This window comes from Callithrix jacchus, chromosome 6 (genome assembly GCF_049354715.1).
Source record: "Callithrix jacchus isolate 240 chromosome 6, calJac240_pri, whole genome shotgun sequence".
Lineage (NCBI taxonomy): Eukaryota > Metazoa > Chordata > Mammalia > Primates > Cebidae > Callithrix > Callithrix jacchus.
This window is the reverse complement of record NC_133507.1, coordinates 131,038,143-131,307,188: the sequence shown is the minus strand read 5'-3', so window position 1 is coordinate 131,307,188 and position 269,046 is coordinate 131,038,143. Positions and strand designations below refer to the sequence as shown.

At 35.7% G+C, this 269,046-nt stretch overlaps 1 protein-coding gene across 1 annotated transcript; it reads right to left on the bottom strand.

Annotated features, from left to right (window-relative positions):
- Window positions 1–49,057: 49,057 nt before the first annotated feature.
- LOC144582943 (uncharacterized) lies at window positions 49,058–198,133 on the bottom strand. The gene is made up of 6 exons (XM_078375638.1): window positions 198,025–198,133; window positions 159,529–159,548; window positions 154,648–155,292; window positions 151,710–151,805; window positions 70,740–70,789; window positions 49,058–49,213 (listed from the first exon to the last, which is right to left on the bottom strand). The coding sequence occupies exons 1-4, from the start codon at window positions 198,131–198,133 to the stop codon at window positions 151,782–151,784; spliced, it is 798 nt and encodes a 265-aa protein (XP_078231764.1). The 3' UTR covers window positions 49,058–49,213; window positions 70,740–70,789; window positions 151,710–151,781.
- Window positions 198,134–269,046: the final 70,913 nt, after the last annotated feature.

Here is a 269,046-nt window from a genome sequence, read left to right as displayed (position 1 = left end):
ACACACACACACACACACACACACACACACACACACACACACACACACACACAGAGCTTAAATAGAGAAACAGTTTTCAGCCATATAGGATTACAAACAAGTTAAGCTACACAAACTGGGTATAACTAAATGCTAGTTTATGGGAATTTTTATTATCTGCATTAAGGACATCAGAGATTTTTTTGATGCTTTGTCATTGGCAGATAATTACAATATTTTTAAACTATCGCATATTGCTTATTTATATTCCAAAATAACTATGCTCATTAAAGAAATGCAATATTTATGTATATTTTCCCACAGAAAATTCAATACCCTTTTAACAGTTATAATTATGCCCGTGGCCATGTTTTCCTTACAAGAGAAAAAGGAGAAAAAAGCCACAAGGAGAATTAGAAAACCAGAGCCAATATGTGATTTCTGGGGGCAATCTATTTCATTCTATTTACATACAAAAGCAAAAGGAGGTGGCAACCAGCTTGGTCCTGGGACTTCTCAGTCCCTGAGGGCCCAGGCAGAGAATTCAATCTTTGGCATAATCTATATACCCTCCATGTTAGCAACTGAAATTAGCAGTTGAACATCCCTGTTTTACAGTGCCCCTTATGTAGGGAGGTTAAGTGTGGAATAATTTCCTGCATTTATTTCCTGGAGAAAAGGGAAGGAGAAGAATGTCAATAAATAAATTAATTTTTACCCAGCATTGTTAGTAATCTGAACCAGTGAATGGAGCAGAATTCGATGAGAACCAAAAAGGCCAGCTGTGAAGAAGGTTGCTGGGAAGAAGCATCACCATGGTTACTGGAAACAGAAAGTCAAGAGAAAAAAATATGATGGCAGAGAGAAGAGAATGAGACTACAGGGAAGGAAATTGAGAGAAAGATGATATGCTTCTTTTATTTTCCTTCTTGAAAGGATCACCTCCATCAGTTTTATACTGTATTTTGAATTCATTAAGATAAATTTGCATTCTCCTTGAGCCACCTTTCTGCCCAGCTTTTTAATCACTAGCTAATTTTGCTTTCACAAATATTTAAATTACAGTTCTTTTGTATGAGATCAGTTCTGCTACCCCTTGCCTCTGTCCAAACACTGGCTTCATGGAAACCACTTGGCCTAGTCCACATCCTTTGTTTCATAGGTGAGAAAGCTGAGGCTCAAAGAATATGACCAAGCTCACAAAACAGGCACCCACAGTGTTTCCTGATTCAGTCCTCTGCTTTTCTTCTTTCACCAAGTGACTTTCTTTCCCTGCTCTCTTTTGTTCCATTTGCAAGCAACACAGATTTCAGAAACATCCTTTGTCTTTGATTTTGTAAACCTTCTTTTATTTGCTAAAGCAGTGATATCCTTCTTTAAAATGCATTGCAGTCATTCTGAAGAATTTTGCAAATATCTGTGCTGGATTTTATTTGAGGTCTGAGGAATCTGGGGTAATTATGTCACTGCTTTTCTTTCATTTCCAGTCTGGCAATCAGATAAATCAAGCATGATTGCCCTTTTGTGAACCTATCTTGTGAGCCTAAACTTCATCATCATATACTAGGCACTCTTAACATTACTGGCCTTATTCTTTCAGCAAGCATAAAACTGAGTAATCAAATTGAGTTGGTCTCCCAAAGCTCCTCCTAGGTATAGACAAGGTAAACTTTCCTGGGTTACCAAAAACAATGGAGCTGGAAAATGGAGAGCCCAGGTTAAAATTAAAAATTACAAAATAATGATAATAATTAATTCCAAAACAACCACTGGAGGGCGAAAATTTCTTAAAATCTTTCTCAACCACTCAGTAAATACTGTGGTTAGAATTTTGACCTTCATGTTTTACTGTTTTATTTTCTTTCCAAATTGTTCTTTCAATTCAGTTCATATGATTCAATGCTTTTGGATTAACTCATCTATAGATAGGGTCATATTGCTTTTTTTGATGTCTAAAACACAGTTGCTGCCACCATTACCATCCTCTTTCCCCAGTATGTAGCTATGAAATGAATAAATCACATTTTTAAAAATATGACTACCATAGGTAATAATCACAAGAGATTCAGGTTTTAGTGAATTCTACATACTGATTAGAATTCTTTCCCCCTCGCAAAAAAAAAAAAAAAATGCCCCTTTAAATATAATCTCTCTGTTAAACGTCTATTTTACTCCAATGATTTTGGACAATAAGGTGATTTTTCAAAGTGAATGTTTTATTTTAATGTATTGTCTTCTGTTCACTTCTGAACATAAAAAATGATGTCTAAGACTTACATCTTGAAATATGAATCATATTCTATCATGAAAGCATATATAATGGTCCTGGTCAGTCTAAAAATATAGCACAGCTTTCAAAAACATTTAATACTTTCTGGGAGTCATTTAATATTTAGGAACACCTAGTTCAGTACATAAGAATGAGTTGGTATACTCTTTTTCTTTTCTTTTTTTCCCATTTGTTTCCAACGTGGAATAAGTGCCATCTGTGAAACATAATTACTGCCCTTAGATACATCATTTTCTAAGAATACAAGACAATGGATAATTGAGATACTTTTCTGAATTCTTAGATTTTGGATGTCTTTTGTTTTTCATAGAAAACTATAAAAATTATTAACCATACACCATCAATGAAGCTGAGTTACTAGTTATAAAAACATCCACATGTTGAGAAACTCATGAAAATAATTCTGACAGCAAACAATGGACAAATTTATTACTTAGGGACAAAATTTCCCCTCAAACAATAGAATCCTTGAATCACTTGACTCCTGCCACAAGTTTTGTTATGATTAAAAAATGAACTACATTTGTTAGCTTATTGTCTATTTGATATTTTACTTAATTTTACTAGGTACTCTATGCCACTGAGTTCTGGACTATTAATTTACTTAAAATTTGAAAATAATATTGATATTATCCAAGCCCAAAGTCCTATAACTATCTGCCTTAGGACAGTTATATCCTGGTTTTATGGATAAAACCCAGTAGGAAGTATTTAAACGAAAATATTCAGTATCTTCACTGAACTTAGATAAAAAACAAATTACAAAATAAAGTATATTTATAAAAAGCAAAGAGCATATTGACATATGGGTTGCATGCGGCCATCTTTGACATCTTCACTGTGATTTTGATTAGAGTTGGACCGCAATGAGAAGGGTGAATTTATTCCAAACAAGTAGGGGAAAGAGTAAGACAAGATAACTGGAAATCACTTTCCAATTGCTCTTGAATCAGGCTTTAATACTTCTGAGTCATGATCATCAGAGTTTGACTTGACTATTTCATTTAGAATCTTAGTGTGGTGATTTTTTTTAATCACTTATATTCTTACCCAAATGTATGTACCTAATACATTTCAAATTATTTTTGGATTATGCACCATTTTGAACCTCAGCGATATCCATATTTCAGTGACAAATTCTGCACAATTCTAAAAGTAATAAATTCTCATTTATCTTTATTCCATCAATGCTTTTGTTTCACTTATCAAGGTAAAGCCAAAGGGATGGTATAAATGGGGAGAGAGAAAGAAAGAGAGGTTATTCTTATTGTCAGCTCTCAAAGTCTGACTGCAATTTAGTAAAATAGCTAGCTTAAAAGCCATATTTAGCTTTCATATGACATTACCACCTAAACTTATGAAATGACTATACCCAAACTTCTATTCTTCTCACATACTTTAACCAAAGTAAAGTTAACCAAACTTCTTTTTTAAAACAATGTCACATGAACTACAATTATGAAAAATAATTGCTACTTCAATTCATAAAGTCATAATCTCATTACACTTTAAGAGCTATGTTGGGAATTAAAAGCTCTCAAAAGGTTGAAAAGAAAACTATAATAGTTGAACAACTAAGACTCTCATACATTCCTGGTAAGAGTTTAAATTAATACAACCACTTTGGAAAACTGTCTGGCAATATGTAGTGAAACTAAATGCCAAACTAAATATATGGAATAATATATGAGGTTCCAGAGCAGATAAAACTAATATGCAGAGACAGAAATCAGAATAGTGTTTACCTCTATAGAAAGTAGTATGAGAGATTGTATTGACTAGGAAGATGTACAATGTCTTCTTGATCTGAGTGGCAGTGACATGGGGTAGACAGCACTCTATTAATGTAATATACCTTTATAATAATTACTGCAATAAATATTATGGTGCCATTGTTTTAGAAGCTCTTTATTCATAAGTTTTAGAATCTATAGTGAACACTATACAAAATGGTTCTTGTATAAGCATATATTTTGCAAACATACTGTGTAACCATGGCTGCATAAATAAAGGCTATATGATTACATGTATACTAAATAAACAATTTGTAAGAGCACATTTTCCTTAGTAGAGAGAGGACGTTTTACACATTGGCTTTTAGTAAATAAATGGCAACTGTAAAGTAAAAACACATGAAATGAAAAACGGAAGTAAAATGTGTATTTTAGGAACATAGCAACAAGTGAAATTATTTGTGCATAGCAACCCTTACAGAACTACGCTATTATGACAAAAGAATGAACAGCTAAGATGCTTCCCATATCGTTCTGTTCACAAAAATTTCTTACCCATTATGGCCTACCATAATCATTAGTTTATTTCAGGAATCATTGATTTCTTCTCTTCCAACCCAAATTTTACACTTCCTTTTTGGTTCAAAGTTCTGCCTTTTTCATAATGGCTTCCAAAATTCCCACAAGCACATAATGTCATAAGGCTCTTTCCTTTCTCAGAATCACCAACATACAAAACAAAAACAAAACCACCATGATACCATAATGCCTATTATTATATATGGGCTTGGTACATTTTTCAGGACCTTACATTCAGTTATTTATTCTAATATTTGCCAACTTGAAAAGCATATGACATGATTCTGATAAAATGATTAAGACCTATAAAGTGCCAATCTTTTTGAGTACATTATTTTATTCAACAATTCTGGGAGTCATGTGCCTCTATTTTACAGTTGAGGAAATAGGCCTAATTAGGTTTAGTAAAGTGCCCAGGGGAACATAGCTGGTAAGTGGTGGAGCAGAAATTCAATCCCTGGACTTCTCAGCTAATTAGTTTGTAATTCATCCTAACACTTAGAAGGTATCAGAATAGGAAGAGATAAACATAGAACTAAGAATTTTCCATTTACACTTACAAGATAGAAGAAAAGGAAGAGATAAATTAAACACAGAATTAAGAATTTTCTATTTTTCTAGGATCGGGAGTTTAGACAGACTACTTGTTATGTAAATAGGCTGTGCATAAAAGAGATAAGATAAAAACATAGATTTTTGCTTTCAGAATTATCTCAGATTCTATCAGTTCATATTTAAATAATGTATTGTGTAAACACAAGCATTCCTGGAGGTGAAAAAACATCATAATTTTAATTACTATCTATCTGGTCTAATCTTGGCAGAAGATATAAAGTCATATGAGTGTAATATATGTTCAGGTGTTTTTAAAGAACTTTGCTGTTTGACAATTTGGGCTTATTATGTTTGCTTTGAAACATCTTGTTGAAATTACCTCCTATCCTGGAAGTACAGATAATAGTAAAGTACATGTCTTTACACAATCACTATCCTTATTTTATTCTATAAAGTCAGAAATCATCAAACATCATGGTAAATCTTAAGTGTTACATGAGAAAACATCACATCATATTATGTAATCCATGTCTTGTATAAGTTAACACATTTTTAATAGTTAAATTTTGGTGTGTGGACACTTTTTTCATTGAGACAATTCTATTCTTTCTATGAAGTCTTCCCTCAGTTGTTGCCTTCTCAAGGAGGCTTCACCTGACCATCCAATTCAATACTGCAATCTGTAATTCCTACTCCCAATCCCCCTTACTCCATTTTGCATATCTATCGTCTTCTAACGTGCTATATAATTTATTTATTTGTTATGTTTACCCTTTACTGTCTTTCCTCATTTACTTGTAAGCTTCATGAAGGCAAGACTCTGCCTGTTTGTTCACGAATATATCCCAAGCACCTAGACCTAGGTCTGATATATAACTGGTGCACAATAAATGTTCAATAAATATTCATTCATGCACGCATGAATGACTAAAATTAAAACATTAAAGCTCATATAAAAAGCATAAATTACCTTCCCAAAAGTCTTAGAGCTCAAAGTTTCAGAAATCATGAGACAAAACATGTAGTGTAAGTATTTCACTTATTTTGGGTCTTGGTTAACTATTTAAAAATACAAATTCTAGACTTTTCATCTCTGGCACATTTATAGCAAGTTTGAGTAACCTCTCTCCCTTTACTTCAAGTTTTAAAAAGTATTTACTTATTTTTTTTTTTATTTCTACAAAAATTCTTCTAGCAGTTTTTCTTACCTACTTCTGAATCCTTAGTTAAAACTAGTAACTTTTTATCTTTCTCATAACCTAAATGTTAATATAAACTGTATTCACTGGAGATACAACCAGCCTATAGGCAAGCAATATTTGCAAGAGAAATGGGCAAATCATGAAGGAAAATTAAGAGAATTCGTGTGGAGGATTTTTTAATAAATAAAATTTTCATTCAGCAGCCAACAAGTCAAGCAGAACAATCTTACGGAGTCATACATTTTTTGGGTGATATTCCTGAAAGCAGGAAATGAACCTTCATTTAATCAAATTTTCCACAAATGGGGCCATTACAATTTCATGGAAGATTGGAATCAAATCAAATGCTACATCTCATGACAGTAGGTCTAAATTCCTGATTTGTTTTTGAAAACTACTAAAAAAATTTATTTTGTTTACTGCTTTCTAAGCATTGAAGATTGATATATCTCAACAATTTAAACCTGTGTTGCTGCTTCAGTCTTCAGCAACTTCACTGAATTGGAGAGCCAGCAGTACTTAAGAGGTCAGCTAGTTCCAGTCCATTTAAATTTGGTAATCTTTAACATTAACATTACCAGATTATTCTGAAAAAGCTTAAATTTTGCAAGATTCTACAGCATTTATTTTCATTGTCTAATATTTCCAATTCAAATAATAAAATGTAACTGTGATGGTTTAATAAATGCAATATCATAAGTGAAATGGTTTCTGAAAATACATATATTTATTTTGTGAATAACTCAAATCCACGTTTCAAAAATGTATAAAATCCAGACTTAATCTCTTGGCCGTTTAGGGGACAGTGTGTCCTAGGGTGATGGCCGCCAGGAATTACATATATAATTGCTTAGTCTGTCCTCTGACTCTAGTCCTCTGTACCAAGGTTACAATAGAGATGAGAAGGGATAACTAATTATCTATGTGGGTATTTATTTATAGATACTTTAATAAAACAGAACTACAATACACTTTGAATATTTAGAATGTATTCAATAATACAGCTACATGCGCATGAAAGTTCCAAATTCTCCTATTGATTGGAGCTAAAGAATAAAGATGATGAATATCAAATCCCTAGTGTGAAAAGAAACAGGAACTTAGAAGAAGAGTGGGTGTACTGTTTCTATTTCTACTAAAACTGCATGGCTCATTCTATCATCAGATTTCTTAGTTGCAAAGGATTTTAGGTAAAAGATACTGGCTTTCAAATCAAAGGGAAATATTATATATAAGCAATGCCTATATATGTATATTCCTTCTCAACAGTATCTTTCAGTTGGCAAGAAAGAGGTCATGTTATGTTATATTTTTACTAGTATCATTTTCCATAGTTTTGTGGCTTTTTTCCCTTTTGCTGCTAATAGCAAACATATAATTGAAGAAGTAAGTGTTTTATTTAATATCTGTAAAATGGAACTCAATTTTTTTTCTAGGCATGGTCTATCTACTTTTTTATTTTAAATGGAATGCAAAAATAGCTATTGTAAGAATCTGGGCCAGTGCATCTGTCAGGGAGAGAAATTTCCACACCCCCAGGACCACTAACTTTTTTCTTCAACTGCCACACTCCTGTGTTTTGCTTTTTGTTCACTTTCCCATTATCTTTGTTTTGCCTTCCCCTTTTCAACTCTTTCTCCTCCATTCTACCCCAAAGTAATGGGGAACATAGTCAAGGAAAATAGTTAAGGAATCATTTAAATAAAGATTCATCTATATATGTCCTTGGTTTTATGTTAGTTAGGGCCAAACTCTATGTGTTTTACACATCTTTCTCTAATATCTCCTTTTACATTGGTGTACAATAAATAATGTTAATTTGTGTTGTGGACATTGACCTAAAAAATGGAAGAAGTAGTCGCTGGTGAGGAGGAAAATATGTTGTCACTAAGTTCATTGTATGTAGTGCTGCAGCATGTTTTTTATTTATTTTTAATACAGCAAAGTTAAAAACAAATATAAGGGATTCAAATGTCCAGGTTATACATACTTTCTACTGTAATCCTTATAAGCATATAGATGACATATGAGAATAAAGCAGGCGATGCCTCAAAAACAGATTTTTCTAGTGGCAAAGGGATGCTTCCAATTTGCTTATGATTTCTTATTTTAATTTGGAGCTGTTTAAAATGTATGATTGAGTGACTGACGGATGAGAAAAGGGGATGTGAGGTCATTGCTAAGAAATGCACAAAAGGAAACCTTGAGAAACTGGCACTCATGAGTTAAAAGCCAAGTATGATAAAAAAGAAACTTATTTTGCAACAGAAAAAAAAAGCTGAAGAACACAAAAAAACGAAAAAACCAACGGGGGTTGTGAAGATGATAAACAGCACAGAAACTCCAAGACTGATTCAGTACTCTTTGTACATCACTTAAAAAAAGAATTAAATGAAAACTGATGATGTACGTTAGGAGAGTTAAGACACTCAAATAAGGAAAAGCAAGAATATGCGACATGGATAGAGAAGAGGTGGAGGATCGAGAGCGTTGGAAACAAATAGAGTTTCATTTATAAACTACTGAGCCAGTCTGACAGGTGAAGCAGGCTGAGGCACTTGAAAGATCTTATTCAATGGCTGGCATTGCTGAATGCCCAGCTGGGTCTCAATGAGAGTAGTTTTAAACAGGGACATTGTTCCAAAGAAGATTTTAGTTTCACATGCCTTCCAATACAGCCTTATAAATCCGGAATAGCGCCAATATTCACCAACCACCTGCAATCAGCATTATTCCAGAATTTGCTAGATACAGCAAGTTTGTGACACAGGATATAATAATTTGGATGGTTGGACCTCTACTCAGAACTTACGTGTATTGACAATATGCAAATCAGTTCAGTTCAGTTTCATCAACAGCATAAATTAAGTGCATCCTATCATGAGGATTATCTTGGAAGGAGTGAATATCACTCCCAATAGGCCTATGGCCCGGAGGTGCATAGTCAGCAGTTGCTGAGTGAGGGAGAATGAAAAACAGACAACAAAGTATTTCATCATTATTGACAAGCTGGCTGCATTCTTCTCTAGATTGAATGCTTGGCTACTTATATTTTTAAAATCTTTGCTTAGAAAAATGTTCTTAAACATCTGTGCAGTCAGGCAAGAGATTCAAAGGTAGCATTTTTGATTAAGAGACCCAATAAGCAAATAACAAGAGAAAACAATCTTACATTGTGATCTTTGTATTAAGAGCTCATATTTCATTGAGAAAGGATGCCCACACTGGACAGATGTTTTTGTACTAGTAAGGATGGATTTGTGACTTCTTGTTGTACTTTCTTAGGAACTTAGGTTAGTTAACAAAAACTATCCACCCCACCCCAGAGAGAAAGATCACAAAATTGTATGACAGATGTGAGCAAAAGAAAATAACTTTGGATAAGGATATACCTATGACTGACATTTTAAAGAAGCTATAAAGTGTGGCTGGAAATAGTTAAGGAAACACAGATGTAACTCAATCTGTAATGTAAAGACATTTTCTGGCAGGGCATGGTGGCTAAGGCCTATTGTCCTAGCACTTTGGAAGGATGAAGTGGGAGGATTGCTTGAGTCCAGGAGTTCAAGACCAGCCTGAACAACATAGAGAGATCCTGTTTTTCTACAAATATTTTAAAAAACAAATTAGCTGGGCATGGTAGTGTGTGCGTGTAGTCCCAGCTACTAGGGAGTCTGAGGTGAAAGGACTGCTTGAATCCAAAAGGCTGAGGCTACAGTAAGCCATAATCATGCTACTGCACTCCAGCCTGGGAGACAGAGCAAGTTCCTATCTATCTCAAAAAGATAAAAACAAAAAGGTATTTTCCATTGAGTTTGCAGTTCCTCTTAATACATGTTATTCAGGCAACTTAAAACACAATCAATGAAAAAGAGTTTTTAAACTCTACATTTAATAACAAATTAAATGGTAAAAGTAATCATGAAGCCTAATCAAAGTGAAGCAGTCAAGCGGTGAATCTGAGTGAAGTGCTTGGGCTCAGTGTTTATGATGGTGGGACTCAAGACAACTCAGGTGTTCACAGTAACGGGCGGAGACACATCACAGGTGGCAGAAGATGTCTTGCCGTGCTGTGCAGCTGTTAGAAACTCTAAACAGCGTTGAGTGAAAAAAGGCAGAAATAGAACAGCATGGGCATCTCTGCAACATATTGCAATGAGGGCATGTGGAGGCAGGAGAATGGAAGTGGAGCTCAGAAATAAACGGAAAAAAAAGTTAAAATAACATAAAGCATGAAGGAAGACTGGAGTGATCTGATGATTATGAGCCAAAGAGGTGAGGATTATGAGAAGGTCAATTCTTTGCTTCTGTGCTTCTAAACAACAATCACCATAACAGGTTATGAAGTAAGACCCTGCACTGCCCTCCAGCACCATCTATGGGGAAGGAGCTGTGAAAGTAGACATGAAGACTGTGACTCCCCTTTTGTTTTTGTTTAGTGTGTTGTTTTTTATTGTTTGTTTTTGTTTTTGTTTGCTCCACAGAGTTGTGCTAAAGCACAGATTCTGGGCCTTGCCTTTGTGCAATTCTACTGAGAAGTCTAGAGGTGAGCCATCAGTCCACTATGTATTCATTAGCATCCCAGGTGTTGCTGGTGCCACTGGTTCATCAAATCCAGTTTAAAAAAACACTAGCATAAAAGATTCAAAATAACTTGAGATAAATTATTTCCTCACCCGACGTAAAGGTATTTGCCTCTTGTGCACATGAAACCAACAGGGGGTCCCAAAAATGAGGTACAGGGTATCAAACTATGTGTGAATATGAATTTGCGCTGAGAACAAAGCATACTGAATTATATCAATGTCTTCTACACTTAGAGATACTACAAATTAAGATGTATTTTTAAAGCACTTGAATTTCCCTTCATTTTTCTATTCATTTTCCCTTTCCTATTATCCTTTTTTTATTAGCTGCAATCAGTAATAACAGGTAAAAATCCAGAAAATGCTCTAATCGAGGATATTTTAAGATTAGCTGACCTTCATTTCACACTGACTGTTAGACAAATGAAAACACAGAGGATTCCAAGATTGTATTGATAATGTACATTTTAAATAAAATCTACAAATATTGCTCATAAAGTTAGAAAGTTGCCTTCAGCATTCTTGCCATATTTTTATCACTTAGTGCATGCAAGTTTTGCACTTGATGCTTGTGAACTGGTAAGCATAGAAAAAAAAGCTTATTTTTTCAACTGCAAAGCAAACTATAAAGTGAATAAGACACCTGTCTGTTTCAGATGAAAGTACATTACTTCAGCTTCCACAGTGTTTAATCTTGGTTAAGACCAAAACTTCCACAAGGAATTTAGGGACAGCACAGCCAGTGCCCACAAGGGGATATGTTAATATCAACTCGGTCTTCAAAGCTTGGGACTGGATTCCACAGCTTGGAAATTCCAGGCACATTATTGTTTTAGTCTGAGAGAAGCCAAGGGATTTCACTAGGAGCTAGAGAATTATACCAGGTTGGGTAGGGGAGCTGGTAGCAATGCAGGTGTCCTTAATCTTGAACTAGATTCAGATGACCTCTGAAGGAGTATTGTTCCCATGGATCTCTATAGATAACAATGAAAATCTTTTATAGGGTGCTTACTAAGGACAGAGCATGTTTTGAGCATGTATACAACCTATACAATTTGTATAGTTTGGTGCAAAAGTAATTGCGGTTTTTGCCATTAAAAGTAAATTACTTTTGCACCAACCATTAACTTGTTTAATCCTCATAGCAACTCTGTGAGGTGATTACTTTCATTATCCCCATGTTATAAATGAGCAAACCAGAACACAGGAAGACTAAACCCCTGGATATGAATTCAGGTCATATGCTTTTATACTACAGGTATGCTTTTAAAACTCCATTCTACTACTCTGTTCTCTCCAATATTCTGTATGTAATCGAAACTGATTCTATAGCAGAGAGGAGGCTAATGATCTGGCAGAGTTAAGGTCTGGCGTTTCATTCCTCTAGCTGAAAATTTCAACAGCAGATTCACATAAATAAAATGCATAATGTGAATAATCAGGTACACAGGGAGCAATGGAATATCCAAAAACAGTTTGGATATTTCTTAGTCTTTCAATTTCCTGAGATGTGTAGATAACTAACATTAATGATCCAATTTAAAAAAAATAAAATATGACCCCCAATTTTTAAAAACTACCTTATATTTTAAGGCTAGTTGAAGAGTCAAAAAAGAGAAAACTTTATGTTTTGGTATTTGAGCTGGTGTGCAATCATCATTGGGCTTTTGAGGCATTGGTTTCAATTTTCCTGGTGCTTCATGGGATGCTGTTTGCATATGCTCCTTTTTTTTTTTTTTAATTTGAGACAGAGTCTCACTCTGTCACCCAGGCTAGAGTGTGGTGGTGCGATCTTGGCTCACTGCAACCTCCACCTCCAGTGTTCAAGTGACTCTCCTGCCTCAGCCTCCCAAGTAGCTGGGACTACTGGTGTGCACACCACACCTGCCTAATTTTTGTGTTTTTAATAGAGAGGGACTTTCACCATCTTGGACAGGCTGGTCTCGAACTCCTGATCTCAAGTGATCCATCCTTCTCAGCCTCCCAAAGTGATGGTATTACAGGCTTGAGCCACCGTGCCTGGCCTACATTAGCTCTTTTTCAAACTGGAGACATCCTCAGTGTGTAGCTACCTTTGTGACTCATATGCTCCAATGAAAGGGGAAAGTTATATCTTACTCTCTTAAATTACAAGATGCCTAGAGGAAATAAATAAATTAGTAATATTGTAGTACCTTGGGCATTATGATAAATCCCAAAATATAATATCCAGAATCACATATGTGTTCACATTGGCTTTAGAGTTAAAGCACACTTTCTTAAAAATATTCTAGTCATTGAGCAAAATTATTTTATATTTATTTTCATTTTGAAGAATGAGTTTCAGCATTGCTAATTTGGGGAATATGTATACATCTTCCATGACCTTGTATAAGGAATTCCTTAATTCTCCCAAGTTTATACCTTCACTATATCTTATAATAGTAATTAACAAACAAAATTACATTTATTTGTTTATATAATGATCTGTACCACCAGAGTTAGCTATTTGCGGACAACTATTGAATTATATTTTGGATCCTTTGCATCCAGAAGAGTCCCTGGCCACATTGAGTGCTTCATCAATGTGCCTTACCTTGGGTTGGTGGACGTGGGTAATACAGAGAGCCATTAAAAGCTTTAAACATATTGCACCTCAAAGGAAGAAAGTTAAAGAAACCAATAACAAAATAAAGTTAGACAATATAATTTGAAAACTGAATACTCCATTTGATGATTGGACTGTTTTAAAATTTTCAAACATTTATAAGAAGTAATCATATTTTCTTAACATGTCCATTTAGGTGTCTATAAGTAATAAAAATAAGAGCTAATATTTTACGTGTGCTTATAATCTGCCTTCACTATATTAAGCACTTTACACATATTAATCAGACCTTATGAGGAAAGTCCTCTTATTATCTCCATTCCATAGGTGAGCAGGTTGAGACCCAGAGTGATTAAATAACTCCTTCAAGGACAAACTGCTAGTAAACTGAAGAACCTTCATGAATCAGACAATCTGGCCCAAGCTTCTTCATGAGCCTATTATTTTCATACATATGCATTGGATTCTTTATCAGAATGACCTGTTCTGTTCAGTACTGAAAAGTGAGGAATTCTTGAAACAGCTAGAACAAAGCCCTATCAAGCCCAATCATCTTCTTTGCCAAGCTCAGATGCAAACACACACACACACACAGGCATTTGACATTCCTTCATCTGAATTTGACACAAAACCAAAAATATAAGAATAAAAGATATTCCAACATAGATCATACAATCACATCTTTGTTCTTCCCTATTTTTAGCCTAGCTTCTAATGAAAAGAGGACATGTAAAATCATTGAGTCTCAGTGTGTGTTCTCCTTCCTCCATCCTCATGCCTGATTTTGCCACCATGGTCAGAAGAAATAGTCCAAGTGTGGCTAAAAATAAAAGAATTACTGTGTTCTGGACATTTGGGCTATTTTGCTTTCCTTCCCTGCTATTAATGAGATGCTAAGCATCACCTATTTACTCATCTCTGTCCTCTGTCCAATTAATAATAACCTGTGGTCACATAGAGGTAAGTTATTTTTAAGAGTTTTAATTTGAGAGTATAAATTGATACAACACAAGCAGAAAAGCCTTGAAATTAAATCAAATCATATTTATAGTATGTGGTAAAAATAAAATTATAGTCAAATAGGTGTGTTTCTTACTTGTAATAGAGTCACAGAAAGCAAAACCACAGCAATCAATTTGCCCACAAGAAACCCAAGATAGCCCAAGCAACACAGCAAGACCCCATCTCTTCAAAAAATATAAAAATTGGCCAGGTGCAGTGGCTCTTGTTTGTAATCTCCGCACATTGGGAGCCTGACGGGTGGAGGATTGCTTGAGCTCAGGAGGCCGAGACTGCAAAGGGCCATGAGCACACCACTGCACTCCAACCTGGGCAACAAAGTGAGACCCTATCTCAAAAAAAAAAAAAAAAATCTCAAAATTGTTACCACACCAGTTCCTTAAATGTGACATAGGTACTGCATCCACTAGAAAAATAAAAGAAGTTATATGTTTGCAATTTAAGAAAACCTTATATTCTCTAAATTACACTATTCTTTTAGAACCTACTAAATAAATATAAGAAAAGTAAAAACAGAAGAAATCACAAATTTATGTTTTATCATTCTTCATATAAATGTTTCATTTTTTTGAAAAGATTTCAATGCATCACAAAATAAAATATGCTCTCATATCTGAAGTATTAAATAACAAAGCAGCATAGCAGCACAGGGAACAGGTGAGAATGAAATCCACAGCCTTTCATCTGTTCTATTTAGCCTCAGAGCCATAAGACAAAGACTCATGTTGTATCTAACCAAGCTAGCTTATTTATTTCTTTCACCCTCACATATATCCTACCTCCTACTTACTCCCTGCACACGGACTCATAGCGATGCTCCTATTTGGCATTGTTCCAAGTAAGCTGACTGCTTGTTTCATAGCACTAATCACAGTCATGATAATACAGTGTTTTATAATTCACCAAGTGCTCTCAAAGCAATTACTTCATTTTGTCCTAGAAGCAATGACATCCCAGTCTTGGTTTATAAATACCATTTATCACTAAAAGGAACAAGAAGTCCTTGAAAAATAATGTGCTGACTCCAGGACTGGGACAGGGAAAATAAAAAGATTCTCTGGACATCTTGTTGTGCCAGAAAGCAGAGAAGTGTTGAAGGACTGGCTAATGGGACTTGGTGAAAGGACACCACTACTGTCTTGGAGGGTCTCCCAATGACCAAATTTGGATTTTCTTTCTTTCTTTTTTTTTTTTTTTGAGACGGAGTCTCCCTCTGTTGCCAGGCTGGAGTGCAGTGGCATGATCTCAGCTCACTACAACTTCCACCTCCTGGGTTCAAGCGACTTTCCTGCCTCAGCCTCCTGAGTAGCTGGGATTACAGGTGTGTGTCACCACACCTGGCTAATTTTTTAAAAATATTTTTGGTAGAGATGGAGTTTTACCACATTAGCCAGGCTGGTCTTGAACTCCTGACCTAAAGTGATCCACCTGCCTCGGCCTCCCAAAGTGCTGGGATTACAGGTGTGAGCTATCACACCTAGTGGAGTGGCCAAATTTGAAATGATTTGGGCATCAAATATAATAATGATGGTATTAGATTATAAGACATTTACTAAAGGAAAATCCAGAGGCTATAGAGATACTCTAAGAAGGAGGAAGGTGGGAGGGAGGGAGGGAGGGAGGGAGGGAAGAAGGTTTCAGGGGAGGGAGAGAGAGAAGTTTTAGAAAAGGAGAGGAGTAGGGGCCGGGCACAGTGGCTCATGCCTGTAATTCCAGCACTTTGGGAGGACAAGGTAGGTGGATCACAAGGTCAGGAGATCAAGACCATCCTGGCCAACATGATGAAACCCTGTCTCTACTAAAATACAAAAAATTAGCCGGGTGTGGTGGCACGCGCCTGTAGTCCCAGCTACTCGGGAGGCTGAGACAGGGGAATTGCTTGAACACGGGAGGCAGAGGTTGCAGTAAGCCAAGATCACACCACTACACTCCTGCCTGGTGACAGAGCAAGACTCCATCTCAAAAAAAAAAAAAAAAAAAAAAAAAAGGAGAGGAGAGGAGTAGGGGGAAAAGCCTTCTTCTTCTTCATTTTTTTTTTTAAACTACCATTTCATCCTCCAATATAGTAACAGACTCAGGTAAGAATCACTGATGTATGCTGAAATTTCAGGGTGAAAGACTGTGGGGAAACAGGATATTCCCATGAAATATGCCCTACAGAATTTTTCTTCATTACAGAAGCAGAGAGGTACTTTTAACAAGTAAACTGATCTCTTTAAGAGTGTCTAATATCATCTATTTGGTTATTTCCCCAAAAATATATATATACACTGAACCTAATCATCAGTAAGCAAATAAGAACTTCCACGATGTGAGACAGTCTACCAGACAACTAGCCTGGAATTTCCAGAAACATTAATGTCATGAAAATTTTAAAAAGTAGGTGCTGTTTACTAGATTAAAGGAGACCAAAGAAACATGTTAACCTTGACTTATTCTTGGATTAATTTAAAAAAACCATTTTGGGGACAATTGAAGGAATTTTAATACAGGTAAGTTACTAGATAATATTATTGAATAAGTATTAAATTTCTCTGCTCTGATAACATTATTGTGGTAATGAGAATGTCTGGGTCTTTAAAGATACAAGATGAAGTGTTTAGAGGTGAAGTGTCTTGCAAACAGTTCAAAAGAAAAATGAATGTGTGGCTGGGCACGGTGGCTCATGCCTGTAATCCAAGCACTTTGGGAGGCCGAGGCGGGCAGATCACCCAAGGTTAGAAGTTCATGATCAGCCTGGCCAACATGGCGAAACCCTGTCTCTACTAAAAATACAAAAATTAGCTGGGTGTGATGGCATGCACCTGTAAGCCCAACTACGGGGAGGCTGAGGCAGGAGAATTGCTTGAACTCAGGAGGCGGAGGTTGCAGCTAGCACTGAGATCACACCACTGCACTCCAGCCTGGGTGACAGAGCAAAATTCCATCTCAAAAAAAAAATAAAGAAAGAAAAATGAATGTGGGTTTATACAGATATATGAGTGTGTGTCTATATCTTCCTGAAGAGATGAGAGCAATAACATTAACATGTCATCATATTACCAATTAGTGAATTTAGTGAAGTACACATAGATATCCATTGTACTATTCTTTCAACTGTTCTGTAGCTTAAAAATTATTCAAAATTAAAAGTTTGTAGAAGAAAAGATTGTGTATGTTCCAAATGGCTCACAATACAGTGGTGGAGAAAGGCACATAAAACTGTTTGGAGTTCAATGTGCTCAGCTCGGTGATGAGTTTTTTGTAAGGTGCTATGAGAGCTCAGAGGAGGATGAGCTGAATTCTAACTCCTCAGTGCACATCCTGTGCTTTTTCCACTCCCACACTGCTTGTGGACTGGAGCCATTAAAGACTGTCTCATTTTTCCTCTCTACATCATTTCAACCTGTTACCTTTAGCTGCCTAGTAAAAGAGGACCTAATCTAAGCTGAAGACAACCTGGCTCGTTCTTACTCTTCAGAGTCCCTGGGATCCAGGGCCATTTCAAGATGCCAGGGACTCATTTTACAAACGATTCTGGTTCTTGTAAACCCACTTGGAAGAAGGCCTTGATGAGTGTTCCAGTGATGCCTGATGCTGAAGGTGGATAGTGGCTGTACTAGACAAGAGCCGCCACACAATTCACTCTGGTGTAATGTGCATGCCGACACTCCATAACAAAGTTGGAATGCAGCAGCTTAAACAGAAAACAAAGCATTCTTTTCCTGCTATCTACCTCCATACCATCTATGAAGAACTGGATAACTGTCTTCTCTTCTTACCAGACAGGTATCAGAGACAACATTTTGTCATCAGACTCATATACTGGACTAAAGTTTAGTCTTCTGAATGCAGCCAAAATGCTCACATTATGTGAAAGAACAAGATGGTGCCACAAGTCTGTTGTCTGGTCTCAGAATTAGAAACCGTAAGTCAAAGATTCTGATGAACCTGTGTAGTATTTTATTCAATGTATTTAGAATTAACAGTGAATTGAGATCATAGATTTTCCAGAGCCTACTAAGTGTTATGTTAAATTATGTTTAATAGTTCAAAAGAAAGAACCGTATTTTCTGTTAACATAGAGATTCAAAATATATTTCCTTATCTGGTAGACTTCAACTTCATTGACTCAAATAATATATAATTATAATATATATATTCAATGTATAGCACCTAACTCTGTATTTCCATTAGAATGATAAGCATTAAACTTATATTCTTATTTTGTTTGGTTTTGCATTGCTTAATAATTAAAAAGGAATCTCAGCAGTAAAGATGTAATTTTATATATGTAGTTTAAAATGTTTCACAAAGTAGAACATTTTTGGGTTTAATATGCCATTGTCAGCTACAGTGGTTTTATACCAGATTATCTCCAGTTAAGATATTTCTTTCCATTTTGATTGTTTCTTTCACTGTGTAATCCTCTTTTGTTGTTTGTTTGTTTTTTAAATAGACCAGATTATGTAGCCAGTATGTGTGTGTCTGTGAAAGGGTGGAGGCGTTTCAGGTTGAAATCTGGCACCTATGTTTGGGCCTCACATTTCTCTCTAAGCAGTAGAGGGCAGAGTTGTAGCACTTACTATGTGCCAAACACTGCTAAGACCTTTACAAGGTTTGTGTAATACTTACAGATTTAGGATGTTGATCCTAATATTGTCTCCATTTCAGAGATAATGAAATTGAGGTACAGAAAATGAAAAACTTGTCTAAGGCAACAGACCTAATAAATGGTACAACCACAAATCTTCAAAAGAAAGAAGGCCTGGGGCCTGGTGCAGTGGCTCATACCTACAACCCCAGCACTTTGGGAGGTCAAGGCAGGAGGATTGCTTGAGCCCAGGAGTTCAATACCAGCTTGAACATGTGGCAAGACCCTGTCTCTACAAAAAATATTTCAAAAAATTCGCATGTGCCTATAGTCCCAGATACTTGGGAGGCTGAGGGAGGAGGATCACTTGAGCCCAGGAGTTGGAGGCTGCAGCAAACTATGATGGTGCACTGTATTCTAGCCTGGGCAACAGAGCAAGAGCCTGCAAAAAAAAAAAAAAAAAAAAAAAGGAAGGAAGGAAGGAAGGGAGGGAGGGAGAAGGCCTGAAAACAATTTTCTCTTTCCAATTTCTTTTTCAAGCAGAAAATCCAGCATTTCCAGAATGAATACCATTAATAGGATAATTAGAACACAACCACTAGGTTGTCTTTCTGGATGCCAAGCTAGTTACAAACTGCAGAGGCTGAGAATGTGAGTAGATTTTGTAATTCATCCTTGAAGGATAGGAGTAGAATATTGGCATTCTATAGTTTATAAAGACAAATATTAAATATTGCTTGGTTTTCCTAGCTAGACTTGTGATGTGTTTGAATGATAGTACAAATCTGAACTGAAAGTGCTTTTTGGTACCTCTATGCCTGGCACACTCTAACAATTTAACAAATGCTGAATGGATAAAAGAAAGAAACTTGAGTTGTGAAGTAAAGAAATAAAGCTGAATTTCTATTTTGACTCTTTCGTATTGAGAACATATAGATAAGCCCCTTTATTGCTAAAAAAACTAGAACTCTTCCTGCAGTTCTGTATGTTCTCCATGCTAATTTACCTTACCTTCAGCTCAGTCATAAGCCTCAATAAACAGTCCCATCCGGGTCTTTCCTTCTTCCCAGAATTTTCTCGACCTCCATTAAAGCAGCTTCCCCTACAGCAGATTCCACCCAGACTATGGAAAATTTTTTTTAAATAACTGAACTGAGCGAATATTTGCTGGTATTTTAGCTTTCTCAGAATATGTGCATTTCTTAAGTGTAATAAATCCTTATGTAGCAGATACATTCTACCAAATAAACCCCCATAGTTGAATTCTAGGAGGTATAAGCAGACATACAAAACTAACAAACAAATAAACCAAAAACAGAACTAAGATTATAAAATGAAGGATGGGACTATGATGGGCAGAGGGCACCCTTTTGCCATCTTCTGTATGAATCATCTTTTATTTTCTAGTCATGAAGTTAGTAAGAAGCCCTGAGAACCAGGATTCATGATTATACTTGTCCATTCAATGACTCCCCTAAAATTCTTTGTGATACTTTAAATTCTTTCTGAAACAAAACAGAAATTAAATTTTATATATATAAATAATCTATACGATATATAGATAAAATATGTATATTATACAATGTATATATAAATTATATATATAATATTTATCAAATAGTTATTATGTACTTAAATTCTGTTGCAACAGTTTACCTGCTACCAAAATGAATCTAAAATTTTAATCTCAAAGCAAGCTTTTTATTTTATTTTAATTTTTTTTGAGACAGAGTCTCTGTTGTCCAGGCTGAAGTGCAATGGAACAACCAAGGCACAGCTCACTGCAGCCTCAACATCCCAGGCTCAAACAATCCTCCCACCTCTGCCACCCGAGCAGCTTTGTATTTTGTGTAGAGACAACATTTCATCATGTTGCCCAGGCTGGTCTTAAACTTCTATGCTCAAGCAAGCCACCAGCCTCAGCCTCCCAAAGTACTAGGATTACAGGCATGAGCCACTGCACCTGGCCCCAAACCAAGCTATTAGATTTTCATTCTCCACTCTTCATTCTTCACAGCGGCCTATTGTGGCAGCATCTATCTTAACTCACATGGTACCATGGTTATATCTACCTGAATCCTGCACCCTCAGGTAGAAGTGAGTGGAGAAAAGAAGTTATACAAAACTAGAATATAGGACACTGTGGCCAGAGTGGTGGGCTAAGTTTGGAGCAGACAGAATAAACAGAGGATTTCTTCCAGAGACCACCTAGCTGCCAAGAGCTGAGCCAAGCCAGGATCTGGTGGGGAGAGTTTAGATTCGAATACCCAAAAGACTGAATTTCAATGCTTTATTAGAAAACAGAAACAGATATTAAGGTGAGAGTCGAAGAGCTAAAGGTCATCTCCTAAGATAGAACTGTATATTTCCATCATGTCTTCATTCTCAGTAGTTTACACTGTGAAACGGGTATCTTAAACACACCCATTGATCCCTGGTCCATGGTGTATTTGCTGGACCCGGCTCATACTCACTCTTGAGTCAGTTGTGAGTTTCTCTTCCCAACGCTGTGGTCAGTGACATCATGATAGCAGCTCTAAATTGGCCACAGGAGTAGCATTTACACGCAGATATCAGCTAACTCCACAAATTAGGGCTTTTTACATTTTTCTCCCACTCCCCTTGACAGCCACTTTACCAGCATACCACTAAAATTAGAGATGCCTCTTCTTTTCAATGTAATACAGTTATTTAGGCAATGAAAACATTATCAAATATGTCACTTAGGGATGAGGACAAATTAAATAAGTGCAGAAGCGATAGCCCAAAAATAAGATAAATAGAGGCATAAAAATAGAATAAATTACTTGAAATCACTTTTTGGACTTCAACTGAGAAGTTTTTGCAATAATGGCTATCATTTATTAAGTCTAGTACTACTATTAAGTGATGCTATTAATAACAGAACAATAATCAGAGCAGTCATTTACATCAGGAAATCAATGTATTGTTTATTAAGCACCCTCCTGTATGGCATCTCATATGTTATTGTAAAGGTGTTGAGCCCAGAAATTTGTAAATTTCCATGCATACATTCATAAATACAAGCATCTGGTTTATGAACCAGGCAACACCAGGATCTCTGTTTTAATGATGTATAGTACAGGGCTCTTCTCACTGTACCATATTGCCTCTTAAAAATATATTCTTTTTATTATTTTAACTCTGTTTTGTGACAGTGCAGCTCTCTCAAATAGTGTTTGTCTTAAAAATTTTCCCAGCTAAATTAATTTCAATTTTAAGTTATTTTCAAAATAAGTATTTTCCAAAATAAGTCTTAGGCACACCCATAACAGGACTTTTAAAAGAAGAGATTATATGGGAAATGATGGTAGTAACACACAAATGCAAAAACGGTGACAGATATTGAATTGCTTATTTCATTTACTCTAAGACCTGATGTTATTAAAAGCATAAATTCAATATTATTTAAATATATTATATTCCTGGCACTGTTCTAAATGTCTCTAAACCCCAATGTTTAAAAATAGAAGCAGATGGATGAATGCAGGAAGTTGTTAAATGCAAAAGTTCCAAATTCCAAAAGTGAGACATTTTTGTTCATAACAGGTTAGGAACTAGACTAACAACTTTGCAGAAAACAACAATAAAAATTTAAAGGATAAATCTTTTTATAATTAATTTTTACTTTATTATAGATGTTTTTGTTTATAGATGTTTCTATCCACATTTTACAGTAGAGAAAGAGAATATTTGCTTTCAATAAACACTTATGCAAATTTGCTTATACCTTTTCACTTTGGTAGAAACTTCATGCCCCATGATCCCATAACAGAAACAATTTACTACATCAAAAAGTATATTTATTCACTTTGAGCCATTTAATCTTACTATGGCTTTGGAATGAATCTTCAGTTTAAAATGGAGTTCTCTTATTTGCTAGCTGTAAAGCTGAAGGGAAGGTAAATGACCTAGACTTTAGTAAGTCCCTGCTTCATAAGATCATTACGTGGAATAAACAATTTGATGTGTACAAAGTAACAGCACAACACACGCACTCTCAATAGTCCCTTCTCTTTCTTAACTGCCCATACCATACTCTGGTTTCCCCAGAAAGGAAACCATTTATGACTTCCACGGAGAGAACATTTCAGTGCATGCAAATTTGCTCAAACCATAGAAACTTTTTCTACCAGATTGCTAATCTTTAAAATGAAAATTCTTACTTAAACTGAAAAACCAAATCCTGAAAATAAATAGCATTATGCAGCTTGCCTATATTAATTCTATATATAAAGAAAGTTATCAAAATGTCCTCTAAAACAGAACAGAGCTCTGGGCTCTATGCAAAGACAAGTACATTAAGAATAAAATCACTTTATAAAAATTATGAAATTTACCTATCAAGTGAATGCAATGAGTTTTCTGGGGTGAATAATGCAATATAAAATAATGTTTTATATATGCTACCTTTAAAAAGAATGAAATGGAAATTGATAGATGAAGGTAGTAAAAAGTAACCAATGAAAATAAAGTGAGGAAGAAGAGTGCCATCAAGACCACACTTCTTACTGGGATGATGCTTTCTAACAGATACCATATGCAATCTATTTCTGTCTAACAATAGCTAAATGCTTCAGTTTTGCAGGCTTAAATATATCATTAATAAAAAAGGATAAATTGTGTGTTTTCTACTGAGCCCTATAACTTTGTACCTGATCCAATATTTTCTTCCGATGCTAACACAGTTTCATTGCATGGTAACATGGAATCCTTTACAGGTGGTGTCTGAGATCTGACAGCACTGACATCATTTTCTTCCTCTTATTAGATTTTTCTTTGAACAAAAATAAAATTGGAATCATATGAGAAAGGGTCAGGGTAACCTCCTCAATGTGGATCAGGGTAACCTCCTCAATGTGACTAGGAGAACCTACCTACATTAAAATCCCTGATGCAAGCTATATACACAATTTAGTATAGCTATTTTGGAGAAATTGAGATCTGACCAAACTTTGAGAAGTTTTAATTACTTAATTACATTAAATCAAGTGAAAGTACATTATGAGAACTGTGACAAGAAGGAAGTGTTTCCAGAAATATTTAATCCATGAAAAAACCGTTCTATTATTGAGACTTCTGAATATTGCAACTGTTACAGCCTTTCGTTAACTACAAGAACTAATCTTGATTATTCATTAATCATCTAAAAGTGATCCCTTGCAACAGTTTCTAAATATTCAGCTATATCTGGATTACCCTGGCTTAGAAATTAAGAACTACAATCCAAGAGGTTGTTTCATATTCATTATTAATACTTCAGAAGAACTGTTTCAGTTTTAGAGTAAATATCAAGTGTAGGAATTAGAATTCAATTTTGTGAAAGAATATGCAATAAAGTCATATTTCTTTGAGTCTTTTAATTAGCTTTCAAACTAGACCTAATAGTATATTTTTAACACAGAACTCATGACTCTTTACTACTAACATTTAGAGTAAACCTTATACTACTTTATAAAGCTACATATACTTTATAATCATAAGATATAGATTCACTGTATATTCATTTTTCTGTAAGATATATATTGTGAACAGCTTCTATGTTTTGAGTATGGTTTGATGGTCTCAGAGGAGAGACCAGGATGTTGATTTTAAATATGGCATTTTATTAAATGTCTTATACCAAGAACAATCATACTATAAATGTTTCTAATGTAAAATGAAAGGTTGACCACTATAGCTTCCCCCAGGACTAAAAATGATAGAATTAACAACGTTTGCTTCCTTTCTCTCAACAATTAAAATAATGTCTTCAAAACTCTGAAGTATCCTACAAATTATACTGTCACTTTGCCTTAAAATAAATCAGTACCTTTTCCATCATTTGAAGCAGCAAAAAAATCAAAAAATGTTCATCACCAACTATCGAGATGTGTAAACCTATAGTTCCCAGAGGATCAGAAAGAGAAGTTAAGTAAACTAGTGCTGATTTTAAAGTGTTTAACAAGGCAGAAACCAGAACGGATGTGCCACAAACCAATATCCATTACTGCAAAGTGATTGCTAAATTTTCTTGTAAAATAGCTCTCAGCTGGCCTATTCAGTATCGTCCTGTTGTAGCTAAAAAGAGTGTCCAACTTGTATTGCTGCCAGGAAAATAGCAGGCAACAGACTATACAGTAGCTGCAGAGAAGAAAACAATACACTTCAAGAAGTTTTCTGACATTTAAATCTACATCCAGTTCTGTAAAGGCTGAAGGAATAAACAAGTATCTTTTACAAAGCATTTTTTTCCAGATATTTGGTGTGCTGATTTATTAATTAATATACTTTAGATTTCTAATTATTCCTTATGGGTAATTAAGATTGGCTTTTGGGAATAATAACACAGTTCTAGAGAGGATTTCAATAAATACTGAATTGATTAACGGAGGGAGTACAATTTGGTAGGGTGGGAGCCACCAGACACAGAAAGAATAATCTTTTTCTCTTCCATTTACTCCGAAGCCTTGCACAAGACTGTTCGGGTGAAAAGACCTTGGTTTGCTCATTTGTGAAAGAGAGGCATGGTGGACACCATCCACTGTCTACTTCACAGCCACTTCCCTTGCCCAGTGATAGGTTTAGGGGTAGGGAAATGACCCAGTTCTGGCTAATAAAATATTAGGGAAAATCTCCTGGAGAGAGCTTTTCTTCCTTCCTAAATCAAAACAAACATCCTCAGGAGGAGAAAGCTTTTACCAGTTTTTTTTGTCTTGCCTGGAATATAGATGTGATGACTGAAGGAATAGCAGCCATCTTGTGACTATAGGGCAAAGAGCGTTACAACTGAGAAAAAGTCAACGTTCTAGAAACACAGAAAGACATAAAAATATGTTAGGGCACTGTACTAGTTCATTCTTACATTGCTATAAAGAACTGCCCGAGACTAATTTAAAAAGGAAAGAGGTTTAATTGACTCACAGTTCTGCATGGCTGGGGAGACTTCACGAAATTTACAATCATGGTGGAAGGCAAAGGAAAAGCAAAACACCTCTTCAACAAGGCAGCAGGAGGGAGAATGAACACAGGAGGAACTACCAAATATTTATAAAACTATCAGATCTCATGAGAACTGATTCAGTATCACAAGAAGAGCATGGGAGAAACCACCCCAAGATTCAATTACCTTCACCCAGTCTTTCCCATAACACACAGGGATTATGGGGATTATGGCTATTACAGTTCAAGATGAGATTTTGGGTGGGGACACAGTCAAACCATATAAGGCACTTAGTCTCTTATGGTACCACTGAACAATTGATTGCATTTCTGGCTAATATTTTTCCTACATTCTACATTTGTGTCATTTCTACAACATCTGAAAATGATTCACAAAGTTATGTGTGGATTCAGCTAAGAGCATAAGCTCTGCTATTTGTTTAGCAAAGAAAATAGTATTTAGAAAGAAGATAGAATATCTGGTGGGTAGCAGGAACAGGACAAATAAACGAATGCAAAGCCCTTCTAGACAGGCTGTCATGTTAACTGTCCTTCTGAATGTTTGTGGAACTCCCATTTTCCTTACCAAAGCAAAGTGATTCGTTTCTTTGTAGGACTGCCTTAGAATTTCTTATTACAATCATGTACATTTGGTTAAGCTGCTCAGGAAATATCGTCCTACTGATGCTTGGATCCTGAAGTGCAATTTAGTGTGGAATGCTGAATAATTTACATGCCTAGATGAACTGAAGCAATCAGGACACTTTGTGTCCAGCGAATAAACAGCATTCAATTTATTTCTGGTGCTTTATGGAGAAAAGCACCATATAAAGCTTCACTGTTTGAGTTAAAAAATGGGAAAAGGAGATGCCTTGTGTTTTATTTATTTCCTTTCTTCCATTTAAAGACTGTTGCACAATCAATATCACTTTTGTAAAAAGACTGACTGTATTCTAGCATCAAAAATGTGAAACAATTCCAGCCTTCAAGCACATTCACAAGTTTGTTCTATGCAACGGAACCACATTTAATACACATCATAATAATAGTGGAATTAAGGCAAAAATTAACCCTTATTTTAACTTAGCTGTGCTGTGTTTTACATGGATTTCTCATTTAATCCTTACTACATTACAACCACTATGAGGTCAGTGGTTTTGTTTCCCCAGTTGAGACAGGGAACTGAGGCACAGAGAGGTTAAGTAACATGTTCAAAGATACACCACAAGTAAGTGGTAGAGCAGGAATCTGAATCTGTGATGTGATTCCAGAATCTTCAATATTAATGTTCATCAGTACAGAATTTTTATTAGCTATGACGCTTTTTTGTTAGACCTTTTAAGTTTTAAAGTCTACTGGTATTTTACATTTTGCTGTAATTTACATGTCTGATTATTTGGAGCTCACTTACCCTGAAGGTTACAATGACTACATAATTGCAACTTGTGAGGAACTTAAGAACTATGTGGCTGGAGATGGCCTGGGGACTTTTATTTGGCAAAGCAAACACATTTTTTTTTTTTAAAGAGGTGGGTAGTGGCTCTGTGTGAAGGTTGTGGGGGGTAGTGGCTCTGTGTGAAGGTTGCATGAGAAGTAGCATGTCAGAGCCTCTCAGGCTATAGCAACAGAGGCCAACCCACTCCTCAAGAGGCATGCTTCCAGGAGCATATCTCTTCACATGTCCCCTGCAAGAACCAACAAGAATATTTTGGGGGATGCATCAATACCAGTTTGTGGAATCTATAACAAAAATAAAATTTAGGATAAATATATATAATTGGAGCAATTTTTACCAATTGAACAGGTAAAAGTGAGAATTCTATTTTCTTTCCAAATATGTATCAAATTAATATTTTAAATTTTCTTCTATTTATTGGCTCATTGGAAAGTTTGATAAAGTGTGCTCCATGCTTAAAGCATTTTCCTAGCCACTGGCTATTAAAATCTGTATTTTCATATTTTTGTTGATCATCTTGTTTTACTCAAAGACAAGGTCAGTGAAAAATAAAAAAGAAATAGTTGTTATTCAGTTCTTCTAAAATCCGGATTATTTGGAAAGTAACCACATGGTTTTGAAAGCCATGCATGCGAGATTCTTTTCCTGATTTGTAACATAGTACGGCCTTTTGAGAATCAAACAAATTTTGTACTGCTTTACTCCCAAGGGAAAGTGACCAACTTTGAGCCTTTGTAAGTCCCAGGATATGTTCCTGAAACATCTTCTATTATCTCATCTACTGTCCACAGATATCCTTTTTGATATACATTCGCTAATAGGTGAGGCAACTGGGGCTCAAAGAGATGAAAAATCCTGTAAGCAGTAAAAGGCAGACCCAATTAAAATTTAGTTTAACTGACTCCACAGACACTGTCCAGACACTGACTTCACAGACATTGATTATATGCTACATATAATAATCTCTATGACAATACTGATAATACATAACTACATTATCATTACATAGTACATAACTACACAATCATTTGATTTGTTATATGTAGCATTAAGATACACAAACATATAATTTGTACCACTGCATATAAATATGTATATCTTTATATATGTCTGTACACAGTGTGGATCTACATGTATACAGAGCTATACATACCTATGTATGTGTATACATAAAAACATCCATACACACTTAAAATACATGTTACCACAAATTACAAAAAGTTGCATTTCTTAAATTTGTTAAATATCATCTGGTGTTGTATGTAAATTTAAGTTAGTACTATTAACTATCACACATTCAATTCCTAATTTATAAAGCATAACGGTGCAGTTTTGATGTCACAAAAAGATCCTGAACTTCACCTAATTCCTTTTTTAAAAATAAGAAGTTAAAACTGTTAACAAAAAAAATACTACAGCAATTTTGTGCTAAAAACAAATAATTAGGTAGGTTTCATTTTGATTTGTTAACATCTTTTATTCCTGTAAGAGAAAAGCCAAATTAATTTACGTAGCAATTAAACTTTCATGTTAATAAGACACTAGCCTTATGACTTGACTAATAATGTTACAACACGGTCAGCTGTGTTGTCACCACAATATTGTTGCCACCAGGTCAAAAAATTAATGCTCATTCAAAGCTTTACACTACGAAAATAAAACAAAACAAGGTAGCATTAAAAAATAAAAATTACTTGAATTTTACTAACACTTGTGTCTCTGGTTCAGAGATCCAATAGTGCAGGCTAGGTAGGTTTACAAAAATGGATGCTTTCCCACAGATGGATTTCATCTACAAGAGGATACTATAGGGCAAAATCTATTAAAATCTTAAGCATAGACAGATGGTAAAGTGTAAATTAAGATTTAGCACATTACAGAAAACTCACAACTACCTTCAGTAAGTGGTAGAACATAAATAACCTAATTTAAATGTGTAAAACAATCCGATCACTGCCAGATTTCCTCCCCCACCTACCAAAAAAAGAAAACTCTTACTATTATGCCATAGCTAAAATTCCCTAAAAAATTAACAGTAGTTTGTTTTTTAATTTTTTTTTTCCTAAAAGGCAAAAATAGTTTGGATTCCATTTTATCTGACTCCCTTCACACTGCTCATGTTCTGGTACATGTTTAATGAGCAGCGAAATGGCCAGAAGAACATTCAGGTTTTACAAAGGCTGATGCAATCTAGATACTGGCTATTCAAGCCCCGACTAATCAAGTACTTGCCGTAATTGTATTTCAATGTGCACATAATACCTATTCCAACCTCCATAAAAATACTGATGGTTTACAATGCTGACTAATTACAGAATTAAATCACATTATTGGGTTAGCATATTTTGCAGAAATAGAAGGGAAATCTAAGGTTAAGCAATCCATGATTATTATTTTGCTCTTCTACTTTTACTGAATAATTCAGTGGTTTCTAAGGAAATCATAGTGTTATTTAATATAATAGATGTTAGTGTTTACTGAGTGCCCTGTTTTACAGACCAGGAGCTGTAGCTTCATCGGTAAAATGACTTGCTCAAGGTTACATCCTTCTATGCTGGCCTAAGCAGCAATTTGGAAAGCTATGGGAAAGCTATTTGGAAAGCTCTTACAGAGCTATGATAAAATGAATCAGCTCCAAGAGATCATACATAAAATAATAATTATTTTAAAGCCCTTAAGCTCATGTAATAAAATTATACCCTAGATAGATAGACCTCCCTTTCCTTCCCCACTGCAATAAAGATTTCTCCCAATACCATTTTGTTATTTTTGTCATGTTTAAGATTCCCTCAATGTTGTTGAGATAGAGGCCAAAAAAAAAAAAAAAACCCAACATTTAAAATGAAAGCTCTTAGAAAGACAGACTTCAGGGATTTATGACATAATTATTATTGTTTAAACAAGTACAAAATAAACTTGATCTCACATTTTCATACAGTACTAAAGTATAATTTAAATGCTGTTTTTTTAACTGCCCTTCAATCTTTAAATACATGCATGATAACTATAGAAACCTGATGCAATCCTAAAATACAGAAACAGATACAAAATAGTTTTGAATGTTTTCCAAATGTTCTATTACCCAACATGTTGGTTTAAGACAGCAGTGATGAAGTACAAGGAAGCATTGTATTCTAAGCAGATTTATGTATACTATACAGCATTGCAAAATCAATATCTAACTATACTTCATTTTATTGTACTTTGCTTTATTGTACTTCATACATACTGTACTTTTCACAAATTGAAGATCTGTGTTAACTCACTGACCAAGTCCATCAGTGCCATTTTTCCAACAGCATGTGCTCACTTAATGTTTCTGTGTCACATATTGCCAATTCTCAAAGTATTTCAAACTTTTTCATTATTTTTATATATGTTATGGTCATTTATGATCAGTGATCTTTGATGTTTCTGTTGTAATTGTTTTGGGATGACATAAACTGCACCCACATAAGACAATGGACTTAATGGCTAGATATCATGTGTGTTCTGATTGCTCCAGCGACTGGCTGTTCCCCTATTTCTTTCTGTCTCTTCCTAGGTCTCTCTATTCTCTGAGACACACAATATTTTAATTAAGCCAATTTATATCTCTACCATGACTTTTAAATGTTCAAGTGAAATAAAGAGTTACAGCTCTCACTTTAAAGCAAAAGCTGGGAATGACTAAGCTTAGTGAGGTAGGCATGTTGAAAACTGAAATAGTCCAGCAGCTAGGCCTCTTTCACCAAACAGCCAAGGTGCAAAAGCAAATGAAAAGTTCTCAGAGCAGAGGAAATTAAAAGTACTACTCCAGATAACACACAAATAATAAGAAAGTTGAAAGTTGTTGATACGGAAAAAGTTTCAGTGGTCTGGATAGAAGACCAAACTATCTGCAACATTCTTTTAAGCTAAAGCCTAACCCAGAGAAGGGCCCTAAATCTTTTCAATTCTATGAAACCTGAGAAAGGTGAAGACGTTCCAGAAGAACAGCTAGCAGAGGTTGGTTCATGAGTTTTAAGGAAAGAAGCCATCTTCATAACAAAAGTGAAAGGTGAAGCAGTAGGTGCTAATGGAGAGGATGCCACAAGTTCACTGTAAGATCTAGCTTAAATCTTGATGAAAACAGCTACACTACAAAACAGATTGCTAATGTAGATAAAACAGCCTTTCTATTGGAAGAAGATACTATCTAGGACTTTCATAGCTAGAGAGGAAAGTCAATGCCTGGCTTCACAGCTTCAAAGGACAAGCTGACTCTCCTGTTAGAGGCTAATGCAGCAGTGACTTGATAATGAAATCAGTGCTCATTTACTATTCCAAAAATCCTAGGGCCCTTAAGAATGATGCTAAATCTACTCTGCCTTTGCTCTGTAAATGGAATAACAAAGCCTGGATGATAGCATATCAGTTTACAGTATGGTTTACTCAATACTTTAAGTCTACTGTTGAGACTCACTGCTCAGAAAAAAAGATATCTTTAAAAGATTACTACTGCTCATTGACAAAGCATCTGGTTACCCAAAAGCTCTGATGGAGATGTACAAGGAGACTGATGTTGTCTTTATGCCTGCTAATGCAATATGCATTCCGCAGCCCATGGATCAAGGAGTAATTTTGACTTTCCAGTCTTGTTATTTAAAAAATGCATAAGGCTGTAGCACCACAGACTGTGCATCCTCTTGGGCAAAGTAAGTTGAAAACTTTCTGGAAAAAATTCACTATCCTAGATGCCATTAAGAATATTTATGATTCATGGTAGGAGGTCAAAATATTAACATTAACAGGAGTTTAAAAGAAGTATTAACTTAATTCCAACCCTCATAAATGACTTTGAGGGGTTTAAGACTTCAGTGAAGAATTAATATTCTGCAGATGTGGTGGAAATAGAAAAAAGAACTAGCATTAAAAGTGAAGCCTGAAGATGTGACTGGATTGCTTTGAGCTTGAGAAAACCTTAGCAGAAGAGTTATGCCTATGAATAAGCAAGAGTGGTTTCTTGAGATAAAATCTACTCCTGGTAAAGATGCTATGAACATTGTTAAAATGACAAAAAAGGATTTAGAACGTTACATAAACTAAGTTGATGAGCCAGAGGCAAGGTTTGAGTGGATTGACTCCAAATTTGACATTCTGTGGTTAAAAAGTCTATCAAACAGCATTGCATGTTACAGAGATAACTTTCATGAAAAAAAGAGTCAACCAATGTGGTAAACCTCATCGTTATCTTATTTCAAGAAATTGCCACAGTCACCCCAACCTTCAGCAATCAACACCCTGAACAGTCAGCAGTCATCAACATCGAAGCAAGACCCTTCACCAGCAAGACTATGACTTGCAGGAAGCTTAAATGATCATTAGGGCTGGGCACAGTGGCTCATGCCTGTAATCCCAGCACTTTTGGAGGCCGAGGCAGGCAGATCACCTGAGGTCAGGAGCTCAAGACCAGCCTGGCCAACATGGTAAAACCCCATCTCTACGAAAATACAAAAATTAGCCAGGCATGATGGCAGGTGCCTGTAATCCCAGTTACTCGGGAGGCTGAGGCAGAAGAATCACTTGAACCTGGGAGGCGGAGGTTGCAGTGAGCAGAGATTGCATTATTTTAGCAATTAATTAAAAGTATTTTTTAATTAAGGTATGTATGTTTTAGACATAGTATTGCACACTTAATAGACCACAGCATAGTGTAAACATACCTATTGTATGAACCAGAAAATGCAAAATTCATGTGATTCTCTTTATTGTGGCAGCTAGCAGTAAACCCGCAGTATCTTCAAGGTCTGTCTGTATAGTGAATATAGTAAACTCATGATATGGAGAGCAAATATATTTTGAAAATCCTCAATGCATTTCTTAAGTGCATTAGATACTTTGGTGTATTTAGGACTATCACTTAACAACCCTCTATATATCACTTAACAACCCTCTATATATTTAATATATGACATGAACATCAAGATCAAGTGCTGTGATTTTCTTTTTCTTTTTCTTTTTTTTTTTGAGACAGAGTCTCGCTCTGTTGCCCAGGCTAGAGTGCAGTGGTGCGATCTCGTCTCCCTGCAACCTCTGACTCCCAGGTTCAAGCAATTCTCCTACATCAGCCTCCTGAGTAGCTGGGATTATAGGTGTGTGCCACCAAGCCCAGGTAACTTTTGTATTTTTAGTAGAGACGGGGTTTCACCATGTTGGTCAGGCTGGTCTCGAACTCCTGACTTCATGATCTACCCGTCTCGGCCTCCCAAAGCACTGGGATTATAGGTGTGAGCCACGGCGCCCGGCCAGTGCTATGATTTTCATTAATTTTTTAATGGAGACAATAGCCAGAAATGCATTGTACAAATGCTAAAACATTAAATTTACCTTTTTTACTTTCCTTAAAATGTCATCTAACTTTTCCTCAGACTTATAATTATGGAAAGAAAGTGGTCACTACATATTTCTATTTTACCTAAATTCAAGCTCACAGTAATAGGTTCTGGGCCAAATCCACTATTGTAAACTATGTGACTGCTTTGTTTTTTTTTTTTAATTTTTTGACAATGTCTCCCTCTGTCACCCAGGCTGGAGTGTAGTGGCATGATCACAGCTCACTGCAGCCTCAAGCTCCCAGGTTCAAGAAACCCTCCTGTCTTACCCTCTTGAGTAGCTGGGACTATAGGCAAGTGCCACCACGCCTGGCTAGTTTTCTTATTTTATTTTTTCTAGAGATTGGGTCTCACTATGTTACCCAGGCTGTTCTTGAGCTCCTGGGCTCAAGCAATCCTCCTGCCTTAGTCTCCTTAAGTGCTGGGAATATAGGTGTCAGCCAGCACTAATGTGACTTTTATGTGGTTTGCGCAAGAAAACAAGTGAGTCTTACATGAGTTTGTCAATAACAAATTTGCACTATTCCATTATACAGACATAAAAAGCAGATCACTAATTTTAAAAATTGATATTTACTATTAAGTATAAATATAATTAGATTACAACATTCATTCAAGTGACAAGTATAATAAAAGACAACCCATGAAGTCTTTATTCCTAAAAATTAAGCACTAGTTTTCAATTATTCTTTAGAAAAGAGTCCTTTAGGAAGTCTCTATTTAATACTCAAATGAGCATCTCAGCCAAATTAGCCAAATTGACTTTATTTTCCTAAGCTTCAGATAGATACTCATCATAGAGATTATTCATTGTTTTCTTCAGAAAATACTATTTGCGTTAAATGACTAATTTGGCTGTTCTGTGTCATGTTATAAATTACACCAAAAGAGTGGCCAAATTGTGAAGGGGTAGATGTAAATATATAATTAATTAGACTCAACAATTCACTACATTTAGGGTGCATTCACAACAATTACAGAAACACAATTCCATTAATATTTAATAAGTTATTTACTTTGGTCTTTACACTTGGCATTCTATAAAAACAGAACCAATCTGCATATTTTAAGGTAACCTTAAAATGAATCTCCAAAGTTATAATGATTCAGGACAATTTCAAGTTCAGCAGGTCAAATAAACCCACGGTTTAAAGAAAAAATTAAAATGTTAGCCCAGAATATCATAAATTATGGAAATAATACTGTGTTCTGCCTTAAATATCAAGATGACACAGAGAAGATGTGTATCATTCTAACATTTTTTGAAAAACCAGTTATTGTATAACGTCCTTCTCATTGAAGAAACTTTAGGGTATTTAATGACAGATTTGATTAAATCAATGTCATCAGTGTTAGAAAAGAAATACTTGTTTTTTTTAGCATCTTGATTTCACCATGTGCTTTTATTAATTGCAGAGGCAGAAGGGGATAATATGGAAGTTTGATACATATTTTAATCCAAAGTATACCAGGCACTAACCTTCACCTTTCCCAATGTGTACCACATTTCTCCAAAACCAATTTATTACTGTCCTATTTATACCCAGAGTCATAAACAGAGGGGAAAAAAAAGGTACTCTTCTGTCTGTTGCTCTGACCCACTGATTTCTTGAATTAAATTCTGTTTTATTTCAACTTTATGGAAAAAACAGCAGACATTAAGCTCACTTCATCATTATTATTTTGCTAAAAACATTTGAGGAACTTGAACCAGTGATATAAATATGGAATATGAGCCAATTATATAAAATAGCAAAAATTCACTAACTCTTTTAATCTTAATGTCAGTCACCATGAAGTTCATGAATCTAAAATATTAACCTACTCCCCCATTTCTCTCCCTCCTCTAAATATTATTTTCAAGTTCCAATTTATTTATTTCATTATATGATAAATTGTATTAACCATTTGTAAAGTATTTAACAGAAACAATATTCACAGACATGAATCCAAAAATTCAAAGTCTCCTCAGCAAAAAATTACCAACAGATTTCTGTATAAAGACACAGCCAGAGATGGTGTGCGTGTATGATCAAAATATTCTACAGTGACGCTCAAATGAGGTAGACTGGGTTCAATCTTCCCGACTGTGACTCTAGGTAAGGTACTTAATCTTGGTGAGCTGGATACTATCATCTATGTGAAGATCAGTGACAAAGTCATATGCACTGCATTTGGCACAAGTGCCAAACATCAAATATTGTTGATATTATTATTTCTGTGCTTATTAATGCTTCTATGAGCAACAGAATAAAAAGGAAATTAAGCTCATATTGGTCAGTAACAGCAATGCTACTTCTTGATAAAATGTATTAAAGGCTGAATACAAGGAGGATGAAGGAAATAATAAGTGACATATACAAGAATATCAGCGACAGAGTCTTTGCTCTAAGTCCAGGATTTATTAGAATCAACCCAAGACTATGTCAGACCTTGAAAATAACTTGACTTAATTACAAACCGAATATTAAAAGAATGGCTATTAGTTTCTCAATATTGTGCTAAATAATGATGGAGACTATGATAAGTCATATAAACAAAACTCATGTACATACAGAAAGAGTATACAATATACACATACAACTGTAATTAGTTTCTAATTAAGTGTATTATCCATAAAATCATATAATTTATCTTTTATTAGGATTGGATGAGAGTTTTTGGTACATTTAACCATTTTACCAATAGTCTTAGTACAGATACTCTGAATTTTTTAATTTTTTTCTTAATTATGCTAGTTGCCTTATTAATTTGCACATGAGCCTATCCAGGTGTAAATTAATTCAACTTATATGGAAAATTTATTGTATGTTTCTTTCAACGATTCTTGTAGCTTTTGGGGCCTCAAAATAATTACTACAGTAACATCAAATATCACTGATCACAGATCACTATAACAGATAAAAAAGATTTCTAGGTTTAAAATATTGTGAGAATTACCAAAATGTGACACAGAGACACAAACTGAGCTCATGCTGTTGGAAAAGTGGTGCTGACAGACTTGCTTAATGTAAGTGTGCCACAGACCTTCAATTTCTAAAACATGCATTAGCTGTGATGCACAATAAAGCAAAAACAATAAAGTGAAGCACAACAAAATTAGGTATGCCTGTAGAGTCTTGGGTCACTTATTAAAAAAATCCTAAAAAACACATGCCGCCACTGCTGTGAGCTATCCTTATAATATGTACACACCCTATAAACATATTCAGCAAGAAAATACTGGTTTGATGCAACCCAATAGGATGGAAATTGAAACAAAGGGTGAAGATGAAAACTTCTCTCCTGAACAAACCCAAATTTATGTCCTGGCTGCTCACTCAGTGCTTACACATTTCACAGGTTTATGAAAAAATACTATCATATTTTAAAATTTATTTAGATTAACAAGTAACTAAATTTAAGACATGAAATGAGGCTCTGAAATACCTTGATAGTCAAATAGTTAAAATTTTAGTTGGGGATCCACCATGTCTTGTTGCACCATTACCCAAGACACAGACATGGCTTCTGTTCAGCAGACTCTGGAACTATGTGAGAAGCTGCTGGATTCCACAGTGCCCAACAAACAGCTCTCACCTGACAGACAAAGAGTTGCTTGGTTTATGGAGGGCAGTTCCAAGGTCAATGAATAACATTCTGTTTGGAAGACTGCTCTGACTGAGGAAGAGTCAAGAAAACTTTTTTCTTTGAAGCTATTTATAGCATAAAGAAGTCGGATATAAGTATACAGTTGTGAGTAAAATTTACCTTTCTCACTACCTGGGCTCTCCAAAATTTGGAAACCATTCATTGGTATTCTTATTTTAAGGCAATACAGTTATTTGCATAAGTTCAGTAAGAATATGTTTTCTTTTGTAACAAGACACAATTGGAGACTCTGGTTATTTTACCAAAGCTTTGAATAGAAGGGGATACTTTCAGATATGACCAGACTGAGGAATTGAGGTTGACCTTATAAAGCCAATAAAAATCCTGGTGGAAAGACTGGCCAGTACCCTGTCTAAATGGTTCCCTTATGAAGTTCCTGGCCTATGTAAGTAAAAAATGTCTCATTCTAACAGGCCTAGGAACCTCGAGATATTTAAGGTCTGATATGGTTTGGCTCTGTGTTCCCACCTAAATCTCACCTGGAACTGTAATCATCCCCACATGTCAAGGGTGGGACCAGGTGGAGATAATTCAATGATGGGGGCAGTTTCCCCCTTTCTGTTCTCATGATAGCAAGTGAGTTAACACAAGATATGATGGTTTTATAAGGAGTTTCCCCCTCTCCCTCTTCATTTGGCCCTCATTCTCTCTCTTTTTTTCTTTTTTTTGTGTTTTGGAGGGGCCACTTGTGTGTATGTATCTAAACTTAATTTCTTGAATTTTTCCAGGATTATTCTATTTTAAAATATTATCTCCCTTTGTGCCCACAAGTTTGTTCTTACTTGTCAACCAATTTGTTTCAATCTTTGTTTAGAAAAATGGTCACCACAGGCATACAACCTCTTGGTAAAATTTGAGCCATCCTCTCTCCCTCATTCTCTTTCCGGACACCCTGTGAAGACGTACTTGCCGCCATGACTGTAAGTTTCCTGAGGCCTCCCTGGCCATGCAAAACTGTGAGTCCATTAAACCTATTTTCTTTATAAATTACCAGTTTCAGTTATTTCTTCACAGTAGCATAAGAATGGATAAATACAGAGTCCTTGAGAACAGAGAATTCATACAGTTATTACAAGTAACAGTCTAGTGGTGAATCCTTGGCTTGGCTTCTGGCCTTGAGGCTTTTAAAAAGTCAAATCCAAAATTTCTTATAAAAATTCCAGCAAAGCCAACTCAAAGGGAATCTATATAACTGATCCCTATTCTTACTACACTTCATGCAAATAACTGGCCAATTATAATGATATTACAATTGATTTTGCAAATAAATTGGTCCTATTATGATTTGTCCTTGGTAGAAATAGGGAGACTGAAGAGAAAAAAAATTATATTCTAGCCCTGACCATTGTTTTTGAGTTTGTATTATTTGCTTACAATTCGGGCTAAATCCTGAATTATTTCCTGGTTATAAGAAGTTTCTAAAAAAACAACTGGGTGTTAATTTTCTTCATGATGTTTTTAGTTGGCTCTTAATAGAATGGGTTCTTTTCTGTTATTATTGTTCTGACATACAAATTCTCTTTTGAGTGTAATCTACTATTCATATTGTTAATGTTATATATCTCTTGTTTTACATTTGAGAAAACCAAAGTCATATTATTCTGAAGTCCAGAGATGATTCAACAAATCTGTGAGTCTTCCTCATTTGGAATCCCATTGGGTCCAATGTTTTCCATTGCCAGCACATTGTTGCTAAAGCTATACCATATCAAGCATCCTCCCTAATGTCTCAGGGAGCCTACGATTATAAGAGCCAGATTATAAGGTTGGAGTGTAAAGGCTAAAGCAACTCCATCTTGGGAGCTAATCCACCATGATAGGTTTTGATTACCCCCATTTCCAAAAGGCCTCTAAGATTTCCCATTCATCTATTGTTTCTTCTGTAAGATCAGGTCCTTACAGTAAATCCTTCCCTTATGGAAAACACCCTTGATGTTATCTTACTAATTGTCCCACTCATCTCTTCTGAACTACCCCACCCCTGTGGTAAATAAACCCTGGCTCTGGGGAGTACTGACCAGGATTTATCATCATGTCTCACCACGGCCTGAGACACAGACATGGCTTCTGTTTGTGAGTTCCTAGTAAATGTTTCCAAGAAAAAAAGAAGTTTACTATGATTTGCCTGAGAAAAACAATTATTTTTTTAGTTAATATATCAATAATATTTACTGTCTTAGGATTGCTGCATGTTTTTGGCCAGATAGCAAAACACAATTCCAGAGCCATTCAATAAATTTAAATGAACTATGTTAAATAATCCCCAGAGTTATTTATGTGAACTCAAATATATTAGAATCAAAACCACCTTATGGCTCAGCTCAAGATTTCAATCATATGGTATCTATACTATAAGCCCTGAATCCATTCTGAATCACCTGTAAGAGATAATTATAGCTACAGCAGAAGCATTTAATGAGCTGATGTTGACTGACAGGTCTTATATCTTCTCTATATTAATTTCATCTGTATTTAATTTATTTTATATTTATAGGAACATAATTTGATTTGTGGTATATCTAAATAATAATCAGCTCTATATCTGCATATCAAACAATGAATTTGCCAGGAAGATCCATGTTTTCAACTGCCTTTTTTTCCTGATGTCACCGCAAGCCCAAAATGAAGCATAGAGATAAATCTGTACAGTCTTTGGCAGGGACTATACTGATAGCTGGAACAATAACAATGTGACGATGTTACATCATTTTGCTTATTTTATATTTGCTTATGTCATAAATGACTGAAATGTACTTGAAAACACATAGTCTAGTTTATGGTACAGATCAGGTTGTTAAATGTTTAGGAGAATAAACATTTAATAAACATTTAACAAAATGCTGTCTCACTCTGATATAGTGCTGAAATAAAAAATATAATAGTTAAAATGCCAATTTATTATATTTTATTTTTATCCATAATCTGTCTCATTCTAAGAAAGTTTTGAAGTAGCTAACTTTTTGTTTGTTAGTATAATATTCATTCTAGGTTTACAACTGTATTGCAAAATACTTGTATAATTATTCAGTAAGCTACAATGAATGGAGCAAAGTCCTATTTAATACCAGTTCAGTTACTACATTACATAAAAGGTCAGCTTATGGGAGAGGACAATGAGAAACAGAAAATGATAAATAAAATCTTATTATCATATTAGCTTTTATATTATTTTGATCAAATGATTATATTTAATTTGATGTAACTAAAAAATAAACATCAGAAAATACCTACAACATAGTATTATTTATTACCAGTTTAATTCTAACTTTGTAATTTATTAATGGAATCTAAAACTATAAACCTCCTCAAAATGTATTGACCCTACTGTTTTTTCATTGTTTGTTTCAAAGGTTTTTTTTTTTATTCCAAAGCCATTGATCAGCTTTCTTCTGCAGGAAAAAAAAAGAAGATATTTTGCAAGACTATAAGGAAAGACTTCATTGAACCAAGCATTCATGCTGAAAAATATATTTATGAGGGATGAAAAGATGTTAAGGAGGCCATGGGCATCTCTGAAGTAGTGAAAAATTGTTCTTAAAACTTTGCAGAGACCAAAGACCTGTCTACCACAATGTGCAAAATTTATCATTCCAAGTGATCGTTGGAAATGTTATGGTTATACAGTGAAGTTGTCCAGGATAAGTAGGGAAGCTACCAGCATCAAGGGTGTGAACCTGAGAAAAAGTAAAATACAAAGAACAAACTGTGCACATGCTGCTACTTGGATGAATCTTGAAAACATGTTAGCTGAAAGAAGCCAGTCACCAATGTCCACATATTATATGATTCCATTTATGTAAATATTCAGAATAGAAAAATCTAGAGAGACAGAAAGTAAATTATTAGTTACTTCAGACTGGGGTGGGAGAGAGGTAAAGGGAGTACCCGAAAGGCTAGGGGAGGTAGTAGCCAGAGGACACTATGGGATTTCTTTCTGAAGTCATGAAAATGTTCTAAAATTGACTGTGGCAATGGTTACACATATCTGTTAATATATTGAAAATGACTGAATTTTATAGTGTAAATGAGTGAATTATATGGTTTATGAATTATATCCCAATAAAGCTGCTAAAAATGAATGCATGTATTCCATTTTTGGGATGATGGCAGGCAGAGTACATGACCTTAAAATTTCATATTTCATGAACATTTCTTCATGTACTTGCAGACTAACTTTAAAACTCCTGCTATTTCAGAGCAGCAATTCAGTTAAATTCTGAATTGTAACTCTTGTAGAATTTGTTACTATTGAGATATTCTGATTACATAATTCCAAGTTCCATGTGAATAAAACTGAAGCCCAGCTTAATTAAAAGAGAAAAGGATGACAGAATTAAGAGCCCAGAATACTTCCAAGTCAGAAGTTAGTTTGAATATTTGACATATTTATAGACCAGGTTTACATAGAGCAATTTAGAGGGGCTAAGCAATGTTGGTACAATAATTTGAAGACCTCCAGAAAAATACCGCCTCCCACCCACCCCGACACACAATAGTTTCCTCCAGTAGGTTAGATTACTACCATAGCCCCTGACAAATGACTAAATCACAGACCATGACGCAGTGAAGAGTAAGAACTAGAATGAGACAGTCACTGAGCTGGAATTCCTATTTCTCTATTTACCCAAGCGGCCTTGGGCAAACCCATCAACTTCTCTTGAACTCTGACTCTTTATCTGTAAAATGGATATCCTAACAGAAACCGACTTGTTATAAGGGCTAAACAAGATAACACCAGGAGATAGATTAGCCACTGCTAGACACATCCTCAAGAAATGTTGGCTGTTATTAATGGCAAACTAACAAAAGGTCTCACATCCACCACTTGTAGGGCTCAGGAATAATCAAGTTGGTTTATAATTTGTGGAAAGACCTGTCGTTGGCTTTGTCAACTCTCTAACCTAGACCAGCTCCTCTTACTCCTGCCTCATCCTAGTTCTCCCAGGAAATTTTTTGATCTTCGAGCACCTCTCCTGTCTTCTTTGAGGGTGGCATCACATCAATTTCCCCAACACAAACAGATTTAGATCCCCACTGAACCCCAAGAATGATGAGACACTTTTGTATATCTGAACTGGAAGCGTAAGTATGCCCTGAGCATAAACATGGCTTTTGTTTCAAAGAGCTGTATTCTATTAAAAAATAATTCCTCATGTCTTAGAATTTTTTCATGCAACAAAAGGCTGAAGGAAGTTTGCCAAAATGCATACTGTAGCTGCATCCAGATGGCAGAATTACGGGTTCTGTGTTCTTTCTGCTTCTTTATACCATTCTGTACTTTCTAAAATGTTTGTACTGAAAACAGAACAATTAGGAAACCAGAAAAACAATATTTAAAAACATACCTTGCTTTGGTATGTGTCTCAGCACTTTGGGAGGCTGAGGCAGGCAAATCACCTGAGGTTAGGAGTTCGAGACCAGCCTGGCCAACATGGTGAAACCTCGTCTCTATTAAAAATACAAAAATTAGCTAGGCATGGTGGCGGGCGCCTGTAAACCCCAACTACTTGGAAGACTGAGACAGGAGGATTGCTTGAACTTAGGAGGTAGAGGGTGCAGTGAGCTGTGACCACGCCATTGCACTCCAGCCTGGGCAAAAAGAGTGGTTGAATCACGAGGTCAAGAGATCGAGACCATCCTGGTCAACATAGTGAAACACCTCCTCTACTAAAAATGCAAAAAATTAGCTGGGCATGGTGGCGCGTGCCTGTAGTCCCAGCTGCTGGGGAGGTTGAGGCAGGAGAATTGCCTGAACCCAGGAGGCGGAGGTTGCGGTGAGCCGAGATCGCGCCATTGCACTCCAGCCTGGGTAACAAGAGCGAAATTCTGTCTCAAAAAAAAAAAAAAAGAAAAAGAAAAAGAAAAAAGTAAAAACATAACTTGGCTTGGAAAATGGGGGCAGTAGAGAAGAATAATGAGAAAGTAAAATTGCACTTATTTTTCAAGGCTTGGTTTTAAAGTGATACAAAGGGGAATGCAGTGTGGACTACTTGAAGTAAAAAGAAAAGGTCTGAAAGGGAGAGTGCTTGTGTGGGAGAGTGGGGAAGAGTAGGCAAATCCCAGCTAGTTCATGAGTTCACCAGAGAGCAGGCTAAGCCTAGTTTTTAAGATACATTAAAATTGTCACTCAGTTCATTGGTGAGAAATTCATCAAATTTGTTGACTAATTAAAATAATCAACCAATTAAATCAAAATGGGAAATGCAAATGGCCTGTACAACTAGTCCACATTGATTTCTGCGTAGAGAAACAGGAAGTTATTTTGTGGTCTTGAATTCTAGGGGGCCAGCTAAAAAAACGGAGAGAAGAGACTTAGTGAGACAACACTAAAAGCCGGGTCATCAAAACATGGCCAGTTCCATGTTTGAGAATCTGTGAGATTAGGTACATGGGGATTATAGCATAGTTTAGAGGGCAGGCTCTGGGTTTCAGACTGTCTCAACTTGAATCCAGGCCCAGCCAGCTGTAAGCTGTGAGACCCTGGGGAAATTGTTTAACTGGACCCAATCTCAGTTGCATCATCCTTGAAATAGGTATAACAATATTACCTAGTTCTTGAAACTGTTAAATGATTCAATGAAATAACATATGGTAAGGGTTTAACACTTAGCATTAGGCAGGTGAAAAAGAAAATGAGAACAATGAAGAAGAGTTTATGTGAAATAAGTAGACATATAAGAGCTGAAGTCCTCTTTTCATTGTTATTTCTTCTTCTTCTTTGAAATAAATAGACGCTAGAATATGTAAGAGCTGAAGTCCTCCTTTCATTTTTATTTCTTCTCCTTCTCCTTCTTTCCCGAGATCATCTTTTTCTTCTTCCTCTTCCTCCTCCACTTCTTATCTTCTTTCCCCTGAGATAATCTTATTCTTCTTTCCTTTTCCTCTTAATTTCCCTCCCTGCCTTCCTTACTTCCTTTCCTTTTCTTTCTTTCCTTACTTCCTTTCTTCTTTCTTTCTTCCTTCTTTTCTTTCTTTCTTTCTTTTTTCTTTCTTCCTTTCTCTCTCTCTCACTCTCTCTTGCTCTCCCTCTTTCTTTCTTTCTTTCTTTCTCTTTCCCCGAGACAGGCTCTCCTTCTATCACGTATGCTAGTGTGTAGTGGCCCTATCACAACTCACTGCAGGCTCCACCTCCCAGAGTCAAGTGATCCTCCTGTTTCAGCCTCCTAAGTAATTGGGACTACAAACACAGCTACCATGCATGCTGGCTAATTTTTTATTTTTTGTAGACCAGGATCTCACTATATTGCCCAGGTCTCAAAATCTCAGACTCACGTAATCCTACCACCTCAGCCTCCCCAAGTGCTGGGATTTCAGGTGTCAGCCACCATGTCTGGCTGAAGTCCTATTTTCTAATTAGCCAAAGTGAGAAAATGAACAACATTTATATTATAATATTTTAGAAAACATTATTTAAAGACACCTTTTCTCAATAAGATCCTTCCCTTAGGAGTCTAAGATTGGTTACATAAAAGCACCCTAATTTGGTCAAAGCCCAATTGTATCTGAATAATTAAGCTCACTTAAATTTAATATTAAAAATGGAAAGAGTAATTGCCTATAAAAGTAGCTTATATCAGCAATCCATATATTGCAAACATCATTATTTGAATTTCAAAATTCAGTTAACCTAACAAATTTTTAAAGCAATGGTAAAGTACACTGACAAATAAGTTATATTAGCCAAAAATGAAATATCTCAAGGGTATTGAAGGTAAACTTTCCTCAACTTCTGACTCATTATTCTCAAGGTTGTCATGCATACATTTGGCAAACATGCATTTAATTATTTTATAACTTATTTTATGAAAGTCTGATTCAGGCTCATAAAAAAAAGTGTTTGTATTTACTCTAGTAATCTAATGTAATAACCATTAAATGGCATTAGACATGCTTTCCCAAATTAAATGGCTTTCAAAGGCTACGCTATTAAATAATGAGGAAAAGTTTCTGCAAGATAAAGAGTCGATGTTTGGGGACACAAAATATGGACAAAACAAGCCCACAACACGAGGACAGTCAGGCACAATAACTTAGAAATAAAGAGAAGCACATTATCTTTTCTTTCCTATTAGTCTATTTCTTTTTCTCTTTCACTTTTCTTATGAAGAAAAAATGCTATTTGGAATTTTTCATCTATCATATCACTGAATTTGCTCAATAAAATGTTGCCCATTAATCAGAAATTAAACATAGCAAAGGCATGAGATAGCTTTAAATAGACTACAAATGATAACACATTTCACACAGCATTGGCAAAAGTAGTGGACTTTGTATTTCATTCATTCAATCAGCAGCTAAATACACTGTTTGTAACATGGAGGATCTAAAGATGAATGAAACAAATTGAACACAGTGCCAATAAATACTGAGAAGCAACTAGGCAACAGAACAATATGTGGGGAAAGACATATTTTGCAACCCAAGAGCCATGGGCCAAAATCCACTTCGATTTGTTATTATCTATGTGACCTGGAGCAAGTTAATCAATTCTAATTCTCAGATTCTTCAACTATAAAAAAAGGTGAATACCTCTATTATTGGATGCTTATAAAGAAAAAATATATATATATCAGGAACCTTTCATGCTGCCTGGAACTTCATAAATATTTGTTGTCTTATAAATACAAATTACTAGAATTAATGATTTAATTCAAGCTGAGAAAAACACACAGTCTCATGAATAGCAGACAACTTTAAAATTCCAAATTAAATAATTCACAAGAGATAATTTCCTGTATATATTTGTCCTATAATCATGTAACTGAACAGTGAACATTCACTGTAACCCTAATAATCTGTACTTCCTCCTCCGATTAACAAAATAAATGGGCTAATTTTCATGTAGCAGAAGCTACAAATTGTCCTTCATTATCCATTCTCTCCTTCTTCTTAAGTAAAAGAATCCTCAAATGTTAGTTGGGTACATGTTTATTTTTTAATAAAAACTACATTTCATCTATATAGCAAAGTATGATGAAATAACTAAGGTCTGGTCAATGGGATGTGAGAACAAGAGATATGTGTGACTTGTCAGAAACATGTGTAAAAGGAGAGGTCATGCCCATCTCTGCATTTCTCCCTCCTGCTATCTGGGATGCATATGTGATAAGACAGTGGGGGTAGAAGCAGCCATCTTGGAAATAAAATAGAAGTTCCATGTTGAGGACAGCAGGGCAAAAACACAGAGAGCATCTGGGTCCTTGATGATGGAGCACTGTTAAACTTGAATTGGCTAAACTTACTGTTATTTTAAATTCTTTGTAATTCTTTCCCATGTGGACAAAATTAAAATATCTCAGGAAAACTCTGCTCTCAATACTCACAGAATTATTGAGTGTTTTTCTTCTCTACAATCATTAATGGGGGGGCGGGAAGAAGAAAGAAAAGAAAAAAGAAAATATTGGGCTATAACAAATGACTCCAGCAGTCCAGGCGTGAGTAATTGGTCTAGGACAGATGGAAGTACAATTAAAGGTTATGGCTAAAATGAGAAATAAATAGCTTATAGGTACTTAGTGACACATGTATTTGCTCAAAGTATTTACTGCTTCTCTCTGGACCATTTTTCATCTTGCTGATGCCCTTTAGTGAATGATGAATCTGCTTGCCTCCCACTTATTTTAGATGGAATTCTACTTTTAGAACAATTATAAAGGGATTTCAGGGGACCTGGTGTTACTATAAGACTGGGTATGTTAATAAGTAACATTTGTGATGATCAGACCCATATTTTTTTTCCTTGAAGAACTGCTCTAATGGACTTAACAGTAACATCGATGATTTCCATTGTAGACACATGCTTTTCTCACTCATACCCAGCAATGTTCCTCACCTGACAGGTTCAGTTATTATCTCTTTATCAAAGCACACATACAACTGTTTGTTAAGAAGTTTACTTACTCATGTTAGTTGACGTACAATGCATTAACTATAAGTTGATTTTGACTGAATGCTTTGCTAATTTATAAGCTTGACAACAATAGTTAGTCTTCCTAAACTTGCTTACTTCCTTTTGAAGTGGAATGCCCTTGTTTCTCTAACATTGCAAGCAAGGAAGCTTTAGTGTCCTCTCCACCACCTTGGATAACTGTTGTTGCTTCACCCATACTGCCACTTTTTTTTTCTAACTAAAATCCTTGTTAGTTCTAATCTGTACTACAGCAAACTCCATTTTAGAGACAAATGGCACCTCCTTCTTAGTTCAGACACAAAGATTCTTAAGGAACTATAATTAATTGGTCTTCCCCAGAGAAAAAGGCTAGATATGTGATTATGCTTTTTAAAATGTGAAAAAAAAATGATTGAGGATATATATACACATACACACAAACATATATATATATATATATATATACACACACACATACATACATGCATACATATTCCTAAGATGACATGGGCTCAGCTATCCTTCCAGGTCCTCTTTTGAGAAAGAACCCTAGTTCTGGTGCTTTTTCAGCTATACTTAAAGTTCTGGGGACCAGAAGCCAAGCATTCAAAGGCTGAAGTGTCAATATGTTAACCAAATTATAATAAAGTTAAGAATGAAATGTGGCACCTGAAACATTATCCCATAACTGACAGAAGTGGTTTTTAGAAAAAGCAAATATAACATCCTTTTGCTATTTTATAAATTAAAGCACATTTAGTACATACAAATTTTTAAGTGAACAACCATTCCTATCTTCCTCTAAACCAGAGTTACATAGAATTTTCAAGAAAGAAGACTATATAATACCTATGTAATATTTCCCATTCTAAAGCTGATTGTTTTTTAGCTTTACATACAATTAGTGATTTTGAGTATTTGTCCTGAAGAGTTGTGACTCACCTACAGTATGCTCTAGGGTTGAATTTATACATATACCATGCAGGAAGTTTGGGGGTTAAGGAGGTAGGTATACATTTAAAAATAAATGGGAATTGGCTGGGCGCAGTGGCTCATGCCTGTAATCCCAGCACTTTCAGAGGCTGAGGCAGGTGGATCACAACGTCAGGAGATGGAGACCATCCTGGCCAACATGGCGAAACCACGTCTCTACTAAAATACAAACACTATCCAGGCACCACCCACTGCACTCCAGCCTGGTGACAGAGCAAGACTTCTCAAAAAAAATAAAAATAAAAATAAATTAAATAAATTAATAAATGAGAGTTACAGCCCCATCTTCTAGAATCGTGAATGTGCATATTTTCTGAGGGGTGGGGGGGCAGTGGGGAGATGGTTTCTACCTTGCAAGATTCTACAAGGTCACATAATCTATACCTACCATGTCTACAATTTAATAAATAAATGTTAAGCCCCTGATTTAATTTAGAGAGAGAACTTTGTATAATATGAATCTTTTTGGATCTCCTGAAGATGTATACCCAGAGAAATTACAGGGATTTTGAAAAGTTAAAAACAAAGTCACGAGGCAATCTATGTCTTCTCACTTGTTCTCAAACTTCAGCATCAGAATTACTTGGAAGACTTGACAAAACACAGGTTGCCGAGCTGCACCCACACATTTCTGATTCACTAGGTCTGGGGTGGGGCCCAAAGACTTACATTTCTAACAAGTAGCCAGGTGATGCTGGTGGTGCTGGTTCAGGGGACACTCTGAGAACCATGTCCTTCATGAAGGAAGGGCATAAAGAAGCCAAACCAGGAGTTCAGCCTTCACCTCTAAGAGGGCACAGCCACACATGGTGTCACACTAAGCACCTGAGAAAGATCCAGAAGAGATGGTTCCTCAATCAAGTATGGTTCCTCAATCAAGCTATGAAGAAAGCTGCTAGTGGGATGGGAATTGTGGGAAGCGGTGAGAAAGAAGAGAGGCAGCGTGCATGGCTGTGAGGGAAGACCAGAGAACAGCAGCCATCAATGGATGCATGAAAATAGTGACTAGATTCATATTCATTGAACAGATATCACTGAGCACCTACGATGTGCCAAAAACTCAGCTAGATGTTAGGGACTCATTAGCGATCAAAACAGAAAATGTTCCTGCTCTATGAACATTCTAGTTAGACAAAACAATAATTAATTGTACAAAAAAATATAAAACATATCAGATATATCAGTAATATAAAAATGCTATGGAGAAAAATACAGGGTGGAGTAGGTGAGGATTAAGTGTTCTTTTTCACTTTTACATAGGGCGATACAGGAAGGATGTCCACCAGATATCACACTAAGAGCTGTCACAAGAAAATGAGACAATTCTAATATGTTTTAACTTTAGCAATCACTTTTCCCTAAGATGCCAGGATTAGTTTATACTAATCTTTATAGATTATCTCTTTATAGAGCTCCAGATAGTGAGGGTGCAGAATTCCTGAAAGTCCATCTACCTGGAGCTCTGTCCTATTCATATATTCACCTGTCTCCTGGTTTAATTAAGTCAAACTGGGAGAGAAGGAAAAGTATTTGTTGATTTCGTAGTCAGTCGGCTTTAGAGATTCCCTACAATATTCCATCATCCAAGATCTGCCATGGAGGATCAAGCTTAGGAAAGACATTTGCACATCTTACATCTCAGGTATGAAACGAAGCTTTTCTAACACATGATGACCATAATCAGAAAACAGGGATGCTGTTAGAATTAGTTACAGTTCTTGTTATAGCAGCACTTCCTTCTTTCACTTTCAGGGTGGCAGAAAATAGGACTTAGGTCAGCTAATACTTCTGCAAGGATCTAGTATGAAGATTATCTAGTTAGAAGATACTATTTGGTTAGTTTTCAAAGATGTAAGGAAAGATTTGCTCCCAGGGAAAATCCTTGCTCTTTTAAATTTATAAATGAATATTCTAAGCGAATGTTCACATATTTTAACCAAATAAAGCTAAAGCTCTCTTTAAAAAAAAAAAAAAGAAAATAAAAGGAAAGGAAACAGACCAAAACATAAAACCTGAGAAAGGTCTCAGCCTCCCACTCCTGTGCTTCTCTCTATGTATGCATATGTGACATTAATTTTATATTCTTTACATTGGATTTCCCTCCACTTTCAGAATCCTCAGGCACCCAGACATTTAGTGAAATACACTATTTACTTTTGTATATTATCACTATGTAACCTCTTAATTTTCTGCATTTTCATGAGATCACTTCCTAGACTCCAACTTTCCTCTTTTAAACCATAGCTGCATCAAGCTGACTATACTCAAAAGCATGGGACTTATGAAAAAAGTAGGCATTGCTAATCCACTGCTAGTTGAAAATACTTTCTGAATTATCAGATCTTTTTTAAAAAGCCCATTATATCCTTCATTATGTAAACAACCCTCCTCTGTATTGCTTTTTAAGCTTTGAAAATATCAAAATCATGACATGACATGAGAAGAATTCCATTTGGACAAAATGAAAAACAAAAAAATTTCTTCTACCAAGAAAAAAAAAGAAACAGAATGTAATGGGGAAAATAAATGCAAAAATAGAATTGGCTAGAAACCAGCAACCACAAGAAAAGAAATATAACAGGAAATGGAACAAATCAGTTACTATAGAGAAGATTTTTTTCCCCCAGACTTTCTTAGGAGGAAAAAAAGACATCGTAAAGAAATGTAAAAACTAAGAGTTTGGACAAAGTTATTTATATAATCCTGAGGTATACAAATTCCATGTGAATGTATATGTTTTTTGAAAGGACAATGGAGTTTTTATTTAGTGGAATTTTAAAAGTTTATCTTCTTTGGGATTCTTCTAGTAAAGCTTTAGTTAGAAGGGTTGGAGCTTTTGAGGGGTAAGGTCTATGTAATTATGCTACGATATCCTTTTCCAGAGACAAAATTACCTTCATATCTAATTCAAGGCCACTCCAAGGCTCAGTTCATATAGGAACCGCTTGCTGTGTCAGAACCCTCTTCAGCTCAGCAACAGACATTGCCAAAAGATTCGCTTTCCTTGAATAACAATTCTTCATACACTGGAAAATTTTTCACATGAAAATTGCTCCTTTGGGTTATTCTCCCATTATGACTTACTTTTATTACTGGGTTATTTTGGTATAGACTATACCAATTTTTTAATCTGTTTTATGCTTAGATAAAATTAGAAGATGTCATTTCTAAATATGGATATGAAAATTTAATCTCTATATAAAAAAACAAATTTAGAAATGTCATTTATTTGCTAGTTGTTTTATGATTCTATGTTTTAAAAAAATTAGTATCTAATTTGCTTAATGAACGTCATCTACAAAATGTTTGACAGCCTCTGAGCATGTCTGCAGAGATGGCAGAGTCAGGGCTGTAGAAGACAGAGAATAGTCTTTAATTTCTACTATCTTATTGGAAAATATTGATAAAAGCTAGAATATATATTAAAAACCATATGGCACATCTCCATTTACTTTATATACAAGAAAACTTAGGTCTCAAGATTTGAAATTCTTTATTCAAGGTAGCACAGCTATTTAGCAGAGGAGACAAAAATTGAACCTCAGTCTCTGGATCCCAAGGGACACTAATGGTCCCTAATTATCATGGGGTAAGAGCTCCACCAGCAACCAAATAACAAACACAACAGGCAGTGAATTGAAAAAAAAATTAATTTTTTCACACCCTGCTGTAATCCACAGAAGCTTACTCATAAATAAATTAGTGAATGTCATGAGTCTCAATAGAACCACCATTCTACCATGTTCAGGCAAAAGACAGAAAGGCTGAAAGAAGATGAATGATGAAGAGTTCCCTGAATAAAAATAATTTATTGGATTTTTCTTTTTCCTGCTCTATTATTTCACACATATAATAAAGTTGATGAATATATACTTTATGCAAGTGTATTACTAATATTACCTGCTAATACATTATATTTTATAGTATGCAGCATGTATTACCTTATTTATTTCCTTTTATTGCTATTAATCTTAATGTTTAACCTCATGTTTTGAGGCTATTAACATAGCAATAATCATAAGGCTAAGAACAAGCATTTGAACCCAAATCTAAATGATTCCAATGTATATCTCTGTCCAGTGAATTATATCGCTTAATTCTTGAAAATTCTTCCTGACTCTGCCTACTTCCTTAGGTTTATGTATTTTTTTTTTTAAAGACTAAAGAAGCTACGTCTGCCTGTGGAAAAAGTTTCCATATTCCTAAAATTAGATACAAATAACCATTAAAATTGATTCTAGGTTGGGATAAATAAGATAAACAAGATTTTCAAAATGAAAGCCTTTATGTATCACTAAGCATCTAAAATGCCTTCTCAAGGTTTCCATGCCAACCTTTCTAGAATACTAAAACAAGCTGTGAAACATTTACTCACACCACAATATGTAGTTTTTGATGCGCTACACTGTTTCACTGCATTTTTTAAAAATAACCTCAAATAAATTTTGAATATTTAGCAAATGGGAGAAGTAAAAATGGTACCAGTCCTCAGTGAGGAGGCAAACAATGTAGCTTTTGTTTGTCTAAATGAGATAAGCCTTACAGATTTAAACGGGACTTTTTATTTCTGCTAACATCCTTTTTATGGATATCCATAGTTAGTCATCGCTTTTCAAAATAGAGTTTTATAAAAGTTATGTTTAAATTATAAACAACACTAAGCACTTAACAATGAATATACAGAAGACAAATCTGGAAATCTAGGGCATTTCAATCTTTGATTCAGACCACCTGGAAAGAGAAAAATAAATGAATAAAAAGCCAAATGGAGCTGAACAGGTCTCATGCAGTTTAAGAGATTTCTTTTTATTTACCAAGCTCCTTAAAAGTAAATATTGCAGTTTGACTGCTGAGTATGACAGGCACCTCCTATGGAGAAGAAGCTCCTGCAGGTTGGAAGAGATAGGCAAGAGAAGGACCTAGCATTTGGGTCCAGCCTCCAGCATGCAGAAGACATTTGGTGGAGAAGCACACAGGATGGTTAGAAAGGGAATGCTCAGGACAGCAATAGAGAAGGGCACGCAGGGCACTGGAGTAGTAATAGCAACCAATAACAGCAGTCAGAGTAAGAGTGAATGTAGGCAACATAATAAACACCAAAATTATATCAGGCAATGCGCTGAGTTCCAGAAAGACAGTAATGACAAGGCGTTTGTGGTCTCTGACTTCAAACAACTAGGAATCTAATTAATCTTTAAAACATGTTGATTAGGGAGGAGAATAAAGCAAAATGCCATGAGAGATTGCATTCAGAGTGTTATGGGAGTGCACAGTGAAGGCATCTAGCCCAGTGTTGTAGGAAAGACTGCTCTGAGTAACTGAGGTCTAAGCATTCACTTTTAATAGAAAAAAATATGGAGAATAAATGGAGGAGAGATGGCAGGAAATGAGGAGGAAGAACCTTTTACTGACTTAACTAATTTAAGCTGAATACAAATGTCAGATTTTAATTTGTTCCTTACCAGGTTTTTATGTATATAATACATCCTATCTATAGACCAATATTGGCAACCATAAATAGGAAAACACAACTGTAAATTCATTAGAGTCACAACTACACTTACTCCATCACCAATAATTGTGGGCTTCGATGAGTTAGTTGATGTCTCTTTGATTCAATGGGCTGGGTTTCCTGCATAAGTTGTAACATTTTAAATGCAACCGATTTATTACTGAGGGGGCACCATCAAGTGATACTTTCCCCGAATGAGGAAATGTTAAGATTTTACCAGGAGTAAATTTAAAAAAAGAAAAACTTCCACATGGAACTTTAAACAACTTTCGTGAATTGAGGTCTTAGGCCATGTCCCTGCAACTGCAGAGACCTGTAAGTGCAGGCTTCTTACACATATTAACTATTTTGAACCTTATTTCACATATGGATTTAAACTCTTAATCAGAGATACAATGCTTGATTATACAGCACTTTCAAAAGTTATTTTTGAAAACCATTTGTCACAAACATTTCTTGAAACATCATATAAGAAGGGTCAATATTTTCTTCAACCTGAGGTTTATGACTTGTCAACTACTTCAATACAGTTTTGGTCTCACTTATGCCAAACTGCAAGACTTCTTCCAAATCATTTTATTTTCCTTCATCTAAGGTCCTCCTGTTTTTAGGTTCAAAATGCTATTTTGTGACAGGTGCCATTGGTTTTGCGCTGGCCATATTTACAGGGCTCTGCCTTGATTCACATGTGTATGGCCATGCCTTTCTAATATGATTAGTTCCTTAGAATTTATGTTACTGTCTTAAAGTATTTTTCTCATTTCAGAGAAATGAGATGCCGCTGGTGAAAAAAAAATGGAGGCCTATGAATCCTAATGGGACATCGATTAAAATGATGCTGAATCTTGTTCTATATCCAGTGTGAGAAGTAGATCGACAGAGGTCTTTGCTGCTTCTTTAAAAGTGAATGAACAAATTCTCACCCGTTTGAATTTTATTTATGAAAACAATATTTTCTGAACCAAAACTCTAAAAATGTGGCTTGTCAAAAGATTTTTGTGTGTAATTTATGATTTAATTGATATGAAGTCTTACAAAGCTGAACTGAACTACACTGTTACATATTTAATCTATCATTTTATTGGACAAATAATACCATGAGGGCTTTAGTACTTGTGAAAACAACAATTAAAGAATTTAGCAAACAGTTTCTCCTTTAAAACATGCCATAGAATGGACCATGTAAAGTGTATTAATCACAAAATCCCAATCTCCTGGTTTATCAGTTCAGATGGATAATGAATGCACTTTTGATGTTATCCTTGAAAGGCACAGGGTCCCAGCTGACAGAATGCCAATATGCAAAGTCTATTAGCTGTTCTGCCTCCGAAAAGTTAGAAGAGAAAAATATGAATCCTAACAACTAAAGCAGCTTTAAAAGATTTTTTTGAAATAAGATTAAAGAGTTTACAGGAAGCAAGGAAGGAAGCATAAAGACAGATAAAAAGGAGAGAAAAGGGTTGCAATCAAATCAGACCCCTTTTATGCCTGAAGAAGAAATGGAATCATATCCTAGTAATGACAAAAGAGGAGGTCCTCTTTTGTCAAAGGAAGATTGGACAGGCGCTTCCCCAAACCACTTTTAAAAACCATCAATTGATGTATTTTGAAGTTGTTAATAAATGAGGTCAAATCATTTAGCAAATGATACATAATATTTTAGTGCATTACATCAGTATGTTGTAAAGTACATGCACATACGTGGAAGGCTGTTGCCACCTGAATAAAAGTGAGCAAGATTGTGTCTGTCTTGTTCTCCGCAGGATGTGGTGCTTAAGAAAGCATTTGTTTAATGAATAAATAATTCATTCAGAGTCATTTTACACAGACTGGAAATAAGCTTAGCCTGCCTCAGTACTATAAAGGAAATTATAAGAAGCTGTAAACCATACTTTGGGAGACAAATTGGCATGAGGAGAGATTTTTCAAAAGAAGAAAGATACTATGCCTAACTTTTAATGTCATTGTCATTAACCAACATGGGGAGACGAATTAATGATATTGCAAAAGTACTGCCACATTCCCAACATGATATTTAGCATGGACAGGGTGTCATTCAAAAATTACTGCATGAGATGGGAGAGGTTAAAAATAAGTCCAATTAATACACAATAAAATTTAAAACTATAAGTCCTTTATAATAAGAAAAATAAGTAATAGGGAGCAAGGTAAACAATACTGTGAAAAAATATCCTGTGAAGCAACCACCTTTTAATAAGCAAATGGCCTTATGAAAGGGAAAATAATTCATCTCACTAAGGAATGGGCCTCAGAAGGTCTTAAGTGGCCTAAAAAATCTTTCCTTAAACACACACCCTTACCATTGGAAATCAGGCCTTCATCTAAAAATTAGATGGAAAGATTATGCCCTTGTGACATTCTTTTCTCCTTGCCCAGAGAACTAAAATTTGTGTAGGTGAAGGTCGCTTCTTCACTATTAGTCATTATTATAATATCTTCCCCATGTCCCTCTTTAGAATTTTAATTATATTTGCACACACAAAAATATGCATTTTATGGTGTTCCTACCAAATTTTAAAGAGGCATTTTAGGAAAAAGTGTGGGGAAAAAGAATGCTTTTATTAGAGCATATGGATTTTAACTGCACATATGTATATATATCAAGAAATTAATAACTGGATGTCTTATAGGGAAGCCTGTCTTTAGTAATCTCCTGATCTATTTATCATCAGCAGATGCTCACTCTGGGTGCAACCTAAGTGATTACTCCCAGAAATCTCATAATTGCAGTAATTAGGGTCACATGACCTTCAGCTTGTTCCTGCTATTAAAAAAGGGTGGGGGTGGGGAGGCAGATGGCCTACATTAGCATTTGAATGAGCACTGGAGATCTTGCAGTTGAGCAGAGTTTAAGTTAAACGCACCAGAAAGCTGTGAATGTCCAGTCTCTAACACGTTTCAAGTAGAAATTTAAGACCTTTTTATATGATCCATTCTGCTCTCCACAAGATCTGCCTTCCCTTGAAAAAGCCAAATATGAGCAGTACTTCTCCCAATAATTTACCCAGCAATCAGGTTACTATGAGTGTGAAGGAGTAGTGATCATTTTACTTAAATCTCTCCATTTTAAGCCTATTTTTTCTTTGTTTTAGAACATACTGACATTATACTCAGAAAAAAAAAATACCAAAATATCCGTTGACTACTTAAAAAGCAATTATTTCATTCATTTTACACTGTAAAGACAAATACAATCTTGAAAATATTAGGTGTGAATCTCTCTGCTGAAAACAAGGGTAGATAGAGACTGCTTTCTACTCTCCCTTTTCTTTTAGAATTTCTTTCCTTGTCCTTTGCAAATTTATGTAAATCTTAATGATAGTTAACTAAGCCTCCTATTAGCCTCGCAACACAGGAATGTTTTTTCAAGGACCTTGGAGCTACCTTTTTGAAATGCAAACATCAAGGGAGACAGCTCCCTAATCTCCAATTCCTGTGGGAGGGTAGGAGCCTAATTTCAGTGTTATCCTTGCTCCAAGTTGCGAAACTTCCTGCCATAAAGGTATAAGAAATTTGTTTCTCTTTGGAGCAAGTCAATTAGCTAACGCAGATGATCACCTGTGTTAGATGATCAATTAGCTAATGCAAATGATCCAGTTACCTGTTGCATTTAGGATGGTGCTGTCAAGTCCTTTTACTTGAGGACTGGTTATTGCTTATCTTGAAAGCAGGTGTAGGCCGGGCGCGGTGGCTCAAGCCTATAATCCCAGCACTTTCGGAGGCCGAGGCGGGTGGATCACGAGGTCAAGAGATCGAGACCATTCTGGTCAACAAGGTGAAACACTGTCTCTACTAAAAATACAAAAATTAGCTGGGCATGGTGGCGCGCACCTGTAGTCCCAGCTACTCGGGAGGCTGAGGCAGGAGAATTGCCTGAACCCAGGAGGCGGAGGTTGTGGTGAGCCGAGATCGCACCATTGCACTCCAGCCTGGGTAACAAGAGCGAAACTCCGTCTCAAAACAAAAAACAAACAAACAAAAAAGAAAGCAGGTGTATAACCCCACTCTTGGCTACATCTACTTGGCAATATAAAAGACTGAGGTTTCTTTTGGTCTTTACAATCTCTTAGTGGATTGCCTGTAATGTTTGTCACATTCTGGTTTAATGCTTAGTAATAAAAGTGTTTTCTTTTTCTATTACTTTGATGGAGGGCATTTCTGGGTTGAGATAAGATTTTGTTTTTAATTATATTCCCTCAACAATTTTGATTTTAATTAATCCAGCTCCCTGTAGTAGAGCCCTTTTAGATATTTAACACAGGACATAAATAGTAAAATTCCAAATTTCCCATCTGAAATTTAAATAAAGAGATAAAGCAGTTAATTTTACAATTTCATTTATCTTTAATTATAAGCAAGCTTGGTAATATTAGTGCCAAAATAAAACAATTACAGATATCGAGAGGGTTAGTTGGAACATCTAGTTCCCATGTGTTATCAATGTTTTTTTTTTTAGTTTTATAAAACCTACCACAAAATTATACTTTCATTAAAGGAAGCTTTTGAAACAGACATTCACAACAGTATATATCTATGTAACTATTCTGTGTTCATTAAGAGATAATGAAAAACCTCATGATGAGTTGGGTTCTGCTCACAGTTAAAGAACAGATACAGATAGAAGTAATTCAACAAATATTTGTAGGAAAAAAGAGTGGAAGACTGAGAAAGAAGGAAGGAAAGAAGAGGCTGAATATAGGTCCAGAGTAAACCTGTCCTGCACCCTCTGCTGAGGTTTCTCAACTTCCGAGTCCTAATTCCCATATGTGTGCTTTGGTTTCCACAAAGCCTTTCAAGAAATGCCCTTCTTTCTGTACCTCTAACTCTCTGTTTAGAGAAATTAAATAGCTAATTAAATTCTATTTACCTATAAACCCAGCGGAAAATTCCTTTTAAAAAATTTGGTCCTTCAAAATCACAGTGAATTATATCTTCTCTGGATCATTCTACAAAGTTATACCCGTACTTAGTATTTGATTGCATCATCATGTATTAGTTGCTATTTATATGCATTACTTTTCCCCTCTCTTGACTGTAAGCTATTGCAGAGCAAAGCAACCACTGTTAATACATTTAAAGCATTCACAGGATCTTGCTCTCAAATGAACTACCACTGGATCCTCACTACTTGTTTTATTAATAACCACTCTTGTATTGGAACTGCATCTTCTCATGTAGGTTTACTTCATACATGAAAAGACTTAATTCTGAGAGTACAGAGAGCAAGCCATGATTTAGAAATACATCGTGTACAAATTCTCTTTCCCCTATAAAAATGCATGCCCATAAAACTATGAGACGAAAGAATGTAATTTGGTTTTCCAAAGTCTGGACTTTGGATAAAAACGTGCTATCATCTAGGCTGTTTTACTTTTTATTTTTTCTTTTATTAAAAAAAAAACTTTTAGGCTATCATTCACCTCATGGATCGGATTTCTTTATAGATACTTTTCTATTTCTTGAGCATACTTCTTCTCCCTACTAGCTTCCCTTGCCCTTCCACTCCGTAAAGTGGTGTATTCCCACGTGGGGCCATATTAGCTGATGACTTGAACTCCTATGTCCTAGTAAACGGTACATTGTTGAATATCGTGGGATACCATCTATGGCTGTGTTGAAGTGATGAAATAAAGAGATATGTATCAAAAACTACAGTTGTGTGGGCTTTACAAAAGAGATAACAAACTCGTAAAACTTTCTCTAAGCAATCCATGACATGGAAATGAAAAAGATACTATGCTCAATCCAAAGAGAAACCACTTACTTCAGAAAACTTTCCGAAAGCAAAACCAAATCACATCACATTTTAAACACTTTTTATGCCATCTGCTGGCATCATGCTACACATTGTGGTGAAAAACCACATATTTCTAAAAGTTTTCTTTTTGATCAATGAAGTACTTGACATTTGCATCCTCTTTATATTTATGTAAAGGTGGAGAGTATCCCTATTTTTTAAGCACAAAGTTAAAATAACTTTTGCTACTCTGTCTCTGAAAATTTCAGTGATCACCAAAAAGAAAATTTATGAAACTTACCTAAATATAAGAAAATAAAAAAATTAATAAATATCTATTTAGTCCCTACAATGAAAGAGGAACATAGCAGTTCCAGACATGGTGGAAGAGAGAGGATGATGTCTGATACAGAAACTTGGTAAATACCCTGTGGGGTATACATTTCCAGTATATGCATAATCATTCAGTAGCATACAATATTTTAAGGTAACTTTAGTAATTATTGACATGGAAGATTATGTAATTTTTATGTTGTACACTTGTATGAAATAGAAGAAAAGGCAATTTCACTCCATTGAAGTGCCTATATAATAGCCTAGCCTGAATATGTAAGTACAATTTCTCTCTGAGCATTAATTTCACCTAAGGAAATTAAGTATCAGCCAGTACACCCCTCCAACCTACTACAATAGTAATTTACATTTTAATTTCCAAATAGGTAGAAAACCCCAAGGGGCACCCTAAGTGTACAAGTCCTCCCTCTGTGATAGTGTAGCCAGATGGTCTAAATTATTCCTTACAGTTTCTAAGGGATAATGAAAAGTTAAAGTGAAATTTGAAATGGTTTGCAACTATGAAGTTGACTGTCAAGTTAAACATCTTCCTCACTGACTCATTTTTACCCTGTTACCAAAATTTAAACAAATTTTAAAGGAGGAAATTCTTTTTTTTTTTTTTTTTTTTTTTGATACAGAGTTTTACTTTTGTTACCCAGGCTGGACTGTAATGGCGCCATCTCGGCTCACCGCAACCTCCGCCTCCTGGGTTCAGGCAATTCTCCTGCCTCAGCCTCCTGAGTAGCTGGGATTACAGGCACGCACCATCATGCCCAGCTAATTTTTTGTATTTTTAGTAGAGACGATGTTTCACTATGTTGATCGGGATGGTCTCGATCTCTTGACCTCGTGATCCACCCGCCTCAGCCTCCCAAAGTGCTGGGATTACAGGCATGAGCCACCGCGCCTGGCCAAAGGTGGAAATTCTTATACCTTTATTTTCAGTAAGTTCATTACCCCTTCCCTTTTATTCCCGTTGTTTAATTTATTCTCCTCTATTGGTCTGACACTCCTTATGGCTGACTTAAAACTCCTTAAAGGGCCGGGCGCGGTGGCTCAAGCCTGTAATCCCAGCACTTTGGGAGGCCGAGGCGGGTGGATCACGAGGTCAACAGATCGAGACCATCCTGGTCAACATGGTGAAACCCCGTCTCTACTAAAAATTACAAAAAATTAGCTGGGCACGGTGGCGCGTGCCTGTAATCCCAGCTACTCAGGAGGCTGAGGCAGGAGAATTGCCTGAACCCAGGAGGCGGAGGTTGCAGTGAGCCGAGATCGCGCCATTGCACTCCAGCCTGGGTAACAAGAGCGAAACTCCGTCTCAAAAAAAAAAAAAAAAAAACTCCTTAAAGATGCCATCATAGCTGTTTTTTAAAAGCAGACCAGCTTATATTTGCACCTTAGTATTGTACCAGAGAGCTACTTCTGGCAGGACACCAATAGAAGGCAATAGTTTTGAGGAAAAGGTGGAAAAAGTATTTTCATTCTATAGGTGAAGCGTCTTTAAGCAAATGATATCAAGCCCACTCTCTTTATCATTCTGAAGATCAATATCTTATAGTTTAAGCCATCACTAAATGATGTATATCACAGGCAAGTAGTTACATTTGGGTAAATGTGTATTTTTCTACTTATTGGTAATCCATAAAAGAATTTTCTGTATTTCTAAGAACTAATATACTTCACAGAGGAATACTCTGTTAATAAAAATTCTATCTGGGCCAGGTGCAGTGGTTCGCGCCTGTAATCTCAGCACTTTGAGAGGTTGAGGTGGGAGGATTGCTTGAGCCTGAGCTAGAGACCAGCCTAGGCAATATAGTGATCCCCTATCTCTGCAAAAAATAGAAGAAAAAAAGTTTAGCTTGGCATGGTGGTGTGCACTTCTGACCCCAGCTACTCGGGAGTCTAAGGCTGGAAGGATCGCTTGAGCTAGGTAGGTCAAGGCGGCAGTGAGTCATGATCAAATTACTGTACTTTAGCCTGGGTGACAGAGTAAGACTCTATCTCTAAATAAATAAAAATTAAAAATTGTGTCTGGTTTAATGATTAAGTTTCTCGATTCATAAAATGAAGACAATAGTACTTAAATTTCCAAATACCTACTGATACGGTTTGCTTCTGTGTCCCCACCCAAATCTTACCTCAAATTGTAATCCCCACATATTAGGGGAGGGACCAGGTAGGAGGTGATTGAATCATGGGCATGGTTTCTCCCATGATGTTTTCATGAGTGAGTTCTCACAGGAGCTGATGGTTTTAAAGTGTGGCACTTCCTTGTTTTCACACATACTCCCTCCTGCCACCTTGTGAAGAAGGTAAAGAAAGTGCCAGCTTCCCTTTGCACCATGATTGTGTTTCCTGAGGTCTCTTCAGCCATGAGGAACTGTGAGTCAAGTTAAACCTCTTTTCCTTATAAATTTCCCATTTTCAGGGAAGTTCTTTATAGCAGTGTGAAAATGGCCTAATACTATTAATATTCAAAAAGGAATGTACTAAGTTATCACTTGCTATAGTTTTGAACTACAAACTTTGAAAGGCATAAAATTTTAGATAAATGAGAGAAAGGAAGAAGATAGATATAGATGTACACGTGTAATGCATTCAGTGTTTTTTTTAATTCAACTCAATTATTTTATTCAACTAATTAGATTTGAAATGGTCGAAAGAAAAAAAATGAAGACTCTAAAGTAACCCAAAGTTGATAATCATAAGACACTGAATAATATGGAATGAAACTCAGTCTATGCTGGTTTGTTATGGCAAATAATTTTTCAACTAACATTTTATATTAGTAAATAACTGGGAAAGATTAGCTCAGAGAGGCACACAATTTTACCCTCTTCAACAGGAACAACTCAGAAGCCACATCTTAAAGTAAAGCTTTTGTATTGTGCATTGGTAAAACTATCTGAAACCAGCATGCATATCCATTTATCTATCTATCACATATGTTTATTATATGCCATATTCCTTTTTCTAATATACAATGGATTTTAATTAATCAACATGAGAAAAATTTTCTATTCTCAAATGAATGATAAAGCTTAACAAGCCTCATGTTGATTTATAGAGGAACAAGAAAGTTTATCCCTTTTGCTACTATAAAGTTCTTACTCTGCAATAAGTAGAATATAAAGAATTTCCTACATAATAAAGAAATTCATTTATTTTGTTTTTTAAATCCTCCAAACGACCGTAATAAGATATAAGGCCTATATTTAAGCTATAATACTCTTTAACAACATAAATGAGCTAGAAAGAGATCAGCTGTGTTATTCTTTTGAATGATTCTTTTTTTCAGATGAATTTATGAAAAGAATAAAGATTAGCTGGTCAGTGAATTAAATCCAAGGATTGATTTCATAAGCATGGGGTTTGTATGAAAACATAGCCATTGGTTGTCTTTTGCAGCCATTTGATACACCTATAATCCCAGCACTTTGGGAGGCCGAGGCGGGTGAATCACGAGGTCAAGAGATCGAGACTATCCTGGTCAACATGATGAAACCCTGTCTCAACTAAAAATACAAAAAATTAGCTGGGCATGGTGGCGCGTGCCTGTAATCCCAGCTACTCAGGAGGTTGAGGCAGGAGAATTGCCTGAACCCAGGAGGCAGAGGTTGCAGTGAGCCGAGATCACACCATTGCACTCCAGCCTGGGTAACAACAGCATAACTCCGTCTCAAAAAAAAAAAAAAAAAAGAAAGAAAGAAAGAAAAGAAAAGAAATAAAGAATGAACTACAGCATTCTTTTCCCACATGGCGGGTAAAAAACGACCACAGATCCAATACTTGTTCTTTAAGATTCTTCCAGTGGGTAGTATTTTCATATTCATCTTTCATGGCATCAACACGCCTATTTCCTCAGTATGTCAAAGCTGTGAAAATAAAAGCAATTCTGGAAGCACATATCCCCAAGATTCTATATTAGATCATATGAAAAAATGAGGAGTGATAGCAAGTTTCTCTGCCACCCTCACTTCAATCTCCTCCCGACCTCTTCTGTTCTAAGTCATGTCATGAGCTAATTCTTTGATAGTTTTTAACAGGAAAGAATTACTTTCTATTAAAAGAAGAAAACACATATTTATGATGCATCAAATTTCAGAAAGCTGCACAAGAGAAATTAAATTATTCTAAGGATTAAATGGTCTTTCCAGTTTGAAATGTGATTTTGGCAGATTTATATTTCTCCTTAAAGTGGTAAACAAATAATTGGGCATTATATAAATCTTTGCAGAATGTCAAAGACACTTTGTATGACATGTAAATCTAATCATTAGAATCCCGAATGTTTTTTAATACAAATATATTATTATACTACACTAAATGTGGGAATAAAATAAAATGACAAAATAATCACCTTTCTCATACTGTTAGTTTTCTAAATTTCCCAAACTAAACCTAATAATTATTGCTGCTTCAAATGTCTTTGAGGTGATTATTGTTTAAGGTCCTCCCTTTTTTGCTCAACTTTATTCATTATCGAGAGGATATAGTGATTAATGATTATTCTAACATACATGAATATATGCACATATATGTAGCTCTATAGTCTTCATATGTACCACAATTGTTTATTTTTGTTTCACATCTTTATAACTCATTATATAAGTATTTCCTAAGTGTCCATTTCCTCCAAGGCCCTATTGTGATACCACCCATAAGGGTAAAGGCCCCAGTTTCTCCTTAAAAAGCCTATGGGCTGCTAATGGAGAATGGACGTATCCAGATATAATCCTAACATGAAACATAACAAGTCTCCAAGAAACGTGTGAAGCAACATGAAGCAAGTTGGAAGAGAAATATAGCATCTCCCTGAGAAGGTACTGGAAGTTGACCAAGATGCTAATCGAAAGTTTGTCTTGACTCTGAAAAGCTCAAAGCAGTGAAGCTTACTGGTTAGACATTAAGAACATCCTCCTAGGCCGGGTGCGGTGGCTCATGCCTGTAATCCCAGCACTTTGGGAGGTCGAGGGAGGTAGATCAAGAGGTCAAGAGATCGAGACCATCCTGGCCAATGTGGTGAAACCTCATCTCTACTAAAAATACAAAAAATTAGCGGGGCATGGTGGCGCGTGCCTGTAGTCCCAGCTATTTGGGCAGCTGAGGCAGGAGAATTGCTTGAACCCAGGAGGCAGAGGTTGCGGTGAGCCGAGATTGTGCCATTGTACTCCAGCCTGGGCAACAAGAGCAAAACTCAGTCTAAAAAAAAAAAAAAATCCTCCTCTCCCCACTTTCTATTTCATTAGAGTATTAGCATTTTCTACATTGTTGTTTTCTTTAAGTGCAAGTCAGCTTAGTTGTGCAATATGCTGCTTGGTTAGTTAACAGCATCTCTAATCAAAGATATACTACTTCTCAGTGGAGCACAGAGAAGGTACTTTCTGGCCAGTGTAAAATACAGTATAAAATTACATGTATTGGATTAGGTGCAGTGTCTCACACCTGTAATCCCATCACTTTGGGAAGCCAAGGCAGGAGGATCACTTCATGTCAGATCAAGACCAGCCTGGGCAACATAGAGAGACCCTGTCTCTATAGAAAGCATAAAATAAAAGATTAGCTGGGTGTGCTGGTGCATGCTATCATAGTCCTAACTACTCAGGAGTCTGAGGCAGGAGACTCACTTGAGCTCAGAAGTTTGAGATTATAGTAAGCTATGATTGTACCATTCTATTCCAGTCTGGGCAACAGAGTGAGGCACTATCTCTATAAAAGAAACATTTTATATATATATATATATATATATATATATATATATATATATATATATATATATATATAACTTCTGGCTTCTTTCATTTATATATTTTGAAGCTTTTATAACAATGAATTAAAGATCCTATTAATTTTATTTTCTGTTTTAAGAGAAGCATCAGAATTTATTACACATGTAAAATCTAGAAAAAATACTTTAATAGAGCATTTGTTTGTTTGTTTGTTTGTTTTTAAGGCTCAATGGAGCAAACACTCCCATTTATTTAGCAATCACCATATGCCAGACACTGTTCTAAGAGTCTTTTTTGCTTCAAAATGTAATTTATGTATTTATTATAATTGTATATATTTATCAGACACAATGTGGTGTTTTGATACAAGTATACAATATGTAATAATCAAAATAATTAGCATATTTTGATAGAGGACTTAAAAGTAGATTAAAAGCTACAATTTTTAAGATTGACAATAATATCGCATTCAGTCTTGAAATGAAGTTGAAGTTATTTTGGTTTCCATTTTACAGATAATAAAATCAGAGGGCTTGACCAAGGAACATTGCAAGCAGCTTAGCAATCTAGAAGCATACAGGGCATCAGATGTTAAATCAGAGGAACAGATTAGAATTAGGAGGAAGGACCAGATCCAGGTAAAAAGGAAGCACAGCATCCATACTGTTCTGGAGCATGGCATCAAAATCAGGGCTTTGATAAATAATTTTAGATAAATATTAATGATTCAATCATAGGCAATTGACCAAGCACAGTGACTCATGCCTGTAATCACAGCACTTTAAGAGGCTGAAGCAAGAGGATTGCATTAAGCCACGAGTTTGAGACCAGCCTGGGCAACAGAGTGAGACTCAGTCCCTACAAAAAAATAAAAAATATAGCCAGGCATGGTGGCTCACACCTTTAGTCCTAGGCTACTCAGGAGGCTGAGATGAGAGTACCACTTGAGCTCAGGAGTTTGAGGTTGCAGTAAGCTATGATTATGTCACTATACTCCAGCCTGGATGACAGTGGGAGACTCCATCTCTTAAAAAAAACAAACAAACAAAAACAACAATGACAAAACAAACAAAAACATAGGAAATCGTCTCGTTAAGAATTCTAAGCACTGAGAAAGCATGAATTCATCTAATTTCAAACCTGGATGCTTCAACAAATACCACCAGAAAGAACACTTTAATAGAAGTCAAGTGCCATTGCAAAGACAGGGGAAGTCTTATAGCACTGACAGCCTTGTGTTAAGCAATGTATCCTTAGCACTAGGTATCAGTCTGAAGAACATGATTTCTCTTTGGGAGCAAGATAGGATGCGGTTGAAGGTAGGATCTTCATGGAATATGTATGCTAAGTACTGACTGCATTAGAGAAAGGATAAAGGGTTAGTTTATAGGATGAAGAAGAAATGGATACAAAATAGCAACCCGTTATATACAATATTTTCTTTTTAACTTCTGATTTTGCAAAATGAGACTAAAAGATAGTATCAATCTAGAAAAGTACTCTAAGTATTTTTAAATTTTTGATGAGAGAAACTTATAAAATATCTAAGCACTAGCTAGCACGCAATATGATATTTCACTTTTTCTTTATAAAATAATCTTAGTTCTTTTCTGCTCATAGCATTCCAAACACTTCCAGAAAAGCTACTGCACTTCATGTAACTTGTTGAGCAGTATCTCCACTGTAAGTAAACTTGAAAACTCTATTAAAGATAATCTCCCTTGTCCCATTCCTCAGGGTCCTCAACCTCTTTCTCAAGAAAACTATAATTAATATAATTAACATGATCATCTATCTTTATAAGAATAAAAATCATTTAGCTTCTGATTCTGTCTTTAACGGCATAAGATCAAACAGCCTTCCCAAGCTGAGAGTGGCAGAGCCAACGAAATTAACATTACTTAGTAATTCTATCTAAAAAACAAGGTATGCTGCTTAGATTGATATTTTTAATGACCCATGAATATTCCTTTATAAGCATCTGTTTCCTATTTTATACTCTAAAATTGAGAAATCATTTGCTTATCAAACTGAGAGAAATTTTTAAAGTCCTAGATCCAACATTGGCATGGATATTGCAAAACTCAGACTGCCTCTGCTACCAGTGAAGTACATATTGGTACTATAATTTTGGGGAACACTCACGATGTACATGTTAGTCACATCAGATATACTTATTTCTTCACACTACATAATCCCACTTCTACAAATTAATGCTAAGTACAATGTCAGCAGTGACAAACATTTTAGTAGGATATTTATTGCAGTGCTATTTAAAATAGTGAGATATTAAAAACAATCTAAATGTCCAGCAATGGTGGGTAAACGGTGAAACAAATTATGAAATATCCATAGGATAGTATATCACAAAGTCACTAAAAATCACCTTTTCAAGTAACTGGAATATATAGAATAGAAAATTTAACTTCACGTTTGTGAAAACAAACCACAACAAAAACTGGAGGAAAATACACCAAAATGCTGGTAGCAGTATTAATAATAAAGAAAAAGAAGTTGATCAGAAAAACCAATACATGTTTTTTTAAAAAGGCAAAAAGTGTGGTCTAAAATGTTGCTAAGAACCAGTGCCAAATTTACCTTCCTTGTGTTTGGACTTCATTCTGACTTTTTTGGGAGGGCGGGAATAACTTTAGGAGCCTAAAACACGTTTCTAGTCTAAATTTAGTAATACTGTGTTTTATAAAATCTAAGACACCGTTCATTACAAGACATACCTCATTTACTACCAAGAAAAAAAATGCCATCAATTTAACTATAAAATCACTAAACTTTACATAATTTAATGTAAAATTACATGTATCACAGAACTGATAAAATACTACAACGACATTTCTGATGTCCTATTTTATGTACCCCTATTGGTAGCTTGCTTTTATCTGGAAATACTAGTTACTTTGCTCAGCTAATATTTTTACAGAAAAACACACTTTTTCTGGGAGGGAAACTCTTTTATCTTAAACCAAAAGAACCTAGTTATAGTTGAAAAAAGAATGGTAATTTCCATTACATATATTCTGTTTTGATAAGTTGGCTATTTCTGGTGATTTAATATATTTTTAAGAGACTTACTACATCTAGCCACTTTTATAAAATGTGATTTAGATAACTGATTCACCAAATGTAATTTAATATTATTTTCATTTCCAGATAGAAGGGAAAACCATACTAATTGTACTAAACCACACATATCCAAGTGGGAAGACCTGGTAATAAGAGAGGTTTAAACATGTACACTTAATGTACACTTTATTTTCACTGGTATATTTATTTGAAAATAGGCAAATCATCGTGACCAAATACACTCGATATTCATATTCCTACAACAGAAATCTCCAAGTGGAAGATGGTTAGGGAATCAGATTATACAAAATGTTTCTGCATTACTGTCAGTTGTTTTTTTTAATAATCTAACAAAAATCTTTTCTTTTCAGTTTTCTTTCTTTCTGGAAAGTGGTCAGAGCAAGATGAGATTGGAAATTGCCATGTTTACCATATCAACTATAAAATAAAAATTAGAAAGGGAAGAGTTTACTTCTTTTTTAAAAAGAGAAAGGTAAGGTTTACCTGTAATACAGATTTATAATTAAAACTTAACTCTGTGCATTGAAAATATTACTAATTCATGGATGTATACTTTACAAAAATCTTATTCTACTTGTAATTTTGGTTTTGTAGGTGGATGGGATACAAAAAAAGTTCAAAACGTCTTTAAGAAAATTACACATTTAAATGTTCACAAATGTCCATGGAACGAATAAAAAAGAGAGACTTGAATAAATTTGACCTTGAACTATATAAGAACACCTAATAAAATAATACAGTTTATAAGTAGACTTTAAGTCAACACTTGCAGACATTTCACCTTTATTCTCTATTATGTTGCCAGTTATCTATAGGCATGATTTTAATCTATTTCCTTCATTCTATACAGATTTCAAAGATAGTAAAGCACAGTTAGAAAAGAGAAATAATAGGAGTTTTTCATCTGAGAGAGAGAGAGAGAAAAAAAGAGAGAGAAAGTGTGTGTGTGCGTGCGCGCGAGCACGTCTGTGTCTGTGTGTTTATGTGTATTTGGTTGTAGGCAAGTGAGGTCAGAATTGGGGCTAGAAAAGGTACATATTTACAGAGTGCCTATTGTATGACAGACACTGCAATCTGAAGGGTTAAATATGGGCTTTCAACAGAAAATTCCTGATTAGTGTAAGGGAACATGAAAAGCCAATGTTTTCCTTTATGTTAATTATTAATCAAAAGTCTATACAAAAAGTTTAGCAACACCTGGCATGTTGTTCTTTTATAAGCAATAAAAGTCTTCATTTCATTCAGTGTTTAGTTTCTTTTTAAAAAAAAATCTGAATACATATTCAAAAAAAATAGAAGGCAAAATAATATCTCAGGCTTATTGCTGTGAGCGCCTTCTGAGGTTCTGTTATTACTCTAAATTCAGTTAAGCTAGTTTTGAGTCTCAAAAAAAAAGCCAATTAATGAAAGAACAGAACAAAAGGAATGACATCTTAACACTCAGCTAACTGAAATTTTTTATTGAGAAGTACATTTTCAACTCTACCTTCTTTAGGAAATGTATTCTCTGTGGGTATATAATTGTGGAATTCAAAATGTTTTCCTGAAAATTCAGACAGCTGATCATTCTTGGAAATGTTAACCAGCTTTCCAAGAAGTAATTATTTTAATATTTCTGTTAATTAAATGAGTGAATTTGAGTTGGATTTTTTTCATTAATCAAAACTCAGCTAGTAAGATGAAATAAATTCATCATTCAATAACCAAGTAAATTATACTAATTAGAAAAACAAACACTGCTCAGGGAACCCTGTTTGCTAGTAGATCAACTCTGAAATATATCCAGATTTTCCTAAAATTGAGCTTTTACCACATATTGAAAGCATATTTCTGATGCAGTTATCTAAAAACCCATGATGCTTTTATTTTATTTCACAGTTTATTCATGATTGACACAAATACAGTACTGACCTTAATTCCAGCCAGAAGTTATAAGATACTTTGGATTAGATCAATAAAATCTAAAAGAAAAAGAGAATAATATACACTAAGTTAAATCAGTTGAACAATCTGGCCTTTTCTTTTACTAAGGTGGAAGATAAAGTCAGAAGTGACTTGTTCCTCATTCTACAAAATGCACTGACGGAAACACATCCATTTACAATGTATGAGGGTTACACATAATAAAACTTTAAACTTAAAAATATGTTCTACATTTTATTTAAAAAATATTAAACACAAAAATTAGGTCCTATTTTTCTTTTATACTTATTTAAAGTAGAAGTTTATATTTATTTAAAGTAGAAGTCCTATGCTTATATTCTAAAACAACCAACCAAAAAGAATTTTTAACACAGTCTGCTCCTAAAATACTACCATTGCTCTTGAGATGTTTAATCAAAAATAATAAAATACGTGCATTTTGATCCTGCCATAGACTGAATGCTTATGTCCTCTCCACCCCAGATTCATATGTTCAGATCCTAATCCCCCAATGTGATGATATTTGGAGGTGGGGCCTTTGGAAGGTGATTAGTGCTCCTATCAAAGAGATCCCAGAATATAAAAAGTATGACTATGCCTTTACACAGGAGATCACAGGGAGCACTCTCATACCTTCTGCCATATGAAGACAAAGGAAAAAACAGGGAGCAGGACCTCAGCAAAAACGATCTGCTGCTGCCTTGATCTTGAACTTCTCTGCTTCCAGAACTGTGAAAAATTTATTTCTGTTCTTATATGTTTGCTATAACAGTCTGTACAGAGTGACACAGGTCTTTAATCTGATTTAATACACATAGAGAGTCTGTAGATTTTAAGTCCTGGGTCAAGAATCAGTCTAAACCTTTCTAAAGGTAGCAAAGGTCAAATAAGACCATTCCAGTGGTAAACAATCAATCTTCCCATTGGTCTCTTGCACCTTAGCCTTGCCACTAAAATATGCTGAGAAGTAAATATGCATTAAAGTATGTTGTCAAATGAAAGTATAAAGAAGATAAACCAGGGACAAAAAACAAAACAAAACAAAACAAAAAAAACCTTTCATTCCCAAATGTCAGCCTGCCTCTTGGACAGATAGTAAACAAAACTTCAGAATAACAAAGGAGTGAGACTCGCATCACCACAGGGAGCATCTATGGCAGTCTCTAATTAAAAGGCAAGTTAAGTTCTAGAAGTATGTTTGTGAGTTAACTGGATAGAAAACAGCATATGTTCTTCTTACTGCATGTTCGAAATGTTTCATTATTAGACTCCTATGCTAAATCCAAAAACTAAATTAGCCTAAAACTAATTATTCACTGAAAAGCACAGTGTAAAATAATATAAAGAAAATTCTAGTTAACCACAGAAAATACAACTGAATATGAAACAGTTGATTTTTAATCCTAAGGGTTTTTAGTCCTAATAGTTATTTTTAATCCCTACAAAATGATAGGTTGATATATATGTGGAGATTTGTTTTTTGAGTATCTGAGGAAATTATGAAGGATAGTTAAGATTAATGCCTTTACTATATCTATCTTGATTTCAAACACCTGATATTAAATATTCGATAACAATATTATTTTTTGGCTATAAAGCCAGCAGCTCCCTAACTGTCATATTGGCCCAGGGCACCACTGTAAACTCTTAGGGTGATGGTGAAATATTTTCTTTTTATTTTTTTGAGAGAGCATCTCACTCTGTCACCCAGTCTGGAGTGTAGGGGTGTGGTCATGGCTCACTGCAGCCCTAACCTACCAGTTTCAATCAGTCCCCCCACCTCAGCCTCTGTAGTAGCTGAAACTACAGGCATGAACCACCACACCTGACTAATATTTATATTCTTTATAGAGATGGAGTTTCACCATGTTGCCCAGGCTGGTCTCAAACTCGTGGACTGAAGCGATCCACCCACCTTGGCCTCTCAACGTGCTGGGATTACAGGCATGAGCCACCGTGGCTGGCCGAAATGTTTTCAATATATAAAAACAAAAACAAAAACAAAAAATCCACAGCAATATCCACTAGGCAGCACAAGAACTATTAAAGTGATTTGTGGTTTCAATTTTAGATCATGCTACTTTCTTTTCAATGATGCTCACAGCTTTGAAAAGTTGGATTTTTCATGATGTTTGTGATATAAAAGCAAATACTGCATGAAAATCAACATGAAATAAGAATGACCAAAAACCTTTTTTTCCATAAAAAATTAAAGGAAATAAGAATGATAGTGTCCAGTTTGACTCCAAGGTTTGAGGGCTGGGCAGTAATCAACATGCACAAATCCCATTAGTAAGTGATTGTGGGTTTCTAAGCATAAAACAAAAATAGATTTGCTTTCAATTTATTTGAATTATTTTTTCAAAAGGCTTCTAAGTTGTTAGAACTTAAATATATTATGCTAATTAAATTAAACTGTGAGGTACATCTTTTGGCCTAGAGACACCTTGAAAATAAAATTACTGAGATGCTAAGGGTGTCAAAAACTGAGAACATCTGGAACATTCCTGTTAAAACATAGTTTCTTGTTTGTTTTCTTGTTTTGCTCCACAAATTTAAAGAGAAAGCATGAGAAATTTAAAACAAAAATACTAAGACAGAAAAGGAAAAAAGAGAAAGAAAAAATATGTCTCTAAAGCGAGAAGACAAAAATGCTAAGAGAGTAAGAAGGACGGTCACTGATTCAACACACTCAGTGACATCTATGTGTGGCTGGGTTGCATGCCCACTATTGTGTATGCAAGAGATGGCTAAAACAGAATGTATGTAAGAACACTAAGCTATGAAAGACAGAGTGGATACACTGCATATATGTTCACTTTAGTCATATTATCAATCACTATGCCCTAAGAAAAAATGAGGCATTGAAAAAGAATATTTAGGAAAAAGTGATAGCTTCCACAGCAACATGAATGTACTTAATGCCACAAAACTGAACCCTTAAAAATGGTTGAAATGTTATATTTTATGTTATATATATTTCACTACAATATAAAATAAATGATGTTGTTATGCTAGGATCTTGCATAGTGTCTCATACAAAAACCTGCTCTATAATCACTAAATGCATACTGAGCAATGACTACCAGGATGATATTGCCACTTAACAACTCTTTAAAGAGAACGTGGTTCACTAGTTGCCTGGAGTCGGGAAAAGTCTAACATGAAACTGCCCATTTGTTTGCTTGCAAGTTTTAGGCATCGCTTTATCATTTGACTATAGCTACTTCTTGCTAATTGCTCTTTGACACAGATCAGCATCTTGATATCTTTAATATTCTTAAAAATATACTGGATTTCTTCTATGCGCACTCCCAAATATATACTTTCATAGCAAAAACAAAATGATTCTTGTGGGATTTTTTTTTTTAGTTTTATGACACAGGAACTTGACTTCTTTATGTATTCCATATGTATCTGGAAAGACATTCCAACCTATTTGTCACTCTTCCAATGTTCCTCTTCCCCACAACTGCCAGCCCTATCTCCAAAAAAAATCTTGCTTTTTTTTTTTTTGAGACGGTCTTGCTCTGTTACCTAGGCTGGAGTGTAGTGGCATGATCTCAGATCACTACAACCTCCACCTCCTGAGTTTAAGTGATTCTCCTGCCTCAGCCTCCTGAGTTGCTCGGATTACAGGCATGCACCACCAAGCCCAGCTAAGTTTGTATTTTTTTTTTTTTTAGTGGAGATGGGATTTCAACATGTTGGTGAGGCTGGTCTTGAACACCGGACCTCAGGTGATCTGCCTGCTTCAGCCTCCCAAAGTGCTGGGATTACAGGCCTGAGCCACCGCACCCAGCCAATACTATTTTAGGTATGTGAACTTTCTATTTGAACCCAAGATATTCCACACACAAAATATCAACAAATATTGTTAAATGAATAAAAGTGCTTACTGTTGTATTTTTTCCAATCTATGTCAAATTTAAAGAAACAATTGAAAATACCCATTTTGGTGAGAATAAGAAAATAAAAATCCCATCCTTGCCTTATATGACTTCCATTTAAAGGATAGTCTCTTCAATAAATGATGCTAGGTAGACTGGGTACTATATGCAAACAAATGAAAATGGGCTTTTATCTTACACCATGCACAAAAAGCAACTCAAAATTGAATGAAAGCTTAAATGTAAGATCTGAAGCCATAAAACTAGAAGAAAGCAAAGGGAATAAGCTTCTTGACATTGACTTTGGCAATGATTTTTTGACTATGACATCAAGAGCTCTGACATCACAAGCAGAAATAAACAGGGGCTACATCAAACTGTCCAAAAAAGGAAACAATAAAAAAATATAAAGGTAACCTAGAGAATAGGGGAGAAAATATTTGCAAGCCATATACCTGACAAGAGTAGTTAATATCCAAAATATAGGGCTGGGTGTGGAGGCTCAGGCCTATAATCCCAGCACACTGGGAGGCCAAGAGGGTGGAGTGCTTGAGTCCATGAGTTTAAGATCAGTCTGGGCAACATGGAGAAATCCTATCTATACAAAGAATGACAAAAAATTAGCTGGGCATTGTGATGTGTGCTTCTTGTCCCAGCTACCCAGGAGGCTGAGGTGACAGGATTGATTGAACCCAGGAAGTCGAGGCTGCAGTGAGCTGTGACTGTACCAAACTCCAGCCTGGGCAACAGAGTGACACCCTGTCTCAAAAAAAAAATTTAAAAATATGTAAGGAAAACAATGAGACAATATCTAAAAGCAAACAAATAAAAACAACCTAATTTAAAAATGAGCAAAGGACCTGAATAGACATTTTTCCGAAGAAGACATGATAATGGCTAACAAGTTTATGAAAAGGTGGCTAATATCAGAAATTATCAGAGAAACGAAAATCAAAACCACAATGAGATATCTATCGCATACCTGTTAGTATTGTAAGGTCTTTTAGGTTGACTGATGGCCCTATGGATGCCATGTTAACCTCTGTGACCTGCACAGACACTCCAGATGAGTTTCTGGAAAATCTGAAATAACTGGAAGACCATGAAAAGGGGAAGAGGCCGGGCATAGTGGCTCATGCCTGTAATCCAAGCACTTTGGAGGCCAAGGCGGGTGGATCACCTGAGGTCGGGAGTTCAAGACCAGCCTGACCAACATGGTGAAACCCCATCTTTAAAAAAAAAAAAAAAAAAGAAAAGTGGAAGAAATGATCAACCCCTGCAGGGCCTACTTAACTTTAAGACATTCTCTATTGTTCCTTATTCCCACCCCAGTTGATAAGGCCATTGGACTTTGTAACCGACTTTGTGGGTCAACCTCATGACTCCATACCTTACGACCTCCTCCCAGCTTGCAAACCTAAGACCCCCTCCCAGCTTGCAGAAAACCACCCTAAACTGTAACTTCTATAGGTTTCCACTGCCCACCCCAAACCTATAAAACCGACTCTTATCCCACCACCCTTCATTGACTCTTTTCGGACTCAGCCTGCCCACACCAGGGTGAATAAGCAGCCATATTGCTCACACAAAGCCTGTTTTGGGTGGGGGTCTCTTCATTCAGAGTGCGCATTTCAACAAGTATGGCTATCATTAAAAAGATTGTTTAAGGCCGGGCGTGGTGGCTCATGCCTGTAATCCCAGCACTTTGGGAGGCCGAGGCGGGTGGATCACGAGGTCAAGAGATCGAGACCATCCTGGTCAACATGGTGAAACCCCGTCTCTACTCAAAATACAAAAAAAAAAAAAAAAGATTGTTTAAACAGTGTTGGATGTGGGGAAAAGGAAAGGGAATCCTGTATACTGTAGATGGGAACATAAACTGGTACAAGCACTATGGAGGTAACCTCAAGAAATTAAACAGAAAACTACAATTTGATCCAGCAATCCCACTACAGGGAAAAGACACAAAGAAAATTAAGTTGGTATCTTGAAGAGATATCTGCACTCCTGTGTTCATTGCAGCATTATTCACAATAGCCAAAATATGAAAACAACCAGTGTCAATCAACAGATGAATGGATTAAAAAATTGCGAGATATGGCCAGGCTCGTTCGTGGCTAACGCCTGTAACCCCAGCACTTTGGGAGGCTGAGGCAGGTGGACCACCTGAGGTCAGGAGTTCAAGACCAGTGCGCCCAACATGGTGAAACCCCATCTCTACTAAAAATACAAAAAATTAGCCAGGCGTGGTGGTGGGCACCTGTAATCCCAGCTACTCAGGAGGCTGAAGCAGGAGAATCGCTTGAACCCAGGAGGCAGAGGTTGCAGTGAGCCAAGATCACACCACTGCACTCCAGCCTTGGTGACAGAGGGAGACTCCATCTCAAAAAAAAAATTGTGAGATACTATATATAATGGAATATTATTAAGACTTTAAAAGGGAGATCCTGCTATTTGCAACAAAATGAAAAAACCTGAAAGGCATTATGGTAAGTGAAATAAGCCAAAAACAGAAAGAAAACTACTGCACAATCTCACTTATATGGAATCTTAAAAAGCTGAACTCATGGAAGCAGAGTAGAATGGTGGTTATCAGGAGGTAGGGGGGTTGGTGGAATGAAGACATATTGGTCAAAGGCTCTAAGGTCACAGTTATATAGGATAACTAAATCTAGAGGCCTAAGGTACAGCATGATGACCATAGTTAATAATACTGTAAAGTATACTGAAAATTTGCTTAAAAAATAGATTTCAGGGGTTACTTTTTAAAAAGGTAACTGTGTGAGGAGACAGACATGTTAATTTGCTTCACTCTAGTAATCAATTCACTGTGTGTGTGTGTGTGTGTGTGTGTGTGTGTATATATCTCAAAACATCAAAACGTCATGTTGTACACCTTAAATATACACAATTTTTATATAAAAATATTGGAAACACAGTTCTGAGGGAAAAGAGGTATTATTCATTTTTGACGTGGTGGACTCAAGCTGTCCTGTGGCTTCTATTTTTTGGCTTGCTTTTCTTAAGGAGAGCACTTTCATTTGCAGTGCCAGGAGCAGCTGCTTTGTAAATAACTCCATGGAACTTTTTTCTTTTTTTTCCAACCAAGCCAGTTATTGAGCAAATAGGAACAGAATCATGAAGACTGATGTTGCCCTAAGGCTCAGTCCTCACTGTGAACATCTGCCATTTCAAACGTACAAGTCAAGACTTTTTGTGTAGTATTTTGCTAAACAATGCCCTAAGCAAAACACAAATAAAATTCTTTTCAATAGGATTTAGCTGCTTCCAGGTAGCTTAATGTATCAGCATAATAAAAGCACCACTTCTCCATCCTCTCTCTTTATCCTCACCTAAAAGGTAAGAGAAATATCAGCAAATCATCTTAAGTTAATTGCTAAAGCTCTTCTTAGCCCTCCCTCACCCCCACCAACTTCATGCCTCATATTATAAATCATATTGTGATGATCAGATAACATTATAAAGCCTATGTCAAACTAAAATATGCCTGATTATACCTCACAAGGAATACAAAATGAAAATGGCAGACATCTTGTAGCTATTGGATTATCAAGGTTAATTGTGAGTTGTAAATTCACAACTATTTCTTATGCTTCTCCCTTGTTAAAGTTAGATTGAGTTTTCAAATTATATAAATTGTTACTGCTTTAATAATAGAAAAGTTACTACTTGCGGTACAACTTACAGAAACAAATGTCGGTAATACTGCAGTTATATTTAAAAGATTCTATTTAAAAAAATGGAAATGGTTTTTGTTTATAATTCTTGTGATTATCATATTTTTGAGATATAGAGGCTTTTTTTTTTTTTTTTATGGAGACAGGGTCTCACGCTGTTGTCTCTGCTGGAGTGCATTGTCATGATCATGCCTCAGTCCAGTCTCGACCTCCCCAGGCTCAGATGATCCTCTCTCACCTCAGCTTCCTGAGTCGCTGAGACTACAGGCATGAACCACCATGCCCAGCTAATTTTTCTTTTTTCTTTTTTTGCAGAGACAGTTTCCCTATGTTGTCCAGGCTGGTCTCAAACTCCTGAGGTCAAGTGATCCAACCTCTGAAATTGCTGTGATTACAGGCATAAGCCACCATACCCAGCTGAGTAGGGTTTTTGTTGTTGTTTGTTTTATTTTTTTAGCATCATTTAGTATTTTAGGGATCCAATGTTTTTTAAAGAGTCCACTTAGAATCTAGTGGGATAGGGGAAGTTATGAAAAAGCCAAAAGACAAAAAGTTATGATGCAAAAAAAATACATATATTTCTATTGTCACAAGGAAATACTAACAGAGATTTTGGGAGACAAAAAGGAGAACAAAAGGTGGGGGGAAATCCTGTTATGAAGATAAAGATTTACAAAGGAAGTCACATTTGAGTTAGTCCTTGAAGGAGGCAAGAGATTTTGATAGGTGGAGATGGAGTAGGAAGGAGACCGATTCTGACAATGGACAGGACACCACAGAAACAAAGTAACAGAAGAATCAAAGCCCAGGGGGTGATTGGAAAAATACATAGCTAGAGCATGACACACAAGAAGAGCAATCATTGAGTGAAAAGCTAAGTTGGCTCTATATAGTAAATAATGACCTTGAATGGCAATCTGAGGAGGCTATTCAATTAAATATATTTAATTTTGTAGGTGAAGGTGGACTGCAGAAACCCTACAAGCCAGAAGAGAGTGGGGGCCGATATTAAACATCCTTAAAGAAAAGAACTTTCAGCTCAAAATTTCATATCCAGCCAAACTAAGCTTCAGAACTGAAGGAAAAATAAAATCTTTTATGAACAAGCAAGTACTCAGAGATTTTATTACCACCAGACCTGCTTTACAAGAGCTCCTGAAAGAAGCATTACACATAGAAAGGAACAACCAGTATTAGCCTTTCTAAAAATATACCAAAAAGTAAAGAGCATCAACATAATGAAGAATTTACATCAAAGAATGGACAAAACAGCCAGTTAACATCAAACGGCAGTAATCCTAAATTTAAATTGACTAAATCCCCCAATCAAAAGATACAGCCAAAATCCAATGGTATGCTACATGCAGACCCATTTCACATGCAAGGATACACAAAGACTCAAAACAAAGGGATGGAGAAAGATTTACCAATCAAATGGAGAGCAAAAATAAATAAATAAATAAAAAGCAGGAGTTGCAATTCTTGCATCTGATAAAATAGATTTTAAAGCAACAAAGATATAGTGGTAAAAGGATCAATGCAACAATAAGAGCTAACGATCCTAACACCCAGATACATAAGACCTATAAAGAGACTCAGACTCCCTAGACTCCCACACAATAATAGTGGGAGACTTTAATATCAATATTAGATAGATCAACGAGACAGAAAATTAATAAGGATATCCAGGACTTGAACTCAAATCTGGAACAAGTAAACTTAATAAACATTTATAGAGCTCTCCACTTTAAATACACAAAATATACATTCTCATCAGTACCACATCACACCTTCTCATAGGTTTAAATGAAATATTGATCAGCCATTATTAAGCACAATTACTGGCATAAAAGAGGTTTTCAATACCCAGTTTTAGAATAAAGCAACATTCCTGTTCTCTCTCCCTCTTTTTCTTCCTCTTTCTTCCTCTCCTTTACTCCTTTTCTTTCTTTCCTTCTCTCCTTTCAAAAAAGTAAAATAGGTAAACCACTTCACCCCTTAACCAACCAGTCGTCTTGCCATTGCGGTGGTTCATTTTAAAGTAGGTATTGTGACCTAGGAGTTCCCAGCTGAACTAGCCCCTGCAGACTTCTCTCACCTCCTTCAGAAAAAAAGAAAGAAAGAAAGAAAGTGGACTGCTGAAGGTTTTAAACTCAAGAATGGCATAATTAGGAAATTTAATCTGGCAATCTTATGTAGATTGGATCAGAGAGGGGAGTGCTTTAAGAAGTAACCATTTAAGTGCCTTCCAGGTGAATGGCAATGAAGAGCCAATGCAGGTGGAGACAACGTCTGTATAAAGGAGAGTGTTACAGGATTGCATGGATATGTGTATTAGTTGGCTTAGACTATGATATAGTTTTGATGTTTGTCTCCACACAAATCTCATGTTAAATTGTTCTCCCTATTGCTGGAGTTGGGTCCTGGAGGGAGGTGACTGGGTTATGGGGGCGGAGTTCTCATGGCTTGGTGCAGTCTTCATAATAGTGAGTTCTCACAAGATCCAGTCATTTAAAAGTGTGTGCCACCTCCTCCGGGCATTCTCCCTCTCCTTTTTTCTCCCCACCCCATCTCTCTTTCTGGCTTGCTCCTGCTTTCACCATATGAAGTGCCTGCTCCTGCACTGCTCTCCACCATGAGTAAAAGCTCGCTGAGGCCTCCCCAGAAGCTGATGCTGGCAGTGTTTCCTGTATGGATTGCAGAACCATGAGCCAATTAAACTTATTTTTATAATAAATTACCCAGTCTTGGGTATTTCTTTATAGCAATGTAAGAACAGCCTAATACATCGAACTGAAGAGTGGGGTGTTGCTATAAAGATACCTGAAAATGTCGAAGCAGCTTTGGAACTAAGTAATGAGCTAAGGTTGCAAGAGTCTGGAGGGCTCAGAAAAAGACAGAAATATGAGGGGAAGTTTGGAATTTTTTAGATAATAGTTAAATGGTTGTGACCAAAATGCTGACAGTGATATGGACAGCAAAATCCAGGCTGATGAGGTCTCTGATGAAAATGAGGCACTTACTGGGAACTGGGACAAAGGTCACATATATTATGTGTTAGCAAAGAGCTTGACTGGATTGTGTCCATATCCTAGGGGTCTTTGGAAGTTTGAACTTCATAGTGACTATTCAGAGAATCTGCAGATGAAATTTCTGAGCAGCAATACATTCAAAATGTGTCCTGCTGTTTCTAACAACCTACACTCAGAAGCAGGAGCAAAGAAAAGATTGAGTTGGAATTTATATTTAAAAGGGAAGCACATCATAAAAAGTTTGTAAAAATTTCAGTCTAACCATGTGGCAGAGAAAGAAAAAGGTTTTCTGAGAGAGGAATTCAAGTAGGCTGTGGAACAACCATTTGCTAGAGAAATTTGTGTTACTAAACCCCCACCAAGTGCTGATAGCCAAGACAATGGGAAAAAGGCATTGAAGGCATTTCAGAGACCTTCATGGCCGCCCCTCCCATCATAGGCCCAGAGGCCTAGGAAGGAAAAATGGTTTTGTGGGCCAGGTCCAGGGCCCCATTGCCCTGCACAGCCCAGGATTCTGTACTGTGTTGGAAGCTCTGGCTTCAGCCTCTGCTCAAAGGACCCCAGAAACTGTTCTGCCACCGCTCTAGAGAGCACAAACTGCTGTGAGTCTTGGCTGCTTCCATGTGTTGTTAAGCCTGCAGGTGCACAGACTGCAAGAGTGAATGAGGCTTGGCACCTTCCACCTAGATTTCAAAGGATGTATGAAAAAGCCTGGGTACTCCACCAGGAGCCTGCTGCATGGGCAGAGCCCCAACAGACAACCTCTATGAGGGCAGTGCCAAAGGGAAATGTGAAGTTGGAACCCTCACATTGGGTCTCCACGGGGGCACTCCCTAGTGGAGCTGTGAGAAGGGAGTCACCACTCTCCAGACCTCAGACCAGCAGCTTGCATCCTGCACCTGGAAAAGCTGCAGGCACTCAACAACCTGTGAGAGCAGCTGAGGGGTGTGGGGAAGACGCAACTTGCAAAGCTAAAAAGGCAGAGCTAACCAAGTCCTTTGGAGCCTCCGCATTGTACCAGTGTGCTGTGGGTGTGAGACATGGAGTCAAAAGGTATAATTTTGGAGCTTTAAAGTTTAATGACTGCCCTGCTAGGTTTTGGACTTGCATGGTACTGTAGCACCTTTCTTTTGGCCAATTTCCTCTGGGGATAGCAATGTTTACTCAGTGCCTATACCTCCATTGTATATTGGGAGTAAATAACGCTTTCTGATTTTACAGGCTTGTAGATGGAAGGGATTTGCCTTGTCTCAAATGAGGCTTTGCACTTTGGACTTTTGAATTAATGCTGGAATGAAGACATTGGGGGACCGTTAAGAAGGCATGATTGTATTTTGCAACGTGAGAAGAACATGAGATTTGGAAGGGGCTAGTGGTAGAATGATATAGTTTTCATATTTGTCCCCACCCAACTCTCATGTTGAATTGTAATCCCCGGTGCTGGAGGTGGGGCCTGGTGGAAGGGGTTTGGATCATGGAGGTGATCCCTCACGGCTTGGTGCTGTTTTTGTGACAGGGAGTTCCCATGAGATCTGGTCATTTAAGAGAGTGTGGCACCTCCCATTCTACCCTCTCTCTCTCATTCTCTCCATTACTTGCTCCTGCTTTCACCACGTGAAGTGCCTGATCCTGCTTTGCTTTCTTTCTGCCAGGAGAAAAAGCAACCTGAGTCCTCCCCAGAAGTTGATGCCAGCACTATGTTTCCTGTATAGCCTGCAGAACTGTAAGCCAATTAAACCTCTTTTTTTAATAAGGTACCCAATCCCATGTATTTCTTTATAGCAATGCAAGAATGGCCCAATATAGTCTACCATAACAAAATGCCATAGACTGTGTGGTTTAAACAACAGAAATTTACTTGTTCACAGTTCCAGAGGTTGGAGGGATGAGATCAAGTGCCAACATGGTCTGGTTCTGGTGAGGGCTATCTTTCTGGCTTATAGACAGCCATGTTCTATGTCCTCACATGGTGGAGAAAGAAAGACATGAAGGTGGGTAGGGAAAGTTTAGAAAACTCTCTTTTCCTCTTCTTATGAGGCCATTAATCCTATTGGATTAGGGCCCGCCCATCATGACTTCATTAAACCTTAATTACCTTCCACAGGCCCTATTTTTAAATACAGTCACACTGGCACTTAGAACTTCAACATATGGATGCGGTGGGGCACAACTCAGTCCATAAAAGTATTTACAGTCTATACAGAATTTAGAGATTAAAGCTGGGTGTGGTGGCTCACCTCTAATCCCAGCACTTTGAGAGACCAAGGCAGAGGACTGCTTGAGGCCAGGAGTTTGAGACAAGCATGAGCAACACAGAGAGACCACTACAATTTTTTTTTCAATTAGCCGGGTATGGTGGTTCACACCTGTAGTCCTAGCTACTGGGGAGGCTGATGCTAGAGGCATATGAGGTTACAGTGAGCTATGATTGTGCCACTGAAACCTGTCGTTGGCAACAGAGTCTCTGTCTCACACACACAAAAAAAGAATTTAAGGATAGACTGGCCAAGAAAGGCACAGGATGGAGAAAGGAGCCAAGAGAATTTTGAGACTGTAAGACAAACAGACTCCCAGAATATTCTTAGAAACAGGAAAGCCTGAGGGAGATCAGGTTGCTGGGTAAAAGTAGAATACGATGGGCTTTATTAGGTACATTAAGTGTGAGTTTCTGGCAGGATAATAAAGGAAAAGTATTCATCAGGCAACTGACCTATTCATGAAGGTTATGATTTTATGTGATATACAAAGGAATAAAAACTTAATACTTAAACAAAACAATAAAGAAGTTAAATTTGTGGTGATATAATTAGGCAAACTATATCAATAGAGGGTCAGAGGTACATGTTCCAGAACATAGAATTAAGTTGTCTAGACAGCTCATATTATTGTATATTTAATTGCACTTTGCCTTGACAGGTAGATATAACATTAATAGAGTCCTGGCTTTGTGTAAGCCCATATTGTTCTTAATGAATGCCATATCCTGCCTGCCCAGACAGTGGGCTGCTCTGGGTCAGTGACCCAGCAAATCTATTAGTTTTCCAAGCACTTAGTGTGGTATATGGCACAAAGTCAGAAATCTATAAATGTGGAATGACTCACTCCCCGGAAAAAGAGGCTGAGTCATGAGCACTCCAACTAATTTCACCTCTAGACATTGTATTATTCATATAAAACAACATCGTAGGAAGCTACGCATGAGGTATGACTCTTAATGGAATGTTCTGTACTCTGACATGTTTGCTGTAGCTGCCGTAACAATGGCTAGAAATGTAAGTTAAGGCTAAAGAGGGACACTTACAAGCTGGGAAATTGGACCTAATTCACCCATTTACTGTCACAACACTGAAAATAAAATAACTAGGTGATGCAATAACTGGAAATAAATGAGTACCAATTGAAAATAAGAACTTTCAAATGTGTAAATCATGGAAATTATTTTATGAAAGCTAGCATACCATTCTAAAACAAAACAACAAAAATTACAGAAAATGAGCATTAAGTGTTCGGTATAACTCAAGCATTGTACAAAGCTGTCAGAAGCATTATTGATTTAATCCTCATGAAGACCAAACACAGCAGATACTATTTTTTATTCCCGGGAGAAAACTAAGCTTATAAAGATTAAATATCCAGTACCTATGGGGAGAAAACATTTCTAATTAATTGATATTATGCCAATATCTTTTATTAAGGCAAATAAATAATAAAAATCACAGATACAGTGACATATATACATATATATGGATATATGGCCAGCATATATTATTTTTTCATCTTTTATTTTTAAGTTTACAGCACTGATGGATTTTCCTAACTATATAATTCTCCAAGGAATTCTCGCGTATTCAAATTCAGGCAGAAACAATAGGGGAAAACATGCTTTGAAGAAACTTAAAACCAATGACAAATTTTTGAAATGAAAATATCCTAATCTCTTATAGTTCATTCTCTAAGTGTTTTCAGTAGGACAAAAACTTTGGAAGAAGGCAATATTTATTTATTTATTTATTTATTTTTCAAAGTGAAAGCAAGTTTATTAAGAAAGCAAAGGAATAAAGAATGGCTACTCCACAGACAAAGCAGCCATGAGGGCTGTTGGTTGCCCATTTTTATGGTTATTTCTTGATTATATGCCAACAAGAAGTAGATTATTCATGCCTCCCCTTTTTAGACCATATAGGGTAACTTCCTGATTGCCATGGCGTTTGTAAACTGTCATGGCACTTCACTGGTAGGACTGTAGCAGTGAGGACCACCAGAGGTCACTCTCATCGCCATCTTGGTTTCAGTGAGTTTTAGTGGGCTTTTTAATTTATTATTTATTTACTTTTTAAGTATACTTTAAGTTCTGGGATACATGTGCAGAATGTGCAGGTTTGTTACATAGGTCTACATGCGCCATGGTGGTTTGCTGCACCCATCATCTACATTAGGTATTTCTCCTAATGCTATCCCTCTCCTTGCCCCCCAACCCCCCACAGGCCCCAGTGTGTGATGTTCCCCTCCATGTACCCATATGTTCTCATTGTTCAACTCCCACTTATGAATGAGAACATGTGGTGTTTGGTTTTCTGTTCCTATGTTAGCTTGCTGAGAATGATGGTTTCCAACTTCATGCATGTCCCTACAAAGAACATGAACTCATTTTTTTTTAATGGCTTCATAGTATTCCATGATGTATATGTGCCACATTTTCTTTACCATTTAATCTAACACTGATAGGCATTTGGGTTGGTTCCAAGTCTTTGCTATTATAAATAGTGCTGCGATAAACATACATGGGCATGTGTCTTTATAGTAGAATGATTTATAAACCTTTGGGTATATTCCCAGTAATAGGATTGCTCAGTCAAATGGTATTTCTGGTTCTAGATTCTTGAGGAATTGCCACAGTCTTCCAAAATGCTTGAACTAATTTACACTCCAACCAACAGCATAAAAGTGTTCCTATTTCTCCACCTCCACTCCAGCATCTGTTGTTTCCTGACTTTTTAGTGATCGCCATTCTAATAGGCATGAGATGATATCTCATTGTGGTTTTTTGATTTGCATTTCTCTAATGACCAGTGATGATGAGCTTTTTTCATATGTTTGTTAGCAGCATAAATGTCTTCTTCTGAGAAGTGTCTATTCATATCCTTCTCCCATTTTTTTGATTTTTTTTCTTATAAATTTGTTTAAGATCCTTGTAGATTCTGAATATTAGCCCTTTGTCAGATGAATAGATTGCAAAAATTTTCTCCCATTCTTTAGATTACCTGTTCACTCTGCTGATAGTTTCTTTTGCTGTGCAGAAGTCCTTTAGTTTAACTAGATCTCATTTGTCAATTTTGGCTTTAGTTGCCATTGCTTTTGCTGTTTTAGTCATGATGCCTTTGGTCATGCCTATGTCCTGAATGGTATTGGCTAGGTTTTCTTCTAGAGTTTCTATGATTTTAGGTCTTACATTTAAATCTTTAATCTATCTTGAATTAATTTTTGTATAAGGTGTAAAGAAAGCGTCAGTCTCAGTTTTCTGCATATGGCTAGCTAGTTTTCCCAACATCATTTATTAAATAGGGAATCTTTTCCCCATTGCTTGTTTTTGTCAGGTTTGTCAAAGATCAGGTGGTTGTAGAGATGTGGTGTTATTTCTGAGGCCTCTGTTCTGCTCCATTGCTCTATATATCTGTTTTGGTACCAGTACCACACTGTTTTGATTACTGTAGCCTTACAGTATAGTTTGAAGTCAGGTAGTATGATATCTCCAGCTTTGTTCTTTTTGCTTAGGATTATATTAGCTATACAGGCTCCCTTTTGGTTCCATATGAAATTTAAAGTAGTTTTTTCTAATTCTGCGAAGAAAGTCAATGATAGCTTAATGGGAATAGCATTGAATCTATAAAATACTTTGGGCTGTATGGCCATTTTCATGATATGGATTCTTCCTACCCATGAGGATGGACTGTTTTTCCATTTGTTTCTGTCCTCTCTTATTTCCTTGAGCAGTGGTTTGTATTTCTCCTTGAAGAGGTCCTACATATCCCTTGTAAGTTGTATTCCTAGGTATTTTATTCTCTTTGTAGCAGTTGTGAATGGGAGTTTGATCAAGATTTGGCTCTCTGTTTGTCTATGATTTGTGTGTAGGACTGCTTCTAATTTTTTAGAATCAATCAATGCACATTGATTTTGTAACCTGAGACTTCCTGAACTTGCTTATCAGCTTAAGGGGTTTTGGGGCTGAGATGATGGGGTTTTCTAAATATACAATTATATTATCTGCAAACAGAGATAAACTGACTTCCTCTTTTTCTATCCAAATATGCTTTATTTCTTTCTCTTAGCTGATTGCCCTGGCCAGAACCTCCAATACTATGTTGAATAGGAGTGGTGAGAGAGGTCATCCTTGTCTTGTACCATTTTCAAAGGGAATGCTTCCAGCTTTTGTCCCTTCAGTATAATATTGGCTGTGGTTTGTCACACATAGCTCTTATTATTTTGAGATATGTTCCATCAATACATAGTTTATTGGGTGTACTTAGCATGAAAGGGTGTTGAATTTTATCAACAGCTTTTTCTGCATCTATTGAGATAATCATGTAGTATTTGCCTTTGGTTCTGCTTATTTGATGAGTTATGTTTATTGATTTGCATATGTTGAACCAGCCTTGCAACCCAGGGATGAAGCCAAGTTGATTGTGGTGGATAAGCTGTTAAATGTGATGCTGGATTTGGTTTGCCAGTATTTTATTGAGGATGTTCGCATTGATGTTCATCAGGGATATTGGCCTGAAATTTTCTATTTTTATTGTGTCTCTGCAAGGTATTGGTATCAGAATGATACTGGCCTCATAAAATAAGTTAGAGAGGATTTCCTCTTTTTTTTATTGTTTGGAATAGTTTCAGAAGGAATGATACGAGCTTCTCTATGTAACTCTGGAAGAATTCAGCTGTGAATCAGTCTGATCCTGGGCTTTTTTTGGTTGGTAGGCTATTAATTACTGCCTCAGTTTCAGAACTTTTTACTGGCCTATTCAGGGATTTGACTTCTTCCAGGTTTAGTCTTGGGTGTACGTGTCCTGGAATTTATCCATTTCTTTTAGATTTTCTAGTTTATTTGCATAGAGGTGTTTATAGTATTCTCTGATGATACTTTGTATTTCTGTGGGATCAGTGGTGATCTGCTCTTTATCTATTTTTATTGTGTCTATTTGATTCTTCTCTCTTTTCTTCTTTATTAGTCTAGATAGTGGTCAATCTTTTTGTTAATCTTTTCAAAAAACCAGCTCCTAGATTCACTGATTTCTTCAAGGGTTTTTCATGTCTCTGTCTCCTTCAGTTCTGCTCTGATCTTAGTAATATCTTGTCTTCTGCTAGCTAGCTTTTGAATTTGTTTCCTGTTGCTTCTCTAGTTCTTTTAATTGTGAGGTTAGGGTGTTGATTTTAGATCCTTCCCACTTTCTTCTGTGGGCATTTAGTGCTATAAATTTCCCTCTGAAGACTGCTTTAACTGTGTCCCAGATATCCTGGTACATTGTGTCTTTGTTCTCATTGGTTTCAAGTAACTTATTTATTTCTGCCTTAATTTTGTTATTTACCCAGTAGTCACTGAGGATCAGATTGTTCAGTTTCCATGTAGTTGTGTGGTTTTGAGTGAGTTTCTTAATCCTGTATTCTAGCTTGATTGCACAATGATCTGGGAGACATTTTGTTATTATTTCCATTCTTTTGCATTTGCTAAGGAGTGTTTTACTTCCAATTATGTGGTCGATTTTAGAATAAGTACTATGTGGTGCTGAGAAGAATGTATATTCTGTTGATTGGGGGTGGTGAGTTCTGTAGATGTCTATTAGGTCTGCTTGGTCCAGAGCTGAGTTCAAGTCCTGAATATCCTTGTTAATCCTCTGTCTTCTGCTAGCTTTTGAATTTATTTCCTGTTGCTTCTCTAGTTCTTTTAATTGTGATGTTAGGGTGTTGATTTTAGATCCTTCCCACTTTCTGTCTACTATTGATCTGTCTCATATTGACAGTGGGGTGTTAAAGTCTCCCACTTTTATTGTGTGGGACCTATGTCTCTTTGTAGGTCCCTAAGAACTTGATTTATGAATCTGGGTGTTCCTGTATTGGGTGCATACATATTTAGGATAGTTAGCTATCCTTGTTGCATTGATCCCTTTACCATTGTGTAATGCCCTTTTGTCTTTTTCAGTCTTTGTTAAAGTCTGTTTTATCAGAGACTAGGATTGCAACCCTGCTTTTTTTTTTTTTTTTTTCCTTTCAATTTGCTTGGTAAATCTTCCTCCATCCCTTTATTTTGAGCCTATGTGGGTCTTTGCACATGAGATTTGTTTCCTGAATACAGCACACTGATGGGTCTTGATTCTTTATCCAATTTACCAGTCTGTGCCTTTTAATTGGGGCATTTAGCCCATTTACATTTAAGGCTAATATTGTTATGTGTGAATCTGATCCTGTCATTATGATCCTAGTGGTTATTTTGCATATTAGTTGATGCAGTTTCTTCATGGTGTCAATGGTCTTTACATTTTGGTTTGCTTATGCAGTGGCTGGTACTGTTTATTCCTTTCAATATTTAGTGCTTTCTTCAGGAACTCTTGTAAGGCAGGCCTGGTGGTGACAAAATCCCTCAGCATTTGCTTGTCTGTAAAGGATTTTATTTCTCCTTCACATATGATGCTTAGTTTTGCTGGATATAAAATTTTGGGTTGAAAATTCTTTTCCTTAAGAATGTTGAATAATGACCCCTACTCTCTTTTAGCTTGTAGGGTTTCTGCAAAGAGATCTGCTGTTAGTCTGATGGGCTTCCCTTTGTAGGTAACCTGACCTTTCTCTCTGGCTGCCCTTAACATTTTCCCCTTCATTTTAACCTTGATGAATCTGACGATTGTGTGTCTTGGGGTTGCTCTTGAGATGTTTTCTGCATTTCCTGAATTTGAATGTTGGCCTGTTTTGCTAGGTTGGGGAAGTTCTCCTAGATAATATCCTGAAGTGTTTAACAAGTTGGTTCTATTCTCCCCATCACTTTCAGGTACACCAGTCAAACGTAGGTTTGGTCTTTTCACATAGTCCCATATATACTGGAGGCTCTATTCATTCTTTTTCATTCTTTTTGTCTAATCTTGTCTTCACACTTTATTTCATTAAGCTGATCTTCAACCTCTGATATCCTTTCTTCCACTTGATTGATTTAGCTATATTTTGCTGAAATTTTCAGCTCTATCACATCATTTATGTCCTTCTCTAAACTATTTATTCTGGTTAGCAATTCCTTTAACCTTTTATCAAGGTTCTTAGCTTCCTTGCATGGGGTTAGAACATGCTCCTTTAGCTTCTCCATCCAGTTTTGTTCTCTTGCTGGCGAGGAGTTGTGATCCTTTGGAGTAGGAGAGGCATTATGGTTTTTGAAATCTGCAGCCTTTTTGCACTGGTTTTTCTCCAACTTCATGAATTTATCTGCCTTTGTCTTTGCTGTTGGTGACCTTCAGATGGGGTTTTTGCATGGTTGTCCTTTTTGTTGACATTGATGCTATTGCTTTCTGTTTGTTAGTCTTCCTTCTAACAGTCAGGCCCCTCTTCTGCAGGTCTACTGGAGTTTGCTGGAGGTTCACTCCAGACACTGTTTGCCTGGGGTTCCCCAGCAGAGGCTGTAGAATAGCAAAGATTGATGCTTTCTCCTTCCTCTGGAAGCTTCATCCCAGAGAAGCACCTACCAGATGCCAGCCGGAGCTCTCCTGTATGAGGTGTCTGTTGACCCCTGCTGGGAGGTGTCTGCCAGGTAGAAGGCACGGTGGTCAGGGACACACTTGAGGAGGCAGTCTGTCCATTAGCAGGGCATGAGCACTGTGCTGGGAGATCCACTGCTCACTTGAGAGCCAACAGGCCGGAATGTTTTAGTCTGCTGAAGACGCACCCACAGCTGCCCCTTCCCCAGGTGCTCTGTCCCTTATCTATAAGCCCTGACTGAAGCTGCTGCCTTTCTTTCAAAGATGACCAGCCCAGAGAGGAGGAATCTAGAGAGGCTGTCTGACTACAGTGGTTTTGTGGTGCTGCAGTGGGCTCTGCCCAATCCAAACTTCCTGACAGCTTTGTTTACACTGTGAGGGGAAAACCACCTACTCAAGCCTCAGTAATTGCAGATGCCCCTCCCCACACCAAACTCAAATGTTCCAGGTTGACTTCAGAATGCTGCGCTGGCAGCAAGAATTTCACGCCAGTGGATCTTAGCTTGCTGGACTCCATGGGGGTGGGATCTGCTGAGCAAGACCACTTGGCTCCCTGGCTTTAGCCCCCTTCCCAGGAGAGTGAACGGTTCTGTCTCACTGGCATTCCTGGTGCCACTGGGGTACAAAATAAACTCCTGCAGCTAGCTTGATGTCTGCTCAAATGGCTGCCCAGTTTTATGCTTGATACCCAGAGTCCTTGTGATATAGGCACCTGAGGGAATCTCCTGTTCCGTGGGTTGTGAAGATATGGAAAATGCGTAGTGTCTGGGCCAGATAGCACTGTCACAGCACAGTCCCTCATGGCTTCCCTTAGCTAGGGGAGGAAATTCCCCAACCCTTTGTGCTTCCCAGGTGAGGGGATGCCCCACCCTGCTTTGGCTGGCACTCTGTGGGCTGGACCCACTGTATAAACAGTCCAAACGAGATGAACTGGGTACCTCAGTTGGAAATGCAGAAATCACCTGCCTTCTTCATTGGTCTTGCTAGGAGCTGCAGACCGGATCTGTTCCTATTCAGCCATCTTGCCCAGGGAATCTAGTAATATTTTTTTTAAAGAAACTTGTTGCCATTACCTCAAAGATCTATGGCAAAAAGTTCTTACATATTTCCAACCAAGGTCCTTTTGTTTTCCTTCTTTAAAATTTTTATTTTATCAATGTTAGGTATATAAATAGTTTAAGAGGCTACCCTAATCAAGGTTATGGTAAAAACAGGAATAAGAAGTATGAGTTATTTGAAAGTTAAAATGCATCTGAATGACACTGTATTTATATGGATAATGAAGTAACAGAGTTGAGTGATTAATCTCCAAAAGCCCTTAAGTTCATTTTCATCCATTTATTCAAATCATTCATCTTTAAATTCTGAGTTTTCTTTGAAATGCTTTATGGGTAACTGAATGCATTATTAATTACTTGTTGAAAATATTTAATGAAACATCTTCTCCTCAATATTCCAATTTACAACTGAGCTTTGTAAACACGTAGGTTATACCAGAGGCACACACCAGGTAGGCAGCTGTGTCTAACATTAGAATGCTTTTAAGATTAACACCACAACCTAGATTTTCTCCAATTTGGAAAGTACACATTGTCCTAGGCCTACCAAAGCATCATTTCGTCATCTGAGTGAAACCTGAATTTAAAAGGAATGTGCAGCTATAGGCAATCCTTGACAATAAAGTAAATCTGCTCCCCAAAGCTCTAATTTCCTGAAAACTCTAGCAATGCACTACTAACAAGCCAGAACTAAGCATTCCACAGATTTCTGGAGCCACTTCTCTGAGTCCGAGGCTTTCTCTTGGGTGAGTCCAGGTGTATTTAACTCCGTCCATGTTGCTGTTATAACTGAAGTCCCACATAACTGAATAAATAAAATTGCAAATCCCCAAAAGAGATATATGAGAATTGAATTCAGATCTATTTATTATAAAGAAAATTTTCATCCCTTTTAATATTACTATTGCGTTTCATGTTACATACAAGAAACCAAAAAAAAGGTCAGAATTACAATGGGAAATCCTATGTTTGGAACACATGTAGCTGCAGCAAAAGTTAGGGTTTCCCATAAGTCTGAAAACATTAATCTGTAATACAGATCTGCTGTTACTCCATGTTAAATATTAAGTACTTCCTCAGATTCCATTATTCTTCAACTGTACTAATCAAGAGTTAATGCTTTAATTTTCCCCCAAAGTAGCACTGGGGCAAAAAGTATTATATTGGAATGAAAAGAGGTTAAATCAACTTGTATTTTCCCTTATAATTCACATATAAAGAATCTTATATTTATAATTTTTCAATAATGTATTTAGAGAGACAACAAAAACATAAATAATGGTTAAATTTCTAATCTGACCAACTTCATCTTTAGCATAATTTAAGTGGTGCTGAACACCTAAATAGAATGTTTACAGCCTGACCGTGAACCAAGACATATCTGCATCATTATTTTACTGTAAGAAAGTTTTCCCAAGCAAATAGAACATATGTGGGAGTTAATTATTAACTCTTTTTACTAATGTTTTTCAGGGCAGGGCAGACACTTTTCTAGGTACTGGGATATAATGATGGTGAAGAAGTTGTCAACAAGGTTCCTGCACTTGTTAAGCTTACATTCACATAGGGGAACACAAATACTTAAGAGAATGACAACTGCTATAAAGAAGATAAAGCAGGGTATGGGGCGAGAGAGTGAATGATAGTTGGGAGCTTTCTCCAGCCCCAATTTAAGCAGCAAGAAAGAAGTAGAAGCTGAAAAGACATTTATCATAGCAAGAAAGCTAGGCCCTAACCTTCTGCCCTTTCAGAAGGGAACATTTTCAACTAACAGATCCCTGATCTACAACTGTCCAGCCACAGATTAATCATAGGGGTGTTAAAATAGAAAGTGCAAATGACATATTCATGTGAATTTTAAATGTGCACCAAAATATTTGGAGACTAGTGTGGGGTTATAGTAGCAGTGTTGGTGCCAACAGTAAAACTAACAGCTTTATATATGTTGGTCTTCTAGTTCTTCCACATGTATAGTCTTGCTTAGTTCTATAAGCAAACATATCTCTGTTGGCCTAGATTTAACTGGCTCTGAGTCATCAGCATGACACCTGCTTCCAAATGACAAGTAATCTTTGGTAATGTGCTATCCTCAATTGTTTGCTTGACAAAGTGTCAAATGTCATGCAGAAGAAAACAGTCCAGAGATAAAGAAAAAGAAATGACATAATTTTTGAAATCCTCATTCAATAAACTGTTTTCAATAATAACATCTGGTTTATTTCCAAACTTCTGACACAATAAAAAAAAATGTTATAGGAGGTGGGACTTATAGTCCACCCCTAATGAATTGATTAACTCTTGTTGTTTGAGCCAAGCACAAAATTATTTAAAATACAGCACTGATTAAATTCCTGTTGGTACATAAATCCTCCAACAGTTAACAGCGAAGGAAATAAGCTTTGACAGCAGTCAGGTATCACCAAAACGCTGCCCAATGTGACTCACATTCAGCATCAGCCTGTACAGCAGGTCAGCCTGTCACTTCTAGGAGGACTCAGCACTTGATGAATCTAGTGCCACAGCAGAGAAACTATAGACATGCACCAGCAGTTACAGAGAGTCAACAGGCCTCTCCCTGTCTGTAATGAGCAGCCCGATTACTAACTTCTGTTGTATGTTTCCTACAATTGCAGACATGGTGCACAACTGCTATGTTTCCATCGGCCCAATTTCAGTGCACCTTTGGGAACAGTGTACCTTTGGGAACTTAAACACATTTAAGTTATTTAAGAAGATTTCTTTTTTCACTATTGCTAATAGCTGAAAAGGGACATTTAAATAATTGAGGACGTCTTATTTTCTGGCCAATCTCAAATCAAGGCCAAGTTATTCAAAAGGCAGAATAAATGCACAAAGTAAGTATTTGCTGACTTGCAGTAGTTTGCCCCCAAGCAAATTCATTGAGAAAGCTAAGATTCAGTGTAACGGTACAGCAAATACATTTTCTTTGACTTCCTGGTAGTGAAATATAAACCACCAACCACCCATCACTAAATGGTCAGTGCTGTAAAAAGGCAGTCTGTGCCTTTCTACTGCACTCAGGATGAAGTCAGTTTACTTACAATAAACACAAATGGCCCTCACAAAAGTTAAAAATCATTTTTTTCAAATGCAAATGCATTTTTCTTTTTATTGTTCTTAGAAGCAATAGAGGAGGTAAAGATTTTTTACCTCAATTTTTTTAAAAAAGGAATCAAGGTTAAGGAAATTTAGAAATGTTCTAGGGTTGTCTAACTTCTCAGAAGTTCAATGAGTTACAGCTCCCAGCTCCCTGCAGTTCCCTTAATTTTACCCTGATAACCTGGGTAAAATTAAGGGAACTGGGAGAAAATGGATTCAAATCAATCCTCTAGAAGGGCTCTGAGGCCTCTAAAAAGATTTTGTACCAGCTGTCACCCACCTTTGCCATATCCATGCATTCCATTTAATTTTACCCATAATCAAAGGGTAGATAAAAGTAAATAGTTGTGCTCTCTTAAGGTAAAAGATGCTCGTATGACTTGAAAATTTTTCAAAAGATTATCACAAACTCTGGCATTGTCACAAGCAAAACTTAACAGTGAATTATTACACTTTTGCCTCCAATTTCAAAAATAATTTTTCTTATAGATAAATGGGACCTAAAGTAGGTACACTGTACCAAAAAAATACAATAAGAAATTTTAAAAACATCTTAAAAAATTAAATTAAAAAACAGTTTCTATGAAATGGGGTTTTGCTCCATAACCCAGGCTGGAGTATGGTGGCACAATCAGTTTAGTGCAGCCTCAAACTCTTAGGCTCAAGGGATCCTCCAGCCTCAGCTTCCTAACTAGCTGGCACCACAGGCACAGGCCACCATGCCTGGCTAATTTGTTTTATTTTTCTAGAGACGAGGTCTTACTGTGTTGCCCAGGCTAAGAATACCTTTTTTTTAAACAAAGGGTAATTTTACCATTGAATCTAGTTATCAGGACTAGTAATAAAATAAACATTAAATCAAGGTACACTTTCTAATGCTCACATTCTTCTCTTCTTTCAGACATTTCATTTTCTGTATTCACAAATTGTCTTTTATTAACATGCATTATAGCCAGTAATAAAAGTATAAGCAAACATAATTTTTGTCTCTGTGGTGGCTGCACAAAGTTCGTGTTAAGAAAATATTTCTAAAAGCAGAATTTCAGATCATGTTTATAGTCATTAGTGTTGTATGAATCATCTAGACTTAGCAAAGCCCTGAGGAAAATTTCAGGACTGTAGTTCTAAACTCAGTGCTTTTTTAACTTAACATAAGATGTCACATTCTACAAAAGATACTAAAATCTACTTCTGTCTAATCAATAGGACAGCTGTAGGAAATGATTTACAAGATAAAATGCAGTATGTTTAAGGCAGCAATATTTTGTAAAAACAGGCAAAGATTCTGTACAATGCAGGTAGTTCATTTAGACAGATCACTATCATGTAGTATATTAGTATTCAGATTTATTTACTACAAGCATTGTATAATTTTATAGAAACAGGCAAAATTCAAGGGAGCTGGTAGAATGGAAAGAGCGCAAGCCATGTATTTGAATCCTAAGACATTTTTCTATCAGGTAGTGTTTAAATATGTCTGAGTCTCCGTTTTTTTTTCATCATTTTTCATCAATGGAGTAATAATTTCTCAGAGTTCTTTGAGATAATGAGATAATGTGTGTTAAGAGCATATCAGAAAGTTTGCCATAAAACGGGGGCTTAATTCTTCATTCTATAATATGTTTGTGAAAATCTGCTCACGTCCTATAACCAACAGTATATTAACCTGAACTCGTATTGCCACATATGTCAAAGGGGAAAGGACTGACACAGTTTTCAGTGAGGCTGACTGACAGGTTGAAATGTACCAACACTCAAGTCAATGCTGCTGACACTGGATTTCTAATGGTGGCATTATTTCACTTAATATTAGCCTTAACTCTCTCGATGATTATGAGGGTTTTTTTTAAAATCAGCACAATTAACTTACTGACATAGTCACTTATGCAGACATTTTTTTTTTTTTTGAGACAGAGTTTTGCTCTTGTTACCCGGGCTGGAGTGCAATGGCACAATCCGCAACCTCTGCCTCCTGGGTTCAGGCAATTCTCCTGCCTCAGCCTCCCGAGTAGCTGGGACTACAGGCGCGCATCACCGTGCCCAGCTAATTTTTTGTATTTTTAGTAGAGACGGGGTTTTACCATGTTGACCAGGATGGTCTCGATCTCTTGACCTCGTGATTCACCCGCCTTGGCCTCCCAAAGTGCTGGGATTACAGGCGTGAGCCACCGCGCCCGGTCCTTATGCAGACATTTTTAAAGTCTATATTATGAGCCGGGCGCGGTGGCTCATGCCTATAATCTCAGCACTTTGGGAGACCGAGGTGGATAGATCACGAGGTCAAGAGATCAAGACCATCCTGGTCAACAAGATGAAACCCCATCTTTACTAAAAATACAAAAATTAGCTGGGCACGGTGATGCGCGCCTGTAGTCCCAGCTACTCGGGAGGCTGAAGCAGGAGAATTGCCTGAACTCAGGAGGCGGAGGTTGCGGTAAGCCGATATCGCGCCATTGCACTCCAGCCTGGGTAACGAGCGAAACTCCGTCTCAAAAAAAAACAAGTCTATATTATGCAATTTTGGATATCTATACTATATGAGATAGAGAGCAAGCATAGCACTCTGCCTTCAAAGAGTTACCATTTAGTAAGAGAGCTAAGACACATGATCAGTCTCTACAACAGACCTACAAATATTACTTTTGAAGTATGAATAGTGAAGTGTCAACACTGACTCTACTGTTGTCTTTGAGATTTTGGTCAAATCACTCCAGCTTTTCCTAGCGTGCATTCTCTTCTAAGATGTTCTACTTAAAAAAAAAGAAATGCCAGATACAGGTGAAGGGGAGGAAGGCAACAAATCACACTGCCAACTGTGTACCTATGCAACTATCTTGCATGTTCTTCACATGTACCCCAAAACCTAAAATGCAATAAAAAAAATAATTAAAAAAGAAAAAAAAGTTCAACAGTCAAATAAATTTACAATACATATAGGAATACATTATTCTGAAATAAATGAACAGGATTCTGATGTATTTTAACTCACAAATAACTGTAACATCATCAACTCTATATGAACAAAAATCCATGGAAGCTGGCTGTCCTTTTATGTATGTTATATGGTGAGCTAATACATGCTTAATAACACAGAAGAAGATAGGTTTAGGGATAAAACATATCCAAATTCTATGTTCAGAATAAAAATGTATTCTACTATCATAGTTTTCTTTACTTTAGAAACCTAAAGACAAGCTGGCTTCATAGTTAACTGAGCTAAGGCAGAGATTGTCATGTGTATCTCAGTTTAGCATTTCCCTTCCTTCATCTGGAGTAAAATTCATCTTTTTTGTGGTGAGCCAATTTTATATGGTTTAGATGTGGTGGACCACACACAGTCCAATCCCACCACAGCCTCAGCCACAGGATAGTATAGGTCAATCCATGGACTCCATTTCTTGGGGACACTAATTGGTTGAGAGCTGGGAATTCAGGCCAAATTAGGCAGGAGTGGCTCTTTGGTGCATTGCCCAGTCCGCCATCAATGAAACAAAGTCCTAGCCACAGGGAAGTTACTGTCAGTAGAGAAAGCTCAGTTGTTGGGCTCCTTTAGAGATTGCCTCCCCTTCCCTAGGTAACCCACATCAAATGATGGATCAATGCAGGAGTATAAAGGCTGAACCATCTTCACCCAATAGGAGGCAAGCTTAAAAGCATTATTCTGTTGGGAGATGTTGCCACTGGGTTGCAAAGTAGCTCAACTTCTCCCTCTGCCCATTCCTGTTTCCTTCTCTATCCCTTCCATAGGCATTTATCCCAAGAAACATTCAGTAAGCTATAATCACAGAAATTCAATTTGCAACACAGGCCAAAAAGAGTCTTCCCCGATATGTGAAGGCTATACAGGAGATGGTCTCTTTGTCTCTCAGTTAACTACATGTAACAATCTTGTAAGCTTGAAGGTACTGGGATCTCTTCACCATGGAGAAAGAGCCGTACGATGAACCCAACACTTCCAGATGAAGCAGAGCAGGGAAGAGGGGGAGGGAGGGAAGGAGTGGAGTGAGGAGTGAGAAAGAGAAAGAGAGAAGAGCAAGACTGAGCTAATGATTACAGTGATAAACTTGGTTCCTGCCATCCCTGTACCAACAGGACTTCTGGACTTTTTATATCATATATGTATTAATATTTTAGTCTAAACTCTTCTAAATTTTTTCTATGTACAGGTAAAAGAGCCTGATTATTATAAATAAATACTGATATCAAATCTTATCAATAACTTCAAACAACACAAAATGACTGATACATAAACAGGATCATGTTTGATCCTGCTCATGGACTAGAACATACAGTATGTAGTAAAGCCAAAAAAAAAAAAAAAAAAAAAAAAAAAAATTAGATCATCTCAACTGCAAGGTACTTTTTAAGGAAAAAAAATATACTATTCTAACAACAAATAAAGCAATGCTAGCTTGTAATCATCTTTAAATATTTTTTCCAGGTACCCACAGAGTCAGCCAGAAATTCAACACTATTCAAAATTAAATGTGCAAGAACAAAAAGTATACAATGGCCTTATTGTTCTTTGCGTAAACTAGAACCTAGTGGTTTCCCTCCAAATGGAATAAAAAGTCCCAGTTAATAAAGCTAATAATTGTAGCACAAAATGGAGTCTACTAGTCTAGTAGACTAAATTATTATGTTCTAAAGTTCTATTTGTCATTCTCCTAAGGAAGACTCTCATTCTTGGCAGAACATTATCAGGCTCTCCCTCTTTGACATAGTGAGAGTCTACTGATTTTATATTAACTACTCTTAGTCAATATGTATATTTAGCTAGAACCCTATCAGCTATTTGAGTATGTACATGATTAGGTAGGAATGGTGAGGAAAATTGTGAAAATGTCAAATTCAGCTTAAACTGTCACTCCTTAATTAAACAAATTTATGTGACTTATTTAAATAAAACATGGGAAACAGCAGCAATAAAACACATTTATGAGCTCGGCTGTGCAAAATCATTTGGGCTTTCTGCTAGCAACTCAATTTTATTTTGATGCATTATTTGAAAAAGGTTGGAATGTTCGGCTATTCCATCTGCTAAGGCTGAGGAAACTCATAATTTACCAAGTCTTTTACAATGTAATTCAAAAACTTTAATTTTATTTGACACTTTTATTTTTGGTAATAGAACACACAACTAAAAATATTGTTTTATATAGTCAAAATTGTGCTATTTTCTATCTCAAGCCAGAGGTCAGGTATACTGCATTTAATTACAGAATCTCTGAATTTTTCAATAATTTGTTGGCTTATTCATATATCCTGCCGTTGGTTCTGAGAACGCTGAAATCAACATTGTTACTTTAAGATTTAGAGATTAATGAAGCAAATCTAACTACCATATCATTTTGAATTTCAGATTTCCAGCTCATTCTTTACTTACTGCCTAGCCCTAGACAATTGATCAAAAAATTATCCTTATTGTCATAGTTCCTATCTATTAAGCAAATAGTAAAATGACAAAATATAATTGCATTAATAGAGTAATGTAAATGTCAATTAAGTTCTGGTAATGGAATTTTATATAAGTGATGCACTTATATAATATTTCAGCAGGTTCCTATGCCAATTTCAACAAAACTCCACAAAATCCCTTCCTTTGATAATTTTAATTAAATACAGAACCTTATGAAAAGGAGAGAGATATGTCTTTTGCACAACCATATAAGGAAAAAAACTGATCAATCTTAAAAGGTAAACCAATGTCTTTTCCATCATAGAAAATATTCCATGTTTATTGAAGTCCAACTCTGGAAGAAAAAACCACTTGCCCTTGTAAATTGAAAATGAATACACATATGCTAAGACATTAGAAATGAATATTTACTTTATTCACTGTTTAAAACAGTTTCTTAATTGATTCTCAACAAATAACACTACTTAAATGAAGGCAAACCAATAAAACTGTGTGACTGGGTGAATGTTAGACACCTTTTTAAAAAGTTGTCTCAAACCCTGGAAGAATCTATACAGCCTATTTAATTTAATCCTATTTCATTGTAGTGAGAATGATAAAAATGTGGGCAATTTCCTTCAAAGTTAAAACAAATACCACAGGACATTTATTAAAACATTTATATTTAGATAATTAAATCTAGAATGGAAATGGGAGACATACCAACAAAGCAAAAATGTGGAACTTTATAGTAAATTGAAGATAGCAGTCATTGGAAGTTGCAATTTTAATAAAGTATGATAAACATCAAAAACCTAAATTATTTATATATGCCTGCCCTACATATATTTAGAAAGTGGACTCTGCAACAGGAGAGTCACAGCAGCTGTAATGTACTGGGTGTCCATGACACAACCATGTTATCTCTTACTGCTCTTGTTTCACGTTCTTCTTTAGTGAGGTCTTGTAAATTGTATTTCAAATATCCAGATAGATTTTAAACTTGGCAGCAGTAAACACTCGCCTTCAATCAGTAATTAAGCTCATAATCACTGAGTGCTGCTGTGTGCTGGGAATTCTGTGGATGTGTTAACTCGAATAGTTTTTTAAATAAATGTATAAGGTAGATAACATTATGGTAATCTCCATTTTAAAGATAAGGACATTTGGCACAGAGAGTCACTTGCTAAGGGTCGCAGGTGGAGAGCATGATCAGGATTTTAAGCTGGATAACTGCTTGATTTCAGAGGCTGGATTCCTAACCACTAAAATTGATGTTATTTCCTTACAGGTAACTAGCAATAACGACATGTTTATCAGAATATTTTGTTTGTTTGCTTTTCATTCTATTTTCCCCACATCTAACTGATCCTAATCAGGTGCTACAAAACTTTAGCCCCAGTAGCACTTTCTTAATGCAATAGAATAAGAGTAGGTTAGCAGTATTTTTAGTATTTTTATTTTTTGAGCAGAGTTTTGCTCTGTCCCCCAAACTGAAGTGCAGTAGCCCTATCACAGCTCACTGCAATCTCAATCTCCCAGGCTCAAGTTATTCTCCCACCTCAGCCTTCTGAGTAGCTGGGACTACAGGTATGCACCACCACTATACCTGGCTCTTTTTTTTTTTTTTTTTTTTTTTTTTAATGTTTTGTATAGACGAGGTCTCACTGTGTTGCCCAGGCTAGTCTTGAACTTCCAGGCTCAAGTGATCCTTTCACCTTAGCCTCCAGAGTAACTGGGATTACAGGCTTGAGCTGCTGCACCCAACCTTAGAATTTTTAATGCCAGAACTGTTAGAGTGGAGAAAGAAAGAAGGAAAAATGTTAGAAAGGATGCAGAGAAGGGAAGAGCAAGGTAGGGGGAAGAGAAGAAAGCATAGGAAGGAATAGAGACAGACTTAAATATCCATTTAAAATTACTTACCTTTGGTTAAAGAATAACCTAATGTTTCTTATTGTGCCCTCCACTAAAGACAATTGTAAAGGGTTTTAGGAATAGCATAAACCTCTCACACATGTGGCTAAAGCAATGTAAAGAAAAGAAATTCATGATGTATTATTTATTCTGTTTTTTAAAAATTATTTTTAAAATAGAGCCATATTTATGTATTACAGTTTGGCTTCTTCATATCTTATTTTTGTGGCTTTTTTTTAAATAACTCTTTCTTTTGAAAGAGTTTCACAAGAAGCTGCGAAAGTGGTCCAGTCTATGGCATACCCTTCACTCAGCTTCCCCAATTCCGTCATTAATTTTTTGTATATGAAAAAGTGAATGGATCACTTTCATTGTTTCAAAATCTTCTGAAAAGTACAGAAGCTATCACTTGTACAGTACCCACACCAATGGCCTGCAGGGTGTCTCTGTTTCAAGACTCTTGATGAAGCTTGGGGAAGATGTCGTCAAACCCTGGACTTGAATGTTAAATCTGCTGGCAGCCTGCCCTCTCACAGTATGGTCTTCGTCATGGGTGCCAACAAGACTTGGCCTTGTTTAAAAAGAAAAATAGCTCAGCCAATCTTTGTGATGAAGGTTTTCAATGCTTAACTGAATTCAATTAAGACAGGAAAAAGGAATTGCCTTAACATGTGCAGAATAAAAAAATCTTTGTTTTTATTTTTTTTCCAAAGAGCTCACTTTTCTCAAATGAGAAAATGAAGTTTAATTTAGTATAAGAAAGATAAATTGAAATAAAGAAAACTTAAAAGGCTTTGTGTCAAGACAGATTATATTCAAAAGCAATATTCAGGTGATGGGTTAAGAGAACAGCTGGTACAATTAAGGCCTGAATGTGTACCCTGTGGTTGAGAAGAGAATGAAGAGCATTTAATCATATGGACGTTGTATATTTTTCAAGACATAAAACCTCTAATGTTGCTTTTCCCAGACTAAGATTGGTGAAAAACCTTGGAGACTGTTTTATAACATTGGGCTTTCTGCCCAGTTTTAATCACCATTAGGGAAATAGGACTCTCACCAGGATACTATATTTCACTTTCAGGATGACTAGTGGCAAGTAGCAGTGTATTTCCTAAATTAGAGCCTGAATTATAAGTAGAGTAAAATGAAAAAAAAAAAAAAACCTAAGAAAAACAAATTGTGGGGAGGACTACTACAGTTTTGACCAATTTACCACTTTCTGTAAATGGATATCTTTCTTCAGCATCAGTTTACTGAGATGTTTAATTACAAAGTAAAGGAAACAATCTTATGTCAAAGGTCAATGGATCTTCTTTCTAAGTGACTGCTAACACACTTTGAGATGGACAGAACTCTCATTTCCAAAACTAGGATCCACAATTGTGTTCTCGAGAAGGGTTTGGCTTAAAATTCATACCAATTTTTAAAGTATTTTCTAAATGTTTATTCCAGAGGCAACTTCCTCTATTCTGGATGATAAGGAACTTGTTTTTTTGCGAGATGAGAAGTTACCAGTACAATACAATACATTCAATCTAAAAGAGAAAAAGCATTTTGAGTTCAATTAAAAGTATCTCCTCTGAGAGAGAGAAATGGAAATCTTTGTTTAATAAACACCCAGCATGTACCAACTGACCTCTCATCAGTTTTTCCTAAAGAAAAATAAAATTAGAGTTTTTCTAGACTCTTCTTAGAAGGTTCTGGAATACTGCTACACTGTGACTCACTACGTTCATATTTCTTGTACTTAAGTATTATAAATATATTCCATACAAATTGACATAATTACATAGTGTTAAAGTCAAATATGCATTAAAAAACAGAATACATAGATACCAAGACTGATACTTATACTGAATTGATACATTAATAGAAAAGAACTGTAGTTCAAATAGGTTGAATTTTTTTTTATTGCCTGTTCATCAAATGAAAAGATGCTTGTTTCCTACTTGAACATAGCAGTAGTGATTTAACCTCTAAGTTGCACTTCACTATTTTATATAATTTCTGATTTTACATTTTTTGAGGCTTTTCCTCTCATATGTACCCTTAGATGAAAGAGTAATACTAAAAATACAAAAAATTAGCTGGGCATGGTGGTACGTGCCTGTAATCCCAGCTACTCAGGAGGCTTAGGCAGGAGAATTGCCTGAACCCAAGAGGCGGAGGTTGTGGTGAGCCGAGAATGCGCCATTGCACTCCAGCCTGGGTAACAAGAGCGAAACTCTGACTCAAAAAGAAAAAAAAGAAAGAAAGAGTAATATCTCTGTTAAATATTTATTGCTAAATGTTTTTATTTTTTCAAATACTATGTTTTGTTCTAATATTATAAAGTAATGTACTTTCAGGACAATTGCATTGAGCAGAGATGAAAGGGAATATTTGGACTTTCAGTTCAGAGTTGTATATGGTAGTTTAAATAAATAAAAACAAGGAGAGAATTCTATACAAGTTTATATATTTTTACCATGAATAAAGATAGAATCTTACAAATATGCATTTTTAAGAACTGATTAAAATACGTTTTACATTCACTGACTTGTGATTTGTCTACCTCTATAAACACAGTAGGATGTTACCATTTTTAAATAAACTTCATGATGGGAGCAAATTACTTTACTGTAACAGATTATGTTTGAAGATATGTAAGTATAAATCAATTTTCCAGACTGCAGGATCAAGATAAGAAATAGAGCTAAAACTCATTCCTCTTCATACACATAGAAAATTATTAGGTAGGGAAAAAATGCTTTTACCCAATCAAGAATAATATTAGAGTGAAAACTCATTACTTGTAAAAAGTGAAAAAAAGATATTTGAAATTATCTCCAGCAGGAGGGAGAAGATAAATCATGACCAAATTGGATTCAGAAATAATATTATTGAATTGAGAAAAACATATATGCTTTCCTCATGTCTATTTATAGATTTATATATAAATAAATACATGGAGTTACTACAAGCATACATATATACAAAAATATGTATGTTTGCAGTAACTCCATGTATTTTACTCACTGTGTAGTAAAATATGACTTTATTTGCCTGAAAATCACCCATTTCAAGCTTTAAGTAGCACCCATTTGTCTTAGTACTTGTGATGTTATAAAGTTACACTTTGTTATTTATATACAGTTAATTTTTGTAATACATATACTTACACACACATATAAAATATACATCTCTCCTCTCTTTCTAATAACAATACTGATATTCAAAGTGGGATAATACGAAATATAATGGTCTATACTATTATAGTAGAACATCATGGAATATTATTTGTCAGAAATCAGCATATTATTCCTGGACTAATGGAATAAGCAATAAATAAGTATTTTAAAAGCGATATAACTGCCTTCCTATCATGCTGTAATGTATACATTATACAAAGGACTCATAATTTTCACTAAGAAAAAGAAAATCCAGCTGACAAAACATATGCAATAAAGTCACTGTCTTTAGATACTTAACCACATTTGGCTCCACTGAATTTCAGTGACTTCCTAAAACTGAGACCAAAGTTAAGTACATTTGCAAATATCAAGCCACAAATCAGTTGTAGCCAAAATTGCTTTGGTTCAACACCTGGCAGTATGCCCATATCTCAAGCTCCCCTTGGGTTACCCACTATAGAAAGCATTTAAGGTAATAAGTACTACTTCTAAAGTTTGCCTCCTCAGATCAGTTCAATGTTAGAAAACAACATGAATCAGGTTTGTGGAATGTGAGTAGAGCACTAGGGGGTAAATCCTTAACTGGTGAAACCACACAGAAATAGACAAAGGTTGCATAAGGCAAGTAAATACAGTAAGCTGGAAATACATTTTCTCCTAGTGAAACTTTAAGAAGTAATATGTGATAATTTTTTAAACTATATGCTGTAAAATACAAAGATACAAATATGCAATTTAGACATTGTTTAATAAGATGCTATTAAGACAGAGATAAATAATTTTAGTTCTATTTCCTGTGTTCTAATTTTTCATTAGTTGCCTAATATCTAAGGTATTTATTAAATACATCACAAACTAGTCTCATAAACACTTGAGAGGGTTCTATTAAGAATTCCTGTAACTTTTTGCCTGGCAGGCCAAAAGTATAAGCATAGTCAACTATATATCTCTGTTTCATCTTTATTCTTGTTCTCTATCCCTAAGTATAAAATTTTAAATTAAAATTTAGACACTGGGGGGTGATAAATCATACTATAAAACTGTACAGGTCTCTTAATGAAAACATATGTGATAAAAGCAAAACTTTTAAATATATGTGGTATTATACATCCTTCTACCTCCTAGGTCCTGCTGTAGGCTCTTCACTCTCAAGACCGTAACTCTTTAGTAAGTGGATTTTCATTACTTAATTAATCTATATTTAAATACTAAGAAGAAAGAAGGAAAGCAACATTTCTACTCATAAGTAAGCTCCTCTAAAAGTCACTGAGTAGAAAGGCACATACCACTTTTTTACCACTTATTTTCTCAGCAAGGTGTAATTACTTGGCACCAATAACCTGACAGTCACTGTAAAACATGGGACATATGGATAAACAAACTTAGTTCCAGTAATGCTAGTAGGTACTTGAGACCAAAATACAGCACAGCACTGAGAGGGAAGTACAATAATAGTTAAGGTGGGGAGGACAATTTGTGACATACTTTAAGAAGGGTTTAAAGTGACCACGGAGTAGTATCCTGCTCCTGGAGCTCAGACTGCAATCATAGCCATCAAAGGTATTGGTCTGATATTGAAAGAATCAGAAGTATGTAAAAATAATAAATATATACATAAAAGTAACCAGAAATCCCTGTACATTGTTTGAAAATTGCTAATCCACTTATGTTCTTTCCTATACAATAGACTTGATTAGAAGATCTCTAAACTTCCCTCTAATTCATTGATAGCATTATATTAAATAGGATAATGCTTGAGTTGGTACAAAAGCATTATCCTATTTAAGATCATGTTCTTGGATATAAAACAATGACTAAGCAATTTCAGTGACTGCAATACTTTTTTTTTTAATCTAACCACTCATTTCTGTTACACAATCCTGTGTTGTTGTTTTTTTCCTCCTCCCTCAAGGTTTAAGGGGCCAAATGGTCTTGGGTAATTAGTGTTTAACTTCTCTTTCTTTCATTCACAAAGAGGTATTTCAACACTCATGCCTTTGTCAGTACTTTGATGAATTGTGCTCTTCAATCTTCTGGAAACAAAAAGCCACTGCAAGCTCTCACTTTTCTTGACATTCACCTGGCCATGAGCTTTTTAAGTGTCACTTTACAACTCCAACATAACCCAGGGCTGGCTATGCCCTTCAGAACTCTGGTGGAAATGAAGCAGGAGGTCAAGTACCTTGGCCTTCAACAGCTTCCTAACTCTAGTTTTCAGCTTGGTGTTTATGTACCTTCAACAATCCTAAGGGATCTATTTTCTCCTTAATAAACCTAGTCACCAACTTAAATCATTGGCTAACAGCCCAGACACATACTTGCTCTGAAGGCCATTAGTAATAATATCCCAGAGGGGCTCCAAATGCAAATTACAAATCTATAGCTTCTATGCGAGATGATAGATATGTTAAACTGTTTCACTATTGTAACCATCTTTTATTTTTGTATATCTCATAGCATCATGTTGTAAACTTTATATATACAACATAAAATTTATTTTTTTAAAAATCAATGGTTATATGATATATAATTGACTGCTGTTTATAACGTATCTAGCATATTAACCCTCATGGAAAATCACTGGGATGAAGTGGTGGTGGGGAGAACAGCAAAATTGGCTTGGAAACTCCTTTTAACCATAAAATTTGATTTATTTATCTTTTCAACATGGCACCAAAAATACAGTATCTCATTTTCATGTCCTTTTGTTAGGATGTTTTAAAGCTCAAAATTGTGAATATTAGAGACCAGTTTTACATATATTTTATCTATTAAACTTTCTCATTTGGCATTTTTAAGCCTAATTTAACCCTTCATTCTCAAAGAAACACATTTTTAAGGTAATAACACATATTACATAAGTAAAAATTGATATAAATAAATTACTTGTAGAACACTTTCCCTCTTTATTATTTTATTAAGTGAGGTTGGGGGGGCAGGAACATGAGAAAAATCATTTAAGTACTAGGTTAAAAAGCTCCCCCTGCTAAAACTTTTAGTAAATTAAATTTGAAATAATAGCTTTCTTTACCAAATTTACCTATAATTTTAGGACAGTTAATGGTCAAAACCTATTTAATATTCCTCCTTTACCCTAGCTAGGCAGCATCTACTTTTATTTAACAATTCAGTAGCGAAGGACATGACAGGCACCATATTAGGTCCTGGGGATATCATGGTGACCAAAACCCGACCCAGTTCCCATTCTCAAGAGGCTTACAATCTAGTAGAGAAGGCAGGTATGAATAGGTTTAACATAATTAAAACCTGAAATGAGTATTCTGAGGCAAAAAGGAACTTGAAGGAGGCAAAAGGAACTTGAATAAGAATTCCCTGCCTGTGTAGGATGAGTCAGAATTAACCAGAAAGAAGGAGAGTGGGTGAGAATGTGAACTAGAGGAAAACGCATGTTGCCTTAGAAAAGAGAAACATGGTGTATTTGAGGTAAAATGTGGCAATGTGGAGAATGGTATAAGTAAGACTAGGAAAACAGGCAACAGTCAGACCATGCTGAACCTTGTCAGTCATGGAAAGATTTGTCTTTGTACCAGAAGACAAACCGGATGCTACTAAAGACCTTTAAACAGGGACATGAATACTGATAAGTTTCTATTTTTTCAAAATTAGTCTACTCCAATATGGAGGACAAGTGGAAGGGCAAGTTGTAGAGATATGGGAAAATCAGTAAGTCACTGTTGAAAGCGAGATTGTGTTTGTGTTCATTAGAGAAGATGAATTGAGAAAGATGATGTGCAAGTGGTTTTTGCCCTCAAGAAGGCATTTTCTTTCAGTATTTACTTTCAGAATCTAGATATATTAGTCTGAGGAGAAGCTGGACTCAGGAGTTAGTATAGCCACACCAAGTGCCCCTAGCTGACCTCAGAATTGGAAGTACATGATGCATGGGAGCTATGGTGGAGACAGAAGAGCCAGGGGCAGTGGGTATTAATGGGGGTGAGGTTGAGAAACTTTTGGTGACAAAGATAGGACATCTTTCTGATGAGATTTTACCCTCACCCTCTGTAGTTCAGTGACATCACTTGTTTTAAAGAGGAAAAATACATGAAAAGGTAAAAAAACTATTTAATTATATATATATATATATATATTTATATATTTACTTAATTTCCTCTCTAGGGCAGAAGACAAGTCTGTGAGTGGGGAGATATATGCATAATTATAATACAGCACAAACTGAAACTGCTAAAGAAGACATGTTAATAATATGCCCGGCTAGATAAATATACAAGATCCCTTGCCATATGTAAAACCATTTCTTCCCCACTTTTAAAATGATGCCAAGGGGTACTGTGCATCTACATGACAAGCTGTTTCTAATGAACATCTCCTGTACAGCATTTGCCCCGCCCAAAGCATTGTTTGGATTTTTCACTTCTTTCAATTACAAGTATTTAAATTCAAACATGCTATACTAATTTTGAACACTGAAGATTTGCTATATTAAAAAAATATGGATGACTAAGTTCTGAAAGCAAACATATGTGTTTGATGCAGTAAACCATAATAAAACCGGTAGGTGGGCTGTTGAGAATGTAGACCTACAGAACAGAAACCAATAGTTCTTGAGTATTTATTGTAACCCACACACTCTCACATACAGAAACCAGTAGTTCTTGAGTATTTATTGTGAGCCACACACTCTCACATTGACTATTTCACTTAACAGTCAATACTGGCCAGTATTGACTACACTTGCTTAGGTAATTCTTACAGAATGAACTACGCTTCCTTAGGTAATTCTTAGCCTGAGTAGGAACCAAGGCACTGACATTCCTGTGGGTGTATGGAGGGATGCGTGTAAGAGAGACAGAGACAGGTGAAGAGAGAGACAGAGACAAGAATTATAACTTCAATTTTGGAGGTTGAAAAAATGAAGGTGGGTCGAGTTGAAATAATTCAGTTAGAGTAACATAACTAGTAAATGGCAATGCTAGAACTCAAATTCCAGAGTGTGTGGCTGAAAGACAAATCATTTTTATAAAACCTAATCTGCAAGAATGAACTACACTTGCTTAGGTAATTCTTAGCTTGAGTAGGAACCAAGGCACAGACATTCCTGTGGGTGTATGGAAAGGTGTGTGTGTGTGAGAGAGACAGAGACAGAAAGGCAGAGAGATAGAGAGACAGAGACAAAAAGGCAGAGAGGTTGACTGGCTGTGAAGGGAGGCTGCAGCAGGTGCAGAGGGAGAATAAGAAAGGATAAAGAATGGAACAAGCATATCACTGCTTCTTCTTTTCCTAACAAGATGCAGATGGAAAGAAGATAGGGCCCATTAATGATTAACCAAATAAAAGCATATTGTGCATATACTTACTTGTGTATGGCCAAAAAAAAAAAAAAAGAAATTGTAGTATTTTTTAAAAATAAAATATAAAAAAAATTGTTACATTAGAAATGTTTTAGAGAACTAAGCATATTTTGGCCTAGAGAAGAAGACTCAGTGGAAGGCATGGACTCTGTCTTCTCAACCAGGAACAAACATCCTATGGAAGACAATGAAACATATTGTGTCTCATTTAAGGGAAGAACTTACACAAATGAGTGAAAACTGCAAGAAGACAAGTTATGGCCTGAGACTAAGAGGCTCCTCCATACAGCAATGAGGAAAATGTGGTAAGCTGACTCAAGAGAGAGTAAGTTTCCTAATGGAGGAATTCAAATAAGGCCCAAATAAGCTCAGGTCTTAAATCTGTTTAAAGGGGATTCATGCATTTAAAATTGAACGAGATGATTCCCCAAATCTCTTCTAACTCTCTGGTTCTTATTAATAAGATTTCATGACCTGATTCAGCTTGTGGCTCAGCCATAAACTTACAGTGTGGTCCTAATAGTATCATCTTGGATGTTACTCTGGAAGCTGGAAGTTAAGACCCACAGAGAAATGTTCCCACATGTTGGTGGCCTCAGGCACTGGAGCAGTCCCGTCAACATTACTTGGCTACCCCGTGCCTCTGCTTCCTGTTTCCTCACCTACTAAGGGTAACATATACCCAGATCAAAGATATCAATATGGTTTAATTAGATGCAATCTGTAACACTCTTTCCAAAGGTACCATATCATTATCCGTTGGTACAGTTTGCAAAAATATAAGAATCATGAAACTCATGTTGCTGAGAGTTGAAGGGACAAACTCTCAATAAACCGAACATATGGCTTTGTGTGCTTAAAGAGACACTAAACTGAAAAATCCTCTATGAGACTTTTTAGTTTTCTGAAAACTCAAGTTAGCCTACTCAAAGAGATGTGAAAAAATTAATGATCAGATAAAACTGGCCCAAATCTTAGAATAATTCTCTTGAGAATGAACTATTCAACTACTGAGATAAAAGTTGAATTTTTCAAGAAACGAGTGCCAAACCCCACTATGGGAAAATACAATGAAGAAAGCAAAAATCTCATTTTTAAATTAGGGCTGAGGGAATGAGCAGGCTTAGGTAAGACATGCATGCAAACAACATGACATAAAATGTGATCCCTGTTGTAAGGTAAGTGCAAACCAGTTGCTGCAGCCAATTCTTGAATATTTTATTTAACAACGTCTTGCAGCACTTCATATGAGTCAGGCATTGTTCCAAGTGCCTTATATTTAATATAATCCTCATAACAACCCATGAGATAGGTACCATTATTGTCCCTATTTTGCAAATGTAGAAACTGAGGCAAAGGGATGTTAAGAAACTGCACATGGTATATCTGTGTAACAAACCTGCACAATCTGCACATTCACCCCAGGACTGTAAGAAAGAAAGAAAGAGAGAAAGAGAAAGAAAGAAAGGGAAAGAAAGAAAGAAAGAAAGAAAGAAAGAAAGAAAGAAAGAAAGAAAGAAAGAAAGAAAGAAAGAAAGAAAGAAAGAAAGAAAAGGGGAAGAGAGGAAGGGAGGAAGGGAAGGAAACTACACATGGTCTTATGGCCAGTAAGTGGTGGAGAAGAGAGGTTGAGGCCTGACAATCTGTCTGCAGAGTCCATACTCTTATTCTCTTTATTATCTTGCTTCTTCTGTCCCACAAGAAAGAGTAAATAATTCCTACTCCAAAAAGAAATCCAGATAAATAAAATACTTTAGGAATAGTACATATATGAGATGTTGTGTGGTAGAACAGAATCAAAATGGTAATACAGAGAACAAAGGGATGATGAGAAGAATGTAAAGAAAAAGACTATGTGAGAAATGGTGGGATCATTCCACGTTGGTCAGAGATTCAGGGCCATGAAAGGGAGTAGTAGGAAGAAATACATCTAAAAAAGTATATCTTAAGTAGTCCTCATTGGGATGCTATTGGAAGCTGAAATTTTTCTTTATCTTTTCTTTTTTTTTTTTGTTAAGAATTGGGTAGACGTTAGAAATGATTACTCAGGAGAATGATAGGACAGAAAATGGAATTTGGAAAGCATCTTCTGGAGGTATATTATGTAGGACAAAATAATGAGGGTAGAAACTGAACAGAAATGCCCCAGGAAGAGGTCATTGCAACATTGTAATTACTTTAATAAGGGATAGAAGGTCTGAATAAGGAGGTGGAAATAAAGTCAAAAAGAAGACACAGCAAAGGTAGAAGTGACACAGTTTGCACAAATTAAATGGGAGGGCAGTGAGAGGAAGATTTTGCTCTGTCAATTAGAGTCTGGGTGGCTTCATGGGTATTAAGTGTTCTTAAAAATAAGGAAAACATGGCAAGAAGGAGAAGATGTGAAAGAGATGATGAGTTCTGACCGGGACATGCTGAACTTAAAATTCCAGTGGAACACTAAAGAGAAAATGCCACTGGGCAACTGGAAATGTTACTAAGGAACGGAGGGGAGGGGATGGTGGGGAAAGAGAGAAATTCAAGGTCTTCAGTCCCTCTCATCCAGTGAGAACCAGGTAGCTCTTTTATTTTGAAAGTGGCAAGAATTTGATCTTCTACTGTTTTCTCAGCTTTTTACTATGTCATGAAAGAAATTCCACCAGTTATTTTCAATTCCTTTATTTATGAAACAAATGCATTCCCTATCTTTAAGGGTTTTCATGGAGAAAGAAATATGTAGCATTAGATGTGGAATCATTCAGACTATGCTAGCTTGAATCTTTGCTCCATTATCTCTTAACTAAGTTACCATTCAAAGTTCTAGTTTCTTTGTGTATAAAATGGGTAGGTATTATTGCCACGATATGATTATGTAAAGTGCTTGGAACCTATTAGGTCCTTGATAAATGTCACTATTTATTGTACATTTAATATGATCCAGACACTTTATTTGCTTAATCTACAACCCTATAGAGGAGGTACTATTATTAGTCCTTTTTACAGAAAAGGAAACTAAGTCTTAGAGAGGTAAGTAAACTTCCCCAAATCTACTTCCAAATGTTATTTTAGGGAAAAATCAGTCTAGAAAAAATGTTCAGGATGGATTAGAGCTATATTGACAGAAGGAATGTGTTAAGCATAGATAGTTATTTGTAGGGAATCTCTTAATCAAAGCTAATACTAGAAATTCCATTTTCTTAGGTAACAAATGTAGGTATTAATAGCTGATGAAAATCAAATTTTACTTTAAAATTTTACTATGTAAGAAACTGAGACAAACCTATAGTTTATGATTCTTCGAACTAAATAACCATTTTCTTAGTATTGTCATGGAACTTTTATACAAACCGGCCCATTCAAAATTTGATCATACTTGAAGTCATAGATTCAATGATAGCTTTGGGTCATTTGGTAAGGAAATATTCTTGATAGCCCAGAATAAATTCCAGCATTTCTGGTTCTTTGGACTCTTTGTGCAATAGTCTTGACTGAGGTGAAACTTGAGGAAGATCTGGGCCTTGATCTTTCATGAGGTTTGGCTTCACCATCACAATGCTTTTGGAAAATGAAGCACAGGCCATTGATATATCAATATTTAAAAATTACACCTCTGCACAATTAGAACAGGAGAAGGGAAACCTCTCAAGAACTGACATGTGTTTTAGACACCCTAAGGGTGTTTGCCAACCAAATTATCATTTAGACTGCTGTGGAGACTACAAATTATAGTGTTGTGAACAAACATAAGGAAATGAAAAATATGTTAAATGCCAAGTGGTTACATCCTAGAATGGATAAAGTATTATTGTTCTTTGTAATAACTTAGACTATTGGAATGGAAAGAATTTAAAAACCCAAGTTTACTTTTCAACATGTGCTCACTCTGTATAGTCATAAAATTAACTCAGAACTTTTAGAGAAAGTAGACTAGAAATTTATTTTCCAGTTTTCATGCAATGCCATATTTTGTGTGTCCTTCTCTTACAGTGATGGAAACTAGAAAAGTTATGTTATATGGAATTATTTTGCCTTTTAAAATATGAAGAAAATATTTATAGCAAGTGATATATTACTCACGCCAGTGATAGATTACTCATGCACATTTTTTATTCTATTTTGAATGTGCCTTGACTGATTTAGTTTATTTTTCTTTCACATTTTTTTAGACAAAAGTATTTCTGGAACTTTGTAATTTATATTATTTTCCTAAATAAAATAAAATAATTTCTCAGTCAATTAACTTTTTTAGACCTTGGTCTTGACCACAAAAATCTAATTATAAAAGAAAAGAGACTGGATTAAATGTTCCTTAAGTTTCTTTCCAGCTCTATGATTTTATTAATCCAGGACCTTTGAAAATAACTAAAATGCCCAACATGGGGGGAATGATTATAGTTGATTCCTGTGATATGATACATGCAACGTTGAAGAGAAAGCTTATGATACTACATGAGAAGGGTGGGATACAGAATGGCATATAAATATTTACACACACAATTATAATTATCTAGATGTGTGGGTACACATATACACACATACACATACACAGCAGTATAATTACACTAACAACAAAAAGAACACTTTTTAAGAAAGATGTTACAAGATGACTTCAGTTTTCGGGGAACACAGACAATTTTAATTAATGTCATATTTTAAAAACTATATTAGTTATCTTTCATGACCTTATAATATAATTAAACAGTTATTTTTAAAATCCATTCTTTGTAACCTTTAGTAGAAGTCAATTTTTTTCTAGCCTAGGCAATTTTATTATTAATATGTTACTGATAAATACAGTATAATTAATTGAATGCTAGACTGGAATCAACCAATCATGTACAATTTAATATCTGTATAATAATGTCTCTGTTTTCCAGTTTCATTCTTTCAGGAAAACAGAAACAACGTCACCTTCACGTGTCCTCAAACTCTCCCACACCAAACAGCAAACATCACCTAATAATGTTACAAAAATGGGCCTGTCTGCAATAATTTATTATTCATCAAGTAGTGTAATTTGAATAAACCTAAATTATTTCATTGACATTAAGTAATCAAATATAGAGATTTTTATAAAACGAATTCAAGAGTTGGAAATAGATAGTTGTGAGTTCCTAATATAATCTATATTATTTTCAATAAAAGTACCTGTGCTAATTCCTCCTCAGAAAAAAAGACTAACACTGCAGCTATGTCAACAAGGAGCAAGCTAATTTTTTCTTTATACTGAGATATAATAATCTATTTTAGTGGGCCATTTCAATCATTCAGAGAACCTGGGAAGGCATAAAGCATAGTCTCAAATTTTGGACTTGTTCCTGTAGACAGAAACCTGTTCATGAAGAAAAATAATACAGCTGATTTTCCCCAGTCATCCATTAGTCATTCCTAAACTCTGTGATTTGAACACCTGTAACATTTGTCATGTTGATAATTAGATGTCTCAAAATGAGGGAGATGTCTATATGTCAAAAACTATACAAACTACTCTAAATTTAGGGACTGAGAGCTAATTTAAAAGGCAATCCCTACACCAACAATTTTCTTTACTTCACTGAATCTACAGTCTCTAATTTGACTCAGGCAAATAATAGTATTTTACTAACATTCAAACTTTCAATAAACAGGCACCTACAAAGATAAAAAAGAAAATGGGACTAGACAACTACCATAGATTATTTTAATGATTTCTTTTAGTAACAGTTAAAATGTTATAACTCAGGGGTTACCCTTTTATCCTAGGCAATTTAGGTTGGATTCCAGTTTCCTCATATGTGAAATATGGGCACTAATTTTCAGTATATACATTTTTATGATTTTCCTTTGTAAACGTATTATGATTATATCCCATTGGTATACATAAGAATTATAATTACTAATTAACAAGCATGCCTTGATTTCAACTTTTAAACATTCACAAGGAAAGAATATGTTGAAAGCTGCTTCCTCCCCAGAGAGAGACCAAACGAAGAATAAAAACATTTTCAGGCCTCTAGTGGCAGAAGTCAGACCTTACCTAAAAGTGGACCAGAAAACGCTACAGGGACACTTCTCCAAAGGAACACTTCCATGAGACAAGTTAAGACATGGTAAGAAGTTGACTTTTCTTATTTTGTATGAAATAAAACAAAATAGAAATAGCACAACTTATCAGAACAAATTTTAAAAGACCATATTATTAGGTAAAAAATAAATCTGAGGTGACTAGAGACAGCTTATAATTATACAATGACAGTATAAGGACTCAATATAGAAACAATTTTTGCCACTATTTCCTCCATTTCTTCCTGCCTTTTCTCATCTCAACATTTATCAAATGACCATATGAGACAGATTCTGAGGTTGCAGAAATAAAAGACACACTCATGTCTTCAAGTTGCTCGTGCATGTGTGTGTGCACATATTTGTGTGCACGTGCGTGTGTACATTACACTGGGAGTTGACCAAAGAGAAGGCATGCAAACAGATAATTACGTAAAAATCCTTTTTCATTTAAAGAGGTTGGGCTCCTGAAAGCCACTATTATAAGATTATTTACAACTGAAAATCTTAAAACTAAATTGAGAACATTAGAATTTAAATAATGTCTTTGAAATTCATTGATTTATTAAATCCAAGCAATCAAGAACATAACTCTAACCAAAAACTAAATCAATGATATCCTATCTATCTCAAACTAGTCATAATTAGTAACATCAATAGTTGGTAAAAGATTTGTGGAAGAGAACATCCAAAGTAAGAGCATGGTATAATCTTCTAACTGGGCAATGCTTTTCAGTTTCATGACCTAGACTGACTTTCTTCCTATCTCTTGGATCCCAGCTCCAAGGTTCTACTGAGCTTTCAGAGAGACAAAGTAGTGTGCATGCCTGAAAAGATTGGTGGTTGCCTATAAATAACCTAATTGGAATAACTAAGTATTTTTCAAATACTGGCCCAATATTTTTGGTTCCATGGCATTATATCTTCTTGTAATTAATCCATTACAAAGTCACTGTCCTTGTTACACATGGCTCACTTCTCAAGGATACCACTGGAGTACAGTTCTGAAGCCTGTTTTTACCTCCTTTATTTTTCTTGATCTTGCCCAATAAGGCCTAACCATCTGCCATCCATTTTCTCTTTTCTATATCCAAACACCACTTTCCTCTTTTCTCACAACATTTATCCTCAAAAAGAAAAATAGAACAAAACGTTTCATAGTTATCAAAAACTGAACTGAATTAACATTCCTATATTTTACCAGGATTTTTTATAAAGCAGCTCAGGGTAGGAGAGAAATTAAAATACAGTTTTGATAAGTGTAATGGCTCACAATAAAATAATCACAAGGTACTATTGGGACCCTTAGATGCTAAGGGCACCTAAATCAGAGAGTAAAGGCCAGAGAAAGTTTTCTGTCAGATTATATCTGGATTAAATTCCATGGATTAGAAAAAAATCAGAAGGAAAAGGGAAGTTCTGAGGAATAACATGTGTAAGAGTACTGAGATGAATGAGAATAAAACAGACCCAAAGAGTGGCAAAAGAAGAGGATGAAATACTAGAAGATTAGGGATCAAAGAAACAAATAATAAAACAATTAATTAAGAATCTATTAAACTACTAATTTTAAGTAGGGGAATTATACCATGCAGTCACACTTTCTGCAATCAACCAATATGAACTTATGTGAATCCATACTGTCTAGCATGGGTGCTGCTAGCCACATGTGTTCTCTGGAGCACTTGGAATGAGAACAGCACAATTGAGTAACTAAGTTTCAAATTTTTTTTTACATTTATTTAAATAGTCATGTAGTTAATTTTGGAGAACACAGTTTTTAAACAAATGCTTTATTTTTAATTTGAACCATTGTGAGTAGTTTTCTAGTAGTAATAAGTTTACTTAATAATCAGGTTTTCTGGAGTATTTAATGAGTTTTTTGTTTGTTTTTACTTTCCAGTGAAGTAAGTTTGTATCTTCAAATTTGCCATTTTTTGGCTGGGCCCAGTGGTTCATTGCTATAATCCCAGCATTTGGAGGCTGAGGTGGGTGGATCCGTTGAGGCCAGGGGTTCAAGAACAGCGACCAACATGGCGAAACACTGTCTCTACAAAAAATACAAATATTTGCAGGGGGTAGGGGTGCACACCTGTAGTTCCAGCTACTTGGGAGGCTGAGGCAGAAGAATCACTTGACCCCTGGAGGCAGATGTTGCAGTGAGTCAAGATCATGCCACTGCACTCCAGCCTGGGCGACAGAATGAGACTCTGTCTCAAAGATAAAAAGAAAAAGTTTCCATTTTTGGCTGGGTGCAGTGGCTCACACCTGTAATCCCAGCACTTTGGGAGGCCGAGGCAGGTGAATCACGAGGTCAAGAGATCGAGACCATCCTGGTCAACATGGTGAAACCCCGTCTCTACTAAAAATACAAAAAATTAGCTGGGCATGGTGGCGCGTACCTGTAATCCCAGCTACTGAGGAGGCTGAGGCAGGAGAATTACCTGAACCCAGGAGGTGGAGGTTGCAGTGAGCTGAGATCGCGCCATTGCACTCCAGCCTGGGTAACAGAAGCGAAACTCCATCTCAAAAAAAAAAAAAGTTTCCATTTTTTAATTACCCACAAAGTAATATTCTACTCACCACAAGCAGGAGAAAGAGAAAATTTGTTATAAATTAGTTAAAAGATGAAAAAAGAAAATAAAAAGAAAGAGAAAAAAATAAAGAGGAAGAAAGGAAAGAAGGTGGGAAGGAAGGATGGAGGGAGGGAGAGAAGAAGGAAGAACAGAAGGAAGGGAGAGGGAGTAAAGGGGAGGGAGGGAGGGAGGGAACAAAGGAAGGAAGGAGGGAGGGAGGGAAACAAGGAAGGGAGGGAGGGAGGGAGGGAGGAAGAAAGGAAGGAAGGAAGGAAGGATCATTTCTCCTAGTTCCCCTATATCCCAGTTACTAAGGAAATTTTTCTCTCTTTCAGGTCTAAGGCACCGGAGTCACTAAATTTACTGCACTGCAGTGATTTTCCTAGGGCCAGCTAATGTCTATCTTATGAAACCAATGTCCACACCCCGAAGAACCAGTTTGTTCTCTTTAAAACCACCTATGTTGTTTTCCTCTGAATAGGCATAGCTGACATAGAGTGTCATTGTAAACACAGTTGGTCAGATGTTAGTAATCTTCATACATTATGATGGCCAATTTCTTCATCTATTTTTTATACTTCTTACTTCAAGAAAGTCATAATTCCAGAATTTATTGAGGCAACTATGCACACATGCACACATACAATGAAATATCATACTTGTACTCACAAATTAAAATAGGTTTGTAAAAACTGAATTATAATTTCTAAACAGAAGAATTTATGTTTATATTCAACTAAGGTTGAATCTCCAAGTATTTGTTTTGCAAAGGAGGTTGGAGTCATAGAGTATCAGTTCATCTAGCAATAGGTCTTACTTGCTCATCAGAGGTTGTGGTTGCTGGGGAAGAAAGACAAAATGGGGCTAAGAGCTAAGGGACTCTCCATGGGCATGAGAGGGTTTCAAGTACAAGAACAGAAGCCCTATGGAATAGTCAAACATGATGGGTCCAAGACCTACAGGACATCCAGCACAGACCTGCAGGAATGAGGGCTAGGGTTTGGAAGTCCCAAACTGCTACTAATCAAAAAAAATGCATGGTGGCCTGGTAGGCAGTGCACATTAGAGAGATTTGCCAATGAATCTCAGTGATGTGACTGTTCTGTAAGGCAGCAGAAAAGCACCTCAGATGCAAGAGAGTCCACGGAGCCTCAGTAGAATGCTAAAATAGAAATCAGGACAAAGGAATCACAGTAGAAACCCACATATGAGAGCCAGACAACAAGATCCAACTCTCCCTGGAGGGCAGGACAGGATGATGCACTACTGAGATGACTTAGAGTTGTTTTCCTGGATCTTTAACTTTAGGCCAGGCTTCATCTTGGACATTAGGGAAAGGGTAGATTTTAAGGGAGTATCTAGTGGTCCCAGTTATAGAGATAATGTAAGTTCCAGAGGAAGATAATAATGATGATGATAGCTAGCATTGCATGAGCACTTAGCATGTACCAGGCACTGTTCTGGGGTTTTCCATGTCTCAATTCATTTATTCACTATTCAACCTCAAAACTCTATGATTGGTATTATCTCCATTTTACAGATGAGAAGACAGAGGCATGAGATGTTAAGTAACTTACCCAAGATGAGACCTAATAAAGAGTGGGGCCATAATTTAAACACAAGCAGTTGGACTATATAACTCATTCTCTTAATCAGTACACCATATATACTGGGCATGAAAGGGCCAGAATACTAGGGAAAAAATTAAAATGTCCTACAGAGGTAAAATGAATTTCACAATAACAATAGCTTGATCTATATTTCCTTATTATTCAACTTTGCTCAATGATTATTTGTTAGATAATACTACCTTTCTAAGCACTTTACATGTATTAAATCATATGATCTTCCCAATAGCCCTATGAGCTAGGTATAAGTATTATCTCTGCTTGACATAGGAAAAAACTAAGATAGAGAGCTTACAGACCTTACACAAAGTTACTTAACCAGTATCCTTCACTGCTTCTCAGGCAGGTGGAGGGAGTAACCTATGTCTCAAACACCTCTATGGGACTCTGATGGGCAGGAGGCAGCCTATGTAATTCAGGTTTGGAAATACTGAGCTCTACTCACATGAATTATTATTGTGATTAGAGGTAAACAACACAGATGCTGGGGAAAATCCGAAATACCTTCAGTTCCCCTAAACTCCCAGTTGCTTTATTATTCAAATACAGTAACCCATCCCCTTTAGCCAATCTCAACTATTTCTCAATGGGCAGCCTGGATTTTATTGTGAATGAATTCTAGTTACTTAATTACTTTGCACAGACCATATTTTGATTGGCATTAATCTTAATCTCAGTTCTACTGTTTCCTTTGCTCTCAATATGATTTCTACCTCCATGTTCCTATCCCTAGAGCAGTTCTTTTTAAAAAAGTTTTAGTCTACAGAGGGTATACTTGGAATGCATCCACTCATATTATAGAGGTGTAACTATACAGTCTTTGAGTCGTTAGGGGGGAAATAATTTCCCTCCAGACCCTCTCTGTTGCTTGCTCTGGATAATTTACATTCTTCTATGACTCCAAACTGTGTGATAAAGACTTTGCTAACAGGTGGTTTCTCACTGGGGAACCTCCTGTTCTGGGAGTCTAGCCAAGCCTTTTACAGTGATTCTACTTTATTAAATGGGATTTCTGGCATTTTAACAGCAGAGAGTTCTGCCAAAGTAATAAAAAACCTACTTATTTGTATCATTATCCCAATGCTTAGGACACACTAATAATCAATACTGGAAACACAGTGCAACCTTTTAAAATTTAACAAAAAAATTTTGCCCTTTGCAACACAATCAAGGTAAAAAAAACACTATGGAGAATATCTTCTTTTACAGCTGCAATTCGTTTGAGTGGTTGAGATGGGCAGTAACACATTATGGCTCATGGTTTGTGGTTCACTTTGGACCATCTGACTTAAGAAGCAAAGGCAAAGATGGCAATGAAACTCAGGTATGTACACTAATAGCCAATATCCATGTGAAAGCTCATCTAGGTAGCTGCCATAGCCAAACCATTCACGCCCTTCATGATTCTTAATATCTTCATCTGCTAAACCAAGGAAGAAATAACTACCACTTCAAAACAGGTTATAATGTTCAATGAAGTAATGTTATTGAGACAAATTTTATACCGCAAAATATTAACCATTAATTGTGATTAAAATGATTACCTATTAGTGGAATGGGGTTCTCTTTAAAGTGATCCACGTGATTTCCTTTGATCCGTGTGTGTGTTTGTGTGTGTGTTGGAAAAAGTGGGCCACCAATTTACCACCCTAGATTCCTACAATGATGACAAATTATCTATAACAAAGACTATAACACAAAGATGAAGATTGTTCTTTATCCCAACTCCCAATTCTTGAATGTGACTTACATGGAGTTTGCAGTTTACAACATGCTATTGTGAGCTAAGTGTTTTATATGAAGAAGGCACATTGTTTCATAGGCCAATATGTCTGACCTAAGTAAGTAAACAGGTGACTTGTGGTCTCTACTTGTTAACATGTGATCACTGTAAACAGCAATGACCACAACACTTCCTCTTTGAGGGATCAAGGACAAATGCAATAAACAGAACAGAGAAAGTAGAGCTACTCCTAGTTTGTCCCTGGCTCTTTTCTTCCTCCCTCCCACATGGCCCACGTGTCTTGGGTATCTTCCCAGGCTTTCCCTAATCACAGATACAGACTCAGTTTTCAGCCTTTGTGCTTCCACTGTTCTTTCTCATATCTAACATAGATTCACTAGGACCCATACTGGTTTCAGAGCCAGAGGCCTAAGTAGTAAAATAATGGTTTTTCATTACACCACAAATGATGTACATTACCTTAAACTGGCTGCTTCATTCCTTGTGCCTCGGTTTCCCCATTAGTAGAATGAAGGTTTAGAACAGTGACATCTAAAGTCTCTCCCAGCCGTGTTATTTTCAATACTATGAGCAGAAAACCAATCCTCTTGGTTTGAGATAATAATTCCTAAGGATGCACTGAAAGATCTTATAAATCCTTTTAGATTCCCCAAAGTGAGAGGATTCACGATTTAGCACCTTGGATGTACCTTACCACAGATAAGGTCCATTTAATAAATTACTCAAAGGCACAAGTGGGACAAGATGCCAGGGAATGTAAGTGATAGTCACTTCTTTTTATGGCTGCTTTAGATCAAAGATCCAGAGGTTTTGATCTTGGTTCTAAGGAGTTGTCAATAAAACTGGGGTACATTGACCTAACAAGATTATTATGAGGATTACATAAAATAGTGTAGATATCATGCTTACTAATATGCCTGGCACTTAGAAAATCCAAAACACCATTCAGAGTAATGGCAGTAGTAGTAGTAGAATGGTAGTACTCGCAAGAATGATGTGGGTCAGTAAGGTGTAGAGCCAAGTGAATGATTAATACCTTAAGAATGAGAATCCAGTTATTCTAAATCACCACAAGCAAGACATCCATTCCTCAGGACCAGGATTACAAGATGGATTTTTAAAACGTTACTAGAAACCTTAAAGAAGATATTTATATGTCAGAGTCATCCAGAGTGCCCTTATAAGAAGAGACCAGAGAGCTTCCTCTCCCCACCTCTGCCATCTGGGGACGCAGCAAGAAGATGGCTGTCTGCAGTCCAGGAAGACAGTCTTCACCAGGAATTGAATCCATTGGCACCTCGTTATTGGACTTCCTAGCCTCCAGAATTGTGAGACATAAATGTCTGTTGTTTAAGACACACAATCTATGGTATTTTGGTATAGCAACTGGAGCAGACTGAGACAGAGTAAATGATTACACACACGCACACACACACCCATGAGTGCAAGGCTTGTGTTTAACCCTTAGTCTACGACACAAATATCTGCTATTATCACATATTTATATAATGCAGCTACATATGATTATATATTATGTATTTTTAAATACTTTTAGTTTGCTATGCAATGGAATTTATTAAGATATTTAGTATTCAGCCCAGGTGTGGTGGCTCATATCTGTAATCCCAGAACTTTAAGAGGCTGAGGCTGGTAGATCACTTGAGGTTAGGAGTTTAGGACCAGCCTGACCAACATGGTGAAATCCCATCTCTACTAAAAACTATAAAAATTAGCTGGGCGTAATGACAGGTGCCTGTAATCCCAGCTACTTGGAGGCTGAGGCAGGGAGAATTGCTTGAACCTGGGAGGCGGAGGTTGCAGTGAGCTGAGATCATGCTACTGCACTCCAGCCTGGGTGACACAGCAAGACTTAATCTCAAATATATTCAGTATTCAGTGACTGTATTAATGATTTCCTAACATATTAACTTTGGTTGAACCTTATACCTTATACCAAAAAGAAGAATATAAGATTCTTTTTTTCTTATTTTAGAATTGAGCTTTTTCATTCTCTCCTGGGCTGTGCTAACTGCATTAAAATTTGTGTTCTATTTTGTTTAGTCTAGTAGAAAGGTTATTATATAGTGCCATCTGTGTACCCTAATCATGTCCACATCAAGATAGAGACTCAAGTGAAAAATACCATTTTTCACGACATGACACTCCATCTGGGTAAAGAAAGAATAGGGAATCCTTTGGTTTAAAAAATAATTTATTGATAAAAAATTCTAAACAAGAATTTCAGTTACTAAGAGAATATTATATAATCGTTTTATTTGGAAGGATAAAATGGGCACATAAAAATGTGTGGGATAATTTAGGCTTTAATTTTTAGGAAAAAAATATACACAGTAACAGTCACAGGTATGTATAAGTAATCTGAATCCTCTTCCAGCCTTTAAGTTGTTATGCTGCATTGTCGTGTATTAAAACTATACATTCCAATATTAAATTACTTTGATATTAAGTGAGTAGAAGCTGATATTTTATTTCTTAAGTGGGGAAAAAAGCTTGTTTTTTAACATATGAAATCCAACTTATACAGGAATGAATTTGCCAAGCAAAATGCCAAGCTATTACTATCATCACCAGTTTGTCATTAATTTCTTAAACAAAGAAAATACAAGATAGATAATTATGCATCATTAAAACAGAGAAACATGCAGAAATTCAGATTGTTCACCAAAGAAATAACAACATCTCTACAATTATTTTGTCATTCTGAGATGTAATAACAGGGTATTAATCACAAATACCATAAGGCACACTTCCATTCTGTATGAATTGTATTTTCACATAAGCCACAGAAGTCACTTTTTGGCTATCCTACATTTAAAATACAGACATGCAGGAGAAAACAGAGAGAAAAACAAAGAAAATTGCAGGATTGAAATATAAGAACCTTGAGCAAGAACAAAAGATTAAGGCTAAATATTTCCAATTTCATTAAAGAAAAAAATTTACAGCTATAAATTATTTATATACATAAAAGATCAATATTATCATAGAGACAACTGTGACCAACTAAGTATTTCCCTTTGATTAGGCAAAATAATGCTATAAGATTACGGCAAAAGTGTTAAGGTGAGATATTAAAAACAATCCACTCTGCTTCTCTCCATGTTTCAAGTTGCATAAAAAACTGTTGGCTGATACTGAGATGTATATACAGGCTAAAAACTGAAGGGAAGAGAAGCATTATATGGGACTATATGCTAGAAATGCCAAATATATTGCTATTCAGGATACCAAAATGTGGATCCATCCTTTAATATGGTTTTATTTTAATCTAACTGATAAAGCATGTCATTATCAGAAGCAAAAAGAAAATGGGATGCCCAGGGATATGATATGCCTCAGGATAACATAAAGGGGTATTAAAATACCCTGAGTTTTTTCCAGGTATGTGAAAAAATGCGAAATGTATACAGAGGTGTTTAGATGAAAGGAAAGGAATCTATGCTCAACAGGGAAGAGGAGAGTTCCTGATAGAATGCCTTTCTAGAGAGAAGGACCTTTCAGGGACTAGATGAAAGTGGGTTGTACATCCTTGAAGAAGCTGCTGAAACCAAATAGCTCCTAGAAATAGGTCTTTAGTATTTGCATATAGGTCAACCCTCTCCCCTACTCTGTCTATTTGTAGAGATCACAGGTCCATCTCTAGAGGAGAAAAATACCTAGACTGTCACTTCATACCCTTTCACACTCCTAACCTCAAAGAAATGATATGGTTTACTCTCAAGGCTAGACTTGCAAATAAGTATTTCAATTTCAAGGTGTTTTTTTGGGTCCTCAAGTAGTTCTTCATGAACTTGGTGCTCTCTAAAACTGCATCAACAATCAACATAATCTTTTTATCTAAAAGAGAGAAAGTTGAAAAAAAGAGTTCTAGGCTGAGCTATGCCTCTCTAAAATTCGATTTTAAAATATTGTGTGGTCAGAAACAAGGGTAACTGATGATCAATATCAGGTTCTGAAAGTAGAGAGAGGATTAGGTTGCAAGAGAAAAGCTGGCATCTAAAGATAAAGTCCTTACTGAGGCCCCCAAAATGGAGCTTAGAATTTCAAAAGAAAAACTAATGCTGCAGACAGAGCTATTTTTAACCTCCCACAGCTGGGCCTGCATACACCCAGGAGCAAGTTCACTGAATATCTGTATTAAACACTAAAGCTCTGTTTAGTATGGGTGTGTGTCAGGCTCCAGTTAGAAAAGTGGGCTTTTGATGAAGGGATCCCTTATAAAGAGCTATGGATAAGGTTATGGAAACCAAGGAGGGATGTTGAAACAGCCAGGGACTATAAAAGTAGAAAACTGTTACCACTTTGAAGTCATGGGAGCAAGGGGAGGGAACAGGGCAATCAGACCCCACCAGAGCTACTACCAGGGAAGAGGGCCTGAACTACCTACTTGGGAGACACAGACACTGTGGGAAACAGTAGCAAGGCACGGAGGGAAGGGGGCAATAAAGGGTTGACCTTGCTCCTTTCCCACCTGCTGATCACCTATTCTTGCTCCTCATTGCCTGAATCCAACAGGAAGCCAGAGGAGCAGGAACCTGATGGGCAGATGCTTGAGGTCACACTTACCACCTCACCAGGGTAGAGAAAGGTAGAGAGTGGATGGATGTGATGAGAAAATGAAGATTATCTTTTATACATTTTTTTCCCTAAACACGGTCCAACTTCATTTTATGGAACCTTCTGTATCTAAGTGTATCTTATATCAGTATCAAAGGATAAATAATTCAATTGTTCAGATTCAATGTATGTGGATTTAGATTTTATTCCTCAAGTTACCAGACCAGCAGATGCTGTCTTTACATACCCAGTAGAAGAAATAAAGAATAAAACTCAAACTTGCTAATGTTTTTTGGGGAAAAAAGCAAAAACAAATTATTTCACAAGACAACTTAGAAATTTTAATGATTGTAAAATTAGAAATTCTAATAATTATGTAATTCTAATAATTATAATTCTGCTATCATATAGTAGCTTACAGTTTGTAATCCAATTCATTTTTTGATAATATCTACTATACTGCCCATTTTAATAAGCTACACTAAGGTGATTTCTATTATATTCTGATTTATTAAACTATTGTAATGAATCAAAAAAGTCATAGAGAAATCAGACTTTCCAATGAGCTACAGTCCTTAATCACAGTATTTTTGAGCATTAACTTTTCACAAGATACTCTTGGGTGATATAGAGGATACTGAAGAAGTGTAAGACACGACCCCCATCTTTATCACAGACATTCTGAGGAGCATCTAAATATACTTGAACAAAAACAAATAATGAAGAGTTTTAGATAATCAAGTACTAAGTGATGCAGTAAAAATATGTGATTTAAAGTACAGGAAATAGATACTAGAAATTATATTTATAAATTTTTCTAAGGAGAATAAACTGAAATGAAATGTTACTAATATGTGAATTGATATTGGAGTCTCTACTTGGCCTATAAGTCAAAAGCCACTTGTTACTGAGGCCAAGCAATGACTGCATGGTCCCTAATAAAAGGTTTCTCTTGTTTATTGCTCTTGGCTTATTACACGTGTGACAGTTTACATGTGCCTTGGCCAGTGGACATTAGGTTTTTATTTAAATAATCTGTTAAAAAAGGATAAGTAGGCTGGGCACAGTGGCTCAAACATGTAATCCCAGCACTTTGGGAAGCTGAGGCAGGTGGATCATCTGAGGTCAGGAGTTCGAAACCAGCCTGGTCAATATGGTGAAACCCCATCTCTAGTAGTGGTACATGCCTGTAGTCCCAGCTACTCAGGAGACTGATGCAGAAGAATCACTTGAACCTGGGAGGTGGAGGTTGCAGTGAGCTGAGATTGTGCCACTGCACTTCCAGCCTAGGCTACAAGAGTGAAACTCTGTCTCAAATAAATAGATAAAATAAAAAAGATAAGTGATTTTAAAAATTCCCTATGCATAAAGAACAAATGGAAGATAATAGTGATAATACAAGTATACTTCTGTGACACACACCAATGAAAACAGTGTCACTAACCTTCAATACAAAATCTTTTCAGACATACACAATGAAAGCCTATTCAGATCTCATGAGGAGTCAAAGAAACTGTTAATCATCAAGACTACTTTCAATATAGCTTTATATCCAATATCATTAATGATAAAACACACTCAAATTACATTTTTCTTTGATATTAAGCCATTGTGATTTACAAAATATTTGAAATTATTTTATGCTTAACTCACCCTTTTAAATTTCCATTTTCATATTTTATATATTTATATATATTAAAATAATTCATATTTTAATATATATAAAACAAGTTCTGAACTGCTTAGTAGCAATTTAAAAGTTCCTACTTTTAACTATTTAAAGTATAATAAACAAATTACTATGCATTTAGGCAGTATTTTCAATACTGTTTTAGTAATAGGTAGGCCATCAAAAGGTTTTGAGATCATTGGTATAGACTATGGAGATGGAAGGAGAGGGAAAGGCATTCTCTAAACATCCCGTTTTCTTAAGCGCTCAAGTATTTTTGTAGTTCAGGAATAAGGTGCATGACAGTTTGTTCCTTCCCTAAATGCCTGTGTCTGTTGGGCCTGAAACAACTTTTTCAGTCTATTGTTCCTTCATTAATTAAAAAGTGCTAAGCACCTACTATGGGCCAGCCAGCGTGCTAGGTAATACAGTTCCAAATAAGACTGTGGAATGCTTAACCTAATGGTTGAGTCTTTCGTTGCCTCTTTAGACCAAGGTGCTAAATTTGGAAGCTCCATATTCTAATGCCTAGAAAAAAATCATGTGCCAAGTCAGTGAAGACCAAATGGAAGTAGGTATAAAACTTACCCTACAGGTAAATTTTAGTTACAGGACTCTAATAATGATGTTATAAAAGCAGGCTTTAGATGCAGAGTCTCCATATATCTCTAGTCTAAAAACTATGGCCATAAGTACTGTAAGTATGCAGGTGGCTACCACATGGTAGGGTGGCTAAATGGTGGCCCCCCCCAAAAGATATGTCCATGCTTTAATTCCCAGAACCTGTGAATGTCATCTTATTTGGAAAAGGGGTTTTTACATGTATAAATTAAAGATCTTGAGATGTGGAGACCCTGGATCTGAGGGGCCCAAAACCCAGTGGCAAGTACCCTTTTATAAGAAGACACACAAAGAAGATCTGAGAGACAAAAGAGAAGTCCTGGTAAAAAAGAAGGCAAAGATTGGAGTGACATAGCCACAAACCAAGAAGCACTAGCAGCTAACAGAAATGAGAAGAGGCAAGGAATGGGATCTTCTTTGGAACTTCCATAGGGACCACCATCCTGCCAACATCTTGATTTCAGAACCCTGGTCTCCAATAAGGAACCAAGTTTGTGGTAATTTCTTATGGCAGCTACAAGAAATTAACACAGCCAAGTGAAGACTCTTTAGTCCCAGTATGTGGTCCAGGGATGTTGTGCTATTAATCTTTGGGAAGTAGTAAATTATCAATAATTCTGGTTTGGGGAGCATGCAAGAAGGCTGGCTGGCAGCCTCAGGGTCAACAGGAGGGGAAAAACTACTGGAATGGTCTTTTCATGGTTCTAACACTACCTACCTCCCAACTTCAAGTGGTTATGTAGGAGCAGTTTTGTTTTACATATTTGTACATGTTACCCAAATTTCAACAACTGACCTCTTTATTCGAATCATCTTTCAGGTTCAATGCCTCACTGAATTACCCTGGGGCAATGCTACCGTAGGACAGTAGATTTTTCTTCTCTTTGTTGTATGTTACATGGTGAGAGGTGATACTACAAATTAAGGCAGTGCTTCCAAAACTTAGTGTGCAACTGAACCACCAGAGGGCTTGTTAAACATAGTAAATAAGTAGAATTTACGTTTCTAACACGTTTTCAGGTGAGGCTGACACTATTAGTCCAGGGACCATACTTTGGGAAGGGCTGCTTTAAAAGCAGAATTATAAGTTATAAGTTAATCATTTATAACAGAGCTGAGAAGCCCTTTACTAAACATTGCAGTCCTTGATGTGTCTCTTTTAGCTAGGGCATGGAGTACCTTCCACTATTCTCTGAGTGATCAGGACATAACTGATACTTGGTCTCTTATTTGGAAGTACTGATAGTACAGGTCTCAAACTTAGAGAATTGGGAAACAACCTGACACTGGCTTAATAATGATCTGCTAAGGGATCCTTGGGGTTAGCAAAATCACTAAGGAGAGTATCAGGAATTGATACCCTCATCATGACTACCCTCTCCATCAGCATGTGAGACTGTCCCTTGAGATCCTCTATACAAAATGCTATTGTTTCTTTCGCTGACTACTCAAATTTTTAGTAAGAATTTCTCCATATGAATGAGAGAGTTGCTACTAAGATGCTAGCAAAGAAGATTTCAGTAGCCTGGAGTTATATAACATATTACATTTTAGCCCTAGCAAAACCTTAAAGGTGAAATTCTGAGCCCAAAGAGACCGATATGATCCACAACAGGTAGTTTAAGATATGGCTAGCAAAACTTCAGCGGTTCAAGGTAGGATAATATTTGGTAGTTCTATGAAAGTGGCCTCTTTCCTAAAATCAAACCTTCAGACTTGTGAGCCACTAAAAAAGCCACGTTTTTATCAAATAGAAAGTTTATGATCAATTTAATGAAATGTCACCTTGGGCTAAACGAAAAGGATGCTTTAGTCCAGTCACCAAAGAAGGCCACAATGTCTTGTCCATGTAGAACTTCGACCTGGGAAAAGAACCAGTTATGCTAGTGTTTTACTGCTTTTAGTGACCTACTTATACATTAGCTCCAGAAAGAAAAATCAAGCTGAAGCTTTGCCAGAAGAAAAGACTGGCCTTAGAGGTCCTAGGTAATCTTAAAGTACCTACAGTGCCTAGGTAGGTAGCCTCTGGGAAAACATCTGCTATTGAAGTGACGCTGTCAACCTCTGAAGTTTTGAAAAACTAATACTGTTCTTTAATATTGAACTTGGATGGGTCAATTAAATCTCAATAGACGGCCAAAGGATTCAAAATATATAAAATGTACTCTATTTAAACATAGCAGTAGGATTCTCTCTCTCAAACAGCCTTCCACCTCATACTCTCCTACTGTTATTCGTTTCACAATTAAAATTTTTTAAGAAACCTCCCATGATTTTAGAAAACAAGATGTACATATTCAAAATGGGGTGGGGAGAAAAGTCAGCTACAACCTCATTTCCCCTCCACCTATTTTAATAATGTAATTTTAAATGCTTTTGGTATTACTATAAATTTTTTTCCTTGGCCCATTCATGTCTAGGGAGTTCTAGGTTAAGCCTCTAAATCAAAAACTTTCTACAATTTAAAACGTAAAGTCTGCTCCATTTTTAGTCATTAAATACCCAATTTTTCTGAAGTAATTTAATGCAGTGCCTCTATTTTTTTCCCAAACTGAGATTGGTGATGTCAGGGGTTTGGAGGGTGAAAACTATATTCAAGCTGCCCTTGGGATGTTTCTTTTTCAATGGAAATGATAAAATGTACAATGTAATATTAAAGCTAGTCAAAGAAGGAAAAATTCCAAGGCAGATTTTTGGACACAATTACAGTCAAACTGTTGACTAAAGGTCTATATGACTCTATAGAAACCAGGTATGGTAAGCCAGAACCACATTTAGCAATGTATGTGTTTGAGGTTCGCTAGTCAATAGAAATATGATTAATAAAAAAAGTGAGAAACTATAGGAAAACTGACACTTTTCTTAAATAATTTTATTTTTTTCTAAAAACACATCAAGCTTATGACCATATTACGGCATTATATTCAACAATTTCAAACAACTACCCCCAAATCTAAATATTTTCTTTCTAATATCTATTGTTTGGCATCTTACAGATAAATCTTGTGATGGAACATTGGTTTTTTTAAAGGTATTCTATAATGGGCAGGAAATGTAGGTACTTAGGTTTCGAATGTCAAAAAACACATGGCTTTTTGTTCATTTAGGTTACGGCGTGTTTTATGGTTTGTGGACAAAAAGAAAAGAACTGCTATATTTCCTTGTTAAGTTTAAACCCACATACTATTAAAACACGCTGCCTAATACCTCAATGCAAATTGCTATTATGAGTAATTTTCTTGGAAGATGTGGGTGTTCAAATGGTTTGCCAATGCTTCTGATTGTTATTCTCGAGTTCAGTCCTGTTGGTAGAACATGATTTTCTTGATCACATTTAATAAGCCACCATAGTTATGATGTTACATAAAAATGACATCTTACTCTTAATACAGATTATTTATGTGCCCAGAAGGATCTTGTGTTCTGACTGATTCCTGCTTCTCCTTAAGAAACAAGAGCACCGACTTTTCCTGTTTCCACCCACATTTTTGGCTATATGTTTTAAATGTGTTGCAAATTCTCTGCTGAAAAACTTGTGCCATATAACTTTAGGATTTTAAGAAAACCCAGACACTGAAACCATACTCTTGTCAATCTATTCTGCATAATAATTATGATGTAGCTTTTGCTTTCAGTGATAGTCACTTTTGCCATTACCCCAGCAGAGAGTGACACTGTGCCTCTCATAGAGTAGGTTTACAAAAATAAAGGTGAACATAAGCCTCTCTCTTGAGATCATGAAGGCAAAAATGACTGTCGTGTCCCTATTGTCCATTAGAAATATTTGACTAGGATTAGACTTTATTAGCAATTTTTAATGTTATTTAAATGTGGAAGCCACTTTTAAGTGGAGCTAATTAGATAGTATGTGATTAGGTACCACAATATAAATATTCTCACTGATTCTAAATCAAAATCTGAGTTATCCAAATATATTATCTTCCAATTCCAAGAGAATTACAATTAAGTAGTCCTTAGGAAATTTATTGATTATAGAATCAGCCAAAAACAATGTGCATTCAAACAAAAAAAAATAAACAATGTCTGTCAGAGTAATGATGTGTAATGCATCATCACAGCATCTTATGCTTTTTTATGTGACAAACCTTTTTTTGAAAGTGTGAGATTTTATACAGTACTTTAAAATTTTTTAAATACAGTATTTCTAAAAATTGCTTCCAATAAGAACTTTTAATCAAGAAACCAAGTGTCTTTCAAATTTCCTCAAAGAATACTTGATTGAATAACAAGTTTCCATGATGACTCAGTTTGAAAAATAAAAATAGTCAATATAATTAAATTCCAGATTAAACAATTAACTTACATACTCCTTTAATAATTATTATAATGGGGTTTGAATTTTACTTTAATTTTCATTTTCCCTCTGACAAAATATATTAAAGTAATTTTACTAAACTGCAACCAAAATTCACTTCAGATCTTGATTCAAAGTATCAACCCAGTCCAGGTTCTAATTTTAGACAAATAAGCCGCCTCTCCATAAAGGATACTGACTTACTGAGTCTAATTGGAATGTATGGTTATTTCACCTGACAGTCCCACATACTTTTTATACAAGATTTTAATTACAAGATACTAACTAGTACAACAAAAATGTTCACCTATGTAATATTTAGGCATGAGTTATTAATTTTGTTACTCACTGAGACTGAGTAATATAATTAATCCTTGAGCAAAGACAAGAAATACTGAATAAGAAATATATACACATTTCAAATTTTATTCCCCAAGAAATAATTAAAGATGGGGGTTCTAATTTCCTGCACTAACTTGAGACAGATGTCTTATACTTCTGACTGTTTTGCTGGTGTTAATGGTTAATATTCTTGGTAAATCATTTATTGCCACTAAATTAAATCAACTGGAGCAAAACAATACAGATTTCAAGCATACGGACACCTCTGTTGACCTTATGAAAATCACTATCATTGAGGCAAAATACTTAAATATTATGCAAAGGAAATGTTAAAATTCTTTCTCAGCACTTGAATAATATATCCCTAAAACTGATTTTTCTTGGAGGTTTGCTGAGTGTAAAGAATTCAAAGGGATGACAAATGTGGAAACTGAGCCCCATAGTAGCCTCCTCTGGTAGATGAAAGTTTTAGCTCACCTCTTGCCTATGAGCAGTTGTTCATCATCTTTATTTTCCAATGACAGTGTGGAAATATTTTAGAAAATGTTAAGTCTTCATGTTTTATGAAAATTAACTGAATATTTACTCAACTTCAATAGTGTATGCCTGACACCATACTTCCATGTTCACATAAGCTCTCCATCACAGTTAACTCTCACAACGCTTTGGGAAAGAAACTATCCCCATGGCAGAAGTGAAGAAAATGAAGTTGAGAGTCTTTAGTTTATCCAGGATTGGATGGATAAACTAAACAATGGAACAACTGTTCTTTGGAAGTGGGTGTTGAAGAGACTTGTAGCACACATCACGAAGTATGATAAAAATACTTGTTATACTGAAGTGTTTGACTGAGGTTGGCTCTGAGGAGGGAAACAATGCAGTAGACAAGCACCAAGTTAATCGAAGTAATCACTAGCAAAAGCCAAACAGAACTGTGAACCTGCATTGTTGTTTGGTTAAACAAATAATTATTCAGTACATAGTATATGCCAGGCACTCAGCTAGAAACTGGATTTATGAAAATGAATATGATGGTTACTTCCTGCAAGAAGTATAAATAGCTAGTGGGATAGAAATATAGAAACTGAGCTGGTTTTGAAAGATTAAAAGCAGCTAGCCAAGGAGGAAAAAAACCTATAATGGGAAGAACAGAGCAAGTAATGTGTACAGACTAGAGTAGATTGGTATTTCTGTGGCCAAAAATATAGGCAAGGAGTGGCTGAAAATAAGATTGAAGAGATAGCATGCTTCCAGATTTGCATAGTTTTATATGTTATATTAATACTGGAGGAAGGATTTTAAACAGAGGAGTTATTTGGTTAAATACACAGTTAAAAAAGATCACTCTGGCTCATATAAATAGCAAATATAATGGGAAAAGTTTGGAGGCAAGGAAATCAAATGCTCTATTTCAGATGAATAGTGGAAAACAAATTCGGTGACAACAAAGATGAAAAGAAGAAAAATTTGAAAGAAATATATATTTAGGAGTCTAGGATGACTTTTCATTTCTGACTTGGAATAGTTCCATGACCTAAAATGGGGACTCTAAGAAGAATGTAAGGGTGGATGAAATACGTTTCATTATGAACATGTTGAGTTTCAGGTGCCTGCAGAACACCAGGGAAGCCACCTGGCAGGCAGTTGGATATATGAGCCTGACTCTCAGGGAAGATGCCGAAACTAGAGATACAGATTAGGAAATAGTCAGAATACAAGTGGTTGTTAAATGTTGGACAATGGAAAAGATCATCCAGTGAAAGCATAAACAGAAAGAAGAGCCAGGGACCTCAATAAAATATTGGAGGTAGAGGATGAGGGGAAAATGCCAAAATTTAAGCTGATAATTAAACCTTTATTTGCTAATAAAATCCCTTATTATTTCAGTCATTAACTGCAATCTGGTCTTTAGTCAATTGGACACTACAGAAATTGTTCATCACCTATATACAAAGGCAAAACCATTGATCAACGTTTTATAGTAATAGGTATAAGGTCCCTATGTCCCCAAATTATTGATGTTAAAGTTCTTTTGCTCCCTCAACTTAGTGGTTTACTTGTGTAAAAAACAATTATAGATCAATATATTTATAGTTTTTCCTTTCCTCATATTTTATTTTCTCATTTCATAACTATGAAATTTAATTGATATTAAATATTAGGATTTACTAGGAATAAACTGACGTATACCTCTGTGACTTATGTGTAGCCCTGGTTAGAACATTTGGAACTTTCTGAAACACTTAAATTTGTAGAAAAAGCATAATAAAACTAATTTATTTGTGAAAAATGCTCGAATTTATATGCTTTTATGGGTGTTTGTCCAATAATTAATATAGAAGACCCTGATGAAACATGTATAATCTATTTTATTCCCATGTGGCATTGACTGCATTGTGCTAAAAGACCTCTGTTTTGATTCAAAAACCACATGAATTGAAATGCAACTCATGCCAGCACTGTAGTTCCATTTACAGTCCTGCTATAGAACTGATGTAGTGACTTCCTAAGTTCCATGCAAAGTTATCTTGTGATTTGGATTCAGGCCCAGAAGAACTGAAGGTCTATTCCTCGATTAATTCAACTGCTAAGTGTCCTAGACAATCAGTGGGTTGTATCCACTTAGTTCCTTGCAAATCACTTCCCTTCGAGCCTTTCACTTCATCATTCGTGACTTGTGCAGAGTAGGAAATCTCCCTAAATCCTTTTCTTATTCTGATTGCACTGGGCATTGTTTGAAAGGAATGGCTCTCATTATTTCCCTTTGATAATTTACATTTTAATTCTAGTTCCAAAAACAGCTGGCCTCCACTTTGAAAAGCAGTATAATAAATCCTTTGGGCATACCTCTTTTTTCCCTTCTTTTCCAAAGCATCATGTCCTCCAAAGGACTTACATTTGAAGTGCAAGACATTCTCAGAGAATTAAATAGACATTTGTAGATCATCTGTATATAACAAAAAATTTAAAAGATTTATGAGTAATGTTTTATCCATATGTCTGATGAATTGTTTTAAGACTTAACTAGCCAAAGAAGTAAAACATGATATTATGTACATTAGTGAAGAAAAACAACCTTATTGCCTTTCTATTGCAAAATATTTTTTTCAAAAAGAATTATTATTTTGAAAATCCACACCAGCTACAGGAAGGGTAAATATAATCTACAAAGAATATAAAGTTGTATCTGTCTTTTCCCAAGGCTTTGTCGCAGTCTTATCTTTCCAATAGCTCTGATTACTTGTATCATTATTTACATGGCTATGTATTACAATCATCATTTTTATACACGACCATAAATGATGATTTTAGCACATAATCATAATTATGACTTGGTCTTAAGTATATCATATTTATGTTTCCTCCCCCAAAGACTTTTAAAAATGTAATTAGTGATATGATAAGCATTTATTGATAGTCTGTTTAGTTACCAAAAGGATGTAAGACGGCTGACTTCAACTGGGTAACAAGCTCCAGGAGGGCAAGGATATGGGATTGTCTTTTACTGTGTACTGCTAACATGACTCATCACAGTAGAAAACTCATAACTGGTTCTTAATAAACACTTGCTGAATATAAAGTAAGTGCTCTCCATGGATAGATCTGTTTCCTCTGAAAGATGCCTTATAATTCCAACCTTCCTTTATGACATTCAGATTTCTGTAATTAAAAAAAATAGAAAGAAAACTTACCTGTCCATTATTCCAACTACTGCAGTCTTTGTTCAGCAAACAGGTAGCTAAGATGACTGACTTGTGTAAAAGTATTAATTAATGCAATGCTCTTCCAATTAACCATAAAATAGAAGCAGTCTTGGAGACAAATGTATCCCTTTTTTTAATTAGAAAACTAAGGCCCAGTGGGTCAAATGACTTTCTCAAGGACTCTTAATAAGGATTTCTGTGTAAAAGGCAAAAATTGGATATTTTAGACAAATGAATGAAGGTTTCTCTTTCTTTTTAAGAGATATAGACAGTGTTGATTCTTTCAAATCTTATTGCCTCCAAAAGTAGTCACCATTTCCTTTTTGGTATAGGATGAAACAAGTTTTGTTAAAACCGTTGGGATTCTAAGCTCGTGTCTCTAAAACTATTCGTTAATTTATTCAAAAATATTTATCGACCATTCCCTTCATAGATGCAATTGGGATATCATGGTGAATAAGATAATAAAATATTCTTGTAGGTGCTGTACAAACAAACAAAAATTATGCAGTGACTATGGTGTCTTGTTTCCTGCTTCAAAACTGAAATTAGTGAATGTTTCTAGGATAAATAGTAAACTAGTCTATAAAAATTATGTGGCCTATACAATGATATCGAGTGATAAATCTGAACACAGTGTAATAGAACAGTTTGTAACTTATGATTTTTTAAAGTTGTGTGGATCATAAAATCATAAAATAAATAAGGGTGAGTAAGATGTTATTTTTATTTACATTCTCCTCCAAATAAATTCAGTGCTTTGCCTGTATCTATTCACATTGTATATCCCAGTACCAAGCACTGGGATAAAATAACAAAAACTTAAAATTTTATAAACTTTATAAAATTTTATAAAGGGTGACAGTTGCTTAGTTTCTGACTGCTCTCAAATGACTAATGTGACCTATAACTGATCAGCATCTCTTACATATGGTAAACTTGTAGACATTGCTTTTTTCTATGGAGCTACAATTGTGGCATATAGAGTATTTTGTTCACTCTCTTTCACTTCCTGAGAAACGATAAATCTTTGCCCTAAAAGACAGCTTTAATTTGACTTCCAGATTCTTAGATGTGAAGCAAAAACAAAACAAAAAATTCAAGAGATGCTTTGGTAACTATCCTCACTTTAAAAATAATGAAACAAGGGTCAAGGAAGTCATAGTTTAGTTTCAATTTAGATTTTTTTCAGTACTTTCTTTATGAGTCTATGCAAAGTTGTCCTTTGCAAATTATATATACATATACTTTTATATACACATATATATTAGGCATCTTGTTCAAAGAAGTGTAAGTATTAATAAATGTGGACCTTAGCAATCACATGTAGTCATGGGATTAGGTAATCAAATGTATAGTCTTTTAAACAACAAAACAGAACAGCAATGTGGGCACACAGAAATAACAGCACTAAGTCAAACTGGAGTTATACAAAGTGATCTCCATATGATATCCCTCTTTGTCCTCCATTTTATTTTCTCAAACCTCAAAAAAGAAATCAAACTTTATATACCATCAATGAGGAGGCATTACACTGTTTATGTATAAATTCAAATGTTTAACGTATATGCAGTTAAATGGCAACTAAAGTGAAAAATGAAATTTTTATTAGAGTTGGTATGGACTTTTCCAATAGGAGGTCTATTTTATCCTATTATTATTAGATCATATTATAAATAATTATATAACATAGTTTTCCCAAATTTGAAATATTGTCTGTGTTCTGAATATATATATATATATACCTAGATTTTAGAAAGCTGATATGTAACAGCAAATCTGACCACCAGAGAGCCCTGTCATTGTAAGGTTACTTTTCACTCCATCTTGAGGCTGCTGACATGAGTCCAGAAATGGCACGAATAAGTGGTGCCATTCCGTTTAAGCCAATAACACTTTTCTAAGGAGAAGCGTTTTCCAGATGTGCCTTGGCCTACAGCAGGACTCCTCAGCTCAATGGTGACAGTAGATTCTCCACAGATATATAGAACCTTCTCTTCAGGTCTAAGAAGGTGCATAATATTTTGGGAAAGGCAACTGCAATGTTCAATGTCTTTTCCTAATTATTATCCCAGAAAAAGGATGCTAAATAAAATCAGCAGAATTAGTCACACAATAAACTATATTTTAATCACAAGATACAAAGTCATGAATATTTAATTTGTCACCAAGTTTCCAGTGGCTGCTCTTATGTTTTTGAAATATTTTGTAATGTGAAAAATAACCCAGCATAATACAGGAACTGTAAGCATTTTTTACCTTGAAATAATTATTTTAAAATAGTAAAAATAATATTCTCAAGGTTAAATATTCATACTCCATTTACATCCACATCCTCATCTACAGACTGCTTCATATGTATTTGATATCTACAATAAAATATGATTTTTTTTCTTTGCCATGGGAAAATAAGATTGAACTCACCTTAGCAAAATACAATGCCATCTTTTCATTTTGACTAACTTAATCTATCTTCTTGCTAATATTTGAGATACTTTATATATTTCACTACCATAACAATGGTACAGTCTCAGGCCTATTGTACTCTCCTTGCAATTGCACCCAGGCAACAATATTTGTTGAAAGCTAGTTCTGATTATGCCTATGTCCCATCACTCAAGCTGTTGTCTATGTTCCACATCTGGTTGAAATGCAACTTGTTATGTTTCTAATTCTCTGTGACTCTAAACCATACAAGATGATTACAGGGGAACAACTTATCTCAAATGTAAGTCCTCATAAGGGGGAACAAACCACTAACTATCTGACAACCAAGAACTTTCTAACTTCTTTATTTTTGTACAGTATTCTTCTGTTTTTAACTTTTAAAAATGAATATTGCCATTTTCCTTGACACTCCGATTGATTATATCTAAGAATCATTATTAAGTCACATCTAATTGATAATTTTTTTTTTCAGGGTAATGGTCACATGAGGAGCTCTCTTGTCCATCACGTCATTTCTGGAAGAGTCAAGCAATCTCACTAACGATTTAATAGGACAGTTAAAATTAGGCCAATTATTTAATTCTAATTCCAATGTATTCACAATATCTACCTATTATCAAAATTAGAAGGCAACAGTACAATTTCTTTTCTTTTCTTTCTTTTTCTTTTTTCTTTTCTGGTTGTTTTTTTTTTTTTTTTTTTTTTTTTTTGAGATGGAGTCTCATTCTGTTACCCAGGCTGGAGTGCAGTGGAGTGATCTCGGCTCACCACAACCTCTGCCTCCCAGGTTCAATCAATTCTCTTGCCTCAGACTCCTCAGTACCTGGGAATACAGGTGCATGCCACCATGCCTAATTTTTTTTTTTTTTTTTTTTAGTAGAGACAGGGTTTCACCGTGTTGCTCAGGCTGTCCTCGAAATCCTGAGCTTAGGAAATCTGCCTGCCTCGGCCTCCTAAAGTGCTAGAATTATAGGCATGAGCCACCACACATGGCCAGCAACAGTACAATTTCACATGAGAATGTGTAAAACAAAACAAAATCAAATTTCATAGTTATACTGTAAGTCCCAGATTTCAGTTTGAAGTGAGAAAACCTCATGTGGCATTCTTGAGGGAAAGAAAATAGTGTTTACATATGTAAATTCTAATTCTCAGAATATTTTCATGACCAAGCACTTATAAGACAAAATACCTGAGTCTTAGCATCTTCCCACCAGGCCCACTAAAGTTGAGAGGGTTGAAAAATTGTTTAAAAGACATTTGTGATACCAAACAGTGAAAGGTTCAGAAGCAACAAATCCACCCAATTTTTTTTAAGTGCAAGGGTAACAGATTTAACGGATGTCCTCCAATAGCATATTCATGCGCACATTACAGTTTATTTTTGAGAAAATGATTTCAACTGTGAAAACTGAACAAGAACAATGCAATCTGTCCTAACTTGATAGTACAATATGATTGAAAGGCCCTGCCATCTTTTCCTTCTGTAAGTAAATATTGTTCTGGTCACAGACTTTCATTAAAAGTAGCTCTCTGATGAAAATACAGACTGTAGCTTGATTTACATTTTACCTTTTAATAAAAAGATTCAACAAAATTAGGATAAAGAGAAATCATAAGAAAATGATGCATGAAAATGTTAGTGTATAAAATATCTACTAAATATTCTACACAGTTATTTGAAGTGGGACATGATTCTAGAAGACAAGAAAAAAAATGGAAACACAAGAAAAAAGTACTAGAAGACAAGAAAAAAAAGGAAATACAATCAGCATCACAAACAATGATTCCAAAACCAAGCTGGTGTCTTAGGAAACAGTCTCCGGTATCTATCTAACATGCTCTGACTTGAGAGAAATCTAAGGATTCCATCGATGAGACTTCATAAAGGGAAATATGTTAACTGTTGTCTTCACATAGTCTTCATGTATTTGTTATCTTTTAACAGTATGGTTCTTATAATTTCAAAGCCATTTTCTGGATTCATGTTCAACCATGACAACAAATGCCAGGGGTTGGCAAAATACAGTCTGAAGGTCTAATGGGACTGTCACTTGTTTTTGCTAATACAATTTTATTGGAACATTATGCAAGCTTTATTTATCTATTATTTGTGGCTGCTTTCTTGCTATAACAGCAGAACTGAGTAATTGTAATAGAGAATATACATGGTCCACAAAGCCTAAAAATTTTCTGTCTGGCCCTTTAATAAAATAGCTTGCCAATCCCTGCCACAGTACTTTAACTATAAAAATATTGATACGTCTTGATGCAAATCTTAAAATTAGAAATATCTAACAAGAATATGTTTGTAATCTCCTGAAATTTGTTAACACACACACACACACACACACACACAACTGATTTTCAATTACTGTTTACTAACTTAATCTGTAAAATAATGAAGTCCATTTCCATTCAGGCCCAGAAATTAGAAGGAATTAAATAGAAATTAATCTTTGTTCTTTTGCTTTATTTTCCAAGGCCAGTGTCTTTAAATACATATATATTTGGTTTTATGTGATATAACCCCAACAGAAGCCTATATTATTCAATGACTGACTACATTTCTGCATGGCTTTTAACTCTCACCCCAACTCCACCAGCATCACACAATTCCATCCTTTAGTGTTGATATTTTCTTAATTATATGTGAAAATGTCTGTAACCAAAGTTTCCAAACAAGTCCCTTAGTTTCCCATTCTAAATAGTTCAATGTCTCTATGCTACACCACATGTAGAAATTCTAGGCAGGTCACTATCTTTCTCCAAATTTTTCTTGCTAATCTGAATATATCACATTCCTCATGCCATTTCCCAGGTCAAAAATCCTTCACTGATGCCAGTGGCTTTACAATGAAACCAAAGCTCTTACGAAGGACCTCTACAAATCCAGTACCACCCACACAGGCAACTGTTCTCCAAAAGGAACTTTCCATTACAGGCAATCTGGTTTGTTTTGCTCACTGTCACCTCAATGCCTTTGCTATTGATATTGTTTCGTCTAGGTGCCTTTCCAAACCCAGACACACTCATGCTACTTCCAACATAATGTGTTTCACTTTTGCACATGGCAATGACTCTCCCTCCTCTGAATTCACTAGTATTTATAAGACATACTTTTTTTTTACTGTTTATATTGTTGTAAATTATATTATTTTAATACTAATTTTATGTCTTACATCTCTAGTGACTGTCAACTAGAGGAGAGCAATATACTGTATATCTGATATTCTACAGCACAAGCAGAGTTGTCTATATATAAGAAATTACTTTATTGATTCTTCTTAAAACTCTTTCATTAATCCTTTGAAATACATTTTAATTTATATTTGATGTTTAGTAATATCTCAATATTAAAAAGCCTACATCTGGATATAATTCCAAGAATACTATTCAGACTTCAATAAATATTTGAATTATTTGTTGGTTTGCTTTATATACATGTAAAACATACATATATATTTTGAGGTTAGGGGCACACTCATAACTCACTGCAGCCTCAGACTCCTTGGTTCAAGCAATCATTTCACTTCAGTCTCCTAAGTAGCTAGGACTACAGGCATGCACCTCTACAGCTGGCTAATTTTTAAAACAATTATTTTGTAAATTTGGGGTCTGACTATGTTGCTTAAGGTAGTCTTGAACTCTTGCCTCAGACTCCTAAAATGCTAGGATTACAGGCATGATTAACCATACTTGTCCCATATTTTTAACATTTAAGTAACTGCAAGTCTGGGAGATCCCTATATGGAATGGTTCCACACTAAAGTAATTTACGTGTTAAAAAATAATCCTGAAAACATAAGAAAACAGAAATCAAGGAAAAAAGCTTAAAGAAAAGTCAACAGTAATTCAATACCCCATTATAAAATAAAGATATTAATTTCTCCTAAATTATGTGATATTTTGGAAATGTCCAGTAAATAACATGACAAAATAAAAAACAATAATTTCATTTCTTGAGGGCATGCTTAGGAAAAAATTAATAAACAGCTTTGAACCATACCAAAAGTACAATAAATCAAATGTCTGGCAAACCGCATTTAAAGCTAAATTCAACAGAGCATTATATTAAATCTATGAATATCTGAAAAATGTTTCAAATATTTTAGTATAAGCAATTTATGCATGAAGAGGTACATTGTTTATTAATCTCATATATGATTGAGATTATCATGAAATTGGATCAGCTCACTCACCACCTTCTCGGGAGATTTAGACCATTGTCTCTAAGAAGCAAAATGTATGTTACACGGTTATTTAATTTATTTATATATGTCAGTACCATGTTGGTTGTTGCTTGTCACCTGACCTTGTTTACAACTAAATCTGCTGTGGGGAAATAGCCAAAGGACACATCCATATTGAGAGAGGAATCATTTTTTTGACTACTTTCCTCAAGCATCAATTTATACTTTTCTGCTTAGATTGCTTTGAAAAGCTTAGTTTGGGATAAAAAGAAGACTACAAGAGATTAAAATTAATTATGCATGTAATTCTCCAACAGCCAAAAAAATAAACAATTTGAGTTATATTAAAGCATTAGACAAGAACAGCTTACCAAAAGTCTACTCTTGTTTCTACCATTGATATCTGATTTTCTAAATTATTTCTCTCTTGTGATTTAACACATTAGTGAATAAGATACAGATATATCTAGAGGGATTTAGAAGAAATAATTAATCTTTGAAAGCTTTTATGAGAGTCTAAAAAAATTCTTTTACAACCTCAAAAATTAGAGTGCAGTGCCAGTTAAATAAAAGACAAACTCTTTATCAGGGTCAAAAGGACAAATGTGGCCTGGTACTTGCCTTCTGTTCTTACCTAACTGTCCCAATACCCTTTACCATGTTCACTCGACTCCAGCACCATTGGTCTTTCTGTTTCCCAAATATACCAAGTTTCTTCCAGCTTTGAGGCTATTCTCTCTCACTTGAAAGCTCTTCTTCCAAATACTCCTATGGCTGGCTGCTTCTCATTATGCATGCCTCCAAAGGCAACCTATCCCACCACAGAGAAACATATACAATATACGTTTATTGTATATTCCCCACAGCATTTTGTGTCTGAAATGTTTATTTATTATTTTACTTGCTAATTTCTGTCTCCTGCTGCTAGAATGTTAGCTCCATGAGGACAGGAATTTATATGGTTTGTTCTGACACTCTCCACATTCAGAAAAGTGTCTACTAAATATCAGGAACCCAGTAATTATTTGTTAAATAAATAAATGAATGAACCATGGGCTATGATCTAAGAAAAGACACACTAGCCTGATATTCAAGTAGAAGAGAAAAAGGGAGTGAATCCCTCCCAAGTAAGAATATCATTTTCTAAAAGGCGTTATTTAATTCTTTACAGATCATTTAAATTTTCAGACCATCAAACAAAATAAACTAAGAAGTGTATGAAATAACTTACTTTAAAAGATCTGCATTTATATGTGTTAACTCTTGATATACAATTAAGGTGGGTTTTTTTCTCCATGCCAAATAAAGACACTTCAGAGGAAGACAATATGTACAACTCGTTTTCTCATCAATGTATATGGAAATTATAAGGAACTCTGTTCTATCTACTCAGTGATAAAACAGTCACTCAGTCACTCTGATTCTGATGAATGATTAGACATGTTCATCGGCAGAATTAAGACACACTACAAGGAATTTTCTAACAGAAACGTGGCATTAGAAATCTTTCAATCAATCTCTCATTAGCAGTATAGTTTCAGTTTTCAGTGACCAGGAATAAGTTTCTCCTTGAATATTTAAGCACAATTTCTACTTAATTTCTTTCCTTCAAGATGCTCTTCATTTTTTTCAAGTATTTGTCAACTAAAGGCTCTATAACACTTAAATAGCATGGGTGCAGGTGAAGCTCTACTGAACACAGTAACCACAGCAACATCAAATTCTTATTTGATTTGCAGTCTTTGAAAAGGCAAAACAAAACAAAACAAAACCAGAAAACTAAGAGGGATAGAGCACTGTAGGCAGAGAAACAGGAAGGCGCATAAGAGTAGGAAGGTAAGTGGGAAACAGGCACAAACACAGAGGCCCACCGCCTTTCTAGCTCACTTCCTCCTAGCTAAAAATGTTAAATCTGGGGGAAATGCAAAAGGAAAGCAATTTTTAAGAAAATTTCATGGCACTATAGATGAGAAAGAAGTTTCAACCTGCCTATTTTTGTTGGATTCCTCTTATATGTTGAGCCAAGTTTAAACACAGGCTCAATCAATCTGGAGGCATCAGTATGGATACTTTAAACTCACAGAAAAGCTCGTCGTCTTTCCAAGTCTGGGCACACATCCCCAGAGTTTAAAATACTATCCTGAGAGATCCAAACCACAGGAATGGCCCTGGAGCAGTAGCTTTGTAAGGGTTTCCTGGATCACATTTAGTCTCAATCTTACAGTAGTGTAGCTGGCATGTAGCTGGTTGGAATGACCCTAGAATTCCGAGCCCCTCCCTCTTTTATATGCATGTGAAAGTCATAGTTGAGTCACAAATTTGGGCAGGTATGACTGCCACCTCACTCCACCCTTAGCTCAGAGAACAGAAATATAATCAGAATTGGGAATGGCAGTCAGAATGAGAGGAATCTTCAGTGACACCTCTTACCAAGCACTGAGTTTGAGCCTGAATTACTGAGTCTTAGGCCTGTTTCCACTACTAACTAGATAAAGAAAGTCACTTAAATGCTCACTCTCCCAGTTTACTTATATGTACTCCACAGATTCACAACATTTGCTCTTGACAATCTCTCTACCCTTTCAAACATCCTCTAATTCATATATAAGGAGCAAGTCTTGAGAATTGGTGCCTCTTCAGTTATGGAGCAGAGGCACAGAAATAAAGAATATATTTGTAACTCTCATTTGTAAATGTAAAAAATAATTAATTAATTATAAAAAGAATGCATTTAATAGTATTTTAAATATTTCCAAATATGTAAACTCACTGTCCTTCTAAGTCAGTAATTAACAGGACTACAAGAAGCTATTCCATTACATAAATTATATATATGTTAGGGAGCAAAAGAAAATGAGTTTATTAAAAATCAGTTTATCCATTTTGAATAACATTTTTTTAATAAAGAACTTTAGATTCCTATTAAAACCCTCATGATACCATTTGGGAAGGGGCCAAATACAGCAGTAAGAATGACCAGGATTGTACAAAGCTTCATATGGCCAATTTTGATATTGACCACTCTCAATATGGTCCTACTGAAGACAAAAGCAAAAACAAACAAAACAAAAAACTATGAAATTTGTGACTGAGTTTTAAAGCTAAAAGAACTTAAACCAATGCAAAAAACTGCTCAGTTTCACCAAAGGCCACTTAGTGCTCTATAATAATTTTCATCCTGAATAAGGCAAAACTCTAGTCTGAGATACAGAGGCTAAAGCTCTTTTAAATAAATCCTAGATCACAGTCACTTGATTGTTTCATAAGGGATTCAGGTTTCAGTAAATGCTCAGTATTTTATATTTTCTTATTAGCAAAATTCTTGAAAGTTCCATCAGTCCTGGTTTCTGATGTTTAAGTTAAGGTAAGGTGCATTTTCCACGTAAAAGCAGTGACACCTGAAATTCTTAAAAGATAAATTTAAGTATTTCAACTTAGGACTTTTGATCAACATGGAGATGTTCTAATTTTGAGCACAAGATTTAGCTTTACCGTTTGATTTCAATAATGAACAGTGGAATCTGGACCATATTAATCCAAATAGAAAAATACAGTAATATTTTAAAATTTATTTAATTTGATTTCATTAATACTTGGTCATTGTTTTTCCTATTAAATTGTATTTAATACCAATTGCTCCATGTGGAATCAACTGATTGTATAATAATTTATTTTACATATGAAAATAGCAAATATAGAAAAGTCTAACTCTACCTTAGAAAGTAATTATACACAAACTCGCAAATACCACCACTGCCACCATCATATTAGCCCTTGTGAAACACAAGGGAGACAAAATTAGCAGGCTGAGAAGTTGTTACTGGTATTATAATTCCATGTTCTCATCCACTAAGTAAAGAAATTGTGGGGCCAGGCACAGTGGCTCATGCCTGTAATCCCAGCACTTTGGGAGGCCGAGGCAGGCAGATCATAAGGCCAAGAGATCGAGACTATCCTGGCCAACATGGTGAAACCATGTCTCTACTAAAAATAAAAAAATCAGCTGGTTGTGGTGACACATGCCCATAGTCCCAGCTACTTGGGAGGCTGAGGCAGGAGAACTGCTTGAACCCAGGAGGTGGTAGTTGCAGTGAGCCGAGATCCCACTACTGCACTCCAGCCTGGCTACACAGTGAGACTCTGTCTCAAAAAAATAAATAAATAAATAAATAAAAATAAATTGTATGCTACAGATTGCAATTTTTGTTTAAACAATAAATAAGTATATGTAGCAAATTAAAGAATCAAATATTTTCCTGGCTATACTAGATGACCTATTAAGATAAAAAGAATGAATAACTGAATCCTAAAAACTATTTTGCTCATTTTTCAAAGTTAGCCAAAAGAATGCAGTGTATAATATAAACAACAATAAAAAATAGGCAGCCTATTGTTTAATACATTATTTTGCTCAAAAAGGTAAACTCTTAAGTGAAGAGTAAATTACAAATTTGAGAGGTACAATATTCAAGTAAAATAGTAAAATTTCAAAGCTGAGCATTATTTAATTGCCTTAGTACCAATCAAAATGATACCATATTACTCACTTTAAAACTGATAAACACTTTCTCATATCAATTCATTATAGAATTTCAGTGCCATGCATTAACAACACAATGTTGTACTTTTACATTGATATAATCCAGTGCAGCAGCCACCTAAAATTCATTACTACTTAAATAAATGTAAAGGGTTCATATTGAAATGATTATTCTGTCCAAATAGAGTCCACTTGTATATTTACATGAGTTTGCTGTAACTATAAAGGACCTAGACAGTTAAGTGATAAAATTTACTCATGCACTGTATTTTATGGTCGCTTGGAGGTAGATTAAGATGACTAATGACTACACTATACAGAGAAATGTAATCAGGAATATTTTACTTAATATTAATTTAGTTCAACATTTACTGACTGCTCATAGAGAAGTTTGTACTCCACTTTACAGGTATACATTAGTGGAATCAGTCAGCTAACTTAAAATAAAGACAATGGACTGCCTGGCACATAATAACTTTACTAGTTGAGTTAAAAAAAAAAACCAGTTGAACCATGTTTTATAATGTCTGATGCATAAAATAATCAAGTCAGTTGACAAACCAAATTTTTTAGTTTGAAAAAGAATTCATTGTATAGATGTATTATTTTCGGTCTGCAAAATTTCTTTAAAGTAATTCAAAGGCAGCCGATGAGGACACATTGAGGCGAGCAACTATCTATAACCTAAAGAAACCTGAATAAACTTGAATACAAACTAATGGGGAGAAACAGGGTAGTATCTTTTCTTCCTGATTTTTAAAGGCCTTTTTGAGGTAGAAGGCATTATGGAAGACTGGTATATAAGGAAAAAAACTATTGAGGCCTAGGGGATATGAAAGCAAAGTTCAAAGAAAGGATCAAGATAGAGACGGAGCCTTGAGAAGGAGACTAGCATAAAACTTGATGTTAAATGAGAAATACAGATTAATGAAAAATAAATTTCAATAAGAATATCAGGTTATAATTTCATTTTCTAAAGATGAATGATTATTTTGCCAATACAAATTAAAAGGAAGGAGCAATCTACGGAAAGAAGTAAAGAAGGGAAAGGGGAGAAAGGAAAGAAAGAAGAAAACAAAGAAGGAAAGAAAAAAGCCCAGGTGTGTGAACTTAAAAGTAAATTACTTGCTCTAAAAGGCTCATTAACATAATAAAAAGAAAAAAAAATAGAAATTTTCCCCCTCTGGTGTGTGTTTTTAATGGAAAACAAATTGTCTAAAACTTCCCCCAACTTCCACAGTACAAACTTAACAATGGACTGAAAGAGAATCCTGAGTTCTTTATTTTGTCTAACTTTCCATAGAATTTTACTAAAATGTTTAAGTAAAATGTATTACAGTTAAAGTACTATCACTCAAAGGAAAGTTTATGTCTTGAACAGGAAATATTAAAGATTAGACTCAAAGTGTTTTTCATAAAAACTCATCTAATTGTGTTCACATCATTAAAAAATTCTGAACTCACCTAATTCACTGTAAAACTACTTTCAATAAGCATACTGTATAATTTTTCCAAGGAAGCATCATAGCCTTAGTTCAAAGAAATGACAGGGGAGGGATGGGGACAAAATATGTTGAAACAGAAAAACAAAACATTTCTTGCTTCTTCACCCTCTTAGACAAAGGTTCAACTCTACCCTACATGCACAGCTATTAATAGCTGAGAATTTGCTTTCATTCCACATCTTCCTATATACCCATCCACCCAAACCTCCATACAAACCCTCTCCTTTGACTTTGGCCTTTTGTGTACTACATATTGATTTCCAGTCCTTTAACTGCTTTTGGTACCTAGAATCATTTTCTGCAATCAATAATTCAGAATATCAAAAGTTGTTTCTCATAATGAATAAATAAATACATAAATAGTAATAAGTGCTCTCCTTAAAGAAAAGTAAAGGCCAAATTTGTATCAAGAGCATATTACTGAATCCAAAATATCTAGAGAATAGTAAGTCTAACATCCAAATATCAAATTAAAAAGAATAGTGTGAAAGGGGGGGAAAATGGTGAAATGATCAAAATACAGCCCTTACCTGAAAAGGTCTAGATTGAGTAGATAAAGGCAATGGCAATAGTAAAGAGATAATTAAAGTAGAAAAAGATTTAATATATCTGAGAGAATCAGATATGACTCAAAGAGTTTATTACCATCTTTAACTCATCTATAACAGGCAAAAAAGTTTGAGATTGTTTCAAAACTGTTATCCTCAGGTTTATGCATTTACTAAAGACTTACCTAAAGTGACTACTTTTAGCGTTAAGAAGGATAGTATTGATCAGGGGGTGGTGTTATCTTCTGCTGCAACTGTTATTTCAGATGCTTTATCTTAATCTGTTAAGAGGAAATTAAGTATTGAAAAGAATTCAATAATCAGAGTTACCAATTTGAATTCTAAAATCCCTAAGTCAGTTTCATATGGTCAGTCTCACATGAACATCAATGAATCATAGTAAAATTCAATACAAAATATGTGTGTGTGCGTGTGATAAGAAAATACACAAAAATACAGCAACATTTTTCTTCCTTTTCCCTTCTGATGTTTAGAAAATTTGCAAACTGGTTTAAACCAAAAGGGGTAAACGAATGAAATTATTCCTTCAAGCTTAGAGGATTCTCTGCCAAGTTTCATTTCTGGCTACATATTTCTGGCTAAGTTCAAGATCCCTGAAAAGGAATACATAAAAGAGAAAATATCCCTTTAACCTCAGCAGAAGGACAGTAGTAGAGGCTGCTATGGGAAGAGAAAGGCTTTTGCCCTGAGATGGGTGTGCTCCTGGTGTTTGGTTTCCACTGAGAGGATGCCTGCTCTCTCAATGAATCTGAAGTACCTACTAGGATGAGGTAATGGCTGTGCCAGTTTCACTGGGTCATGCTCTTTCAGCACATTCTTTCCCTCTCTCCTCCCTGAGAAGGTATTGTAAACAAGTCATCCTGAGAGTTGTTGCAGAGAATGAACAATCCTAAATTCAAAATTGTTGAGAACACGAGCCCTGCTATGGCAGTCTAGACATAACTAGAAGACTAAAGCAGCCAAAAAAACAGGCTATTTGGTAAGAAAAGGTGGGCGGGGGCGGGGAAGAGAGGAGAGAGACAAAATAAAAATTAATATAACTAAAATATTATTTTTTAAAAGGAAGTTCTATTTTTAAATTACTTAGATCTTCAGATGTGTCTTAAGCAATTTTCTACTTATAGTTTAAAAAAAGAAAAAACTTTAGACATTAAATAATATTGTAGCAAACTGTAAAATATCAAAAATTTAAATAAACCACAGATAAATAGCATGTAATACTGATTCTAAAGCCACAATGGCTCTGATAATATACAAATCATGACTGCAGATGTAAACCTATGATAATCAGATTAAATTACCAGGAAATCAACAAATATATATACATACACACACACACACACACACACACACAATAATCCTTACTGAACGAAAAAAATGCCTTTTTGAAGAAAGGATTCTTTGTGTGCATGGAGCTGGGGCTTTTGGAACATCCATGATTTGCAAATTCATAAGGATTTCCACCAAAATACAAATACCTATTGCCCAGATAAAGGGCTGTTTTGTGTTATATTCTGATGGAAGGCTGTACTTGGGCATAAAATTAAAAGGGATTCTATTTATTCAATCTATTTTGACTGCCAAAATAATCATAATTGTCCACAGTGAAATGACATAGTGAAAGAACTATGCTTTTGAACTGGGCTGGTACCTGCAGCTCATGCATGGGACATTTTGCATAATGTGGCTCACATAAAAGGCTTTGTTCTCCATCGCCTCACTGTGGCTGCAAACCTCAATTTCAGTTTGCAATCATCTTTTCTAGACTGATCATTTTAAAATAAATTACATCTTTAACATTTAAGTTAGTTCCTTACCAACAGTCATCAATCCCTTTGCCTCACACCCAAAATTATATACCATCCAACAATATTTTTTGTTTTGCACTACAGATTTTATTCACAACATAATTTCCAAACCCTCAAAGATAATTTTTAAAAATTAGTCTTTTAAGTACCTATTTCCTTTTGTAACATGTATATAGTGTATTATACATTTGTGTGCATGCTTGTATGTTTATGCATTTAAACAAAAACCCTTTACACTGACTTAATTTTAAAGGACCTATGTCCTGGAAGCATTGTGCTATCTATGGCTTACAACAGATGGCACACAGCAATTGTCACAAATGGGCTTGTTGCTAATGAAAGCTTTTTATTTTCTGATGAAATCCTGAAGCCCCGATGCAAATCAAGCAGAATAACATTAGTTTCCAGTTTTCAAGGATGCTTTTATCTGACTCCATCCCCTTTACTACCCCTCCCCCCATACACACCCAAATATACACCTCCCTGTTCCTAGCCCCCTACACACTCTTTCTTGAAATTTCCATCCTTAAACAAAAGACGAGGTGGGGGAAGGATGGCAGCCAGCACTGCAGTCCCTCTCTCCCCACCAAAAAGCCTTTTAAAAAGAAAAAGAAGAAAAGAATAGATGTACTGTAGATTCAGATGTCCACCCCACCGTTTAAAAAGAAAAACGACTGTGTGGAAGCTTAACCAGACTCATTTCTTCATGCCCTGCCCTCCAACACCACCAGACATTGATTTTTCATTTTCCTAAAATTATAAATATCAGTTCTCCTCTCCCAGCTGTTTCTGGAGGAATTACAGGGAAACATGATTTGAAATGGACAAGGTTTCCCTCACTCACTGGCCAGTGTGCAGTTCTCTGCAGCTGGATGAACGGAACAAAACAAAAAATCCCCTACCTCGAATTCCTTTTTTCCACTATTTTTGTAGAATCCACTCCCCTTCTTTCCACAGCTCAGGTAATACTGGCTTTCGATACACGTATTCTAACCTGATGTAAGTTTTCAGTCGTTTCAAAGTGGTACCTAACAAGGTCACTCGCTCTTGTACGAAGCCAGGGCTCAGGTACCAGCAGCTCCCGGTCCCCTGCCCCACAGTGACACCTGGAGAGGCCAGGCCCGAAGCTTCCGCCAGGTGCACGGCTGGCCAGCTCGACCAACTCCCAGAATGCCAGCTCCGAGTCCCCAAGGACGAGACACAACCCCTCCCCACTCCCACCTCTTTCTCTGCAGAGACCGAAGCAGAAGGAGAGGCGCCCTACAGAGAGCCAGAGGTGGGGACCGTCTCTTACCTGGGCGCAGAAACTGGATGCACCCGCGGTCGCGACTGCCACCGCTGACGGACTTAGCGCCCTCCGGAGAAGAAGCAGAGGGGTGGACGGGTTAGGGGGGAAAAGGGGAGGGGGGGAAAGAAGAAGGAAGAGAAAGAAGCGGAAGGGAAGTAAAGGAAGAGAGGATGCTGCTGCTGCTGCTGCTGCTGCTGCCCAGAGCCCGCGCAGCCCGAGCGCCAGCCCCAGTCTGAGCGCGGCGCCGCCGCCCGGCTCCCCGCGCAGCCGCCCCGCCCCGCCCCGCCCCGCCCCGGCCCTTCCTCCCCGCCCCGCGCAGGTCCCGCCCGACTCCGCGAGCCCGTGGGCGGCCGCTGCGGGGCTGGCGCTGCCACCGCCGCAGTGTTCGGGAGGGGCAGCGCGGCCGCCCCGCTTCCTGCAGCAGCCGCCCGCCGCCAGACGGGGTCCACGAGGTAGGAGCCTCGGAGAGCCCCGCCCAGCCGCGGCCAGGGCCTTCAGAGGCCGGGTCCCTTCCCGCGGTAAAGTGAGGCCAGCGCCCGGCTGGCGGGACCGGTGGGCTTTCCTCACTGGCGTCCTTGGGAAACCGGGGGCAGCAGCTTTAGTCTCTCGGGAGCAACCACCACAGATACCCTGCTTTCTTCCCCTGTGTTGCTGTGAGGCGGGGGTGCCAGTGGACCCTCACCAGGAAAGCTCCCTGGCCTCGCCTCACAAACCCAGCCACAGGTGCATCCAGAAACCACAAAGGAAATGTGGGGCTCTTGAGAACATAGAACAACTCTAGACGGCACTAAAGGAGCAATGGCCGAGGGAGGAGAGAATGCTAGACCCAGCTCTGTCACTAATTAGATTCATTCATTTATTGAGTCAACAAATGTTCATTGACACCTACTGTGTGTCAAGCACTCTTCTAATCACTATAAACATCAGTGAATAAAACAGACCTTTCCCTCAACCCTAAGAAAAAAGATCCCCTCCCTTTATGGTTATTACATTCTAGATCCAGACGTGTGCTCTAGACACAGTTCACTTATTCTAACCCTCAGTGTATTCATGTGTCATATGAGGACTAAAAATGACAGTCCAATTCTTAATGATTATGAAGGATCTTTGAAGAATGATACAAATACAATGAATTAGAAAGCACAGAAAATGTTGACCTTGAAATATTGCCATTAAAAAAATAATTACCTCTTAAATACTTTTGAAAGTGAAATACCAACTGAGAAAACAAATGATTCTTTACCATGGAATCCTCATAATCGGATAGCATAATCAAAGAGCATAATCAAAATCAGCTTTTTATTCTAAGTAAGAAAAGTAAGATGCAACTCAGAGTTACTTTGAGTGTCTATATCAAGTACTGACAAGGTGTTTTTAAGGTCAGCCAATATACTGAGGTGTGGCTTGTACAGTCTTCACAGTGCTGATGAAACAGCAGCCATAATGTGGTTCTGTCACTTAAATTAACCATAGAATCTTAGAACCTAAAACATGAGAGTTGATTTTTTAGACAGTTGGTCGAATTTCCTCCATTTTCAAATGGAAAAAGAGACCCAATGATGGGAGCCTGCAGGGATGAGAAACCATCACAGAGGAAGCTGTGAAAGCCTGGCCTCCCCAGTCACACCTGGTGCTCTGTATCCTGCCTCCCCCACTCGGCTTCATACCATGAGCCAGTGAGGCTTTCAGTGAGGATGGAAGTATCCAGGCACACCCAGGAGCTGGGAGCTTGGAGGATTTGATGCTCCTCCTTGGAAGATGGACTGATTGAGAAGAAGTAGGTCTTAGGAAACTAGGAAATCATAGACAGTACGTGGATGGGAGGAGGGAGTAGGCATCCTACCAGAGTATTACTAGCTGAAATTCATGACCTGGCATGCAGGTGCAGGTGCTCATTGAGAGTAATTTTCCAGGGCCAGGAGCAGTGGCTCACACCTGTAATCACAGCAGCTCAGGAGGGAGGATTGCTTGAAGCCAGAAGTTTGAGGGTGCAGTGATTTATGATTACACCACTGCACTACAGCCTGTGTGACAGAGACTCTGTCTCTAAAAAACAGCTGTTAAAAGAAGAGATTTTCTCTCCAATCCTTTGAAGTACAGTGTTCCTCAGTTTTTTTTCCCTCCACTTTAAGAGTAGCTGAGTCAGCCAAACTTTAATGGTTTTTCTCTTTGGGGAACCTGGTCCTTATTTGGGAGAAAATGTCTCCTCTCAACACACATCTTAGAGTTCTGTCAGAAAAATAATATCTATATGTTGTAATTCAATAGAGAGACTTTAATGGGGAGCCAATTAAAAAGGGTTCAAACAACTAAAAAGCCAAATAGGGGATGATGAGGCAACACGATGATACTTATTAGTAGGAAAATAGTATCACTCTCAGGCTGGGGAGTGCTAGAGAAGAGGGTTTACCAGGAGTGAGGAGTGGAAGCTGCTTTAAGGGAACTGAAACCACAGTGGAGATGCCTCCTTGGAGACAGATAATGCTGGAGGGGCCTTTGAAAGCTGAGAGTGGAAAGAAATGCTGTGGCTCTCCTTCAACCTATATTTCAAAATCCTGTCATTGGGTGAATTCCTAGAAGGAAGTCAGTTGACAAAGCAGCCTAAGAAACAGAGTTTGCAGGAGTCAGTGCCCTGGGATGTCAAACAACTTTAGGAGGGGATCCATGTGTTTAGGCTTCTAGTTTAATGAGGGAGTCTTTTTGTCGAAGTGAACTTGTTTTTTTCCTCAGCAAAGCATCCCTTCCTTAGAAGAACTATCTTTTTCATATTATGATTCCCAGTGTGCTAGTAAAATGTGCGCCTCTCTTCTCTTTCTTAGAGGTCGGCATTGTGACCCTGGCTAAGTCTGTAATAGAACCTGTTTTTCCTCATGCATAGTGATTGATCCAGGGTAGTCGTATGTCCCAAATATTTTCAGTCAGGGTTTTTTTTTTCATGAGATATGTCATATGAACAATAGTGAATCAGATGGATATAGGTATAGAGACTATCTTTCCTTCCATGTAGAAAAGCAATGCTGAGAGATGGAGAAAGAGCCCTTGAAAGACCATGGATCCTGCTACATCTCAAGGTAAAAATACCATTTTCAAACCAATAGATTTTTGTCTCTTTTCTAAGCTTGCTGTATTTGTATTCCTGTCATTTGCAACTGAAGAAACGTTCACTAATACAGGACTGGACTCCAAAAAGTAAGCCACAGATATAGAAAGAGCTGCCAGTATTGATTTCCACAATTATTTGTCCTATCTTCAGGCTAAATTCTTGATTTGTATTTCTTTGGCCTAGAAGATTATGTACGTTAACAACCATATACTTTTCTCAGGGACAGTTTCTTAGAAAACCATCAGAATAAATGTATTTCTACTGATTAGAGAAAGGTCTACTTGTATATAGGAAGTAATAAAACCTTCTCTCCAGAGAGTCAAAAAGTAGGTGAGCCATTGAGGAGGGTGTACTGCATCGTGTTAAGAGCACCAGACTGCATGTCAGATCTGAGAGCCCTTATCTGCTGTCACTTGCTTGTGCGACCTTGGGTACATCTCCCTACCATTTTGAACCTCAATATTTTTATTAGCAAATGAGGAGCCTCAACCACATGCCATCTAAGGTCACTTTAGTTTTATAAATCGATGAGAAATTACAGCTCAACTGGACATTTGCTGTCAATAAATGGATGAGCATTAATTAAGTGGCCCCTAGAGAAACAATGAGCAAGGTTTATACATACACAAATAATGGTGATACAATGTGCAACCCATGATAAAAAAAGATGTGGATGCACGAGGCAGGTGTGACGCTGAAGAGCAGACACTCGTAAATCTTTTACCTTCTGTGCATGAAATGGGCTTTTTTGGTTTTGTTTTTCATTTCTTGACCTTTTCTCTATGGATGACTAGAGGCATATCTATTAAAATTTTTATAATGTTTCAAAAGTTTCCTGTAATCCCAGCACTTTGGGAGGCTGATGTGGGTGCATCACCTGAGGTCAAGAGTTGGAGACCAGCCTGGCCAACATAGTGAAACCCTGTCTCTACTAAAAAATAAAAAAAATTAGCCCAGTGTGGTGGTATGTGCCTGCAATCCCAGTTACTAAGGAGGCTGAGACAGGAGAATCGCATGAACCCAGGAGGCAGTGGTTGCAGTGAGCTGAGATCACGCCATTGCACTCCAGCCCAGGTGACAGTATGAGACTCTGTCTCAAAAAAAAAAACCCAAAAACCAAAAAACACTGAAATGGCTTTAAAATTTTTAAATGAGTTTTAGTAGTATGGTCTCCCATTTTCAATTTTATGCCTATTTCAGTGAACAGGCGGTAAAATTACCACTAACTTCTTCTGGACCTAATATATCATCCTGTTCAAAAAACTTTGTTGAGGTATGATATACATTCAATTAAAAGCACAGATCAGAAACATTCAATCTACACCTTCAGTCCCAACCCATAGAGGTAACTACACTTTTGATTTTGTTTCTCTGTGGATTTACTTTGCATATTCTTGGAATTCCTATAAAAGGATTCAGACAGTATATGCTATTCTACATCTTCTTTCTTTTGCACACACATTACTTTTGAGATGTATCCTTTATTTTGTAAGTTATCTGCAGTTTTTTCCTTTTTTTGGTTCAGTAGTATTTCATTGTATGGATACACCATATTTTGTATATTAGTGGACATTTTGGGCTATTTTCGGTTTCTGCTTGTTAGTAATAAGGTTATGAACTTTTAAATAAGTTTTTTTGTGTGTGTGGATATGTTGTTGTTTCTTTTAGTCACATACCCAAGAGTGAAATTTCTGGGTCTAATAGTAGACATATGCTTAACATTATAAGAAGCTAATGAAGTATAAGTTCTCGGTACTGCTGAGTAGGCTTTTACTAGATCTTACCATCCCCCACATAACATCTCCTATAGGAGGAAAACAACCAAAAACAGAAAGTACTAGTATGTTAACAAAGCAGGCATATTTTAAAGGGGAATCAACACTTGGAAAAAGGAATGGCACATTCAGTGCCTTTTAGCTTGAAAGCAGATTGCACACAATACTGCCAGGGGCAAACATTCAGAAAAATTACAGTTTTCCTAGAGTATAGAGTTTGTGGCAATGTCCTGAAATGGAAAGCAAAAGAAGAATATTGACAAGAACAGACATGCTGGAATAGTCCAAATTTCTAGGTATAATGTACGTACAGATCTCCACTTTATCCCTGAATCATGTGTGTATGGAACAGATTCAATGCTTCCCAGCTAAAGATTAAAAACAAAACAAAAACAGTAACCAAATACTGAACTGAGGTTTGAGTTTCTACCCAAGTGACAGATGTTGCAATGTGAATCTAACAAATTAAATGAGTACTAAAACAAAAACTTAAACACTGGAGTAATTAGCAAAATCCAGAGTTTTCACAGCTTAACATCGGGATACCACCCAAAGTTATTCAACATTCAAAGAACCAGGAAAGTGTGGCCCAGTCTCAAGAAAAAAGACAATCAACAGAAATTAATTTTTAGATGATTCAGATGTTGGAATTAATAGAAAAGGGCTAAAATCAGCTTATAAGCTATAAATATACTTAATCAAAGGAAATAGAAGTAAAAAAATGGAAACTTTCAGTAGAAAAACTGAAATTATTGAGAAGAACCCTTATGAGTAATGATGTCGGTATGTCTCTGTGTTCTTATTTGTACTTCTTGTATCATGTTTTGTGTTGTGAAATGTCTGTTCTAATATTTTGCTAATTTTAATTGGGTTATCTTCCAATATATAAAGAAACCTTATAAAGTGTTTTTTATATATTCTGAAGACAATGTATCTATGAGGAATATATTTTGAAAATATTTTCCTCCAGTTTTTTGTTTGCATTTCATTTTCTAAATGTCATCTTTGGAAGTACAAACATTTTTAAGTTTGTTAAAGTCCCATTTCCTCAATCAAATTTTCTTTTTAGCTTTGTGTATTTTTGGTCACATCTAAGTAATCATTTATCTACTACAGGGCTGCTTTTTCTCTGTTCTCTTCTAGAAATTTGATAGTTTTAATTTTTTATGTTTTTTCCATATAGATATTAGTTGTTCCAGAATTATTTTGTGAAAAGACCATCCTTTCCTCATTAATTACCATAGCATCTTTGTCATAAATCAATTGGTTTTAGATATATATATATAGAGAATGTGAAATTGGCATAAGAATCGATGACACAGCAGAGTTCAGGAACAGACATATATATATGACAACATCAAATACTCTTGAGGACATGAAACAAAAGGCATTTTAATTCATCACTGGAGGATGAATTAAAATTCCGTATATAAATTACCATATATATATGGTAATTAAATGAGGAAAGGATGGTCTTTTCACAAAATAATTCTGGAACAACTGATATCTATATTTATCTATCTATCTCTCTCTCTCTCTATATATATATATAAAACCAATCAATTGGTTATATAAATATATGTCTATACAAAACCAATTGATTTGTGACAGAGATGCTATGATATATATATATAAAATAAAATCAATTGATTTGTGACAAAGATGCTATGGTATATATACATATACATATATGTAACCAATTGATTATATATATATGTATATGTATATGTGTGAATATATATATATATTAAAAAATCATTCCTTTTTTATGATTCTATTATATTCCTTTGCATGGCCACAACACTTCTGTTTATCTGTTGATAAACTCAGTCGATGCACATTTGGGTGGTTTCTACTTGTTGGCTGTTGTGAATTGTGCTGCTAAGCACATTAGTATACAAGTATTTTTATGGACATTCTTAATTCTTTTGTGAGTATACCTAGGCATGAAATTGCTGGGTTATATTTTAATTATATTTTTAACAATTTGAGTAGTTGCTAAACTTTTTCCCAAAGCAAATGAACGTTTTACATTTCCATTAGCAATGCATGAAGGTTTTACCTTCTCCACATTCTCATCAACTCTTGTGATTGTTTGTTTATAGCTATTCTAGTGGGTGTGAAGTGGTATGTCATTGTGATTTGGGTTTGTATATTCTTAATGACTAATAATGTTGAGCATGTCTTCATGTACTTATTGGCCACTTATATATTTTATGTGAAAAATTGTCTATCCTTTGCCTATTTAAAAAATTGGGTTATCTATAGTTTTATTGTTAGTGTTCTTTACACATTTTGGATACCAGTCCTTTATCAGACATACGATTTGCAAATATTTTCTCTGATTCTATGAATTCTCTTTTTCACTTTCTTGATTCTCTTCATTATAAGAAAAGTTTTAAAATTTTTATAAAGTCCAATACTTTTTTCTATGATTGCTTGTACTTTTGATGTTATTTCTAAAAAACATTGCCTAATTTAAGGACATGAGATATACCTTTTTTCTTCTAAGGGTTTTATAGTTTAATTTCTACATTTAGGTACTTATTTCATTTTCAGGTTTTTTTTTTTTTGTACAATATGAGATACAAGTCCAACTTCATCTTTTGCATATGGGTAACCAGTTGTCCCAGTACCGTTTGTTGAAGATCATTCTTTCCCCTATTGATTTGTCATGGCATACTCTTTAAAATAAGTTGACCAAAACTGTGAGGGTTTTTTTCTGGACTCTCATTTCTATTCCATTGAGCTATATGTCTAATTATATAACAGCAGCAGACTGTCTTAATTACTGTAATTTTGTAGCAACTTTTGAAATTGGGAAGTGTGAATTCTTCAGCTTTGTTTTTTTTTCAAGACTACTCCGGCCATTTTAGCTTCCTTGCATTTTCATATGAATTTTAGGACCAGCTAGTCAATTTCTGTGACAACAACAACATAAAAAGGAAGTTGCAACTTTGATAAAGACTGCATTGAATCTATAGAACTGTTTGGGGGTATTGCTATTTTAACATTATTAAATCTTCTATTCCATAAACACGTGGTATCCTTCCATTTAATTAGGTTTTTATTATTTTTTTTTAAATGTTTTCATTGTACAGATCTTATACTTCTTCATACTTCTTTTGTTAAATTTATTCCTATGTATTTTATTCTTTTTGATGCTATTGTAAAAGGATTAGCTTTCTTAATTTTATTCTCGATTGTTCGTTGATAGTTTATGGAAATATACTTGATTGACCCTGTATTCTGGAAACTGGCTGAACTCATTTATAAGCTTTGATAGGTTTTTAAAAATCCTTCATATTTTCTATTTTCAAAATCATGTCAGCAACTGGATATAAGTTTATGTCTTCCTATTTAATACGAATGTCTTTATTACTTTGTTTCTTGCCTAATTGCCCTGGCTACAATTTTCAGTACAATATTGAATAGAAGCAGTGAGAGCATACATACTTTTCTCATTCCTGATCTTCGAAGTAAATACTTCAGTTATTCATCAGTAAGAATGATGTTAGCAGTGGGTTTTTCAAGAATATTCCTTATCAGCTAAGGAAGTTTCCTTCTATCCTAGTTTGTTGAATATTTTTTTATCATAAAAGGGTGTTGAATTTTGTCAAATGCCTTTTCTGCATCAGTTGAGATGATTATATGGCTTTTGTCCTTATTTTATTAAATTGGTTTATTATAATTGATTATTTCTCATGTTAAACTAACTTTGCATTTCTGATGATTAATCAAACTTAGTATAATGTACAACCTATTTTATGTGGTACTGGATTTGGATTGTTTGTTGAGGATTTTACTTGTATATTTATATTTATAATTTTATTAATTTTGAAATAAAAGTGTCTTTCTTGGCAAATTTAAATTTTTAAATTGATAAGTAAAATGCATATATTTCTGGTGTATAACAGAATGTTTTGATACATGTGTACATTATGGAATAACTAATTCAAGCTAATTAATATATGCATTATCTCACATATTTACTATTTTTTGGTATTGGAAACAGCTATATCTACTCTGTTAGCCATTTCTAAGTACACAGTACATTGTTATCAAACAGTTTTTATCATCAATTTTGCCAATGTCTGCCTTTTGTTTGAAGTATTTAATCCATTTACGTATGTTATAATTACTGATAAGGTAGGGTCTATATCTACATGATGCTATTTATTTTCTATATACCACTTTTTTATTATTCTATTGTTCTGTTACTGACTTCTTTTTTGTAGAGTAGGTATTTTATGGTTTACTATTTCTTTTTTCTTTTTTGGAGACAGAATCTTGCTTTGTCACCCAGGCTGGAGTATGATGGTGCAATCATGACTCACGGCAGCCTTGAATACCTGGGTTCAAGTTATCATCCTTCCTTAGCCTCCCAAGAGCTGGGACTACAGGTGCCCACCACCATGCTTGGTTATTTATTATTATTATTTTTTTGAAATGTGGGTGTTCCTATGTTGCCCAGGCTGGTCTCAAACTTCTGGACTCAAGTGTTCTTTCCACCTCAACCTTCCAAAGTGTTGAGATTATATACATGAGCCACTGTCTTTGGCCTGTGTGCCATTTTGATAGTCATTTCTTTGAATATATTTATCCCTTAATTTGTACTGGATGCCAATACAATGGTATTATAATCAACATCTGAGTTTATAGAAATATACCTCATATTAATACCAATTTAAGTTCAACAGTATAATAAAATTTTGTTTCTGTATAGTACCATTTTTTACTTCTTCACTTGTTCCATTAGTGCCTTACATTTTTATAGATTGTATTCCCATCAACTTGGCTTATAATTACTGCTTTTGAAGTTCTTTTCAAATTGGAAAGGAGAGCAAAAAGTTACAGACAAAAAAATACATTTGTACTGTCTTTTTTAGTTACCTAGGTAGTTACCTATTCCAATATTCTTATATTTCAGGTCTATAGATGACAGATTTTCTCAGACATTTATTGTCTAAATTTTTGCTTTGCCATTCCTTTTAAATTACACTTTCACTGGTAATACACTTTTAAGATGACAGTTTTCTTTTCTTTCAGCACGTTGATGATATATTTCATTGTCTTCAAGCTGGCATTTTTTTTCAGTGAGAAGATGGCAGTCATTATTGTTTCCTCTGCAATGTGTAATTTTTAAAAATGGCTGCTTTTATAATTTTCTGTATCAATTATTTGATTATGATATTTCTTGGTATACAGTTTAGGTGTTTATTTGTGTGTTCTGTAATATTTATCCTCCTTTGGGGTTTATGGTGTTGATTCTTTGCATTTATAATTTTCAGTAAATGTCAAAAATTTCTATCCAATTTTTAAAAATATGTAATGTTTATGTGGTATATAAATATTAAAATACATGCATATTAAACTGCTTATTCATGTTTTATATGTCAATGAATGTTTCATATGTCACTGAGATCTTATTCAATAATTTTTTCAATCTTTTCCTTTCTGTATTCATGTTTTGAAAAAGTTTATTGCATCATTAGGCTCACAATTTTTTTCCTTATCATTTAATCTGCAGTTAGTCTCAAACAGTTAAGTTTTCATTTCACATGTCAAGAAGTTTCATTGTTTTTGATTCATTTCTGTCTTCATTAAATACTTAAATATTCACATACTGGCTTTTGAAAGATCTTTTTACTGATTATATTTTCTGTCATTTATACTTATTTTTTCTTTTGAGTAATGCTTTTCTTGGTTATAAGTCATATTTTCTTGCTTCTTGGCCGAGCTAGTACTTTTTTATTGGATGCTCGACATTCATTTCTTTTTTGTTTTTTGTTTTCTTTTCATGAGACAGGGTTTCATTCTGTCACTCAGGCTGGAGTCTGGTGACCCAATCAAGGCTCATTGCATCATTAACCTCCTGGGATCAGGTGGTCCTCCTGCTCAGCCTCCCAAGTAGATGGGACCACATGTGCATACCACCACATCCAGCTGATTTTTAATATTATAAAATGGGTCTCACCATGTTTCCCAGGCTGGTCTCAAATTCCTGGGCTCAAGCGATCGTCCCAGCTTGGCCTTCTAAAGTTCTGGGATTATAGTTGTGGGCCAGCACACTGATTATATTTTTAAAAATTGATATATCATAGTTGTACATATTTTGGGAGTATATATGGTACTTTGGTATATATATGCAATGTGTACCGATGAAATCAGCACAATTAGGATACCCATCACCTCAAACATTTATTTTTTCTTTGTGTTGGGAACATTACAATTCATCTCTTTTAGCTATTTTGAAATATAGAATATATTATTGTTAACTATAATTTCTCTACAGTGCTATCAAATACTAGAACTTATTTCTTCTATCTAACTGTATTTTTATACCTGTTAAACAACTTCTCTTCATCCTCCTCTCTCCACTTGCCTTCCCAGCAGCCTCTGGTGACATTTGGTTCTAATATAAGCAATTAAATAAAAATTATCTCTAAATACTGCTTTATTGCATCCCACACATTTGATGTTTTATTTTTCTTATCTTTAAGTTTAAAATATAATTTCTCTTGTAATCATAACTGTGAATTTTTTTTTTTTTTTTTTGAGACGGAGTTTCGCTTTTGTTACCCAGGCTGGAGTGCAATGGCACGATCTCAGCTCACCGCAACTTCCGCCTGCTGGGTTCAGGCAATTCTCCTGCCTCAGCCTCCTGAGTAGCTGGGACTAAAGGCGCGTGCCACCATGCCCAGCTAATTTTTTTGTATTTTTAGTAGAGACGGGGTTTCACCATGTTGACCAGGATGGTCTCGATCTCTGGACCTCGTGATCCACCTGCCTCGGCCTCCCAAAGTGCTGGGATTACAGGCTTGAGCCACCGTGCCCGGCGAAAAATTTAAAATAGTATGTTGTTTACTATCTTTATGATTTTATCTTCAACCTGGCTTCCACTTACACAAGCTTGTGAAGGCATTTTTCTAGGAGTTATATGGATTAGGTTTTACATTTAGAAACATCATATACCTGAAATTAATGTTTGATGGTATAATGTGAGTCAAGTTTTTTTTTAATCATAGAGTTTTAAGTTTACCAGCATCATTTATTGAAAACACTCTTATTTTCCAATAATTGAAGCATGATTTTTATCATAATTCGGGGGCCAGTGTGTATGTTTCAGTTTCTCTTATGTCTATTTTGTTCTCCTGGACTATTCTTCTATTCTTGTAACAATAGCATACCATCCTAATTACTCTAGCTGTATTATATATTTTGATCATCAGTACTACTAGTACATGCTCAAACAGTTTGTTCTTTTTTAAGCTTATATTTTTACCTTTGGACCTATAGATATTTATATAAAATTTGAAATTAGTGTACAAAATTGACTGTATAGGTAATTTTGAGAAAATCCAACAACTTCATTTAGGCCTTTTACAATACACTTGAATACATTTTTATAGTTTTACGTGTAGAGGTATCACATATCTTGTAAGAGATAACACATAGCTATTGATTTTTTGTTCCTCTCAAAATGGTATCACTTTAAAAATGTTATTTTCTAACTTTTCTTGCTGGTATGTGAAAATATAATTTATTTTATACTTACTTTATAGCCCATAAAATGTCTAACTTCAATTTTTAATTCTGGTAGTTTTCCTGAGAATCTTTTCAAATGTTGCATTCACAATAATTTAATCTATCTTATTCTTTTTCTCCAGTCCTTTATAAATTTTACTTCTCTTGCTTGGCTTTTGTTACTTACTAGAACCTCCAGAATGCTGTTGGATGTAAGTCATAATATTGCACACCTTTGTCTCATTTCTCATCCCAGGGAGGATGCTTACAGCATTTTACCATTAAGTGGGATGCTTATACAGTTTCTTTTTCAATAGACATCTTATGTCAGATTAAAGATTATCTTTTATATTATTATTTTGCAAGCAATTTTAAAAATTGTACGTAGATATTGAAATTTATCAAATACCTTTTACATACTTGCAATAGTTTCCTATTTCTGACACAAAAATTGCAACTAACAATACAAATTAATTTTTTTATAGGTTTGTAGGTCATAAATCTGGAACAGGTCTTACTGGGTTAAAATCAAGGTATCCATGGAGCTGCCTTCATTATTGAAGGTTCTAAGACAAAGCCATTTTCCTGCTTTTCTAGCTGCTGGCAGGATTCTGTTCCTTGCATTCCTTGTAGTTGTATGACTGTGGTCTCTATTTTCTTGCTGGCTATATTTATCATCCAATCTTCAGTCAAATCCAGAAAAAATAAGAAAACTTTTCTCTGAGTTACCTGGCAATAAACAAAACCACTGGAAATACTTTAAGCATACAGCGTTAATACTGTAAATAAAATACTAACATATTTTCTGAACAGGTGACATTATGGGACTCAGGCCTGATATTCAAATGAGAATAAGGAAAACACTTGTAGATTGGTCAGTCAGGAAAGCAACTACCTCCATTACAACCAGAAATCTACAAATCATGAAGCTACTGCCGTAACTGAGTTTAACAACAGTGTCCTAAATGAGATCAATGATCAGGAAATTGCTTTTGCTCAGACCACTACTGTCCTGACAATCACGGAACTAGTGGCAGATGCAGAAAAATCTGATATCCCTTCAACTGCACTTGTTAGCAGCAACGGCCAAGTCACCAGCCTTATTTCTTTCTAAATGGCAGGAAATAGAGAATATAATTTCCAGAATTCCATATACAAGATCATGAGATGTGTATGTTTTGGTTTTCTAGCCTCTGCAGTGTGTAATGGCACGATGATGTTGGGATGAATTCTGTGTGCCAATTTACTGCATCCAAATTAATTAAATTACAATGTGTAAGCAAGTCGTTCTCCAAATGTGAGTCATTATGATGTAGTTCTCCTCCACACCGGGTACAACTCAGCACTCCAAAAGAAGTCATTTAATAATGAGACACTGCTATAGAGAATTAATAAATCTTCCCTTGTGGAAAATAGGACTTTTGACTATTCTGTCTGAATAATATTTTCTTGCTGATCAAGGATTTTTTTTGGCTGCAACTCCAACTTTGCAGAGTAATGTATTAGTCAACATAAAACGGGAGTAGTCATTCTTGTGAAGTGACAATGCTATAAAGCCTGTATAAAATAAAGTAGAGAAGACTATAATGTCTAGCTGCCAAAACAGTTTACCCTCCATGTCTTGTCAGGTGTTTAGAAGCCAACTATAGTAAGGGTAATCATCAGCACCAAGTATCTTAGCTGGAAGACGAAGGAGCTGTTCTGACTAATAGAAAGGGAGGCAAAAGTATGAACAAAATTGTGCTGGAAAAGGCACAGGATTGAAGTGCTATAGACACAGAAGCCAGTTTTTCCCAAGGCCAATGGAAATAATTGAGACATTTTGTATTTTTCCATCAACAAAACAACAGATCTTTTGTGCAGCATTAAACCAATCCTGAGTTATGGTGATCACAACTGAGCATGCTCAGACTTTGTACAACCCAAATGCAAAAAAAACTTTCTAGCAACTGAGCTGGACAACATGCAGCAGCTGCCTACTAATTTCCTTTGTACAAAAGCAATATTGCTGATACTTGAAAGAAAAATAAATTATAATACAAATATAATTTTTCTAATGCATTGTATATCATTTGGGTTCTCTTCCTAACTTCTCAAACTCTCTTCCTTGAAAACTTACCTAACCATACACATTCCCCACTCTAAAACACAAACACCTAAATGATGACCATGTACTCCAAGTAGTCAATGTAATTAAGAAAAATCTTTCCAGTTTGTCATTATTCAAAAAGTAGAATGCTTGATAAGGTCATAAAATAAGGTCTAATATCTAGGTGCCAAATAATTTACAGTGATCTTCATGGTACTCTGAATGAGTCTTTGTTTTTTAATTAACAGGATTGAGAAATGGGGAGATAAATGTAGTTTGATATTTAAAAAAGAGTACCAGAAGCCTTGTAGTCACATGTGCTGCTCCTGCTAACCTACTGCCATTTTAACTATGCTATATTCCAAAAACATGGTGTACATTTAAAGGTATATTATTCTTTAAATTAAAGCAGTAAATTATACCACAACACTAATACCTTTAGCAGTGATCGACATATTTGTATGTCATTTGCTTTTATTTAACCTTTTTCATATGAAAAATTCAGAATATTTACAGACTTAAAAACCCAAGGAGGGCCGGGCACGGTGGCTCACGCCTGTAATCCCAGCACTTTGGGAGGCCGAGGAGGATGGATCACGAGGTCAAGAGATCGAGACCATCCTGGTCAACATGGTGAAACCCCGTCTCTACTAAAAATACAAAAAATTAGCTGGGCACGGTAGCTTGTGCCTATAATCCCAGCTACTCAGGAGGCTGAGGCAGGAGAATTGCCTGAACCCAGGAGGCAGAGGTTGCGGTGAGCCGAGATCGCACCATTGCACTCCAGCCTGGGTAACAAGAGGCGAAACTCCATCTCAAAAAAAAAAAAAAAAAAAAACCCAAGGAATTTGTTTTTAAGCATAATAGGATATATGAATATATTTTATTTTATAAGCTCATTAAAAACCATGGGATTTTAAAATTATTTATATCAATCTAAAATTCCATTCAACATTTGAGATCTTGACCAAGCTGCATTTAAAAAATCTATATTATAAGCATTTTGACATTATGTATTACACACTCTTTAGAAAAAGTTTTCATAAAAAGTCAAAATAATATTCCTCATACTGCTTAAATTGAGGTGATGAAGTAGGTGGACAATGCCTTCTAATGATCAGTTTCATTCAAAATCTGCTTTTTGAGGCAAACCTGATCGATGCTGTAAGGAAGAATTTACAAATGAATCTCCAAAACAAGGCCATAAAAAAGGAGAAATGTGTTATATGTAATAGCAGTTTTTGTTAATAGGTTGATCTGACAAAAGGCAGTGACTAATGTTTATCTTGATTGACATGTAATTTAATTCAAGTTTTTTTCTCTTAAGGAACAAAGTGAACATTGTATTTTCTATTTCAGAAAAAATGCTGGTGGAAAAAAAGGACACCATTATTATAATGAATTAAATGTGGCTCTTTTGCAAGGAATGCTTTTTGCTTGTGAAGACCTTAAAGACCTAGGGTTTGAACTTTTCATGCAGCATTTTGAGTACCAAGTTTAACAATGTCAGTTCCTAAAGATGGAAGTAAGCCAGCTGTAATACTACCTTCAGTGTGAGAATATAAGTAACAATGGTATTTGGATACCAAGTGTAAAGTTTGCAATTGTTATAGTGTGAATTGGATATTATCAATAAATGTATTTTCATTTATGCATACCGATATCTTAATGTCTCTTTTTTGATCAATTTCTGTTTATTCTTTCAAAATTTAGATTCTTATAATTCTTTCTGAGAAATACAGGGTGTTCTGTTGGAGTGCCCAGTCCCTCATACATAAGCTTTTGCAAGCTCTTCTAACATTTACCAATATAGTCAAATCAAACAAAAAGCAATTTTTATGTTGACACAGGTTGATGAGATGTTAGCTTTGTGTCAAAGGTGATACCATCAAAAATATTTTCAATTAAACTGTACCAAATAAATTTTATTATTTTTTCAAGGAATCATTGAGCTGTGTAGATGCTGAAATCGTCTCATTATTTGAAGAATAACTGAGAGGAATGATTGATCTTTGCTCCAGTAAAAATTGAGAAATTGTCAACAATGTCAAATAAGTCATATGTAAAAATCCAACTATTCTTTACAATCTTTGTTTCTTTAAATCTTGTTTTGATGGTGCCTACACTTAACATTCATAATGATTAGTGAGTAGTTGGTATTAATGCTTTGTTCAATGAAATTCAAAAAGCCGTTAGTATATACAAGGTTCTAGATGCTGTGTAATATGCAAAGATAAATTCACAGTTAAGTTTTTATATAAAAATCTGGGGTTTTTGGTACTGCGTGCTTTGTTCATATCTTCTCTTACTGCTATGACAGTAATCTTAGTGATTGGGTCTTGCTGTGTAAATACAGCATCCCCTGATGATGGCTGACATCCAAACTGCATGTAGAATGTATTCAATGATAGGTATAAATACATTGATTTCTGCAAATCTAGTCTTGCAAATCAAAAAGTAAATTACGGCCAGGCACGGTGGCTCACGCCTTTAATCCCAGCACTTTGGGAGGCCGAGGTGGGTGGATCACGAGGTCAAGAGATGGAGACCATCCTGGTCAACAAGGTGAAACATCGTCTCTACTAAAAATACAAAAATTAGCTGGGCATGGTGGCGTGCGCCTGTAGTCCCAGCTACTCGGGAGGCTGAGGAAGGAGAATTGCTTGAACCCAGGAGGTGGAGGTTGCAGTGAGCCGAGATCGTGCCATTGCACTCCAGCCTGGGTAACAAGAGCAAAACTCCATCTCAAATAAATAAATAAATAAATTACTCAGGACTTAAAGTAATTTTATTATGAGCAAGTTGTATTTCTGACCACTGATCCTCAATGACACAAGCAAAGTCACTCTGTATTCTTTGCTAGATAATTATTCCCCAGTGTCTTGTGGTGAAAATACATTTATTGTTCTCTGGTAGTCCTTTCTGTACACAGACAGTTCTTCAACCTTGGCATTCTTAAATATTTTGCTATTTTCCCTAACATTACTTTGTTACCAACCATTCAAAAATCAAATATTCTAGTATGTCTTCTTGTTCCATATGCTGCATTAGAATGTAATTGTCCTTAAAGCTCTCTCAAAATCATTTTCTCTCTTATAAATATTTCTCCTAGCTAGGTCATCCACAGGACGGTTTGGTATCTCCTTGGCAACCGCATGGTCTTAACATTTCTCAGTATTGCTTTTACTCCCACTCATCACACTTCACATTTTTGTTCTTATCAGTAATCTTTAAATCCCATGTTAATTATTTGCATTTTCGTACATGTTCTAGATCCTGTTTTTTTAATGGCATTAATTAATTTTGTTTGCATAGCAGAATACAGATCAATTTGAGCTACCAATATATAAATCACTCCTGTAGTTTCTGTAGCAGGGTTATTAAGCCTTATAATCAAGCTGGATATTTGGTGATGCAGATGCTCCTATATCAAGGCTATATTACCTAGTTTGATCTCAGATATAAATATAAAATTTACATGGCAGGTTTAGGCAACTAGGTTTTGTGAGTCTTTCCTATACTGGCATTGAGCTGCTATTGCTAACCAAAAGTTTGATGGCATAGTGTTTAAAATAACAGACTTTGGACTCATGCAGAATTCCTAAATTTGAATCTCAGCTCTTCCTCCTACCAGCCGTGTGATGTTGAACAAGATATTCAAGATTCCTTCTAAAGGAGGAATATAGTATCCTCCTCACAGAGTGGTTGAGAGTTCTAATTGAAATATGGTAATATGCAGCAAATGGTTAAGAGGCTTTTAATAAATAAGTCCTCCTAGCTACATGGGATAATTCGTGCCTCTGTTTTAGATCTAGTCCACACTCACTTACTTATATCCACTCAGTTGATTTCCTAACTCCATCTTAGAGCATCTTATAGGAAAACCAAGGAAATACTTCGACCTATTTTTTTCTTCTATTATTGGCTCAGTAAACCCTAAATTATCTATTTTTCATTACCCTTCTTGTATCTTATAAACTAACTTAACAGGGCACTTCCTAAAGCTTTGCAATATCTTTTATCTGAAGGAAAAAAACTATATAAAATAATTTTGAGTAAGGATGTAGAAATACATCTTTCATGGTAGAGGATTTTCATTAGTTTATCTTTGTTTTTAGTTTTTCTTGTGTTGAAACTTTTCCAATTTTTACCCAAATGTAGAGCAAAGGGAATTGTGCATTATACTTCAACCTTTGCATAGATAATTTCATGCACTGCTATCTATGCTTCTGAGATAGTGAGTTTTCTATAGCTATGACTTCTTCCTTCTCTGGGCTTTGGAATTTTCCATGGCAAGATTACTTTATAGTTTTGGGGTAGATACATTATAACATAGTGGTGTCTATGTGATTCAAGAGAATGTACCCTCAACTCTTTTCTGGCTGCTAACTGTCCACAGTTCTTCACTGAGCCTCTATATCTTCTCTTGCTAAGTCAAACACAGCTGACATACTGCTAGATTTAGTTTTTATATCAAATTTATGCACAATTTTCTTTAGAAACACACCAATCCATTGTTTTTAAAGTCTCAGTCCTCTAAAAGACATGTTATAGTCTGTGTTATTTTTTTCTTTTAGTGACACCTAAGTGTGTAACATTGTGTTCTATATGTAGATTTAACAAAATTCCTGCACACCCATCTCTGTTGGTACTTTCTTCATTGGATAATGACTATCAGTATTCTCTTAAGAGAACTGGTGGCAGGATTAATTATTTCAGGCTGCTATTGCAAGCCTGGAATGTTCCAAAATGCTTAGCCTTTGACCTATTATATGTGGCTTTCCTTAATCCAGTCACTTACATGCAATTTACATTGTTCATTTTAATGAAGTTGCATCAGTTAGGGGCATGACTTTGTAATTCTAATTTTTTTCTCCAACTCTCACCCTCATTGTGAAGTTCCAGTTTTCTCAGGCACATATCGTTGTGCCACTGAGGCACCTTTATCTTATTTTTTTTTCTTTCCTGAACGAAATGTAAATGACTAAAAGCTCTAAAATGGGCATGCATTTTAACTAGAAATTTCACCTACTCTTAAGAGTATATATAGAAGAAAAGAAATAATGAAGATTTTGTGATAGAAAGGCTCATTGCAGCATTAATAATAGTGGAAAAATTTGAAAGCAACCTCGGGGGATATATGTGGATTGGTTAAATAAATGTGAATATATACTTATAATGAAATATTGTGTACCATTAAAATACACAAATAATTTAGTGATCAGTTAGTATATACTAGGCACTGTGCTATGTATTTTATGTATAATCCCATTTAATTTGTACATTAGTGCTATGAGGTAGGTATTTTTATTATCCCCATTGGATTTAAAGGCAATACAATCTTAGAAAAAGTTGAGTAATCTAAACAAAATTATACAATTCTTTATAGTAACAGAATTTAAATCTCAGAACTTCTGATTTCAGAGCTAAATACCTTAAACTCCAGGATATCTTGAATTTGTAACAGAGAAAAAAATTCATGATTTAAGTGAGAAGAGATAATATGAGATTAGTTCAAAAGTAATTGTTGTTTTCTGCCATTACGTTTAATGACAAAACTACCTTAGTTTTGGACAGATTTATTTTCTGTTTTCTATGCTTCAAATATTTAGTACTTTATAATAAAATAATACATGTTGAATTAAAAGTATGAAAAGAAGTGCACAAAAGATTGTTTAACCTAAATTTATACATAAAGTACTTTATTTTCTTTAGTTATAATGTTTTAAAATTCTTCTCAAAGCAGATATTCTTGGTAATATGGTCAAAGGGCTCAGTGCCATGAATGTAGTTTTCCACTCCACTCCTGTTCAATACTATAAATATTTATCATTCCTATTGACTGTGTCCCCCATTTCATAATAACCAATTAGACACCTCTTTGGATGTACATCAAGTATACTTTCAACTTTAGAGCAAACAAAGTGAAATGCCACCTCCAGTGTTATTTTCTGTCTACTCTAACTAGACTCAGTGGCCACTCTTCAAAATCCACTGCAGTTATCCTTCAGGTTCATTTTATACGTTAAATGCAATCCATTTTTTAAGGGCTAGTGATATTCTTACTAAATATTCCTATATGTATTTTTTTCATTGAGATCTTTTTGACAAAAGTGAATAAGAATAACCTAAAACTATATATTTTTTTCCTTCAGTACGTTTAATATTTTAAACCACTTAAATAACTTTGGTGGTCCTCTTTTCTCTCACTCTTTGCAACTTAGCATCCCCCCCTTTCTCTCTCTCTCTCTCTCTCTCTCTCTCTCACACACACACACACACACACACACACACGTATCTCTTGTGAACCCAAGAAATTAATGAAATTGATTTCTAACATGAAAGAAAGATGAGAAAATTGATGAATCAGCACCTGAATGGCTGTAAATTAACCAAAACTTTCAACTGGAAGTTTCAATATTTGAAGTTTACAAGGATAGGGAAGAAAATACTGGACAAGAAATAGAATATTTGAATTCTATCTCTCTTATTGCTCCTGTGCCTTTTGAATTACTTATTTGACTATAAATGAAAATAATATCACTTACCTTAAAGAGTTGTTTTAATTTGCAAGTAGATAATGGATGTGAGAATGAGCAGCAAAGTACTCTCTACCTTATATATAGTTATATATATATTCAGAGTTTTCTCCTGAGTTCTGGATGCCTCTACCTGACTGATCACTAGACATTGCAGCTTGGGTCATAGGCATCTAACTTAATACATTCCAAATACAATGTACATTTTCTTATGGCAGGTTCTGTTCATGTTATCTCTACACTGAGAAATGATACTTTTATCATTCAGTTTCCCAAATCAGAAACCTAATATTCATCCTGGATTCCTTCTTTTACTTTAAATGTTTTAAATTCTATCTTCAATATCTTTCCCTATTCAGAGGAATAAAACAGACTCTCTTCTTTTTGTGTGTCTGGCATTCTTGCATATACTTCAACCATGGAACCAAGTGTTATTTTCTGTTGCGTTCCTTTTTCTTCTATTTGACTGGAAAACTCCTCGTAGATAGGAAATGTGAATTACCATTAGTGCTGGTATTGTGTTTTGTAGCCTCTCTTTTCATTCATTCAGCACCTGTTTGTTCAATGTCTGCTATGGTCTGTCTACTGATCATATACTAATGAGTGAGACAGACAAAGATGCAATCTCACATATAGACAAGATGCTCCCTGGAACTTACATTCTTGGGTAGGGAGAGAAATACCAGATACCAATCAGTGCTATGTACAGAATTAAAAGCAGATTAGAGTGATGAAGAGTAACTGGGTGTCTACTTTAGAAGGATGATCAAAAATGGGGATTTAAGCTAATATCTGAATGACAGTAGAAGAAGGAAGAGATGAAAGGTCTGCAGATTTGAAGATAGTGGGAAAAAGGTAGTATGTTATATGAGGTCCAAGAAGAAGAAGATAGGAACATCTAATGCATGGATTTGTAAGCCAGGATGTTTAGATTTTATTTTAAATGACATCAGAACTATTTGAGTATTTATGTAATTAAAGAAATCACATTGGCCTCTGTGGAGAATGTATTAGAGAGGGAAACAAGTTAAAATAAGAACAGTTAAAGGGCTGTTGTAGGAGTCTAGGCAAGCAGTATTGATGGTCAGGATCCTCATGGAAGTGGTAAGATGCATGCATGGATTCTGGTATGGTTGGGGTAGCACTGTACTAAGTACATGATGAATTTGTAATAAATAATTCTTGAATGAAATAATAATTAAATGGATGTAAATAAAATCTTTGCCTTTAAATAGCACATAATCTGATTATGGAAACAAATGTACATAAACAATTATAGTCAGAATTTTTAAATATAATTTTTATTGTTTGAATCCTGTACTAAATAGGCAAAGGATTTTACTCACCCATTCATCTCATGTTCTTATGGAAAGATTAACAAATCTTTCTAAATGTTGAAGAAAATAAAGATTAATATGCAGATTCTACAAAAGAGTTGCAGTAGATATCTATAAGATCCGAGAGTAAAATGGATACATTATTTTAACATTATTGCAATACCGCTTGATATATATTTTAACTTATAGTTGTTTTACTGTTAAAAAAATTTCTTTTTAAAAATTAGTGGCTGGGCATAGTGGCTCACACCTGTGTTCCCAGCTGCTTGGGAGGCTGAGGCATGAGACTCTCTTGAACTCGGGAGGCAGAGGTTGCAGTGAACCAAGATCATGCCACTGCACTCCAGCCTGAAGTCCGGAGTGAGACTTCATTTCAAAAAATAAACAAATAAAAATTAGTAATGGAACAAATTATGAGGAGAGCAATATAAAAGGTAAAATAAAAGAGGCCATAAAATCAAGTCATGCTAGATTTACATAAATATCTTTTATTAGACTCTTACTATGTGTCAGTCTCCTGGCAAAACACTCAATATCAATATGCATTGTATCATTTAATAATGATAATAAATAAGTGATAAACCATTTAATATACATTCATTTGTAATTTGAACTATTTTAAATATTCATTATGAATTCCAAGCTAAAATATGTACTTTAACAAATGCTAATTTGTTATATCTGTGAATTTGCCCAAGTGTATATTGATAGATAGTGATGAAGTTTCATTCCAGAATAATCAAGCTTTTGAATCATCGGGTAAATATACAAGCATGACTAAACAGTTGATGAAACTTTACTCTAGACACTCATTTTTATTATATTAATTTAGAGTGTTTATGTTTCTTTACAAGTGCTGACAAAGATACCAAGGCAAAAATTTCAAAGTAACCATGAAGTCTAAGTAGGATAGTGTCACTCTTGATTTCCTGATGTTTCTTAATTTTTTTAATTGAGTTATTAATTGAGTAATAAGACTTAAGAGATGTTCTATTTTGGTCATGCATAAAATGACTGTGGAACAAACATACTGGGGTAAGAACAGGGGCTGTTTTTCTGCAAGATTCAGATTGCCATGCAACTGAATCAACTAAGGACAAATGCCATTATTAAAAGAAAAAAAAAACAGAAAACAAAAAAAAACCTCTGAAATTTGGGACTCAGGCATGGTTAGTCTATGAACCTGACTACTTGTCAGAGTTTGAAGAGAGCTGGGAAAAGTCTGTCCCCTTTCCCAACTCTAAAATAATTTCCCCACCTGCTTTGCCACAGTCACTGAAAAATTCCAATTAGACATATTTTTGGCTAAATTTTAGGGGTTATCAGACAATAGAGAAAAATGTAGCTTTTTGGAAAGAACATTGAATTTGGAGTCAGCCATTTTGCTTGGAACAAGCTTGTCACCTCTGATCCTCCTATTGGGAAGCTGGGAGAAGAATATATTTCTTAAACAGTTGTTCTATGAGAACTAAATGTCATTCCTAAGTATTTGTGTGCTAGGGAATGCTACATATAGTGATGCTAGTTCACTTAATTTTTCCCACAGTAGACAGACAACTCATAGGTTTTGGAAGATGAGAGCACCAGTCCTATAAGGATTCAAGTAATATTATGAGTAACACTGCATTATAGAAAAAGGCTAGCAAAGCACATTTTGATTACTTCACTCTTTCCTAAGAGGCAGGCCACCAATGAAGGCAAAGTTTGATAACCATGTGATAATATGGAACTATATTAAGTGATCTGGAAATTCCAGTCTGTCCTTCAGATTTCAGGATGGCAGTGTTCCCAGGCAAGTTACTCATCCTGTTCCTAAAAACTTCAGAGAGTTGTCTGCCTTAGTAAAGCATCCTACAGTTTGCCAGTCACAACAACGTAGAAAGGCTTCCAAATATCTCACTGTATTCCTGCTGTGGTTGGCCTGATTGTGCCCCTATTGGAGATGGAAAAGTCCGAATGGGCTTTGTTTAAAGTAAATTCATTAAGTATTGTAGAAAAAATATTGATGACACTAACAATTCACTTTGCAAAACGTTTTTAAAATTTTACACAGAAAATTTATTGTTAAAGAAAATAGCACTTTTCATTTATTTATAAAATAGGTTCAAAATCAAACTGATAAATATAAATACATAAAATAAAAATATTTTTGTGGTAATGGCTTAGTGGAAGAAAATTCTCCTTTGGGTTCCTAATACTTTTAGTTACCAAAGGTCTAGATAGTTGAAGTCACCTTTGAACAACTTTAGCCTTACTTATTGAAGAATTTAAAAAGGGTAGAACCACGAAGAACAAGGGAGAGAAGGAAGAAAAAAAGATGAGAATGTCTTACAAAATTGAATTCACTCGAAAACTAACAAAAAAAAAAATCTGGATGTCCGAATTTTACTCAGATATATCAAAAAACTGCCTGACTCTGGATAGACTAAAAAAACAAGTTTGTTTGAGAAAGCATAGGGAAGTTTTGTTTTTACTGCTTTTAAAAATAATAACTAACATAAATGTTAATAGGTTGATCATATTTTGAAAGAAGTGAATTTACTAAATTTTCCACATTCAATGTCTACATTAATTTTTTCTAATAACTTTTTAAATGATAACATAATGCTTTTTATAGGATTTTATTATTAACCAAATAGATTAAAATATGTTAGAGTCTATTAGACAATTAGGTAAACAATGAACTGCTTACTTTGGAGGCAAAACACATTTGGGCAATGAGACTATTATCAAGTAAATAAGCACTTTAGTACACTAAATGGTATCCTAAGGAATGCTTCTGAAATGATAAAGCGATAATAGTTAATGCTTATTGAATGCTTGTTATAGCCAGGCACTACCGAGTACTTTATATCTATTTATTTTTTTCAACTCTATGATGGAAGTACTATTTTTAACTTTATGTTATATATGTGGAAACTGAGGTCAGAGAGAATTTGGAAGTTGCCCAAATTCAAAAAGCCCAGAAGGGACAGAATCAGGAATGGAAACCAGGTTGTCAGATCCCAGTGACACACCCTTTTATCTACTGGATACCATTATTTTATATAGGGAGGACCAAGGCAGAAGTCAGGGATGTGATGGAGAACAAATGAGCGGAATTCAGATTTAATGTCATTTCCTGCTATGCAAAGTTAGAAGATGTGCTGGTGCTTTCTAACTTTCTTACCTTTGCCAAAGGAAGTGATAAATATGCAGTGATTAGCACTAAAATAAGTTACTTTTTTTTTAAAAAAAGAAAAATTAGAAAGCTAATCCTTCTAAATCCCAACAAAGTGGTCTGTGCAGGATAACAATATATCCTTAGGTTGTTTCAAAATGAAAATGTTATGCAATGAACAGCAACCTGGTGCGGTGCTAACTAGATTCTCAGAGCTTCAGCTTTGCTCCTGTTGTTGATTATCTTCTAAGGGATATCGGTGTATATAAAAGACTTATTGTCAGATAGAACATGGCATCATATTTTTCAGTTGATAACTTGAAGATCCTTTGAGATAATCCACTTCAATCCTGTTATTCTAAAAAGGAAGAACCCAAGACTCAAGTATTAATAATAAGCAAGCAGGAGTAATTAAAACATAAGCCTTCTGAATCTTTGTGTTTAATATTTCCAGACAGCTCACATTAAGTAAATAGAGCCACTAGAGGCAGAATGCCTGCATGCTCCAGCCCCCATTTCCTCCCGCTTTGTACTCTGAATACTCTATTAGCTCCAAGAAAGAAAAATGAAGAGAAAGCTTTGGGATGGAATTTTATTCCTCTCAAGAGGTGTCAGAAAGTCATGAAACCAAAGGAAGGATTATCCCTTTCTGACGGGCAGGGGATAATCTTTGCTATTGTGGGTATGGTGGTCTGACATGACTAGTGACTCCCTGGGGCTATTTGATATTTCTTAAATAAAGAACCTTTGGAATACCTTGCCTGAGATAGATTTCCATGGAAACTGGAGTCAGCTGCAGTCGGTTAGTAAAAAATTTCACCAATTTGCTTACCTTCTAAAACATGGTTGGTACAGACTCTCAAAACAGGAGCTCTACCTCTAAATCATTTGACATTGACCGCTGACTGTTTCAGGAGGTCACCTTTTAAATGCTACTCTGCAATTAATGATGCTAAAGCAATCTGAAAAAAATTCTGTAAGGGTTGTCAAGCTGACAGTCGTCTCACTATGGAGCCTGAAGTAACAATGCCTGTGTTAAAAAGCCAGAAAAGCATCTCTAGCTCCTTCAAGCCCCCTGCCTCCACTCTTCACCCTAGAAAATTTAGCTATAGATATCTTTCAGTTTCTGTGTCAGTGATGGAGTGTAGAGAAGGAAGAAAGGAAGAAGGAAAGAAGAGACAGAAAGGAGGGATGGGTGCAGGATGACGTGCAAAATTAAAATGCACAATACCAAGTGCCAGCAAGGAAGGAACCAGAATAAACTCTTATGTACAGTTGATGGTAAACTTTTCAGGAAAAAAAATAGTATTTCTAGTGGGTTTGAAAATGCACATAATCTGTGACCTAGGAGTTGTACTCCTTGGAGCAGTCTCAAGACACCCCTGCACATATATACCAGAACAGATGTACAAGAACATTCCTGGCATCCCTGAGTGTAATAGCAAACATACTGGAGTCTTTACTGCATTTTCTACATGTAGCAGTGTGGCTGATGCTCCCAAACTAATCTTGAGTGAAAAAGCAAGTCATAACAGGATAAACACAGTAAGAGTGTAAAGTGTTCAAAAGTAGATTGTATATTATTTAAAGAAACATACAAAAAAGATACAATTATAAAGAAAAATAATTCACACAAAATTTAGCATTGTGTTTATGTGTGGAGAAGAAACATATTTTTGGAGAGAATAAGATGAGTATTGGTAATGCTCTACTTTTTTGCATTTTTAAAACTTAACCGTGCATAGCCTGATAGACACTCTCAAAATTACTTTTAAAATAAAAATATTACCAGCTTAATAATAAAAATTAAAAATAGAAATTCACTTGCAGTGCTATATGACTTTAGTCATTACCTTTATCTTTCTTAACAAAGAATATTATAGCTAAATGGAGATTCTTATTATTGGATATAATGACATTTGCATAGAATTGCATGACTCATTAAGATTATTAAGGATATTTGCAACACTTTAAAGTGGATTTGATTAATGAAAGTTCAAATGTGACATATTCAGGGAAATAGAGCTGAAAAATGAATACACCGGTCGGGTGCCATGGCTCACGCTGGTAATCCCAGAACTTTGGGAGGCCAAAGCATGCGATTGCCTGAGGTCAGGAGTTTGAGGACAGCCTGACCAACATGGTGAAACCCTGTCTCTACTAAAAAATACAAAAATTAGCCAGGCATGGTAGCAGGATGCCTGTAATCCCAGCTACTTGGGAGGTTGAGACAGGAGAATTGCTTGAACCTGGGAGGCAGAGGTTGCAGTGAGCCAAGACTGAGCCATTGCACTCCAACCTGGGCAACAAGAAAAAACTCCGTCTCAAAAAAAAAAAAAAAAATACACTGAAACTCTGGTCTTGTGACCCAGTAATTTTCCTACTCATGCTAAAATCTCACACCCATTCTTGCTGTGCTTCTTATATGTTACACTCATTAACTATAATTACTTGGCAATTCCTCATTTTCATTTCATCCTCAATAGTCTCCTCTTCAAACTCTTTGCTCCAGTTGTTCATGATTACCTTAAAATCTTCTGCTCTCTCACATGCCTTTGCATTTGGTACTATATCAAATTGTACCTTCTCTCCAGTCCTTTTTTTTTTTTTTTTTGAGACGGAGTTTTGCTCTTGTTACCCAGGCTGGAGTGCAACGGTGCGATCTCGGCTCACCGCAACATCCGCCTCCTGGGTTTAGGCAATTCTCCTGCCTCAGTCTCCTGAGTAGCTGGGATTACAGGCACGCGCCACTGTACCCAGCTAATTTTTTGTATTTTTAGTAGAGACGGGGTTTCACCATGTTGACCAGGATGGTCTCGATCTCTTAACCTAGTGATCCACCCGCCTCGGCCTCCCAAAGTGCTGGGATTACAGGCCTGAGCCACCACGCCCAGCCCTCTCTAGTCCTTTTAGTTTACGCATACTTCTTCATTTTTCAGGTCTGAGGTTAGATGTTACTTCATCCAGGACACCTGAGTCCCCAGGTTAGGTGTTTCATAGCATTCTTCACTGCATTTACTTTGAGGGTACTTACTGATATTATTTACTAAATTGTTCCCTTGAGAGTGAGTATTTTGCATTATTTACTCTTTTATTTCTAGTATCCAGATCAGCATATCTATTGACTGTTGCCTTAATGAGGCTGCAAAACAAAATACCACAAAACAATGGGGAAGGCAGCAATCATTTATTCTTGCTTATGCATTTGCAGATTTGCTGGGGTTTGGCTACTTTGGATTTGGCTGCAAGATGCAGATTGAATTCCCCTCTGCTCTACATGTCTCTCTCACCTTCCCAGGACCTATGCATTAGCTAGGTCATGCTTTAATCATATAGCATGCATAGAGCAAGCAGAAGGACAATAGAATATGCAAGCACGTTTAAAGCTGCTAATTTACTTACATCATGTTTGTTAGCATCCTTTGGAGAAGTCACTTGGCCAATCCCAAAGTCACCGAGTAGGAGAGGGCATTCTGCCTTTAGTGAAAGAAACTTCTAAGACACATAGCAAAGTGAGTGGACACAAGGAGGGGTAATAACTTAAGACCAATATATCACACTGAGTGCATGCCATACACAGGAGAGCTTCTAGATGCCAAATGTTGCTTTGTCGTTGCCTTGTCTTTCTTTTCTTGGGCTCCTTCCTTAATCACACAGCCTTTTCTTTCTTACCCTGACTCTTCTCCAATCTTCACCTACTCTAGAATCTATTTCCCAAGAAAGTATGTCCTTTTGTTCAGCTTTGTGCATCGTACTGGATGACTTTAGACCACCATAATGTCTCAAGATCCGGGATAATGAATTGTTAATAGACTTACACAGGTGAGGGTGATGATTAAGGGAATCCAATAACCTTGCCTGAAACTCCTTAGATTCTTCATTAGTTTTCAGGGATATACTTTATGGATAGTAGGGCTGAGCCTCCAACATCTGATCAGTGTGTCTTACGATTACTATTATCACTAATTATAAATGTGGCTTGCTTACTCCTTAATAGTAAAAAATATAATTATTTTTCATCCTTCTACAAATTCCTTTTAATTTAAATTGATTAAAAAAACATATTTGGGTAAAAAATTCTTTTAAGGATTCTTTAGGAGCCAGTATATATAGTTTTATGACATTAATAAAAACATTTAGTGTTTTCTATATGAATAGGGGTATTTTTAGAATTGGAAATAAGTTTATGAAATTTTGGTGAGCATTTTAGAGGTAAAGATAGTGGAAATAAGTTTGCCCTATATTCAACTTTATTCAATAATGTTTTTGTTAGCAAAGCTTTTTGTATTATTGGAAAAAGTTATAAGTACGTATACTATTTCTATAGAAAAACTGTATTTTAAATTATGTAGCTATCAAGTTTTATTTGTGTCTGTTTAATAATAGAAAAGAAAACAATAATAATTTAATTTTAAACCTTATCTTGTGAGAAATATGTGAATATATTGTAAATGTAGGCCTACTTATTTTTAGTTTTATTATTAATTATTATGGAGACATAATAGTTATAGCTCTTTATGATTTACATGTGATATTTTGATATAAGCATACAATGTGTAATAAGCAAATCAGGGTAATGGAATATTTATAATTTCTTTGTATTAGAAACACTCTAATTCTACATTTTCATTTTGATTATTTGATTTGTAAGGTCGTGGTGATTTTAAAACATAGTCACAGTCTCTGGTTTTCTTCTCATCAAATTCAGTTGAGATATTTGCCACTTAAGAAAGGATAACTATTTTTTTTTTCTGTTTCATAGGTACTTTTATTTTGATTGTGAACCCTTAGGTCTTTTGTGCTGTGAGGAAGCATACCCAGTCTTGATAAATGGCTTCTTTTAAAGATGAAAGCCAACTCACCTTGTTTTGTGGGTTCCAGTTAATTTGTAACCTTAGAGTTCTAATTGTGTTTCAATCTGTCATATCTAGACCACCATTTCTAGCAGATCTGTAGACACTAGTTCACTTTTGAATATCTACCTAGAAGTCTATGGCTTCCTTGCTGATATTTTGCTTTTGTGGTATTGAGGACTTAAACTTTAGACTTCTGACACTTTAGCTGTATGTTTGTTTTGAGTTACAGAAGCTTAATTAAACTATTCATGTTACATCTTTGACTTTCTTCCATCATAATGTTTATCAAAAATGTTATTTGAGTTATAAGCTTCTAGTTCCCAAGTGGTTGAGCTCAGACAATAATGATAGAACCCTGAAGAAAAGCAAAGAATAGAACCTCTCCTAAAGGGGAGCTTTTCTACCTCTTCAGAATCATTTGCTAAGGAACTCTCCTGTCTTCTTCATCTCAAAGCAAAGATGTTAGCTGATCTTAGACAAATTCTCTTACAGCATAGCACTCTCTGACTCAATGGATATGACTCAGCATGCTTGACAGCCAGATCTAGCCTTGAAACATCAGATGCAATTTCCTGGAAGCTGTTGTCAGATTTGTTTACAAAGCCAAGCACAAAAGGTTTCATCGGGACTCACTGTGTACCTGTCTTGAGTATCCATGGAAGCTCTTTTGACAGTAGTTAGGCTATAGAAATTACAAAGAAGGTGAGATGTAAAATGTTTACCTGTGGCAATAAACTGAAGAAAGAGAAAGAATGGGGTTTATTTCCTTTCTAACTCCTTCACTCTCAACCATATGCACTTTGCAAAATCATAAAACACACACACACACACACACACACACACACACACACACACACACGGGAAGAAGTGTGGCGAGGGGAGGAAAGACAGAAAATTGCCATTTCAATGAAGACCTGTCTAGGTGTCATCTTAAAGTCTGTGGGGAAGAGATCATAAGAACTAGAAGAACGGGTTTTTCTCTCCCCTGCTGAGGTGGAGCAAAGGGTGTGAGAATGAGAGGAGAGTCAGAGAGATTTGGAGAAAGGTGTATTAGAGGTATGTTATACCCCCCAGTCCATTCTCCTCATTATGGTAGTCAAGTTAGTGGTACTTGACTCATCTTACCATGCAATTAGATGTTCCTACAGGACCTTCTCATGAAGTCTTTAATTAGGGAATCCCTATGTCCCATTTAGGAGTGACAGACACTTCCAAATTTCTCATATAGGTCACAGGCATGCCAGAAAAATTAATTCAAATCAAATCATGAGAAAGATCAACAGTTGCTCTAGAAATTGTTCAGTAATGGAAGGGTACCCTTTCAATAGTTTGTCAGATGGGTGGTGTTAACTAGTCATACAGAGATGATCAAGTGGTCCACAAATTGGTACTTTACCCTTCCATGGGTCTTCAGCTACAACTGTCAACAGTTGGTCACCCTGAACACCTGGGCAGAAAGCAGTCAGGACTGAGAGAATATGGTAGTTCTTCCTCTTCAACTCCCTTCCACCTTCTCCAATCCCTGCCTCTGCCAGCACTATATTAGACTCCTTCATCCCCTCACCAGGAGTTAGGCATCTGTGACTCCTGTAAAATTAAAAGTAAGACCAAGAGGAAAGGGAAGAGTAAAGAAATCAGAAAGAAGAAAGATTGTTAGACTGAAAGATATCATCCCCCAAAATTAGGTTTTCAACAATGAAGCAGGAAAGGAGGTTCCTAATTGAGTTGTGATAGCTCAAAGTTTTGTACACAGATTTGATTGTGATTGGTTCACACAGTCAATTCCATCTGTCATGTGTGTTTCTTCTGGCAGTGAGGCATCAGCTCCTATTCTTTACTAACTTTGCTCCCAACTATGAAAAACATTAATGGATCAACACCTCACCTAATTTCCTGTTCAACATTTTTATATTCATTTAACTACATTCAATTTCTTTAAACTTAAGAGAAAAAAGGAAAATCTTTTGGTTGGTACTGATTTTATCACATTTATTATACTAGTCAGGGTAATTATAAGCTATAGTAACAAACTCTAAAATTACAGTGGCTTACTTGATGCAACAAAAGTTTCTCTCTTAGACTGTAGACTATACAGCAGCCCTCTTTCATCTTGTAGCAAGACCTTCTAGAACTTTGTTACTTAACAGAGCAGCCCCTAGCCCCGCGTGACTATTGAACACTTGAAATGTGTCGAATCTGAATCCAAATGTGTCATATGTGTGAAATACATGTGGGATTTATTAGACTTAGTAAGATAAAAAGAATGTCAAGTATCTCAATAATTATTTTTATATTGATTGCATGTTGAAAAAATATCTTGGATATATAAGATTAAATAAAATATTATTGAATTATTTAGTCTATTAATTTTAATGAGGCTGTTAGAAAATTGAAAATTACATATGTAGCTTACATCATACTTCTATTGTATAGCAGCCTTAACCTAGGGAGACGAGGCTATTAAGAGAGAGAGGGGCACAATGATTCTTAGCTCCCTAGGACTGTAAATAAAACATCAGTGCCATTCATATGTTATTGTTCAAAACTAGTCTTGTGGCCCAAACCTAACTTGGATGATTTGTGACTCCCCAGTGTCTGTGCAACACCATCCTTTTTCTGTTTTCAGTTGTTCATTACTCTCTTATAACTATCCTTTCCTATTCTCATTTATTTTTTAAATTTCATTCTTTGTGGAGACACTGAGGTTCCTTCTTTCAGATAATCTTACTGTCAATGTCTGTGACTCTACTTTCTGTGCCTAGCTTTCCAGGAAAAGTAAGAGAATTGATCCTTCTCTTCTGCTAGAATCCCATATGGAATCATCATAGAAACCAACGTTCAGTACATCATTTGATATACTATTCTTCATCCAATTACAATACCATTTATGGCTTAAGAGGTACATGATGAACTGTGATATTTAACTTTTCACATTTAATCAATTTAAGATCATGACACAATTGCCCAGAACATCCAACTTTAACATTTCACATATGATAATTAGGTTTAAAAAGAGATGAATACCAGTAGAAACTGTTGCAGAATTAAAAGAATTGAAGCAATCAGTAGAACCAAAAGGTGAAGGCACTAATTCTACTAATATCATGCAACTGGGTATATATATATATATATTCTAGAAATCTAAGAGTTTAGAGTAAGATGTGAGTAGCAGAAGAAACTAAATTCTATATCATAAGCTTTATTTTTGTTCACTCTATTTCTACTTTTTAATACCTCAAAGTTATAAATCTTGTATGTCTCATTTAACAAGAAGTTCTCTCCCTGTTTTTTTTTTTTTAAATAAGGAACTTAAAACCAAGAAGTCATTCAGAAAACGAAGCAAGAAAGCTACTGGGTACCACAGGAGATTAGGTTATAGACTGAATTGGCCTATTAAAAATGCTAGAAGCTATGATACCTGCTCTAATACAGCTTCTAGGTTTTCTTTTGCAACTTATTGCCTCAATGTTCTACTCCATAAGTTCCCATTACAGAGCCACAGGCCTTATTGACTCATTACTGAGGTCAGTCAGGTGTGGAATGGGTTAGAAATTGCTATAATATCTCATTACATTATTGTTCTGCTTCATTATCTGACCAGCCTCAGGCAGGGTGCTGGGTTTAGTGCGGTTCTGCAGTGCAGGAAGAGACAGCTGATATCTAGCAATCTTTAACAACACAGAAAGAGAATATTCTAGAAATTAAGGCTCATGAACAAACAAGGATGTCTCAGCTGCTACTTACTTACTTCCACAACTAAAATGCAGTTATAGTATTCAAGTTCAAGTGCGAAGAGAGTGGGAAGGGGATTCACGGTCACAGTGAGCATTTTGAAGTGCAGTTGTTAGTTGAGATCAACCTGCAGATTTCTTTCACCTGTAGGCTCAGGAGAAGTTTTTTCTTGGTCAAAGTTGGCAGGGACCTGGCACCAGCAGATTGAACCATGCCACATGGCCAGGTCCATTGTCCTCTTATTCCCGATTCAATTTCTGGCATCTAGTTTAGTATTTTCTGGTGGTAATTATACTCCCAACTCTACCTGCTGTCAGTGCAGTCTCAAAATGCACTGGAAGACCTGGCACTGAAAATCCAAGGGAAGGTTGCTTGCAATCCCATTTGTGATAAGGGCTTATCAATTGATGTTATATCATGAGCTTTATTTTTATCCACTTTTACTTTCTTTTATGTCCATTGAAATTAGATTTTTTACATTAAAAAAACATGATTACTATGAAAAAAATTAACAGCTAATTTTATGCATACTGGAGTTTATGGATATTAAACTTTTAGATTTATTTTAGCACGATTTCCCTTGTAATTTATTCATTATTTAGGAGCTTATTTGTTTCATGACTATCTCCTCCCACAGTTGGTTAAGTCCTTGAGGGTAAAGACCAAGTCTCTTGGCATCATAGATCCTTCACAGATGTTGGTTGTAAGAATGAACAATCCTCTGTGGTGATTTGATGACATTAGCTTATTTTCTCATCTTTCTGCTACTGCTGTTACGGCAATTTGAATCTGCTATGACTATTTTTACTTTTCTATAAGTGGGGCATTACTGTGCCTGGGTGCATTTTTGTGACCAAGGGGTTGATTCCATCAGGAAGTGGCACACTCATGTCCCGGAGCCTCTTTAGACACTTAAATAATTATGACATCAGAGGGAGGGAGCCAGGGGATAGGTCACTAGACTGGAAGCCAAAGGCATCTTACACTCTCTTACAATGTTATTTAACTTCTCTGAACCGCTGTTTCTCATTGAAAGGAAAAGAGACAAAAATGCCTTTTGTACTTGAGTTTTTTTGAAGCTGAATTGTGAAAACAGTCATGGTGATACCTTACATATAATCCAAATCCAATTCATGCTGAATCTGATCTCCATAAAAATAAATGGTTGTCAGATACAGTTCAGATATATCAGATAACAAGTGTTATTCTTCAGACCTGACCCCTACTGCAAGTATTTGAGTCTTCCAACTGGTCCACCTTTATTCACTTTGGTCCACTTTTGCTCACTTATACACATCTCAAGGGCACTTTCATATTTCTTAACTTAGACTAGTGTAGCAACTTGTAACACTGAAAATACTCACATCATCCTGCAGAACTCTTAAGAGAAAGTGTAAAATGTGAAGTAATCTGCAATATGTGAGTACCTAGAAATTCTGCAATCTTTGGATGGAAAAGCCTTTAGAATTTCCAGGCTTTCCACTCAAACTGTCTTTTCTGATCCAGGAACCTTATGCAAATCACCTCACATGGCCAGATTAGTTAGTGAGAATAGAGGACCTGTCCTTCATGCTTCTCTAGGTGTAGCCAAAAGATGAAACATGGGCAGAGGCCAGAAGGATATGAAGGTAATAGTAGAAATTGTAGGAAAATAACTACACTATTTTTTAAATGAGCCTTTTAAAGGTCACTGAGGTACAATATCCTAACTCAATTATCAAGTAACTATTGAGAAAGATTCGGAATTCTCTAATTTGGCCATATTCTTCAATTTCTGTATCTAAAAATAATAAAAGGACAGTGTCGGGTAGGCTCACATAATTTAAGTGAATGAGTCTTATTTTTATTACGCAGAGTACAGCAATGCTCCCCATAATTTGTTTGCTCCACTAGGATTCAAAGTCATGTTAAAAAATTTTTTTGTTTGTGAAATGTTGCCACAGATGATTGAAGTTTCTGGTGATTTGCAGTCATGGGATGTGCATTCCACCACCATTTCAGTGGACACCTGGTGACTGCAGCTCTGCTAGCATGATGTTCTTCACCTTAAGTCCTTGATTAATGCTTTGTCTCCATAGTTTTTCCTACTCACTGCCATTTGTCCTTCATTAAAAAGGCTAGAAACCTGCCTACCACTTCTGCTGCATCTGGCCTCATGGCTATTCTATGACTAGTGGTAATTAACATCTGTGCAGATGATTTTTATTCACAGAGTTTTGAGACATTAATTAGTGTCATAACATCCTTAAGAAGCAAGTAATTATAATTCTCACACTTTTTACAGAGGAAAAAAACTGAGATACAGCTGGGTTAACTCACACGTCTAAACTCATGGCCAAGAAGGGAAAGAGTAGACAGGACCTGGGGTGTACATTGCTGCTTTCTGTCTGATGCCACTAAGCTGTCTGGCTGCCAATGTGTTTGCTGCCTCACACTCTCAGGCCTCCTGCATGGCCCCAAACCCTTATTTTAGTTCTCAGACTGGGGGCCTTGAGTAGAATCTGATAAAAAAAAAAGGCACATTTTCTGAGAAGTCAGGTTGGGAAGTCAGCATGGGTTTCCCTCATGGAGGGTTCTAGGGGAAGTAAGAGTCCCCTTGTGAAATAATTTGAAATGAATTGAAGACATATAGGATCCTTGTCAGGCATTTGTCTTTCTCTTACCATGATTGGTAAACACGACTCCATGATTTCTATGTTACACTTTAATATAGAACTACATTAGTAAAAATAAGTGGCAACTAAACATGTCTACATCAGACCTCATACCTTAATGAACTGTAATACACCTAGTACTAAAAATAAAAGTTTTCAAAATTATTCGGCTTTTAATTTATGATGCCATAGCTTTCCATATGATGCGCAGAGCCTGGGCACTATCCCATGAATAAATTTGGGTATCTCTTTAGCCAGGTCTTATTTTTAAGTTAACATCAATTTGACAAGACTTAGATGTTTCCATTTTGTGTGTGTACATTGCTTGTGTACTGATTAGAGACATTTCTTTAAACAATTCAATTTTTAATAATTTTGAAACTACTTTTTAAACATTTTACATTAGATGATAAAATATAAATTATGTCTTCAAATTATTGCTTGAAAAGCAAGAATTGTTTATTTTGAACAAAATTGGAAAGGTTTTTAGAAGGCACGAGGTCCTCGATTGACTTCTCTAATTACTTTTATGGAGCTACAAGCTTAGGAGCAACTGAACACCCTCTACTGACACTTCACGCCCTTCTTTTCTTTCTGAAGTGAGACTTAAGTGAGAACTCATGCTGCAGCTGACTGGTTTCCCCTGAAGACCTGTCAGTCAATTTGGTTTCATTTGGGAGAGAAAGAGAAATTGATTCTGTATATTTTATTTAACTCTAGACTCCAAGTGAAGAGGTAAGCAATGTTGTCACTTTAGACAAGAATATCTTCAGATGAAATATGGAGTTATGTGATTTCTGAATCTATATGTACTCCATTCGGTCATGCAGCAACCCAGGCAGCTAGGTTATGTACTACTATATTGCAAAACTAAATCTAGAAATGTCCTGAGGAGAAAAAATTGGCACATTTTAGAAAGGCACTAGTGAAGGAAAGTTATCTATTATACTTAAAGGGATTGAATTTTGTTTATTATACCTGTAAAATGAGAGTTGAAACTGCTACCTTCTCTTCATTCTCAGTGCTGCAGCTTAATTTACACTTTTCTTCCTTTCAACTTATTCCCTTTGTTGTTCGAGTTAATGAATTGACCTGGTCCTTCTTTACAGAAAAAAAATCTCCTATAACACAAATAGGATCAGGTCATATGTTATCCACGCCTTTATGTCAACTCTATCAGTGATTCCTGGGAGCCTAAAATAGATTTAAGATTTCATAGCATGAATTATAGGTTCTTCACTATGTGGTTTCTATATTTTCTAAAATTTTCTACTGAAATTTTGGATTCCTCCAGGCCTGCTGCACTGGTATAATTTTATTTGGCTGAGAAAGGCATTTCACACTTATGTACCTTGGTATGTCACAGTGTCTCATGGGAACATCGTTCTCTTCTCTGTCTGCTAAATAAAATCCTGCTCTTCAAGATGCTCCATCACAGTTATTTTAGAAGCATATTTTCTACAATTCCCCAACAAATGGCAGTTAATTGTTTCTGTCCCATGCTTCAACAGTGCTTCAAACAAATCTCTTTATACATATCAGTTTATATCATAATTGCTTTAAGGACAGAAAAATTCTTCTTCTTTGTTTACAAGGCACGTAATTGTGTCCAATGATTATTTAGTGAGCTATTATTTCATCATTCCTATGTAGTTCTCCCTCTTTAAATAATAGTGTTGAAATACGGTTCCTTACTGTTCTATGTTATTAGACACCTCAGTGGAGGCTCAGTTGTCTCGCCTGAAAAAAACTTGTAAAAATTATAATTATTTACTTCACAAAGATAGTATATAGATTAATCAGTAGATTCTGAGTGTTCTGAAAATGTAGGGCATATTGTTCAGGTGTCAAGTTCTATTACCTAAGAGCAGCAGTCTTTCTAAATGTCAAGAGGAAAGTTTGAGAACCTGCTGCTGCAGAAATTCTATAAGAAGGTGTGAGCTAGGTGTGAAGTTTCCTCTTAAGCAATTTCACTTCTGAATCTTCACATTGACGACTAGAAATTGAGTTTATAGGAATAAGATGAAAGAGGAAACAAGGTGTTTAGTGTTCTGTAGACACATGTAACTGTGCATTTAAAGACACATGCATGTTGTATATGTATATTTTCATGTGTACATAAGTACATATAGTACATAGGTAAAAAATGATGGTGTACATATGTCTAAATATTTTATACATATAAATGTAGAGGAAGAGAGAGAAAGAGAAGAGAGATAGCTACTTGTTTTTGCTAAACCTGCTGAAATTTAGGAAGAGTTTGGTTCAGACTTCCAATTGATGAGCACTGAAGGGTTTAAAAAATCATTTATTAAAATTTGGCTCTACGTTGTAATGTCTAGTGGCTTTTTTATATATACTTTAAGTTCTGGGATACATGTGCAGAATGTGCAGGTTTGTTACTTAGGTATACATATGCCATGGTGGTTTGCTGCATCCATCAACCCATCATCTACATTAGGTATTTCTCCTAATGTTATCCCTCCCCTTGCCCCCAACCCCCTGACAGGACCTGGTGTGTGATGTTCTCCTCCCTGTGTTCTCATTATTCAACTCCCACTTATAAGTGAGAACATGTGGTGTTTGGTTTTCTGTTCCTATGTTAGTTTGCTGAGAATGATGGTTTCAGGCTTCATCCATGTCCCTGCAAAGGAAAACTCATCATTTTTATGGCTGCATAATATTCAATGGTGTATATGTGCCACATTATCTTTATCTAGTCTATCATTGCTTAGCATTTGGGTTGGTTCCAAGTCTTTGCTACTGTGAATAGTGCTGCAATAAACATATGGGTGCATGTCTCTTTGTAGTAGAATGGTTTATAATCCTTTGGGCATATATCCAGTAATGGGATTGCTCAGTCAAATAGTATTTCTGGTTCTAGATCCTTGATGAATCGCCACAGTGTCTTCCACATGGTTGAACTAATTTATATTCCCACTAACAGTGTAAAAGCTTTCCTACTTCTCCACATCCTCTCCAGCATCTGTTGTTTCCTGACTTTTTAATAACCATCATTCTGACTGGCGTGAGATGGTATCTCAATGTGGTTTTGATTTGTGTTTCTCTAAGGACCAGTGATGAGCTTTTTTCCACGTTTGTTGGCCGCATAAATGTCTTCTTGAAAAGTGGCTGTTCACATCCTTTGCTCACTTTTTGATGAGGTTGTTTCTTTCTTATAAATTTGTTTAAGTTCCTTGTAGATTCTGGATATTAGCCCTTTGTCAGATGGATAGATTGCAAATATTTTCTCCCATTCTGTAGGTTACCTGTTCACTCTGATGATAGTTTCTTTTGCTGTGCAGAAGGTCTTTAGTTTAATTAAATCTCATTTATCAATTTTGGCTTTTGTTGCAATTGCTTTTGGTGTTTTAGTCATGAAGTCTTTGCCCATGCCTATGTCCTGAATGGTATTGCCTAGGTTTTCTTCTAGGGTTCTTATGGTTTTAGGTCTTATGTTTAAGTCTTTAATCCATCTTCAGTTAATTTTTGTATAAGCTATAAGGAAGGGGTCCAATATCAGTTTTTTGCATATGGCCCACTAATTTTCCCAACACCATTTATTAAACAGAGAATCTTTTCGCCATTGCTCATTTTTGTCAGGTTTGTCAAAGATCAGATTGGTTGTACATGTGTGGCATTATTTCTGAGGGCTTTGTTCTGTTCCATTGGTCCATATCTGTTTTGGTTTCAGTACTATGCTGTTTTTGTTACTGCAACCTTGTGGTATAGTTTGAAGTCAGGTAGTGTGATACCCCCAGCTTTGTTCTTTTTGTTTAATATTGTCTTGGCTTTATGGGATCTTTTTTGGCCCCATATGAAATTCAAAGCAGTTTTCTCTAATTCTGTGAAGAAAGTCAATGGTAGCTTGATGGGGATAGCATTGAATCTATAAATTACTTTGGGTAGTATGGCCATTTTCATGATATGGATTCTTTATATCTATGAGCATGGACTGTTTTTCCATCTGTTTGTATCCTCTCTTATTTCCTTAAGCAGTGGTTTGTAGTTCTCCTTGAAAAGGTCCTTCACATCCCTTGTAAGTTGTATTCCTAGGTATTTTATTCTCTTTGTAGCAATTGTGAATGGGAATTCACTCATGGTTTGGCTCTCTGTCTATTTTGGTGTATAGGAATGCTTGTGATTTTTGCATATTGATTTTGTATTGTGAGATTTTGTTTAAGTTGCTTATCAGCTTAAGGAGATTTTGGGCTGAGATAGTGGGGTCTTCTAAATATACAATCATGTCATCACAGAGACAATTTGACTTCCTCTCTTCCTATTTGAATACCCTTTATTTCTTTCTCTTGCCTGATTGCCCTGGCCAGAATTTCCAATACTATATTGAATAGGATTGGTGAGAGAGGGCATCCTTGCCGGTTTTCAAAAGGAATACTTCCAGCTTTTGCCCATTTAGTATGATATTGGCTGTGGGTTTGTCATAAATAGCTCTTATTATTTTGAAATAGTTTCATCAATACCTAGTTTATTGAGAGTTTTTAGCATGAAGTGGTGTTGTATTTTATAGAAGGCCTTTGCTGCATCCATTGAGATAATTGTATGTGGTTTTTGTCCTTGGTTCTGTTTATTGTACTTGCCATTATTGTATAGTTTTATTACTAGTTAGATCGCTTAAAATAAATGAAGTTCAAATGGTGATACTGAATTTTTAGCTTCCTCATAATGTAGAAAAGGATAAAGAAATACAAAACAGAGATGTGTCTTGCCCCAATTTTTAGAAAACAATAAAGCTGGTGTGAGATGGTGTTAGATTATTCAGGACTGCACTTGTTAAATGACTATGACTTGAGGAGGAAGAGAAGAATCAGTAGTCTTTGTTAGTGATGTTTCTCAGCATGACTTCTTCCTTCTTAAAACAGTTGGATAGGTCCATAGATTTTTGTTTTACTCTATAGTTGCTTTGGCTTCACAATAGTTTAAGATAATTGATGTTTGTTTTTTTAAAAAAGTAAAAGTTTACCATAATGTTTGCAATAAGATGCCTGGAATGCACAGCTATACCGTTTTCAATACCATGTCATACTCATAGTTGAGGCTACAGAAACTGCAGAAATACATGCTTTAAATATGGGGCATTTCCCTGATTCAAGAAAGAAATGTGTCAGCAATTTAAATACAAGGAAAATGTTCCAGCTCTAACTTGTGATCAACATGAAGCCATAGCTCTAGATCATGTGTCTCTGATGCCATTGTCCACCAGACCTGTAGTTTCAGTCCCAGTTGCTGGTTTCATTTTTTAATGCTATGAGTCAATGAGCTGAGGTGGCATCGCCTCAGCTGGCGTTCCAAGAGGTGAGAATTCCTGACAAGGCTCCAATCAGATAAAGAGCAATCTAACCAGCTAGTGATGCCAGGTCATCCTGAGAAGGAACAGAGAATGCTGCAGTGGTCTAGAAATAAAAACACTTTATTGTGATTAACAAGTAAAAATCATTTGTAGCTTTGAAACTTCTTTTAGACACAAAAAAGAGAAAAAAATCCTTTACGATTAAACGCTTGCAATGTAGTTTCAAATACACAGCAAGTCTTGTCATGAAAAATATGTTTTACATACTATATTAAAATATTTCTTTTTTATAGGTATTCAAAATTCAGGTGCTGCACAGAGCTTTATTAAACATTTTAAGTCATAGACCACTGAGGCATGGAAAGAATGGCCCTGAGCAAAATTGCACAGGAGTAAAGCTTATATTTGGGCATTACTCTCTCCCTTTTTCTACAGTATTTTATTTGCACTCTGTCTTTGTGCAATAAATCATTGGTAAGGCAGGCTGGACCTGATGTCCAAACCCTTTACAAAGAGCAGGGATAGTCCTCCAGTGGAATGCTCCTTCAAAGAATGCATCTTCAAACAATTGATAGAGAGGGAGGAAGTGATGATAATACTCCTGTTTTGTTTCCAGATTCTTTTGGAATGAAAACAATGCTGAAATTTGAAAAGCAAGGCATTATAAATGCTGAACAAAAGCTCCTCATAGGTGTTAGAGGAGCCAAATTTGGGTCTTGCAATTAGACCTATCCTCACAGAACATACATGACAATAATAGCAAATATAGGTGATTTCATTTATTAGCTCATTTAATCTTTACATGCTCTCATGATGTAGGTACTATTATCGTCCCCACTTTGCAGATGGGGGAATTGAGATATAGAGTGGAAAAATATCTTGCTCAAGTTCAAATTACTAGTAACAGCTGGAGCTGGGATATAAATTCAGGCTAGAGCTTTGCTAAATTCAAATATGGCACAATGCACAAAGCTCTTTAGATTAAATGACACCAAATATGTATTAAAATATTGAACATGCTGTGGCAGAGACTGTGAAATGCCTACCTGATACTCAAACTTTCTTCCATAGTATGACTTCTGATTTTATTTTGGGATTTATAGTGCAGTTAAAATACTGTATTTCCCAACCACTCTTTGAGTTAGAGGAGAATAAAGAAATACTATCAGAATTTGTTAGGGAGGAAGTCTGAGATACCTTTCAGAGGGGTAGGGGAGAGAGTTGGTATGTATAGTTTCTGTTCATAACTACTCCCTTTCTGCTTTCTTCCTGGGTATGATAGCTGGATAGCTCTAGCTGCTACCTTGGATCACAAAGAAGCCTTGAGGATATAAATCATCTGCTAAAGGTAGGGAGTCAAAAGGGTAGGGCACTGGTTCCTTGATGACAAATGGAGTCACCACTGCTCCCATGGTTGCTTTATTTTAGCTTTTAAAATTAAATTCAGAGAAATGAACTTCTGTCTTATTAAAGCTAGTTATTTATGGCTTCTTACTAGCAGCTGACATTAGTCACTAAGAATTAAGTTAAAAAAATTTTAGATCAAAGCACACGAAGGTTTTTTTTTTTTAATTGTACTTTAGGGTCTGGGGTGCATGTGCAGATCATGCAGGATTGTTGCATAGGTACATGCATGGCAAGGCAGTTTGCTGTCTTCATCCCCTCATCACCTATATCTGGTATTTCTCCCCTCATTATCCTTCCCCACCCCCCATTGTCCCTCCCCTAGCCCACCCAAACTGACCACAGTATGTGATGCTCCCCTCCCCGTGTCTACATGTTCTAATTGTTCAACACCCACCTATGAGTGATAGCATGTGGTGTTTGGTTTTTTGTTCTTGTGTCAGTTTACTGAGAATGATAGTTTCCAGATTCATCTATGTCCCCATGAAGGACAAGAACTCATTACTTTTTTATGGCTGTGTAGTATTCCATGGTGTATATGTGCTACATTTTCTTTATCTAGTCTATCATTGATGGACATTTGGGTTGGTTCCAGGTCTTTGCTATTGTAAACAGTGCCACAATGAACATACGTATGCATGTGTCTTTATAACAGAACAATTATAATTCTTTGGGTATATACCTAGTAATGGGATTGCTGGGTCAAATGGTATTTCTATTTCTAGGTCCTTGAGGAATCGCCACACTGTCTTCCATAATGGTTGAACTAATTTGCACTCCCACAAACAGTGTAAAAGTGTTCATATTTCTCCACATCCTCTCCAGCATCTGTTGTCTCCAGATGTTTTAATGATTGCCATTCTAACTGGTGTGTGATGGTATCTCAGTGTGGTTTTGATTTGCATCTCTCTAATGACCAGTGATGATGAGCATTTTTATCATGTTTGTTGGCCTTATAGATGTCTTCTTTTGTAAAGTGTCTGTTCATATCCTTTGCCCACTTTCGGATGGTTTGTTTGTTTCTTGTAAATCTGTTTTAGTTCTTTGTAGATTCTGGATATTAGCCCTTTGTCAGATGGGTAGATTGCAGAAATTTTTTCCCATTCTGTTGGTTGTCAGTTCACTCTAATGATTGTTTCCTTTGCTGTACAGAAGTTCTGGAGTTTAATTAGATCCCATTTGTCTATTTTGGCTTTTGTTGCCATTGCTTTTGGTGTTTTAGCCATGAAGTCCTTGCCTATGCCTTTTCCTGAATGTTTTTGCCTAGGTTTTCTTCTAGGGATTTTATGGTGTTATGTCTTATGTTTAGATCTTTAATCCATCTGGAGTTAATTTTAGTGTAAGGTGTCAGGAAGGGGTCCAGTTTCTGCTTTCTGCACATTGCTGTCTAGTTTTCCCAACATCATTTATTAAACAGGGTATTCTTTCCCCATTGCTTGTTTTTCTCAGGTTGCCAAAGATCAGATGACTGTAGATGTGTGATGTTGCTTCTGAGGCCTCTGTTCTGTTCCATTGGTCTAGATCTCTGTTTTGGTACCAGTACCATGCTGTTTTGAATACTGTGACCTTGTAGTATAGTTTGAAGTGAGGCAGCGTGATGCCTCCAGCTTTGTTCTTTTTCTTAGGATTGTTTTGGCTATGCTGGCTCTCTTTTTGTTTCATATGAAGTTTAAGGTGAATTTTTCCAGTTCTGTGAAGAAGGTCATTGGTAGCTTGATGGGGATAGCACTGAATCTATAAATTAGTTTGGGCAGTATGGCCATTTTCATGATGTTGATTCTTCCCAACCATGAGCATGGAATGTTTTTCCATCTCTTTGTGTCCTCTCTTATTTCATTGAACAGTGGTTTGTAGCTCTCCTTGAAGAGGTCCTTTACATCCTTTGTTAGTTGTATTCCTAGGTATTTTGTTCTCTTTGCAGCAATTGTGAATGGGAGTTCACTTTTGATTTGGCTCTCTGTCTGTTGTTGATGTATAGAAATGCTTGTGATTTCTGCACATTGATTTTGTATCCTGAGACTTTGCTGAAGTTGCTTATCAGTTTCAGGCGATTTTGGGCTGAGACAATGGGGTCTTCTAAATATACAATCATGTCATCTGCAAATAGAGACAATTTGGCTTCCTCTTTTCCTAATTGGACACGCTCTATTTCTTTTTCTTTCGTGATTGCTCTGGCTAGAACTTTTAATACTATATTTAATAGGAGTGGTGAGAGAGGACATCCTTGTCTTGTACCAGATTTCAAAGGGAATGCTTCCAGTTTTTGCCCGTTCAGTGTGATATTGTCTGTGGGTTTGTCGTAAAGAGCTTTCATTATTTTGAGATACATTCCTTTGATACCCAGTTTATTGTGGGTTTTTAGCATAAAGGGCTGTTGAATTTTGTCAAAGGCCTTCTCTGCATCTATTGAGATAATCATGTGGTTTTTGTCTTTGGTTCTGTTTATGTGATGGATTACATTTATAGACTTGTGTATGTTGAACCAGCCTTGCATCCCCAGGATGAAGCCTACTTGGTCACGATGAATAAGCTTTTTGATTTGCTGTTGCATTCTGTTTGCCAGTATTTTATTGAAGATTTTTGTGTCAGTGTTCATCATGGATATTGGCGTGAAGTTTTCTCTTTTTTGTTGTGTCTCTGCCAAGTTTTGGTATTAGGATGATGTTGGTCTCATAAAATGAGTTAGGGAGGATTCCCTCATTTTCTATTGTTTGGAAGAGTTTTGGAAGGAAGGGAACCAGCTCCTCTTTGTATGTCTGGTAGAATTCGGCTGTAAACCCATCTGGACCTAGGCTTTTTTAAGTTGGTAGGCTATTAATTGCTACCTCAACTTCAGCCCTTGTTATTGGTCTATTCAGGGTTTCAATTTCTTCCTGGTTTAGTCTTGGGAGAGTGCAAGTGTCCAGAAATTTATCAATTTCTTCCAGATTTACTGTTTTGTGTGACAAAGGTTTTCAATGTGTTCTTAATTCTAACTGCTGTAAGGAAGGTGGGAAGAGAGCTCATGAGAAATTATTATATATGATTCTGCTATTCAACGTGCACATGCTCTTGTGGTAGAGATTGAAAAAATACACAAAACAATATTGAATTGCATAATAGTGTTTTGTAAATTTGGTAGAGTCTCAAAATTGAGAGAAGAGAGTGATTCATAATGTCTGGAATCGTTAGGTAAACCTTCCTGCAAATGGAGAGACATGGACTGCATTTTGGGGAAGGGGAAAGGTTTGACCAAGAAAGACAAAAAGGTAGGTTGACTATTCTAGAAAAGATGTAAGATACTAGTACAGTTATAGGTATGTTTTCATGGGGCTGTGGAAAGTGTCATGGGATTAGAACAGTGCTAAGCAAAAGAACATATGTAAAAGCTGTTCTTAGCACCAAGCCTGACACATACTCTCCTTCCTTCCTTCCTTCCTTCCTTCCTGCCTTCCTTCCTTTCTCTCTCTTCTTTTTTTTTTTTTTTTTTTTTTTTGAGACGTAGTTTCGCTCTTGTTACCCAGGCTGGAGTGCAATGGCGCGATCTCAGCTCACCGCAACCCCCGCCTCCTGGGTTCAGGCAATTCTCCTGCCTCAGCCTCCTGAGTAGCTGGGATTGCAGGCACGCGCCACCATGCCCAGCTAATTTTTTGTATTTGTAGTAGAGACAGGGTTTCACCATGTTGACCAGGATGGTCTCGATCTCTTGACCTCATGATCCACCTGCCTCGGCCTCCCAAAGTGCTGGGATTACAAGCTTGAGCCACCGCACCCAGCCTCTTCTTTTTTTTTTTTTTTTTTGAGATGGAGCTCTAACACTCAGGCTGCAGTGCAGGGGTGTGATCTTGGCTCACTGCAACCTCTGCTGCCCGAGTTCAAGCCATTCTACTGCTTCAGCCTCCAAAGTAGCCTGCCACTTCATCCAGCTAATTTTTGTATTTTTAGTAGAGATGGGGTTTCATCATCTTTGCCAGGCTGGTTTTGAACTCCTGACCTCATAATCTACCCACCTCAGCCTCCCGAAGTGCTGGGATTACAGGGATGAGCCACCGCACCTGGCCTGACATTACTTTTCTAATTATATTTGGCTTAAACCATTTCAATAGTCATTTAATTTACATCTCAGTTTCTAACCTCTTTCATCTTCAAAGTAATTTTATATGTTGCTTCCAAAGTATTTTTTCTAAATTACAAATTAATTCACATTTCTCTCATGCTTAAAATTATTTATTAAATTTCTGTTGCATTCAGAAAATAGTCCAAGCTCATTATTTTGGTTTTTGTAAGATGACCTCTGTTTATCTCTGCAAATCTTTCCTCACCTGTTCATTTCTTGTAATAAACAATGAACTACTTCAATGTATGCTCTGCCATATTCCCAAAGTTATGTCTTTAAACATGCTGCGACTTCTCCCTGGAATATGCTTGTCTTCATGTCTATTTGTCTTTCAAATCCCAGTTCAGATATCACCTATCACCTTTTTCCTTAAACTCAGTAAAGTTAACCTATTTTTTGTGTTTGTGTTTGTGTATATAATACATACCTTTAATACACAATGTATTTTTTTAAACTTTTAATATTTTAAAATAAGTAAAGCATTTATTGGTTTAATAAATGCATACAATAGGTTGCAAAAATCAATGACAAACTTTCTTCAAAAGATAAAAAAGAGGCCAGGTATGATGGCTCATGCCTGTAATCCCAGCACTTTGGGAGGCCAAGGTGGGAGGATCACCTGAAGTCAGGAGTTCGAGACCAGCCTGACCAACATGGAGAAACCTCGTGTCTACTAAAAATACAAAATTACCCAGGCGTAGTGGTGCATGCCTGTACTCCCAGCTACTTGGGAGGCTGAAACAGGAGATTGGCTTGAAACCAGGAGGCAGAAGTTGCTGTGAGCTGAGATTGTGCCATTGTACTCCAGCTTGGGCACCAAGAGTAAAACTCTGTCTCCAAATAAATAAATGTAAGTAAAAAAGAAATTAGAATAAAATGTAATACAACCAAATCAAGAATACAAGGTATCTTATTTTAAACTATGTAATACACCAGCTGAAGTTGGATTAAAATAGTGTTTTAAGCTTCTCATAGAAGAAATTTTTGAGATTCGGTATATCCACAAGATACATCTGTATCAAAATATTCCATGTACCCCATAAATATATACACCTTCCATGTACCCACAAAAATAAAAAATAAAATAAAATAGCAAGTGCAATTAGAAGTCAGATGCTTAAGAACTATATAAATTTCCATTGTTCTGAAAGAAATTTTTCCCAACGATTTTCATAATAAGCTATTGCCTGATAAAATGATCAGTTGCATTCAGGATTGATATTTAGCTAGTATGCATTAGTATGGGCATCTTGGTTGTTAAAGTGTTGAAATATCATACCTTCTTATTACTGAGGGCAAATAGCCACCACTTTGGATGATTTCTCTTCTCCAATTTCTGCTGTGGACCCTTTCTCAGAAGTCTCTGCTAATCTTTATCCTTTCCCTCCAGGAGCCAGTGATGAAACCTGGTGCAGCAGGGGTGAGTTCACCCTTGCTGAATCTTTAAGACCTGCTCCAGCCCTCTGGGGTTGTTTCTCTTGATTTGGTCAGTACCAGTGCCTCCTTACTTGTTAAATACAGCATGTGGCCTATTATCTCTGATATATTTTTTTAACAAGACATGATCTCATTCTGTTGTGCAGGCTGGAGTGCAGTAGTGATCATAGCTCACTGAAGCCTGGAACTCCTGGGCTCAAGTGATCCTCCTGCTTCAACCTCCCTAGAAGCTGGGACTAGAGGTACGTGCCACCATATTTATGTAATTAATTTTTTTTCTCGTAGAAACAGGGTCTCTCTATGTTGCCCAGTCTGTTCTTGAGCTCCTGGCTTCAAGTGATCCTTTCACCTTGTCCTCCCAAGTGCTGAGATTATAGATGTGAACCACTGTGCCCAGCCTCTTCCCCATTTAAAACAATATACCTCTTGGAATTTTAGAAACTTCTTTTCCAACTTTACATATCCACTTGGGTTTTTGACAGGAACCTCTAACTTCACATCATAAATGAAGTGTTTTAAAAAGTTGAATGAGTAAATATTGAATAGTTAAGTATTGAATTTTATTATATATTCTCCCCAGTATCTTTCTCAACCCAAGCTGATAGTCTTATGCCAAAGCATTATATAATTTCTTAAAAGCAAATTTAGGAAGACCAAAGAATTTATACTTCTGGATGAACAGAATAACCATTCATTATTCTGGCAATGTTCCAAATAAGATTATTTGTCACAGTCAAACTTTTAATGAGAATTAGCAACAAAGTGTTTAAGATTTTAATTTGGCGAGAAGAACAGCAGCTGTTTTGTGTTGCTAACTAAGGACAGAACAGGCATTGATAATATGCAGGTTGAGGAGACAGAGCAGAACTTGCAGTGAAATTGGAGGAGCCAATCAGGACAGTTGTCTGGACAGATGGCCACTTCCTCTCAGTACTGAGGTGGCAGAGGATTTTTCTTCAGAAAATAGTTCTGGGTCCATGCCAAATTTGAAAAAGCAGCGAGCACCCAAGTGCATTTATACTCCAGAAATCATGGTTTTGCTATGCCATTATGAGGAATTAACAAAGCATGTTTAACCAAAGCTCTTGATTATCATATTTTTTGAATTTTAAATCTACTTTATTAAGACATCATCTAAATACAATAAAAAGAGCTCATTTTAAGTGTACAGTTCAGAAAGTTCTGACAAAAGTGATTGCCCATGGAACCCAACTACCATCAAGGTATATAATATATTTATCACATCCAAAAAGTTACTCCATAGTCAATTTCTTTCTAGTCAATATCCATGCCCCCACCCCCAGTACCATAAGCCCCAGGCAACCACTTAAATGGTCAAGCATTTAGTAGAATGTCCCTCAATTGGGTTTACCTGATTTTTTAAATGATTAGCATGAGGATATTAATTTTGTAAAAAAATACAACAGAAGTAATGTGTTCTTTTTAGTGTATATCAGAGATTCGTGATATATATCAGTATATCTTAGGACAGGTGATGTTAATCTTGATCACTTTGTTAAGGTGGTGCCTACCAGGTTTCTTAACAAAAATGAAGTCATTATTTTTAGCTTTTTAAACTCTAGTCATTAGCAATGAGCCACTAAGTCCCAAACAAGATTATTTGTCACAGTCAAAATTTTAATGGGAATTAGCGACAGAGTGTTTAAGATTTTAATTTGGTGAGAAGAGCAGCTATTTTGTATTGGTAAGGACAGATCCACAGGCATTGATAACATGCAGGTTGAGGAGAGGGATCAAAACTTTCAGTGAAACTGGAAAGGCCAATCACTTGGTTAAGGTGGCGCCTGCCAGGTTTCTTAATAAAAATGAAGTCATTACTTTTACCTTTTAAAACTCTTGTCATTAACAATGAGCTGTTTTTGTCTGTAGACTCGTAGTATCAAGTCAAAACCCTGTAATCCTGTTACTTTGGCCGGCTTCTTTCTTTCCTAGCACCATCGTTGCTAATCACAAGTCTACTGCTTACCAACTCTACTGGACAAATTTCAGTTACCATTGTGATTACTCTAAAACAAGTCGAATGTCTAGTAAGGATTTAAAGGCAAACATTAAATCATAATTTCTCTTTAGTGGGAAGATCTGATAGCCTCTTTTATAATGACAAATTTTGTTCTTTTGGTAGTAATCTGTTCTGGCTATTGTATTCCCTTTAATTCTCACAAGTATTTTGCATAAGAAATCATTAAAGAAATATGAGATACTTATATCCATCTTTATTTGGAATCTATAATTAGGAATTGCTTTATGCTAGCGAAATACAGATATAATAAAAGCAAAAAATACATGACAAACATTCCATATTCTTTTACTAATTAACCAAGAAACTTGGAGAAATTATGTTTTAGGAAATCAGGAAGTAATCTGTATTAGCCTAGATATAATAATTTGGAATTATAGAGCAAAATTAATATAACTATATGTAAGATTTTTGGAACTGATAACATTTGTGCTTCAGCAATGGCACTTGATAATGTTTAAATAGTTAATAAAAATAAAATTTAATTTGGCCAAGAAAATATTATTTGCCCAAAATGATTAATGTAATTTCTGGTATCTGAAAAATTTTCATAATGTAAAATTAGAGAAGAAGATAAAATTATTAAATAATAAGAAACTGATTTTTTTCTCAATTTCTGTAAAAATGTCATACAGCAAAATTTATGTGCATCAGTACAGCTTTGTAGACTCTTAAATAGCACAAATTTGTACCAGGTCTAGAATGTTACATTTCTAAATTGAGGCAAAATTACTGCCTTCCAAGAAAAAGAGATAACACATTAGTATTTTCACTAACATGTCATGGTTACCAAAGCTTAGGTTTCTATGGAAGCAGGAACATTAATCTACTAGGTACTGAATAATAAACCAATTGCATTATTGTGTTATAGCCAAGATGATAAATATCTGCAGTAAGGTGTACACTAATTGTCAGTCATAAAACATTTTGTGAACAAGCATTTTGGTCAATGTACTAATCTATATCCTTAGGGAATATAAAAATCAGTGAGACACCCCATTTGTCTACATGTAGAATTATAATACAAGCTTGAAATTGGAGAGGCTTTAAGTAACATTTTTGTAAGGTTGCAAATAAAAGGCAGTTTTAAACTTATGCTTCCGTGAAATTAGCCACAAACACAAGCTTAGTGGCCTACCAGGAAAAGGACTTACTCTTGATCTAAGATGCCCTTTTTTTTTTTTGAGACAGGGTCTTGTACTTTCACTCAGGCTAGAGTGCAGTGCAGTGGCACTATTTCAGCTCACTGCAACCTCTGCCTGCCTCCCGAGTCAAGTGATTCTCCTCCCTCAGCTTCCTGAGTAGCTGTGATTATAGGCACACACCACCATGCCTAGCTAATTTTTGTATTTTTAGTAGAGACAAGGTTTCAGCATGTTGGCCAGGATGGTCTCGATCTCCTGACCTTGTGATCTGCCCACCTCAGTCTCCCAACGTGCTGAGATTACAAGTGTGAGCCGTCATGCCTGGCCTAAGATGCCATTTTTCAATCAAATCATAGACATTTCAATATCAGCACATTGGGGGGCAGAGATGCAGCTTAGAAAACATTGCAACAAATATACTATTTTTGTTCTCTATCCAATAACATGGTTTTTTTTTTTTCATATTATCCTGTACTGTCTCCTTGTTACACATCACAAAGTTTATATTTTCTTCATATTTAAAGTATGTATAAAGATTTTTTTAAATGTACTTCAGCCATTGGCAAGTGTGCATATTCAGCATCACTGGTACATACTGCTTTTCATATCATGATTTTAAGCACTAGCACCTTTAGGATTGTTCACAGAATTTGAAAGCACAGCAAATAATACAGAGTATTTTTTGTATTTCTTATTTAGCAGAATCTATCATTTTGTTTTTCCTTTAATTTACCATTTCTTGAAGTCAAACAGCTTTTTTTGAGTTAGCTAGAAGCTTTTGACAGGTACTTTTTAATAACTTAAAATAGTGAGAATGTTTTTTATTTGTTCTGAGATAATTGTCTATTTTAACTGCCTCAGATTTCTCAATGTCAAAACAAAGCTGAGTTTTGTCTACTTATAGACTTATTTCTGAGCTGTACTTCTGAATTGGTTCTGTGATAAAATTGACTTGCTTTACAAGATGTTTAAATATAGTCCTTTTTCACTAATGAATATTTACTTCATTTATAGTCAATATATTTGATATATCTAGGTTCATTCTTCTGATAATGAAAAACTTTTTATTTCAAAGATACTGCATGTGAGTTAATAAATGTCAGAAAAATAAAACAAGAGAGAGGAAAACTTTCTATTGTTCCCTTATTCAAAATCCGTTACACACACATATTTTTAAAGAATGATATGACTAAGCCTATGCAAAGACAGGTAAATTTGTTGTTCCAGCTAAATGAGTACATGCATCCAGATGAGGACCTTAAATTATATGAGCAGACTTGGCAACAGTGTTCTGCATAGCGACCTGCACTGGACTGGGGTGCTCATTCTCCCAAAAAGAAACCCCATAGAATCTAAATCACTTCCAGTAAATCCATAACCAAAAGCCTAAGAAGAAAGACTTGTTGCCTTGAAAGAGGCCATTTCTATTTTTAAACCTTATTGCTCTTTAAATTATAAAAGCAATAATCTTTGTTGTAATAAATTCTTACAACACAGAATAAAATGTTAAAAACGTTCATTCCTTTCTTATCAGTCTCTTTCCTCAAGGAGGATCACAGTTGGGCGTCTTTTAAGGTATTAGTATATGCAAGCATTCTCAATGTGTACACATTCTTACACACATTGTGGAATATTTCATGTATGTCTATCAGGCTTATTACATAAAGATCTACCTCATTTTTTGATATTCTTGCAGAATATTTCATTACATGGGCATACCATTATTTATTTTACAATTCTTCTATTGTAAATTTTATAGATTGATTCATTTTCTATTTTCTGTAACAAACCACGCTGTCATAAAGACTTCTGTATAGAAATCTTTGCAAATATGTATTATATTACTGTAGGATTCTTAGAGGTAAAATTTGCCACAAGGAATTGCACATTTACCATTTTGATAAATAAAGCCAAATTGTTTACAAAAACAAGATCCTGTCTATTGATAATCTTTACCAGTGTATGCATGATTCTGTATACCTTCATATATTCCAGTTATTATTAACATATTTCTTCTGATTGTATTTATACCTTTAGATATTTAGTCACCTGAAATTTATTTCTTATATGGTATAAGGTGGGACTCAAAATAGTTTTTATTTTCCCAAGTGAATGTCAAGGCCCAGAATTATGTATGCATTGCTAATCCTTTTTCCAGCAATTGTATTATAGATTGCATTCTCAAATGTAGTTTATATATTGGTTAGTGATCTTAATTGCAACAGCAGAATCTGCTTGGGCTAGTCTCTACAGTAAAGGAATTTGTTTGTGGATATTAATTATCTCAGAATCATTGGGTTACTGGAAGAACAGATTAAAACCAAGCTTCCAGTACACTTTCTGAACCACTATGCACCACCAGCCCAGATAGCAGCCACAACCAACTCTGGAACAGTATCGTATCAGAAGTCACCAAAAATAGAAATCTGTTTATTCACATAGGTCAGATCTGACACAAACTCTCATGTAGGTTTATTTTCTTGTAGGACACTGGCTTACATGCCTGTCTTATACCTACCATGAAGACTAAAAATAGCATATTTCATTAAATCTAAGATGTCATCAATTGTAAGATGCACAATATCTTGTGTGCCACAAACAAAAATAAAAATAAAATTGATAATTTAACTCTGATACAATGCTTTCAATTAGAATTTTTATTTTCTAATTATTGAAAAGGAGAATATTTGGGTTTATTCGGACTGATTTTCTTTACATGTTTTGCATATCCAAAAAGGAAACTATAGGAAAAGTGATTTGGTTAAGCTATTCTAAAACTGGATAGTCCTAGTTTCAAACATGGAAATAGAGGCAATGAAATATTCCCTAAGGAAACTTCTAAGAATGTAGATAGCAGCTTTAAGAGTGACTAGGAGGCACAGCACTTCATCCAAAGTTACACTTGAATTCTATCCAAATAGGGGAAAGACCAGGAAACTTCCTTGCTGTCTATACCAGCTTTTCTAATCATTCTATTAGAAATGGCTTGTATTGTGTCAATATTCCATTAAGGGGCAATAACAAAAAATTGCTCTCTTTAGACTATGGAAAGTATTTTATTCAGAATATGGAAAGAAACAATCATTTGGGGATATATCCAGGAGTCTAAATTAGGAGCCCTCATAAGAGGGCTGCCTTTTTTGATTCAGACAACCTTCTAATACAGAAAGTACAGAATTGCACATTTGTAAGCTCTTGGTAAAAAGATTGCATGAGAAAAAAAGAGCCTTCTATAGATACTGAATACAGCATGTGTATGAGAATGGAAAGACAATGCTCAACAAGGAAATTGATAAATAGCCATGAATACCTCTGGGCTGTACTGAGGTGGGGAAAGATGGAGTTTGATTAGAAACTTTCACGTATTTATTTATTTAATTTGCATTTGGATATTTTTGCAATGAAAAAGAATCACAATCCCTTCTGTAGCTAAACCAACACATGTGCCCATGATTTCCCAGTGGGATCAATCACTACCAACTAAATGCCATCCCCCAGAAAGGACACCTTACTTTTACATACTTTCTGTTGGCCAAAGCAAGTTGAATGGCAATACCTAACATTAAGAGAGCAGGGCAGCACAGTTTTTCAGAAATAAGAAGTATTTGCACAGGCACACACAGCGGTAAATGTCTACTATCCAGACCAGGTACCAAAAAGCACTTCATTTTACATTCCAATTTACCAATTTATAAATGTGTCTGCAAGAAAACAATAATGATCAAAATATTATCCAAAAAATATAATCAGTTTCAAATTTAAAAATAGATATTGTAAACTCATATAATGTTAAAAAATCCTTTATAATATGTCTTCCTTCATCCACTTATTAGAAGAAATGAAATTAATCTAAGCCCAATTGGAAAAAAAGAAAAAAACACCCATCATATGAGCATTCATCATCCCACTCCCAAGGAGTTTATCGTCCCACGCAGCGTATAACAAAACATAGCTTTTGCCCTTTAGAGAGCTTCCCCAATGGAAGAAAAGATAAACCTCCCATATATCATTTCAACAGGCTCTTCATAGGTCACAGCCTGCTTGGTTAAAAAAATAAGAAAATGTGTTAGAAAATAGAAAAATTTGTGGGAAACGGCAGAATATTACTTAAAACAACAGCAACAGATTAATTTTGAACAGTTTTGACTGAATTATTTCTCCATTTATCTGGAGTTAGAAGTGTTAATCAGCTTTTAAAAATTAAACAGCTGTCAGTCTTGTAAGAGGAAAACTGTGGCTTTTCTACTGCCGTGAGAAAAAAATTTACCTGAACATTTAGCTGGAAGAGATGTTAGCTTGCATTTTTCACTTTTCTTTTTCTTCAAAAACTACACCTTAGAGCAGGGTAGGTCAGATATATTTTTAAAGTCATGTTTTGTATAATTTTTCTCTATTTTTTACTAGCTATTTGTTTTCTGTAACCTATAAATGCCCATGGCTATGATGATGAAAACAAACCCAAAAGCCATTACCAGTGGTTTTCAAAAGATTTATATGTTTAAGAGTGGTTGTAAAAAAAAAAGTTCTATTTCTTGATGTCATCTCTAAACATAGTGACTCATAATCTCTAACACAGGGTTTCGAAACTCCATTTTAAACCAGTGCCTCTGGTGGTTCTGAGGTCAGAGGTCTAAATATCACCCTTTGAGAAACACTATTACAAAGTGATCAACTGTCTAGATAGATTGATCAATTCAAGTATTTTTTTCACAATCTGTTTTAAATTTTCTTTACTTTATATGCAAAGAATGAAAGTCAATGATGGTTAAACAATGTAAAGTTAGGAACAGCTGCCCAGTTAACACTACTACTGATCATTTACATGCACTTAAAGTTAATAGTCAAAACACTTAGAGAAAGATACACAAGGTTTGGAAGTAAAAACTGATCAAGTAGCTTTACAGATTCTTAAAACTGGAAGAGATCTGAAAAAGCGTGATCTAACTCTTTATGTTTTAGATAACAAAACCAACATCCTAAGATGTTAAATGACTGAGTTGATCTTGAGCTGGCATTGGTATCTGTGTTATTTTCCCTCCAGTACTGCATTTTCTATTCTGCAGGAAGTGCTGGTCATCTCTAAAGCTCAAGTTTCTGTCTAACATACCATCAGTATTGAACAATATCTATTGATGACCTTCCTTCTGTGAATTTTTCAGAGTTTTTAGTATACTTGCAGTCACAGTTCTCTGCCATATTGGGAAAAGCCATGAAAAGCAGGCAATCTTTCTATTAATCATCTTTTTGATGTTTGTCACCTTTTCCCAGAAGTTGTTTCCATCCAGGTAGTAAACAACAAGTCACATAAGCCTTGGTCTCTCGGTACCCATTTATTAATTTATTCACCTCAATAATAAATAAATTTATTAATTTACCCAGTTATTATTTATTAAGCAGTTACTATGTGCTAGTATTGTATAGGCCCCAGGGATACTAAGGTTAACAAAGGAAAGAAAATATTCACCCTCATGTAGTGGAATAGAGTTTTATGGAGAATATTTAAAAACCTGCAAGAGTAGCTGCATGAGTCATCTGAATTTTTATTTTTGTTAATTTTGTTTAATATTTCAGGCTCAAATCCACCACATACCACATACTAGTTGAAATATAAGACTGAAGAAGAAGACGGACCCACAGGGTCCAAGTTTAACCTGTGTTGTCATGATTGCTTTGTTTCACCTTTCTATCCCGTCTGAAGTTTGTATTCTTTATTTTTAATTCAAATCCACAGTATCTTTATTTTTATTTCAAATCCACAATATTTTTATTTTTATTTCAAATCCACAATATCTTTCTATCACGTCTGAAGTTTGTATTCTTTATTTTTAATTCAAATCCACAGTATCTGCTAGTTGAGCCTTAAATTTTGAGTTCCCAGCCAATGAGTTTCTGACTTCTGGAGGTTCCAGAATTTTCATATATAGTTTTCTTGAATTCATACGTGCACCAAGAATGGTCTGTAGCCTGAATACATAATGTTTCTTGACCACGTATCTATTGTTAATTATTATATGTATATAGGTGCCATTATCATTGTTAAGGTATAGATTCATTTGGAAATTTTACCTAATTTTAGGGGTTTTTTTTGGTGAGGGTGTGTATATTCCTAATAGATTATCACATACAAACATAAACACACAATCATTATAATATGGCCGGCAGCACAATTTCATGACTTTCAAATAGAATCCTTACAAAATCCTTACAAAAAAAAGTGTAACCATTGTATTCAGTTAAAACCCTGAACTTGGTTCCTTGTATGCCTAAACCTATGTTATTAGTGACATTCTTCATTCTTGCTTAGATTCCTAGACTTACCTCTGTTCTACCACCTGACGTCACTTACGCCTTGGAGTGCCATCTGTTAGCTTTGTCCTCATCCATGTAAGACATTTTCAGCAGAATCACATAACGCTTTCAGCATCTGTAAGCAAATGGAACTCTGGTGCAATAGGAAACTGTCTGGTTACTATTTCTGGTGACACTCAAAGGAAATTGTGACAGCCAACTGTGTTTCTATTGCACTGATTCTTCATGAAATTATTAACGCTTGCTGTTCTGTGACCTTTATCAAACTAGCAGTGAGTTCCACCATGAATAAAACACGAATATAACTCCTGTGGAGAGACAAGATAAGTAAGATATTGGCACTGATTTCAAGAAGCTTAGCCTTTGGGGGCACTAAAGTGAGAAAGACCGGTTAAAAAGCAGATACAGATGCAAAGAGGTGGTAATTGGGCCTTGAAGGAGGGATAGCATTTTGACTGGCACCTACATAGGTAAAACATATCCCCAATAGTGGGGACAGTATGAACCTAGAGAAGTGTGATAGTATATCAGGAAATGGCTATTGATCCAGGTTGATTAGAACATAATAATATGATGATTTTCTAAATAATTTGTTTGTATTCTAAAATTTTTTAAGTGATTAGTTTTTGTGTGTGGGGGATGAGAGCAGAGTAAAAGAGAGAGGGAGAAACAGCCAACATTATTCTTTTCTCCTGATGAGTAACCGTAACAAACAGTAAAATTTAATCTTATTTAGTCTCAGGTTAATCCTTTAGTGAAAAGATAAGAAAGTAAAATCATGTCAAAGCAGACAGCAGGAGGGAAGAAGGAGAAAGGAGAGAAATGGAATGGAGTGAGAGAGTTAGATGACTGCAATGTGCTTAAAAAGAACATTACCCAACTGCTGGGGTTGGTGCGATCCTATTTGATTAAAGTTGGCATAAAAAACTACTTAGGAATTGGCAGCCACACAAAGAAAGGCAAAAGAGAAGAGAGGGACCTGGTTTTAAAATACAGTCAGCTCAGAAACTCCCAAGAAATTACTTAATGTATTCAAGCAAGTAAGATGTAATTTGCCTAAGAATACCACGTATAAACACCATTTCCGTTGGTGATAATATGTAACATATGTTCAAGAGAAATACATTGCTCCTAATTAGAATGACTATTAGAGAAATGAAAATCAGCTTGCCTGAGGAATTTATTCCATCACTTACACATTATTGCTTGGGATGCCTATCTCTAAAAAACACTTTGGTTATGACAGAGTATGGCCTTCTTATTTTCAATTTATTTTTGACACTTTTTAAAAGAATTTCTGAAATCATAAAATGAATTGCTTTTTCTTTTTTTGCCAAGAACAAACTGCATTGCAGTAGGTTCTAGAGAAATCCACTTAAAATGCATAACTCAGAAGGAATGTTTCTCCAAATCAAGATAATGAGCTCTGAGAAATATAAAATAATAATTCTGAATATATTATTCCCTTATGTAGGAAGATGCCTTTGAGTGGAGGTAACATAATCTGTACATATATATTAATAATGTGGTTATGGATCTGTGCCAGGTCATCAAGCTAGAGTTTGGGTTATTTTTGTTGATAGACTTCATTAATTACCTAGTATTCCTTTCATTTAAGAGATTATGGTAAATAAAGCTAGATGCAATGGTGCATGCCTGTAATCTCAGGTACTCAGGAAGCTGAGGTGGGAGGATCACCTGAGCCCAGGAGGTCAGTCTTGGCAACATAGTGAAACCTTATCTTTAAAAAATAAAATTAAAATATTATGGTAAACAAAATCCCAACTAGAGACATTTTTCCAAAAATTTTATATATTTGAATGACAGAACTTATTGCTCTCTACCCAAAACCAGACAACCCTTCTTTTTAGCATTTGAATCATAATTTACTTGAAAATAATCCATTTTCACCTAATTTTCAGGAATCTATCTGGCAATCTTGAACATGGCAAAAGAAACTAAAGGAGAAGACTGGAATCTATAGTACATATAGTAGCATGAGAATGCAATTGTGCAGGAGCAGAATTTATCTGGAAAAGATATGTGGATAGACCGAAATTCTCTGGCAGTGGCTATATGCCCATTTTGAGCAATTTGTACAACAAACTGGAAAATGTACCAGAACAATTTGGGGATACTTTCTCTGTCCACATTGAACAAACTGCTTGGCATTGAGCCAGTTGCCTAAGTTTTCTGCATCTCACTTTACTCATCTGCAAATAATGAGGTTTGAACAAATGTGTGCCATCAAAAGCTTTAAAAATACAGATTAAGTCCCACCCAGACCTACTGAAATAGAATTCGTTTTTGACAAGACCTCTGGGTGAATTCCATGTGCATTCAAGTTTGCAAATCACCAAGCTAGATTGTTTTTACATTACCCAAAGTTATACTTTTGAGGTCCATCCCCTGCTATGTAAACTCTCTCTTCTGTAAAAAGTTTGCAGTCTGACAAACTTCCATTGAAATCTTGCCTCTAACACTTAGTTGCTTAGTGTCGCTGGATAACTGACTTCATTTGCCTTAATCACAGCTTTTTAATTGATCAACATTGTCTATCGATGTATTCCTTACACATTTTCTGTGTTGATTAATATATGTCAAGTCTCCGGAACAGAGTTGATGCTTAAAAACTGGTAGCTATAATTATTGTTACTTCTTATCTTTACAACCCTGAAGTTTTCTCCTTAACTCATGTGAGCTAAGGGGTAAATCTAGCCAATATTGGCTTAAGGACTGATCTCGCCATCTCCTTTTGTGTTTTCCTTTCAAAAGAAGACTCTTAGGCTATTGTTCGTGGAAGGGCATAATCAAAATAACCTTCTTCTCAGTTGTCTCTGATTGTGACTGGACACTGGATAAGCATCCACATCCTGCCATCAGTACATTAGAATTATAGGGAAGAGCAGTAATGTGATGGCTTCCCATTACCAAATGGGCAGACCGTATATCCTTTCCCTCTAACTCAAGAAGCAAAAAGTTTCCTGTTTCAGAAAGATTTCTAATTTCTCATTTAAGATTTGAAAAATATCAACCATTAGATATTGTTATATTCTAGGTGGGCTGAAAGAGGTAGGTATATATCAGTGCTTGTCATATTCATAGCTGTTTGTTTGTTTATTTATTTATATTTTGAGATAGAGTCTTGCTCTGTCACCCAGGCTGGAGTGCAGTGGTGCAATCTTGGCTCAATGCAACCTCCACCTCCTGGTCTTAAGCAATTCTCCTGTCTCAGCCTCTCTAGTAGCTGGGATTACAGATGCACACTACCACACCCGGCTAATTTTTGTGTGTATTTTTAGTAGAGATGGGGTTTTGCCATGTTGGTCAGGCTGGTCTCAAACGCCTGACCTCAGGTGATCTACCTGCCCCAGCCTCCCAAAGTGCTGGAGTATGAGAATGAGCCACCGCATCTGGTCCACAGCCACGTTTTTAAAGCACTTGGTCCAGTCTAATTTCTCTCTCCATCTTACCAGGCATTGCTAGTGCCACATGTTTTGTTAGGGGAAGTTACCAGGCTACTAAAGTGGCCATAGCAAATTTTCCTGGACTGTTGCCTGACCCCAAAACGAAACCCCAAGTACTTTACCCTTGGCATCTCACAGCAAGAAAACATATGGAGGCCTACATACTGCATCTCTAAATTACTAGAAGTTATAAATGAACAATATCAGAATTACTTAGATATCTGAAATTTTAAAGTTAATTTAAAAGATGTAATTACTCTTATAAATTACTTTAATAAAACTATAACTATATACAATTCTACTATTCAATATTTATCTAGGTAGCCATGAAATAAATAGTATTACACTTCATGTCTTTTTCTCTGTATGTGTATATATTTTTGTATGTTATTTAATACATATTTTTGAAGCTAATAACAAAAAAAATACTCAGTAGCCATTTGCGACTGTTGCAAATAACCCCCAATCAGTTTCTACAAATTGAGATATAAAGGGAGGCAATAAAATGAACCATCATTATTCCTGGGAAGCAATAATTGATTATGTAAGAATTAGTATCTGAGAAGAATACTGCAACAACTTACTTGATTAATCTTTTCAGTTACTTAAGAGCTTTAACTGCTCAAATTTCCCCTTATACTCTGAAGCAGTGTCTTTTTCCAAAATTGGCAACAGAGTAAAACCCATAAAGTTTCATGATATTTCTTATTTGCTTTTCTTTTGAGAACTTAGAACAAAAGATGTTGACAAAATTTTTTATAAAACATGAACAGTGTTCACCAAAAGAAAGGATATGTAGGCTACAGTTTATCTATGCTAAGTAAATGAAACGTCCAAATGCTCTTTAGTACCCTTCTTACTGTGTATCTGTGTGATACGTGTAGCCCTTTAAATACGGGGGTTTGGTGTAGAGGCTGTTCTTGTTTGGCTTATGGGCAGGACTGAGTAGGGTTCTTCAGCTGTTCATGCAGACATAGCTGGTTAGAACTGCCCAGTGGAACTATAGCACATCCAATAATTTCCAGAACCTCTCAACCAAACTCTTCCCTTTGGTAAATGGGTGGCTTATGTGGCCACAATTTCTGACTTAAAGATTGCCAAGCATGTTTCTGTGTAGTTATGCAAACTCTTTTACATTATGGAATTTGAAGAATTGGACCAAAGTTGATGTGCTGCTGATAAGCTGACTTCTGCTGCTACCTCATGCACTGTCATCCTTGTAATAGATACATGTTATTATGGATAACCTGTGTTTGTTTTTGTTTTGAGACACTAGGTAGCCTAAACAGGAGGTCTAAGATCTGATACATAGTATTTCACAAACACCTTCAAGTCAGACTAGGCTCTTTTATACAAGCCACTGATATCTTAGAGCTTCAGTTATCTTTTAATATAAAATGAGGGTAGGTCTGTCACGCAGTGTTGTTTCAAACACTATCAATGCCCATATGTTTAGAAGGTGCTTAGTTAATTAACATAAATGGAAATGGAAAAAATTCAAGTTCCAAACCCAGAAATGCTCTGTCAGTAACATATTTACAATTCACAGTAAGACATGGGCATGTTATTTTCCTTATCACAGTATTTTTTTCTTTGTCAGATTCCTCTAAGAGTCTGATAATAAAGATAATCGGCAAACTCTAATATGGGTGTTCCTTGTTTTGGTCAAAATTTCAGGAAGAGGAATAGGAACCTGAAGCTGGTTGAGTCAGGCTTCTACCTAAGGACTGCCAAGATGGGGTAAGCCAGCAGATCCTCCATGGCTCAAGCAGAGTAAATTACCTTCAAGAGGAAGAAGCCCTAGGGCATGAGTAAAAGGTCACTCTCTGCATTTCTGAGATGTATTTTTTTAGAAAAAATAACAGAAACAGTTATTGTCTTGAGCTGCTGTTTATTCCAGTGCTGTTTTAACTTTATTGAGTCCAATCATTGGTAGATTCTATTGCTTATACCAAAACTTTTACACTAAGCTTTTCTTAAAGCTACTCTTGTAACTTGTTAGATTTTCTTGAAATGTTTTGTAATAGTGTATGGTTCAGAGTTATTTTGCAGAGATGATATCCAATATCAAATATGGATAACAATAAAAAGTACAGAAAAAATATTCAAATACATGTATTTTAATATGGTTTTCTAATTTTTCAATGTTTTACGTTTTGTAGTTCATTTGTTTTCTAAAAGAATTCATGGTAACTAAGTGGCATTGATACATACTTGCAACAAATATTTAAAAATCTGACTAAAATGCTTAGGAAATGAGGAAACTATATCACAAACTTAGCTTAATTAACTACTGCTACTGGATTAAATATTTAACCCTGAGGCTCAGAATCCAAAGGGAGAAGTATTTACATTGAATGAAGTAGGTATCATACTCATTGTGTGAGAAAATAAGTGGTCCAAATTTACCTGAAGACACAAAACTGTATTAAATATGAATCTGTCCTCTATTAGAATGGAACGTTCATTATTTCATTTATCTTTCTAAGCCTAACACTCAATACAAAGCCTGTTCCATAATAGATGTTCACTTGAGTTTGGAAAATAAATTAATTTACTGTATAGATATTTGTATCATAGTAGATATAAAACATAATAAAATGTAATCAGTTTTTCAAAAGATTCTAGTTATAAAATTGGAACATGATCCTTGTTTTATAAATTTTTCTTTGGAAGGTTGTTTGTTTAATTTTGTTTTCAACTTTGTTCCTTTCTCTACTTCTGCTACCCTGCTGCCATACTCTTTGGTTATCTTGGGTACCTACATATCCTTGCACAATATGTAGTGTTATTATGTATATGTATGTTTTCAATACATATTTTGTATATGTATGTTTTCAATTTATGTATTGTATGATGCTATACATTTTATTATCCTTCTTAACCTTTTTTATCTAACACTACGTATATTGCTATACAAGCAATATATACAATCAATTGGCTTTAATTGTTGCAGAATATTTTCTGGTGCTTAATCACCACAGTTTATGTATGAATTTTCTTAGTATGGACACCAAGATTGCCTCTGACTCCCCATAGCCTCAAAAATATAACTGTGTCAATCTGTGCAAGTTTTACTCTTGGGTATAATTCCTAAAGCCAGTTCATTGAATTGTAGTGTATCAGTGGATTTAGCGTCATTAATACTGCCAGGCTGGTTTTTAATATCAGATACACTTCTACCTGCTGGGCATGATGGGTTTCATTTCTCTACATACTCACCAACATTTGATAAGTTCTAATTTTAACTTCATGCTGATTTGATGTTTATAGAGTATTTTCTTGTTTAAATAAATATGCATTTCTCCAATTACTGATGAAGATGGATATAACTTCACAGGCTTCTTAGCAATCAAATTTCTCCTCTGGTACATTGTTTTTTCATGTTTTTTTCTGTCAATCTATTTCTTTCTGATTTTTAAAGATTCATCATATATTCTACATGATGATCCTCAATCAGTTTTAGATATAACAAATATCTTTTCTCATACTGTCATTAGTCATTTAACCTTTTCTGTGGTTTAGGTCAAGGATCAGACATTCTTATTATTGATGTATTAAAATCCGATTATTTTGGCTTTTTAGTTTGATGCAATGTCCTTTGTATATTTTTACTTTTTTTAACCTGTGCTTTTGGGGTTATATGCAAGAAATCATTGCTCACATCTTTATGTTTTATTCTAGTAGTTTTACCATTTCAAGTTTTACATTTAAGTCTTCAAGCCATTTTTAATTAATTCTTGTAAAAAGTATGAGACAAGGGTCCAGTTTCCTTCTTCTGCATGTAGACAGTCAGTTTTTCGAAAATCATTTATTGAAGAGACTGTTCTTTTCCCCTGTATATTCTTGGCCTCTTTGTAGAAAATCAGTGGCTGGGCATGGTGGCTCACACTTGTAACCCCAGCATTTTAGGAGACCTGGCGGATCACCAGGTCAAGAGATTGAGACCATTCTGACCAACATGGTGTAACCCATCTCTACTTAAAAAAAACAAAAACCAAAAACAAATACATACATATATGTGGTGTGTGTAGGTACAAGTCACCACACCGGCTAATTTTGGCTGGGTGCAGTGACTGTAATCCCAGCAGATCATGAGGTCCATCCTGGCCAACATGGTAAAACCCCGTCTTAAAATAATAATAATAATAATAAAAGAAAATTGATTCACCATAATGCATGAGTTAATGCTAAGCTCTTTGTCCTGTTTTATTGGTGGAAGCTCGTATTTTTATGCCCATATCATGCTGGTTTGATTAATATAACTTTGCAGTATAATTTGAAGTCAGATAGTGTCATACCTCCAGATTTTTTTCTCTAGATTACTTTGACAAGTAATTACTTTACTTTGATATCCTCTGTGCTTCAATACTTATTTTAGAATTTATTTTTTATTTCTGTGAAGAATAACATTGGAATTTTGATAGAGATTGCATTGAAGCTGTGTGTTTGCTTTGTATGGTTTTGACATTTTAACAATATTATTTCTTCCAATCCATGAGCATGAAATATTTTTCCATTTACTTGTTTTATCTCCAATTATTCCACTAATGTTTTATAGTTTTTAATATACAGATTTTCCACCTCCTTGATAAACAAGTGTTGGTGAAGATGTAAAGAACTAAAAATAAAATAAAATAAAATTTCCATATTCAATTTCCTTTGGTACATAACCAAAAGGAATTAAAATCAGTATGTTGACGAGACGTCTGCATTCCTATGTTCATTGTAATATTATTCACAATTGTCAAGATTTGAAAACAATTTTATGTGCCTATCAACAAATAAATGGATTAAAAATGTGGTATATTCTAACAATGGAATATTATTCATCCTTAAAAAAAATAAATTCTGTCACCTGTGACAATGTGCATGACTCTAGAGGGCATTATGCTAAGTGAAATTAATCAGGCATGGAAAGAAAGATATAGCATGATTTCACTTATATGTGGAATCTAAACATTTGAACACAGAAGTAGAGTACAATGGTGATTACGGAATCTGAGGCAGGGGCTGTCATGGGGATGTTGGTAAAAGAGTACAAAGTTTCAGTTAGGTGAGAAGAAAAAGTTCTAGTGAATGGTGAATGTAGTTAGTTACTATATGTTGTATATTTCAAAATTGCTTAAAACTGGATTTTAAATGTTTTCACCATAAGCAAATGATAAATATGTGAAGTGATGATATGTTATTATCCTGATTTGCTCATTCTACAATATATACATATATTGAAGCATCACATTGTACCTCAAAGATAAATACAATTATTGTTTGTTAATAAAAATAAAATTATGTAAAAATGGAGATGCTAAGACAGTTTCTTTCATATTAGGTTTGTGATTTGATCTCTCAAATTAAAGGAATTTTAGTTATATTAGGTAAAAAAGCAATGAGAAAAAACCTGGTAGTCTTGCATCTATACACAGATTGTACATAAGTGAATCCTGAATCTGCAATTAAGAGTGGATAAAAAATTGCATCAGGTAATGTTGATGATCCACCCCAATTCCCTAATCCCTTTGGACATTTCTGTACTTTTCTTCCCTTCCCTGGCCTCTTCCCAAGCACTTTCTACTCCTTGTTTCTCAGAGTATTTTTAGTGGCCAAATCTAGGGCTCTTGTTCAGCAGACTGACCTAGACCTACTTTATGTGACCCACCACTCTCGTGTGGGAATGTTAAATTTCAGTTCTGTACTCTCAGGTATGGACAACTCTGAGGGGTACTTCATGCTCTAGAGTCTCCCCTGCAGAATCGAATTGGAGCTCCCCGAGATGGAAATTTTCCAGAAACCACACCCTTATCTCTCTTATGACTCACAGTTCTAGGAAACACTTCCTTAAATACATATTGTACACAGGTTCTCTTAATAACATATGCTTCTTGGAGCCCAAGCTAGCATAATAATTGAGAAACTCTAACAAGACTCTTAAGCCTTCTCTCATGTAGTCAAACAGTGCAGAAAAGTGCAGTTCCATCTCAACTTTACCTGGTTTTCAGAGTTGGAGAACCCAGTCCTTCAATATTTAAAAAAAATAAGTTTACAAATATTAAGGTATTTTATGGAATGCAGCAAACTTATTTATAACTTTTTTTAATTTTGAAGGTGGGATGAATTCCCTTTTAAATTTATTCCAGGAAAAACGTAACTGAGGAGCAAAAAGTTGTCTAAGAGAAATGAATATATCAGCAATTCTGCAATGGGAGAGACTTTCTTTTAGAACATTAATTTTGCTTTGTAACTATTGGAATGTTTTTAAGTAGGGATTAAATCTGGAATCCACCCAGGAAATCAGTTAAATATATAAATTTCAGGCAAATTATTACAAGGATATGAACTCTTCTGAACTGACAAAACAGACATATGCATCTATGCTTTCTCTTACCAAAGCTTTACCAGAGGCAAAAGTATTTCCAAAATCTGAATTTTTATTGACCACAGTAGCTGTCATCAAGTTTCATTATATCCAGTTTAGTTTTTCTCATTATACTGCTTGTTATTATAATAACAACATTTATTTAAATATTTTGAACAGGCATATTTGTATGATTCACAAAAGTATCCTACATTTCTGTTACACATTGTCTTGGTTCTTATCCCCAAAGATAAATACAATTATTAGGATTTTGTATAATCTTCTAGAGTTTCTTTTTGTAAATATTAGCAGATATAAGTATAATTTCTTATCCCTTCCAGTGTCCTAATACCAGATATAGAGCAGTCAAATGAGGTTGCAGCCTCTGAGTAGTTGCTGTTCTGAGATTATGATATGTCTCTTTTAAGAGTACTGAGCAGGATGACCGGGCATGTTGGCTCACGGATGTAATCCCAGCACTTTGGGAGGCCAAGGTGGGCTGATCACTTCAGGTCAGGAATTCAAGAATACCCTTGCCAACATGGTGAAACCCCATCTCTACTAAAAAATAATGCGAAAGTTAGCCGGGCATGGTGGCAGGAGCCTGTAGTCCCAGTTGCTCAGGAGCTGATGCAGGAGACTTGCTTGAACCTGGGAAGCAGAGGCCGCAGTGAGTAGAGATCATGTCCCTGCACTCCAGCCTGGGTGACAGAGTGAGACTTCATCTCAAAAACAAACAAACAAACAAATAAGCTGAGAAGGATGCTGAGAATTATTCAGACCTCAACTTGATCTTCCTGATCAAGTTCCTCTTGCTGCAGTGTGAAAAATGGAGCAGGTGAATGGTCATGTTTTAAATTTCCTAAGACACATATATTGACACTGGTATTTCCTCAGAAACATGTATTAGAGGAAAGTTAAAAGGCTTCCAGTGTAACTTTGACGGCAATGAATTAAGGTAGAACCTGTTAATAAGCCAGTCCAGATTTCATGTTTGAGTGTGACCAATATGTGAAATATAAAACTGACATGTTCCACATGTCACAGTTTTTACTCTGTATTTTGTAACATTAACTATTAAAGACTGAAGTATATTCTGTACATTAGCCAAAGTTTGTGCTCTAAATGAAAGATAGGAATAAATATGAATATGACAGAGAAAGCATTGAAAGTCTCTTGCCCATACTTCTTTTTTATCTTGCTTCAGCCCCCTTTCCAGGGGATTGAACGGTTCTGTCTCACTGGCATTCCAGGCACCACTGAGGTATGAGAAAAACTCCAGCAGCTAGCTCGGTGTCTGACCAAATGGCTGCCCACTAGGGCCTGGTGGTATAGGCACCCAAGGGAATCTCCTGGTCTGTGGATTGCGAAGACTGTAGGAAAAATGTAGTATCTGGGATGGAGTGCACAGTTCCTCACGGCACAGTCCCTTACGGCTTCCCTTGGTTGAGGAGGGAGTTCCCTGACCCCTTGCGCTTCCCGGGTGAGATGATGCCCCACTCTGCTTTGGCTTGCCCTCCGTGGGCTGCACCTAGTGTCTAACCAGTCCCAGTGAGATGAGCCGGGTACCTCAGTTGGAAATGCAGAAATTACCCACCATCTGTGTTGATCTTGCTGGTAGCTGCAGACCAGAGCTGTTCTTATTCCGTCATCTTGCCAGCCACTGGTGTTTGCGTAGAGTGGAGAATTGAACTTTATTAAAGAAGGCAAATAGCCTTTATAATATTCGTCAAAAGTAATTTTTCTTTTTAAACTAGAAATTGTTACATTTTAATAGTAATGCATGAGTACATTCTTTTTGTTAAAAATATCAATGCTGCATAAAAAGCTGAGTTACACCCTGATGACTTTCCTGGCCCTGGGAAATTCCATCGCTAGAGGGAAACATTGTAATCAGTTTTGTCTTTATCCTTCCAGACATTTTCTCTGTATACTTCTATACCTATATACCTAACTGCACATGTAAAGACAATAGCTTTATTTTTGTCTGTGCATATGTTCATTTTCGTAAATGGTGCCATACTCTATAAAGTGATTTCTCTGCTTTTTCTTTTCCGCAGAAAAACGCCAAAAGAGAGTGAGCAAGAGTAAAGCAGAAGGAAATGAGATTGACTAGGTAGCCACTGGTCAGAACATGTATAGTCTAAAAAGCTGTAGAGAAATTTGTGTTTTTTCTAATATTAAAGAAGGTTATTGGACTATTTTTAGCAGGGAAGTGATGTGGACAGACTTTGAGAGTGGTAGTGGGGAGACAAGATAGGAAGCTATTGCAATCATGTGGGTGTGAAATAATAGTGACCTAGACTAGGGAGGTAGGTAGGAAATTGGTAAGAGACAGTTACATTTGCTTTGACAGAAGAAATTTGTTAAAACGTACTAAGAAAATGATAGAGTAGAGAGAAAGAAGCCTCAAAGATGATGTCAAAGGTTTTGGCTTGAGCAACTGGGTGAATGGCAGTATCGTTTACTAAGATGTGGAAGAAACAGTGGAGAATAGATTTACAGGAGTGGATCAGGTTGTGTTTGACATGCTACATGTAAAATGACTATCAGACAGTCAAGTAGGCAACTGAATATACAAACCAGGGGGAGAAGACAGAGCAGGACATAAATTTGAGGCTCTTTAGTGTATAGATGGTATTTAAGTCATGTTGCTGGTTGAGATCACTTAGACATTAAGGTGAATTAGAGATCAGGAAGACAAGGTAAATTGAATTTTTTAAAATGAGCAAAATCAGCTTATAAGATAGGAGGAAAGCCAGGATCATTTCATATTCTGGAAACCAAGTGCAAAAAACATTTCTGTCATGTACAGTGCTCCTGAGAGGTTGGGTAATAAGAGGATTGAAAATGGCAAAGTGGGGCTGGGGGGTGGCTCACATCTGTAATGCCACCAATTTGGAATGCCAAGGCAGGTAGATCACGAGGTCAGGAGTTCAAGACCAGCCTGGCCAACACAGTGAAACCCTGTCTCTACTAAAAATACAAAAATTAGCCAGGCATGCTGGTGGGTGTCTGAAGTCCCAGCTACTTGGGAGCCTGAGGCAGGAGAATTGCTTGAGGAGGAAGAGTTGAAGTGAGCCAAGATCATGCCACTGCAAGACTCTCTTTCAGAAAAAAAAAAAAAAGAAATAGAAAATGGCAAAGTGGATTTAGTAGTGTGGAGGTTCTTCAGACCTTGAAAAGGGGAACATTAGAGGCAATACTAGATTAAAGTGGGATGAACAAATAACACAACATGACATAACACACATGTAAAGCATCTGCATTCCAAATCAAATTGCAAAAAGACTGCCCTATGCAAAGATGCTATAAACTCAGGCTAAAAAGACATTGTAGTTAAGTTTCTTTAGAATCAATTTTCACCAAGGCACCAAAATGGTAGATACACACTCCACAGTGAAATGTGAGATTTCAAAGATAAGGTAGCAGAATATTCATTTTCTACATTGGATGACCACCCATCCCTAACATCTAAACAGATCTTGGATAAGCTAAGAAAACACGACTGGAAATCCAAAGAGGATTTTTGGATAGACTGTTGGTATTCCATGATTCTTCCCGACAGCAAAAGTCAAGAAGCTTTCTTTTTCTTTCTGACAAGAGAACGAGGTTGGAAGAAGCTGACCTGGTGAGCTTAATCTATTCTCCTTACCACCACCATGTTTGAGTAACTCATGCTGGAGAAACTCAGAAGCAAGGCCTGGGTTGGCTTTCCAGAAATGATGAGAAAGAGGCTGCTGTTGCTTCAGAATCATCCTACACTCACAATGACAACAAGGCAAAATTGTGTAAATTTCTCCCCTGCAGTACCTGTTGCGGGCCATGTCAAGAGAAAGCCAGCCCGAGCTTGTCTTGGCTCTTGCCTAAGGGGAAGTATGAGTTAGAATTTGTGATATAATAACCTGGCCAAAAACTCAGTGGCTTAAAACAGCAAATGTTTATTATTTTCATGGGTCATAGGTCAGCTGCATGGCAATTCTGTGGTTAGCAGGCAGCTGATCTGGGGCTGGATTGTCAAGAATAGCTTCATAAGCTATAGCTTCATTATTGGCTAAATGTTAGCTGGCTGAAGGTGGTGCTATGTCTTCATTCTCCAGCAGGCTAGCCTGAGGTCTTCACAGGACAGTGCTCACAGGGACAATAAAATTTCAAAAAATATGTAGTCTTCAAGCCACTCAGTTGTTTTTAAAAACTTCTTTTATGTAGGTCTTATATGTTAATTGTAAATTTTAATTCTAGGTTATAGTACTGTTACTGTTAACAACAGCAATAATAAATATAAAATTACTTTTTGACATTTATTAACAATTTATTTTGTAGTGAATGGTTACTAAATAGGCCAGTTAATTTTCAATGTATTGATTCTGATACATATCTCTAAGACCTACTTAGTTATTTTTTATTTATAGTCCGTGATTTTTGTGTACTTCTGTGTCTGAGCTTACAGATGTAAGGATTCTACTACCAACTGTGTCCCTATCTATTTCCACTCATATTTCTTGGAGTTTTCTTTTATTATTTTAATGATCTTTAATTTGATATATAAATATTCTTGACAGATATGATTTATCTTCATTTGTGATTATAGGATATATCTCTTTTTCTCATTTCATGATTATTGCTTTGAACTCAAGTTTATATGCCTTTTCTTCCACATCCTCATTTTAATAATAAATTTCTTCAAACTTGATAAGAGTTTTGTAATTCATACTTTTGCATAATTCAGACAAAATTAAGCTGTTTATATTTAATTAATGAATTATTCATAGCCACCTAATTACTTATAAAATTACAAGAATTAAGCTTCCAAAATTTCAAGAACAAATTCATATTTAATATCTTAAAATATATATTTGAAAATGCATATTTTAGTAACTACATGCTTCATTAGCTAAGAATAGTTTCTTCTTTGACTGAAAGTGAATCTTCAAGACAAAAGTAAATGCTGCTAAGGATTTCCTAGAAACTGCATAAATTCATTCAAATACTAACGTGTTGACACATCAGAGAAATTATTTCCCTTGCAACAAGCACTATACAAAAATTATTAAGCTAATCACAAAGTAATAGTATCTATTCGGTAATGGAATCATTTTTTGCCAAGCCTTTATTCTACGTACCCAGATTGTGCTAAACATTTTTACATATTCTCAAATTTAATTCTCACAATCATAATATAAAGCAAGTCTTTTTATTTTTATTTCTTATTTACAGATAAAGGAATTGAGGATCAGAGAAGTGACCTCTGACACCCAGCTAACTAATGAAAGAGGCAAGATTTGGACTAGGGGAGTTTGATGCCAAAGGCCATGCACTTGGTCTGTTTTGCTTTTACACTTAATATACCTTTTTAACAAAATAACTTGAATGAATAAAGGGATATTAACTTAATTAGGAAGGAATATTTTTACAGAAAACAATTTTAACTTTAAGTATATAATTTGAATTTTGTGCTAATTCAGGTAAACAGGCTTTTTAGACAGACTTAATAATGAAGTTTCACTATTCTGAGTATTTTTGTATTATGACACTACTAGAGATTTAATAATTTTTAGAATTTGGATTGTATCCTAATTTTTGAAAAAGTGTATCTTTTTTTAGGATAAAAAATAATGATCTTAATAACTTGCAAAGCTTTTAATATAACTAAATTATGTGAATCTGAGTCCTGATCTGAAACTCAGCCACGAGATGGCATGCTGAAATCTCCAGGGGAGGAAGTGGTAGTGCTGGCTTTCACTGGCCCCGGCAATCCACAGAGAGTGTGCAGGAAGCAGAGTTTTTATTTCCAAGTCTAAACCGAATGAAAAGCGGTAATTTGCTGTCTGGGCCGCTCATGCCCTCTACAGGTCATATAGATGCTGTACAGTTTTAGGTTTCCCCTGTTAAAACGTCCTTTTAGCACTAAAACAACTCTGGGTCCGGTAGCTTCTTTACAGGGTACTGTCACTCTTATTGGCATAAACAACAGAAATATTGAGTAAAATCACCTAAATAGCCTCATTTATGTCTCTGGCAGTTGTATAGGTGTTAGTTGGGATGATGGTGATGACATGTCTCATTCTTCAGCAGGCTAGAATGAATGGTTAATCACATGGTAGTCATCACAGGGACAATTGAAAATACCAAAGAATATATTTTATTTATGCCCTTCAGTTGCTTATTAAACTTTTTATATAGTTGTTATATAATTGTAATCAACACTCATATATCAATGTCTTAAATTATTCAATTACATCAAGATGATTATTTCTTTAAAAAGTATGCGGAGACACAGAAGTAGAGATGGCAGAAGTACAGTTTTTATTGTAAAATCAAATGAAATAAACTATGTGAAGCTTATGGAACATAACAGATCCTCTGAAAGCAATTACTCAATCAAATTGTAAAGTTTTACGTGAGAACAAAGCAAGCTAGGGTGAGGGTGGAATGGTTGGGTGTTGTGCAAAAAAGTAGGCAAAGCAGAGGAAGGCCTTACTCAGTTCTCATTAAAAATACTTTGTTAAATATATGTGTACAAAATAGAGAAAAACACAAAATATAAGCATATTTCAAGTGTAATCAGGGAAAACACATTTGTGGTCATTATTACGTATTATTTTTCTACATTAGAAATCTAAGTTTCCAGTCTTTGTTTAGAATAATCCTTTATTGTTGAGCTATTTACAACAATTTGTAACAAAGATTAGTTTGGAGCTCCTAACTTTACCATGGTAAAGAAACAATCTCTAGTTCTCTTTTCTCATCTCTTCCATGATAAGAAAGAGTATAGAGTCCTAGTGTCCTAACTTCACTGGACTGTTTTTTTTGAAAAAGGCAAAATAAGAGATTCATGTAAAAACATGGAAGACTTTTCCTGGGTGTGGTTCTAAGCTCTTCACATAGATTAACTTATGGACTTTTACAGTAATCATTCAAGTTAGGGAGAAGTATTTTTTTAATTTTCCAAGGAAGGAAACTGAGGTCCAGATAATTTTAATTAATTGCCGAAGACTATATATTTTGTAAGCTTTGAGCCATCCATTTTGGGCAATATGGTTCCAGGACTTATATGTTTAGCTCTCTGTTCAACTTGGAGAATTTGTAAAAAAAAAAAAAAAAAAAAAAAAAAAAAGTATTAAATCAAGATATTACCATTAGGATTAATATTAATTGGATCATTATTTCTCACCTTCAGTTTTCTATATTAACAAAGTTAATGTGAATAAATAGTATCATTTAGTATGATCAATTCCTATGGTTTTAGGGTCTTGGGTAAGTGTTGGAGTTCTAGATATTGTAATTTGGCCACCATTCAAACTGAAGACAAGTTACGATTTTTCTCTTCATTCAGATAGATTTGATTGTTTGGTTACTTAAGGTTTTCTGCAGATCAATACCATGAAAGCACCAGGTGATGGCAGCATAACCCTGGGTTATGAAGTTTATTTAGGGCAGGAGATAAGATCAAACTACAGTGATTTTGTAAAGCCAAATCCAGCTGAACAAGGATATGGTACTTAAAGAAACAAAACAAAACATGGTTCACATACATATCTGAATTACAGTTTAATCAAATATAAAAATCTAACTGTGTCCTGCCTAACTCTTTCCCACACCAGATTCCTGATTTTAAAAAATCAAACCAAAGCAAACCATAAACCAATGTTAGGTTTCTTTGTGGTTGTTCTGATGGCTCTAAAGAATACACCCATGACACTTTACAAACTATATCAACCTTAAATTTATTTAAATTTCAGCTTCTCCCTCTATTACTCAGTTATCACCACTCTCTATTTATTAGCTAATAACTTCTGCAACTCCAAACATGGGAAACCTCTAATTCTTTACTTACCACTTATATAATGAGAATATTAATGTTCCCCTTCCCTTCATCATCTCTTCTTACCCTCACCATGCTCTCATTTCTGTCAGTTTTTTTCTAAGTTGAGAAAAATTTGTATTCTATTTTATTGTGATAATTAAGTATGGCACATTTTGCTTATAATTTTAACCTAATAATTAAAAACCCAAACCTGAATTTATATTACTGTGACTACAAAAATTCTGCTTGTTGCAAAGAAAAGTCATGCGCCGGGGTTACATTACCTTTTCTACGAAGGCAATGTCACAAATCTATGCCATTAGATGGAAAATACTCCTAACATTAGGTATAAGTGCTTTGTCCTATTTTATGCTGAGAGGGTTTTAAAATCTCCTTGCCAAGGTCTTCTAATGTGCCTAATTGCTATTCTCCTGGTGTTTCCCATTTATTCTCATTTTGATGGTATTTATTTCTTTAAACATGTATTTAACATCATTTTAATGAGTACTTATGGGAATAGGACTAAACAAATAAAATGATGATTAAATAGCAGAAGCTACATAATGTTTAATCAAGAGTTGAGGTAAGGAGAAACTGGTTTTTTAATTGCATTTTAGGTTTTGGGGTACATGTGCAGAACATGCAACATAGTTGCATAGGTACACACGTGGCAGTGTGATTTGCTGTCTTCCTCCCCTTCACCCATATCTGGCATTTCTCCGCATGCTATCCCTCCCCAGCTCCCCCCCACTGCCCCTCCCCATTCGCCCCAATAGACCCCAGTGTGTAGTGTTCCCCTTCCTGTGTCCATGTGTTCTCATTGTTTATCACCCGCCTATGAGTGAGAATATGTGGTATTTCATTTTCTGTTCTTGTGTCAGTTTGCTGATAATGATGTTCTCCAGATTCATCCATGTCCCTACAAAGGACACGAACTCATCGTTTTTGATGGCTGCATAATATTCCATGGTGTATTTGTGCCACATTTTCCCTGTCCGGTCTATCATCGTTGGGCATTTGGGTTGGTTCCAGGTCTTTGCTATTGTAAACTGTGCTGCAATGAACATTCGTGTGCATGTGTCCTTATAGTAGAATGATTTATAATCCTTTGGATAAATACCCAGTAATGGGATTGCTGGGTCAAATGGAATTTCTATTTCTAGGTCCTTGAGGAATCGCCACACTGTCTTCCACAATGGTGGAACTAATCTACATTCCCACCAGCAGTGTAAAAGTGTTCCTATTTCTCCACATCCTCTCCAGCATCTGTTGTCTCCAGATTTTTTAATGATCACCATTCTAACTGGCGTGAGTTGGTATCTCAATGTAGTTTTGATTTGCATTTCTCTGATGACCAGTGATGATGAGCATTTTTTCATATGTTTGTTGGCCTCATGTATGTCTTCTTTTGCAAAGTGTCTGTTCATATCCTTTGCCCATTTTTGAATGGGCTTGTTTTTTTCTTGTAAATCTGTCTTAGTTCTTCGTAAATTCTGGATATCAGCCCTTTGTCAGATGGATAAACTGAAAAATTTTTTCCCATTCTGTTGGTTGCCAATTCACTCTAGTGACTGTTTCTTTTGCCGTGCAGAAGCTGTGGAGTTTCATTAGGTCCCATTTGTCTATTTTGGCTTTTGCTGCCCATGCTTATGGTGTTTGAGTCATGAAGTCCTTGCCTACTCCTATGTCCTGAATGGTTTTGCCTAGATTTTCTTCTAGGGTTTTTATGGTGCCAGGTCTTATGTTTAAGTCTTTAATCCATCTGGAGTTAATTTTAGTGTAAGGTGTTAGGAAGGGGTCCGGTTTCTGCTTTCTGCACATGGCTATCCAGTTTTCCCAATACCATTTATTAAACAGGAAATCCTTTCCCCATTGCTTTTGTCAGGTTTATCAAAGATTGTATGGTTGTAGATAAGTTGTGTGGCCTCTGATGCCTCTGTTCTGTTCCATTGGTCTATATATCTGTTTTGGTACCAGTACCATGCTGTTTTGATTACTATAGCCTTGTAGTATAGTTTGAAGTCCAGTAGTGTGATGCCTCCTGCTTTGTTCTTTTTGCTTAGAATTGACTTGGTTATGCGGGCCCTCTTCTGGTTTCATATGAAATTCAAGGTTTTTTCTAGTTCTGTGAAGAAAGTCAATGGTAGCTTGATGGGGATAGCATTGAGTCTGTAGATTACTTTGGGCAGTATGGCCATTTTCACAATATTGATTCTTCCTAACCATGAACATGGAATGCTTCTCCATCTGTTTGTGTCCTCTCTTATTTCATTGAGCAGTGGTTTGTAGTTCTCCTTGAAGAGGTCCCTTACATTCCTTGTAAGTTGTATTCCTAGGTATTTTATTCTCTTTGTAGCAATTGTGAATGGCAGTTCATTCTTGATTTGGCTCTCTTTAAGTCTGTTATTGGTGTATAGGAATGCTTGTGATTTTTGCACATTGATTTTTATATCCTGAGACTTTGCTGAAGTTGCTTATCAGTTTCAGGAGGTTTTGGGCTGAAATGATGGGGTCTTCTAGATATACTATCATGTCGTCTGCAAATAGAGACAATTTGGCTTCCTCCTTTCCTATTTGAATACCCTTTATTTCTTTTTCTTGCCTGATTGCTCTGGCTAGAACTTCGAGTAGTATATTGAATAGGAGTGGTGAGAGAGGGGATCCTTGTCTAGTGCCGGATTTCAAAGGAAATGCTTCCAGTTTTTGCCCACTCAGTATAATATTGGCTGTTGGTTTGTCATAAATAACTTTTATTATTTTGAGATACGTTCCAACAATACCGAGTTTATTGAGAGTTTTTAGCATAAAGGGCTGTTGAATTGTCAAAGGCCTTCTCTGCGTCAATTGAAATAATCATGTGGTTTTTGTCTTTGGTTCTGTTTACGTGGTGAATTACGTTTATAGACTTGTGTGTGTTGAACCAGCCTTGCATCCCCAGGATGAATCCTACTTGTTCATGGTGGATAAGCTTTTTGATGTGCTGTTGCAATTGGCTTGCCAGTATTTTATTGAAGATTTTTGCATCTATGTTCATCATGGATTTTGGCCTGAAGTTTTCTTTAGGAGAAACTTTTAAAGGAAACAATACCCATCATCATAGAACCAGTAAACTTTAGGGCTAGAAGTCTCTCTGTTACTTTAAAATCAAGAAACCCAAGTTAGTCTACAATGCATGAGTATTTTATCTAATGTGATTCTTTACTTCTTACTTGATACCCATTGTTTTTAAGGATAACTGATAACTAATATTTGCTTACAGAATTAGAATTTGGTGTAATATACCTTTTAACCTAATAATTAAAACTTTAGATCACTTAAGTCAATATAAGCTTAATAAAGTATTTTATTTTTCATTGTCTGACTCTTAGACTGTACTTGATATAAACTTCTTATACTCTTCTAGATAGAACAGGGAGAAACTGAAGGATTTTTACTATGCAAACTAGAGAATATCAGAGTAAACTTACAACTAATGTAAGTTTTTATTTTCCAATCAGAGATTCCTATGATAAAAAATAGGTTTTTAAACGAATTTATTATGAAATCATAATTTTCTATTCATGACAATTAAGTGGCAAAAAAACACAATAAAATATACTTGGAAACTTTTTCAAGCGTAGAAACGCAAAACACAAAACCCAGTTAGTAACTACACTAATGCCCTTGAGTTACGTGACACTAATTCTTTTGTTAGCTTGCCAACACTATGAGGTTTAAATTTTGAGAAGTAAAAACTACAAATCCAGACTAACACTGCTTTTCAATTAATACTTTAAAAGAAAATTAAAATTATATATCCTTCATAATTTGTCTCCAATATTATTACTTATGAAATCTTCTTGAAATTGTATTTTCAGGGTTAATGCTCTGTCATTATAAATTCATTAAAAACTAAAAGGTGGAAGAGACCCAAACTCAACCAACTCATTTCATAATCTAGTAAATGAAAGCATTGGGAGTTTAAATGGCTTCCTCACATAGGTCAACAACTAATTACTGGCAAAGTTGAAGGTATCTAACAAAATTTTCTAATGTTGTTTTATTTTCATTTTGTTCAAAATATTTAAAAATGTCTCTTTCAACTCTTTGACCCCAGCTTATACAGACATTTTAAGAAAAAATTCTGAACATTTGGGAATTTTCCAAATTACTTTCCTTTGTTGATTTGTGATTTAATTCCATTGTGGTCAAATAATATACTTTGCATGATTTCGTTTTCTTTCAATATACAGAGACTTTCTTTATGGTACAAAATATAGTTTGTTTCGGTAATAGATCTGTATGCATTTGAAAAGGTCAAATATTTTGTTACTGTTAGAAGTCAGTCACTGAAAGTGTTGTTGATTTTGATAGGAAGTGGTCACACTGCCTGCAGAACTTTCTGGGAAATTGTACATAGGTGTCTGGGTATCCCACTTGCCAGGTAAACATTGCAGGAGTAAGAATTTTTAAAAAGCAGAAAGGAAAGCCCCTATTTTTTTCTGCAGTGCAGTCTCCCTCTAGTGGCAATCTTAATATTTTGCCAGCTGGAAGGGAAAAGGTTTACAAGCAGAGGGAATTTGCAGTTAAAGCGATCGATAACAGGAACACCTAAAACAGTATCATTTACATAACTCTTGCTAACATTTATGAAAATTTGCATTGTAAACTACTAGAGGGATCATATCATTAATAAGTTATATAATAACTTAGATTTTAGCACTTTATAAAAATACTCAAAATTTAAATCAGATTTGGTAATCAAAGCACCTAGCAAAACACCAAAACAATGCAATTGGACTAGAAGGTTCAGTACTCTCTGTGTCTACTGTTGGAACAAGATTTAAAAGTAGAAGTTTGGAGAATATGGATATATTCTAGAGCAAATAATGAAGTTTTCAGAGCAGTGTACATTTTACCATCTGTCTGGTAAATTAGTTCTTAATTGCAAGCATCTCATTTCAGTATAAAAAATAAAGTAAAATTGATGGATAATACTTAAAAGCACTTAGCATACCTTTGTTGAATTGATTTTCACGTGAGTGACTTCAGGTATAGAATTCATTCTTCCAAATAGGAAATGAATGACATAGTCAAGTGAAGCGTTTAAGACACACTTTCCCACTTAATTTGCCTAGTAAAAAGTTAGTTTTAGTAAAATAGATATAATCCGATTGTAGAAACAGTGTTGCCCAGAATTCTGAAAAGTGGTACGTAGTCAGTTGGCTGTGCTAAGGATGAGAGTTGGGCATATTTTACTATTTGGAGGAAATAAGAGTGGGATAGCCGAGTAAGGCCTATTAGACCTTTGACAGCTTAAAAAAATCAATAATTACTGCTTTATTAAGTACTACTTTGCTATTTCACCCAAAATACATTATGCCTCACATTTAAAAGGGAATATTTTACTTAGAAGAATATATGCTTTATATGCTAAAAGTAGAGTCCAATATTTGACTTATAAAATTTTGTAGAAAGTTGGCAACTTCAGAATACTGGCTGTTAAGTCTCTTGTTATTTGAGAGGATTGCCAATAGGGTATATTCTATTGTTTGTTTTTCACCTAGTTTACAAATGCACACCTTGTATATAAATAATCTTAACATGTAAACATGCCTCTGCAACACTGCACTACCATTTGAGTCTTCGTCATCATTGCTGTGAGCCTCATGAAAACCAAACTCAACTTGTATATTGATCTTTCTCAGTGTGACCCATATTATTAGAATTCTGTTATAATTCTTAAAAACTCTTTAGGGTGGAACATGGACATTTGACCTATAATGAGTTCCTCTGAGCTATCACTGTATTCTAAAACACCTTTGCTTTCCACATTTCTGAATCCATAAGAACCATGTATTTTTCTGCATACTGTACTGAAAAGGAAAGGGGAGAAAAACTATTAAAACATAGTATAGTAACATAATCACATTCATACATCTATGCAAAATTATAGTTGTGTACACATGTATTCTTTAAAAAAATTGTGGTATCATGTACAGTCTATGCAAAATTATAGTTGTGTACACATGTATTCTTTAAAAAAAATCAGTGGTAGATGGAAACTAATAACCAGTTACAGCAGGGTTAATACAAGGACATCTTCTGGACTCTAAACAGTTGACTCACAAATGAATTATTTGGCTACCACTATTTAACTATTGAGGATTATATATATATATATATAGACACACACATATATATAATACATATATGTGGGTTTTATATATATATTATACACATACCCATATATTGAAGTTTTGGGGGATATATATATATATATATATATCACACCACACACACACACACACACACACAAACACATGCACACATACACTCTCTCTATTGCCTAAACAGTAATTTATTATAATTTGAAAACAGTGACTTAAGTGGTTTGCTTATAACACAATGGCAATTTTTAAAACCTTTTTTTAAATACTTTTTTAAGATTTTAAGATGATTTTTAAAAATAAAATTCACTTGTAATTCCCAAAGAAGATCACTTACTTCTTCCCATATTTCTGGACTAGTCTGTGTCTTCTTTATTTTCTTTGAGCTTTCATTTCATTTTTGTTTCGTTATAGCAACGTTGAGGAATGCTAACCCTATTTCAGGATTCCACCATTTATCTAATGTCAATTGATATAAAATTAAGAAAATGATAGAAAAGCAGAGGAAGAAATGTACTTTCTAGAAAGGCTGAAATGTATGGCTGAAATACACCTAGAAATTATTGTGGTATCATGTACAATAATTCAAGGGGTGTGGTGATCATGGCCTGCGCTCCTTCTTTTACGGATTGTCACTGCCAACTTCAAACCAGAGCTTTCAGAGTTTTAAATAAGATAAATGGAATCAAATTCGAGGCCAGATGTATAAGATTATGTAATATATTTAAAAATACATTCTAAGAGTAACCATTGTTTTTATATCGTTTTTCAATACAGAGACTTTGTTTTCAGAAACAATTATCAAGCCTTAGCTTGCACTTCCTCCTCCTCTTCCTTTCTTTTCCGTTTCCTTCTTTTTCCTTTTATTCCTGAACCATTCCAGAGCAATTTAATCCTGAAGGTCTAGGAAAGGCGGAGCAGATGGGGAGAGGTGGGAGCCAACTGAAGAGGGGAGAGGATGAGCCGGGAGTCTGCGGAGAAGGGCTGCTTGGCCCGCGTGAGGCCAGAGGAGGCTCTCGGCAAGTGCCGTCAGGACCCAGAGAAGGGTTTTCTTGCAAGGAGTCCATCGCAGGTGCTGCATGCGGAGGGAATACGTGGGGCCGAACAGGTGGCGCGCGGTGAGGAAATCTGAGCAGCCCCAGGAGGAGGGTATCCGCGCACGGGGAGGCCCAGTGTGGAGTATAGGGCCGGAGTACTGTAGGGTAGCAGGACCTTGAACGCCAGAGCCCGAGCAGGGTAAGGAGAGCATGCATGTGCGAGTGGGGGGTGGCCTGAGAAGCATGTTTTCCAGAGGCTGAGGCAGGCCCCAGAGGGGTGGCAGGCGTCCAAAGTAAGACAGCCCATTTGGATTTAAAACTGTAGACCGAATGACCTAAAAAATAAAAATAAAAATCAATCAAATTTGCATCCTAACATGACATACTTGCTCTTTATGGTTATGATTCAAAGTTGTCTAACTTGTTACATTTTTTACTGTTAGCTCGTTAGATTTTACGAGCTAACAGTCAAATTTTTTTTTTTTTTTTTTAACTTTAAAGTTCAGGGGTATCAGTGCAGGTTTGTTACGTATATGAACTTGTGTCTTGGGGGTTTGTTGTACAGATTATTTCTCACCCAGGTATTAATCCTAGTAACCATTAGTAATTTTTCCTGATCCTCTCCCTCCTCCAATCCACCGGCCTAAAGGTTTCAGTGTGTGTTGTTCCCCTCTGTGTATCCATGTGTTCTCATAATTTAGCACCCAGTTACCAGTGAGAACACGTGGTATTTGGTTTTCTGTTCCTGTGCAAGTTTTCTAGGATAAAAGCCGCACATTTTACAGTTCTCTTAATCCAGGAGGCCTCAATGAGAGCAAGGAAGGGAGGCTCTTGAAATCGGGTATCTTGATATCCTTGGTTTCTTAGAGAAACACTGGCCAGCATTTCCCTCTCATTAGGTGTGAACCTGTCTAAAAATGTCGGAATGTCCTACAGACTTCTTGTTTGCCCTTTCTGGTAAGTGAGACACAATTGGCATTTGTCTAATTGACAGGACATATGGGAACACAACCCAACCCTTGAATGTGCATCCTTAAGCTGTTCATGGTTTGGGAACCCCCTACATCCCACCCACATTTCTACACCTCAGATATAAAAATTCAAACATAAAATAGGGATTTCAGGAGTGACTTCCATCTCTCATTCAACCATTGAACAGCATCTCCTTTGAGGCAGGAGAATAGGGAATTAGGGTAATCAAGCAAAAGCAAAAGAACAGCAGGTGCAGCCAGTTCTACGCAAGATGAGGCAACACACAGGCCACATCTTCATTCTTGTGATAACAAGACAGAAGTTTCCACTTTAGCCTCTAACAACGGGCCAGATCTCCACTTCAGCCTCTGATTGGTCACAGGCCCATCCTTCATAGGGTGTAACCAATTGGAAGCCTCTAAAGACGTCTAGGAGTGTTACCAAATTGTTTTAGGTTAATAAAAACTATAACTTGGGGGTGGAGGGGCTCTTGAGCTAATTGCTTGAGCCAGTTTCCACTCTGTGGAATGTACTTTAACTTCCATAAATCTGTGCTTTTGTTAGTCCATTCTTTTGTTGATTGGTCTGTTTTTTTTTATTAATTGGTTCTTTTGTTTTTTTTTGTGCATTTTGTTCAGTTCTTTGTTCAACATACCAAGAACCTGGATAACTCACAGTCAACCTTCCATCCAGTAATCCTCTTTACTAAACTTTCTAGGAGAGTTAAGCTTCTCATTGGAGATCTCTTGTGACAAAACTCACGAGCTTGCTCATTCTGTTTTCACTTCCTTAGTTAGAATGATGTCTTTTACCTTGGAACAAAATCATCTCTCTGTATCTTTGGTCCTTTGAAGTCATTCTATGCCTGAAGAGAACAGGAAACAGAGCATGACCCATCTTTCCCATGACAGCCGTTCAGATACTTAAAGCAGCACTCTCTGTTCTCTCCAGTCATGCCGTCCATGCAGAAAACCTCAGTTGCTTCCGAAGCTCGTTAAATGAGATGATTTTCTGAAGCATTATATCTCATCTCCCTGATGTTCATATGGCTTAACACATGTTCCCAGTTTTCAGTGTCTTGACACGCTTCGGCTCTGTGTCTCACCCAAATCTCATGTTGAATTGAAATTCTCAATGTTTGAGGTGGAGCATGGTGGGATATGATTAGATCATGGGGGTGGTTTCAATGGTTTAGCACCATCCCCCTACTGCTGTCTCGTGATAAGAGTTCTCACAGGATCTGGTTGTTTGAAAGTGTGTAGCACCTCTCCCTGCACTTGCTGTTCCTCTCTACTGCCAGCCACGTGAATATGTGCTTGCTTTCCCTTTGTCTTCTGCCATGATGGTAAGTTTTGTGAGCCCTCCCCAGAAGCAGAATCTCGTACAGCCTGTAGAACTATGAACCGATTAAACCTCTTTTCTTTATGAATACCAGTCTCAGGAATGTTGTTACACAGTGTGAGAACAGACTAATATAGGCTCTCTTGTACTTTCATGTTCAGAGCTAAACATGACACCCAAAATAATTTCATCTCCACTATTTTGGTATAGATGCAAATTATTTAGTGCATACTTACATATATGAAAAATGACTGTTTATTATCTTTGCAGTTGTTCCATAAATCTGAAATTGTTCTAAATAAAATGTTTAATTTGGAAATACAGAAGTTGATGTTTTAAATAAAAATCTTACTGTTGAAATATTTAACATATTTAAACATGCACACACTCATTACATAAATACACATTTATAACTTTTTAGTAAAAGTCTGAAATGTCACCATGTAAGCTTAAGTAACTCAATTTCAGAGGACCAGTTTCCTTATTTAGATCATGATAGATTTGGATTAGATGGTATCTAATTTTATACATTTATTTAAATTTATAGTTGAACTTTTTGCACATTATTTTTAGTTGAATTTAAAAGTTATAGCAGAGTATTTCCAATACTCACTAATTTAGTAGTATAGCAATAAACATTTCTGACAGTTTCTGTGACAGTCCATGAGATGGTGTTATATTACTATGAGAAAATTCTCCATGAGATGGTGCTATATTACTATGAGAAAATAATTTGTATTTCCAATTTCACAGAGCTTGGCATTAGTAGTCATCCCCATCTGTTAGGCTGTATCTATTGTTTCAAAAACTACTGGAAAAAATATAATTAATCAATCTACTTGTTAAAGGAATTTATTTATGCTAAAATCCATTATTTAGAGGTTGGCAAATACTCTTAAATGGCTAGACAGTAAATATATTATTAATAGCATTTGTGGATCATATGGTAGTCTCTGTTGCAACTACTCAAATCTGCCATTGCTACCCAAAAGCAGTCATAGACAATATGCATATGGGTTTGGTTGTGTGCAAATAAAACTTTATTTACAAAAACAGGTAGCTGGCCTATGGGCCATAATTTGACTACCCTTGATATAAATTACATATAAAATTGAGCCACTATATTTTCAGTGACTATGTTTATTCAGCCAAAATTGGTACTTGTGGACAGACTTGAGACTAGATTTCCATGATCTTTGCCTGGTGGTGGTGGTCATGCCTTTCTGTGATCCCCTCTTCTGGAGTGTGGCCAGGTATGATATGGTTAATACTGAGTGTCAACTTGATTATACTGAAGGATGCAAAGTATTAACCCTGGGTATATCAGTGAGGGTGTTGCCAAAGGAGATTAACATTTGATTCAGTGGGCTGGGAAAGGCAGATTCATCCTTAATACGGGCACCAACTAATTAGCTACCAGCTTGGCTAGAATATAAAGTAGGGAGAGACTGGCCTAGCTCTCAGCCTACATCTTTCTCCTGGATACTTCCTGCCCTTGAACATTGGACTTCAAGTTCTTCAGTTTTGGGACTCAAACTGGCTCTCTTTGCTCCTCAGCCTATAGACAGGCTATTGCGGAACCTTGTGATTATATGAGTTAATGCTTAATAAATTCCACATTGTATATAAATATAAATTCCACTAATAGGATATATATGTTATATATAGGATATATATATACACTACATATGTATCATATATATATGTATATAAATTCCACTAATGTATATAAACCTATTAGTTCTGTCCCTCTAGAGAAACCTGACTAATAAAGCAGGGCCTGAGAACTCCTTTTAACCTAAACAATACGTAAAATTGATGGAATATTTCTCTTGGGATTTTGTTTTGTTCTATAAAACCCTGATTTGCTAGCAGACTTGCTCTGGAGACTCTCCATGCTGGTATGATAAATAAGAGACTATGTTGGGGAAGTCCACATAGAAAGGAACTGAGGGTCATTTCCAGTAGACATCCAATAAGAACTTGGAATCCTCAGTCTACAGCCACTGGTCAACAACCCGAATGAGCTGAATACTGGACTTTTTCCTAGTTGAACCTATAGATGAGAATATTCCCTGGCTGCCACCTTAATGGCAGGTTGACATAGGACCCTGTTAAGCCATGCCTAGATGCCTGGCCTGTAAAACTGCAAGATAAACAATATATGCTATTTTAAGTTGTATTTATTATGGAACAATAGAAAACTAATATACTGTAGTTTCATCTATAGCTATAGCAGTATGTAGGCATATATACCCATAGAAATACACATGTGTACACATATACATATATGTGTACATTATATTGACTAAAAATATATATTTTCATGAAATTCGTAGAAAATACAGAACACTATATCTGTACACAATTTCATATTTACTTGAGTGTGATTCAAGATCTGTGATTTTTTTTTAACATTATGGTACTATAAGGTTGTTTTTTCTTCACTGTAATAAAAAAAGTATTAGAAAACACTCACCTGTGAGAACCACTAGAACCGGAACTAGTTTACAGCACCATTTAGTAACTTCTGGCTTTTCATCAAATGAAAGGTTGTTAATTTTGACACCTCCAGTACCTCTAATTTATTAGGACCTCTGATGTCTGTAATGATTTTATCAAAGTATTAAAAGAAAGTTAAATTTTAAAACACCAAAATCAATGAATAACATGTCTAATAAATACTAAGAATACTATGATTTTTATAAATAATATAAAATTATTAATCTATGCAGACTATGGAGAGAAACTTAAGTACAATTTTTCATTAGCTACAACAACGTTTTCTCAATAATGCTAGATAAAAGTGAATTCTGTTTGAGGGCCAATGTGTATATATATATTTTAGTTATCACACCAATCAATCAGTAATTATCAGACAGTATACATGGGTATTCCTAAATCATTTTCTAATGTTTTACTAGTGTTATTATTTCTTACTTTTAAAATAGTTTAGAGTTTCCATCAAGGTGAGAAATCAACAATTTCCATTTTGTTTCCTCTCTTCCCGTTCTAATTAGAATTATGTCAAATAGAAAGGAAGCAATAAAAGCAGATACCTGCCTACAAAAAGAAGGATCACTCTCCTTCCCATATCAATACCCTAATATTTCCATTAGGTTATGAGGGTATTTCATGGTGCTCTGAGGTCACAGTTGCTCCTAATTCAATGATGACTAAAACTCCACAGAGAATACGAACAGAATGGAAATGCTCTTATCCTTACTACATTTGAGTTACCCACAAGCTATTTTCTTGTCTCTATCTCTGTCTGTCTCTCTTGTCTCTGTTTCTTAGCCTTCTCTCTCTCTCTCTCTCTGACACACACACACACACACACACACACACACACACACACAGCTTTGTTGAAAGGAAATTTTCCTAAGTGTCTCTCATAGAGTTGCTGTAGGAATGGGAAAGTGGGAATATGAATCTTGTCCACTTAACTTTGATTTTATTATTGAATGAATAGGAGTGAGATAACCAAGAGAAACTGTATGTAGGACATAGATGCTTACTGGCTGGAATTTTTTATTTTCTGAAGCCATCATTGAGAACAGGGCAATATCACATTGAGATAAACTATTGAGCTACTGCAAAACTTTTTCTTGTATTTTTGGGAAGGTGTTTTCTAATGTGTACTGTAATATACTATCCTTAAAAACAATAGCTAAATTAACTTTTTCTTTAAAATTCTTTGTGGTTTCTGAGAACCCATTGTATATTTTTACAAGTATTTGAGCAACCATAATTATTCTGTGGGTAAAAGTAAAAACAGTGCATAATCCCTGATTGATAGGAAATGCTACTACAATAAGTCTCATCGGAACTTCTGGGTATCATTCATACACTGATTTTCATCTTTAAACTGCTGTTACTCACAGAGTCAGTGATAAATGTGTTTTGTGTGGATTTTTGCAAAGATTTTGAAAGATTTATAATAGATATTCAGATTTTTCGACCAATGCTATTCATTTAAAGACAACACTTGTTCATTTGTGCTGTGAAATCAAGATATTATCAATATTATACATGTACTCAGTGCATCTATTTTAAAGTTTATTTTTCTCTTTGAGTGTTTTGCTTTTTGCTTTTAGTTTTCATTTTTCTTCTTTGGTATACACGAAGCAAGTACTGTAGGATGAAAGCTAAGTATTTTAGAAAAAGTCTAATTCTGGAGAAGGACATTTAAGAAAGGTGAGATTTATGCTCTAGGCTATAGAACTGTAAATTCTTTATAGTTCCATGTGACAGAATGGATGATAGTGAATGGATCATTGTATAGGAGTGGCATGGTACACTGTAGTACTTTGGCCCAGGCTTTCAATATTGACAAATTTCCTTTTCCTCAGAAAACAGCATTATAATAATCTCCTATCTAAAGGAAGTTATAGCATACAATGAAATACTTCTCCATTAAATCATAGGTAATAATATCATCTGACACTGTGTCTCTCATCAACTAACTAAACTATTAGCAAAATGAGGTATACATGTATGTGTATATATATTTTTTTCTATTCATATTCTTTTATTTTTATCCATAGAAGAAAATTTTGAAAGTTACTGGAATTATTCACATTAGGCATTATGATTTGAAATGTCACATTGCCACTATATGTGCAAGATAGTGACATATTAGTGGATAATTGGAAGGTAGGCATTTTTTCAAAAGAAGTAGCACCTGTTCAAATAGAGTCACTAGGCTGGTTTGCTTAAAGAAAATAGCAAATCAAAGAACAATCAGTTTCAGAATTTGCATTAAATATGTCAAGTGATTCAGTTTACCTCACAAGTGATAGTATTTATGCAAAATAATGAGTGGTTAAATAAGTCAATCAGGATTCACTCTCAAATTAACTCTTCATCAGTTCTAAAGTTGATAAAAGTATCCAGAACACATTCCTTGTGCGACTGTGCCCTTATAGTCCTATAGTAATACAAATAAATACTTAGAGACTGCCATGGAATCTCAAGAGACCAGTTGCCAAGGTGTCATCTTCCACATTTCGAGTGTGACTTTCAGGGCAATACCGACTTGGAGATGAAGATATTAACTGATACTTAAGTTACTTTAAAATTGCAACAACTTTAGTATCTTGTCCTAGCTTCTCCTTATTCCTCCCAAGATCATAGGTCAACCATCTCTTTCCCTTTGACCACAGGGAGGTGGAGGGGAAAGGAATTATTACTCAAAGAACTCAGTCTGTGGGATGGAGGGGATTAAAGTGTGATGTTCTGGAAATTCCAGTAGAGTGTTCTCCAAGATTACAGCAATAATAGTGAAGTTTTCTAAGTGCTTTACAGACATAATCATTTAAAGGATAAGATGAATATGCTCTGTTTTAGAAGTCATCCCCTTTTGCAAAATTTCTTGCTGAGGCCAGTAAGAAAGACACTGCAATTTGAACCTAGTGAGGCTTCAAAGTGTGTGTTCTTAACCACCAGGATGCAGTGTGTCTTCTAGCACAAACGAAAGCAACATTAAACTCATCCAATATCAGTCCACACAACCTTGCCAGATCCATTGTGGATTGGACAACTCAAAGTCTCTTTTCAAACCTAGAGATCTGTGATACAAAGGGTCCAGATTTTTGCTCTATTTCCCTCTCTGTGTCCAGAACAAGATCATAGTAAACACATGATCCAGTGAATAACACTCATCGCTAAATAGAATGTTAAACAGCAATCAGTGCTATTCTCTGAATGCAACTCGGTTTGAATAATTGGAAGGTGGGAATAGAAATAGCAATGAGGAAATCCTTTTTTCCTTAAAGTCAGTGGGAAATTGAAAGATTTAAGTTATTTCAATTTTAATGCTGCTTCTTTTTTCCTCTTAATAGGTAACAGTGAAACATAAGGATATCTCTGAGGAACACAGCATTCATTTACATTTGAGATAAACTGCTTCACTTATGCACATTGTGTATGGCATGCATGAAGATAAAAATGTAAGTTTCTCCCATAGGAGTTGAAATTGCAAGCCTTGTATATCAAAACCAATAAAGGTGCATGGGTTTGTACCTGGAAACTGGCAGAACCAGATCCATCTCTCAGCACAGGTTCTCCCAATTTCTTCTCTATACTTTCTTTCCTGTACTTCCTCAGTGAGTTTGCTTATTTTCCCTCTTCTTCCTTCTCACTGGCCAGTATATATGAATGCATGAATGTGTAAGCATATATTTCTCCCTAAGCACTTCTGTTCTTAGTTTAGGGTACTTACTGCTGTCCAAATGTATTAATTATCAGAAACAATTTTTAAAATCCAAATTTTCAGAAAAATATATGCAAACTTTTCTTTTTATAGATAAACAAATATTAAGATTGTGGCAGATTATTTATCAGTCACCATTTGCTATTTCTAACTAGCCAGATTTTGTATCCCCCACCTTGCAATAGCTTCGTGGTGAACAGAATCCCTTTCCCATTCAATTATTGTAGCGTGTGGCCACAAGACTTGTTTTGGCTCATGGGCTGTTAGTGGGTCTGAAACAAGCAGAATGTTGAAAAGTAACTACTCATATGGCTTGGTTTTCTCTCTTGCGATAATGTCATTTCCAAGAAAAAAACATATTCTAGGTAGCCTACAGATCTTAGAAGAATGAGAAGCCCATGAAACAAACCCGAAAGAATTTTACAGTTTGAATACAAGCCCTCTTGAGCTTATCTGAAGTCAGCTGAATCTCAGCAGATCTTGAGTCAGATAAATATAAAATAATTGCTTCCTGTTGGACAGTACTGGGTTTTAGAGTCGTCTGATATGCACATTAGAGTGAGAGGAGTTGAGTAACATACGTAAGTATTGGGAAGCCAAGGCGGGTGGATCACGAGGTCAAGAGTCTGAGAACAGCCTGATAAACATGGTGAAACCTCACCTCTACTAAAAATATAAAACATTAGCTGGGGATAGTGGCATGTGCCTGTAATCCCACCTAACTCGGGAGGCTGAAGCAGGAGAATTGCTTGAACCCAGGAGGCGGAGGTTGTGGTGAGCGGAGATTGTGCCATTGCACTCCAGCCTGGGTGACAAAGCAAGACTCTGCCCCCCGCCACAAAAAAAGAAATACTTTGTTAGTATTTACTAGTTCTAAACTAATGGATCACAAAATAATTATTTCTTTATTATTATTAATCATAACTTCTGGACTGAAGCTTAGTGCTAATGTGAATTATAAGTAATATTTTAAGTCAATTCCTATTGGTTCATGTGTCTGTATTTCCTAATTTTTTTAATTTCTCCGGCTTAACAGTAGTTGCCCATATTATATTTTTCTTAGAAAAATTCTACAAAGTAATTTTCAATGCGCTGTCCTTGAATCTGAGATATATTTGGCAGAATTCAAAGGAAAAATATTTTATCTTTTTAGATGACTCATTTGGCAGTTTCTTATTCTACTGCTGATTATTTTTCAAAATAAGCTCTTATGAGTTTTAAAATAATTATTTCCAGTTCCATAGTAATCACACTAATTAGAATTTTCCGAGCAGGCATATTCTTAGAATTTATTTTAACGGTAATATAACAATCTGAAACTCATAGTGTGCACTATTGCACCTGAATTATCTGGAAAATTAACAGTTTAGTGCATTATCTGCTGTGAAATAGTATCCTCATGGTCTCAAGAATTATTAGCACATATCTAACTTACTACCCTGCAGTGGTTTCAGCACGTAGACACAAAATCAGATTCTAAGATATAATAAGAGCAAGATCACAATGTTGGAGTGGTGTTTCACAAAATCCAATTCTAAGATATAATAAGAGCAATATTACAATGTTGAAGTAGTGTTTGCAAGATAACTTTTTAGATGACATAATTTCAGACCTAATTCTTTTTGAAGACACATACAGATTCTCAATTATAAGCCTCTCATCACATTGAAATTTTATTATTTCTGGTCTTTAGGCTTACTCACTGTCCTCAGTCTCTACACACCAATCTGACTGCCATTAATTCATTTATTGTCCTATAACAAATGTTAATCTATAGGAGTAATAAAGCAACTAAGTGGGACTAGATGAAAACAAGAGATAAAAGCCATGGTAGATTGGGTTATTCTAAGCAGAAAACATTGAAACAATGTGTGAATGCTTTATTCTCTTATACTCAACACATTTTACAGTTTGTTCCCTTTTCAGGAACACATACTCTGAGCTATAGCTCAATACCTTGATAACATATATCTTCTTTTCTTACAAGAAATAGCATAACTATTTTTGTGAATCCTAACTCTGACAGCCCTACAGAGACATAAATACTTTGCTGCTCTACTTCCATTATTGTTAGCTATTTTATTGTTTGATAACTGCCTTTCCATTAGATGGAGAACTCTTTGAGAACAGAGAGTATGACTCATTCTAATGTGATATTTGGAACTTTCCTGATGCTCCAAATATATCTGTAGAATTAAAAGACAATGAGAACACATGGACACAGGAAGGGGAACATCACATACTGGAGCCTGCTAGTGGGTGGGGGACTAGGAGAGAGATAGTAGAGGGTAGGAGGATTGGGGAAGGATAGCATTAAGATAAATATCTAATGTAGATGACGGAGTGATAGATGCAGCAAATCGCCATGACATGTGTAAACCTATGTAACAAACCTGCATGTTCTGCACGTGTACCCCAGAACTTGAAGTATAATAATAATAATAATAATTAAGGACAATCACAAACTGAGAATGAAAAACAGGAATCTAGTTTATCCCTTCTTTTATGAGAAAATAAACATCTTAGTTAAAAATCTTATGTCAAACCTAAATATATTTACTCCTAGTTTGATACAAAGTTGACATAAAAACAAAAATTTGCCTTTGTTATTTGAGCACACAAATTTCTCATATATATTTAACAGTTTTTAGAATTACCTGAAAGACTTTACAGGCATGAGACTTTCCCATGTATTAAGTTATGTGATGCAATCAAAATACTCTCTTTGGATGCATGAAAATTATGTTGTCTTTAAAATAATTTCCAAATCCACAATAAGAAGTAAAATTTCCCTACCTACCTATCTCTTTATAAATGTTTTAAACTCCATATCTTGGGAATTTCTTCTTTTTGCTTGATTCTTCATGGTTTTAATGCTTTGCCAAAATCATGTTACCTTCTACTCCTCTCAACAGCTTGAATTATTTTGGCTGGCAGAAATTATTTATTACTTTTTTCTAAGGAAGATTTGAGTATTATATGCTATTAAAAAGCAGAGAACTAGAAGTGGCAAAAGACAACAAAGTTTCTACAACAATCCCTTTCTATGACAGACACCATTCAACTAATCTCACATTAAATAATTTTGGCATTCAAAGACAAGAATTGAAAAGGGCAAAAAATATTGCACTGATCTTGTATCTCCACACATGTAACTGCTGAAGCCATTAGCTGATAGGTGATGGAGTGATAGGATATGCCTAGGACAAATACTTTCCAAAGCTGCAAAACTAAGTTAATAAATGTAATTTTAATTGTATTAGACAACTGTAAAAGTTAAAGAAGCTTATTAGTTTCTATTCAGACTTTTTAAAGGAAAACTAATATTTGCAAACTAATTCATGAGAAAGACTGTCCTCTTATAATCAAAAAGCTGCTAACAGATTTATGTAAGGAATCACTGATCTTGCTAAAAAGTGAGCCACTTTAATTACAGTGAGAACAGATGTTGCAGGGAGTTATTACATGCTTCTGAACCACTTCATATTATAGCAGGCAGAATATGCTATCATCTCACACTAATCTGTGATAGTCACCTTTTCAAATAATTTAATTCATTACATACAAATGATTTGAATTTCAAATGTGAGTACATGATAAAATCCAGGTGTTTAATCCTCTCAGAGAAAAAAGAATAAATTGATAGTTCTTAAATGAAAGAAATCTAGAGTAACAAAAAGGATTGTCAGTACTCTAAGATGGCATAATAATCCTTAATGTGTTTGCACCAAAAAATCAAATGTCAAAATATGTGAGGCAGAAACTGATAAAACTGCAAAAAAGAAACATAAGATTCTATTACAGGTGGGGGCTTCAACCACCTTCTTTCAGTAAGCGATTAATCAGTAAGAATATAGTCCATTGTAACAGCACTATCAACCAACTTTATCTAATTGACATTTTGTAGAATACCACAAACAAGAGCAGAATAAACCATTTTCTCAAGCTCTCATGGAACATCCACCAAGACAGACTGCAGTCTGGGCTATAGAGCACACCTTAACAAGTTAAACGTAACAGGTAACGTACAAAGTATGTTCTTCAACACAGTAGAATTACTCTAGAGATCAATAACATAAAGATAGATGGATAGCCGAACATATTTTTAAATAGCATATAAATCTTAGAAGTCTCAAGAGAAATTTAAAAAATTAGAACTAAATGAAAATAAAAATTCAACTTTTCAAAATGCTTGGATACAGTGCAAATGCTGCTTAATGGGAAATGTATAACATAAAGCATGTACTATCAGAGAAGAAAGTTGTATTTATTTAGGCAACTTTTAGATTCAGTGGGTACATGTGCAGGTATGTTACCTCTGTAAATTGTGTGAAGCTGAGGTTTTGAGTATGAATAATCCTGTCACCCAAGTCCTGAGCGTAGTACTCAATAGTTAGTTTTTCAGCCCTTGTCCCTATCCTTCCCTCTTGCCTCTAGATTTAATAACAATAACCTAAACCTCCATGTTAGGAGACTAGAAAAAGAAGGGAAATTTAAGCTTAAAGCAAGCAAAAGAAAAGAAACAAAAAAATGGAATGGAAATTAATAAAATTGGAACAAAAAAAAGAGAAAATCAATAAAACCAAAAACAGATTCTTGTAAAGATTAATTGATATACTTCAAGCCAGGTTAACCAAGAAAAAAAGTGAGAGCATATAAATTACCAATATCAGAAATAAAAGAGGTATCATCTTTAGTAAATCCATAGATACTAAAGGGATAATAAAAGAATAAGATGGATGCTTTTATTTCCACAAAATTGAAAACAGGTGAATTACATGAAAGACACGAAGTACCAAAATTAAAAAATAGAGGTAATCCAATAGCTCTGAATTTGCTAAAGATAAAAAATAAGAAATAATAATGATTACTTTTCTATTCCTGCTGTATTGTTTCCAGAAACTTAGTGATATAAAGCAACATAATTGTTCCTTTACCATTGTAGATGTCAGAAGTTTAAAATGATTCTTCAAAGCTGTCTTCCTTCTTGAGTCCTAGACACCACAGGGGAGATCCTGGTTTTTTGCCTTTTGAGCTTTCAAAAGCAGTCTGCATTCCTCCGTGCAGGGCCACTCCCTACATCTTCAAAGCTAGCATAGTAGCAGAGTTTTCTCCTTTCCAGCACATTTGCAATACAAGGGAACTCTTTCAATTTGATAAAGAACAGCTGCAAGAAACCTACCGCTAATATCATACTTACTAGTGTGAAACTGGATACTTTCCAACTAAATTTGAACATGGTAAGGATATTCTCTCTAGCCAGTTTTGTTCAACATTGGCTTGTTATTACTGGCTAGCACAGTAGATAATAAAAAATATACAGGGCCGGGCACGGTGGCTCACGCCTGTAATCCCAGTACTTTGGGAGGCCGAGGCAGGTGAATCACGAGGTCAAGGGATCGAGACCATCCTGGTCAACATGGTGAAACCCCGTCTCTACTAAAAATACAAAAAATTAGCTGGGCATGGTGGCGCGTGCCTGTAATCCCAGCTACTCAGGAGGCTGAGGCAGGAGAATTGCCTGAACCCAGGAGGCGGAGGTTGCGGTAAGCCGAGAATGCGCGATTGCACTCCAGCCTGGGTAACAAGTGAAACTCCTTCTCAAATAAATAAATACAAACAAACAAAAAATAAAAAGTATACAGGATGGGAAAGGATAACATGTTATCTATGTATAAATTCCCAAAGGATTGACAAGAGCAAAACTCTTCTACAACCTACAAGGGAATAGAGCAAGGTCACAGGATACAAGATTTGATAGACATAATAATGGTTGCACAGTGATGCCTACGCCCTAACAACTAAAACCTTTTATGTCACCTTACATGACAAAAGGGGCATTGATGATGTTATGTATTTAATGATTTGAGATAGGAAAATTATGCTAGTTTATCTGAATAGGAGCAATGCAGTCACAAAGGTCCATATGAGGAGGCAGGAGGTTCAGTTCGAGATGGCAACATGATGATAGAAGCAGAAATTAGAGATCAGGAGAGAAATTTGAATGTTGCACTGCTGGCTTTAAACACAGTGGATGGAGCTATGGAAAAGCGACGAACAACCAGATTTTGAAAATATTTAGATACTGATTCAAAAATTAAGACAAACCACATAAAGGTATAAAATATGTTCTTAAATGTTTACCCAACTGATTTGGTGATGTATGTTAACACAAAAACCTGCACGCAAACATCAATGAAAACTTTATTGATAATGACCAAAACCTGGAAATAACAAGTTATCTTTCAATAAGTGAATGAGTCAATGGATAGATTGTATGATATACCCACACAACAGAGATACAGTGAAAGAAAGAAATTATGTGCAAGCCCTAGAAAGACACGGATGAGCTAAATACATAATGCAAATCTGCTTTAGTTCTTTGCAGATTCTGGATATTAGCCCTTTGTCAGATGGGTAGATTGCAAGCATATTTTCCTATCCTGTTGGTTGCCAGTTCACTCTAATGATTGATTCTTTTCCTGTGCAGAAACTTTTAAGTTTAATTAGATCCCACTTGTCTATTTTGGCTTTTGTTGTCATTGCTTTTGGTATTTTAGTCATGAAGTCCTTGCCTATGCCTATGTCCTGAATGGTTTTGTCTAGGTTTTCTTCTGGGGTTTTTATGGTGTTAGGTCTTACGTTTAAATCTTTAATCCATCTGGAGTTAATTTTAGTGTTAGGTGACAGGAAGGGGTCCAGTTTCTGCTTTCTGCACATGGTTAGCCAGTTTTCCCAACACCATTTATTAAACAGGGAATCCTTTTCCCATTGCTTATTTTTGTGAGGTTTGTCAAAGATCAGATGGTTGTAGATGTGTGGTGTTACTTTTGAGACCTCTGTTCTGTTCCATTGGTTCTCTGTTTTGGTATCAGTACCATGATGTTTTGATTACAGTACCCTTGTAGTATAGTTTGAAGTCAGGTAATGTGATGCCTCCAGCTTTGTTCTTTTTTCTTAGGATTGTCTTGGCTATGCAAGCTCCCTTTTGATTCCATATGAAGTTTAAAGTGCTTTTTCCAGTTCTGTGAAGGAGGTCAATGGTAGCTTGATGGGATAGCATTGAATCTATAAATTACTTTGGGCAGTATGGCCATTTTCATGATATTGATTCTTCCTAACTAGGAGCATGGAATATTTTTCCATCTGTTGGTGTCCTCTCTTATTTCCTTAACCAGTGGTTTGTAGTTCTCCTTGAAGAGGTCTTTTGCATTGTTTGTTAGTTGTATTCCTAGGTATTCTCTTTGTAGCAATTGTGACTGGCAGTTCACTCATGATTTGATTTGGCTCTCTGTTTGTCTGTTATTGGTGTATAGGAATGCTTGTGACTTCTGCACATTGATTTTGTATCCTGAGACTTTGCTGAAGTTGCTTATCAGCTTAAGCAGATTTTGCGCTGAGACGACAGGGCCTTCTAAATATACAATCATTTCATCTGCAAATAGAGGTTCTTTATTTTTCATTAGTAAAACAGATATTTATTGAATGTCACCTGCTTGCAAATCATTATTCCTGACATTATTTTATAGCAGTGAACTGAGTGGATAATGCTACTTTCTCAGAGAAGTTAGAGTTTATTGAGAAATAAAATTTAAATAATTAGCTACAAACATTTTTAATTGAAAACAATTTTAAGCACTAAAAAGGAGTTGTAAATTGTGTACACTTGACAATCCAATACAATTTTGAGCATTAAAAAGAGGTTATAAAGTGTGTATACATGACAATCCAATACAATTGGATTGATGATCTGGAGTGAGGTGGAAGTAGATTAAATGACATGGGGCTATATCATGCTAGGTTGTAAAAGTATGCCAAGGAATGTGGTTACTTCCTTAAAAGCAGTAAAAAACTATGTAAATATTTAATGGCAGGAAGAGTTGACCTGATAGATTTGCATTTTTGTAAGATGACAGATATGAATATAGAAAGACAACTTTGGAGAAGATGGCACCAATACAGATGTAAAATCAGGATTTTTATTACAACAAAACATTGGTGATTTGTTACAACAAGACATTGGTCTTTGCCTAAATCAAACTACCTACTCTTTGTCTACTGACACTATCTCTGCTGATGTGGACCAATGATTATATGTCATGCCCCAAGTTTAGCAATCCTATAGAGAAAATACCAAGAGTTTCTGGGACTTAACTTCTCACAAAATGATGGAATAATCCATTATGTTTCAAATGGACATTTTAAAATAAGTTACATAGAAAAGATTAATTGATTTAAGAAAAATCAATATTTTCGGTAGCATTCAGAAGATACTCATTGATTCAAATATTAATAAAAGCTTATTTAACAACTCAAAAAAGAGAGGTAGATGTATTTGGAAGATGTGAAAGAAACCAAAATAAGGGAATATAAAAGGACCATGTAGAGCTAACATATTCTCTTATTTGCCCATTTTTTTAATGCCCACTAAAGTTAGGTAAATTGCTCACAAATGTCCATCACTTCACTGTGCTTCTTGCCTGACTTATTTTTAAAAAGGCGATTTTTAGAGGAGTTCTAGGTTCTCAGCAAAATTGAGTGGGAGGTGTATTTCCCATATACCTCTGTCCCCTCCACATGCACAGCCTCCCCCATTATTAACATTCTCCACCAGGGTGGTACAATTGATGAACACACAATGACACATTATTATACAAAGTTTACAGTATACATCAGGTTTCAATCATGGTGTTGTACATGCTTTAGGTTTGAACAAATTTATAATGACATGTATCCAGTATAATATTATCATACAGAATATTTTCACTGCCCTATAAATCCTCTTTGCTCTATTATTCCTCCCTCCCCAATAAACCTTGACAACTACTTATCTTTTTGTTTCCATAGCTTTGCCTCTTTCCAGAATGTCATAAAGTTGGAATCATACAATATGACACACTTTCAGATTGGTTTCTGTCACTTAGTAATTAATATACATTTGTTTCCTCTAGGTCTTTTTATGGTTTGATAGTTCACTTATTTCAACTGCTGAATAAATTCCATTGATATGATGTCTCATAGTTATTTATCTCATTCACTTACTGAGGGATGTCTTGGTTGCCTCCAAGATTTAGCAATTATGTTAAAGCCTTGATAACATCCATGTGCAGGTTTTGTATGCACATAAGTTTTCAACTCCCTCGTGTAAATACCAAGAAGCATCATAGATAATATGGCAAGAATAGGTTTTGTTTTAAAAGAAACTGCCACACTGTATTCCAAAGTAGCTATACCATCTTGCCTGGCCTTTTCAAAAGCTAAAAGAAGAAAATACCAGGGAAAATGTAACTAATTTTCAGTAAAAAAAAATGAAGTTAACAATAAAATAATGAAAAAAAAAAACAAAAGAAGTTAAACCATTAACAGAAATGTGATAATTTTAAATGATTAATAAGAAAAGCAAAAAGAAAGTGCCATGAAAGAGAAAGGAAACAAAAGAAGGTAAGACCAATTAAGATATAACTTTCAGTTAAAACCAACAACAAAGAGTGTACAAATAAAACATGGAAATATTATTAAAATGAAATTAAATGCAAATTCTGATAGCAGCTTTTAAGCTGACTCACAGTGTTCTCTATCTCCAGGGACTCATGCCCTTGTACAATTCCTTCCTGTAGAGTGTGGACTAGACCTACTGATTTGCCCCTCATGAAAAATAAAAAAAATTATTGGAGAAGCGATGGGGTGTCACTTCCACAGCAAGTCATAAAAGACTTGGTTTGGCTCTTCTGGCTTGGTAGCACTGAGGAAGCAAGTTGCCATGTTGCCAGCTGCCTTCTGGAGATTCCCATGAGGCAAGGATGTGAGGGTAGCCTCAAGTCAAAAGCTAGTAAGGAACACTTACTCCAAAGGCTTGAAGATACTGAATCCTGCTGGCAGCCACATAGCAAGTTTGGAAGTGGATTCTCCCCAAGGCAGCCTTGAAATTACTTCAGCACAGGCTGACACCTTGTGAAAGTTCCTGAGCCATAAGCCTTAACTAAACTGAGCCCAGGTTCCTGACCACAGAAACAGACATAATAAATAGTATTGTTTAAAACAACTCATTTTTGAGTAATTTTTTACCTTGCGATAGTAACTATGTAAATAAAAATGGTAAGGGAATTTGTTTTTGAAATTCAAAAGGCATTTTTTTCTAAAGTCAGTAGCTTAACATTATCACGCAATTAAAATCTGGTGTCATAAAACTAAGGTATGTACAGCGACTTCCTGAAACTCAAATATTCACATATTTATCCTCTCATGGCTTTTATTTTCTGTGAACTCCTTCAAGGAGTACATTCTCATAGTGAATGATCTATACACATATAACTCTTGGCCTTGCCCCTTTAGTTTATAGAAGTTCTGTGTTTGATATTCTTCCTTTTTCAGGGGGCTGCATTGATTCTATGCTCATTGATTCTGGGTGCCCTTGAGAATATTTAAACCAATATAATACGATTGAACTAAGATTTTATGACTTTCAAGGCCAATGTTCAAGGTCATGTAGCTTCTATCTGATTGATTCTCTTGTGATGTTCTTTCTGGGAAATGCTGTCAACCATCTAAGAATGCTGACTACCATGAGATCACTATGCTGGAGAGGCCATATGTAGATGATCTGTTAAATAGCTCCAATTGAGTTCCCAGCTGTCATCTAGCCTCAGCTGCCAGCCACTTGAGTGGGCCATCTTGGAACCCAGCCCACTTGAGCTTTCGGATAACTGTAGCTTCATCCAACATCTGAAACATGAAGTCCAAGGAAGAACCACCCAGTCAATCCAACCCAGGATTCGATACTCACCAGTGAGCAAGATAAAATAGTTGTTTTCAGCTGCTAAATTTTGAGGTGATTTGTTTTGCCACAATAGTAATCTAAACAAGTGGCATGTTCTACCAGTTTTTATATCTCTGTGTATAAAATTTGTCTTTAACTCAAGCTATTCCAGTTATTATCCATCTGATTCCTATTGTATAAGGTGATGCACACAATACAAAACCTTATTTGATAAGAAAATTTACAGAATATACCCTTTCTAAAATTGACTGGGCTCAACTATCATCATGCTGAATGCATATTTTAGTTAGTGACACATGACTTCAGAGGTGTGTTTTATCTAATTAAAATTTTCTCTTTATTCTCTATATTTAGCTATTCCACAATTAAATTTTTTCTCTGCATTATTATAATTTTGCTGTTTTTTTCAATGCCAACATAAGTCCTCTTTCATATTTTGCAAATCCTCACATTCACAAATGTCTGGATATAAATGTGTGCAAGTTCCAGAGATCTATAGATATGGCTAAGAAAAGCAAAAAGGATAGTGATTATTCCAACCTCACTACCCGTGTAACTGTAAACTTGACCAATCCCAGGGTTTAGCAATAGTTGAAACATTTTAGCACCATTTAGGAAAAAAGCGTCAAGGAGATAGAGAAATTGAAAGATCCCAGGAAGACTTTTAGCTTCAGTAGAGAAGGTATCTAACTGGGGAAATAACCATTGTTAAAAAAAGTCAGAAGGAAACAGCTATTGGCAATCTGTGACCAAAGAGATAATGATGAGTTGAATAGAAAGATTTTATTCTCTTTTCACTTCAAGTTTCTAGTTTTTACTTTCCACTGATCACAGTCAACCAGAAGACAGAGGATGTGGTAGCCTGTCTTCATGATGAAGGACATTGACCTGTTTACCCTTCTTTCAATTACTCCATCAACAGGTGGAGTCTATCACTGACATTTTTTTGAATCTGCACTGTTGTCAGTGGCTTGTTTCACCAATAGAATGCCCTAGAAATAACATCCTGAGATGTTTAAGGACAAATCATAAAATACTTTGTGGGCCTCTCTTGGTATAATTTTTCTTTTTATTGTAGAGTTAGAGTCCTACTATGTTGCAAACTTCTGGGTTCAAGCTATCATCCTACCTCAACCTCCTGAGTAGCTCAGACCATAGGCATGTGCCACTATGCCGAGCAATTTTTCTCTTTGGGATAAAGGGGAAATTCATTGAACACAGACTTAGGAATCTAAAAGAGTTAGATTAAAATCTTAGCTCTTAAATTAATAGTTGTGTGGTTAATGGGAAATTTATCTAAAAATTTGGTGGTCTCATATTTCTTTCTGTTGAAATTAAGATGATAATGATTACTTTTTAGGGTTGTTCTACAGACAAAACAAATCCCTTATGCAGAAAATGGACATTAAGACCAGGTGCCTTGGCTCACACCTGTAATCTCAACAATTTGGGAGGTCGAGATAGATCACCAGAGGTCAGGAGTTTCAGACCAGCCTGGCCAACATGGTGAAAACCTGTCTTTACTCAAAATGCAAAAATTAACCTGGTGTGGTGACATGTGCCTGTAATCTCAGCTACTCAGAGACTGAGGGAGAATAATTGCTTGAACTCAGGAGGCAGAGGTTGCAAGGAGCTGAGATTGTGCCACTGTACTCCAGACTGGGCAACAGAGCAGGACTCCAGAAAAAAAAAAAAAAGCAAGAAAGAGAGAAAAAGAAAGGAAGAAAAGGAAGAAAGAAAGGAATGAAGGAATGAAGGGAGGGAGGGAGAGAGGGAAGAAAGGAGGAGGGAGCGAAGAAGAAAGAAAGAGAACATTACTGAAAATTTACAAAATAATTTTCTATGTGCTCATTTATGTTGCTAACAGACTTTGTTTCCTTGTGGCCATATAACTAGGAGCTCAGTTTCTTGGTGCCTGCTGCTTGGTGGACTGTCTCAGTTCCTAATAATCATCCTATAGTTCCTAGAAGTTGGTCATAGTTACTTATCATGTTGGAAACTCCACGTGACCACTTACTTCATGATGCCAGCAAGGGAGTCTCCCAAGTGAGTCCCTTAACAAGACAAAGTCTAATGTAAAATAACTATAACAGTGATATCATATCACCTTAATCAGATTTTATTATATAGAGAAAGTCATAGGTCTCACCCACGTTCAAGGGAAAAAGGAAGAATTTTACAAGATCATGAAGACCAAACCTTGGAATTATGGTTGAGGGGCAACCTTAGGGTCTGTCTATAATGGTTTTTAACTTTTTGCCATTTGCATTCTGTTTCGCTTTTGTCTAATTAATTGGTTTCTTAATCTGCACAAACACAGACAAGAGGTCATTTTATGTCTTGAGAGGAACTTGTATGCAGAATATTGTGGTTGTTTCTCTAGAGTGTCTTTTCTCTATGACATTGATTCTGGCTTCCTTGGTAGCCCAGAAATCAGATTTGTCTACCCAGCCAAAGATGGTGTTAGAGGTCATAGCCTGCTTTTTTCTGTTCATCCTCTATGCAACCAACTGTGACTCCAGATTCTGACTGTGGATCATGCTGCATAATGTCAGATGTCAAGGCAGAAGGAGTGGTGTGTGCAGCCTCATCTCAAGCCATTTTTCTTCTGTGGTAGGAGGAATACTGGATACCCAAAGATATCCATTCCTTAATTTCTGAAACCTCTGAATGTGTTTATGTGGCAAAAACTACTTGCAGATATGAATAAATTAAGGATCTTGAGATGGGGAGACTACCCTTCTGGAAGGGATGGATGTAATCACACATGTTCTCCTAAGAGGAAGGGAGAGGTGTCAGAGTCTGAGCAGGAGGAGTGAAGACAGAAGTAGAGTTTGAAGTGATGTGATTGCTAAAGGTGATACCTGGCTAAGAAAGGTGGGAAGCTTCTGGAAGTTTGACAAGGTAAGGAAATGAATGGTCCCCTAGAGCTTTCAGAAAGAAAGCAGCTCTGCCAACATTTTGATTTTAGCATCTTTTTTAAAAAAATTAAATTTAACACATTTATTTTCATATCATGAGTAAGAACTTATCATCTGAAATCTCTTTGCCATTTTAAAAAATTATTATACTTTAAGTTCTAGAGTACATATGCAGAACGTGCAGGTTTGTTAACATAGGTATACACGTGCCATGGTGGTTTGCTGCATCCCTCACCTCGTCCACATTAGGTATTTTTCCTAATGCTATCCCTCCCCTATACCCCCACCCCGATAGGCCTCAGTGTGTGATGTTTCCCTGTGTCCATGAGTTCTCATTATTCAACTCCCACTTATGAGTGAGAACATGTAACGTTTGGTTTTCTGTTCTTGTGTTAGTTTGCTGAGAATGATGGTCTTAAGGCCCTTTTCAGACTTCTAATACCCAGATCTGTACTGTAGTAACTGTGTTGTTTTAAGTCCTTCATTTATGGTAATTTGTTATAACAGCACAAAGAAACAAATACAAACTCTTTCTAGGATTCTGTACCCTTAGGTCTTGCTCTTCTTCCTCTCTCTCGCTCTATGTTTCTGCATTTAGATATTTAGATATAACCAGTGAAATTTTAGTAAAATACCAGCTACTCCATCATAGTAGAAGTAGAGATTTCAAATAGACTCATAATAGTCACAAATTGTGAATTCTGTCACCTTTGCAATGTAAGTCTCCTCACTTTATTCAGCTGTGGCATGAAGATAATAATAGATTCCTTAATAGATGACGTTGCAGATTATATAGATTTGGGTATTGCATTAGTCAGGGTTTTCTCTAGAGAGAGAGAACCAATAAGACATATGAAAGGGTATTCACTAGGGGAACTGGCTCATGCAATTATGGAGGCTGAGAAGTTCCATGACAGGCCGTCTGCAAACTGGAGACCCTGGGATGCAGTTAGTGTAGTTCAATTCAAGTCTGAAGGCCTGAGAACCCATGGGGGCTACTGGAGTGAGTCCTGGAGCACAGAGGCCAGATAACCTGTGTGGAATTCTGATGCCCAGGGGCAAAAAAAAAGTGTAAATCAGCTCCAAAGGGAGAGACATCAGCTCTCTTTTGCTCTGTTTTTACTCTATCTTGATACCCAGCCAATTAGATGGTGTTTGCCTGCATGGATGGTAGATCTTCCACACTTAGTTCAATCGGACTCACATGACAATCTCCTCCGGAAACACTGTCACAGGCACATCTACAGATAATACTTCATCACTTCTCTAGTTATTCTTCAATCCAGGCAAGTTGACACCTAAAATTAGCTATGACAAGTATTAAACTATAAGAACCATATATTATAGGGATATAAATGTTGAGACACTCGTTTTACAGTTGTACTCACCAAAAAAGTGATTCTCCTGTCTCAGGGTTTGAGAAATTAAAGCACATCCCTCAGCAAAATGAAAAACTTCTACCTAGTTATTGATCTAAAAAAAAATTACTTGGATGGAGGCAGAAACAAAACTGAGAAAACTATGCAACACAAAGAATTTCATAAAATATACTGGAGTCTTTATAACATCAAAAACTGGTAACATGATTTGACTCTGCAGTAATGTAAAGGATGTCATTGTGATAAATCTCTGTGGAGAATGAATATTTTTCTACATTGTATATACATATTTTCTTTGCAGTTTTCACTCTGTTTTGAATCATGTTATGTAAAAACCAAACATCATGTGCTTCCTGAGGAAAAAGACAGTTACTTGAAACACACTGAATTATTGCCATGTATATTCTAAGTTTTTGTATACATGATGATTAAATTACGTGAAACTGTAATACTGTATTCCTATAAAAAGTAGCTGTTTCAGGTACTGTAATTTCAACACTAAGTTAATTTTCATAGAACTGTACTTTGACAATTACTAATCCAGGTATGATGTATATTAGAACCAGAATACTTGAATAATGAAAACATAATGGTCCTAGACAATCCAGATAACAGAGAACTGCTGGTAACAGAGAATAATAAGTTTATAGGCTAAACATAGGGTAGAGATGATTTCACTTAAATTTATGTGCACATGAAAAGATAAAATCCATGATACAAACAAACTGACATCTGAATAATATAATATTTGTAAAGTGCTTAAACAAGCCAGACAATTTTAAGATATAAGTACACAATAGTCATGGTAAATTTTTAAAAATTGTAGAAAGCACTCAGACTACTAATGTGAAGCCTGTCATTTCAATTATAGATCTCTCTACTAAGGTCACTGTCATATATATTTTTATTACAAATATGCAAATTGATTTTTATTTGATATTATAACTATAGTTATTTTGCTTTTAATTCCACCTGAACAGGTGGTAAAAATCTTGAGCCTCATTGTATTAACAACAAGGTTTAGTTTATGAACAAAAATCTCTTCATATGAGCTGTTGCCTGGCAACATCTGGAAAGCTATCTATGGAGCTAGTGAAAACACCAAGTACAGCATTGTCTGTTAAGGGTCCATTATATTTTATATTTTCTGGATAGGTTTGCAATATAGCCTGTTTTCATAGCATGATTTCAAAATCTAGGCAATGAGATTTTAATTGTTAAATTTCAATAAGATTTAACTTCTCCATAATAAGATGCAGGGAGAGTATCCTCTTTAATTTTATTTAGCTCTCTTTAATTCTGTAACATAAGTTTTTAAAAATCTACTTTATGAAAATACCATTTGTGTTGATATTCAGAAAGCTTAAGAGCCCAACTCAAATTTTGTGCATTGTCACAATATAAAATAAAATAGAGATACCTTTTCAAAAGCATTTAAATCATTAGAATTAGAAAGTCATAAGGGACCTTGAGAGATTAATTAACTTATCCTGTTGTCATCTGGTATGAATACATATGCTGTTCTATACGGAAGAGAATTCATTCTCTTTCCATGAAGAGAACACATAATCTCGTTTTACAGTCTACTTTAATAACATTTTTAAGACAAAATTTTAATAGTGACATCTTGTAATAACTAACTGCAAATTTGGAAATGCAAGTTTGTGTTTGTGCTTCTATCTACTTATTGCATATCACACATGACATTTGCCTGGAAGGCAAATGAAAGGCTTCATAGAAAAGAAATGTGGTGTGGCAGAGAGTACTTAAAAGATATGTTTCTTCTTCTATTGCTAGACTCTATTAAAGTCAGCAGTGAATATGTGACTCAGTTGTAAGCAATGCAATGAGAGCATAGTGATATGTACGGCACCAAGGCAAGGCCAGAACCTCCCCCCAGCCCATGTTCCTTTTCTCTCCACTGACTTGCTGCAGATGAGCTTGGTAATCTGTAATAACTGTATTCCTATAAAAAGTAGCTGTTTCAGGTACTTTTCAATTCATGAATCTTGTAATTCATGAATTGAAAATGGCAGAACCACATGGCTGAAAGAGACAGGGTCCTTGAATTATCTTGTATAGGAGAGTTGCCTTTCCATGCAGGTACACCTGTTTGGGGCTTCCATGAGCAGTAAGTAATCTACTGTGTTAAACCAGTGAAACTTCAGCAGTTTGTCTTGCACAATATTTACCTTAATGTGACCTTATGTAATACCTGTTAATACCTGCAGAAAGGACTTGGACAGAAGAAAACTTTGGTGTGGAGGGGAATTAGGACAAAAATGGCTAAAAGGAAGCCTTTGACGACATTTTGAACATAATAAAAGGAAATAAGGTCATAAGCAAAATAAAATACACAATTTGAATTGCAGTATAAGCCCATTAATTTAACAGCTATGAAAAATATGGTTTTGAGGCAGGGAGTTACAAAATCTTTGGAATAACACTGAGTAGAGCCACATAATGTGAATATACCAGGGAAAGAATAATGGGATTGCATAGTTGAGATTTATAAACTTGGCAATTGATTAGATATGATGGTACAGGAGAAATAACAACAATGTCAATAATTCTATGATCTTCATTTTTTTTTATTATAAACTAGACACCATGCTAACAATTTTATGAGGGTTATCTCCATTAATCTTTACAACACTGTAAGACAAGTAATATGATAGTTCTTATTTCCTAGAAAGAATATAATTTGAGATTTTATATATAAGCAAAGGTCATACTCCTTGTAATGGAACACCTAGGTTTGAAACCAACAATGTAATGTTAGACTCTTGATATTTTAACAAGGGTAATCTCAAATCCAAGTTTTGAGAAGTAGAATAAACAATCTAAAGATATATGAGAGAAAAGAGGGCAAATTCAATTGATATCTATTTGCTTCAGTAAATGTTTTAGATTGATATCATTTCAAACTCATACAAATTTTCTATAGTACAAGGAACTCCAATATACCCTTTGTCCAAATTCATCAGCATTTATACAATCCCTACAAACACTCCATAAAATGACTTAAAAAATAGTTAATAGTAGGGTGAAATGGCTCTACTATATTTACATATTGACTCCAGAAGCCAATTGGAATTTTCAACTTGTGACTGACCTTTCAGAAAGAGTTCAGGGCTAGATATAATTGTATGGAATAAATTAGTATGGACAGAGATTCGTAAAAATCAATAAAATCAATCAGGGTCCTAAGTGAGAGGACAAAAAAGAAAAGGACAATTCATTAGATGTAGGATAATCCTGTGCAATAGATATCCAGAGAGGAGAAAATTTCAGAGGTATAGTTGTAAGGTCAAAAATTTCAGAAAGATTAAGACATCTGGAGAAAGATTGGATTTAATATTTAGAAAGTCTTCAGTGACCTTCAGTACAATGTTTGTGGGTAGCATACTGAAAAAGAAACCTAAATTCCAAAGGGTGAGAACAATTAGTCAAGAAAGTAAAAATACATGTTAATTTCTAATTGTGTCTGCTTCTTTGTTTGAAAAATGGTTAGGCAAAGAAAATGCTCCCTACGGAATTGACTAGGTTTTTTTTCCCCAATTTTGTTTTTCTCCTCTCCTTTTTCCACTTCCCTCAATCCCTTTCTTCCTTTCTCAGTATTTATCTTTACTTATTACATTATCCCCCTTTTTTATGAAATAGATACCTTACTATAAGGATGGAGCAGTGACCCTAAGTCACCTTTGTCCTATGCATTGAGGCATGGACAAAGTTTTAGGTTTTCTTGTTGATTATAGTTCTGTACATTGAAGTTATGAATATGACCTCTGAATAGTAAAGTCTTAAGACATCAGCTTTAATATAAATATCTCTATACCACACTATTTTTACAATGTGTTTAACAAATATCAAAACAAATTATAAACAGTTGACAAGAATAAGAAAAACTTTATTAGTTGTAGTTGTAAAAACATTTTAAACCACATTTATTTGCAAATAATTTTTATTGTTTCATCAACTTGCAGATAAAAAGAATGGTAAATAAAATATTTTAATGTAAAACATTATATCAATGCGATGTATAATATTGTATTATATCTGACTGTAAGTTATGAAAATAGATTAGATGTTACTGACTCCATAATGCATAGCGGTTGATGTCAAGTAATCAAACTATAGTTTGTTTAATGGTTTCTTTTTTTTTTTTTTTTTAATTTTTAATTGCATTTTAGGTTTTGGGGTACATGAGCAGAACATGCAAGACAGTTGCGTAGGTACACACATGGCAGTGTGTTTTGCTTCCTTTCTCCCCTTCACCCACATTTGGCATTTCTCCCCAGGCTATCCCTCCCCACCTCCCCCTCCCACTGGCCCCCCCCTTTTCCCCCCAATAGACCCCAGTGTTTAGTACTCCCCTCCCTGTGTCCATGTGTTCTCATTTTTCACCACCCGCCTATGAGTGAGAATATGCGGTATTTCATTTTCTGTTCTTGTGTCAGTTTGCTGAGGATGATGTTCTCCAGATTCATCCATGTCCCTACAAACGACACAAACTCATCATTTCTGATTGCTGCATAATATTCCATGGTGTATATGTGCCACATTTTTCCAATCCAGTCTATTATCAATGGGCATTTGGGTTGATTCCAGGTCTTTGCTATTGTAAACAGTGCTGCAATGAACATTCGTGTATATGTGTCCTTATAGTAGAGTGATTTATAGTCCTTTGGATATATACCTAGTAATGGGATTGCTGGGTCAAATGGAATTTCTATTTCTAAGGCCTTGAGGAATCGCCACACTGTCTTCCACAATGGTTGAACTAATTTACACTCCCACCAACAGTGTAAAAGTGTTCCTTTTTCTCCACATCCTCTCCAGCATCTGTTGTCTCCAGATTTTTTAATGATCGCCATTCTAACTGGCGTGAGATGGTATCTCAATGTGGTTTTGATTTGCATCTCTCTGATGACCAGTGACGATGAGCATTTTTTCATATGACTGTTGGCCTCATATATGTCTTCTTTCGTAAAGTGTCTGTTCATATCCTTTGACCACTTTTGAATGGGCTTGTTTGTTTTTTTCCTGTAAATCTGTTTGAGTTCTTTGTAAATTCTGGATATCAGCCCTTTGTCAGATGGGTAAACTGCAAAAATTTTTTCCCATTCTGTTGGTTGCCGATTCACTCTAGTGACTGTTTCTTTTGCCGTGCAGAAGCTGTGGAGTTTGATTAGGTCCCATTTGTCTATTTTGGCTTTTGTTGCCAATGCTTTTGGTGTTTTGTTCATGAAGTCCTTGCCTACTCCTATGTCCTGGATAGTTTTGCCTAGATTTCCTTCTAGGGTTTTTATCATGCCAGGTCTTATATTTAAGCCTTTAATCCATCTGGAGTTAATTTTAGTGTAAGGTGTCAGGAAGGGGTCCAGTTTCTGCTTTCTGCACATGGCTAGCCAGTTTTCCCAACACCATTTGTTAAACAGGGAATCATTTCCCCATTGCTTGTTTTTGTCAGGTTTATCAAAGATTGTATAGTTGTAGATATGTTGTGTTGCCTCCGGTGCCTCTGTTTTGTTCCATTGGTCTATGTCTTTGTTTTGGTACCAGTACCATGCTGTTTTGATTACTGTAGCTTTGTAGTATAGTTTGAAATCCGGTAGTGTGATGCCCCCCGCTGTGTCCTTTTTCCTTAGAATTGACTTGGCTATGCGGGCTCTCTTTTGGTTCCATATGAAGTTCATGGTGGTTTTTTCCAGTTCTGTGAAGAAAGTCAATGGTAGCTTGATGGGGATAGCGTTGATTCTGTAAATTACTTTGGGCAGTATAGCCATTTTCACGATATTAATTCTTCCTAACCATGAACATGGAATGTTTCTGCATCTGTTTGTGTCCTCTCTGATTTCGTTGAGCAGTGGTTTGTAGTTCTCCTTGAAGAGGTCCCTTACGTTCCTTGTGAGTTGTATTCCAAGGTATTTTATTCTTTTTGTAGCAATTGTGAATGGCAGTTCGTTCTTGATTTGGCTTTCTTTAAGTCTGTTATTGGTGTAGACGAATGCTTGTGATTTTTGCACATTGATTTTATATCCTGAGACTTTGCTGAAGTTGCTTATCAGTTTCAGGAGTTTTTGGGCTGAGGCGATGGGGTCTTCTAGGTATACTATCATGTCGTCTGCAAATAGAGACAATTTGGCTTCCACCTTTCCTATTTGAATACCCTTTATTTCTTTTTCTTGCCTGATTGCTATGGTTAGAACTTCCAGTACTATATTGAATAGGAGTGGTGAAAGAGGGAGCCTTGTCTAGTGCCAGATTTCAAAGGGAATGCTTCCAGTTTTTGCCCATTCAGTATGATATTGGCTGTTCGTTTCTCATAAATAGCTTTTATTACTTTGAGATACATTCCATCAATACCGAGTTTATTGAGGGTTTTTAGCATAAAGGGCTGTTGAATTTTGTCAAATGCCTTCTGTGCGTCAATTGAGATAATCATGTGGTTTTTGTTTCTGGTTCTGTTTATGTGGTGAATTACATTTATTCAGACTTGCGTATGTTGAACCAGCCTTGCATCCCTGGGATGAATCCTACTTGATCATGATGAATAAGTTTTTTGATTTGCTGTTGCAATCGGCTTGCCAATATTTTATTGAAGATTTTTGCATCTATGTTCATCATGGATATTGGCCTGAAGTTTTCTTTTCTTGTTGGGTCTCTGCCGGGTTTTGGTATGAGGATGATGTTGGTCTCATAAAATGATTTGGGAAGGATTCCCTCTTTTTGGATTATTTGAAATAGTTTTAGAAGGAATGGTACCAGCTTCTCCTTGTGTGTCTGGTAGAATTCAGCTGTGAACCCGTCTGGACCTGGGCTTTTTTCGTGTGGTAGGCTCTTAATTGCTGCCTCGACTTCTGACCTTGTTATTGGTCTATTCATAGTTTCAGCTTCCTCCTGGGTTAGGCTTGGGAGGACACAGGAGTCCAGGAATTTATCCATTTCTTCCAGGTTTACTAGTTTATGTGCATAGAGTTGTTTGTAATATTCTCTGATGATGGTTTGAATTTCTGTGGAATCTGTGGTGATTTCCCCTTTATCATTTTTTATTGCATCTATTTGGTTGTTCTCTCTTTTCTTTTTAATCAATCTGGCTAGTGGTCTGTCTATTTTGTTGATCTTTTCAAAAAACCAGCTCTTGGATTTATTGATTTTTTGAAGGGTTTTTCGTGTCTCAATCTCCTTCAGTTCAGCTCTGATCTTAGTTATTTCTTGTCTTCTGCTGGGTTTTGAGTTTTTTTGATCTTGCTCCTCTAGCTCTTTCAATTTTGACGATAGGGTGTCAATTTTGGATCTCTCCATTCTTCTCATATGGGCACTTATTGCTATATACTTTCCTCTAGAGACTGCTTTAAATGTGTCCCAGAGGTTCTGGCATGTTGTGTCTTTGTTCTCATTGGTTTCGAAGAACTTCTTTATTTCTGCCTTCATTTCATTGTTTACCCAGTCAACATTCAAGAGCCAGTTGTTC

Bases quoted from the DNA above. Each gene is read 5' to 3' on its own strand.
- LOC144582943 (XM_078375638.1), bottom strand. From the start codon at position 198,133: ATGGGAGCAGTGGTGACTCCATTTGTCATCAAGGAACCAGTGCCCTAC. The intron at 155,293-159,528 runs GTAAGATCTAGT...CCCGCCTCACAG, and splicing joins GAGATGTTATGTGGGGGATG to CAACACAGGGGAAGAAAGCA. The intron at 151,806-154,647 runs GTAAGAGACGGT...TCCTCTTAACAG, and splicing joins CATCCAGTTTCTGCGCCCAG to ATTAAGATAAAGCATCTGAA.